Genomic DNA, 276,587 nt, shown 5'->3' on the forward strand with positions numbered 1-276,587 from the left:
GGAAGTGGCAGCAGAGACAGGAGGCCTCAATGGAGAAAGCTGCTGCCCCGAAACACCTTGAATCAGAACCACCTTCCATTTCCAATTCTCAGGAGACCTGGGCACACCATGTCTCCTGGTCGTGGAGTACCCTGGTGACCCCTCTCTTCCCTGGAGCTAGTCTGAGAGCATCCCTGGGCCCTGTAACCAGGGGGGCCTCGACTTACCCCCTGCCAACCCCGTGGAGTTATACCCTCCTGCCTCAAGCCCTTGCCCCCTTCCATGATTTTCCACTGGATGGAATTTCATGGACAGAATAGGCCCCCTGCCCCTGCCTCCCTCCCTAGCATCCTGTCTTAGTGACTTCAGGAGAAGCAGCTGTGGTCATGCTGTCCTTGAGTGAACCTGGGGCATCCCATACTTAAAGGTAACCCTCTGGGACTCCTGCCTACAACTATGCTTTCTGGACCTGAGCAAAGTCCCTATCTCGTGGCTTCATTTCCCGCCATCTTTCTCTGAGGAGACATAAAGCCCAGCCCAGCCCATCTGCTGCCCTAGCCCCCCTTGCTCAAAGCCAGCCACTGGCCATTTGATCATGTCCTTCATGTCAGACCCAGATTCCAGAGCTGGGTCCTGTCTCCTACTCTTGAATAAGGGCCAAGACCTTACATTTTGTTTGTTTTTGTACTTTTTTTTTCAACTTGAGAGTTTTGAATCTGTTGCCCCAATCCACACTCACTTCTGGAAGCTGGAAAATAAAACAGTTTATTTTGTTAATGAGTTCAGAGGAAGATTTGTGGCAGCAATTAGCAGAAGTAAGAGGAGAGGGAGGGGAAAGAAACCCAGGAGTCAGGGCCTGTTCAAATTCAAGGGGGTAGTCTCCCAGGGCTGGGAGAAACCAAATTCACAGGGCTGGAAGCAAGAAATGAGAGTCTGGATCCCAGGGGCCCTCTTCAGAACAGCTTCTTCCTCCCTCCATGGTGGGCATCAGAGTGGCCTGCAGGGTTCCTTACGGAGCCCTACTTTAGGGCCAGTGGGAGTCTGAAATCCCTGGGTGCTGGCTGCAGGTTTCCAGGGTGACTGCAGGCTGGCATCTCTCAAGGCTGGTTCCAGGCTTTGTGTTCAGGAGGGTGAGTCCAGAGCTCGCTGGCTTCAAGGGGTGAATTTGGTTTCTCCTTCTGGACTTCAGAAGAAGGTCCTGTGGGGAAGAAGAAGCAGACCAGGCGGATGCAGGCCTTGTGGGTGCACACGCAGCCCAGGGCAGGGCCTGACAACAGGCAGCACACGGCAGGCCCCACACAGCTCCACAGACGCTATAGCCACAACACACGAGGCCAGGGAGAGGTCAGAAGGGATATGTGGGATGAGACAGGAGGGGACCAGAAGGCAGTGTGGGGTCCCTTACAAAGAGCACATGACAAGTGGCAGAAAACATAGGGCCACTGAGGCCATCCCAGGAGGCAGGGCAGAGCGGGCCCACTGTCTTGGGAGCGTGAGGTCCTCATGTTTTGAGAAACTTGTAACAGAAAAGTCAACAAGTCCAGGCCTCAGTCTGCCCCATATGCTGCCAGCTGCGGGCCTTAGGCCACACCAAACACCAGTTTCATGGCCACCTGCCAGCTCTGTCCATGAGCACAGCTCTGTCACAGAGTGGGAAGCCCATCCCCAAACTGGGCTCCACAGTGTTCCACAGAGGACACTGTCAAGGGAGCTGGAGCCAAGGGAGAGAGAAGGCACAGGGGACAGTTTGGTCCAAGCAGGGCTCAGGCCATGACAAGTCACAACAGGACATGAACAGCTCAGATAGGCCAACCCTGGTTCTTTGGACCAGCCTTAATTGCCTCCTAATTGCCCTGGCTCTGCCCAAACATGGGGCCTGGTAGAGCAGGGGCTCCCAGAGGGTGGTGTTCCCAGGGAAGGGAGGCACATTTCGCTGAGGACACCTCTGGGGGGATATCCAGGCTGCACTTCCTCTGGGCTCACCCAGCCCATCAGGCACTGTCTGTGCCCAGTAGAGAATGGTGCTCACTGCCCCACCCTGCTTGCATGGGTGCTGCATAGCACCCGTGGCTGTTCTCAAGGGCTCTGGTGAGTGGGATACCCAGGTCCCGAGTGTGCTACAAACTGGGCTCTGCTTGGCTCCCCCTGAGTGGGAGGGTCTTTGAGGTGGACAAAATTCCAGGGTGGCCCACAGCAGGCCTGGATGGCACTTCAGGGATGGAGCCTTGTACAGCCCTCCAGATGCCAGTCCAAAGAACCTGCCAGCACCGGCAGCAGATGGCCACTGCATGCAGCATGGACAGACAGGGCCCTGTAGCCCGCCTGCCTATTCACCGTGGGGGGCTGCCAGGCTCCAGCTGCAGGAGGAACCTGTGTCTATGCACGGGAGCATGGTCTTCAAGGAACTTTCGGACCGGCTGGGGGCTTTCGGCTGCAGAGGAGGGAAGAGAAGAGCTACATACGCAGAGCAGAGCAGGAAACACAAAACATGGCTTGGTTATTTTCAGGCAGAGCTCCAGCAGACCTCTCTCTTCACTTAGCAACCGTCTTGGGTCCTGCCTAGGCCCTGGGTCCAGAACTAATTGTTACAGGACCTTGATTTCTCCAAGACGTACCCAGAACTCAGCCGGTGCAGGGCGGAGGAAGCAAGCAGGCACAACCAAGACAGGCAAGCAGTGAGGTGAGGAATAAGTGTGTGGGTGGGGGGGTGCAGGGGTGGGGGGAGGAAGATGATGAGGATGGACACCAGACACCAAAGAGGCAGAGAGACTGACAGACAGCGAGGGGAAATGGATACACAGTAAAAGAGAGGAGAGCACAGATTCAGGTCAGGAACAGAGGAAGCAAGAAAAGGACAGGGTAAGAGAGAAGGGACATATACATCGAGAGACAGACATACAGAGAATCATAGAGCAAGATGGAGACTGGCCTAAGGCTCCCTGAAGATCCTGCAGGATGGGGCCAAAGCCTGTGGTCTTGGCTGCTTAGAGACTCAGCATGAGGAAATGCAGTTACGTATCCAGGAAGAACTACCAGGTAGTAAAAGACACAGAAATGTGGAAACTAGCTGATGATGGTGCAGGGGATGATGTGCTGAGTGGGGAATCAGAAATGCTGAGGCTGTCCCAGCTTTATCATTCACTTGGCCTGAGATCTTGACCAGCTCTGGGCCTCAGTTTTCCATATGTCAAGAAGAATTTGGACAAGACAGTCGTGGCGGCAGCACTGACAATGCTTGGGGACAGTGACTTCGTTCTAGGCTTTCTCTAACCTGGGAGTTTTTAGGATCAATTACTCCTCGAAGCTGTGTGCTTGGACCAATCCTTCAGGCTAGATGAAGGCCGGAACAGACTGGGAGAAGGTAGCCAAGATTCTGGAGGAGGAGAAAGAGAAAGCAGAGGGCCAGGGGCCGCATACACTTACAGCTCGTCATCATATTCCTTGGGGGGACAGACGGCAACAACGAGGTCAATCCAGTCCTGTGGGGAGAAGCCCTGTGACTCTGGGGCATGCTCAGGGATTGATGGCATGTCTTCCCTTGACACTCCATTCCCATTCCTGGTGGCTCAAGATCAGCTGGCTGGGGCCTTCTTCCCATGGGGAAGCTTCCAATCTCTGGGACTTCACAACCATAGAGCGCAAGGTTTATGAGCCCTTGAATGACACTAAGTTCCCAAATGCTGATCTGTGGTCCAGAGCCAGGCAGCAATGTGAGAATCTACCTGGGGGATTTCTTAAAACTCTAGATTCATAGACATGCCCCTGGAAATCTGGGGAAGGTCCTGAGAAATAGTATTTTTAACAATCTCCCTAGATCAATCTGATGCACATCCAATCAGGGAACTTCAGGCCTAGCTTTCTGACTCTAACACTTGAATCCCCTCAATGGCATCACTGCCATCCTTGGCTTAGCCATCATTGTGCACCCTCGGCTTGGGTGTATCCAATAAAAAGTAAGTGAAGTATCACTGGGCCCCTCTACCATGCAATATAGCTCCTACCAGTGAACTGAAAGTTCTCCCCAGGACCTCCCCCCATCCAATCCAGTTCTGCCCTTAAGAAACACAGAGGACACTTCTGCTCCCTCTACCCTAATGTAGCCCTTCAGATAATCAAAGACAGTCATCATGTTACCCGTGAATCTTCTCTTCTCCATATCCCTTCATGTGGGTCCCAGGCCCATCTGGTCAGCTTCCTCGGCACTGAACTTAATACCTCAGGCTCGGCTGCCTGCATACAGTTGCACAGGTTGTGCATTGCACAACATGAGAGGGCACCATCCACACTGTAGTCTGTAGGAGGGCACCCCCTCGGATTGTGCAGTGCACAGCCAGGGAAACCTTATGTGGTGGCCTTGACCCAGGTGGCTGTCTAATGAGCACAGAACAGACTACCACCAGACCCTCCTCCATTTTGGGCCCTCTACTTCTTTTAATGCTTTCTAGTAGCCCCAAACACCTTTGATTCCTGATCAGTGTGCACTTAGAGAAGGCCGTGCCACACCAGGTCTTCTGGAGTCTGTATTTGTGCCACCTGCTTTTTGGACTCAAGGCCAAGAACTGACATTTATTTTTCTGAATCCCATCTTGTCATATTGAGACCATTGGCTGGATGTGTTATATGGGTGTCACCCAAGAATTTCCGGGACCCTGGATACCCACCCTGGGATGGGGCATCCTGACTATAAGGCCTGGATGCAGAGGTCAGGGTTTGAGGCAGCCAGGCAGGGGAGGCAGACATGGAGGGGGTTTGCTCTTACCCCCTGACTCCAGGCCTTCTGCAGGGTGGCCTCTGCCTCAGCCAGGGTGTAGTCCGTCACAATCTTGCCATTGATCGCCATGACCTCATCCCCTTTCACAATGCCACCTGCAGGAAAATGAGGCTTATTGGTCAACTGGCCTGTACATGACATGTACCTGTCCCAGGGCTTGGCAAAGGTGAGGGGCAGGGGGTCACTGTAGGGCCCTCACTGAAGGAACCTCACCCCTCAATTCTGAGATGGGCTCAGAAGGCATGGGGGGAACAATCCACTAGGTTACTCAAAGGGCACTTCCTACCCACCCTGTCCCCACTCCCTCACCCCAGCTCAGTAGAATCAGGACACCAGTGATGAACCATCGCCACCCCAGCCTTTGCCCAGGCCTCTACTATTGTGGAGGGAGGCAGACCTGTGTTACCCATGAAGTCATCTGAAACATGAACTAGTTCTGTGAGCTGTCCCTGTCTGTGCTTCAGCCCTCTCGGTCTGCATCAGGCCCCTGAGAGGGACCTGCCCCAGAGCCTTCACATGCTCTTCCACCTGGGACACTTGCCCCTTCTCTCCCTTCTCTTCTAGTGCTGAGATAAAATGTCTCCTTCTCAGAGAAGACTGCTCTGACCTGCACACAATCTCCAGCAGGTCTTTCCTATTGTTCTCTCATAGCACCCCAGTCTTTTCCTGCAGAGCATTTTCATAATTTATAATCATATATCTATCCATTGATTGATGGTCCCTCCCACCAGACTGTCTGCTCCATGAGGGCAGGGACCGTCTCTTTCGTTGGCCACAGTACCCCTAGCACTTACCATAATACCTAGCATACAAATAAGAATTCACTATATTTCTTGAATAAATGAATGATGTTAAAGGTCCTCCAGGATAAGATGACCTATGGTCTAATAAGTTTGGGAAAAGCTGAGTTATAAGCTAAGCAGAGTTACTCACTGCAGGACTTGTCAGAGCCTTGCACATGCTACTATGTATTGTGGCTCTCCAAGAAGTGGGTAGATTGTGCATGGTTTCTCATACATCTTCAACTTCAGAACCTTAAAAAAAATTTTTTAAGGGATTTCTCTCAGTTCTGGTGTCCATGGAACATTCTCTGGATTATGCTGAAATAGATCACCCAGAAGCCTTGCAGGCCTGAAGCCACAGGAATGCGGTGTGTGTTACTGAACACCGTGGTGTGGCAGTGGCTTAAAACACACAGGCTCCTGGAGAAACTTCCAGCAGCTGCTGGTAAGTCCAAAGCAGTGTGGGACCAGACTATAGACTGCAGTTTCCTCTGGCCAGTGGGTCTGGGGAGAGGTGACTTTTTCCTTTTGTACAAACCCAAGATGGAGCCTCAGGAGCAATAAGGCAGTGGTTGGGCTGGAGCTTTGTAAGGAAGGGAGGGACCCGGGAAAGTCATCCATTTTTTCTGGTCCTTTTTCCCTGCCAGACACAGTAGACAGGTGTCTTTCCTAGGCCAGGCAGCAACTCTTCACTCACCTGGTACTGAGATGTGTCAAATGGGCTAGGAGGGCAGCAGCGGGCCATGGCAGCTGCCTAGCTGAGCAGGCCCCGCTCCACAGCTGAAATGAAGGCTCAGAGTATGGCTGTGAGAGGCCTGAGGTCATCAGGGGGCCATAGGTGGGAACTGGATTCCCCTTTGTAACCAACAGAAGCCTGGCTGCCAGCAGCCTGGTGACTGTCCTATCACTCTGTCACCTGCCCATGTCGTCACCCACGCTTCATTCCACCGTCTGCAGCCTAGCACATCCCAGGAGGGATCTGACCATGGGATTCCTGCTCTGGCCTGGAAAGGTGAGGGGCCCGAGGCTTCTCCTTCAAGGCCACTGATTCCTTCAAAAAAAGAGTACTGAAAAGGCTCTTGGACTTGGAAGAAGGAATCACTGGGGCGCCTGGGTGGCTCAGTTGGTTAAAAAAACATCCGACTTCAGCTCAGGTCATGATCTCACAATTCGAGTGTTCGAGCCCTGTGTAGGGCTCTGTGCTGACAGCTCGGAGCCTAGAGCCTGCTTCGGATTCTGTGTCTTTCTCTCTCTCTGCCCCTCCCCTGCTCATGCTGGGTCTCTCAAAAATAAATAAATGTTAAAAAAAATTAGAAAAAAAAAAAAGAAATCACTAATGATGAGTTTCAGACCCTGACAGGTGAGTGGCTTTAAGGCAAGAAAAAGCAAAATGACAAAACTGCTTGGGTTCAAGTCCTGCCTCCACCACTTGCCAGCCATGGGTCCTTGAACAAGCATTTAACCTTTCTGTGCCTCGGTTCCCTAAGCTGTAAGATGAAAGTAACAACAGTACCTACTTTTGGTGTTGTCATAAGGATTAATGAGTTAATACACGTGAACACTTTAGACGGCATAGGTGCAGGTACTTAGAATGGCATCTGGTGCGTGGTGAGTTCTTGACAGACGTTGGCCCTTATTTTTTTTAATTTTTTTTTAAATGTTTTAATTTATTTTTGAAGGAGAGAGAGACCGAGCGTGAGCAGGGGAGGAGCAGAGAGAGAGGGAGACATAGAATTTGAAGCAGGCTCCAGGCTCCGAGCTGTCAGCGCAGAGCCCGACGTGGGGCTTGAACTCACAAACTGTGAGATCATGACCTGAGCCGAAGTCGGACGCTTAGCCGACTGAGCCACCCAGGCGCCCCTGCTGGCCCTTATTTTTAAAAGAACAGGGAAGGTTTTGATGGTTTCTTTCTTGCTTTTACATGTGCTGTCCCCTCTTCCTGGGAAGTTATTTCCCATCATCATAAGGCTAACACTGACTTATCTTTTTTTTTTTTTTTAAATTTTTTTTTTTAACGTTTATTTATTTTTGAGGCAGAGAGAGACAGAGCATGAACAGGGGAGGGGCAGAGAGAGAGGGAGACACAGAATCTGAAACAGGCTTCAGGCTCTGAGCTGTCAGCACAGAGCCCGACGCGGGGCTCGAACTCACGGACCGTGAGATCATGACCTGAGCCGAAGTCGGACGCTTAACCGACCAAGCCACCCAGGCGCCCCTGTTGGCCCTTATTTTTAAAAGAACAGGGAAGGTTTTGATGGTTTCTTTCTCGCTTTTACATGTGCTGTCCCCTCTTCCTGGAAAGTTATTTCCCATCATCATAAGGCTAACACTGACTTATCTTTTAAGGCTCAGCTCAGGTATCATGCTTGTAGGGAGCCTTCCCTTGGTGGGTTAGGGGCCCCTCAGGATCCCACAACTTCCCTCCACGCCCCCACTCCTCTGTCAGCTCTTAGCATGCTGCACTGTTATTGCCAGAATCAGACAATTCTGAGCATGTTTTCACCACTAGATGGGGAGCCCCTGGAGGGCAGTGTGGAGTCTGGTTCACTGTATACCCATAGCCCTGGCACTATCAAATGCCCACGAGCAACATGTGGGACTCAATGGATAGATGGACCCATTCAGATGGCAGGGAATTCTTGAGCAACTGTCAGCCCCCCCAAGTTGGCAGCTGTGTGCTTTCCTGAGGGGACCTGTATACCACCACACCATCCCCAAACTGGGGCATAGCTGGTCCCCACTCACCATGCCGCTCAGCAGCTCCCCCCTCATACACAGCTGAGACGACCACCTTTCCGACCGGGGAGTCCACACCGCCTTCCAGGGCCAGATCTAAGGATCCCTCCTGGTTAGAGAAAAACAGGCCTCAGGGATCCACGCAGACAGCAGCCTGTGGGCACCTGTGGGCCTCTTGACAGGGCTACAGAGAGGGCAAGAGAAGCCACGGGGCCAACGACAGTGCCATCAGGGAGAAAAGGGGGTAGGGACACTAAGTGGGACCGGGGTGTGTGGTCCCACCATTGGAGGGAACATTCCCAGGGGAGAAAGGAGAAGAAATGGGATCTGAGGAGTCACCCAGGAGTCTCTTCAAGAGTGGAAGCAGGGGACTGAGATGGGAAGGGGCTGGGGCAGAGAAGGGTGGTGGCCGCCTGACTTTCACGTGCCCACGTACCTTCTTAATGCGCAGGAGGCGGACATCCTTCCCTATGATCTGCTCTGGGGTGAACTAGAGGGAACAGACAGTTGGAAGCTGTGAGTTTGCCTGGAGGGTAAGGGTGGGGCCCCACAAAGTACATGGACAAGGGGACCCTTCCCAGCCCCACACCCATCGGTCTTCAACTGGGGGGGGGGTCCCAGGCCTCATGGCGGCCACATGGATACACACACACACACACACACACACACACACAGAGGTGGCCACACAGATCCCAGATCCATTCTTTGTGAGAATTCCGTGAGGGCTGGGTAAGGATGTGCCACCCAGCAAACCACGCAGCACCTGGTCATAGGGCTCAGCATGTGAAACTGCGGTTATAACCCTCCTCGGCCCCAACCAGCCCTGGGGGTCACACCAGAGTGCTGTTTTGAAAGGAGCCTTCACCCCCAAAGACCAGTTGGGGATCCTTGGGGCTCCTCACTTGCCCCACTTCATCCCCAGGACCCCCAGGGCTCAGAATGTACCATCACTGAACACACCATAATCCCCCACTCCTATTCCTGGGATTACTCCCCAAGGGAGGAGAGTTATCTTCTCACCATAGAGTAGGGGTCAAAGTCTTCCTCATATTTCCGGAAATCCTGGAAGCAAAGGGAGGGTGTCAGGGCCACAGAGCAGAGTTCCCTGAGGGTCGCTGTGGGAAACAAGCTTAAGGCAGAGGGAAAGACAGGAATGGGTCAGAGGCAGGGGAGAGCGTGGGGGGCCAGATGTGGCCTGGATGCAGATGCAGGGAGGAGGCGGGAAACCCCAATAGCCAGAGCGCCTCTGCCTGGGGAGAAGCAGGAAGCTATGACAGCATTTGAAAAAGCCCAGCCCTGGACCCTGCACCATTCCAGTGAGGTGGGCGTCTGGAGCTGGCAGCGGCACCCACTGATGTTCAGGTGGTCTGAGCAGCCAGTGTCAGCCTTGCCAAAGGTATCATCTGCCCACAGCTTCAAGGCATTCAGGTCCTATCTGAGTTCCTCCGGGTGCCCGTGAGAGGCCAGGTTCAGGTTCTGGGGATGAAGCCCAGCTTGTCTCCACCCAGTGCTCTGACCCCAAAGAAAGACAACACTGCGCAAGAGGCTGCTCTCCCTGGGGAATCTGGCCACAAGATGATTGGGGGGAGGGGAGAAAGGGATGTCAGGCTCCAGGAAGAACAGGGGTGTCTGCGCTTGCCCCACGCCCAGCACTGTTCTTTACATAATGCTTATCTAGAATGTAAGAGTTCTCCCCAGAATCTTAGCCAGTGGAGGATGAAGGAGACATAGCTCAGGAGCTCTGGCTTGGGGAGGGCTGTGGGAACAATGTCCCCAAGTGTAGAAACAAGCTGGTAAGAAGGAAGATGGGGGGCAAAATCAGCACACACTGCCTTCCTAGGAATCGCACACAGAGAATGGGAGCCCAGGGTCCACAGACTGAGGGTCCAGGTACGCCGAGTCCTAGAGCAGCAAAGCCACAGTTCATCCCCACGGGCAGGTGGGAGCAGAAGAGAGGCCCAGTGGCAGGGCCCACACAGGCCCTGCTAGACTACATGGAGCCACCCCCAGCACGTAGTTCCTAGGCCACACCAAGTGTCCCCCCAGGCCTGTGGCCAGCATCATGGAGAGGCCGCTGCCCTCTCTACGCCCAGCATGCAGCAAACAAGTTCTGGGCACAAGACGAGGAACAAGCATCAGCAGACAGGGAGGCCCCAACTCCCTAAGCATCAATCTGCCCTCCCTCCTCATGAGTCTCCATTGCTCAGGCTCAGCCCCCAAGAGCCTGGGAGTCTGGAGTCTGGCCCAGCTCGGAGGCCACTCCCAGGTCAGTCTGTGGGTGTCAGCAAACAGAGGAAGGGATGCGGCAAATCCAGGGGTGGGAGAGGTCACTAGGCAGGATATGGAGTCAGTGCTCTTTCACTGAGGACCCAGACCACTTCTAGCTATTTCTTCTGGAAAACTGGGCAGTGCTGGCTATGGGCTTCCCCTTCTCCCTCCCTGTGAGAATCTGCTCTCAGGATGGCCAGATGGCAAGCATTTGTGTCTTGAGTTCAGATCATAGACTTATAAGCCACTACAGCTGGTCAGCCCTTGAAGAGATGGAGAAACTGAGGCCCAGAAAGCTGACATTTATGCCCCAGGTCATCCAGCCAGGGGGTAGTGGAGCAAGGGTTTGATGTCCAGTCTAGGTCCTTGGGCTTCTCACCATCCAGCCTCTCTCTCTTTGAGAGCTGTCTGTACCCTAAGCAACAAGGCCTTTAAATATCTGTCTCATAATCACAGTGCTTCGAGAGGTAGGACGGTGTAGCAGGTAGGAGCCTGACTGTGGAGCCTGACCCCCTGGATGCAACTCCAGGGTCTGACAGTAGCTGTGCCATCATGGGCATGTTTCCTAACCTCTCTGTTTCAATTTCTCATCTACAAAATGGAGGTGATCATTGCACTTACCTCCTAGGGTTGCTATAAAGATTAAACGAGTTCAGATACATAACGTATTTAGAAACTGTGCTTGACACCTTGTTAGCTGTCGCCTGTCACTCCCCAGGCCTGGGCTGGGAGCAGCCTCCTTTGCAGACTCCCAGGTCTCACTGTGAAGCTGACACCTCCCTCTTGTATTGCTCTGCCTGTAGTCAAATCAGCCTGCGGTCTTGTGGCGGGTTATCGGTGAGGTTGGCTGCAAGGTTTCTCTGTCTTGGGATCTCTTTCACTGGTGGTGACACAGCCAATCCATTGGCTGGCTCTGTGAATATGAGCTTCCAGGAGGGGGGAAGATAAGTGGTTGCCTGTCTGATACCACTGCTCGGCTGGGGAAAAACGTCCATATCCTTGTGCACAGGAACACTCCAGGCAGGTGGAGGATCTGGGCTACCACATCCTTCCTGACTGATCCAGTGCCACGTACAGCTGTGATCTGCCTTGAGGGGACAAGACAGGGGAGGGACAGGGAGACACCTCAGGCCCCCCTTTCTTCTCTCCTAGGGCTGCAGCGAGGGCCCATCTTGGCCTCGGTGACCCTCTGAGGGTTCCCTCTGCCTGCTCCTCTTTGAACAAACAGTAGCAAAAGAGCAGAGCCCTCAAGGTCCTGCTGCTCTTAGCTTGGGGATGGGGTCTAATAAAGCCAGGGTCCCCTCCTGATCGAGACCGTTCCCAACTCCTGGCTGCAGGCAACAGGAACATAGCTCTGGCCTGAGGTTCTGGCAGATGGTAGTTGGGGCTGCTTCAGAGCCAAATGGCACTCCCAGCAGCGAGAGAAGTCAGAGTGGGAGGGATGGGGGTGGCGGGGAGGACTACAGACACACGACAGGTATCGCTTTACTTGTCTGAACGCGGTCTGATAAACCACCATCCTCTTCAACATCTCCTGTGGCTGCCAGAAAAAAAAAAAAATACAAAGTTCCACACTGGACGTTACCAATAGGTCTCGTCTGCCCTCTGGTGCCAAACCCTGGGCCTGCCAGCCTGGGGCTGCCCTGCCAACCTCCCTCCCCAAATAGACACAGCCTGATTTATGTCAGGGGCCTGCCCGACGCCCCCAGACGCAGCAGCTGCCCAGTTCAAGTCAAGCAGACGCCACTGGTTGTCACCAGCCAGAGAATGCGACATGGATGCATCAGCAGGTTATCGCAGGGGCATGAACTTTGATCTTTGGGAAGCTGACAGGACAGCAAAAGCTCAAAATAAGTATCTGAGCTGTCCTGCCCTGACATTTGGATAGGGTTTCCTTGAAAGGGGAAGAAAAATTCTGGCATGACTTTCTTCTCACTGTGGGTGGGAGTCCAGTCTGTGCCTGGTACCCCTGGGACATGAGGGTTACACATGGGTCAGCCGTAGGTGACTGGGAGTGGGCAGACTCTATTGCCCCCACCCCTCAGGACCACACCTCCCACTCCCAGTCCAGTGAGGAGTGAGCGACGAGTTGGAGAAACTGAGTGGATCCACTTTGGCCAGTTTTCCACCTGAGGGCCTTCTGCACCATGCCACGCCAGGCTTTAGGGGCAGAGGCCTGGGCCGGTGGAATCACTGTAGGTTTGGCAAGATGGCAATGTAGGTAAGAGCTTGAGCTGTGGAGTCTAAAAGACTCTGGAGTAAGTAGTAAGATCTTGCTCTGCCTTGGGCAACCGACTTAACCCCTCTATGCCTCAGTATCCTGACACACTGAATCCTGACACGCAGTAGGTTCACAATAAGTCTGAGCTGTTGCCATTATCACTTCTAGATGGAGCTCCAGGCCGTCTGGTCAAGTGAGGAAGAGGAATTTCACTGGTCCTGTCAACCCTGGCTTATACCCGTGTGGATTCACCTCTTGGCCAAGGAGAAGTCAGGAGCTGGCACTTAATGTGCGTTTGTATCCCACCTAACTCTCTGTCCAGAGGCAGCAGAACCCAGAGGAGACAGGTCTTGTCTCTGTCTCAGGAGATGCCCTGGAGAGGATCCAAGGAAGGGGCTTACCAGGACCTCGGATTTCACAGCTGGCCTGTAGATGAAGTTGGGCTCCTGGTGGACCATGACAGGTTTGGAGATGGTGGACACGCCAGGGCCTCGTGGAGGCTGTGGGCTTGGGCAAAATGTCTACAAGGGTTAGTTTAAGAGAAACCCATGTGAAGTCGTGGTGGGGGTGGCCCAGGTCAACCAGGGCACTTCAACACACATGCAAATTCACGTCATGCACATGCCGAGCCCGCCTGGTTCATTCACCCTGTTGGAGGTGCTGAGGGTGTGATCTTCAGCAGAAAGACAAGTTCATTGGCCACAGCGCATTCTGAGGCCACAGAAACTACTGGGTGGCTCTAAGAAAGCAGAGACTTGAGCCAGAGCCTCGTTACAGGGGCGCCAGCAGCCACTGTCACTCAGAGGATACACTTTCAACGTTCTCTCTCAGTGGTCACGGATGCCATCCAGCCTCCTCTCTCCCTAAAGGCTATTTCTTCCGGCCACGGTTCCATCCCCTGGACTACACACAAAGCATCTGCTGTCCCTGGTGGGTGGTTACAGAGGCTCAAAGACTGACGGTGAGGACCAGTAAGAGTAGCATCCAGGAGAGCCGATGCAACCTGTCTGCTTTGCTCTAACACACTCCATCACCTTGGACAAGACAAATCGATTCAGGTCACAGCTCTGCCCGTACTCTTCATGGGTCCCCGCTGACTACTGAGCTTCACCTGCAAGGTCCTTCATGAGTCTCTTCACCTTCCTTCGCAACCTCATCCTTCACCCCTCACCCTCCCGGCTCTGCCTCACTTTAGCCTCCAAAACGCCAGGCTTTCTTGCCCTGATTTATGTATATGCTCTTTCCTCTCTCTGCCTTTACCTGCCCAGGTGTTATCTTGGGTGTCACTGCCTTCATAAGGCACCCCTTGAGCTTTTCCTCTCCACCCCAGCTCATTACAGTACCTGTGTTCCCCCATCTCCCCCCAGGTAGCGTGGTAGTTTCCTGCTTACTTATATGTCCTCCTCACCAGATGGTCTCAGGCAGGGACTGGGCTGCCCATTTTGTGGTGGTTCTCCAGCGCCTGGCATAGTGTCTGGCATTTAGTAGGTGCTCACTGAACATGCTGAATGAATAAATGAAGGATTTAGTAGTATGCTGGGCACACAGAACAGCGCCTGGGCAGCAGGCATGGCCCTGAAAACCTTCCTCTGGCAGGTGTGATGTGGCAGGCACGTGTGCCACGCGGACACAAGTGTTTGTTTCCACCACCCGGTGCCTGCTGGAGGCTGAGCTGACGGTGCAGATGCAGACATGGGATCACCCACGCCTCCTGCGGCAGCGCAGGTGATGACTCTCTCGGAGCATGCCATGAGGCAGGGGCAGCGGTACAAGGGCCAAAGTGCTGGCATGGGCAGGATGAAGCTCACCAAAACAGCAGCCCCCTGGCCTTCAAGTCAGGAATAGCCCTGGCTTTGATGTCATTTAAGACACAAGGGTCCAGGTTTCAGAGGCTCCTCGTGTCGAGGAATTTTTAACCTTCTCTGTGCTCTGATGGGGAACTAACAGTGGGAACTTCGTGATTCTTGGAGGAATCCGAGAAAGCTGGATCCTGTTTTGAATCTTGACTCCGACTCAAAAGTTTGCAGAGTTTACCTCCAATCTCGTGTTTGCAGCTACACCCAAATTTTCTTGTATCCTGATCTGTCACTGATCATAGTTAATGTCTACTGAGCACCTACCACGTGCCTGCCATTCTCCTAAGTATTAACTTCGAATGAGTTCATGTATTAATCCATTTGATCCTCATAACAGGTAGGTGCCATTAGCATTCCCATTTTAGGGACAAGGACACCCAGGCTCAGACAGATGAAGTAATGCATGACCAGAGTCACCAGCTAGTGGCAGAGTCAGGATTCAAACTCAGGGTGGTTCCTCCTTACCATCTTTACGTTCTCTGTACCTTCGATGCCCTTCCTCCCACCCTCCATGTATTGCCATCCTCCAAAGCTCAGCTCATTAAGCCCTTTACTCTGCAAAGGTGCCTTCAACCTTCTGTTAGAATGCATCTTTCCCAGAGCACAAGTCCTGCGTTGAGATCTGGTGTCTCAAACCTGATCTGGAAGTGTGCTTTCTGTTGGAAAACTTCACCTTCCCTGATAGGTTCATCATCATTCCTGCTTTGTTCTCTAAGTAGAGGGGTAGCTGGGCATGACATGTCTATTGGGTAAATATAGGGCTTTTTCATTGGTGTTCCTTAGCTTTCTCTAAATTCGTACTCAAGGCCAGCTCAAAAACCAAAAATAAAAACCCTGTGAACACATGGAAAATGGTAACTGGTCCTGCCTCTTTTTATCTGTTTTGCTCATAAGCCATATTGGTCTGATTGATGGGAATATCTAACACCTGTGTCTAGCCCAAATAAAGGTAGCTGCTGACAAAAACAAAAACAAAAACAAAAACAAAAACAAAAACAAAACTAAACTAAAACCTGTGCCATTTTATAGCTGGCCAGACAGTGGCTCATCCTTCAGATGGCAAAGTCTTAGAGAGCACAGGTATGCCAATTTCCTCTGTGTCTCCTTCAGCACTGCTCCCCTCTGCCCCTCACATAGAGACACAAAGCTTGTGCTCAATCCATGCTTGTAGAATCGGATCTGTTGAGGAAAAGCTGCTGCCCATCTTGATAGGGGGCACTCACAAGAAGGATATGGCCCTCTGTGCCAGGCTAACTCAGCCCCCAGTGAACCTGCTCCTGGCTGGGCTCTGGGACAAGACCTCCCTGGAACAGATAGACTTCTCTCCGTCAGAACTGCAGGGCTCAGGACCCATCAGAGGTCCAGAGGGAGTCCCTCTGAGAGTCCCCTGCCAGAAGCTGCCGCCTTTTTGGCATCTGGCACTTTCTTCCTTCCCACCTTCCTCCAAGCTTTCCCAAATGCTCTGAAAAGCTTATTCTGTTTTTCATGCTGGGACTCAAATCCATGCAGGGCAGGTTAATAAAAACCACTGATCAGGCACTACTGACTGTCCTCTCTCTAAGCTCCTACCCTTAGCTGATATGAGCCGCTTTAGCTCTGATTCAAGCCTGGCCCCATGGCTACTGGAGCAGAGGAATATTTTGTTTGTCTCTCCATGGGATCAAACCTCCATATCTTCCTTGGGGATTACCTCTTCCAAAATAGTCTTTGGATTAAGAACAATTAATAAGAAATATGTCTTTTTGAGAAAGCTCACTGTTCAGCCTCCTGACATCCAAGAAAAAAAAAAAATCCCTAGTCTGTATATAGTAAATCTGGAGATTTCTAGGAACTCTCTGTCTTCATTTTTTTTTTTTCTGGAGCTGGAAGTTGGCCAGAAATTTCTGGGTATTATACTTCAAGCCAATATAGTTGGCTAACTCCATAGAAAATGGCATTGTAATGTCCTAACACTGCACTGGACAGTGTTATCATTTAATTTACAAGATCTTAATACTGCTCTACTACTTATCTTCCCCTCGTTTCCCCCTGTTAACCTGGGGATTCATTTCCCATATTCAAGATTTTCTGAGCTTATATCAAAAAGTGACCGGCCGTGACTGAGCTCTGGCTATTCATTAACACAGTACTATATTGAACCTTACCAGCCCATACCAGCCAAGAGGAGCCAAGAGAAACCAACAGACATAAATACACTGTTGGTCATCACAAGTACCACAGGCAATTCACCATACTGTATAGTACTTCAACATTAGCAGAAACCAAACACATGCAGGATGACCACAACAGGCAGGTTGGGAGCTCATTCTTCAAAAATGGGGTGGGGTGATGTTTCTTCCCATCTCCGCTCACAAGAGCAGTGGAGGATGTGGGAAACAGCAGCCCTGCCACTCTTCCTGCCTCCCAGCATAGCATGCAGAACGGGCGCAGTACCTTTGGGGTGGGTGGGAAGCTCCGTTCAGGGACAGGGGAATTAGTGGGCTTCCCACTGTGGTTCTTTGCTTCCCAGTCCTCTGTTGGATTTCCTGTGTCCCCAGCACGGAAGGGGTGGTTGCCCAGTGCCTCTTCCAGTGCCGAGGGTAGCGGGCGGGTAGGAGTCAGGTCTTGGGTGGGGATAGATGGTGGGGGAGGGATGGGAATGGGGGGTGGATTGCGTTGGACCCAGGGTGAAGAAGAGGCACTCACACGGCCTGATGAGGGAAGGACAGGGGGCGCGGGGATCTTGGGGGATGGGTTGGAGGGTGGGGGGTGGGGCATCACAGGCAAGGCCGAGGTAGTCTTGGGGGGATAGTAGAACATGTCCAAGGGGATGTCATCCAGGTCAGTGGTGTGGAGGTGCAGCCCACCTGCGAAGCGTCTCAGGGGCGGGACCAGGGGAGACACAGAAGGCGGGGGAGGCGGGGGCCCCGTGGTCATCTGGGGGAGGGTTGCAAGGAAGTTCTGTAATTGTCTGACCAGTGCTCCACTTCATAAAACACTGAGTATAATGCTTTCCTGTTTCTCTTGCTGCTGGAAATCCACCACCCTCCAACCAGAATCATGGGGTTGTCACTTCTCTGTCACCTGGGTGCTCAGGTGAGCCCAAACCAAGTGGCTAGGAAGGAGTGTCCAAATGTAGGACAGTCCCAAGTTATCTCATATGTGTGACAAGTAAGGTGCCCATACAGTTTATCTAACCTGGAACAACTCAATAGTGAAAGGGGCACCCTTGCTCCAGAACAACATGCCTGAGACCATCTCAGATGGGTTAGGACTTGCTGGCCACTCAGGAGATAAGCCCAGAAATGTAGCGATGTCCCCCTCCTCCAGAGAGCAAGGCAGAGTGGGCTGGTAGGGGTGGCCCTGGACAGTGAACCTGATGTGGCCATCTTGCCTCCCACTGTCCCCAGAGTGGGTCATTCTGAAGTCAGCAGGAGGGTCTATGTGGAAAGAAGGGCTCTGTTACCTCTGAAATCTCATTATCAGCAGAGGAAATCTGCTCAAGGCGTGTCTGACAGAGCCTTTCCACCCAATACTGAATCTTTTCCGATTCCTCAAGGTCTTCCCGCTCTGTCTCGGACACCTAGGACCCAAAGCCAGTGCAAAAAGGAGAGGCACACTTGAGTCACATGTGCGTGGCGCACTCAAATCAGCAGCATAGAAGCACTTCTTTAAAGAGTACTGTTGGGTGTGTCCACTACCCAGCAAAAGACCCTGGCTTATTCCATCTGGCCCCAGAAGAGGTGGAAATAGAAGGGAGAGGATGCTGGAGTGTCAAGCTGACTAATGGCACTTAGCAAAATCAGAGGAGGGACTTGTGCTTTGGAACTAGTTGGGATAAGGCTCCCAGGGTCCCCATGAACTCTGGGATCTTGGGATTCTCTAAAAATGGCCCTTTTGTAGGCTCCTGGCACATGCCAAAATTTTAATTTTACTCTTTTTCCCCTTCCAGGCTACTTTGTTCCAGAAGAACAAGTTGGATTTTATTTTTAATTCTGTTGCTTACTCGCTCCTAATGCCAGACCTAATGCACTTCACATTTTCCAGCATTACTCTGATTTTGTAATCTAATCAGCTTGGCATTCTGATTCATGGAAGCATTAAAGAGAAGCAGAACCAATAACCTCTCCAATAGCTAGGGAGTTAAAGTCACCCAACTCATCTAGGAAATAGGAATTACTCATGTTGGACGACTGCTTTTGTCGTATCTTGAAGGGGACAGCTTTAGATACACGTCCAGGTTGAAGAGATCTAGCTTAGGATACATCTTATGTTGATGGAAGCAGCCTGACTCACTGCCTGATCAATTGGGGAATAGCCTCAGACACCTCACCTACACAACGGGGTTAGCCTCTGACCCATACTCTCAGAGCGAATGCAGGTGGGGGAAATTTGGTCTTGGACTCATAACCTGGGGAGAGAGGCTGGACAGACGCAGACCTGATGACAAGTGGGTGGAAGGCTAATTTCAGTCCTATAATCTAGGCAGAGGGGTTAGCCTTGGGGTCATACCCTGAGTGCAGAGAAAGACCTCATATTCACACATGGGGTGGACAGGTCTGGCCTTGGACGCATACTCTGGTGGGGCTGGGATGGAGGGGACAGACTCAAACCTCTAGCAAGGTATGTGAAGGGTGAACCTAAGTGTGACAATCTGGGCAGAGAGGCTAGCCTCAGACCCATACTTTAGCAAGGATTCTAGTCTCCATGCCAAACATACACCTAAGCCAGAAGGTGGTCTCCATGACCCTGGGCAAGTGGGATGATCACACATTCTAGACTGAGCAGAAGCGCAGGGCTCACTCCATCCTTGGACTCCACTTGGGGAACACAACTCCAGCTGGTTCCCTGGGAGCATGGTGGGGAACAACCCAATTATGTTCTGGGGATGCTCACCTAGCCTGTGAGCCAGACACATACCTCCTGGGCCAGTCGGTTGATTTTCAGTTGTTTTTCCTTTTCCAGCATTTCCTCTTTCTCTTTGTAAAGCTTTTGCTCAAACTCTAGTTCCTTCTTATTCTTTCTCAATTCTTGCAGGCTGTCATACTTGGCTTTCTTCTTATCCTTTCCTTTCTGAGCAGATGTGGTATTGTTTATATGGCAAGGGTTAAAAGGCAGTGTAGACACTGGCACAGCACAGCAAACAGGGCACTCAGCCCACAGACAACACCAGAAGTGAGCCCCTCCCTCTGCTCTGCCCATCTGCACTGGGCACTGGACCTCAGATTTAAGACAGGTCTACCCACTGTGCTACCCACTGTGGAGTGGGAGACACATTCCTTTTTCCAGCCAGAAGAACTGGCTTACTAGCTCACTAAGTAGCTGTGTGATCTTGGCTAAGTTCCTTAACCTCTCTGGGCCTGATTCACCTCATCTTCAAAATAGAAGAAATTCCTGCCTATAGGCTTGCCCTCAGAGCCAATAAAATAACATCTATAAAAGAGCCTTATAAAATGAAAGTGGTGTATAAATAGAATACATTGTATTTGTGTCCTAGTATCTGAGCACACGCCTTCTCCATCATCTGGAAAGAGAGGCGTCTCATGTTCAGACAACAGAGATGCATCCTGGGAGATTCTACAAAAAATCTGGGAGAGCTGATGAGTCTCATTTGCAGAGATCCTCTGTCCTAAGCTTCAGGAGGTAGGAGCCAGCCTCAGACCTGGGAGCCCAGAGCCAGGGACATCAGATTTTGCTCTGATGCTTAACTTCAGACCATTGAATCCTGTAGAGTCCACCATTCCCTCTGAACTAGACCCCTGAACTGAGGATTAGCCAAAAACCATAGGACTAGGAGATGGGAGTGGGGAAGAGAATAGCCTAACTGCTTTGTACTGACTGTCAGAGTTCAACAGGATTAGGGAAAGGAGATGCAAGGCAAACAAACTCCTTATTCTTCCTGTTGGAATTGGACCTACAGAACCTGCTTTCCTGCCTGCTCCTCCCATGGGGTTGCAGGAAAGCCAAGGGGTAAGGGAGGAAGAAAATTACAATGTATGGACTGCCTATGTGCTAAGGGATTTATGTTCATAGGTAAATCTACCTATGCTCATAGGTAGATATTATCCCCATTCTCTTGATGAAGGAACCAAGACTCAGAGAGGTGAAGTCCCTTGCCCAATATCAAACATCCAGTAAGTGGTGGTGCCAGGGTTTGGACCTGAGTCTTCTAGGTCCAACACATTTTCTACTGTGCCCATATGAGCTGGCAGCAACGGGAGTATGGTAGGAGGGAGTGTCAGCCCCATCACACACAGCACAGAGGACAGAGTTAGCACTCAGGAGAGGTGGCAGCAGAGAGAGTCAACATTCTGGGGAATTGATGTGGGGAGGAGGAAATCTGCCTGTTCACTGAGCTCATCCCCACCCCTAACTAGCATTCCCTGGGGGATTCTCTCAGAATTCCCAAATCATCCCAGCACATAAGGGCAGGAATGAGGAATTGAGTTTTTCATTACTGGATACGAAACTTTATCCACAGCTGGAGAAGCCTGGGGGTGTAGTTATGGACCTATTACTGAGTCATCCTGCCTCCCCCCCTAAAGACAATCCCTACTTCCATGCACAGGTAATGCTCTTTGGAGATGGTCCCCCATGTCAGGGATAGAGGCCCGCCACCAGCACAGTCTATGAACTACTTGAGAAAAGTAGTAGCAATGACTCTCATTGCTTCAGAGTCCTGCTTGGTTCCTTACCCACCATGTTCACTAGACTCTTGGCTCAGCTGATAGATGAACCCTGCCATCATGTTATAGATCAGACAGCAATTACCCCGAGAGGAGCCAATAACATTCTGCCTAATCGCAGCTTGCTAGGATATGGGTATGACCTCTCACAGGGACCACCAATGATAGGAATGGCCATTCTGTTGGCTTAAAAACCAAACCAAATCAAACCAAACCAAACCAAAAACCCTCAAACTACCAGTGCTAACATTTTAGAGCCAGGTATCCTGGATGGGACAGGCAGATGTGGCAGTCTCTGTCCCCTTTCCACAAAAGCAGCGCCTGTTTAGTGATGCAGAAGGTTAAACTGTCCCATAGCATCGTCTACTGACCTCATACTAGCGCCCTCCATACAGGTTACTCAGTTGCGTGTGAATCTACCTCACCTGGTGGACAGTGGGCTCCTGCCATAGGTCTGGTTTGCAGGATTTACTCAAGCATCTAGTAAAAGGCTTAGTCAGAACCATGAATCCTGCAGGCTGACACAGACTTTGTGGGGCCACAGGCCTGGGGACCTTGAGCCTCAGAGGGACTTACTCCCACGTTAAGAATAACAAACATCGAATCTTTGTCTTTTCAAATAAGGGAAATTGTGCACACTGATGATCATGGCTATAGATAGCCAAGTGTATTACCCGGGGACTTGGTGTTCTAGCTGCTGGGAGACAATGCATGTCACATGGCTCTAGAGGAAGCGACAATGGGTTTTCAGAGCCAGCATGAGAGATGTGATTTTGTTGTCCTTTTAGCTGTCAGTTAAATTCATGGCAAATGGTCCCTCCCAGTTTGGACTGAGAGGAAAGGCAGACAGGATGGATGTGCTCTTGCTTCTTACCTAGAAGCCATCTTTCTCTCTTTTGGAAATGAAATGAAAACAAAAATACCAGCTATTCAGTTATACTGAACTAATGAATAGGTGAAAACAGGGCTCCTTCTTACCAACAGCAATGTCCAAGTGACATGATTTCCTATGGGAGGTATGTGTGTGGAGAAGATGTTAGTTCTCTTACATTTACCTGGTTATTAGTGCCTGGAAGAGATTTTACCTATCCATAAAGGTATAGGTATTTTTTCCAGTATAATCCTGTGTGTGTGTGTGTGTGTGTGTGTGTGTGTGTGTGTGTGCGCGCATGTGTGTGTGTGTGTGTGTGCGCGCTGTCCTCTGTAGGTGAGTTCTAGTAGAGACAGTGTGTAGAGCATTCAAAATCTAACCCAATGAGATAGCCTAAGCCACAGAGTCGGGCTGTAGGATGAAAAAAGACAGTCTTGTGAGACTGGGTCCTTTCTGAGACCAAGGCAGTGTGGAAAGGAATCCCCCGTGGCGCCCTGTCCTAAGTTTATTCAATATCATACAAATCATGATCTGTGTTCCTAGGTCAAGATGCTAACTCCTGTCAGGAATAATATTTCTGTCTATTATCTTAACAGTATCGTGTTGGAAGAAGGGAGCAGACGTTTCTGGGACATCAGATATTCCCATTTTACAGGCAGGGAGAAGCTACCTACCTATCATCAAGGTCACCCAGCTGCCACCGTTTTGGTTTCTGGGGGACTGACATCCTGCCAGAAAGACCCAGCCGAGTGATAACAACTAAATTAGTTCACCCAGATTTATGCTGATGCCTGATTTCCAAATGCCAAGTCATCTCATATGTCCAATCTACAGATATTAACAGTGGCGTTTTCATAATCAAATGCCAAAGTGATTTAGAAAGAAAAAGGATGAGAGTCTTATGGGGCCTGGAGATACAGTAATAAGATTTAGAGAGAAAATTCAAGGCCCCAGAGACCAGAAAAATGCATTATCTTGGCACACGTAGCGATATTTCTAGGAGAGAGTTATGATTGGTGTGGCTCTTAGTCTCAACTCGAGGCAGAAAATCCCTGCCTGGCAGCGAGTCTGTGTCTGGTGCAGCTGGTCTCATAACGTGTGTTGTGTATACCCAACCTGATATTTCACTCTGTTTGACCACGTCTTCTGGTCTTGACAGAGGAACAAAGAAGCTGCCATGGCCCTGTCCCTGCCCTGTGCCTCCGGGGCTGATGCTGACCGAGATGGTGCCAGATGGTACTCAGGCGGGTCTCACCCCATGAACACTTTCCCCCCACAATGCTTCTGTGGCAGCGCCCTGCTTTTTGACGTCAGCCTGATAGACGCAGACAGGTCAGCCCTCATAGTGAACAGGCCGGGTTACACTGTTTAGAGTTGACAGGCAAAGAAACAATGCTCGTAAAGGCCAAACCCCACAGCAAACTCAGCGGCAAACGGCACAGCACTCAGTCTCGCGCCCTACCTTCCGGATGGTTGGGAATTTGCCATCGTAACGATAAAACCACCCAAAGGCTATAACAACACAGAGAACAAAGAGATGAGATGCTGTTTGGCTCAGCCAGAGCATCCACAGACAGCAGCCAGGGGCTGGGATCTCAAGGACATGTGGCTGTGAGATGAAGAGCAGACCCAATAGCAAAACCGCACCCTCGGTCTGACTCTCCACTCACCTGGCTTCACCTGGGTTACAGAGCAAACCCCAGGCTGCCAGAGAACGGCCCTGATTCCCTGGGGCCCCGTCAACTGCTTCTCCCCAGGACACTGGCTTCAGGAGTCAGTGCCAGAAAATCAGAGACAGCCCTTGTTGGGGGATGAGCTTTTCCAAATCACAGCTGCAGTCTGCTAACACTGAAAGAGAACGAGGCCTCTCCTGACTGACGTCTGGTCCCTCCATCCAAGAAATGGCTCAAGACAAAAGGTAGCCTGGGTTTATGCCTCAAATTGCTATCACTCAGAACAAAACTGTCTTATCTCATAGTACAGACTACGTCCTCTGCTTTCAATGTTGAGAGAGAAGGCAATGACAGGGGTCAGCTCTGAGAAAGGCAGCTCAGGCACCTGTGGGCAGGTCTGCCCCGACAAGCATACCCCGCCCTGGCCCCAGACCATCAGGGCACCAGCCCCCTGCTTCCCCCAGGCAACAGTATGACCGGGCAACATCTCAAACCTAAAGCTCCCTGCACCAGCAGTGATCCATTAAATAATTACCCACCCTGACCAGCCTGAGTTCTAGAACAGGATCTTGAAAGCCTCCTGCCTGACCTTGGGGATATCTAGGGAGTCCTTAGGGAGATCCCAGAGCAGCAGAGGAAGAACCTGGGCTTGGGCAGCACTGAACCAGTGGTTCAGTTGTTTAGGTGTGTATCAGCAGACATTTCAGCCAGGTTGGGAGTCCTGTCCTCAGGCTTTGTGTGCAGTGCTTGGACTAAGCTGGGATTGCAGGAGCTTCACACACTCCAGTGGTCCCTGCCGCGTGATGGCCCCTTAGAGCTGGGTGTCTGCAGGGCTAGCAGGAGGCGGTGGGCAAGGCAAGCGGAGCAGCAAGGCCAGGCAGTGAAGCGGGGGCTGCAAACCTGCTCTCCCTGCTCCTCCATGCCTCCATCCGGGTCATCTGCTGGCTCAAGCTCAGGTTCCACTCCCTGATCAGCTACCCAGGAAAAGAGGAGGAAGCTGGTGAACCAAGAGGGACTTGGGAGACCAAGAGGCCAGAGGTGCTTCCCAGGAGCCTAATGACCTATGCCCGGCCTCCTCTATGGGAACCTGTGAGGTCAGGGGTGGGAACAGGGCTCAGGAGCCCGGAACAAAACTGTCTTGCTCCGGGATCGTGCATGCAGTGCTTTCAACCTTGGTAGCTTTAGTTTCTCTGTCTGTAAAATGGGCTAACAACGGGGGGACCGCTGACCTGACAGTCAAGTGAGAAACTTTGTGCAGGGCATTCAGTTGAAACTTGGGAAGTGAGGCACAGAATATGGGAATATCTGAGTATTACACATGTCTGGTACCAAGGGTTTACAATGGCAGAACAGACCTTCCTGGCTGCTTCTTACCACTTTGGGAACTCTGGGTCCCTGGGGGATGTCAGAGCTATGTGGGCAGGTTGATCCTGAGGAGGTGAGGAGATTTCAAAGGGTAAAGGGGAGACATGTGGTTAGGAAGACATGAATGTTGACATCATGTGGAGAATAGCAAATCATCCATTCCAGTGGTTTCCAATCTGGACTTTGGCCTCCCTGGGACTACTGAAGGGAGTGGATGAGTCTGCTGTGACCTGCCTATTAATATTTCAAATATTAATTAGAAGAACTTCCCCATTCCTCTATGAAAAGGCTGTAAGTTAAATTCCTTACCTTTTGGCTCAATTTATGTTAATTAAATAATGGAACATTGATGCTTTCTTGCAAATAACAATGACTACATAATAAAACAATAGGAAAATAACTGATTGCTTCATAGTTTGATAGGAAAAACCTCAACTTCTAAACCATGGGGTCCATTGGGGGTGGAGGCTAATTGCTGGGGTCCTAATGGAGAGAAAATCCTAGAAATACCCTGTTTAAACCTCTTCATCTCCCAAGGCTCCTTCCGGCTCTGGGATGCTTAATAACCCCCCTCCTCATTGCTTTGGCTAAAGAAAGCTCTTCTGGGGGACTCTCTGACAATCTGTCCTGGCTCAGAAGAATGTTGGGGTTCTGCTGGGTCAGCCACAGGGAGGCAGGCAGTGCCCCTAGGACAGGTGGTGGTGAGAGAAGCAGTCAGGCCCACCACATCATTAGGATGAGTGGCTTTCTTTTTCAGGCAAGAGATGCTCCACACTCTTTCCTGTCTGTTCAAAAATGTGCAGTCCATCCCTCACAGGCACAAACACCTGAGTCAGATATAACCTGTTGGCTAACTGGGCCCCAGAGCTGAAGAGTCACCAGGGAGGAGCCGGCTTGTCCCGGTTGTGCTGGCCCAACACAACAGAGACCGCTCCAGCTTCCCAGGAATGGGGAAGGAGGCAGGAATTGAGCTCACTCAGAGGCCTTCCTGCATTTTCTGACTGATTTCCCAAGGAGAATGAAATTGCCAGTGCACGCGGACATGGACAGAGGCAGCAGCTGCCCCAGCTCAGGCAGGCAGGCTCGGGCCATCCATCCCATGTTTCGCACATTCCCTTAGAAAAAATTTGTATCTTAAAGCAAAGGGAAAGCTCTTGCTCCTTTCATTCAAGAAGCTTGATTTGGTTTAAAAGCACTAAATAAATAGCTAGCCAGAGAAAGTGTTTTTATTTTTCGTAGTTCCTGAGAGAATGTGTTTGCTCTAAAGCCAAGGCCTGGTTTCTAGAAAGGTACTAAATTGACTAGGATTACTTTCACGAGAAGCAATTAAAATCGATTTCTCTCCTTCTGAAGCTCCTATTTCACTCATAAGAGCAAATTAGCTCCCTGTCTCAAACACAGATTATTCACCAGGAATTTAGCTCTGGCCACATCCTTAACTAATACCAAATGTCAGGGGGGAGGCTGATGAGAGCTTGCTTTGTCCTTCAGAGAGGACCCTGGGATGACACCATCCCCTGCTGCCAGGAAGGAATGTGCTGGGAGATGTTTGTTCTGCACCAGGCAGGATTGAAACGGAACCATCCAGGTGCCTGCCCAACCTCTTTGTTGACCCAAGTGGCCTGTGTTGACAAGATGATGCCACTCTAGGGCCCAATATGATCCAAAGTTGGGGCCAGGTTGTCTAGACCATCACAAGATCCCAAATGGCTGTGACACAGCAGACATGGGGAATCTTGGTTCTTGGGTGTAGATTCACCCCATATCTAGAGGTTCCCAGGTCAGCTGAGCACAATCAGCTGCAGCAGAACTGGCCCTATGTCATGTAAAGTGACAATAAGGCCCAATGTGGAATCCTGGACTTGTGGTTGCCATGGCCCCCAGCTACCTTGCTTGGCTTCCTACCACCAGCCCCCTGGAGAAGCACTGAGAGTGAGCCACTACTTTGCCCTGGTGGTGTGGGCACCTGGTAGTAGGCGTTGTGAGCAGGTGGACAGGGGAGCAGGTGGTGGAGGCCTGGCCTGAAATTGGAAGTGAGAACCCAGGGCAGATGAAGAAAGGAGGTGCAAAGGGCAGAGGGAGCTGAGGCCCCAGGATGGCCGCAGTTTGGGCCTAGGAGTGGTCTCAGTCCTCTCCCTGACTCCATCCTTGAAGGGGTGTGACCATACCCCATGCACAGGGGTGCAGGTGGCAGGGGCACTTCAGGTAAGGTCTTCCCACAGTCACCCATCAGCCTCGGATCACCCAAATCCTCTCCATCATGAGCATTTCCCCTCTTTCTTGCTGCTGTTGCACCCAGCTCTGATTCAGAACCAGGTGGGATGTGGACGTACTACCCAGCAAAGCAAGAAGATGATCCAATGAACAACTCGCTTTTGACAGAGCTCTCCATTCCCTGGTCAGCAGCCCAAGGGCACAAGGAGAGGCCCTCCTGCCTGAGTCTGTGTTGTGGGGGAGAGTCTGGCAACAGGCCCCTGGGGACAAAGGGGCAGAGATCCTGCCCACCCCCATGCCCTGGCACATGGCTGCCCCTCCATGAAAGAAATACAGCCCAGGGAGCTGTGGGCTCTTCACCTGGGGAGGTGGTGGTGATTGGAGGGAGACTAGTGTCTCTGTCAAGATACTCCCCAACCCCCAGGCCCCAGAAGGAAGTTCCCTCCCCAGGTACATGATACATACACTTAGGCTTGCGAAGGGGTATTGGGTGCACCTCAGCGGTGATGGTTTTAGATGAGAGCAGCTGTTCCTTTGAGCCCCAGTCTTCTTCCCACTGCTTCTTAAACTTCTCCTCCTCTTCCACAATCCTGAAATAAGATCCCCCTGCCTGTGACTGGGGTCAGGACTTTTACAGGCCGACCCTCTGCCTATTGGGAAACCCTAACCAGCCTGGGGAGAGGCTGCATGGCTCTAGCTGTGATGAAGAAAACAAAGTTCCTGGCACTTGTATTCGACATCGAGTGTCAATGCCACCCTGGGGATTACAGGACTATGCTCTGGTTACCTTAACGTGATGGGCTTTACTAGAATTATGGAATGGCTACCAGGAGACAAGAAGGCCAGGCAAACTGGGCCTGGAGGCGGCCTCTGGCTGGCCACAATCCCAAGAGCACACTCACGTCTGCACGCAGACATGTGGACCCAAGCACTCACTGTTCCATCTCCTTCCGGTATCTTTCATTCTCCTCTGCTGCCTTCTGGGCAATTTCTTTTTTTCTTCTGAAACACAAATTCAGATTGGCATGCTGGAGTCTATGCAAGAGAAGTTCTCTCTTCCTTGTAGCTAATTCCTAATTTGAGAAAGGTTTAAAATTTTTCTTATGGGCTCCCTTCCAAGGATGCCTGGACCAGATTTGGATGCTGGGGAAGCGGGTCCAAGAAAATCTGGGCCTCGTGCTCTTGTGTGGTTTTGCCTGGCACTGCTGAGCAGAGATTCTGTGCTGCCAGGGATGGGAGGCGGATCGACGCAGGCCACACTCTATGTGTCTACCTTCAAACACTTAGATAAAGTGACTGACAGTAGGCAGGGCCTTGCTGGAGTCAGGTCCTCTGGGAGGAGGGCCCCAGGCAACATGTAGCCGGGGCCACTGGCCAAGGCCAGGGCAATGGGCAGAGGTACCACCAGGGCTGATTCTCCAGGCTAATTCTGTGATGGGGAAGAGGGAAAGATCCTGTCCACCTTCCTTTTCCAAATTGTTTTTACACTCCTAGAATGTATCTGGATTTGGATTTTGACAGTAGCTTTTTATTTGTGAATTGCTCACCACATTTATTGTCTCAGTCCATCATCTCAACCAACCTTAGGATGGGTGAGCCTTATTACCACAGACAGGTGTGAATCCCAGCTTGGCCACATGTGACTTTGTTCACAAGTGGCTTAACCTCCCTGAGCTAAGACCTCTCAGCCTCCTCACCTGTAAAATGGGTCAATACCATCTATCTTCCAGAGCTATTGTGGGAATTAAATTAAGCAAGACATAAACAAGGTCCTGATTCAATGCCGGCCACATGACTGATACTCAACAAACATTAGCTACTCCTGGTAGCATCCTCATTTTCCATACTTCTGGGTTTTGGAAGTCAAGGGCTCTCCTCAACTAGAAGGGGAGAGCTTGGTGGTCCGGAGGCAAGGGATGGATACACTGACCACCACTGAACCCATCTGGTCTGAGGACAGGCCTCAGGGGGGCAGGATGAAGCTGGCCCAGGACACGGTGGGCAGGGAGGAGAGGGAGGGGGCACCCTGGCTGGCCACACTCACTGTCGTTCCATCTCCTGCTGCTCCTGGAGGATCTTGTTGGACTCCATTGCCAGCCGCTTCTGCATGAGAAGCTCCTGCCGCTGTAGCTCGCGCTGCCGTGCCTCCTCCAGCCGCTCCCGGTCTGTCAGGAACAGCTCTCGGCCCTCAGGGGAGTGAAAAGAGACCTCTTGCTCAGTCTCTCAGGGAACCCGGCCAGCCACTGCCACAGCCCTGGGGACCAAGATGCAGGTTGTCCTCTTATCAGCATGGCGCCCCGTGTCAGGCACTGTGGCTCCTATTGTCTCTGAGCAAGCTTCTCCCCGCTAGGCAGAGATCTCTCCCTCTGCTCTGTCAGAGCTTCAGGAAAGGAGACCCTCTGGCCCTTCCCAGGAGTGTGTGCCAGAGATCAGGGGTATGAATGGCCGGGGTTGGAAGTCAGGGGTTATGGGGGCCCTACCAGGTCGTTCTGGACTTACAGCTCCAGCTACAATGGAGATGGTCAGGCTGCGGCTACTCTTCAGCACGTTGACGGCCTGGGGGGACAAGCAGACAGACCTTGTCTGAAGCCTGACAGCCCAGAGCAGTCAAGGCCTCTAGACATCACAGAAGGTCTCAGACCCCATGGCAGGGTTGGGGGGCAGGGCATGGGAAGTGAAGGGCAGACATGATAATGGCCAGCAGGTGGAGACCCCGCATCTCACCTCCTTGTGGTCCAGGTTGGAGAAGTCGATGCCATTGACTTCGACAATCTGGTCCCCTGTCTGGAGGAGAAATGGAGAGGGTTCAGTGTGTCTCCACTATCTGTAAACCTACTCGGCTGAAGGAAGGGTTTCCCCCGGGGGCCAGAGTCACATATTGGGTCTTCCAGTGGCTGCACCTCAGCTCTTCCTCATGAATAGAGCAGTTAGAAAGCTCTAATGGTATCCTCCCAGGGTGCCTACACTTTATATTTCCTTTATCGGCTGTCAAATATTATCCCATTAGAGGTTCATTCCTTTGGCTTAATTTGTATTTGCTTTAAAAACTCAGTTTGTAGACATAGGAGCCTTGGGTTTCTCATATAGCAGAGGCCTTATTGAGCCATAATAATATTTTGTATAATAGCTAGCACTCATCAATCCCTTACTATGTGCCAGGCACAGTTGGAAGCATATGTACTAATTCATTTAATCCACACAATGACCCTAGAAGGAAGACTATTGCCCCCATTTTTCAGGAGAGGAAACTGAAGTGCAGAAAAAGGAAGTAACTTGTCAAAAGTAGAGATTAAGAGTTCTGGGGGCACCTGGGTGGCTCAGTTGGTTAAGCATCTGACTCTTGATTTCGGCTTAGGTCGTGATCTCATGGCTCATGAGTCTGAGCCCCGCGTCGGGCTCTGCACTGACACCACGAAGCCTGCTTGAGATTCTCTGTCTCCCTCTCTCTCTGCCCCACCCATGCTTGTGTGTGCATGCGCTCTCTCTCTCAAAAATAAATAAATAAACTTAAAAAAAAAAAAGAGTTCTGGCTCTGGCACCAGACTACTAGGTTTGAATCCCAGCCCTATTACACTAGGTACATGATCTTAGAAAAATCATACACTTTCTCCAGGTCTCAGTTTCTCCATCTGTAAAATGACAGTACCTAATTCTCAGAGTTCTTATACATTTTAAAGGGCTTAGAAGAAAGTCCTACCCTGTAAACACTCAACGAATGTCAATTCTTTACTATTACTACATCCCCAAGGTCAAGACCAAAGGCTCTCAGAGCCAGAGAAGACTGTAGAAAGGTGAAACGTGAAGCCTTCACTTGGCGGATGGGGAGGAATCATCAGCCAGCGGCTGTTGGGAGAGGGCTGTGTGGAAAGGCCTGCACCTCCATCACTAACGTGATGACCAGGGTCATCGTCTGACCCTGTACCCCTCTGGGGCATCCCAGTGTCGGTCACTCACCTCCAGCCCCACCTCAGCAGACAGGGAACCAGGCTTCACGTTGCTGATAAAGATGCCAGGTTTCTGGATGGGCCCACTGGAAATGCTGTGGGAGAGATGGGAAATATGGGTGAGGCTCTGCTCATCCCTGGCAGTGCTGCTCATTCTCAATGTCCTGGTCCCTCTGCCTGTGTGTCCCGTACGCTGGCCCCTCAGGATCCAGGTCACCCATGAGGCTCAGTACCCATGGGGCTCCATCGTTTACCTGTCCAGCCTCATTTCCCTGCGGCAACAGCCGTAAAAAAAATATTTGTAATTTCCCGCTACCCAACCCCTCACCCAATATATGGCATATGCTGTTTCTTCTTTCTTTCCATTCCTTAAGATTCAAATGCTATCTCCTCTACAAGGTTTTCACCAAACTCCTTGTTCTATCCCAAGCCTAAAATAGTTGCTCCCTCCTCAGCGCTCCTAAGATACCTACACCAAGGATGGCATTCGTACTGTTATTTTCCCCTCTCACTTCTGTGGTAGACATCACGAACTGATCATAGCACTCTTTTCCACCAAACCTAGATTTGGTGCCTTAGAGGTCTTTTCAAAACACAGCTGGCCCTTGAACAACATGACTTTGAACTGCATGGGTCCACTTGTATGTGGATTTCTCATAGTACAACCCTGTAAATGCATTTTCTCTTCCTTATGGTTTTCTTAACAATAGTTTCTTTCCCCTAGCTTACTTTGTCGTAATAATACAGATATAGTATATAAAACACAAACTATGGGTTAAGCAACTGTTTATGTTATCGGTAAGGCTTCCAGTCAACAGTAGGTTATTAGTAGTTAAATTTGGGGGGACTCAAAAAGGGGTCAGCTATAGGACTCCAGGCAGCCACCACTAATTGATGAAAAATAGCACAGGACGGGAGACCTATTTGCCATCTCTGATGCAGAAAGGAGCTTCTTTAGGGCCCTTGCAACTCTACACTGTAAGTATTTAGTGGTTGGGAAGGAGGGACTTTTTAGCACCTATGCTTGGCAGAAAAGCATTGAATAAATGTGAATGAGTAGAAACAATATGAAAAAGTTAAATAATAATAGCTAATGTTTACCAACTGCTTACTACCTACTAGGCACTAAGCTGGTACTTTATCTCTACATCTCATTCTTGCTCAAACAGCTGGTATGGGGGATCATCATTCCCAGTTTATAGAGGGGGAAACTAGGCTCAGACTCGTTAAGTGACCAGTCCAAGGTTCTAGAGCTCACAGGTGGAGAGCAGGGGCTGGAACCTAGATCTATAAGTGTAGCACCTGTGTGTGTAATAAGACCACCTCAGGTGGCCTGATGCCTGTTTGCAATTCCCTGGCTGCCACTTAAGGAACCCCACAAAGTAATAAATGACAAGGGAACTGTAACAGAGATGGCCAGCTAGACGGGCCCCTTTTGCAGTGACTCAAGAGCCCACCAACGGAACACGGCTCTGCCTGTGGGCCTCAGTTTCCTCATCTATAAAATGGGCCTGTCAGAGCTGTCCCTCTGGCTGTATAGGGCTGTTGTGAAGCCCAGAGAGGAAATCAGACACTGAGAAGTGTCATCTCCTCAGAAGCAGCAGTGAGAAAGGGGAGAAGTGTTAGGGGTCTCCTGGGGTCTACTGGCCATGAGAGAGCCCCAGGGCATGACTGACACCCACCTGCAGCCAAGGCCCCGGGATCCTACCAGACTGATGAAGACCTTCTTCTCCTTGTTTTCCCGACTGCCGGGGAAGCCCAGGCTGCTCCGCCCACCCTGGAGGAAGGATGGGATAAGGGTCACTGGGTGTCCACATGTGTGCAAGTGGTCTCTTGATTTCATAAAGTCCTTTAGAGCAAGTACTGCTGTCTTCATATAAGACGGCTTGCCATTATGTTCCTAGGGGGTATGTCTGCCCCAGCTGGGCCTGGCTGGATGCCCTGGGGGCCTCAGGGACATTCTGGATGTCTCTGGATGTCTTGGGAGCCTGTCTAAAGCCCCTGAAGGCACATCTCTGGGGCAAGCCCTCCCTTTGGGACCTGCTGCCCCTCCTTGAAGACAACCCTCTCCAGACCCCATCACAGGTGGTCCTGGCCCTTACCTCAGATTCTGACACAAACTGATCCACATACTGCCATTTGAGGGGTTCATCAGGAGAGCTAGTGGGACGGGGATGTAAAAGGGCAGTCATTAGAGAGAGATGTTTGAGGAACCAGGCTCCAAATCCAGATCTGCCCATCTGGAGCCTCCAGCCACTTCTGGCCCAGGAGCAGTACTGGTTTGGTGGAAGCCAGACCCCAATGCCTATCCCAGGACCCTGAGCCCACAGGGAAGAGTCTGTCTGCAGAGGAAGGTCCTGCTCACCTCTTCACGGGAATCAGGCCAATGTCTGTGGGAGAATGGCACAGGGGTTAGGACGGTGCCCCAGGAGCTAGGGATCCCACCGCCTACCCCATCCCACCCCACCCCTCCATCAGTACCCCTGGTCGTCTGGCCTCACTCACGTCTCACTTTGATGGACACGGTCTTCTTGGTGCGGATGAGGTTGATGACTTCCTCATGGGTGCAGGAGGAGATGGAATATCCGTTGATTCGGACGATCTCATCCCCTACCTTGGCCGCAGACAGAGGGAATGAGCACCAGGTTGAGAAGGCAGCTGGGCAGGCTTGCCACTAGATGCTCTGGGCCTGCTCTCCGGGAAAGGGGACGATGACGTGCCTTCCCTCAGAAGAAACCTCGGTATGTACCCTAGTACCTTGTTATAACCAACCCACTCTCCATCAGCTTGAGGGGTCCCAGGATAGTGACATTTCTAAGCAGTCTTTCTGATGCATTTTACAGATGGGGGAACCTATATGGAGCGGGTGTGAGAGGCACAGAGAATGGGTAGCAGAGCTGGGACTAGAACTCAGGACCCTATATCCTCCCTCCAGGGTCCCTTTGCCCCACTGGGTCACCATCAGGTTCTATAACGCGTGCAAAGGGCAACCTTCACCTAGATTCAGGCAGTTCTTCCTTGGCCTTTGTCCCACCCCGCCCACAGAGTAGGTTCTCCTGTCTTTGTTAATCACTATAACACCATAACGGAGTTGGGGTGGGGAACTTCCATGATTCCTGACCCAAGTTCACATCACTGACACACACACACAATATCTTTCTTTCCACTCTATGGAAGCTTAATGGGCATTTTAACTCTGCCACAGCCCTGACCTCTGAATTCCCACTTGGAGTAAGCAAAGAAGAGTGAATAAACACAAGGCTTTGGCATCAGATGTCCTGGATTCAAACTCCTGCTTCCATTTTGTTTTTTTTCTGCTTCCATTATCATTATTATTATTTTTTTAAGTAGGCTTCATGCCCAGTGCGGACCCCGATCCAGGGCTTGAACTCACGACCCTGAGATCAAGACCTGAGCTGAGATCAAGAGCGAGATACTTAATCCACTGAGCCACCCAGGTGCCCCCCAACCCCCCCGCTTCTTCTATTCTTATTAGCTGCACAACCTTGGGTAAGTCTCCCTCTCTCTCTCTTTTTAAATATTTTTATTACTCAAAGAAAATCTTCATTTTTTTATTTAGCTTTCTGACTCTATGTTTGCGCTTTCAACACTTTCATGACGATTTTCTCCTCTTTAATAAGGAAAGCACGCTTGATCCTGTCATGAACACACTTAGCACACAGGGAACCACCACAGGCCCTGCTGACATGTTTTTCCACTTTAGGCAACCTCGGAAGAACTGTAGGCATCACAGCACGAGCTCCTTGAAGCTGGCCTGGGCACATGCCACATGTGGAGTCTGGTGCCTTCCCAACCTTCTTGGTCTAAAGGTAAATGATTCTATTGCCAGAGGTTCGGGACAGCTTGTTTCATCAGAGGCTGTTTTGTAGGACAGCCTATGATGGTATGTCAAACGCTAGACCATTCAGAATGCCCGTGAACATTGTCCTCGGAAGAGGAAACAGGACCTTGGGCAAGTCTCTTGAACTTTCTGAACCTTAGTTTTTCTCATCTGTAAAATGGGGAGATGCCCAGGCAGCTGTGAGAATTAAGTAAGCAGGTCCATGTAAAGCCTGCCAGCACCTGGCACATTGGACAGTAATCAATCAATGGTCACAACTGTTACCATTAGTTGGGCCTGAGCCCTAAATATTCTTGCCCTGTTCGCAGGACTTTGGGCCTCATTTGATTGGGAGAGACAGGGGCTCACAGGCCTGCAGGGACAGCCTTTGGATACAGATCTGTGGTGAGCTCATCCCCTGCTAGACCACTGCTGTGGGCCCCTCTAAGCACTTTGGCTCTGGGGGTCAGTCCTGAAGCTCCTCACTTAACAACTGCGGGGCTGGAGGCACCTCGGTGACTTAGTCAGTTAAACGCCCAACTTTGGCTCAGGCCATGATCTCATGGTTCGTGGGTTCAAAGCCCTGTTGTCAGGCTCTGTGCTGACAGCTCAGAGCCTGGAGCCTGCTTCAGATTCTATATCTCCCTCTCTCTGCTCATCCCCTGTCTCTCCCTCTCAAAAATAAATAAACGTTTAAAAAAAAAATAACTGTGGGGCTGGAAGGACCCTTAGACATCACATGAAATCAAGGCAGGGAGGTGATGTTTTGTCTAAGGTCACACAGCCATTAGCTGCAAAACACGGACTGGATCCTGGATGCCCCTTTCTAGCCTGAGGCCAGCCAAGTCAGCTGACAGCTTAACTCACACCACATGTGCTGTCCCTTTGGGGACTTGTTGGTATATGTGGGAGACACAGTTGACTCTGTGGGGTCTGGGAGCTGGGCGGGCCCACAGCCTGTGAGGGGTTCGCTAGGCCAACTTCCACCCTCTACAACATCATTACAGAGTTGCTTCTCAATATTGCCACCTGAATGCTTCCCTTCCACATCTCAACACAGACCCCAATGTTCACAGGGGCCTGACAAGAGTGGCAAGGGGCTTGAAAAGGTGTCACAGGGAGAGGCTTGCTAAAGAACTCTCTAGATTTCTGGGGACATCTCATGTGAGGAGAGCAGCTGGTCTAGTTCTTTGCACCCACTTATTATAATGACTCTGTGTTTCCGTTAATCAGATCAGAGAAATAAAGGGATTTGCTCAAGGTCAGCTGGTGGGTAAAAAGTGTTCCTGGGATTTGAAGTCAGGTTTCCCACACAGACAACAAGCATTGTCTCTTGGGCATTTGGAAGCAGGGAGGAAGGGCACCTGGCCAAGCCTGACTGCAGTTCCCTGCATCCTGTCCTCTCTGGATTCTTGCCACCTGTCACAGATGATCTCAAGTCCCATAGGAAAGGCAGAGATTGCTCTGTCCATTTTACAGCTGGGACAACTAAGGCACACAGAATCATTCTCTAGCCCTGGATTATACAGCATGTTGTGCAGCAGAGGCTGCCCTGTGCAGGGCAGAGGACATAGGTTCAGACAGGATACATTTGACGAAAGACTCTAAAATATGGGGCGCCCGGGAGGCTCAACTGGTTAAGCGTTGACTCTCAGTTTCAGCTCAGGTCATGATCTCAGTTTGTGAGTTCAAGGCCTGCATCTCTCCCTCTCTCTCTCTGCCCCTCCCCTGCTTGTTCTCTCTCTGTCTCAAAATAAATAAGTAAACTTAAAAAATAAATTAATTAAAATATGTCCAATAGGTGGACAAGAATGGAGAGATGGGAGTCCCAGGGCTGAGTCCCATTAATGGGTCCAAGTTCCCCACCTGGGGACCAGCCTCACAGGTCAAATCAGCAGGGCCTTCAGTCCAGCCAGTCTGGACATGCCCCTCCCCTGCCTTCCAGAATCTTCTCCTGTCCTCAGATCTCAGGCATGAGATCTTCCCAGAAACATGAACCCCAGACAGGTGAATGGATGTGAACGTTTTCCCCAAGCTCCTCTGAGTGAGGCTCCCTCTCTTGTTCCAAAAAGGAACCTGCTTAGGACCCCAGTCAGAATGATTCCCACACAGGCTGCGATATCAGCTTTCCTCTCTCTCCTGCTCCAGCGTGGAGCCCTGCAAAAGGCCCTTTGTGCAAGGCCCACAATGAAATGACGATCTGAGGGACAGCAGCACAAAGGACAGATGAGCCTGTCAGCCCAAGAAAGAGAAGATAATTCATAAGCCTGAGAAACAGGTGGGAAGGTAAAACTCTAAGTTTCATTAAAATGCCCTGATGTCCCCAGTCATGGAAGCATCGTTGAGAAATGCTTGTCCTAAGAGGAAAGCTCACCCTGGAAAAAAAGAGGGCCTCAGTCGATGCCAAGAGAGGAGCTCATTATGTTTTTTCTCTGGCTGTGTTTCTGGGCTGGAAAATGTGCCCCACAGGAGCGGAGTAATGAAGTGGCTGAAATTTCAGCCGCCACCGGCGAGCCGTGAGACAGGGATTTAGAACAAAGCAATGTCTGTCAGCTCCCACTTTCCACCTCCCTCTCCATGGGGCCTTGTACCATAAGTCTTGGAGACCCCTGAAGCCCCTGTCTTGGCAGCCTGATAACAAACATGCTGGCAGCTTTGGGAGGCAGTGGGAGGGCCTCTTCGATGCGGACACACAAAACACAGCTCTGTGCTCCAGCAGGAGTGAGACCTGGAGGTCGGCCCATCTCTGCTCGGACACTGAGATCACTGAGGTGTGGGACCCCAAGGGAGAGGCACCTGGGGTGCCGAAGAGAGATCCCTGGGCTTGGCAGACACGAGACCTGGTTTCAAATCCTGACTCTGACACTTATGGGCTGTGACTGTTTGTATCACGACAACCTGATGAGGTAGGGAGTATTATTATTATTATCCCCATTTTACAGATAACAAAACTGAGACATGGGGTTAAGTAATTTCATCATATTTCCATTGCCAATGAATAGCAAAGCCAGGACTGTCTGGCTTTCTAGGGTCTATGCTCTTAAGCACCGTACTACACTGGGATTTCCTTTACCCTTCCAGTAAAAGGCTACACGTCTGAAGCTTCAGGTGTTAGGACATAACTATGCTCTTCCTTTGGGAAGTGGGGTGGGTGGTGAAGGGCAGTATCCAGGTTCCCAGCTTGACCGAAGAAAACTGGCAATTGCCTGCAGCCTGATGTCTATGGGCCTGAGGAAAATCTGTCAGGATGTGTCAGTCCAAAGAAGACTTTCCTCCCCTAAAGTCTCAGAAAGGTGAGGCGACCATGTTCAGAGGGGAGACAGGAAGCCTGAGGCCCTGACCCTCCATTCCCCTGAACTCTGCTCACTCACCTGGAGGCCGACACTGTCAGCCTGACCCCCTTTGATGAGGTGGGAGATGAAGAGCCCACAGCCGAACTCGAGGCCCCCACGAACACTGAGGCCGAGGCCTTCAGGGTGCAGACGGTCCAGACGCACCTCCTTCAGCTTCCTGCCATAGGAGAGGTCAGTGATGGCTTGGCGCTGCCCCATCCACTAGCGAGTGACCCTGTCCATCCCACGTGACCCTTCCCACCCCTGCCTCTGTCCTGGAAGCTCCCTCCATACCTGGAACGCCGGGGGGTCAGCTGGTCGTATTCCACCTGGTGCTTCAGTGGGATCAGGGGCCTGATGGCGTCAAACAGCGGCAGGCGGCTAGGCTCATTGATGACCAGCTTCAGGTCTCCCACAAGCACGACCACATCCATGGTTCTGCGGAGACACGGGGGATGCCTGGAGCCTCACCCATGGCCTGGGTGACATCCAAGGATTCCCAGAGGGTCCCCACCCACTGGGTCCAAGCCTTGGAAATCGGGAGAACGCTCCTGAAAATTCCAGAGTCCCTAACTCTGGGCCAGCTGCCTCAGAAGAGCTTTGTTCTTTCATGTTAAATGTCACAAGGACAGGGGTGGGGTAGGGATCATTAACCCATCCTCACAGATGAACTCTAAGCCAGGATTCAGACTCAGCTCTGCCTAATTCTGAAGCCCAGGATCTTCCCAGCCAGGAAGCTTCGTGCGAAATGCTGGTGACCCTTCTCACACCCCACTTCTGATCTGCAGCTAAGCTCTATAAAGCCTGCCCTCACGGTATCTCTCACATGACTCCTCTTCACACCGTTCAGATCCTCAGCATCTCTGGCCTGCTCCTCTCTAGCTGTCAGCCGACCTGCTCACTCTCACCTAATGTTTTCTAAATATAAGTCACTCTCCTTCTCAAAACCCTTCAATGGCTCCCCACTGCCCAGAGGACATCATCCACTCTCCTTGAAGGACTCAGGGCCTCCACGGCCTGTCTCCGTGGAGCTACTCCAGGCTTGTGGCTGTTCATGGCCTCTGTGTGCCCTGGGTTCTACTCCCCCAGATTACCTGTCACTTCCCTGTGCTTTCATGTCTCTGCACCTGTGCTCATATTGATCCCTTGTCCTGGAATGTCCTTCTCTGATATTTCCACCTATCAAAATCCTTCTTACCCTTCAAAACCTAGCTCAAGCTGTCCCGGTCCTCCCTGCCATGATTAGAAGCAAAAGCTCCTTTCTTCACCCTGCTTTCACTTCACCTTAGCAGTTATTCTGCTGTGACTTATATTGGAGTTCTTTGTGGTTGTAGTGTCTGTATACTCCCCCCACTGAGTCACGAGTTACTTAAAGAAAGAAACTAGATCTTTTTCATTTCCAGATTCTGCCTGGTACCCAGCAAGTGGTAGGAGCTTACAAATGTATGCTGGATGAATAAACAAGTGACATCTGATGTGTAGCTGGGGGCAGCTGGCATTTCTTGTTCTATCTCAGCACTTACATTCTGTTGAACCTTTCTGGCTACTTGATAGCCTCATCCATTGGATTGTGAGCAAACTGAGGGCAGCGACCAGTCTGTCTTGTTCACTCATGTGCCCTCAGCTCCTAGCACAGAGCCATGCACAGAGTATTTGTGTAAACATTTGCTAAGGCAAGTGAATGGTGTGTCCATTTGATTCCCAGGAGCACTGAGCATCTGTCCCCCTCCCAGAGCTCCCAAGGATGGGAGGGGGAGGTCCTCCTTTCTCAGAACAAGCCATCCCAGGGCTCTCTAGAGACAGAGGTACCCCGGGGTGGTCCATGGGAGCTGGACCCAGCACACTTACTGGTGATACATCCGCAGCACATCATACAGATAGTCCTTCTCTGCATCATTTTCAATCAGAAAATCCACCTAGAAAACCCAAGGGCAGAATTATAACCCCAGGCCCAGCACTCCCATAGCAGACCCCGGGGAGGGGGAGGCCACTGCCAAGGGCCTCCTCAGCACCTCCACAGGGCTGGGGCTGTGAGAGGAGGGCAGCCAGGGGCCAGGCTGGCCCTCTGACCGTAACACATCAGATGCATGCAGATCACCCCAAAGTGGCCACAGGAGTACCTCTGCACATCCAGATGTGGCCAGGCTGAACCTCATCCCCAGGCAGGTACACACGGTACACACACTCATATGCACACACATGAACCTCCACGTGACCGTGATGCACTCCCATGACAGCAGTGTTACCGCTCACCCCATGGATATGTCACCAGAGTCCAGAGTGGCAATGCCAGTGTCAGATCCCTGGTCTGGAAGAAGCCCAGTGTCTTACCTGATGGTGACTGTAGTGCCGGATAACTGCTTTCAGAAAGGATTTGGGCCACTCGCTCAGATAGCACATCCTACCCGCTGGAAGGACCCTACCGTTCTTCTCTGTCACCAATGCCAGGGGCAACTTTGCCTTGTCCTGTCCTGGCCTAGGCTGGGCTAGCCCTGCCGTCTGTCCACTAGTCAGCCTCCTGGCTACTCCTTCACCTCTCCACATCCCTTCAGTCCCTCACCTCCCCTCCCCCTCCAGGGGGAGAGTCAAGTTACATCATTTCAACTTTGCTGACGTCAATGGCTGGGACTCCAAGGTCAGGGTCAGGAGCTGTTTCATTAGCACCTCAATCCCAGGGGAACTGGTGGGTAGAAGCCCCAGATTCCACTCCCTGGAACAGTTCAGGTGAATCTCTACACGCTGTATCCTTGACTCTCTCTTTAGCCCAAGACTGAATAAGAGGGCAAGAACAGCTTCCAGCTGGGAGGCGGGTCAGGAGGCTCTGAACTGTGCATGGTCAGGAAAGACTCTACAAGAGGAGACTTGGATTCCCCTTAAATGAAGGCAGGGTTCAGGTGGGAGGAGGCAGGACAGTCCATCTTGCACCAGTTTGTGACCTACTCTTTTGTGATGAGCTGGAACTGAGCTAAGAGGGATAGAGCCAGGAGGCTGTGGCAGATGTGTGCTGAGGAGTGATGGGAAGGCGGTGGCCCAGGGCTGACCAAGAGGATAGAAGGAAGGCGCTAGACCAGAGCAACTGGAGTGCATTCATCATTCAGTAGACACCTCTGGGCACTGCACACCTCTGCATGGCACAGTGCTGTCGAGGATCTACTGCATGCCAGGTGCTTTCCACTGAGCGCAGGGTATTAGGACATTGGCACAAAGTGCCCTGGAGCAGGGGCTCCTTGAATTCGGCCCTTGGACTGCTCCTTGTTCTCTCATTCAGGCCATACTCTGCTTACTGACTGCCAACCATGCCTAGGAACTTTACATAAATTCTCTTAACCTCCCAACAAACCTCTGACATGCATGGATACTATCATCCCCCTTTGCGAGATGAGAAAATATAGGCTCCAAGAAGGAGCAGAGCTGAGACTCCAACGTATGCCGGCTGGCTCTAAAACCTTTGCTTTGTTTCTGACCACCACATAGTATCCACTTACCGGATACAACTTTTTGTATGCATTCGTCTAACAGACATTTACTGAGCACCTACTGTGTGCAAGACACTGCGTCTTTTTCTAATTAGATTTAAAAATCTTTTCCTTTTCTTGGATCTCTCTTGACATGGGCACAGAAACCCCAAAGGAGCCCAGCATCTACAAATACTTTATCACATCAATCCCTCCTTCCCGGCCCACCTATCTCTGGTCTCCTCCATCCTGCATCAGCATTCCCTGGCTGATCCTCAACTAACTCTTTGCTATCTGTCTGTATGGTAGGGGGAAGGGGGGCTCAGGCCCCCTGTCTAGGGCCCTTGAGGCAAATTCTGCGTTTAGCCTTGGGCCCTTTCCAGCCTCATCTCTCAGCATTCCTCCATATGGACTGGCCCTTCAGGAGAGCTGCACAGGGAAAGCAAACAACATTCAGCTCATGCAAATACAACTCCACGTGTGCACCCTGCCAAAGACCGAGAAAGAGAGCAAGAGCAAATTAAATAATGCATGTTGTTCCACTCAACGAACATCTGCCCTTCTCAGGCTGTTGTGGGGACTAAATAAGCGAATATACACAAAGTATTTAGAACAGTGCCCAGGGCTCCCGAATCTTGAGGACTCTGAAACATGTGCTGAGTCTCTTCCTTTCTGTCTCCAGACCCACTCTGCAGCCTTCTCCACACTGCCCTGTGTCCCAGGACGTTTTGCCTGGGCTCCCTGCCCTCTGACACCCAGCTGGTGTGAGAGCCCGAGGAGAGAGAAAATGGGGTTCTGACTCCCCCGCTCACACTCTCTGCTACATCACCTTACAAGCAGCTCTGAGCTTCTGCCTGTAGCCATGGCTCTCCCCTTCCTTTGCCCCTTCAGGAGCACCTGGGTTCCTGCTGCTGCTCCCAGGCCCTGTCACCACACTTTGTGGGTTCATGCGTCCCTGCCCATCCTTCGTAAAGCTCTCTTTAGTCTCCCATTTGGGAAACCGTTGGGATAAGCCACACGCTTCTTGCCTCAACTGTGGCCGGTGTGAAACATTGGCTCTTAGCAGTGTTAGTACCAGCAGCATTTTCTCTCTGTGAGCTCTTCCTCCACCTTTAAGATGCCTCAAACATCAGCTCTCCTTGGTCAAACCTCTCCTCATGCTCCCCCACAAGTCCTGTGCTGTCATTCTGCGCACGTGACACCACTTAGTTCCCACCCCTGCCACGGCACTCACCAAGCTGTGTTGTACATTCTCTCTTTACTCTCCTGTCTCCCCACAAATCTGTGTGTGGCCCAGACACGGGGCTGGGAGGAGTGTGGCAGGGTGAGGCCAACAAGCCCCTTCCCCAGCTGACTCTGCACTTCTCTGGGCTTCAGTTTCCTCATAAAATGGGGATAAAAGTACCTATTTCATAGGATTTCATCCTTCTTTGAGACCCTAATCATTTTTTTTTATTATTATTCATTGAGTTAATGCCTGGCACGGGACCTGGCAAATAGTAAGTGCTAAGTGTTTGTTGACCAGAACTAAGTAAATGAACACAGATTCTATATTCTCAGCAGCTAGCAGGCTGTGGGCACTCCATAAATGTTGCTGGAATGAATGGATCCAGCCACACTTCTCCCCAGGCCTTCAGAGCACTACCCCTGGGTATTACTGGGTATATTTTGTTCCTGTTTTATTATTCTTCATCCTTTCAAGACACCTGTGTCTTGCTGGCTAGTTGGTGGCATTTGTTTCCATTTTTAAATTTTTTTAAGTTTATTTATTTCTTTTGAGAGAAACAGAGAGAGAGAGAGAGAACAAGCAGGGGAGGGGCAGAGAGAAGAAGAGACAGAATCCCAAGCAGGCTCCCCCACCACCAGTGCAGAGTCCAGTGCGAGGCTCAAACTCATCAACCATGAGATCACGGCCTGAGCCGAGATCAAGAGTTGAATGCTTAACTCACTGCACCACCCAGGCGCCCCTAGTTGGTGGCATTTGACCCAGTGCTTGGCACACCTGATCATGCCCTCTTCCCCTGCTTCTCCTACCTCACTTGCTGTTCCTTCCTCTCTTCCTCTCCTCTAAAGGTTGGGGTGCCCTGGTGCAGTCCTGGGTCTTCTTTTCCTCTTCACTGTGTCCCTATGTCACCTCATCAGTTTCAGAGGTTGAGCTACCATTTATTCCTCAAGGACTCACTGCAGCTTATCTCCAGCACAGACCTCTCCCCCCATCTTCAGACTCCCACAGCTCCTGGCCTTCTTTGTCACCTCTCTACTTAATGCTTGAACAGGCATCTCAAACTTACAACATTCAAAATGGAACTCTTGGTTTCCACCACCTCCCATCTTGTCCCCACCAACCTGCTCCTCCCAAAATGTAGACTCCCCTTTGATGCCTCCCTCTCCACACCCACAGCCACCCATCACCAGAACCCACTGGGTCTACCTTTTCTCATGTCCGGGGTCTGACTGCTCCTCATGCTAGTCCAAGCCCCCACCTCTGGCCTGGGCTGCTGTAGGAGCCTCCTGACTGGGGTCCCCCTTCCACGCCTGGCCCCTTCAGTCTGCTCTCTACCAGCACTCAGAACAATCCCTCGTGTAAGGTGCAAGGCAGTCGTGTCACTCCCCTGCTGGCTTCTCATCACTCTGAGGACAAAACCCGAAGTCCTGACCCTGGTCTACAGGCCCCCACCCCACTCTAATTCATCACCCATTACTCTTCAATCTGTAATTCCTCTCAGAAACACCACCCTCCCTGCTGTTCCTAAGGGCTTCAGGGCCTTTGTATTTTACTGTTCCCTCCTCTTGGAATATTCTTCCAAGTTCTTCCACTCCTTGGAATGGCTCCTTCCCTCCCTTCTTTCTAGATGTCTGTTCAAATATCACCTTTTTAGAGAGGCCTTCCTGACAACCAACTGGTTGCTCTCTGTCCTCTCATCCTAGTTTATTTTTTCCACGACATGTATCACTACTTTGCATTGTATGATACTTGTATTGGTTTACTTGTTAACTGTCTGTCTTCCCCACTAGAGTGTACTAAGGAGCCAGGGACTTTGTTTTATTATTCAATGGTTAGAGTAATGTTGGGCATATATTAGGAGCTCAGTCAATGTTTACTGCATGAATGATTAGTAAAACTTTGGAAGGCAGGGGGCCTTTCTGACCTTCTTATTGATCCCCTTCCTCCTGCCCCCAGGGGCCTGGCCTCAGCAGGGTACACTACAGATATCCATAAATGAATGATTACTGAACAGGCAATAAAAACTTTTTGAGCAAATGAGTAACCAAGTTCCTCCAACATGCAGGCACAGTGAGCAGAAGGACAGGCTTCTTTTGAAAATCTGGTTCTCCGGGGACGAGGCTTACTTGGTCTCTGATGATCCCCTTCCCTCTCCTTGGTATCCTGGCCCAAGGTGGTGACTGGGAAGGGCATGCAGGTACTGCTGATGTCCTTGGGAAACTGCACAAGCCCAGAGAAAGGGACTCTACTCAATAGCCTGGAGTCTGCTGGCTCATCCAACAGGATGCTCTGCAGGTATCTGCAGGTGGCCATGGACCAAATGGTTACCACAGGTCCAGAGTAGCCAGTGCTTGAATTCCTATTTAATCCTAACTGTCCAGTGTGGTAAGCACTGTGAACCTCATCTCATAGCCGAGGAAACTAGAACTCAGTGAGATTAAATGGCTTGCCCAAGGTCTCACTGGCGGTGAGTGACAGGGTTGAGATTTGACCCCAGTTCTGCCCAACTTCATATAGTAGACAACAACAATGGACATTTGTTGAGGACTCACTAAATATCACAGTCTATTTAAACTCCCTACACCCGTGTAGATCTCACCCAACACTCACAAGAACCTTAGTAGGCAAATATTATTGTTATCTTCATTTAACAAATCAAAGAACTGAAGCACAGAGAGGTTAATAACTTGCTCAAGGCCACACAGCACTTTCCATGACAATATACCACTTTTAGTGCTACTCCCAACAGATAAAGATTTCCATTACAAACCATTCCTAAGGGGTAAATTTGCACTACAGCACTAAGGAAGGGACACCTAGAAAACAATCAACAGAAGCTGTAAATTTCACCCAGTATGGCTGTGCGCCCCCATCTGTATCCTCTGCTGCTTTGTTCTCTCTCCCTAGTTCCTAGATGATCTCAACCTGGGAGGGGAAGGCTCCTGCCGTCTTGGAGGCTGCAGGGCACAAAGTCCAGCGTAGGCCTTGCCCACATGGCGCCGGCCCCGCCTGCACACACAAGGGCATAAATAGGTAATGACTCTTGTGATGAGGAAGAGCAGGGCAATGGAAACACGAAGACCCGAAGTCCTTTGGAACCTGCAGGCCCTGGTGAAGAGAAACAGGGGCTAACTCCAGGGCAAGTCAGACACCAGGGACTCCATAGGTAATTCTTGAAAGAGAGGCAAAGATAGTACCCATAGGGAATAGGCAAAAGAGGACCTGACATTACTTTCTGCTCAGGGGCAGGAAACTGAAATTCAAGCCTGAGCCTTGCGGTGGGGATGAGAGGCTGTGCTCCTTTGAAGTGGGTTGCCTGAAATCCACACTCACCAAATGTCCCCTGCGGCTGAAATTTCTCCCCTCCCGTCTCTGCACAACAGGATGCACTGGTGAACAGTTTCATGCTCCCCTTGCTAGTTGCCAGCCCCAAACTCCTGCTGAATTTCCAGCTATCTCTCATCCTTAGAATACCCAAGCCCTCTTTTTTAGGAGACTTCTGCCAGTGTGAGCTTCCTCCTTCGTACTCCCACCAAACCTTGATCCCAACACTCGGCACCCAGTCATGGGTAATTATTAATGTAGGGTCTGCCTCCCGCTTGTGCAGCCAGCAATGTGAGGGCACAGATGAGGTCTGGCACTGAGTGGGTACTCCAAACACATTTACTAACTGAATGATTCCCCCTGGCCCTTAGCTCCTGTGGCCTCTACATTGGCTGGCTCCTCTGGCTCCCTGGGCCTCTCTGTGAGGAGAGAGGGGTTAAGCACCCTGACTTTGCCTACCTGAGCTCTCCTCCCTCAGGCCTGGGAAGAGGTTTGGCCTGGTCTAAAGACACTGCCCCATCGGGCTCTGTGATGGCCTCAGGGCACAGAGCCACCTGTCCCTCAGGCAAAGCCTGTGGGTGGCTCCAGATACCCCTGGCTTCACCCTTGGGTTCCGAAGCATCCTAAGTCTTAGTGGGGAGGTCTGCTGTGTTACCTCCAATGGTCCTCTCTGGTCTCAGGACCTCAGCAACTCCCACATAGCTCTGGAAACAGTTCTGGAAATACCCTGGGCGAAATCCAGCCCCTTTCTGTGAGGGCCTGAGAATCCTGAACCATCCTTGATGTCCCTTACTGGGACACACCAGGGGAGATATAGCTCCGTCTGAAGAGTCTGGCTGACTCTCCGTACCTCCTCCCTTCCTCCCACTGCCCCCTTGTCAGTGCCAGGGGCTTGCTTCTCAGGCTCTAAGATATGCCCTGAAGTGGGGAAAGGCACCCTGAAGTGGGGAAAGGCTCCCTAAAGTGCTTCTAACTCATGTTTTGAGGTCAAAGGACAGAGAGAGATGACCAGTTTTCCTTCCCACCAATTCTCACCTCTCAGACACTGTCCCATACCCTCTCCATATGCTCCAACAGCCCTGAGCTTGGGGCACTAGGAGCTGGGGGACTGACTATGGGGCATGTCAGAGAAGCATCCTGTCCTCAGGCCAAGGCTGGAAGGAATTCCAACCCCAGAGAAGTTCCCACCCTTGGAGAGCAGAAGGAGAAAGGGCACTTTCTGGAGATCGGTTTATGGGTTCCCACACCTGGAGTCCTAGTGTCCCCTCCCTTATTTCACTGGGGATCCCAGCTGGAAATCAAACGACTCTCAGAGGTCCCAGTGCATCCACAGCTCTAAGTCCGGGCTGGAAAAGGGAGGGGTGGCACTCGGTCTGACAATCCCCCACTCACCCTGTCCAGGACTCCGGAGTCCTGGACGCTTTAGGGGCCCCTAAAAAGCTCTGACCTTGTGCCGGAACTCTCGAGCCACCTTCCGGTCCATGGCTGGGCCAGATCGCAGCGTCGCCACACAACTCGCTGCTTCGGATGCCTGGCGGCCCCAAGCCGGCAGGAGCCGCAACGAGATCCGGCAGCCCTGGGAGCGGTGGGGGCGTGGCCTGGGCGCGGAGGGGCGGGGCCTGGGCGGGGCCGCTGGGCCGTCCAGAACACCTGTCCGGAAGCTCGTCGCCTCCCACCGACGCCCTCCGGAGCAAATGTCCCCGACTGTGTGTATGTTGTGGTGGCGGCGGTGATTGAACTCGATGCTGGCCCTTCCCTTGGAGGGGTCAATGAAATCTACACGGGTGTAGGGAGTTTAAATAGACCATGATAGTTAGTGAGTCTTCAACAAATGTGCGTTGTTTTGTTGTTTATTATCTGGAGTTAGGCAGAACTGGAGTTAGACAGAATCTCAACCCTGTCACTCACTGCCAGTGAGACCTTGTGCTCCCCCAAACACAAGCAGTTGAGGGAGAGGATCTCAGGAGGCCTGGGAGGTTTGAGACTTTTTTGTGGGGAGTCAGACTACTTCTTTGTGGAGGTCCTGAGACTCACATCAGTGGGTAGGGATAATCAATGGATGCGCAAATAGAGGCACATTCATGCACTCCTGAGGCTTTCACCCACTGCCAGGCATCTCACCTCCAGCGTAATTCTATAAGGCCTCCTTCATGGGCTTATTCCCATTAGGAAGAAATCTTTGATCTGTGAATCCCTTCAGTCTGGGTATTATGAGGCTCACAGAGGCCTGAACCAGTGGGTGGCAGTGCCCCTCCCAAACCAACTTTCCATCCCACATCCCTAGCCCAACCTCACTCCAAACACACACACACACACACACACACACACACACACACACGCACGCACACACACATACGCTCACTGAGGCATGGAAGGGCCTGGCAGTGACATCCTGATTTACTGCTGACCTTTACCCAGGGCCCAGACCCCATCTGATTCATTTGATTTATTCAGCCAAAGTTCGCTCAACTCCTAGGTCTAGGGCTGGGGTGCAAAGACAATGATGAACCAAGCCTGGGACAAACTGAGAAGAAAGAGTGGATTAGGAAAGAGGTGATAAAAATAGGTGTGAATGAGAGCGAGTGGTACCTTTAATCTTGGAGCTTGTTTCTGGATTTAACCCATGGTGGGAGCCTGATCTGTGTGCACCATGTCAGGGAGCAGGGGACAGGGAGATGGACAGTAACCCAAAATACTGAACCACTTATAATCATAACTTCAGGGACACCTAAAGACCCCCCTCCTTTTCATCTTATCCCCAATGGCTGAAGCTTTGTCAACAGACTTGTTTTTATTTGAGCTAAATTATTGCCTACTTCAGGATATAAATCCTTCCTGGAGAAGAAGCTTGAAATATTATCCATGTTCTCACCTTAGTATTAACTAGTTAAGGCAGAGATAAAAGGTGAAGACTTGTGGGATTTTCAAAGGTCCAGGAAAGACACATAAAATATATTCTCTTCTAACTTACTTTGTTGATTTTCTACATCTGTTAACTAAGTCATATGGCTGTTATTTCATAGAATCCAGGCAAAGTGGCAAATGTCCTTACAAGGGGAATGCAGTCCACTGGCCACCTCAGTCGTTTTCCATGACCACCACTCCCACAGACTCTCTCCTTCTTTAAATGCTTTATCTTTTGGTTTTGAGGACAGCACTAAGTCCTGTCTCTCCTCTCCTGTGAATGTTCCTTTTCAAGTTTTGTCTTCACCCATTCCCTAACCAGGGTTCCTTAAGGCTCCATCTTTGATTCCCTCCTCTTCTTCTCATCTATGCCTACAGCTCCAAATACTCTCTGTGGGGATGTGTGCTTTATTTCCCACTATATTCCCAGAACAAGGTGTGGTAAGAAATAGATGCTCAACAAATTTGTTCAATGGATGAATAAATGAATGCATCCCAAGTTTATATACTGAGTCCACCACCACCATTATCATCATAATTTCTGCAAGACTTGCATCTGGTTTGTGTTCCGACACTTAGCTAGCCAAGGGAGTGACACACAGGTTCCCAAGGCTGCCAAGCCCACATTTCCAACGTTAAACAATTCCTTTTAGAGGGAGTATATCTTGTTCAAAATTAAAGTGTTTTTATTTGTTTGTTTTTGTATGTTGTTGTTAAAGTCTGGCCTTGATGGGATCAATAATATGGGAGTGTGAGGCACTTCTGTCATTCAGTCAACATTTTCTGAGCTGGGGCCTGAACTAGTGCTGGACATACAGAGGACTAAGTCATGATTCATTCCCTAGAGGTGCTCAGAACAGGTAGAGTAGGGACTTGGGGAGCCAGGAAGTTGTAATGGGGAGTGGTGGGAGCATAGGCTAGGATTCTGCAGGTTTGATTCTGATACTGACAACGGACCACCGAGCGGCATGTCCCAGGGCTTCTGTAAAAGGAGAGTGGAAGACCAGATTCACACAAGCATCTTGGGTGTCTGGTGGAAGGGCTTTCCAAAACCCAGGTTTCTGAGTTGGGGATCTTTGAAGGGTAAGGGATGTTGGGGGCTGCACTTGCTATCTCCTTGCTCCACCGGGGGACTCAAGGCTTAGTGATCTGAATCCAGCCTCCCCTGGGGAGGGGCAGCCACAGGTCATGTGGGGCAAAGGCTGGGCTGAGATCTGGCGCCTAAATTATGGTAATGAGCGGGGCAGTCCTGTCACTCTAGCTCCGGGAGGAGCCCAGCGCCTGGGAGGAGGGGCCAGGGGAACCTTCAGACCAGAGAGTGAGAGGGACTGCGGTTGCCGAGTGGATATGTGACTCTGCGTTCGCCGGGACAGACACTCGAGCTCCGGATCCTGTGTTCAGGCTTCCCAGTCCCCTTGCGCCCCTATGGGGGCCCCGGCCCCGCGCGGCCCCGCGCCCACGCTCTGCCTGCTACTTGCCTGCGTCTCGCTGCCCTGGGGTGAGCCGACGGGCCCGTCCCTGAGGGTGCAGGCTCTCGGTGAGAAAGGGTGTGGGCTAGGGGAGGCCAGGGGCCGGGGGGAACCTTTAGGAAAACCGGCCTGGGCAGGTTTCAGAGAGGGAGGAAAAAGAGGTTTGAGGGAGGGCAGGGCCACGGCCAAGGAGAGGGTCGGAGGGGGCGCGGAAGGAAAAAGAGGCCGGCGACAGCCAGGGGAATGGGTCCCAAGTTAGGTAGGATGGAAGAGTCCCCAGGTGGGGAGCTAGAGAGAACTGGGGCACAGAGAGTAGGAGGAAAGAAGGAGGAGACCATTGTAAGAGAGGTCGCCAGAGAGAGGGAGAAAGGATTGAAGTCTGTAGGGAGAGAGAATGGGGGGATGCAGAAGAGGCTTCCTAGCAGGTGAGAGGATAGGTGGTGAGAGACCCAACAAAGAGAGCCCTGGCTTGAGTGGAAAGCAATCCCCCTTCCCAGCCGCAGCCGCTACAGCACCCACAGCCCAGGGCAATCCAGTGCTGCAGCCCGAGCCTGACCGGGATCCCAGGTGAGTAGGGGCAAGCCTGTGGCTGCTGCATCCGCGGCTCCCATCTTTGTTTCTAGTATGGATGACCCCAGGGTTTTAGCACAGATGGTAGGGGGGAGGCTTGGAGGTGGTGGGGATGTATGGCCCATTACTATCCCCTCGCCCATGTTAGACTTGTTTCTCATCTAGCCACAGCTCTCGGGAGGTGACCCTTGCCATAGAGGATGCTACAACAGTGATAGGAGGCCAGGTAAGAGGAAGCCTGGGGAAGGGGTCTTCACTGGGCAGGGGCTTATTTCTCTCTGGGACTGGGGCTGGCAGGGAGCTCTGTAGGCTGCAGGAAGGTTGTCTCTGCAGTTATTTGGAAGGAAACAAACAGTGTTCCTAGTATACGTCTGAAGTGTGCAAATTTACGAGATGGCTCTATTCCCACTTTCCTAATCTCTTGGGACCCTGTAGTCAGCTCAGTTTGGTTTTGGTCTTGTTTTGTTTTGTTTGCGGAGGAGGGCACTAAGATGCAATCAGGACATAGCTGAACTCTCCCCCGTCCTGGGGTGACAGCAAGAAGGTGAGGGTTTAGGTAAGTTGAGTTCTCTCCACCCTGCCTGGTCTGGGAAAGTACAAAGCCCTGTAAGAGGCCCCACTCCATATCTTGAGCCATGCTCCAGCAAGGATACCTAGAGAGGAGAGACGAAAATCGGGCCACTTGGTGGGGTTTGTGAGGAAGGGTTGGTTGGGAAAGGGAGCCCCAAACTATTATCCTCTGAGTCTGCACCATAATCTGTTGCCCACCCTCCTGGGGTCCTCCATGCTTTCAGGAGAGGTGGTAGTTTGTTTTCCCCCTTTGCCAATTTTTTTTTTTGGTCTCTGGATCAGGCGACTCAGGTTCTCTTTTCAATCCTGTCCTGCATGTGTCTTTTCTCCAACTACAGACATGTTACAAATCCAGCCCACCCATAGCCAGGCCCCACAGAGGATCTTGAACCTCAACTCATGCACCTTGGCCTTCGGGATCAGCTCTTTGTGGCTCCTTGGCCAGCAGGTTGGGGAGTATTGTTTATAATAGAAAACAATGTGCCCCAAATACCTGTCTTTTGGAAATAGGAATGAATGAAGACCCCCAAGGCAGGAGGATGGCATGCTTATTCTGTAAGGTGTGGATTATCTAGGCTTTTTATTTCTGTCTGCCCACTTTTCCAGGCCCCAAGTTTTAGAATCACGGCCAGATGCAGTTTGAATTGGAAGACAATGTTGTTACTCTTTTTATATAAGATGAAATCAAGGATGACCTGCCGGGCCCCCCGAAAGCAGGTGAAACAAGGTCTCCTGGTGGAGCCAGCCTGTTTCCCCACAACATCAATGCCCCCCAGAACTCCAGGAATCCATGTGTTTTAGTGGGGAAAATTATCCTTACCCAAGCACCTCATTCCGCTGGCCGGCTTCCTTCCTTAACAGATTCCAGGGTAAGCCTCCCTCCGTTTTCCTCTGGGAAGCTTCTGGATCAGCCAAGTCCAGTAGGTTTCTCACATTATTCCTTAGAGCAAATAAGGGGTTGGAATGACCTTCCTTTAAAGCTACTCAGTGGGAGTGGGAGAATGAGGTCATTAGCTAGAAAGTGAACCTGGGGATCCTTCGAGGGCTTTTGCCTGGAATAATCTCATCGGTAAGGGTGGAGGTCCCAGACCAGCAGTCAGCCAACCTTTACTTCAATACTGCCACATTCCTGTAGAACTCAGCCATTCTCCAGAGAATTGAGGGTATAGACCAGGATGGGGAAAAAAACTCACATTGTTATTCACAGGATCCTCAATTTAACTGAAATTTAGCATCCCCTTTAATTATTACTATAGGCTACAAACCACAATGCAGCAATAGCAGTGTCTGTGACTGTCACCAGTAGAAATCACATATATTTTCATATCACCTTACAGTTGTTGATATTTCCAGGTCTCATGTAAACTCACTACTTCCAAACTCTGGCAATGTTAAGACCTGCTGCTATCTTGCTATTTAATGTATTAATAAACAAGCACAAATATTATCAATCATTTTTATAAAATATTTTTGTAACTGTATTGCAATATAATCGGTATGTTTGTAATCTTCTGTTTTATTTTATGCGTTTATAGACATTATTCTGAGAATGGGTTGATAGGCTTCACTAGATTGTCAAAAGGGTCCTTGGCATCAAAATGATTAAGAACTTCTGATCTATACTGAAGACAAATCATTTGGGCAAGATTTAAAATGTTTTCCAGAAAATGGCCTTGCACTGCAAGCACTGGCTATCTTACCTTCATTAACACTGATCTCAGGAGCCACATCTGAGGAGGGGGCTAGGAGTGGAAAGACACAAAGACCAGGCTTCATTAAGAGCTCTTCAGGGCCTATGGGATGCTGATGGTGATCGTTTTTCTCATGGTCTCCGAGGCTCTGTGAGATTGATTACGACCACGGTGGGAAGCCTGACTCCTGGGGCTCTGGCTGGGTCTGGAGGGTAAGGAGAGCCAGGGAGGACCTGGGAACCAGGGGCCAATGTGGGACAAGAACACTGAAATCTGGCCAGGGAGGGGCTGGTAATCTTCCAGGGGTTAGCAAGATGGTGAAAAGGGAGGGAGGGAGTGCCCAGGGATGAGGTAGAGAGACTGGGCCTGCCAAGGAGGAGCAAAGAACTGAGCTTGGGCTCCAGGGACCAAGGGTTCTGTCTGCGTCCTTGGCCGGAGGCTGGGGATTCTGTTTGAGGATGCAGAGATGACAACGAGGGAGGAAGACATGTGAGAAATACCCACAGTGTGGTTGGTGCCTGGTTGGCCCCGGGAACAAGAACATGAGATCTAGGAAGCTGTACAAATGGGGAAGCCAGGGCTCTGAGAGGTGAGGAGCCTGCTGCACCCAGGACCCCAGTCCCAGGTGACATGAGACACCTCACACTAGGGTCCAGGAAGTCAGGTGTCCAAGTCAGCTAGCCGTGTGGTGACTGAATACATCTGATGTTTGGGACAGTTCGAATTTTAGATGGTTTATATCTTGAGAGACCATGTGTTGGGATTTCTGGTCTGGAAGATAGGATTTCTCGGCTCTCTTTGCTTGTGGCCTCCCCAGATTTATGGTATCAGGGAAAATCCTTGCTTGGAGCTGCATTCTGAGGATGGTGGGTGGTGACCTGTGTGGAAGGTTGGAGTGGAGGATGGGGTGAGATGTTCCCCTGACCTGGGGAGAGGGGCTGCCTTTGTTTCCTTGGTCTGCCTCATGTGGTTTCTGTGGTGAGTATTTGTTCTCCAGACAAGGGGGTTTTGTGTTGGGCTGGGAGGGAGAGAAGAAAGGAGTGGAGGCTGGGGGATATTGGAGCATGGAGCGGAGGAACTGTGTTCGGGCCACCGAGATGCCACCTTGGAGGGTAAAACCCAACCTTCACTCCTCTAGGGTAGGCCTGAGAGTTCTGTGTTCCAGACCTCTCAGAAGTGGGCCTACAGAGGTGGGCTGGTTGGGGGCACTGAGGGGCAGGGCGTCTCCTCCTCCAGGTGATGGACAGGAAGGGGCATGACCCCTAGGAGGTCCCTCCCTGACATCAGCCCTTGACCGAGTTCTCTTCCTTCTGTTTTGAAAAGGGGGCTGAAGTCCTGGACTCCTTGGCCATGTCCTCTTGGGAAAGACGGCTCCATCGGGCCAAATGTGCACCATCCTGTAAGTGGCCCCCTCCCTGCAGCCCATGGGAAGGCCCTGGCCCGCAGGGAAACCTGTGAGGGCAGGGCAGGCTTTCTTCAGGGCCTCTTGTGACCTTTTTTCCCCAGAAAGGGGTGTCTTTCCACCTTTTCCAGCCCCGGTCTCCAACTCCATTTTGCTTTCTCCTTCCTGGCTGAGGAGAGCTTCCTCTGCAGTGTCCTGTTCTTACGACCATGGCCCTGTGGCTTTTCTCTCTCACACTATCTGATGCTAGTGAGATTGTGTTTCCTTGTTTAGTGGTTATTTCCCCCTCCCACTTCACCCTGTTTCTGCGGCCTCTCCCCTCACCCTGCCCTGTGTCTGTGGCCTCTACCTTTACCCTGTCCTGTGTTTGTGGCCCTTTGTCTTGCATCATGGCTCCTTCCTTCACCACACTCTGCTCTACTTTGTTTTCTTTTCCTCTGTGGCCTTTCTGTCTACTGTATTCCAAATGTGAGGCATCTCCCCCTTCCCTGGTTCATGCTTAGGCCTCTTCCCCTAAGCATAAGGAAAGGGAGGAAAATGGTACTTGAAGATCTCTGGGCACTCCACATGCTCCATACTCTCAGTCTGCCTGCCTTGTCTGGTAGCCAGGAACTTTTAGCACAGGGAGCTGAAGGCCAGGTGGAGCCAGTCTGGGGGCCACCTGATGCATGCTGAGGACAGGTACTCTGAGACCCCACACCCCCTGTCTGTCAGGGAGGGAGACAGCCAGCCATATTTGAGGCATCCTACTTGTGCCCCCATTAGAGCTAGCTACTGAGGAATGTTGGGGCTACCTGTGGTGGGATCTGAGTTCTGGGCAGCTCTGGGAGTGCTGGGTCTGGTGCCCTGGCACGAGGGAGGTGCTGTATCACTGGGTTTTGCCAATCTCGGCTCAATGGGGAGGTGCCTTCTGTGTCTCCCATGCAGACTTGTTCTCCTGCTTCAACGGGGGCGAGTGTGTGTACCCAGCCTTCTGTGACTGCAGACGCTTCAATGCCACTGGGCCACGCTGCCAGATGGGTGGGTCTGGGCTCCATCCCACCCCTGGGATTGGCCCTGGGTACAGGGAGAGCTTGAGGGCCTGAGGCCTAGGGGTCCTGGGCTGGGGTGTGTGTGGGTGGGTTCTCTGCCAGCTCTGGAACCCACCGGCCTCTAGCTTGGTGCCCACTGCAACTGTACGGACAAGTTCTCTCTTCTCTGGCACAGTGTACAATGCCGGCCCTGAGCGGGACAGCATCTGCCGGGCATGGGGACAGCACCATGTGGAGACGTTTGATGGCCTGTACTACTACCTCTCTGGGAAGGGCAGCTATACCCTGGCGGGGCGCCATGAACCTGAGGGGCAGACTTTCTCAGTCCAGGTGAGGCCTTCCCTACCCTGCCCATCTAGAAGTTTCCACTAGGCTCTGGAGGTTGTACTGGCCTGGGCTCTCTGTGTGAGAGTTAGAGAGTCTACACCTGGAAGGAGCTGCAGGCCCCACAGTCCTCTCTCACCCACCCACTCCTGGATGCCCCTGGCCAGTGACTGATTCAGTCACTCACTCATTAGGTATTAAGTGCGTACTTGTACTCTTCCTGGCACAAGGCTTGGTGGTGGCCTCGTGGACGACAACACAGATGTGGTCTCTGTCCTCACGGAACTTACAGTAGACATCAGATCAAATGAATCATTTCAAGTACAACTGAGTGCTTCAGAGGAGAAACGCCAAATGTTAGAAGAGCATGTGATGGAAACCTACCTTCCTCGTTAGGAAGGATGATGATCAGGGAAGACTTCCTGGAGGAAGTGACATTTAAGTGGAGAACTGATGAATGAATTGGAGTTAGCCAAGTGAAGGGTCCCAGGGGTAAAAGATGGATGTGAGAACGTTCTCGGTAAAGGGAACTTGGGTGCTAAAGATCTGAGATAAGAGAGAGCACTGTGCCTCAGAGGGAATGGCAGGTCCTGGATGACTCAGTTCATAGTTACTGCCTCTAAGAAGCCCTTCTGGATGCGTTGACCTAAGCTGGCTCAGGGGCTCTTCTGAGAGCCTGTGTAATCCCTGTGTAATCAAAGTTCTGCATTCATTGTTACATTGTCAGTGCATTTTTCTCACAAAGGTCTGTTTCCAGGTTGGTCTTCTCTACCAGATATAAGCTTTCCAGGCAGGGACCATGTCTTCTCATTCGGTGTTCCTTGTACCCAGATTAGTGCTCAGTCAGAGTTTGTCTAGTATATGAACACATGTCTGAGACTCACTGTCAGGCAGGCCTGATTTACATGCTTGCTCCTTGTGTTGAGTGGGGCATCCGCTTCAGGCACTGGTCAGTACCTCCATCTGGAGAAAAGTCTACTTGGGGAGCCAGTTCTGCTGAGGGGCATCTCGGTCAGTACTGAGTTAGGGCCAGCGGGCTAGGAGTTTGGGGAAATCCTAGTGCTCAGTGTCACCCCTCTGCTAGCTGGGTGTGTCCTTCTCTCTCAGGCATAGACCTGCCCAGGGCCTGCCCCAAGGACCATGCCCTGGATGGGCTGAGCAATTCTGCCCTCTCTGCTTTGGTATCACACATCAGGATCTTTCATGACTGTCATTTCATGATGGGTATGTGTCAATTACTTAGACTAACGGGATGCCACACATTTGCGGATTATGAAATCAACTTAATAAGTCCCAACTGGAAGAAAGGAAGGAAGGAAGAAAGAAAGAGAAAGGAAAGAAAATATTATAAGGATGCATTGCACATGAATAGGAGTAAACACTATTTTGTAAAACTTCTGTTTTATTTATATATGTATACATTTCTATTTTAGGAAATAGAAATGGGTCATGGTCCAAAAGTTTGAAAAATTTAATTAGACTGTGAGGTGGTTTTCACAGGCCCCACTTCTAGATGAAATGACTCCAGCCTGCTTAAACACATTTAACAGTAATCTAGTGGAAGGTTTACTCCTGGGAAGAGTTTCCACACTGGGAAGAAACATTTTCAGACTTTTCCCTAAGCCCTGGGGACCTCAGTTCTCCTCCCTCTCTTGGGTCCTATGGCTTTGGGAGGTGGGTCTTGTCTGAGGAGGGGACAGAGTTGATGCGTATGTGACAGGCAGCACAGGGGTGACATGTGCCTATATGTGCCGTGAAGGACAAGACTGTGCCTGCCAGGGTCCTGGTAGGAGTGTGTTTATAGTGTATGTATTGAGAGTACCCTGTGAATATGTGAGGGGTGTGTGTGTGTGTGTGTGTGTGTGTGTGTGTGAGAGAGACTGTGTGAGCATATACTTTACTTTGGCTTTCAATCTGATGGGAAAACCTGGATTGCAAAAAACAAAAAATCCAGAAATAGGGAGACACCACAGTGTACTGGAAAGAGCCCTGAAATTTCACCTTCAGTCCTGAGTTGGAATTCTGGCTGTGTGTGTGTGACCTTCATCACTTCACCTCTCTGAGTATTAGTTGCTGCCTCTGGGAGGTGCAGATAATCATAGCTCTGACCTCCTGGTCAAGTGGCGTTGCGGGGACTGGAGACATCACAGAGGAAAGGTGCTTGGCACACTGGGGGCAGGGTATTGGCGTTAGCGGAAGCTCCACAGGGTGCCACTGGGCTCAGAACTGAAGCTCAGGGCCAGGTCTGTAGCGGGAACCCTGCACACTGGCCTCTGAACCCCCCAATCAGGTGCACAACGACCCGCAGTGCGGCTCCTCCCCCTACACCTGCTCCAGGTCTGTCAGCCTCTTCTTTGCGGGTGAGCAGGAGATCCGTCTGGCCAAGGAGGTCACCCATGGAGGCGTGAGGTAACTATAACACCTTCTGCCCTGAGCTCTCCTGCTCCCTGACACTAGTGGTGGGGGATGGTGGGTACCTTTCTTCTCCAGCCTAAAGAAAATTGTTTTCTAGGGACAAACAGCAGTTTCCACCATCAGAGCAGGAACATGCTGGCAGGCCAGCTGGGTTTCTAGTCAGCTGGGTTTGTGGAAAGATGAGTCCCTTAAGATTTTCGGAGACTCAGGGCCCTGTGGGTTTCCCAGACAGTGGGTATTCAAATCAGAATTTTCCAGATAAAGTTGAGGGTATAACACTACAAGCATGCTCAATTCTTTTCTTTCACATTTTTAAGGGAATCTTTGTGAATGGATCATATGTAGTTCAAGCCTCCTTGAATAGATATTAAGCACACTGTCACCCTTCTCTGATGATATAGGGTCATTTCAATGTTATTTATCTTGCTGGGACATCAGGGATGCCTGGGACCAGAGGAATAAGGACTCTTTGCCCCCACACCAGATGGTCCAGACCATGGTTCTTTCTGAAATCTGTCTTGTCTGTTGTCTTCACTGTCCTTTCCTTCCTTTGCTAGCTGCTGTCACTTCATGTTGCTGCTGGGTTGGGGGAAGGGGTCTTCCTGCAATGACCCTTCTCCCATTGTCATTTCCTGCTTCAAATCTGGAAACTGGGTAACCAAGGTTTCTGGCGCTGAATGTAAACCTGAAAGCCCAGGTGTTTCTCCTGTGAAGAAAAGATTGGTATATGGATCTTTGGGTACCAGTTTTGGCTGGTTAGACTCTTCTTTAATTTTCTTTTCCTGATTTTCTGGTGGATTGAAAGTTGCCAAATTCCAGACTGGCTGGGAGACCTCGTCCCAGTAAAACTGGGAATGTGGTTGGGACTGCAATGGCTCTCCATCTTTTCTTCCACTCCTAGTTTTCCATATCCCTCAGCCTCTTTCTCTTCTTATGCCTTTCTTGCTCCCCACCAAAAAAAAAAAAAGCCCCAAACAAACACACAAAACAAGTAAATGTCCGCTTATACCATTTCTCCCATCCAGGAGAAAGGATCTAGCAACTTCAGACACTCTAAGATTTATCCCTGCCAGGGAAATTGCAAATTTAAAAAGCAAGTTTTAAACACCAAAGACAAAAGAATCTCTCCCTGATGGTGGGCCTCAGATGCCCAGGAAGTCAGGTGGGAAAGTGGGGGCCTCAGATTCACATGGTACCAGTTGCATGTGGACGAGGCAAGCGCTGGGTACATGATGGTTCCTGCAGGTGTGGGGCTGGCGGGTTCTTTGGTGACGGGACTGGGTGAGTGGGGGTGATGTGAACACCCAGAAGCTCTGGGCTGTGCCCTGCAGAGTCCAACTGCCACATGTGATGGGGAGCGTGAGTCTGCAGAGGCTTGCTGGCTACGTCCTTGTGCGGCATCAGTCTGCCTTCACGCTGGCCTGGGATGGTGCCTCAGCCGTCTACATCAAGATGAGCCCAGAGTTCCTGGGCTGGACTCGTGGGCTGTGTGGGAACAACAATGCCGACCCTCAGGATGACCTGGTGACCAGCTATGGTGAGGTGCAGGGCAAGTGGCCTTCGAGGGGTTTGGATGGAAGTAGGGAGGAGGTTGGGTGGAGGTCAGGCTGGGAAGGGTGGGAGAGGTCTTGGGGCAGTACCCATGGTACTAAAGACCCAGTGGGGGGTCAGGGCCCCTTCCTACCAAGTGTGTGGCCACTCAACCTCCATTTCCTTGTGGGTAAAAGAGTCATAAAGACCACTCCTACTAGGGTTGTGTAAGGATCTAAAGGGCACTTTGCTAGGTAGGATATTAAGCACACACTGTGAGTGTAGGATGGGGGCAGGAGCAGAAGGCCAGAGAGAGCCTGGAAGAGAAAGGGCCCCGTGGGAGCTGAAGATACCTATAGAGGAGTGGTAAGAAGTAAAAGTGAAGCATGCAGGGCCAAATCATGGTGACTCTGGCTTCCCAAGAAGGGAAGTGACACCTTTGAGCACCCACAACATACTGAACACTTAACACACATCATCTCATACTGTCCTGGCAATAATACCATGGTGGGGATTATTTGCCCATTTCACATAGGGCAAAACTGAGGCTTGGAGAGAGCTTGTCCAGGCTCACATACTAGTTGCCTCCCCTGAGTTTGGAGAGTAGGGAGCTACTACAGGTTCTTGAGTGTTCTTGACTATCACCACCAGCTTTCTCAGGAAAATGGCTCTGTTGAGAAATGCAAACTGGGATGGGAGCCAAGAGGCTGGGTTCTTCAACTCCTTGTCCGCTTTTGGTATCTCTTCGGCTCCACCTGCCCTCCTTCAGAGCCCTGTGCGGCTTCTCCCCTCCTCCCCTGTCACACCCACCTGTGATCATGCTAGTTCTCCCTTCCAGGGAAGCTGACCGACGATGTGGCTGAGTTTGTGCACAGCTGGCAGGAACAAGCCCCCAACCAGCCTCCAAGGCCTACAACTGCCTCCCTGCCTCGCCCACCGTGTCTGCAGCAGAGCCCGGGAACCATGCAGGTCTGGACCCTGGGGAGAATGCCTACTCCCCACCCTCCCCTTACCCCTCATCCTAGTGTCTGGCTTAGGTTTCCTGTCTATCTCTTAGAAAGTCACTGGCTGCAGGAGCCCAGGGTTGTTTGTGCCTATGGCCCCATCCCTTTTCCCTCCATCATCCTCTTTCTCTCCCTTGGCCTCAAATTGGGGTTCTGTGTAGGGGTGGGTGAAGTCAGAGGGCTGTGAGTGGCCTTGCCAGCTCCCAGCTCTGGCTCCTGGCTCTTTCCCCAGGGTGTGTACGACCGGTGCGAGGCACTGCTGCGACCCCCCTTTGATGCCTGCCATGCCTACGTCAGCCCTCTTCCCTTCACAGCCAGCTGTACCAGTGACCTCTGCCAGTGAGTAGGCAACCAGGACTGGAGCTGGTATTGGGCTGTGGGGAGACCTGTCCCAGTACTGAGGGACGGGGGGGGGGGGGGGGGGGGCGGGTGGTCTCAGCATGTGGGCCACTGAGCCTGATAATCCCAGGCCCCGACAGATGCACTTCCAAAACCTCAGAAATTCTTATCTGCATAGGTGGGGCAGAAGAGTTTCCCTATTCTCTGAAGCCCAGAAATGGAGACTGACACCCTCAGGGTCAAACAAGTCAATGCCAATATTGGGACTAGAACCCGGGTGTCCTGCCTCCATCTGTATACCTAGATACCTTCCCAGTCTCCCTTTCCTAGCTGTGGGACAAGGAGGGGTGCGTGCCCTGAGCCCTGGCAGTCTCTACAGGGTTCTGGAGGGCTGGTGAGAGATTGGGCTCCGGTGTGACCCTTGGTTTCCCTGCACAGAGCAGTGGGTGATGAAGCCACCTGGTGCCGGGCGCTGGCAGAGTATGCCCGAGCGTGTGCCCAGGCGGGGCGGCCCCTGCAGGATTGGAGGACCCAGCTCCGGCAATGTGGTAGGTGTATCCTGGTGGTGGGGGCAGGGAGAGGTTCAGACAATCTCTGCCCTGAGGCTGGGGGTGGCCTCATCAGGCCTCAGCTCAACGTCCTGTCCTGCTTAGAACCACAGTTGTCAGAGCTGGAAGCCGTGAGGCCCCATGTGGCAGATGAGAAAACAGGCTCAGAGTGGAGGGACTGGCCCAGGGCCACAGAGTGAGATGAGGGTGGTTCTCAGAGCCTCCCAGGCTCTTGCCAACTTTCTGGTTACCCAGGGGGACTAGGGGAACAGGAAAATCACAGTCCTCCCTCCCTCCCTGGAGTAGGGGGTGGGTGTGTCCTGGCAGAGCCGATGGGACTGGATGGACTGCTCCCTTCCTCCCAAGCCGTGCACTGCAAGGAGAAGGCCTTTACCTACAACGAATGCATCGCCTGCTGCCCTGCCTCCTGCCAGTCCCAGGCATCCTGTGTGGACAGCGAGATCGCCTGTGTGGACGGCTGTTACTGCCCCGATGGTATGCCAAGGGTGGAGCGGGTGCCTGGCAGCATCTTCCTGGGCTGGCACGCACGAGCCCAAAGCAGGGGCTCAGAGGATGCCTGTTTGTGGGATGAGTGAAGCAAGGAGCACACAACTAATAAGTGAATAAACGAATGACTGGCTTAAGGGGGCTGAGGATGGGGGTGGAACTGTGGCTCTTGAGAAGTTCATCAGGGTATTTAATTTCATCGGGACTGTGTATAGATGAGAACAAGTCATTCATTCATTCACTTGTTCATTTATCACATATGTGTTTGTTTAAACATTCGTTCACATGCTGTTTTGTATGGGATATAAATGCACTGGTTTTGAGGGGGTATACATTTGCCACACATCTGTAGCGTGTAGCCCATTCGGCTAGGCAGGGGTTGTTGGGATAAAAAAAATGTAGAGATATAGTCATTGACTTTAGGGGTCAGAATCTGGTTGCAGTGATAAGTCACGTATACCTACGACTCCAGTCTAAGGCATAATGTAGTGAGGATCAGCTCAGGGGTTCAGACAAGAAGAGACATAGGAATTCAGTCGGGGGAGAGATTGTCAGGCTTCCTGGAGGAGATGGCACCTAAACTGGTTCTAGATGCAGCGACAGGCTTTTGGGAGGTGGAGAAGAGAAGCTAGTCAGCATGCAGGTTGCTTGGGGAGGTGGTTCTCTGAAGAGGTCTGGAGGTGAGATTATTTGCCCAGAGGAGATTCAGATCTGGCCTGAGCCAAGGATTTATGCAGGAGAAAACTTGAAAGTGGGTTCAGTGGTGAAAACTTGGATAAAGGGATCTTTGTCATAGGCCCTGGACAGCCATGAACGGTCTATGAACAGGAGTGGAGGTGAGTTAAGTGGGCCTTTCCTGTGACCCTAGGGCTGATCTTTGAGGATGGGGACTGCGTGGCACCAGCTGAATGTCCCTGTGAGTTCCATGGGACCCTGTACCCAACTGGCTCTGTGGTGAAAGAAGACTGCAATGCCTGGTCTGTGTCCACATCAAGGGGTGGGGGTGGGGTGGGCAGTGGTGACTTCCAGGGTTTTCCACCAGGGCTATCCATCTGGGGTCTGGGACCCCTGGCAATATGGGGGCACTCACTCAGCATCTCTGAGTCCCAGGCGATCTCATTTAATCCAACCCCTGGAGATGGGGGAATCTCTACCACCCATTTTAGAGACGGGAAGACTGAGGGCTGGGGACAGGAGCTCTGTGGACCCTGCTATCCTCCAGCATCTATCCCAGGCCTGGAGAGGTGAGACTTGCCTCCTTGATCTCTGTGTTTCAGCACATGCACTGCGGGCAAGTGGGTGTGCAGCACATCTGTCTGCCCAGGTATGCTTGACCCCACCTTGGACTCTACCCCCTTCCTCTGGTCTCTCAGCTTTTTGGGCAGGGAGGACCTGGGGGCCAGGCCTGCAGTTCCATTGGTTCAGCTTGCCCCACTTTGTTTCTTCAGAGCTGCTTTGCCTGCTTAAGGGATTGTTCTGCCTCCTGTCAGGGAGGGTTTTGGGGGGTCTGTCTAAGGACCTTCCTGAGCTTGGGGGGCTTGGATGGAGACTGGTCTCCAAGCTCAGGGCCTGGTCTCCTGTCAGAGGGGGATGCCCAGGGCAGGGCTGCATCTACCTTCAGGTGGGCTGCTGGGGACAGGCCTGCATCTCCCCAGTGGCCTGAGTGTCAAAAGGAAGGCCAGGGCTCCAAACACTGCCCTGATTCCTAAGGACAGAGTGCTGTCTCTTCCTCATGCTCAGAGCCTGCAGGGCAGAGGCAGTCCCCATGGGGCAGCTCCCATGTGTCAGCCACCTTTCTTTGCCCCTCAGCCGAGTGTTCAGTGACTGGCGACATCCATTTCACCACCTTTGACGGCCGCCGGTACACGTTCCCTGCCACGTGTCAGTACATCCTGGCCAAAAGCCGCTCCTCAGGCACCTTCACAGTGACATTGCAGAATGCCCCCTGTGGCCTGGTAAGGGCTGGGGACCTCAGGCCCAATCCAGCCAGCCACCCCTGCTCTCTGCCCCCTAGAGAGGCTGAAGGATTTAGGGCAGGGCCCCAGGTTTTCCACAACCCACTCACCCTGATGTCTGTTCTTTCTGGGCAGAGCCAGGGGGCAGGAGGCTAGGTTCTGTCTCTAGAACATCTGAGAGCTGAGAGCCATTTCCCTTTCCTGGGCCTCAGTGTTTTAAAAAAATCTCTAAAATGGGTCTAATTCAACTAAATCTTCTCTGCTTCCTTGGATTATGCCTTCAACATCTCTGTATTCACTCATTTGTTCATTTATTCATTCAGCAAATACTGAACTAATTTTTGTGCCAGAAGCTATGTTGAGTCTCGGAGACTGGGATGAATTAGATCTGGCTCTGCCTTCCTGGGCCTCGCAGATTGGTGGGTCGAGCAGATAACTCACCGCATAATCCACTATGTTATAGGAGCTGTAATAACATGGACATTACAGGGTAGGTCTCCATGTAGGAGCTTCTCCTGGTTCTTGTTTTACCTGGATGCCAGGTGGGAGAAGGGGTAGATCAGGAGAGACTTCCTAGAAGAGGTGATCCCTGAGCTGTGTCGGCCACTTGTGCACATAACTGAGAAAATGGCCAGCTTGCAGGTCTGGGGTAGTTATAAGTCTGTTTGTTTCTCAGGGACTGCATTTTCCCTGAGCTGACCCCACAAGCCCTGGTTGGGACTCCACTCAAGCTCCTTCCTGCACAATAGGACAAAGGGTTCACACCCATAGCCAGGGCAGCTGCCCCCAAAGCCCAGCTCCCTGCCTGCCTTTTCCACACCCAGTGACGTCAGGTGGGTGAGCAGACATCACCTACAGGTGTCCCTCCGTGGCCCTGGGGACCCAGGCTGAGCTGAGGATGAGGTAGAGGGCTGGGCTTTCTTCCTCTTGAAGCCTGAGTGATCCCCTCCCCTCTATCTGCCAGAGAATGGCCTGGATCTGCCCTTGGCTGCTCTCTGAGTTGGAAGAATGAATACTTGTCCTCAAAAGCTGGGTCACTCCCATCACATCTTGAGAGTGGCAATAGAAAAAGCAAAGCAAACAGACATAGCCCAGTGGGACTCCTCCCCATTTACAAAGTTCTAGAGTCTTTGAGTACCTGAGGGCTATGGGACCTTGGGGATCCCTTACCAGCTCCTTCTCCACCATGTTCTGGATGGTGGTTGGCCAGCGTCGGCCTGAGGTAACTTGCTTCACTGCTGAACAGTGCCTCTTTTGTTTATTTAATGCTTATTTACTTTTGAGAGAGAGAGAGTGTGTGTGTGACTGGGCAAGGGGCAGAGAGAGAGGGAGACTCAGAATTCGAAGCAAGCTCTAGGCTCTGAGCTGTCAGCACAGAGCCCGATGTGGGGCTCGAACTCACGAACCATGAGATCATGACCTGAGTCGAAGTTGGACGTTTGACCCACTGAGCCACCAGGCGCCCCCGAATAGTGCCTCTTGATAGCACATTCCTTTTACCACGAGCCAGTTCTCTTCCTTGTGACTTCATCCACACTGATGAACCAGTAGAGGGCCAGCCTTGTGCCAGCTCTGTGCTGGGCACAGTGAGGGTTACACAGATGAGTCAGCCCCTGGTCCTAGCTACCAGGAGCTTGCAGCCCAATCAGGGAGTCAATCACGTCCTCAGGTCAGTTGCTTCTCTGTGAGATACAAGAGCAGTGCCATCAGAGGGGCTGTCTGTGGAGCAAGAAATATTCCTATAGGTCAGAAGAAAGCCTCATGGTAGAGGTGGCATTTGAGCTGAAGGACCTAAAAATTGGGCCAAAAATGTAAATAGAAATAAGATATGTATGTGTGAGGATGGGGAGGAAGGGCAATCCAGGAGGATTCGATCATATGAGAAAAAGCAACAGGGTGGAATGTTCTAAAATACATTAAGGCAGATTCAGGAGGACTATGGCAACTGGCTGACTGGCTGGTAAAGTGCCAGGTGTGTGGGAGAGAAGCAGGAAGAGTCAAAGGGGAAGCCACGACTTCAACCCCGGGTGAACAGAAGTGGGTAGGGTGAGAATGTTAATAGAGAGGATGATGATGAGAAAGTATTTGCACAGTACTTTAAACTTTGACTAATCAGTTTTGCATTTGACATCTAGTTTAAGGCTCAAAATACCCCCACGTAGTGGTCACTATGATTCTCCCCATTTGAAATCTGATAAGACAGGCCTAACAGAGGCTTGGGGCAGTCTTGACGACCCCCAGCCAGCAGGAGGGGGAGCTGAGCCAGACCCAAGGCTGGAAGTCCAGAAAGCCTGTCACAGCTTCCTTATACACCCACCCCCAAATCAGGGTAGTGTTTATAGCCTTTGAAGTATTTTTAAAGTAGACCTTATTTTTTTAGAGCAGCTTTAGATTTTACAGAAAAATGCAAAGGTAGTACACAGAGTTCCCATATATCTCACACCCAATTTCTCCTGTTATTAACCTCATACATTAGTATGGTACATTTGTTACAAATACTGAACCAATGTTCGTTATGTACATTATCATTAACTAAAGTCTGCACCTTACTCATATTTCTTATTTATTTTTAAACCTGTCATTTTTTTTTTCTGTTCCAACATACTACATTACATTTAGTCATTGTGTCTCCTGGGCTTTTCCTTGCTGTTACAGTTTACTAAGACCTTATTTATGGTTAACTTGAAAGTTTTGAGGAGTACTGGTCAGATATTTTGTAGAATGCCCCTCTGTTGGGATTTGTATGCTTTTCTCATGGTTAGAATGGTGTTAGGGATTTAGGGGAGGAAGATAAGAGGTAAATTGCTATTTTCATCACATCTTATCAAGGATACATATACCAACATGGTTTATCACTATTGAGGTTGACCTTGGTCATTTGGCTGAGGCAGTGTTTGTCACATCCTCCTCTGTAACGCTACTCCTCTTTTCCCCCTTACCATATTGTTCTCTTTGAAAGAAGTCAGCCCACAGTTAAAGAGTAAGGAGTTATGCTCCCTCTCCTTGAAGGCAGAGAATCTACATACATTAGTTGGAATTTTTCTGCATAGGAAATTTGTCTTTTTTTCCCTTGACATATTTTTTTTGTCAATCATTTATTTATGTCAGCATGGACCCGGGATATTTATTTTATACTTTGGATAAGAACCAATGCTTCCTTTTTTATTTTGTTACTCAAATTTTTCCAGCTTGAACCATTGGGTAGTCTTTCAGTTGGCTCTTGGGTCCCTTTGGTATACCCCCATCATTGTGTGTGTGTGTGTGTGTGTGTGTGTGTGTGTGTGTGTGTGTGTGTTTGTGCGCGCGTGCTGCCTACTGCCTTACTTTATAGTCCTATAAGATGCACCAGGCTCATCTTGCATATTTCCTGTTACATTCCTGGAATCAGCCATTCCTGAAAAAGTATTATCAGATGCTCTGGGCTCCTTTTGGAGAATCGTATTAGACATCAAGATCTGGGGTACTGGGTGTGCTCGTTGCTACTGGGGTATCATTTCTTTTAGATCCTCTCAGCCGATAGAAAAAGGAAATAATATGTATAACCTATGAATATCCTTGTATAACCAATATATATACACATAACTATAGATAATCTATCAGTAGCCCTCTATATCTATATGCTAAGAAGGAGCTCATATTGATGTTCCAACTCTAATCCATTGCCACATGGGTCATTCTAGTCTCCCCTTGCTTATCCCGCCCCTTGCTTATAAACACCCACTCCAACAGTGAGAAATATGGTTTCCATTGTCCTCCATCTAATTATCTAATTGTTCAATTCCAGTATACATGTATAGAAGTACCAGAATTATTAATCCATACCTCCATGGGAAAGAACTTTATCAACTAGAGTACAGTGCTTATGCATAGTTTCTTTTGCTTTTAGTCTTACAAACTCCACTTATTTCCAAGGCTTCTTAGGTCAACACCTTTCCCTGCACCCCCGTCAGTGAGGTAGTTTTGTATAGCTGTACAGTTAGATTCTTTGGTCACAGTCTGCATTCCATCCTGGGATCCTCTGACTTCCTCCATGATTTTTTTAATTGTTTACATTAGGGTTCACTCTTTATGCTATAAAGTTCTCTGGGCTTTGACAAATGCAACCTCCAAAGTATTCCATGCACATTTTCTTTCCTAAAAATTTAATTTTTTTAATTTTAATTTTTTTTTCAACGTTTATTTATTTTTGGGACAGAGAGAGACAGAGCATGAACGGGGGAGGGGCAGAGAGAGAGGGAGACACAGAATCGGAAACAGGCTCCAGGCTCTGAGCCATCAGCCCAGAGCCTGACGCGGGGCTCGAACTCACGGACCGCGAGATCGTGACCTGGCTGAAGTCGGACGCTTAACCGACTGCGCCACCCAGGCGCCCCATAATTTTTTTAATTTTAGAGTGTGTGTGTGTGTGTGTGTGTGTGTGTGTGTGTGTGTAGGGGAGAGGGGCAGAGAGAGAGAGAGAGAGAGAGAGAAAGAGAACCTCAAGCAGGCTCCATACTCAGAGCAGAGCCTGGTGCGGGACTTGATCCCATGACCCTGGGATCATGACCAGAGCCAAAACCAAGAGTCAGATGCCCAACTGACAGAGCCACCCAGGCACCCCTCCATGAACACTTTTTTTCTCACTATCAAACCAGGCAGGACCAACCAAGTATTGTCCTATCTCTATTTCACAAGGAGAGAACTGAGGTTTAGGTAACTTAAATGAGGTCTTTAAGGTCTCAGCTTTCAGTGACATCAAGACTTGAGCCTGAGACTTTGACTAAAGGGTGCAGACTTTCTTCCTGCACCAATGACATGTCCAGAGGGGACCAGAGGATGAGTGGGCTTGACAAAGAAGGTGATGTTTTAGACACAATGGTTTTGAGCTGTTTCAGGGATTTTATGTCTCCTTGGGAAGGAGCTTGGAAGAAAGGTTGTAGCTTGTTGCATAATGCCTTCCTGAAAAGTTTCAAGTTCTAGTTCTTTCCTCATGTCGCTGTTTGATTATATCACTTTCAGGTTATACTTTCTTTGGCTGTCTTTGGACTTAGGATAAAGTCCTAAAATATTACAAAGCTCTGCCTAAGCTGGCCTCTGCCTACCTCTTGAAGAATTTACCTTAAACCACTTTTCTCAGTGGGCTCTGGCCCTCTGGTCTTCTTTGATGTACTTGGATGTACTTTTTTAATGTACTTTTATGTACTTCTTGTGTCAGGGAATTTTGTATAGCCTGTTCACTATCCCTGGTATCCCCCTTCTTGCCTTCTCTCTTTGCCCAGCTACCTTCTCTGTACCCTTCAGATCTCAGCTCAACTGTCACATTTTCCTGTGCCTCAGTCTTCTGATCTGCAAAGTGAGGTTGTTAGTGGTACTTACTACATAAGACTGCTATGAGAATTAAGTGAGTAAATACATGTAAAAAAGATGAGAATAGTAACCTGAACATAGTAACTCTAAAGTTAGCTATTAGGGTCGCCTGGGTGGCTCAGTCAATTAAGCGTCCAACTTTGGCTCAGGTCATGATCTTGCGGTTCATGAGTTTGAGCCCCAGTTCAGGCTCTGTGCTGACAGCATGGGGCCTGGAACCTGCTTTGGATTCTGTGTCTCCCTCTCTGTCTACCCCTCCGCCACTCAAGGTCTGTCTGTCTCAAAAGTAAATAAACATTAAAAAATTTCTTTAAATAAAATAAAGTTAGCTGTTATTATAATAAATTATAGTATTACTAAGAGTTTTGTTATGATTTTTACATCATCATTATCTTTCCCTAAGGATGACCTTTCCTGCCTCTGCAAACTAAATCTTGTTCCTTCACTATATGCTTTCCTAGCACCTTACACCTCTTTGTAGCACTGATCTCAGCAGTAATTTAAAAACCAACTTTGTAATTACTTGTTTAGTGTCTGTGTCCCACACAAATATGTACTCTCCATGAGGCCCGGGACTATATCTGTCACGTTCATCACTGTATGGTTGTATGGATGTCTTCTTGTGGAAGGAGGTATGAATGGGCCCAACGTGTACTACCCATTTCAGAGATGAGAACCTGAGGCCCAGATATTATTAGCTCATTTCCTGCCTGCCTATGAGTAGAGCTTGATACTCTGCAGGATGTGACACATGGAAAGAGCTATATAAACACCTGTAAAAGGATGAAATTAAAGTCCTGTATTGTAGTTGAGTGGGGAGGCCAGTGTTTCTGAGGCTAGACTCTGGGCCATCCGGGGGGGGGGGTCTATCTCTGCTCTCTGTCATAGATAGCCTAAGACTTGACTGTCTTTTTATTTGCATTATCCCAGCTCTGCCAACCTTCTCCAATCTTAGCCTCTGCCTTCCCATTCCCAGATGAGAGCATTTGGTTAGAGGACTCCTAATGTCCTTTGGGGGTTCCGTCTCAGCCTGTCTCTGACCTCAAACTGCACTAGAATACCCAATCTTGGGGCCTCTTTTGGGACCAGCAGGACAGACAGACTAACTCCGCCCTATTTGCCTTCCTCTTTCTCCAGAACCAGGACGGAGTCTGTGTCCAGTCAGTGTCAGTGATTCTGCATCAGGACCCTCGGAGGCAGGTGACCCTGACCCAAGCGGGGGATGTCCTTCTGTTTGACCAGTACAAGGTCACCCCACCCTACACGGATGGTATGGCTTTCATGGACAAGAAGTAACTGGGAGCTGGCTGCCCAGGCCTCTTCTTCCAAGCACTGTCTCTGGCCAAAGGCACTGCCACATGGGCAAGAGCTCACATTTTAGCATTGGGTGAATCGGGCCAGAGGGCACCTTGGTCCCAGGAACATGGACTCTGGACTTGTAAGATGGTCTTTGTCCCCATCCCAACATGACACTAGGCATCTCAGCAGTATGATGCCTTCTCCTAACATAAGGATATGAATGAGGCTGTTCTCTATCCCTATTTTATTTTGTAATTACTTATTATCCTATCTGACTCCACAAGGGATCAGTGGTAGCTCATAGGAAGCACATCTAACAAAAATGCAAAAACTATTAAGAAATAAAATAGCACCAGAGAAAATGAATAAGAAAAAAAAGTAGGGGTTCAAGATTGAGTGGGGATGCAGGGGGAGAGGTGTAAAGAGGCCAAAGAAATGCATGCCACAAGAGGTGAAAACTTCACTACAATTGAATCTAAAATCGTATTGTGAGCTTCCTGGTGGCCATTGTGAAAAAAATGGGTAGTTAACAGAATTCTCCTTTGCTACAGAAGGAAATATATCAGTTCCTTATGCAGGCAAGGCTTTAACTGGCACTTGGTGCTAAAAAAAAAAAAAAAAAAAAAATTCTTAGGTTGCTGTGGTCAGTTGTCTCTGGGTTCTGTTTCATCACTGAACAGGATTTCCTCAAGGCTTCCCAAACTAACTCCTTAGCAGGGCTTCACTGGGTGTGAACACTGTGCTGGGTATCCAGGTCAGTGAGGACCATGCAGTTTGGGGCGGTGGGTGGGTGCATGTTGGCAGAACTTCCCACATCCCTTTTCTGGTTCTGTGCCCAGACGCCTTTGAGATCCGGAGGCTGTCCTCCATGTTCCTGCGGGTGAGGACCAACGTGGGCGTGCGGGTGCTCTACGACCGCCAAGGACTGCGGCTCTACCTGCAGGTGGACCAGCGATGGGTGGAAGACACCGTGGGCCTCTGTGGCACCTTCAACGGCAACACGCAGGACGACTTCCTGTACGTGCCCATGCCCGGAAGCAGAAGGAGAGGGTGGGGCCCCGGAAGGCCGGGTATCCGGAGGCTCTGCCTGAAAACATCTTTCGCAAACTCCCTGGGTCTCTCACTGTGCCACGCATGCACCATTGATTATTTATTCTTCGGCATTTAAATTTAAGCGTATTTCTTTAAGGCTGTGGCCCACAGTCTTCTCTGTGCAAAAGACTCACCTGAAGAGCTTGTTAAAATGCTGATTCCTGGGTTCTACTTCTGGAGTATCTGATTTGGGTTGGGGCCCAAGAATTCTACTTTTAATAAGTAACCACTGCGATTCTAGCATAAGAGATCTGCAGACCATACCTTGAGATCTGTGGACCATACCTTGAGAAATACTGTTTTATAATGAGGTCTTAAAATTGGTGGACCTCAGGCTGCGTTTGATTTGGTTCATGGTTTTCCTTGTTTTAATTGACTGTGAGCACCTTTAGATGAGCATAAGCCCCCTGTGAACCAATGATTCCAAAACTCCTGCTTTCTATCCCAGGTCAGTCTAAGCCACATGTCTTTCCTGCTTGGTTCTTAAGGGTTGCACCGTGTGTGCCTCCCATGTTCAGGGGAAGGCTGTTTCCTAGGTTGACAGAAAGACTATCTGAGCATGGATACAGTTTAGAAACTTGGGAGGGGACAAGAGTCAGACTTTCCTGAAAGGAGAATAAGGGGTTGATCTTGAAGGCTAGAGGTTCTGGCCAATTTTTCAAGTGACATGCATTAGGTGATGCAGAAGTAAACAGGAGACACTATCTTCAGCCAGAAATGAGAACTCAGATTCATTCAGAAAAACAAGAATAAAAAGAAACTGAGCTTTACATTTTTTTTTAATGTTTATCTATTTTTGAGAGAGAGAGGGAGAGAAAGTAGGGGAGGGACAGAGAGAGAGGGAGACACTGAATCTGAAGCAGGCTCCAGGCTCCGAGCTGTCAGCCCAGAGTCCATTACAGGGCTCAAAGCCACGAACCATGAGACCATGACCGGAGCTGAAGTTGGATGCTTGACCAACTGAGCCAACAAGGTGCCCCAAAACTGAGACCTTTTAGATGCATGCACATTAAAAAATGTAGCATTCTGCTGTCTTGCCTGGTGGGACTGATGTTAGGGCAGCTGGCCGGAGTGGTGGGGGACAGACGACCCTGATTTAGTGTGTGGGCTGCCTGGCACCTTCCTGAATGTGAACTCTGGGCAGAACAGTGGCTGGGTGTAACTTGGGTGCTCTCACTGCTCTGGAGCAGTAGTGCGGGCATGCTGAGTGTCACACAGAACCTGCCCCACCCCGTGCATGCTATGTTGTCTCCAGTCTACCATCTCCTCGAGTTTGGTGACTCTGGGAGACTGGTGATGTCTAGGAGACACGTTTTTTCCCCCTTCCTTCCTTCCTTCCTTCCTTCCTTCCTTCCTTCCTTCCTTCCTTCCTTCCTTCCTTCCTTCCTTTATTACCTCTTGTGTGACTATTTCCTACCTAGAGAGAAAGGTGAGGGGCGCAAAGGAGCTTTTGGGAACTGCTTATGGAAAAGGGAGGAGGAAGTCTTAATCCAGTGAAGTTTGGCTCATGGTATCCCTGTTTCTCTCTTTCTGACATGAAGAGCTGGGGGGCGGGTGGTGAAGATAGGGTAACGTGTGGCCGGCCCCAAGCCAGTTTTGAGTCCCTTTGGAGCCTGTTAAATGTGATGTTATGTGATATGATGTGTGTGTGTGTGTGTATGTGTGTGTGTGCGCACATCCATAACTGTATGTGTTTGAATGTGACTGTGTAGACCCTCTTGTCTGTTTACATGTTTGGCAGATACTTGTGCTGTGTGTGTGTATGTTGAGGGCATGTGCAAGTGGTGTATATAGGCCTATGGGTGTTACGCTTTTGGGTGGGTACATATGCGCCTCTGAGTGTGTGTGCTCATGCTTGGTCTATGTGTGTATACAGGAGTAGATAGATACTTATCTGGTATGCTGTATGTCCACCTGGGTCCACACGGCCAAGTGTGTGAATGTGGCTGTGCCATGACTGCAGGTCCCCAGTGGGTGTGCCTGAGAGTACCCCACAACTCTTTGGCAATTCGTGGAAAACTCTGTCCGCCTGCTCCCCGCTGGTCTCTGGCTCCCCTCTGGACCCCTGTGATGTGCACCTGCAAGCAGGTGAGGTGAGGGGAGAGGGAGGGGGGAGTGGGGTGAGGTGGGACTGGTTTGAGAGGAGTGAGATGGGAACTCTGGGCCTGAGGAGGCTGGTCGGGTTGGGCAGGAGTGATAAGAAAAGGTGGAGCTGCAGAGAGGGGACCGTGGTTCCCTTCTGGTAAGGGTCAGGCAGACAGAAACTTCACGCTATATCACTGCCACGTAGACACACATTTGTACTGGCTCTCCCGTCTCAAGGCAAAAGTCTAAGCCCTCACAGTGGCCCCACCAGGCCCTAGCCTCTCTGCCCTTCCCCCTGCACCCCCAACTCTGCTCCGGCCACACGGGCCTCCTTGCTGTCCTTTCTGCACAGCCAGCTCTGCTCTCTGCTCTGGGCCTTTACACCTGCCGTTCCTTCCACCTAGAATGCTCTTCCTCACTAAAGTCCCTCACCTCTTTCAACTTTTTGTTCAGACTTCATCTTGCCACCGAGGCCTTCCTGACCACCTGCTTTAAAATTGCAATCGCCCCTCCCACCCCACCTTCGATCGCTAACCTCCTTCCCCGCTTTCTCACTCTCCGAGGTCTTTGCCTTCTGCTTTGCCGTATAAATTGTTTAGTGATGGTCTCCTTCAACCACACTGTAAGCTCCACGAGGGCAGGAATTTTGTCAGTTTTGTTCACTCCCGTGTCTCCTCCCAGCATATGGATTCATGTCTCACACAAGATGGAATGTATTGCATGAATGCACTAAACACACATACACATGCTCACTCTCCTCTATTTTCTTAAAACAATTTTTTAGCGCTTATTCATTTTTGAGAGACAGAGACAGAGCACGAGTGGGGGAGGGGCAGAGAGAGGGGGAGACGCAGAATTCAAAGCAGGCTCCAGGCTCTGAGCTGTCGGCACAGGGCCGGACGCAGGGCTCGAACCCACGAACTGTGAGATCACGACCTGAGCCGAAGTCGGACACTCAAGTGACTGAGCCACTCAGGTGCCCCCACTCACTCTCCTTTAATCATTTACACCCATGCCCTTGGCCAGCCACCGACTCACACCTGGACTGACCAAACCGTACCCACCCACTCCCAACCAGCCATGCGCTCAGGTCCCTGCTCACATCCCTTCTGTGCACCCACACTCTCTCCCACCCACCTTCTCACGCCAACAGACCCCTGGACTGTGGGGAGGCAGGAAGAGGCTGGGGCCTGGAGCACCAGGCAAACCAGACCCCCACTCCCTGCCCCTGTCCCTCCCATCTCCAGCTTCCTATGCGGTGCAGTCCTGCAGCGTGCTCACCGGGGAGCTGTTTGCGCCCTGCTCGGTGTACCTGAGCCCCGTGCCCTACTTTGAGCAGTGCCGCCAGGACGCCTGCCGCTGCGGGCAGCCTTGCCTGTGTGCCACGCTGGCCCACTATGCTCACCTTTGCCGGCGCCACGGGCTCCCTGTTGACTTCCGCGCCCACCTGCCAGCCTGTGGTGAGTGCCCCACACATGTGCCTCTACGTGAGGGTCACTGGAAGATCCTGGGCTCCAGACTCAAGGGTCCACCTGCCCCTCCCGCCCCTGCAGCCTAACACCTCCACCTCACAAACTGCTTCTCCCGTGTTCTCCATCCCCTTGGCCACCCAAACCTGACACAAGGGCATGTGGCACATGGCTGCTTCTCTGTTACCCTCGCCGCCAGTGCCAGTCCGTCTCCAAGTCCTGTCAGGCTTGTCGATTTGAGATGCAAATTCACCCACTTGTTGCCACCTCTGCTGCCACCACCCCGGTCGAAGCTTCCTAGTAAGCCTCCCCACGGCCTCCTCTCATTAAAACCAGAGTGAGCCTTCTCAAGATCACTGGCTCCCATCGTCCTCAGTGCGCTCGTGGCTCGATGGGCGTGAGCTGGCCCCTGCTTCCCCTTCCAACACACACCTGGGCCACACTCTTCTCCACGTCTTTGTTGTCTCTGTGCCCCCAGCCCTAGTACAGGGCCCCACGCTCAGTAAGCTCTTAGCAAATGCTTGTTGAATAAATGGAAAAGACTCCATCCTGGGAGTCAGGAGACATGAGTTCTGTTCCAGCCCTGTGGGTAATTGCTGTGTGTCTCCGGCAAGTTCCTGCCCCTCTCTGAGTCAAAGTTCTTCCAGAGGTGATTGGATGGGACCAGTGGTGCATATTAGACTCTCCATAGGAGCTTTTGAAAAATGCACATATCTGGGCCACATTGAGTATCAATGAAAACAACATATCTGGCAACGGTGGCAGGCATCAGCATTTTTAAATGGAGACTTTGATGTGTAGCTGGGGTGAGAACTTGGCAATCTGGCTCTGGCAGGGAGCAGGAGACCCCAAGGGAGTGGGATGCTGGCCAGATGAGGAGAGGGAAGCTCTGAGTCTTTGGACAGAGGGCCCCGAGAGGCTGCTTAAGGGGGCACAATTGATCTTCACAGCTCATATGTGTTATAGGTGTGGAAGTGAGAAGGACGGAAGTGTGTGTAATACCCATCTGTGCATGTGTCTATGTGTGAGCGATGGCAGGAGGGGGTGTCAGGGAGTCGTGACCTCCACCCTCCCCCAATATCACTACCTAAGAAGAATGCCCTGCAGAGGAAAAGAAACACCAATGGCAAGGTCCAGGCTGAGCTTGGGGAGTGGGGCCCACCCCTGCCACTCTGCCATTGTAGTGTAGCAGGAGGAAGTGGGACTCTGGAGTGAGACCTGGGTTCAAATCCCAAGTCTGGCCTTGACCTGCTGTGTAACCTTGAACAAATATCTTCTCTGGTTCTCAGTTCTCCTCATCAGGATGATGGCTCCACCTCACACAGTTGTGGGGATGAGGGAGAAAAAACACACAGTTTTATTTCCCACTACAGCACTGTCCTGTGAGGCCACCAAGGAGTATAGCCCCTGTGTGGCCCTGTGTGGACAAACCTGCCAGGACCTGGCCAGCCCTGTGGCCTGTGGGGTTGGTGGTGGCAGCGACCTCAGCGGGGACGAGTGTGTGGAAGGCTGTGCCTGTCCACCGGACACCTATCTGGATACCCAGGCTGACCTCTGCGTCCCTAGGTGAGTGGGCCAGTGTGACCTCTTTCAGATGGGGAGGAGGCTGAGGGTCTCTAGGGCATCTGAGGCTGGGGAGCCTGACTGCACCTCTTATGTCCCTGCTTAATCCCCCAGCCACAGGGCAGAGCATGATGCACCGCTGGGTGGTCCTGGGTGGGCTTCCTTCCCCGGACCCTGTTCTCGGGCCTCTTTCCTCAGCTACAGCTCTTCAGCCCTCTCTAGCCTGGCTTCCCCATAAAACAGAACAACACTCCCACAGAGACAGCCTCTCTCCCTTCATCTCCCCTCTCCTTCCACAAGTAGTTATTGGCCTCCTCATATGTTCTAGACATTTCTAAGCCCTGGAAGTTCAGCCAAATACAGAACAGAATCCTGCCCTCATTGAGCTCACATTCTCATGCCAAAACAGATGAATAAATAGACACTTAAAGGGTCTGGTAGTAATAAGCTATAAATAGTCAGGGAGGGAGTACTGTTATGCACAGAAGGAAGGCCTTTCTGCTGAGGTGACATGTGGGCAAAGATGGGGGGAACTGAGGGAGGAGTGCTCCAGGCCAAGGGGACAGGGATGGCTCTGAGGCTGGCTGTGGCATGTCAGTGTGGCTGGAGGCGGAGTTCAGGGCTGGTGATCTCCCAGGATCCCAGAGCTGACTGGCAAGGCACTTAGTCCCTTCCACAATGGGGAGAAATTCCCCTAAAATTCCACTGAGGGATAAGGGCTGGAGAGAGGCTCCTATAGGGGGTATATTGGAATCACTCAGTAGCCTTTTCAAACTACAGGATCCTCCCTTCAGATCCAGATGTGTGCCCTGCCCCCTCAACCCCTGACTTGTGGTTGAGTATTGCCAAAAAAGGGATCCTCTGAGGTTTACATGGGAGGAGGAATTGGAGAGAGAGAAGGTGGCTGAGAAGCACAGGGGTTGGAGGAGTTCAGACATCCCTTCCAGCCCCCAACTGGTCTGCTCCAAGGCCTGCACTGGGGCTGTGGGAGGTTGTGAGGAGGAGGAAACACAGTCTTGGCCCTCAGCTGACCTACAAAGAGGAGCCAAAAGACAGAATAAAGGACCCTCTGAGGAGGAATAGACGAGATGACATATTTGGAGGGCCTAGTCTGGTGTTCAAAATGTTTAACAAGCAGTATGGTGTAGGCCATGAGCAATCAGAACAGGTGCTGGGTGGGAATGAGCAGTATGGGATATATGTCCTGTGTCCCTCCCTGACACAGCATGGGCTCAGGAAGCATGGCCCTGTTCTTACCACCTCTTTTTTCCCAGCCCAAAGGGAGGTTGGCTTTGGGTGGACAGAGACCAGTGAGGCTGTCCTTGTGCCAGCTCACTGGATGGCCCTGAAGCTGGGACCCAGCCCTGACCTCTGTCCCTGGTGCTAGGCTGACTTCCCCACTCCCTGGATATGTGTCACTTGTCACAGTAGATGCCATTGCTTTTTTTCTGTGTCCTTATGGTCCTGGCTGCTGGGGGGTGGGAGTGGGGTCTCTGCCCCAGTTCCTGAGTTGGCTCACTTTTCTCTGTTCCTGGGTTTTGCAGGAACCAATGCTCCTGTCACTTTCAAGGAATGGACTATCCCCCTGGAGACAGTGACATCCCATCTCTGGGCCACTGGTGAGCTCCCTAGGTTGCAGATTTAGTGTCCTCTCTTTATTTTTTTTTAATTTTTTAAAATCTTTATTTATTCTTTGAGAGAGAGACAGAGTGTGAGCAGGGGAGGAGCTGAGGGGAGGGAGACACAGAATCTGAAGCAGGCTCCAGGCTCTGAGCTGTCAGCACAGAGCCCTACGCGGGGCTTGAACTCATGAACCGTGAGATCATGACCTGAGCCGAAGTCAGACGCCTAACCGACTTAGCCACCCAGGCGCCCCTACTGTCCTCTCTTTAAATGGAAGTTGCTGACTGAAGAAAATACAGCCTAGCAGACCTTTCCACGAAGCAGTGCCCACCCTCCACCTCTGCGCAGGGGACCAGGGACAGAGTGGGGATATCTGTCTGAACCCTGCAGGGGCCTGAGCACAGTGGCATGCAGTCTCTGGCTTTGCAGTGACTGAGTCAGCTAATCCCGGTATACACCCCACTCCTCCCTCTCTCTGCAGCCACTGCAAAGATGGAATCATGAGCTGTGACAGCAGACTCCCAGGTAAGGTGGAAGGTGGGGGGTTCTTCTTGGGGCTCCTCCATCGTGGTGGGGCTATGGAGAGGCGAGTGGGGAGCTAGAGGATAGATCAGGACAGGGACAGCCCAGCCACATCTGAGTCCAGCCACACTGAGCCCACTGAGCCTGCTGTTTTCCTCACCGTCTTGGGAAAAGCTCCAGTTTGGAGGGTGGCATCCAGAAATCCCATCCCAACTTCAGCCCCATCCTGGCAGCTGTCCCTCCTGCTTCTCAAGAAGGAGAGGCTGAGACTATCTCTCCCAGGGGCAACTAGCTGGGGTGACTGGACAGTCCCTTGGCCTCCCCTGGGTCCTGGGTTTCCTTGTTCTGAGCTGTCATTTGTCTACTAAGGCTGACGCTGCCCAGTCCTGTGCTAGACTTGGGGGTCATAGAGATGGGGAGGACAGCCCGGGTCTCTGAGACTGTCCCAGGCAATAGAGAAGACGGTAGGGTGGCTTGGCACTGGATCAGCCTGTGAATGATGTGGAGGTGGTGGAGCGGGGGACTGAAGCGGAAGGGAGGATGGGGATTGGCACAGAGGGGTCAGAGAATAATCACATGGCAGGTGGCAAAGGGCAGGGCCTCCAGAGTCTGGTAGCCCTGGATTCAAATCCTGCCCCATGCTTGCACGCTGTGCCGCCCTGGGTAACTCACTTCGCTTCTCTGAGCCGTCACTTCCTCCTTTGTATATAACCTGGATTTCTGTGTTCTCCCCATGTATGTATTCCTGAAAGTATTTTTTTGTTTTGTTTTGTTTTTGGTTGGTGTTGCTTCTGGCTTCAGATTTCTTCCTCTCATCTTCCATGGCTATTCTCTTCTCTCTGCTCCATCCCAGGCTGAGCATGGAACTCAGCTCCCTTTTATTGATTTCCCTAAAAACGAGCACTCACACAAGGTGTAAGTGTGCACAGCTGACTTGACTGGAGGCTCAGGGAGAGAGAAGGGGTTTATGTCACAAAAGTGTAAGTAATGGGAAGTTGACTTCCTTGTGGTTTAAAGTCCTCTGGCCACCCTGCCACACTGCATTGCTATCCTCTTTCTGGCTCTCCTCCTGCTCTCTTTGAGGCACTTCCTCTCACTTTATCATGCCTTTGAAAGCAGAAGTGACTTCTTTCCATGATATGGGAAATGGGGGATAACAACGCCTCATAGGGTGTTGCAGGATTCGGTAAGAAAATGCATGTAAAATGCCTGGAACAGTGCCCTGTGGAGAGCACATGGTACTCTGGGTACTGGTGGTGCATCTGGGAACCCAAGGGATGCCTCTGGAAGCATCAGAGCCCCCTGTCTCCCTGCCTCTTCCAGTAGTTGCGTCCCCAGGTCTCCCTGGTCACCCCTGCCACCCAGGAGCCCACCCCCAGGCCTGGGTGTTCCAAGGCCCGATGAGCGTCCGTGCTCCTCCCAGCAGCCACCCTCTTCTCCTCCAGCCACTGCCTGCCCGGTGGGCCAGGTCTTCGTGAACTGCAGTGACCTGCACACCGACCCCGAGCTGAGCAGAGAGAGGACATGTGAGCAGCAGCTGCTGAACCTGAGCGTGCCAGCTCATGGCCCCTGCCTCTCAGGCTGTGCCTGTCCCCAAGGGTGAGTATCCATGTTTCATGGTCCCCCACCCCTGAAGGCTGGCAGAACCGGGGACCCACGAGGCAGAGGGAGGGGCAAGGAGTTCCTCACACAGCCATGCTGGAGGCGGCAGCCCAGGGCTGGCCGGTGCTGATGTAATGACTGGCACTGAATCCGAGAAAGAACGGCGGTGTGGGGATCCAACTGGAGTGGATTCTACCTGGCTCTTCTTCTTACCATCTGTGTGACCTTGGACAAGGAAGAGGCCCAACCTCTCTGAGGCTCAGCTTCTCATCTGTAACATGAGAGTAGTAATCACAATGCCTACCACCTCAACAGGTTGTCATGAGGATTACGTGAGGTACTGGAGTAGAAGCACTGAATGGGGTGTGTGGCATGCTCCAGAGGTCCAGTGGGTTGAAGCCCAGGAGAGAAAAGCCATGTTTCACCTCTCAGCCCCTTTCCCTGTAAAGATCTGGCCAAAACCCTCAGGTAGAGGGCTGGTGCCCCCGTAATTCGGCAAAAAGAAGGGCCCCACCCAGTGCAAATAGTCTCCTGCCCAGGTGCCTCAGATGCCACAGGAGCTGAATTCCGTGGGTGTGCCTCGTGGGTACTCGTAAGCTGAGGTGGCTGCAGGGGCCCCGACCTTCTGGTTGCCAGTTCTCACTCCTGAGAAGAAGGTGGGTGCCCAATCCCATGACTTGGCAACCGGGGGCTGTGTCCTTTAGCTGGTGCAGAGATCAGTGGTCAGCTGGGAGTTCTGGGCCAGGCCTGGCAACCAAGGGAAGTGAGGGGGGGTCAGGGTGGGAAGGGGAGGGAATAGTCAGTTAGAGCTTTACTGTGTTAACAGTAAAACAGTTAAAACACTTTGTGTTATCACCTCCTTTGATCTCAGAGCCTTCCTAGGAGAAAGGAAGGATCATTACTCTCATTTTGCTGATGAGGAAAACTGAGGCCAACAGCAGGGTAGAGGGAAGTGGTTGGCCCAGGGTGCCATGACTCAAACCTGACTCTGCTTACTCCAGATCCTGCCCTTTGGCCAGAGCATGCCAGGTCTGTGAGCCCTGGGGTCTGGTCCCCTATACAGAGGTCATAATGTGGGTTAGGAGCTTCCTCTTCCCAAGCAAGGGCGTCCACAGGAGACTGATGTGAGGTCTCCAGAGCCTGCACAAGATCCTAGGCCCAACTGGTAGGGTGTAGACAATACTTGCTACCATGTAGGCTCCAGATGAGCTTGTGAGGAACGTCTGTTGTTGAAGGCCTCTTGCAGCACTGTCTTTATGTGCACAAGCCTGCCCCTCTGAGGACAGGGAGAGCCAGGGCCTCTGGAATCAGGAACTGAGAGTTGCTCACCGCCAAGCATGGTGGCCAGGTGGAACTGAGAGAGCTGGGCTCAGTTCTGCCAGTCACCCATCCTGTGACCTCTCTGAACTTGTCCTCATCTGCACAATGAGGGCTGATGACTCTCTCCCAGAGGGGCTCAGGAATGAAGGATTCAGTGGGATCCCTCTTAATGACAGTTTGTGGTCTCAAACTATATTCCTCAAACATTAGTGTGCACATGAATCATTAGGGGTCTGACCCTGATTCGGGAGGCCTGGGGTGCAGCCTGAAACTCTGCATTTCTAGCAAGCTCCCAGGAGATCCAGACGCTGCTGGTCTGGGGACCACAATTTGAAAAACAAGATTCTAAAGCACTATCCAACATTAGGGATTAGTTTCACTCAGATTGCAAAGCCAGAGTGGGGTTTTCTTTTCAGTCCCCACGTTCCAAAGGGTAGGATAGAATGTGAAGATTTCTAATTGCTTGAGTGACCTATGACAAGTTATGTGGCCACCTGGGCATCAGTTTTCTTGTCTGCAAGGTCCTGCTGGTTGTTTGTTGGCTGAACAGGGCAGTACCCAAGCAGGGCAGTACCCAAATCCTCTTCCTCTGCTCCAGGCCATTTGAAGTTCAGTTCAGGTCTTGGAGCCGTGCCAAGAACATCCACAGTCCAGAGGACCCAGGCCAGTCACCTTAATGTTTGTCGCTAGCTATGTGACATCAGATAATTCACTTACTTTTTCTGAGCCTGGGTTTGCTCATCTGTGAATTGAGGGTAGTAACACCACTTGAATGAGACAATGGCTGCAAGGAGCCAGGCACTGTGTAGTGAGTGCTCTACTAAGACTTGTTCCCTTCCCCTTCTTAATATTGAATGCCATCACCTCTTGGGGTGTTTGCCACAGTGGCTCATAAGCTGTATGAAATGTCCTGTGAGGAGCTTACACATGTTCCACAGGGGCTTGTCCAAAGGAAGTTATTAGAGGAAACCAATTTGACAATAAATTTCATATATTAAAAAAACACAAAAAAATAAAAGCATTTGCTATTAGTAAGGGCCTATTATAAATCTTACAATCTGAGTATTTACTGGTTACTTCAAAGGATTTGAATGATCAAATCCATTATAGGGAATAATAGAATTAATAATTATTGTGCTTTTTACCTTCTATTTTGAAAATAAAATAATTTGTTAGTTTCAGTTAAAAAAAACAAACAAACAAAGGAAATTATTAGAGTCTCAACTTGTAAAGAAAGGACAGGCATTTCCTACCATTCTGGAATGTTTTCTTGGGAGTTGAGATAAGGTTTCTAAAGATGCCCTAGTACCTTGGGATGCCTGGGATCCTCTGGGCCCCTGGGCCCCATACCTCCTTCTATGGCACTTCTAAGAATCTGGGTGTCATACATTGCTCCAAAGGGCCCTGAGCCACTGCAGGAGCCACAGGAGCTGTTTGTGCCACTCTAAATTTCTTTGCATCTGGGTGCTGAGCCAAGGGCCCTGGGGCCACTAAGTGGTGTAGTACAGTATATATAAGTACAGACTGTGGAGTCAGGCTTGAATCTTGATTCTACCACTGAGACTCAAGTAAGTTAACTAATTTACCTAACTCAGGGTTAGGGGTTAGTGTTAGGGTTTAGGGTTAGGGTTAGGGGTTAGGGTCAGGGTTAGGTGAGTTAGCTAACTTCCTTGAGTCTCAGTTTTCTCATTTGTAAAGTAGCACAAAGTAAGCATTCTAAGTGAGCAGACGAGCTTTGTGTTCCTCATTTGAATGCCACGTATTTGCAAATGCCCCCGAGAGAACCCTGAAGTGACAGGATCCCTGAACAGGTAAGGAAAGAATGCTCCATGGACTGAGGTATCTTGAGGAGAGAGGCCACAGCTATTGTCTGTGGTGGGCACACAGCAAGTGCTCAGGGATGCTGGCAGTTCTGCATAGGCTCAGGAGGGAGCAGTAAATGGTGAGCAGCAGAGAAGGCCCCTCAGGAGGTAGCAAGAGACAAGGTCTGGGCTGAAGGTGGAAGGCAGTGAGCCAGCCATTGCCGGTGCCTGATGTAATTATGGGGAAAGAAGGGACAGGAAACCAATATTTATTGCAATTCTATAGGCACTAGGCAGTGTGCCCAGGTCTATAATGAAATTCTCATAGTGACCTTGGGAGGAAGGCATCATTATCCCTGTTTTACGCACAAAAATACCGGGGCTTAGGAAGGTTAAGTGTCTTCAGGGAAAACAGTGGTTTAAACCCAGGCTTTTTTCCTCTGCTTCCTCCCACAATGAAATATTGGTAATAGAGTAAAAAAAAGAAAAAAACCCATAAGTCCCCAGGGACAAAGAGAACAGGCATGGGAATGACAGTGATAGAAGATGGGTCAATAGTTTCTGAAGAAGGAACAAGGGTGGATATGTAGAAACTGACCTTGGTTTACAGCTGATGCTTGCAGAGGAGTCCCAGGAGAAACAACCTGTGTCATGTTGACAGCTTCAGGGACAGGTGGCTCCAGGCATCTCAGAGGGTGGGGTAGTGGGAGGGAGACAGGAGGATGTCCCCTACAAGTCTATGTAAGGAGCAGTTAACCCCCCTAGGCTTCCTCCCCCATGCCCTGAGGTCACGAAACGACCCTAACCCCATCCAGCAGGATGGTAAAAGTTTCTGCAGAAACCAGATCAGAGACTTTGATCTCAGGAGCACCAAGAGGGATGAGATGCAGAGTAAAAACAGGGAGATTAAATGAAAGCCTACTGGGACCTCAGCCCTCTTCCCCAGCTTGCTTCCAACAATAGTGGCACCGAAGCTTCTGTGTCCCAGGGTGGAGATGAAGAGGATTCTTCTCTTGAAAATGGTATGGGCCAAGAGAACAAAAATCTACCAAAACTTACATTTTAGAAGTTTCCCAACAAAATGGTGGCTACTCTTAATTATGCAGTTTCCAGTCAACTTTTGGTGTTTCAGTTTTTTCCCTTTGAATTTTTTTAAAGTGTAGCATAATTTATAAACAGTAAAATGCATAGATTTTAAGTATACAGTTGGCTAAGCTTTGACAAATTTTTTTTTTTTAAGATTTTTTTTTTTCAACGTTTATTTATTTTTGGGACAGAGAGAGACAGAGCATGAACGGGGGAGGGGCAGAGAGAGAGGGAGACACAGAATCGGAAACAGGCTCCAGGCTCTGAGCCATCAGCCCAGAGCCTGATGCGGGGCTCGAACCCACGGACCGCGAGATCATGACCTGGCTGAAGTCGGACGCTTAACCGACTGCTCCACCCAGGTGCTCCAGCTTTGACAAATTTAAATGGTCATGTATACCTACCTATGAAAAGTATTCATTATTTGTTGTATCTCATTATTGTTTTAATTGGTAATTTTAATTGGTAATTTTAACTGGTAATTTTCCCTAAAGAGAATGAGTACTTTTTCATGGTTCCCCCCCCCCCACCCTTCATATATTTTCCTTTGTGAAGTCTCCACTCAAGTCTTTTGCCCATTTCTTATCTGGTTGACTATTTTCTTTAAGTTGTAGAAGTTCTTTCCTTATCAAAGATATACATTGCCAATATTTTCTCCTTGTCCGTGGTTATTTTTTTTACTTAATGTATATTAAGATATCTAAAAATTGATTATGAGCAGAAGTTTTAAATTTTGATTTTAATTTATCATTTTTTTCTTTATGATCAGTGTTCTCTGTGTCCTAAGTAATTGCAACTCTAAGGCCACAAAGACATTCTCCAATGTTTTCCCTTTGTAGCTTTACAATTTTAGCTTTTACATTTGATTCTATAACCTATCTGAAATGATTCTATATTGTAAAATGGAGTCAAGTTTCATTTTATTTTTTCTGATGGATATCGAGTGGTTCTAGCTCCATTTTAATAAAAGACTTTTCTCTCCCTATTGAATTGCTTTGGTACCTTTGTTAAAAAATCAATTGACTGTATAAATGTGGGTCTATTTCAGGACTCTCTATTCTGTACCATTGATCTATTTGTTTCTCTTTACATTTTTTAAATGTTTATTTATTTTTGAGAGAGAGCATGAGTGGGGAAGGGGAAGAGAGTGAGGGGGACAGAGAATTTGAAGCAGGCTTCGCCTTGACAGCAGTGAGTCCGATGTGGGGCTTGAACTCACAAACTGTGAGATCATGACCTGAGTCAAAGTTGGACATTCAACCGACAGCCGCCCAGGTGCCCCTGTTTGTCTGTCTTTAGGCCTGTATCACACCGTTTTTGATTTCTGAAGCTATATAGTAAGTCTTGAAATCAGAAAGTGATAGTGCTCCAACTTTATTCTTTTTCAAAGATGTGGACACTTCTAGGTCTTTGCATTCCCATGTAAATTTAGGATTAGCTTGGGAATTTCTACAGAAAAGCCTCTGGGATTTTAATTGGTTTTGTGTTGCATCTAGAAGTTGGTTTGATGAGAGCTGATGTCTTCGCACTAGTGAGTCCTTCAGTGCATAAATATGGCATTATCCCATTTACTGGATGTTCTTTAATTTCTCTCAGCAGTGTTTCATAGTTTTCATGGAAAGGTTTTGGACATGTGCCATTGAATTTGTTCATAGGTATTTGATGTCTTTGTTGTTCCTTCCATCTAAGTTGTCAAATTTATGGACTTTACATCATAAAAGTATTTCTTTATTTTCCTTTTAATATCTGTAGGATCTGCAGTGATGTTTTCTCTTTTTCCAGATATTGGTAATTGGATTTTTTCCTTTTTTGTACTATCCGGTCTAGGTAGGGGGTTGTCAGTTTTATTGATGTTTTCGAAGAACTACTCTGGTTTCATTGATTTTTTTTTTTCTATCGTTTTTCTGTTTTCTATTTCACTGACTTCTTCTCTTATCTTTATTATTTCCTTCTTATTACTTACTTTGGATTTAACTTGCTCTTATATTTCTATTTGAGATCTTTTATTATAATCTTTTGTTATTTCTAATATAAGCATTTAAAGCTATAAATTTCTCTGTAAGCAATGCCTTAGCTCACTCTAAAAATTTTGATATAACATGTTTTTATTATTTTTGTTGTAATCTTTTCTATTTCCTTTGTGATTTCTTTTTTGACCCATGAGTTATTTAGAAATGTTACAAAATTTTGAAATGTTTGGAGTTTTTTTTTTATATTTGTTTGTTCCTGATTTCTAATTTAGTTTCACTGTGATCAGATAATATACTTTGTATGATTTCAAACCTCTGAAATTTACTGAGTTTTTATGGTCCAGAATATAGTTGTCTGGGTGAACCTTCCATGAATGCTTGAAAATAAAGTGCACTTTGCTGTGACTGGATATAGAGTGTCATGAGCACACTACGAAGGCACACACATGAGTTGTGTCTTTCCACAATGTGAGCTTTATTCAGTCATAAAGCAAGGTTAGCATAATTATAAAGCAGGCTCAGTATTCCAAACTCAATGACATGTGTTTAACTCATGTGTTTAACTTGGCTTCATACATGTCACACAAAGCAAAGCACAAGACAAGTCACACAACAAACGAGATGGAATAAGGGTAGGAAGCTAATAAAACAAACGCTAAGTCAGACACACAGTTGAGATAAGGCCTAGGTCCGGTCTAGATCAACTGTTCACGTTTACTGCTTATTATGTTCAAGCAGTGAACGATCTCTGTTCTGTTTGGAGATCAATCAGGCAGAACCTTTGGCAGCAGGTGCCTTTATTTATTTATTTTTTTTTTAAATTTTTTTTTCAACGTTTTTTATTTATTTTTGGGACAGAGCGAGACAGAGCATGAACGGGGGAGGGGCAGAGAGAGAGGGAGACACAGAATCGGAAACAGGCTCCAGGCTCTGAGCCATCAGCCCAGAGCCCGACGCGGGGCTCGTACCCACGGACCGTGAGATCGTGACCTGGCTGAAGTCGGACGCTTAACCGACTGTGCCACCCAGGCGCCCCAGCAGGTGCCTTTTTGAAGAGGGGTCAGTGTCTGAGGAGTCTGACAGTTTGCTGCAAAAATCCTCCCTTTTTAAAGGGATTTAATCAGTCTTGGGGCTTTGCAGATCTCTGTTTCTGCTGGCTATCAGTTCTGAGTGTGTCATAAGCTGGTGCTGGTCTTGGTGATATCTGGTCTTGGCTGCAATGCCCTTACCTGCTACTGTCGTTGTTTGACACAGGCCACTGCTTGACATGAGTGACTCCATCTTGTTCTGTATAGAGTGTTTAAATTGTCGATTAGGTTAAGAGCAATGTCCGATTTTTCACATCTCCTACATCTTTGAAGAATTTTTTGTTCTATCATTAATGGAGTGGAGTGTTGAGATTTCCAATTATAACTGTGGATTTGTCTCTTTCTCCTTTTAGTTCTATGCGTTTTTGCTTCTGCTTTTAAAGCTCTGTTGCTTGGTGCATGCCCATTTAGGATTGTTGTGTTCTCTTAATAAATGGTCTCTTCCGTTGCCATGACATATTCCTCCTGTTGCTGTTAATGCTACTTGGCCTGAAGTCTGCTTTGTCTGATGTTAATAAAGCCACTCCATCTTTCTTATAACTGATGTTTGCATGGTATTTTTTCCTGGAATTTTACTTTTAACGTATCTGTGCTTTTACTTCAATTGTGTCTTTTGTAAACAAAATATAGTTGGGTCTTGCTTTTTTAGCCAATGTTACAATTTCTCACTTTGAATCGAAGTGAGAAATACATTTGGATTTAATGTAATTGGATTGGATTTAATACTACCATCTTGTTCTTTGTTATCTGTCTGTTCTATTGTGTTTTTTCCCCATCTTTTCTTTCCTTTTTGGGGGCTACGTATTTTTAATATTCTATTTTATTTCTTTTACTTCATTTTAACTATATATCTTGGCATTTTTATTTTTTGTGTTTTTCTAGAGATTATAATACGCATGTTTCATTTATCAATCTACTGTGAATTAATATTTTATCACTTTATATAGAGTATTTACACCAGTATACTTTCATTTACTTACTCCTTATCCTTTGTGCTGTTATTGTCATGCATTTTACTTCTACATATATTATACACCACACAATTCATTGACATTAACCTTGCTCTAAATGCTCAATTATCTTTTATTTTTTTATTTTATTTTATTTTTTTTAACGTTTATTTATTTTTGAGACAGAGAGAGGCAGAGCATGAACGGGGGAGGGTCAGAGAGAGAGGGAGACACAGAATCGGAAGCAGGTTCCAGGCTCTGGGCCATCATCAGCCCAGAGCCCGACACGGGGCTCGAACTCATGGACCGTGAGATCGTGACCTGAGCTGAAGTCGGACGCTTAACCGACTGAGCCACCCAGGCGCCCCTCAATTATCTTTTAAAGAAATTAAGAAATAATTCCTAAAGTTGTCTTTCACCATATTTTCCATTTTTGGAGCTGTTCATTTCTTCATGTGGATCTGAGTTTCCATCTTCCTGAAAAACTTCCACTAACATTTCTTTCAGTGCAGGTCTACTGGTTGTCCCATGAGCAACTGGAGTAAGAGGGTCAATGCCCACATTCATGATCTGTTTATTAATATACAGCTAGTGCCTAAGAGGCAACTGGCGTCTAGCCTGGCCGGGGGGATGCGGCTAGTAGAACTGAGCCTTGCTTCCTGATGGATAGCTGAGGCTTCTGACGTGGGCCAAGTCTGTCTCTGGTTTTTCCAGTTGCCCCACTGGGCAGCAGCAGGATGGTAGTTGGGTACATGGTCAATTTCTTTGGCATAAATGATAAGAACCGCCCCGTGGTATCCACATGGATGCAGGGTCTTCCATAGATGGCAGATATGGGAAGGGTGCTTTCCTGACCACCTGCTTGCTGTGTCCCTACAGCTTGCTCAGACACGGGGATGCATGTTTCCTGCCAGAGGATTGCCCATGCACTTGGAAGGGGAAGGAGTATTTCCCTGGGGACCAGGTCATGTCTCCCTGCCATACCTGGTAAGTGAGGGTACTGTTCACACTCTGCTTTTGGCTGGGATGAGGATGGATATGAGAAGCGTGATCATGAGTACAGTCTAGCATTCCCCTTCCACCATGTTCATACTCATGTTGTGTGTTTGTGTGTTATTTAGGGATGTTTGTGTATATACAAGTGTATGTATAGATGGAAATTTGGGGGGGTGTTTCTGTAAATGTTTACATGAATGTGAGTTTGTGACCGGCAGGCTTCTGTTGAAGGTTGCTGGTGTTTGTGACCCCCTAGCCCAGAGGCACATAGTGGGAACTCTACAGGCAATGGCTCTGTCGTGGGTATTCAGAGTGTATGTGTGTGTGGGGGGGTGCCCTGCGAGCTGGTCTGGGCACATGTGTTTCAGTGTGTGCCAGCGGGGCTCATTCCAGTGCGCTCTCCACCCCTGTGCTTCCACCTGCACGGCCTATGGCGACCGGCACTACCGCACGTTTGATGGGCTCCCGTTTGACTTTGTGGGGGCATGCAAAGTGCACCTGGTCAAGGTGAGCTCCTGGAGGTGTCTGATGGGCTGGCGCTATGGGGACCCAGGGCATCTGAGGCTGAGGACCTGTCAGGCACGGTGATATTCTAGACTCCAGTCTGTTGAACAATTAGGTGGGTGGAGGGATCTAAGCCTGGAGGTATGGCTAGCTAGCGACTGAGAGAAGTGCTGAGGAGCAGGTTCAGAGCTAGACAGAGCTCACCAGGCATGAAATACCCCACTGCATGTCCACTCACCATTATAGCCTTGCCCCATTGGGTCCCAATGGTTTTTCTATCTGTAGTAAGAGCTCATGTTTTCTAAACTTTTATTATATGCCTGGTGGTCTCCTGAGCCAATTTTGAGGATTATTTTACTTAGTTCTCGTATCAACCCTATGAGGTAGAATATATTTGCCCCATGTTATAGGTGCAGCAACTTGGGCTTAGGGAAGTCAGGTGTCTTGCCTGAGATCACACATCTAGGCAATAGCAGAGCTGGTGTCAGGTGTGAACCAAGAAATATGATGGGACATTTGGTGTGCTTAAGGAGTCACGTGCTAAAGCTGTCAGCTTATGCAATAAAAAAGGGATGGTGATGTAGGGTGAGGGGCATAGTAGAAGCAGGATCCCCTCCAGAAGGAGAAGAGCGGTACTAACAGGGCAGGTGGGAGAGTGCCAGCGACACTCTCAGGGGACCTTGGTTTTGCTAAGGGCCTGTCACACTATATAATAGTACGAGTAATAATAATAATGACAAACCTTCTATGGAATGAGTCTTATCTATGGAGGAGCATTGTACTGGGGTCTTTCACATGATTTCTGTAACTCTGAGACAGATTATACCCATTTTAATTTTAAAATTTCAAAGGTAATGCGTGCTCTTCACGGGCATTTAAAACAATATAGAAGCATATGTTAGGAATGAGTGTTTCCCTTCTGTTTCTCTTCTGTTCTCATTCCCTGCTCATAACAGTCAGATGTGAATCCTGCAAGATCACTTTCCATAAGACAGACATACACACACATACACATGCACACATGTACTTGGTTTATGTGGATAGAATTCTGCAATTTGCTCTATTCACTTAACAGAACATACCTTAGTCATGATCTCATGCAGTCAGTACATACTCCTTTCTTCTTTCTGTAAAATTCTACAGAGAGGACATGCTCTAGTTTGTTTTCTTATCCCCCCATTGATGGGCATTTAGGTTGTTGCTGATATTTAAATGCTCAATGAATACTTTTGTGGATGTGTCTCTAGACTCTTGTAAGCAGAAATGCTATAAAAAGCTGTACACAGTGCTTGAAAAGTGCCCTCCAAAAAGGCTTCACTACTATCATCAATGGATATAAGATAGTACCCCTGTCCCTCACCCCTGTCAGCACCAATCATCCTCTTATAAATTCATTCATTCATCCATCCATCCATCCATCCATCCATCAGATACTTTTTGGAGAGTGACTACATGAAATTGACCTTTGGAGAACTGAAGTAAGTTTCCCAAAGTCACACAGTTAATAAGAAGTAGAAATGGATTGAAAACCACCTCAGAGTCCATGTCCCGCTACCTCTGTGCCTGTCTGCAGGATCTTTTCCCTCCCTGGCTTGATGAACTGACTTATTTTCTTCTCAGAGCACATCGGATTTCAGTTTCTCTGTGATTGTAGAGAACGTAGACTGCTACAGCTCTGGCATCATCTGCAGGAAGTTTATTTCCATCAACGTTGGGAACTCACTCATTATCTTTGATGATGACTCAGGAAATCCTGTAAGGCCTGGTGCAGGTTAAGGTTGTACGAACGATTTGTATGTTAACAGGGGCCAGGGGCAGAAGAGGGCTGGGGACTGGTTTCCTTACCACAGCAGTTTCTCTTGGAGCCGTTGAGTCAGCAGCCCAGATTGAATTCCTTGGTCAGAGTCAAGAACACAGAGGTCAATGTCAGGGCATGAGGGAGGCATGATTTCCTGGGACTGGACAATGACTTAGACCTGGGCCCCACTGACCCAGGTATTGGGGGACACTCAGGCCACAGGAATGACTGTCTCTGTCCCCCTAGAGTCCTGAGAGCTTCCTGGATGAGAAGCAGGAGGTCCACACCTGGCAAGCAGGGTTTTTCACATTGGTGCATTTCCCAAGGGAACACATCACCCTCTTATGGGACCAAAGAACCACAGTGCACGTCCAGGCTGGGCCACAATGGCAGGTAGTTGCACGAGCAGTGACCCTCACAGGGCCCTCTGCTCCTGTCTGGGCTGATCCAGGCCTTGGGCATCCTCGCGTGAACTATACCCTCACCGAGGAGCCAGGAGCATCATGTCTCCTGTCCTATCTGCCTACACCCCACTCTGTGCCCTTCTCCCCTGACTCTTCTCCTATCCCTCTTTACATTGTGACTCCAGAAGTTGCTTCTGGGTCCATGACAGATTCCTGGGCTCATGGTGACTCCTCTTCCAGTGGTTCATCCCTGGTGTTCCTGCAGGTGACCGTCGTGTTCTCTCTTCTTTCAGGGCCAGCTGGCTGGACTCTGTGGGAACTTTGACTTAAAAACCATCAATGAGATGAGGACTCCGGAGAATTTAGAGTTAACTAACCCCCAGGAGTTTGGCAGCAGTTGGGCTGCAGTTGAGGTAAAGCCTCCCTAGGCTGGCTTACTCCTTCACTCAGATGGGCCCTGGCCAGCACTGAGGGAACCCCAGTCAGAGACTGCTCCTCGGTGAGGCTGCTCCTGCAACTGCTCCACCAACCTCTGACCCAGCATCCCCAGCCTTAGACTCTGTCCTGCGGCCTGAGGACACATACCACCCACCTCACAAATCGAGCTGCATGTGTGCCCCGGATCAAGCCCTGGCAGGAGGGTAGGGGCTGCAAAGGAGACAAAGTCTTTGTCTTAGGAGACATGACCACCTGCCAGGGAAGATAAGGCTTATTGAAGCATGACCATCTTACCCATCTTCTGTGTCCCCAGTGCCTGGCACTAGGTCTGGCCCAGAGGAGAATCCAAGAGAGACCCATGTGGACTGAGGCAATCAGAGGTTTCCTGAAGGAGGTGGGAGTACGGTGGTACTTAAAGGATAGGCCATATTTGGAAAGATGCATGTATCAGAGAGAAAGCCTCTGAGAGGGAGGACAACTTTAACAGAGGCAGAAATGAGGAGGGTGTCCCTGCAGGTTGAGAGATGGCTGAGGTGCCCAAGCTGTGAGCTATGGAGCTAAATAGCACTGAACTCAGAGCAGGAGACCTAGGTTCTTGTCTTGGGTCATCCAGTGACTTGCTGGTTGACCTTGACTAAGTTCCATCTTCTCTGTCATCCTCTGTGAAGGAGCTATGCCAGGAGAGGGATGGTGACTGGATTTGACTTATCATGACAGCTTTGATCAGCCAGAAGAGGTTGCCTAGGAAGCTATGCTGAGAAATACCTAAGACTTGTGTCAGGCTCAGCTAGAAGGAGAACTGTGGTTGATTAGTTATGTCTGCCATGAGTACAGCAGCAGACAGTGGTGATATGAGTGTTACATATTTGCCTTTCTCGGACTGGGTCATTTTAGGTCTCTAATTCTCTGTTGGGTAATAGACGAAGGTGAGCTTATGTAGCTTGGGGTCAGGGCATAGTCCTCAGTATAATCCTGAGGTGGGACAAGGCTGTTCTCATAGTCTCAGAAGGGTGTGCTCTAGCCCACTCCCATTTAAAAGAAGCAGAGAGGGTGACTAACTTGTATTGCTCCCCTCCTCTGATCCCCTACTGCTGCTCTTCTCTCGATAATCCTTTGGCATATCCTGGGCCGGTGGGGGGGTGGTGTGTTATGTGACAATGTAGGCCCGATGGAGGAGGCTTGTCAGACATTGGGGAAGTCTGTATTAGTTATTAGTTATCTATAGCTGTGTAACAACATTACTACAGATTTGGCAGCATTTAACCACACACATGTATTATCTCAGTTTCTGTGGGTCAAGAGTCAGGGCAGGGCTTGACTCGGTTCTTTGCTTAGGGTATCACGGTCTGCTACCAAGGTGTCAGCCAGGGCTGAGCTCTCATCTGGAGGTTCAACTAGGGAGGTATCTACTTCCCCAGCTGCTGGGGGGTTGTCAGTAGCATTCAGTTCCTTGCAGCCATAGAACAGAGAGCTTCAGTGGTTTTGCTAGCTGTTGGCTAGAGAGGACCCTCGGTTCCTAAAGACCACTCACCATTCTGGTCATGTGAGATTCCCCAACATGGTCACTTGCTTCCTCACAGCCAGCAAAAGAGAGACTCCAGAGAGATGGGCTCTCCATCTTATGTAACACAAAAATGCAATCACATACACATAACCGTGTCCATCCCATCACCTTAGCCTTCCTTTTTCAGCTTGAAGCCTTCATAAGTCCTTCCCACACTCAAGGACAGGGGATTATACAAGGGCTTGAACCTCAGGAGTCAGGGACCATGGGAGTGAGTCTAGGAGTTTGTCCACCACACCAGGCAATAAGGCATTGTGGGGGTAGGGGGATCAACAGACGTGTCTTTGCCTCTCAGTGCCCAGATACCCTTGACCCCTGGGACACATGTGTCCTGAATCCTCTCCGGGAACCGTTTGCCAGAAAGGAGTGCAGCATTCTGCTCAGTGAGGTGTTTGAGACCTGCCACCCTGTGGTGAGTGGACCCCAGCCTCAACACTCCTGATTCCCTCCCCCACCTTCCCGGGATCCCTTCCGCTCTCAGAACCCCTGACTCCACAACCCATGCCTCAGAAGAGGCACCTCAGGTCTAGAAAGGAGATCCACCTCTGCCAATTCCCTGCCTCCAGCTAGCTCAGATGAGTCTGCCCTGTTTTCCCAGATTCCCAGATGACCCAGGACAGACAGCCAGACAAACAGCTTCCATGCCCCTCTTTTATTTTGAGAAAGACAGTGGGAGAGGGGCAGATGGAGAGAGAGAGAGAATTTTCTTATTGTTTATTTATTTTGAGAGAGAGAGAGAGAGAGAGAGAGAATATTTTTTTATTGTTGAGAGAGAGAGAAAGAGAGGGTGCGTGTGCATGCGCATGTACACGAGTAGGAGAGAGGGGAGAGAGAATCCCAAGCAGGCTCTGTGCTGTCAGCACAGAACCCCACACAGGACTCAGTCCCACAAACCAAACCATGAGATCATGACCTGAGCCGAAATCAAGAGTGAGATGCTCAATGGACTGAGCCACCCACACACCCCTTCCATGCCTTTTTCAAACCTGTCTCAATCTGGCTCTGATGAGGAAGTCCTTCTGAACAGTGAACAAAAACCCGTTATGCTGTGGCATCGGCCCGCTGCCTGTTCTGCCCTCAGAGGAGACAGAGGGGAGCTGGCGCTTAGCTTCTCATGGTCCCCTCCAGGGCTTTCAAGGCTGCTGTCGGGCTGACCTTGGCTGTCTCTGGCCTTGGCTGGGAGTTCATACCCCACATCTGTTTCTCAGCCACATCCTTAGCCCCTGGATCCAATAGCATAGGCCTGGGGAAGGTGAGAGCCCAGTTCTCAAAAGTAGGATCTGTCTGGGCCATGGAGTTGTTTCCTTCTGAGTTGGCCACCTGTCTGCCCTCACCCCACCCGGGCAGCTCCCCCCGCCCTGTGGCCCCTTCATGTTTTGTACCACTCCCTAAGGCTAAGTGGCATTGGTTGAGAAGCTGAGGAGCTAACATTCAGGAGCTGTCCTCTGACCTCTGACTTCTGACCTCCCTTAGGTCGACGTCACTTGGTTTTACTCAAACTGTCTGACAGACACATGTGGGTGCAACCGGGGTGGTGACTGTGAGTGTTTCTGTGCCAGCGTGTCTGCCTATGCCCACCAGTGCTGTCAGCATGGGGTGGCTGTGGACTGGAGGACCCCACACCTCTGCCGTGAGTATCCAGACCAATCAGCCAAGGTAGGGAGTGGGGACCCCTCTGTGGGCAGGCCCGTGGGGTGCCATCACTCTCTAGTGGCTAGTGTTTATTGAGTACTTGGTGTGTTCCAGGCGCATCCTCCTCAGCTGGATACAGGTTTGCCTGTATCTTTCATTGAATTTTTACAAAACCCTATGAAGTAGGACCATTTATTCCTGTTTTACAGTTGGGGAGCAGGTTAGACAGAGGCAGAGATTAAGTAACACGCTCAAGGTCACATGGGTTAGTGGTCAATCCAGGGCTCATCTTCAGATGGTCTGGCTGCAGACCTGTGCCCTTACCCACTCTACCAGAGGAGTGAGGAACCCCAGGTTTCAGACCCACAGCTGCCATTTGCAAGCTGTGTGGCCTTAACCATTTGCGAATGGCCTTAACAAGTCATTCAGCCTCTCCAGGGCTCAATTTTCTCATCTGAAAAGTAGGAATAGACCTGCCCCACCAGCTTCATTGTGAGGATCAAATGGGATAGTGAATGTAAAAGCCCTTTGTCAGCTAACACACACAGGCCCCATCAGAGGCAGCGCAAGACATCAGTTTATTTAGCGCAATGGTGGTCTGCAAACGCCCTGGGCTGTCTGCTCCTATCCTATAAAAATATTTCCAGCATGCATGCATACATATACATAGATGCATGTACATAAATATACTGTTAGTAGTGTAAATGTATGTCATACAGCAGATACAAAAGTGAATATTTTAAAAATTAAATAAAATATGTAGAAAGTTAAATTATTCATTAACTTATTTTTTATTATTTGTTCCTGCACACCAGTGATCTTCCTGGTGCGTTTATGCCTCACTTTGGGGTGCAGTGGTTATTACACAAGCCCTGGGGCCAGACTCTCTTGGGTTAGCGGTCACCAAGTGGGGTGACCTGGGGCATGTTCTTCACGCTCTGACTCGTAGTCGAGGGCTGAGGGAACCATACCTGCCTTGCAGGGTGCTGTGAGCTGTCAGTGAGATAACACATGTAAAGCCCTTGGCACAGTGCTCTATGCTATTACTGAGGTCGCTGTCATTTTTTATGGGGACATGGGGCCGGCATGTCCTGAGCCCTGAGAGCTCCAGGCAGGATGACCCTAGGAAGAAGATGGAACAGAATCCTCCTTTGGCCTCCCTTTCATCTGTCCATCTTCCTCTGGACCCTCCCACTGCAGATGCTCTGTGGATGCTCAGTGGTCCTCCCTCTATTCCTCAGGTAAAAATCCTTCTTGAAAGAGAAGGGAACACATATTTACAAGTATCTGCTGTGTGCCAGGCCCTGAGCCATCTCCACGTTAACTCACTTGATCTTTAGGGCTAGAGTGAAATAAAGGACACCTCACCTGGGACACAAGATTTAAGGGGCACCAAGATCTCAGTAATGGAGATAAATCACATTTTAAGGTAATTGTTTTAAAAACTCAAACTTAATGCAAAACTCTCTTCGGCTTTGGTGAACAAAAAGTCAAAGTTTTAAGTAATGACAGGATCAATATTATTGATTTTCCCTTCTGACTCAGGATCCAGTGTGGCTCGGCAAGGCACTGTCATTGATCCTGTCCTTATTTAAAATTTTTGATATTTTGTTTATCGTGGGTATTTTTGCATTAACTTCAAAAATTTTTAAACGGTGTGTTAAAATACTATATATCTTAATTACTGAGATTTTTGACGCCCTCTTACATTTTGCACCCAAGGTAAGCATTTGCCTTACCCTAGTCCAGACCTTACAAATCTATGGGGCAGATACTAGTGGTGGTCCCATCTTATAAAGTAGGGCATTAAATTTCAGAAAGGTTGAGTAACTTGTCCCAGTATGCACAGTTGAAGAGTGAGAGAGATGGAATTTGAACTCAGGTCTGACTTTTCCAGACTATCTCCCCCAGACCTGGTACACACTTGAAACCAGAGACTCTGAGATCTAATTCTCTAGTTCAATCTTCTGAGTCAACAAGTGAGGAAAAGTGAGTACTTTCCCATAACCACATGGTGGGTCAATCTAACTGCTAGTGCTCTTTCTAGAGGTCAATGCCAAATGCAGTGGAGTTGGTGGCTCTCTTCAGACCATGCCTACAAGCGAGGGAGAATCCTCCTCAGCTTACCCAAGTGGTTCAGCATGGCCTTGCTTCTGGCTTTAGGTACCCCTGCAAGGTCCCCAGTTTACCCCAATGGACTAAAGAATCCATGTCTCAGGTCCCAGGGCAATAGGCTGTGGTGCTGGGCTAGGCCACTAGAGGGTGCGCTGAGCACACACTTGGAAGAGCTTGTCAAAACCTGATGGAAACTACACCCAGGGACCTGAAGAAGCCTTGGATCTTAGAGGCCCCTGGTTCCCTTCTACCCAAGGTTCTTGAAATACCAATTTGTACCTTGTGCTTGTATTCCTCCAGGACCTGCTATAACATTTCTTATTGGAGTTTCCACTTCTCGATTCTAACCTTGCCCTTTGGGGCCACACAAAACACACCATTCTGTCCAACATTCATTCATTCATTCATTCATTCATTCAATGCATGCTGAGTGCCTACTCTAGGCCAGGTTTTGAGCTTTGTGCTGGGGGTACAGAAAGGAGCCATGGTATTTCCTACACCTTAAGATATATGAATCTAGTGACCATGCCTACATCTTGGAGTTTGGGAGGCAAGCTAAATCTGGGACAGCTGGGATTGCTAGGGGCCATGGCTCTGTCCATCTGTTCCAGGTTTCTCAAAAAGTCTTTTCTCTCTCTTTCAGCGTATGACTGTGACTTCTTTAACAAAGGTAAGCCCGTCTTCCCCAAGTGGAGTCTGGGGGGCTGAGCCACTGCCAGCCCTGCCCTGATGCCATAACAGCATCAGCCATCCTGAGGCCCTGCTGGCCCCAGAAGAGCTGTGACATGGGGCGGGGGGGAACCCCACCATGCAGGGAGAACCCAGACAGTGCAGAGACCACAGGGATGCCCTGGAATTCTGTCCCTAGAAGTTCCTGTGGCCTTTGTCCATAGTCCAGGCTGGGCCAGCTTCCCAGGAGTTGTTCTCACCCAGGATAGCTTCACCAGGAAGTTAAAACCCCATTTGCACAGTGTGCCACCCTGTGGCCTTCACAGTCTAGTTCATCAGGCCCATGGAATATTATCTTGGGTCTCCTGAAGTTTTGAGTGGCAAAGGCAAGTTCAAACTGCTCTTTCTGAGGATGACTGGAGCAAAACCTATAGCTTGGCTTAGACTGTCAGATTCATCTTCAAATTTAGCCAAGGTCCCAGGGTACCAAGATATGCTCCAACTTCTGCATTAGGTAGGGTGAAAACACAGGTCATGACTAAAGACCCAAGGAAGGTTAATGTCCAGCATTAGAGCTCATTACTCAGTTTCATCACTAGGGTCATGGGCAATGGGGTGGGAAGTCAGATCTTGGCAGAGTTAGATGCTTCTCAGGTCCTTGGTATCATTCACATTTGACTTCTGGGCCCAGCTCCATTCTCTGCAGGTACGATGCCATGAGCAGGCCTGTGTGGGTATAGGTCCAAGGCTTTGTCCTCAGTTTCCTGCATTATCAGATTTTGGTCTGTCCCGCTGGCAGAGTATAGCAAGTGAAATTGAGGGGGACAGACTAGAGACCAGGATACCAGTCAGGGGGTCTGCGAGAGGAGAGCTGGACCAGAGTAAAGCATGATAGTGCAGTGACTACAGGCCCTCCAAAATGTTAGCCCTTAGGGACTCCTGATGGCCAGGGGCTTCCTCCTGGCTATGAGGAATCTTTCTTTATAGGAATGAATCTGAAATAGGAGAATTGCAGTCCCTGGGACAGGCAAGGTCTGTCTGACATCAGGCAAAGACATTTCAGCAAGACAGCTCTGAGCAGAGTTTTCTCTCTTCTGTGGCATTTTCGGTGGCAGTAACTGGCAAAGGACAAGCTGTTTCTAGCATCCTCCACCCACTCACCCACCCACCCATCCATTCCTTGCTCTGCTCTTCTACCAACATTTTCTCCGGTCCAGGCCCTTGCTGGGTGTTGGGGAATCAGTGGTCAATGAGGCCTGTCACAGTAGCGTGTTGGCCCATGCTGGCTCTCTAAAACCACTGTGTACTCCTAACTCCACATTCAGTCCGTAGTTTGAAACTGACCACTGGCATGAGTATTCACGCCATGGAAATCAGCGAACGCTACAGATTGGGGTTTTGTTTGTTTGTTTGAAAGCTTATTGTCAGGCATTTAGTAGCACAGTGCTGCCTATTTCCCATCCGGTCCAGGAGACAGACATGGACCCTCCATCATGAGCCTCATCATAAGAGCTGTGATCAGTGTGTGCCTTACTCCGAGGGCTGGGGGAGCGCAGAGGAGGAGGGATGACGTTTGTGTGTGGCGGGAGAGGGTGCAGGGAGAGCTTCGCCAAGGAGGTGACATTTGAGCTGGGCCCCAAAGGTTGAGTAGGCGTTTGCCAGGCACAAAACAGGGAGGACTATTCTGAGTGGGCAGGACAGCATGAGGAGAGGCATGAGGTAGAACACAGCACGGCTTTTTCAAGGAAGAGCCAGAGAAGTTCAGTGTGGCCGGGCAAGGGTGTGAGGAGGTAGGCGGGGGTCCCTGAATTCAATCTGGGCTCTTGGATTCTATCCTAACAGCAATGGGGAGCCATGGATGAGTCCCAGCAGGGAGTGTGACTAGAAAAGTGACTCAGACACCTGTGGGGAGGCAGCACTGGAAGCCAAGGGACACACCAGAGGCAGGGAAGTTGGTTATAAGATTATTGCCAGTTGTCTAGGAAACCCCATGGCCCTTTCCAACCTATAACAACAACTGTAGGCACCTAAGAGACACAAAAATGACACTTTGAGATAAGTAGGTAAACACTAATGTTGAGCCCAAGACTTCCTGGCCTTCCCTCAGGCCTTGCGTGGGCAGAGACCAGGTCTGATGTTAAGTATCAGAGATGACCCTGAATAGAGCAGTGGCTGTGGTACCGGCTCACAGAGAGACATTTGGTGGTGGTAGGTGGGCAGAGGTCTCCCATGGGTGGCCTTGTTCTCAGGCTTCTTGTGAAATTGTTCAGGCACTGTGCAGAGGGGCATTTCCCATCAGGGACTGACAGCCTGGAGTTTACTTCCCTTTTTGTGGAATCGAGCTCCCTGGGATCCAGGGTGAGGGAAGCAACCACGAGTAGCTCTCTTGCACCCTCTCTTTTCTCCACCTTTGGCAGGATGGGAGGTGGGCAAAGGCCCAGGGGGGCAGGGCTCACGACTGGGCCCCTTCTCTCCAGCACTAGGTAAGGGTCCCTACCAACTGGCCAGCTTGGCAGGTGGCAGTGTCCTGGTGGCCACCAAGGCTGCAGGCGGTGCCATAGTCCTAGTGAGTGCAGAGGACGTGGCTCCAGGGGACATTGTGAACTTCCTGCTGACAGCTGCACTGTACAAGGCCAAGGCTCACGGTAAGGCCTATCTCTAACCCCACCCCGGCCCTTGGTGGAGGGAGGCAGTTGCCAGAGGAGGGGAGGATGTTGAGGCCCTAAGCAATCTGCAGTAGCTGAAGAAAAGTGGGGCTTGGACAGGTGCCCCTTTCCCAGTTGAGACAGCCTTTTGGGTCAGGCTGTTAGTCTCTTCAAAGAGGTACCTTCCCTCTTCTCCCTGGAAAAAACAGGGAGGCCAAGGTCCTGATGTACCTTTGTACCTTGCTTTACGTCATTGCCTGTCGTACTCCAGAAAACCCTGATGGCGACAACTGCTACCTCCTCTCCCTCTCCTCCTCCCCTCCTTCCTGCCCTCAGTCCTCTTTCCCCTCTCCTCCTCCTCCTCCTCTTCTTCCCTCTCCACCCCCATCTTTTCCTGCTTCTCCTTCTCTTCCTCTTCCCTTCCCTTCCATCCTTGAGACTGGATAGACTTCAAGTGCCAGAGGGGAGCTGGCTGATGACTCCAGGGGGCTTTCTTCTGTGAATGGAGGCGCAGGCTCTTGATTTGCTCAGGTTACGATCCTGAATTCTGGTCTGGCAGGTTACACAGACTAGGACACACCTGGAACCAGCTGCAGCCTCCCAGGTCTCAGAAGGTCTGCAGACCGGACAAGCTTAGCTTTAGCGGGCATTGCCCTCCCTTAGGAGTTCGGTAATGTTTGAGGAGTGGCAGGAATCTTGCCTGGTGCAGAGAGACCCCTGGATGGTATTTTTGCTGGGCCCTGGGCCAGCCAAGGCCTCAGATGAACCAGTGCCAGGAAGTCTTTTCTTTGGCCATTTGTGTGTGTCCCAGTGTGCACGGTCACTGTGATCAGCATTTCTACCCCCGCATCCTGCTGGCCCCATCTAGTCAGTATCTTCCCAACCACAGGGATGGTCCATGCAGCCTGTCCTGGCATCAGCTGGAGCCATGAACCAAGATGCTTCTCAGAGAGTCCATCCCAATCTAAGGATTTAAGTTCTCAGATTCTCAGGGTCTGCTGTTTATCTAGTTAGGAGAACCTTTCCCCACACCCTCATCCTTGCCTCCCTTCCTCCCTTTCACTGGGCCCTATTCCCAGGCCAGACACAGAGCTGGGTGCTAGGGCATCAGGGATGGAAAAGACACATCCCTGCCCACCAGAAGTCCACAGTCCCATCCAGGAGACAGACATGACATGATCAAAGGCAGTTAACAATGTCTGTGGGAACACTTGGGAGGAGCCCCTAAAGCAGTCTTGGGGAGTCAGGAGAGGCTTCTTAGAGTAAGTGGTGTTCCCTTGAGGGGTGGGAAGAAGCCAGAGAGGGACTTGTAAGCTGGGCTCAGGAGCTGGGCTTTTATTCTGAGGGCAGTGGGAAGCCATGGAAGGGCTTTCAGGAGGAGAGAGACACTCCAGCTCCTGCCCAGCCCCAGGCACAGCTGTGGGTGATGTTCATGGGGGTGTGAGCCAGGGGTACAGTAGGAGGTGCCAAGAGGAATCACGTCACCGCACAAGGAAGCCTGGGACTGGGCCACCCACCACCACCCAAAAGAGAGCACTCCCTCCCTAAACGTTCCTAATCCCCAGGTCCGTGTGTGGTCCTATTTAAAGAAGGGTGTCTTACAACCTTCTAGGTGCAGTAGGTCATCTACTTAGTGGGCATTTTCTGTTCTCCATTTAATATGTTAGTCCAGTAAGAAGTCCAGAGGGGGCGATGATTTTCCAGTGGTTTTATGGGCATGTTAAGCAGAACCCCAGGGTAGCCTGTCCTTGAAGAACATCACTGTGGACAGGATTCCCCAGAGTGAAGAGGCTGTGAAGCCCAGCCTCCACCTCAGTCAGGCCTGGGTCTCCTGGGCAGGTGGGAGCAGGGCCCAGTAAGGACCCAGGTCCCCACACCTACCCTATCCTGTGCTCCTTCCCTTATACTGTACCCAGGGTACTGGACAGCAGAAGAGAATGTGCCTTCTAGGTGAGATCTGGGGCGGCGGCATGGAAGTGGCCTTTGAACTGGGCCTTGAATGATGGAAAAGATTATGATAGGAAGAAATGGAGAGCAGAAAAAGTCACAGAGGGGAAGACTCAGCAATCATTCAGGCCTGAGCCTGTCACTCTTGGGAGTTTTGATGTCCTGTAGAATATATTAAAGGGACACAAGTCATAGCCTGGTGTATCACAGGGGAGGGTCAATTTGACTTGAAGATTTAGGGAGAAGGTTCCTTATTTATTAATAATAGTAGCTCACCCTGCTGTAGCACTTACCATGCACTGGACACTATTCTCGGTGCTTCATAGATACCAACTCATTTAGACCTCAGGGCAGTTTTAGGAGGTAAGGTGCTGTTGTTTTCCCAAGTTACAGATGCGAGAACTGCGGCCCAGAGAAGTTAGGAAATTCACCCAAAGGTGCGTCACTCATTAGTGACAGCAGCCAGTACTTCATCTGAACTGCTGTGCCATGCTGCCTCCCAAACACAGATGTAAAAAGAAATAAAATTTAGCGACTGGGAGGTAGAAGTCACTTGAATGCTTCAGGTAAAACACAAGACTTTTTACCTCAGGGTCTGCGTTCCAGCCTCTCCTCTGTTAAGAGGACTTAAATGGTTGAGAACTTTGATCTAGGCTGAGAGCAGCCTTCACAAAGAAGGAGGGCAAGTCCCCGAGAGGGAAAGTGCCTTGCCTGAGGTCACGCCGAGAACGTGAACAGGGCTGGGCTGGAACACAGCACCCTACCCCTCTGTGCTGCCCTGTGCCAGCTCCTGGATCCCATCCCTGGGGCTGACGGTGCAGAGGTTAAGATCCTGGGCTCTGGCCTTAGCCTGCCTGGGCTCCTAATCCTGCCTCCCTCGTCCACCATCGGTGTGACTCTGGGCCTGGCTTTCCTCATCTGTAAAATGGGAATAACAATATCATCTCCTTCTAACCTCTTATAGATTTTACTTGTTTATTATGTTTGTCCTCCTCCCACTTGAATATAAGCTCCATCCCGGCAGGGATTTTTGTTGGTTTGTTTTTTCTTTTCCCCGTTGTGCCTAGAACAGTGCCTGGCACATGAAGGGCCCTCAGAAAACATGAGCTGCTGAATGAATGAGTTGCTGCCACCTCCCAGGGCGCTCTTGGAATTTAATAAACCAGCAGGTAGAGGGCTTGCTTAGCGTTGTGTCTGGCACATAGTCATTGGTACATAGCAGTTGTTGTTATTACTGTTAACGATGAATCCTTCGTCCATGTGCCTCCTGTCTTCTCACAGCTGCTCAGGGAGGTGTAACAGGAGCTACATGGGCGGGAAGGGAAGACACACGAAGCCCCACGCTAGGTCTTTCACATACACTGTATTGTTTATCCCTCACAAGAGCCTAGGCATGTCAAGTCACTAGCCCACAAGGCAGCCGGCTGTGGTGGGCTGGGACTCCTGGACACCTGCTTGTGGATCTGGGGGCTGACAAAACCTGCAGGGCCCTGTGCAGGGGGTTATCCACCCAGAAACAAGCCCTACTTTCTAGAAATGGGCCTTTGTGGACACGGGAGAGAGGACAGCGGAGACCAATCGTAGGGCTCAGAGCAAGCCCCTTCTCCTCTCGGGTTCACTATTTTCCCATCTGTGGCTTGGACTCGACATACCCCTCAGTCTGCCAGCTCTGACCATCTGGGATTCTGTGTGAAGCAGGACCGAGGTGGGGTCCCTGAAACCTGGCAAATCCCCAAACCCCAGCCTGGCCAATAGAATGTGACTCCTCCGGGGCGGCCGTTTCTGTCAGTCTATTCCCTGCTGCATCCCTAGCATCTAGAATTTCTCCTGGCACACAGAGTGTCCTCAAAATGTTTGCAGAGGAAGAAAGGAGGGAGGAGGGAAGGAAGGTGGGAGGAAGACACCTCCCCGAGGTTTGGCAGCTGGCAGCTTCTCTAACCTTCCACTTCCCTCAGGGAGAGGTGGTGTGCACAGAGGGGCAGCCAGCAGGCAGAAGTCGGTGGGCAGGCATGGAGGAGCAGGGCCCAGCTAATCCACAGGGCGTGTTGCTGTCCTGAGTCTCTGAGGTTCTGCGCCCCATCTGGACCCATCTCTGTGCTCACCTTACCCACCTGGCTCTTTGCAGACCCAGACGTGGTATCCCTGGAGGCAGCGGACAGACCCAACTTCTTCCTCCATGTCACAGCCAATGGGTCTGTGGAGCTGGCTAAGTGGCAGGGCAACGTTGCCTTCCACCACCATGCCTCCTTCTCACTGCACCGGGGGACGTGGCAGGCAGGCCTAGTGGCTCTAGAGTCACTGGCAGAGCCTGGGTCCTTCCTTTATGTGTTGGGGCCCACGCTGGTCCTGCGGCTGTATGAGCACACAGAGGTGTTCCGCCGGGGCACGTTCTTCCGCCTTCTAGGTAGGTGTCCCCCCTGCCATCACCCTCAGCCCCTCATCAGACTGCCCTTCCCACCCTCTCTCACCACACCCTTCCAATCACCCTCAAGAGGCAGAATTCCCACTCTCCTGGCTCAGGGAGACCACCCTTGGGTGCTGCCCCTGAGATGGGATGTGGCCCAACCTCCATGTTGATGGCCTAGGGAGCCTGTGGGCAGTGGGGCTTGGGGCCCAGCCAGCTTCCTGGGTCCTGCCTACACCCACAGGCCGATTACATGGTCTAAAAATAGGGCAGCCTTTGTGGAAGGGAGGCAAGAAGTGCTCCTGGCCACAGCTTGCGTAGCCCACTGGCTCAGGTTTCTTGCTGATGGGGACACATGCTGGCCCTGTGCTTTCAAAGACCGCCCCCTGGGGCACCAGGCTGAGGATCCAGCAGTCTCCCTCTCCCCCGTGGCAGTAATGGGACAGCTCCACACCCTTTCTAGCGGAGACCGATAGGTTCCAGACCTTTGCCATCCCCCTGCCAGGTGGGTCTGCCCCCAAATGCTTGATCACTGCCTAATCACTGCCTAATCCCTGGAGGAAGTGATCACAATTTCTCTACCACTTCAGGCAGACCTCTGTGTCCTGCATGTGGACATGTATGTTTGTGTCTGTGAGGGCACCTCATGCCACATGAATGGATCCATTTACATACATGCATAAATGTATCTCCAGCCAGCCTCCTCATTTATCACCTCCCCTACAAACCAGGCCTGGGCCAGCTCGTTGTTACATTCAGCGGTCATCTGTAGAGTCCACCAATGAACCCCACCCAGGACAGATTCATCACTGGCTGTAATGGCAGGGCTTGTGTCCCTTTCTGGAAGACAGAGTGGAATGAACGCAGGCTTTGAAGCCAGACAGCCTTGGGTTCAAATCCTGACCCTAGTCCTTGGCACTTGGAGGACAGCTCCCCACCATCCAACCCTGTACAATGGGAATATTTGCCTCATAAAATTGTTGTGAGGATTGATTGCATCTCGCGGGTTTTGCTCTGGGCCTGCCTTATGGTAGGTGCTCCCCAAATGTAAGTTCTCAGTTCAGGTCTTAAGGATCTTAGAAAAACAGATTTTCTCCACAGTCATCAGCAGTGTGGGGAAAGGGAGTCGGGAAGGGGCTGCTCCCTCTGGCCTGTTGCAGATCCCACCCACATCTTCCTGCTCAAGCCATGGTTTCAGAGACCAGTCACTTCTGCTAAGATGGTCTGGGGTCTTGTCTGCCTCTGAGTCCCCCATTGCCCAGACTTCCTCTGAGGATTCCTCATCTGTCACACTGGCCACAGGACGTTTTCTGAGGAAATCTCTTCTGGGAGAGTTTAATTTTCCCAGCATCTTCTGTGCCTCAGTTTCCTCACCCATAAAATGGGGGTAAAGATAGTGCTACGTCACAGGATTATTGTGGGGAAATGCTTGTGAGATGTTGAATGTCACATTTGGTGCTGTTCAAGAGTTGGCTGTTGTTTTTGTTATTATTACTATTAATAGCCACCAAGGTCCCAGGGGTGCAGAGCAAGCCTGGCCATCAAGGTCCCAGAGGGGCAGAGCAGCCTTATGGGGAGATCAGAGGTCCCAGCCTTCTCTTTGGCTAACCCTCAAAGCCCAGCTACAACTGCCTGCTCTATAGTGCCCTGCCCTGGGCTTCTTAGCCCCTACACCAAACTCCCAGAGCCCAATCCCAAAGATCCCCCAGGCACCGACCCCGACTCTCAGGAATACAAACTTCCCCTTAGGTTGACTTTTATTTTAGTATATGCTGTCTTATTTTATTTTTCTTTACTTTTCCTACATGCGTCCATTTGTCTCTTCCATGGAGCAGGGTGGGGATGGGCTGAGCTAGGATTACCTCTGTGTTCTGTCACCTGACCCTGAGCTGGTGCCCAGTCTCACTCAGTCTCAGCACTCGGGGTGGGTTGCCTTTCCAGATGCCAAGCCCTCAGGGGCTGCCTACCCCATCTGTGAGTGGCACTACGATGCTTGTGCCAGCCCCTGCTTCCGAACCTGCCGGGACCCACAGGCAGCTAGCTGCCAGGATGTGCCCAGGTGAGGGGGTGTGGAGTCAAGGTGTGTACATCACTGGTTTGAGCACACACACGTGTAAGTGGGCATGTAGTCTGACGGCATAGGCATGAGCACGTCCTGAGGTGTATATGTGTGCTTCCGCATACTTGTGAATGCATGTTTCGTGTGCCGTGTGTATGGGGACGTGCGTATCAGAGCAAACCTGACTTACGTGGGTATATGTGAATATGGATTTGTGCATGATGTGCATAGAGCTGGGCCCTGTGTGTGTCTGTGGGCTCTACACAGCTGTGTGTATGTGCATGTATGTGAGATGCACGTGTCTGGATGTTGGTGCAGCTGTGTGTGCGTGAAGGTGTGTGCGCTGATGTTTTGACATTCTGTGTGAATGCTTTCGAGTCTTGCTGGCGTAACAATGTGCCTAAATGCAGACACTTGTGAGCATGTGTGAGTGTGTGCACAAGTATGTGCATAACCAGGCCTTTTTCGTGTTTCCCTCTTGGTCTGAGGAGAAGGTGTGTGCAAAAGTGTGCAACATGCATGTTTGGGTATATGTGCTCCTGTAACAGTGTCTCTGGAGGTTCATGTCATGTGTGCCATAAGGAGGGATGAAGCGGTGCTCAATCTTAGTGAAAAGAGTCGATGCCCTTCGTATTTCAGACTGCTAACTGGCTCCCTGCTCTGTCCTCAGGGTAGAAGGCTGTGTACCTGCATGCCCCACCCCCAAGGTCCTGGATGAAGTCACACAGAGATGTGTCTACCTGGAGGACTGTGAGTGGCCTAGATTTCTCATCCCCCCCCCCCACTCAGATTTCCTGTAAATCTCTACAGTCGCCTTGACCAATCATGCCCAGAGCCCCCAGGTCCCTGAAGAAGCAGCATCAGTATTGGGGCCTCTGGAAGAGACCCTGGAATAGGCAGGGACCTCATTCAGTCCATTCTCCCCATGGTACAGAGAGAAAAATGAAGCCCAGAGTGGGGAAGGGACTGGCTTGGAATCAGGCAGTAGGAACATGGTACAGACAACCTTAGGCCTGAGGTCTGTTGGCTCTGAGCTCAGGTTTTGGGGCAAGAGTCCAAGGTTGGACTTTGGACTTGAATCCAAGCTCATGTATGGGGCAGAGTCCAGACCTGCTGACTTCTGGGAGTCATCCAGTGCCATGCGGCAGAGGCCCCTGGGTTGGTCAGGCAGCCTGGCTGGACGTTGGAAGCTGCCTTCCCCCATGTTCACCTGAATCGCTGGTTCCAGAGCCCTGTTTTTTTTTTTTACATCCCTGCCCAGTGAAGACTCCCGGGGGCAACAGGCACTTCTGAGCTTCTTCTCTCTCTGCCCCAGGTGTGGAGCCCATGGTTTTGGGTCCCACAGAACCTCTTGGCAATGAGACCCTGCCTCCCAGTCAAGAGCTGCCCACTCCCAGTGACAAGGAGCTGCAGTTTCCACAGGAAGCTCCCGGGGCCCCCTCCCACAAGCCAGCGCTCACTCCAGCTGCCCCACTCACCACAGCCCTGAACCCACCCCTGGTAGCTACTCAGGGGCCAATGCTGTCTCCAGGCCCCACACAGCCCACTCTGCAGCAGCCACTGGAGGTCACTGCATCTAACCTCCCTGTCCGCCCCACAGAGGCCCCAGCCAGCAAGGGAGTGACTGCCAGTCACCTGGCCACCTCCCCTGCCCCAGAATCCTCATCCCTCTCCCTTTCACAGCAGACTCCCACACCTAGCATAGGACCAAGTGCTATGAAGACGACTAGGGTGACTCTGACCTTTGCAGGGAGCCCCAACATCACAGTCTCCTCCCGGTCACCCCCTGCACCTCGCTTCCCACTCATGACCAAAGCTGTGACGGTCCCAGGCCCTGGCTCCTTGACTATTAAGACCACGCCCCTCCAGCCCTTCCCGAGCCTAGAGTTGCCTGCAAGTTCCCCCTCCAGACCTGTGGCTTCCCCTGCAGTGACCTCCAGGCCCCTCACTTCCTTGGGATCCCACAAGGCTTTGCTGACACCTGCAATAACAGAGCCCACGAACAGGACAGGGATCCCTCAGCCCATACAGGCCCAGAGCGTTTCTAGTCCCAGCAGCCCCCTGGCTGAGGCTAGAACAGAAGCAGAACAGGTTCCTGTTAGTCCTCTGGCAACCAAGAGAGTAGAGACGGAGCCACCGACAGAGAAGCAACCTGGGCCCGACCAGCCCCTGGGTATCCCACCATCCTCACTTCCAAGCCCCTTCCCCACTGCCCCACTCCACCCTGCCTGGCACACCACCACAGCCACCAGGCTTCCAGCTCCGCCCCCAAAGACTCCAGCTGCCACCGGCCAGTCCACAGTTGCTCACGGGCTGGGGGTCACACCCTTCGTGTCTCTGGACTCAACTCGGCCACCCCAGCTCCTCTCTGGCCTGCCTCTCGATACCAGCCTGCCCTTGGCCAAGGTGGGCACATCTGCCCCAGTGGCCACGCCCGGGTCCAAGGGTTCTGTCACCACCCCTCTGCTCCCGCAGCAGCAGGCCACATCTCCCCCTATGGCCACAACTCCACCTGCTCAGACACTCAGCTCAGCACCTCCTCTCACCCCCGCTGTGGGCCAGGTAGACCTGCCCCATCACATAACCCCTCAGGCAGTAGGCACGGCACCAGGCCTGTTTCTGGGAGCCACATTGCCAGCCTCTGGAGTCGTGGCCATGACTGAGGGGGCAGCCTCCACAGTATCTGTTGCCCCACAAAAAAGCACCGCAGAGAAGATGGCCATCCTGTCCAAGCAAGTGTCTCTGCCCACCAGGATACATGGCTCTGCCCAGGGGGGGCCCACAGAACTCACACCTGCTGTGGCCCACACTCTTGCTACCTTGGCACCTGAGGCTGACGTCCCCTGGGCTGGCACAGTGCCACTGGTGCCTACATCCTATCCCCTGAGCCGCGTCTCGGCCAGGACCGCCTCCCGAGAGAGCGCACTGGTTCTGCTCCCTCAGCTGCCCGAGGCCCATGGAACCTCGGCTGGACCTCGGCTCCCAGCAGAGCTGGAGGCAGAGGCCACCACCAAGCAGTCTGGGCGCTCGGCCCCAGCCCAGAGCATCGCAGCGAGTTCGGCAGAGACCTTGACAACCACCACTGAGGACAGCACATCTGCCACGTGTGTCGTGAGTGACTTGTCAGGCCCCCCATATGTGGACACTCCATGTGTCTCTCCTCCTGTGCCCCCTGGCTGGGGCACCATCATGCCGTCACATTCCTCATGGCCTGCTCCTGCTTCTCCTTCACTGGCTGCCAGGCTGAAAGATGGGGCTTCAGTCACCCCCCTCACCCTTGCCCCACACTCTGGAGCCTGACAGGTTCTCCAGTCTCCTCTGGGCCCCCGATGTCATAGCAGAGTCCGACCATTCCCCTAGGGCTGATTGGATGACTTAGCGTGACATCCAGAGCATGACAACACGGGCGTGCTAGCATGTGTCTGTTTGTGTCTATGGAGCTACATGGGACTATGTGTGCATAGTGTATGTGTGTGAGACTCAGGGTGAGCCCTCATATGTCAGTGTGTGTGTGTGTGTGTGTGTGTGTGATATTTGGTGTCACAAGACAGTGTGTATGCATTTGTAAGAAAGAGAGATAAAGCAAGATTGTGTGTGAGTGTGTGTGTGTGTGTGTGTGTGTGTGTATGTGTGTGTGCATGCATGGGTATGCTTGGGTTTTTCTGAGTCTAAGCTAGTGTGTCTGCACATCTGTGTACCTGGAGCTCTCTGCAAGGGCCAGACAGATATGCAGAGGTCTCCGGGAGTCAGTTCCCCGACCCCCAATCTCATGCTCAGCCCATCCCCAGGCCCCTGATGGGTATGTTGGGTGCGTGGAGAGTAAGGACACCACTCCCTAGTAGTCTTACTTCTGGGTCCCCTGACCTGCTACAGTCTACATTGGAAAGGGTCTTATTGCCCTTAGGCTTGAGGGTTGGGGTGGGGGAATGAGTGGCTGTGGCACTAGGCTGGGCACTCACGCTGTCCCTCCACCCTGTGCCCCAGCCAATCGCTGAGCAGGACTGCGTCCGCCACATCTGCCTGGAGGGCCAGCTGATCCGAGTGAACCAGTCCCAGCACTGTCCCCAGGGCGCCAAACCCCCTCGCTGTGGGGTCCTGGGCCTCGCAGTGAGGGTGGGCGGGGACCGCTGCTGCCCCGTCTGGGAATGTGCCTGTGAGTCCTGGGATGCACCCGATCCTCCCCCAGTGTGACCTCGGCCCCTTACCTGTGTGCTCCTCAGCCTTAGGGTAACCCTGACCTGACTGCATTCTCCTATGGGAGGGACCTCTTGTCTCTGTGTGACCCCTGACCTGGCAGATTCCCTACTCTTGCAACCTCATCTCTGTGATGCCTGCTCTGAGTGGCTCTCCAGTCCCCAGGGCCTCTCCATCACCCAGGAAAAGGCCAAGAGGCCTGCCCTTTGTTCCTGGGTGGCCTTGGCCCCCAGAAGCATCCATCTATTCTTCTCATCCCTGCCCCTCCCCCAGGCCGATGCTCAATCTTCCCTGACCTAAGCTTCATAACCTTTGATGGGAGCCACGTAGCCCTGTTCAAGGAGGCCATCTACATCCTCACCCAGAGCCCCAACGAAATGGTCACCGTCCATGTCCTTGACTGCAAAAGTGCTAACCTGGTGACTTCCCCCTACTTCCTTTCCTTCTGGGGCCTTGGGATTGACTAGGTTTGGAAGGGGGATTGAGCGGTGAATTGGGTTTTGAGGGATGCCGGAGTTGAGGACAGATGTGTAAACCCCTACAGTATTTCCCTCTGTCAAGGGTCTCTTGGAAGGGATGTGTGGGGAAAGGGTAAGTGGAGTGCACCACCTCCTGGCCCTTCCTGGGGCCTGTGCCATTCCCAGCTTGTCCCAGCTGCCCAGGCCCATGTGGGAGGCACTGAAGTGTAGAGAAGTGGGGATGCCACTCCAGGGCCTGAGGTCAAGAGTGCTGGCTGCAGAGAATCACCTACTAGGATATCCCCATGAGCCAGGTGGAAGGAGGCAGGGTATTTTTTGTTTGTTTTTTCTTCTTCTTCTTCTTCTTCTTCTTCTTCTTCTTCTTCTTCTTCTTCTTCTTCTTCTTCTTCTTCTTCTTCTTTTTTTTTTTTGGTTGGGCTTACAGGAGGTCAGGTAGAACCAGACATGTTCCATGGGATTTTGTGTACCATCTGCACAGCCCCAGTGAGTGCTCCTGGCATATTGAGAGGGGGTGGCCAGGAAAGTTTGCTCACAATGGCTCACCAGGAGAAGCAGACAACAGGCCTGGACTCCCAAGCTGATGAAGGTTGGGCTCTCTCTGCAGGGTCACCTAAACTGGCCCCCGTTCTGTCCGGTGATGCTGAATGTGACTCACTCGACCCATCAGGTCACCATCGACCGTTTCAACCGGAAGGTGAGTGCATCAAAGAGCCAGTATTCCTAGGGCAGCAATCATGGGGACAGGGGAGGGGTCTTGAGGCTTGTTCGTGATTGGGGGCAAGAGTGAGCAGGAACTCGAATGGAAAAGTTATATTTGAAAGTGATTTAATTAAAATATTTGTGGCCACTCTAATGTCAGGGGAGCACAGGTACTGGGAGGAATATTGTAAACGAGAGGAAGTTAGAATGGCAAGAGAGAGAGTGACCTTAAATGATTGTGGTATCTACTTCAGCAGTTTTTATAAAAATATGTGGCCATGTGCAAGTTTTATATAAATATATGGCGATGTTTTTCTAAAAATATATATTTCTAGAGCCCCTTCTGAGAAAGGGACTATCTAAGTGAGGAGCCCTGATTTTAAGCTTCATTAGTTTCACACTAAGCCCACCTCTGCCAAGGAGCTGGCGTTCAACAGCAGCCCACTCTGTGTGGTACCCTCCCAAGGGCCTGCTTTGCTCCTCCCAGCAGGTGGGTCAGAGGGGCTGATGTGTGTCCTCCTGTGGTCCTGACTCTCCCCACCCATTCCTGAGCCAAGACCTGCAGCCCTCCTGTTGGAATCTGCCCTTGAATGCCAGACTTAGGGCCACCACACCCTCTGAAGCTCTCAGGAATGGGAGAAAACTCCTTGGGTTTTATCCCTTAGGTTTTTAAATGTTTCCATTAAAAGAAATTTGAGGTATAACTTACCTACAGTAAAATTCACCCTTGTTAGTGTGCAGTTCTATAAGTTTTAACAAACATCCACAGTCTTGTAACCACCACCATAATCATCACCCCCAGTCATTGCCCTGTGCCACTTTGTTGTCAACCTCTCCCACCTGCTGACAACCGCTGCCTTCTGTCCCTATGCTTTTGGCTTTTCCAGAATGGCATATGCAGGGAACCAGAGTATACGGTGAGATTCTCCCCCATGGCATGTATCAGTAGTCTGTTGTTGTTATTGTTGTAATATTCTGTCATACGGATGTGCCACTATTTGTTTATCCGTTTGCCAGTTGAAAGACATTTGGGCTGCTTCCAGTTTGGGGTGCTAACAAATAAAGATGCCTAAGCATTTGTATAAGGTTTTTTAAATTGAAGTATAGTTAGCATATAATGTTATGTTAGTTTCAGGTGTACAACATAGTGGTTCAACAATTTCATACATTACTCAGTGCTCATCAGTATAAATATAGCTGCCACTTGTCACTGTATGTGATTACAATATTATTGACTGTATTCCTTATGCTGTACTTTTCATTTTCATGACTTATTTATTTTATAACCGGAAGTTTGTACCCCTCAATTCCCTTTATCTATTTCACCCATTCCCCCACCCACCTTCCCTCTGGCAACCACCAGTTTGTTCTCTGTATTTAAGTCTGTTTTAAATCTGTTTTTTTTTTCTTTCTTCCTCTCTTTCTCTCTTTTTTTTTCTTTCTTTCTTTCTTTCTTTCTTTCTTTCTTTCTTTCTTTCTTTCTTCATTTGTTTTGTTTTTCAGATTCCACATTTAAGTGAAATCATGCACCATTTGCTTCTGTGTCTGACTTATTTCACATAGCACAGTACCTTCTAGGGTCCTTCCATTTTGCCATAAATGGAAAAATTTCATTCTTTTTTATGCTTGAGTAATAATTGTGTGTACACACACACACATATATATGTATGTATACATAAATCTTATTTATCCATTCATCTATGGATGGACTCTTGGGTTGTTCCCATATCTTGGCTATTATAAATTATGCTGCTATAAACATAGGGGTGCGTGTATCTTTTTGAATTTTGTTTTCTTTGGGTGAACAGCTGGTAGTGGAATTACTAGATCATATAGTATTTCTTTTTTTAAATGTTTTAAAATGTTTGTTTATTTTTGAGAGAGAGACAGAGCATGAGCAGGGAATGGGCAGAGAGAGACGGAGACACAGAATCCGAAGCAGGCTCCAGGCTCTGAGCCATCAGCACAGAGCCCGACGCAGGGCTCAAACTCACAAACCATGAGATCATGACCAGAGCAGAAGTCGGACACTTAACTGACTGAGCCACCCAGGCACCCCAATCATATAGTATTTCTATTTTTAATTTCTTAAGGAACCTCCATAATGTTTTCCACAGTGGCTGCACCAATTTACATTACCAACAGCACACAAGGGTTCCTTTTTCTTCACATCCTCAGCAACACTTGTTATTTCTCATCTTTTTGATTCTAGCCATTCTGACTGGTATCAGGTAATCTCTTGTGGTTTTGACTTGCAATTCCCTGATGATTAGTGATTTTGAGAACCTTTTCATGTGTCTGTTTGCCATCTGTATGACTTCTTTGGAAAATGTCTATTCAGGTCCTCTGCCCATTTTTTAGTTGGATTATTGTGGTCTTCTGATGTTGAGTTTTTAAGTCATTCTAACAGATGTGTAATAAGATCTCATTGTAGTTTTAATTTGCATTTCTCTAATTGCTGGTAATATTGAATATATTTTCATGGGTTTGTTTTCCATGGTATATCCTCTTTGGTGAAATGTCTGTTCAAACCTTTGCACGTTTTAAAGATTATGTTGTCTGTTTTATTGAGTTTTGAGAATTTTTTGTATTTTTTTGGATACTGGTCCTTTATCAGATATAAGTATTATCTTCCAGTCTGTGGCACATTTTTTCATTCACTTTCAAGTGTCTTTCAAAGAGCAGAAGTTTTTAATTTTGGTGGAGTCCAGTTTATCAGTTATTTCTTTTATGGATCATGATTTTGGTGTTCTAACAAACTTTTGCTTAATGCAAAGTCTCAAGGATCTTCTCCTATGTTTTCTTCTAGAAGTTTTATAGCTTTAGGTATTACTTTAAAAAATTGTTTAATATTTATTTATTTTTGAGAGAGAGACAGAATGCGAGTGGGGGAGGGGCAGAGAGAGGGGCTGAAGCAGGCTGCAGGCTCTGAGCTGTGAGCACAGAGCCTAACGTGGGGCTTGAACTCATGAATGGCAAGATCATGACCTGAGCTGAAGTTGGACGTTCAACCAACTGAACCACCCAGACGTCTCTAAATTTTTTAAAAATATTTATTTATTTTGGGGGGGGCGAGGAGGCGCAGAGAGAGAGAGAGGGAGAGAGAGAATACCAAGCAGTCTCCTCACTGTCAGCACAGAGCCAAATGTGGGGATCGATCTCACAAACTGTGAGAGCATGACCTGAGACAAAATCAAGAGTTGGACGCTTAACCAACTGAGCCACCCAGGTGCCTCTAAGTAGTAGTTTTAAGTATATGCTGCATTTTAAGTCAATTTTTATAAATGGAGTGAGGTATGGGTCAAGATTCTTTTTTTTTTCTCGCATATGGACACCTATATGTTCCAGCACCTTTTTAAATTTTTTTTTTAACGTTTATTTATTTTTGAGACAGAGAGAGGCAGAGCATGAACAGGGGAGGGGCAGAGAGAGAGGGAGACACAGAATCTGAAACAGGCTCCAGGCTCCGAGCTGTCAGCACAGAGCCCGACGCGGGGCTCGAACTCATGGACCGTGAGATCATGACCTGAGCCGAAGTCGGACACTTAACCGACCGAGACACCAGGCGCCCCTCCAGCACCTTTTTTAAAAAGATTATCCTGCCTCCATTGACTTGTCTTTGCACCTTTGTCAAAAATCAACTGACCGTTAATGTTTGGGTTTATTTCTGGACCTTTAATATTGTTCCACAAATCTATATATCTATCTTTTCACCAGTGCCACACTGTCTTGATAACTGTTACTTCTTATTAAATTTTTATTAAAATCAGGTTGTATGAGTCTTCCAACTTTCTTCTCTTTCAAAATTATGTTGGCTATTTTAATTATTTCATCTTTCTATATAAAGTAGTTTTCAATATAAGAATCTTGAACATATTTTGTCAGATTTATCTCTAAAATTTTCATATTTCTGATGTTATTGTAAATGATTCTGTTCTTTTTATTCACTTTCCAATCGCTCATTGCTAATATATATACATACAATTGATTTTTGCATCTCTTAAAAAGTGTTTGCCGTTGGATTTTCATTTAGCTGTTTATATGTACACATGAGTTTTACATTGATCTCATATCTTGCAACCTTGTTAAACTCACTTATTCTTGTAAATTCTTCTAGTTTTTCTACATAGATGTTTATGTCTTTTCTAAATAGAGACGATTTTATTTCTTCCTTTCCAGTGGGTATTTTTAAAATTTATTTTTCTTGCCTATTGCATTGGTTAGGACCTCTAATATGATGTTGAATAAGAGGGATTGAGCACTGACATCCTTGTCTTGTATCTGGTCTTAGGGAGAAGGCGTTCAGTCTTTCACTATGAAGCACAAAGTTAGTTGTAGGTCTTTTATAGATATCCTTTATCTGGTGAAGAAAGTTTTCTCCTATTTGTAGTTTGCTGAGAGTTTTTATTACTGTAAGCAGATGTTGAATTTTGTCAAAGCTTTTCACTGCATTTATTGAAATAATCATATTGTTCTTTTTCTTTAGACTTTCTACCCTACCCCCAAATCACAGTATTGCTGTTTACTTAAAAAAGGAAAGATTTTCAAATTTGTTTTAAATAAATAGCTTATAAATAATAGTAGTTATATTTAGAGAACATTTTATGTATATAAAAAAACCTCTGAGTCAAGATTTACATTTACAACATCAGCAAAATCTTCTTCATTAAATACACTTAAAAGTAGAAGACAGTTTTCCTGAGAAAGAAGCTATAATCCTAGATTCAATAACCATGCAATCAACTTCTACGTGTCATCAGATGAGTTCAATTTAACTGTCATGTTAAAAAAAATCAAATTCTCCAGATTTTCTAGTTATAATTTCTAGCTTAATATCTTCAAATCACCTGCTTTTGAAGGTTCTATTATTATGATAACTTTTATGATTGTAGCAGTCCTGGATTTGGCAAGTGTATTGAAAAGTACACAGAGAGGTATTCACTGCTTCTTTAAGCCACAGTGTTGTTTGAGGTTCCCTGATTATGTTTTCTTAACTGATTATTTTTCTTAAATTTGAGCTCTCTATGGGAATGCCTTTTTTGGCCATACCTGTTTGGAAAGCTTCCCCAATGTACGAAGGTTCAATCCTGTGATTACTGGGGTCAGACCAGTGGTTCACATCTGAAGATGTTCTCATCGTGCACCCACAAAGAGCAGCTGGGAGAGGCATTGCAATTTGGCCTTTTATTGTAATCATTCCTCAGACTATTTTTTTTAAAGATTTAACTCTTTTAGAGCAGTTTCAGGTTCACAACAAAATTGAAAGGAACATATGGAGATTTCCCATATACCCTCTGTACCCACACATGCATAGCCTCCCTCATTACCAGCCTCAATCACCAGAGTTCATTTGTTACCAAGGTGAATGAATCTACATTGACACATCATCATCACCTGAAGTCCATAGTCTACCTACCTCAGGGGTCACTCTTGGTTTTCCACATGGGTTTGGGTACATATGTAATGACATCTATCCATCATTATAATATCATCCAGAGTATTTCCACTGGTTTAAAAATTCTCTGTGCTCTGCCAGTTGGTCGCCAGCCCCCACCCAACCACTGATCTTTTTTGTTGTCTCCACAGTTTTGCTTTTCCAGAATGCCACAGAGTTGGAACCATATAGTATGTAGCCTTTTCAGATTGATTTCTTTCATTTAGTAATATGCATTCAAGGTTCCTCCGTGGCTTTTCATGGCTTGATAGCTCATTTCTTTTTACCACTGAATAATATTCCATTGGTCTTCTTTAGACTATTAATGTGTTGAATACTACGATTTTCAAATGTTGCACTAGTGCTGCATTCCTGGAATTAACTTTATTTGGTTGAGATATATTAGCCTTGTTATATGTTGTTGGATCTTCATGAAGTGTATTAGTCTAAATTTTCTTTTCTTGTAATGTATTAGTTTAGTTTTGGTATCAGAGTAATGCCGGCCTCAATAATGAATTAGAAGTATTCCCCCTCTTTAATTTTCTGAAAAAGTTTGTGTATAATTGGTAATTTTCATATTTTCCCTTAAATATTTGGTAGACTTCAACAGTGAAGCCATCTGGGTCTGGAGTTTTCTTTGGGGGAGGTTTTTAAGTACATATTCAATTTTTTAAAATGATATAGGGCTATTCTGGTTACCTATTCTTTCTTTAGTAGGCTGGGGTAGTTTTCATTTTCACAGAATATGTCCATTCTATCCACGTTGTCAAATTTCTAGGCATTAAGTTGTTCATCGTACACTCTTGCTATCCTTTTAGGATATCCTTGCTATACCATAGGATCTGTATCCATGTACCCTGTCTCATTCCTGATATTAGTAATTTGTGTCTTTTCTCTTTTTCCTCACCAGTCTGGCTAGAGTTTTGTCAGGTTTATTGTTTTTCTCAAAGAATTTTTTATTGGTTTTCTCTGCTGTTTTTCTGTTTTCTATTTCATTGATTTTTGCTCTTATGTCTATTATTTTATTCCTTCTGATTCCTTTGGGTTTAATTTACTCTTTTTTTTCTAGTTTATTAAGGTTATAGCCTAGGTCACTGATTTTAGACCTTTCTGCTCTTTCTAATATAAGTATCTAGTGCCACAATTTTCCCTTTAGGTCTGATTTAGCAGCATCTTACAAATTTTGATATCTTGTATTTTCATTTTCATTAAGTTTAAAATACTTTAAAATTTTCCCTTTGATTTTTGTTTAATCCATGGGTTATTTACAAGTGTTTTTCTTTAGTTTCCAAATATTTGGTGATTTTCCAGATACCTTTCTATTACTGATTTCTAATTTAATTTCACTGTGTTCAGAGAACATTTAATCTAACTTTGACCTTTTTAAATTTAATGAGACTTATTTTATGTACCAGAATACACTCTATCTTGTAAATGTATATTCTCTTGTTGAGTAGAGTATTCTGTGAATGTCAGTTAGGTCAAGTTGACTGACAGGGTTGTTCAAGTCTCTACATCCTTACTCATTTCCTATTTGTTCTATCAATCATTGAAAGAGAAGATGTTGAAATTTCTGACTAAAGTTGTTGATTTGTCAATTTTTCTTTGGAGTTTTATCAGTTTTTTATTCACCTATTTTTAAATTGTTATTTGGTGCATAATACTTAAGATTGTTATTCCCTCTTGTTGAATTAGCTCCTTTATCAGTATGAAATGTCCTTTTTCTCCTGGTAAAAGTCCTTGTTCTGAATTCTGCTTTGTCTGAATTGTCTGTAATAGCTTCTCCAGTTTTCTTTTGATTTGTGTTAGCATGTATATTTAATGTATATATCTAAGAGACATCTTTTTCCATCCTTTTTCTTTTAACATAGTGTGTCTTTTTATTTAAAGTAGGATTTTGTAAGGCGTGAATAGTTGGGTCTTCCTTTCCTCTTACCTAATCTGTGAATCTCTGCCTTTTAATTGGGAAATCCTTAGACCATTTACATTTAATTTAGTCATCAATATGATTAGGTTTGTATATAACATAACGTTGGTATTTGTTCTCTGTTTGTCCCCTCCCTTTCCTCCTTATCTGTCCTCTTTGGGTATTTATTTATTTATTTGAGGAGGGAGAGGCAGAGAGAGAGGAGGAAAGAGAATCTTAAGCAGGCCCCATATTCAGCTCAGAGCCCAACACAGGGCTCCATCTCATGACCATGAGATCATGACCTGAGCTGAAATCAAGAGTCAGACACTTAACCAACTGAGTCACCCAGGTGCCCCATTTTGAGGTTATTTTTAATGATTCCATTTCATTGCCTATGTTGGATTATTATCTGCACATTTTACTTCTACATCTGTTATTAACTACACATTACATCATTATTACTTTTCCTGAAGCAGTCTATTATTTTCTAGCATGGTTTTTAAAATACGAAAAGTTTATATTATCTGCATATTTATCATTCCTGGTGTCCTTCATTCCTTTGCGTAGATCTCGATTTCCATCTGATATCACTTTTCTTCTGCCTGAAGGACTTCCATTAATATTCTTATAGTGAGGTTCTGCCAGTAATAAATTCTTTCAGTTTTTATATATCTGAAAAAGTTTTGACCTCACCTTCATTTTTTAAAGATATTTTTTAATTTTAACTTGTTTTATTTTTTATTTTTTAAAATTTACATCCAAATTAGTTAGCATATAGTGCAACAATGATTTCAGGAGTAGATTCCTTAGTGCCCCTTACCCATTTAGCCCATCCCCCCTCCCACAACCCCTCCAGTAACCCTCAGTTTGTTCTCCATATTTATGAGTCTCTTCTGTTTTGTCCCCCTCCCTGTTTTTATATTATTTTTGTTTCCCTTCCCTTAGGTTCATCTGTTTTGTCTTTTAAAGTCCTCATATGAGTGAAGTCATATGATTTTTGTCTTTCTCTGACTTACTAATTTCACTTAGCATAATACCTTCCAGTTCCATCCATGTAGCTGCAAATGGCAAGATTTCATTCTTTTTGATTGCCAAGTAATACTCCATTGTATATGTGTATGTGTGTGTGTGTGTGTGTGTGTGTGTGTGTGTGTGTGTGTGTATATATATATATACCACATCGTATATCCATCGATGGACATTTGGGCTCTTTCCATACTTTGGCTATTGTCGATAGTGCTGCTATAAACATGGGGGTGCATATGTCCCTTCGAAACAGTACACCTGTATCCCTTGGATAAATGCCTAGTAGTGCAATTGCTGGGTCATAGGGTAGTTCTATTTTTAGTTTTTTGCGAAACCTCCATACTATATTCCAGAGTGGCTGCACCAGCTTGCATTCCCAAATTTTTTAAAGATATTTTAACTGGGTTTAGAATTATAGGTTGACTTTAATTTTTCTTTCAGTGCTTTAAAGATTTTGCTCCACTGTCTTTTCTTTTTAAATTGAGGTAAAATTGAGCTAACGTAAAATTAATCATTAATCTCCCTACCCCCTGTCAACCACCAATATGCATTCTGTCTATAGATTTGCTTATTCTGGATATTTCATATAAATGGAGTCTATAATATGTGACTTTTTGTGTCTCGCTCTTTGACTTAGCATAATATTTCTGAGGTTCATCTGTGTTGTAATATCTACCAGTACTTCATTCAATTTTGGGCTAAATAACATTCTATTGTATGTACATACCGCCATTGTTTTATCCATTCATTCATCGATGGCCGTTTGGACTGTTTCCACCTTTTGACTATTGTGAATAGTGCTGCTATATATAAAGTTGTGCTTTCACCTTGCTTATTTCCAATAAGAAATCTTCTGTCATTCTGATCTTCGTTTCCCTACATAATGGGTCCTTTTTTTTCCTGACCGCTTTTACAATTTTCCTTCTATCACAAACATTGATTGAGACCCCAGTTAATGTCAGGCTCAAAGGCAAGAGCTGGGGATTCGAAGGTGGATCAGACAGAATTTTTGCCCTTAAGAAACTCAGAGTCCACAGGATGCCTCGATGAGGGAACAGATTCTATCTTAACGGTCAGCACAGAGATGAGGTCAGCCCAGAGAAGGGGTGCCCAAGCTAGAGGCTGGAGACTTAGGAAAATCTCCCTAAAAAAATGATCTGAGCAGATCAGGAAAGAAGAGAGTGATTAGAAAGGCTCAAGGTGTGTGTTTGTTTGGGCACAGGGGTGCAGCCTGCCTCCCACTGTTGTATTTCTTGTTTTATCATTTTGTGCTCATGAAATGGTTTCAGAATTCTTCCATGCCACCCTGGACTATGTCTTGGCCGCATGTGCCTGAAACAGAGCCTGTGACATAGCTTGATACGGTTTGTTGGATAAATGGATGGAGGGATGGATGAACGGATGGGCAGACAGACAAGCTGTGCTCACATTGAACACCCCCACCCCACTAGGTGACTGTGGACTCACAGCCTGTCTGGCCCCCTGTGAGCAGACACGGATTCAGAATTGAGGACACAGGCCACATGTACGTGATCCGGACGCCGTCACACATCCAGATCCAGTGGCTCCACAGCTCAGGACTCATGATCCTGGAGGCCAGCAAAACCAGCGAGGCCCAGGGCCGTGGCCTCTGCGGTGAGGAGGGACCCAGCTGGGGTGGGGCGGGAGGTGAGGGGATCTAGCTCCCTGAGTTTCCGGAGTCCACCTCTGTCCCCAGACACAGGTTCCTCTGTGTGAAATCAGGGGAAGCTAGGACAGAGTGCCAGCCCAGAGGTGGGACCAGGAGAGCTGCCAGGGCAGACAGACCTAATGTCCTGTGTTCTGGGGCTGAAGCTGCCAGCAGGGAGATGGCGCGGGGCTCTGGCCTCAGCCAGTTGTCACCTTGGCCGGGATTGTCTGTCAGCTTCCCTGACAGCTTCCTAATACCAGATGATCCTTCCTGTCTGCATGTGCATGGGCACTTCCCAAAGCACTTCCACACTCTGATCTCACTGATTGCAGGCCATCCACACAACAACCCTGAGAGGTGGCCATTGAACTAAAGAGGAAAGAGCGCCCAGAGAGGTTAAGCGGCTTGCCTAAGCTCACACAGCAGAGCTGCCACAATGCACAAAATTAGGGCTCTTCAGACCACAGCATGACTGTAGGCGCATGCCCTAAGGGACTGGATGTATCTTGATAAGATAAAAAGGGTGCAGGAAGAGTCTGAGTGCGGACTGCTGCACCCTCACAGGACACCCATGACAGATGGCCGTGATTATGATGACGGGAGACATAGGCACACTTATACACACACATACTTGCGTGGCCTCCCCCCATTAATCTGCACCCATGTTAATCATACACGCTTGCACCCCTGTATTCAAAATGCCCTCTACATATGAAGTGACACATTTAAGTCTGGTCCCTGCTCATTCTTTCATTTATTTCCCATGTACCAGTCACAGGACAGATAGTATGCAAAGCAGACAAAATTGCTGTTTTATGAAACTTCCGTCCTTACTGACTTATTGATACAAACATCTTTACACACACACACACACACACACCAGCACTGCCACCACTTCCACCATCCCTTTGCCACCGTTTCTTCCTTCCATTGTTTATGCCTGGCAAGGAGTGCTGGGGGCAGCAGTGATCCCCTGCCTGGGATACCTTTGTGACTCAAGGCCAAGACCCAAAACGCAGCCACTGGACCATTGATAAAACCTAAAGGTTTTGTAGCCAATCATGCTATATATTCATGACACTTGTGGCTGGAGCGCAAGCCGGCTAATTTTCCTCTGTTTTTATCCACATTCACGCTTAGTATCCTGGGCACCCGGCTGGGCAACTTGGGGGACTACTGAGAGAGTAAGAAAATGAGTCTAAAGGAAAACGAGTCTTTGCACCCAGAGCAAGACATACCTGCAAACCAAAGCCTGCTCTGCAGAACTGGGAAGGTCATGGATTCAGATGCATGTGAGGGGCATTTGAAGGACACACTTCTGAGGAAGTGTTTCAGGCAGGGGGAACAGTGTAAGCAAGGTCAAAGGCAGGGAAGTGTGTGTTTGGAGCCTAGAGTGTGAGAGATAAAGCTGGAAGTTAAGTTAGAAGCTGTGACAGACAAGCTCTTGCCCTACTCCCGTCTCCCTGCCTTTCAACACAGCCAAAGTTGATATCTGGCACATGTAAATTCCCAAATGGAGACTCCGTTCATCATGTGGCTCTTCCATTCTCAGCACAAGCTTCCAGCTCCACTGCAGGAAAAAAAGTTAGGAAGTGTTTATGGGCCAGGCCTGGCAGTGGTCACTGCCTCACCCTCACTCTCGTCCTGCCAGCTGGGACTCGGCATGGGCTCCCCCACCCCAGGAGAGCCTGAAAAACACAGGCTAGGAACTGCCCGGGAAGAAAAGGAAACAGGTGTTAGTTACACTTAGCTAGCAATCTCTGCTAGAGCACATTTTTTGGAGTAACCTTTCGTTTTGACACAATGTCTAAAGTAGTATGAAGAACTCCCATGTACTTTTTGTTCAGATTTACTAAGCGTTTGCATTTTGCCCCATTTACTTTTCCTGCCTCTGTGTGTGTATGTATATAAAATACACACATGTGTATGCATGCAGGCAGATGTGTAAATACATCTATACATGTAGGATTTATATAAATGCACTTTTTTATGTGTATGCAATTTGCATATATATGCATTTTTCTGAGCAATTTGAAAGTATGTTTGAGACATTGTATCCCTCTATCCCTAAGTTCTTTGGTGTGCATTTCCTGAGAACAACATCTTCCTACACAGCAGGTTTCTTACCTTCTCTGTGCCTCATTTCTCTCATCTATAAAATGAGGATAATAGTAATACCAGCCTCAAAGAATTGTTGTAAGAAATATGCAGAGTGACATCTGGAGACCTGGGCATGATGGTGATTATTATAGCTATCGGCATAATTCTGCCCCATTTCAGGTATCTGTGATGGGGACGCGGCCAATGACCTCACCCTGGAGGATGGTTCTGTGGTGGGTGAGGCTCAGGACCCTGCTCCCTTTCTGGACAGCTGGCAGGTGCCCAGCTCCCTGACCTCGGTGGGCCAGACCCGCTTCCGCCCAGACAGCTGTGCCACAGCTGACTGCTCACCCTGCCTCCGCATGGTGTCCAACCGCACCTTCAGCGCCTGTCACCGCTTTGTATGTACCCACTGTGTCCAGTGTTGGGGGACCTCCCGGGCTAGGAATGGCAGCACTACCTGCAGAGGGTGGGCCCCCAGAGATGTTGAACTTGGGACTGGATTAGGAGTCTTCAGAAGCTCGTTGTTGCCCCTGGACAGGGCTAGGAGGAGCTGGATGCTGGGATGGGGGGAGTCGGGATAAGCAGCGCTATCTGATGCACGTGCCCAGGTTTCCCCAGAGTCATTCTGTGAGCTGTGGATCCGGGACACCAAGTACGTGCAGCAGCCCTGCGTGGCACTGACTGTGTATGTGGCTATGTGCCACAAGTTCCACGTGTGCATCGAGTGGAGACGCTCCGACTACTGCCGTGAGTCAGGGGGCTGAGGGGGGAGCAGGGAGGGTGGGGGACTCCTCCATTGCTTCTGTTGCTCCCACCCCCTGTTGATTATTCATTCATTCATTCATTCATTCATATTAAGAAGTTAAACATTTTATAAATAAATCCATAAGTACATTAATAAATTTATTTTTATTACAATTTATACTAATAAGTCAAAGGAATATTATCTGATTACTCTTTAATTTATCTGAATCTCCTTGCTTCATCTGTAAAATGAGGACAGTAATAGTAGCTCCCTCTAGGGTTGTTTTGAAGGTGACATGAGACAGTGTGTGCAGAATGGCCCCACCACATGGTTACCATCCAGGAAATGTTAGTTCCTTTCTCTTAATTCTTGGTCATCTTTCTCTTCTTTCAGTCTCTCCCCTCCTTCCCTGAGAATGGAGGTGAGATCCCACCGTTAGGTTTGCGTTAGTGGGGTAGGCAGGGGTAGACTGGCCTCGAGTAGTTTGATTTATAAATGTGAACACATCCAGATAGGCTGGAAACAGCTCGCAGGAAGACCGCACCTACAATATGATGGATAAAGGATGACGAGACTAAGTCATCCAGAGGAGCGTTTGCAAACTGCGGGTGCGAAATCAACTTTGGGGGTCAACACCACATTCAAAATACACAATAGAATAGAAAATGCTAGCGTGTACTCCACCTAGAAAGGTTAAATATTATTTTGTGAAAAAAATTTGTTTTCATATATCAGTAATTCTCAATCCCGGCTCCCCCTTTGAAATCACCAAGGAACTTCAGAAAGTATTAATGTTGGGCCCCACAACAAGAGGTTCCAATTCAGTTGCCCTGCGGTGGGATCCTGGCAAAGGTATTTCAAAAACTCCCAAGGGACTCCTTGGCAATCAGGTTTGAGGAGCACTGTTCTACATGCACTTGTGTATTGGACCACAATGTAAAATCTGCTTTTTCCCGTTAAGAAAGTTTGAAAACGCTGACCTAGAGCAAGGGGTTGGCAAATGTTTCCTGTAAAGGGCCAGATAGTAAATAATTGAGCTTTTCAAAAGGCTGTGTGGTCTCCGTCACAATTACTCAACTCTGTCCTAGTAGTGCAAAATCAGCCAGATACAATAGGTAGATGAATGTGACTGTATTTCAATAAAACTTTATTTGCAAAAACAGGTGGGAGGCTGGAATTGGGCCACGGGTTGTACCTTGCTGCCTCCTGATCTAGAGAAGGGAGGTAATGCCCCTAAACCCCTTTGCGCTCTCTGCTGAGGCACAGATGATGCTCTGAGGCCCCTCCTCACTCTGCCTGGGGTCTGAGCCAGGCCTGGTGCCCACTGTGTCCCTGCAGCCTTCCTGTGTTCCAGTGACTCCATATACCAGGCATGTGTGGCAGCCTGTGAGCCCCCGGAGACATGCCAGGATGGGCTGCTTGGCCCGCTGGACCCAGAGCAGTGCCAGGTGCTGGGCGAGGGCTGCGTCTGCTCTGAGGGCACCCTTTTGCACCGGCGCCACTCAGCGCTCTGCATCCCTCAGGAGAAGTGCGGTAGGTTCTTCCTCTATCTGGGTGGGGACCTCCAAAGCTGGCCTCGCTCTAGGGTCTCCTCAGCCCACCTGCTACCCATGGCTAAGGCCCATCTGCATTCCTCCAGGGCCACTTTGGGGATGGTCAGTGTCCCAGGGAGGGTCTAGCCTGGGACAGTCTGGGTCTCCTTGCCCACCTCAGTGCCCCGTGCCCCACCGTACCCCCCACTGCAGCCTGCACCGACAGCACGGGGGTGCCGCGGGCCCTGGGGGAGACCTGGAACAGCTCCCTCAGCGGATGCTGCCAGCACCAGTGCCAAGCTCCCAACACCATCGTCCCAGTGGACCTGGAGTGCCCAGGGCCCCGCCCTGAGACCTGCCCACGTTTTGGGGAGGTGGCTCTGCTCCTGCCCACTGAGGATCCCTGCTGCCTGGGGACAGTTTGTGGTGAGTCAGACCCTTTACTTTCCTCGGCCTCAACTTTAAGACTGTTAAAAGGCTCCAGCTCTGCCTTGATGGGTAGGACAAGGCCTGGGCAGAGGAAAGTGTCTTGAGGTGGGGGGGGGGGGCAGGAGCCACCCTCAAGAATCAACGTGGGGTAGGGCTTAAAGGCACAGGCTATGGAGCCAGGCAGCCTGGAGAACTCTTCCTCCACCACTGCAGCCTCATGACCTCGGCAGATCATTTAACATCCTCTGTGTTTTAGTCAATTCTACTGTAGCAGGAGGCTGATCATAGGTACCCACCTTCTGGGTTGTGAGAATCTAGAAGTTTATACTGATCTAGGACAGCAGCTGGCACATGACCCATCTCAATGAATATTACCTATTAATGCTCTTCTGTCCAGCCCTGGACCTTCTATGTGACCCTCAGAGGCCCCTTCCAGGGCCATGGGTCTTGGGGGGCTGGAGGGAGAAATGGGGACAAGTTGTCTAGGTGCTGGGCAGTGCCGGAGGCTGGGGGGAGTCCCAGCCTCCAGGTGACAGGCCCCGTGGCCCCCCGGCCAGTGTGTAACCAGACCCTGTGCGAGGGCCTCGCCCCTACCTGCCACCCAGGCCACCGACTCTTCACCCACTTCCAGGAGGACTCCTGCTGCCCCAGCTACAGCTGTGGTGAGAGACCCTGAGGTGGGGAGGGTAGGGGGAGGGGAGCCCAGCTGCTGGGTTAGGGGAGCTCTGGGGACTGGGTTCTGACTGGAGATCAGGGCAGAGCCAGGGTAGGGGCCCAGGCGTGGCCAGACAGGGTCTGCTCCTTGCACTTAATTCTGTCTTTTCCCCAGAGTGTGACCCAGACCTGTGTGAGGCAGAGCTGGTCCCCAGCTGCCGCCAGGACCAGATTCTGATCGCGGGCCGCCTGGGGGATTCGTGCTGTACCTCCTACTTCTGCGGTGGGTGGACATGCTATCGGGTGCACGGCTGCATCCCAGCCACCCCTTCGTCACTGGTTTCCTTGGGCAGCAGGGAGGAAAGGGAGAGGGTCTCCAGGTGGACTGGGCACAGAAGGGTGAGATTCCTGTTCAGAGCGAAGTGAAGGAGGAAGAGAACCAACCCCAGCTTCATCCTGTATATTACTGAGCATGAGGAAGTTGGTGCTTGTTCAGTGTAAGACTTTAGGTCGACAGGAAAGATCTAGATTCTTGCTCCAGGACAGGCCCCATGAAGCCACAACACACTACTTTAGTCCAACTCCTGTCTGTCACAGCTGGATTTTAGGTCCTCCCCCCCACATACCCGGTGGGGGGGGGGACCACCTGTGACAGCCGTGGCCCCTCTCCCCCCTCAGCCTGTGGCGACTGTCCAGATCCCATCCCCGAGTGTCAGGAAGGAGAGGCGCTCACCGTGGACAGGAACACCACAGAGCTCTGCTGCCCTGTGTACCAGTGTGGTGAGTCCCAGCTGGACATGGGGACCTAACCGTAAGGGGCTCCAGGGACATTTATGTGCCACCAGAAACTGTCCGGCTGGCTCAGTGGGTAGAGCATGAGACTCTTATGTGCCACCAGGCCCCTTCACCATGCCCTCACCTCAGGACCGTGGGAGTTCAACAGGGAGCAACAGGGAGCCCCCAGGTAGTGAGCACCAAAGCATGAAGTAGCCAAAGCCATGATGAGACCCCACCCGAGGAAGCGGGGCCAGGCCAGGGGAGCCGGATGGTGTGGGGTCCAGGCTGTGACACGGGTGGCTCTGAGGCTTCATGAAGAGGTTCCCTGTCCCCTCCATGGCCACCCAGCCCAGGGCCAGGGACAGGCCTGGGTTGAGGCCACCCCAATCCTCCTAGCATTGATTTACAGTCTTCATTCTCTGACCCCAGGCCCCTGCTTCACAATCTCTTTTGTCACTGTATTACCCTGGTATCTGCACATGGAGGCTGCATCCCTGACGACCCTGCATCCTGAAGCCTCTGAAGCTCTTTGGTTTTGCAATCGCAAATAAGCGTGGGCCCTTTCTGATAATTTTACAGGACATAGTACCTTAATCCAGGGTGTACTATGTACCTAGTACCTTAATAGTACCTGGTAGACATAGTACGGCCAGCATTTGAGACCTGAAGAACTCCTGATGGATAAGAATTAACAGACTGGTTAAATGTAAAGATGACCCCATTTGCAAAAACCGCACATTGTGGGAAAAACGTGAGCGAACCTCACGGGCACAGAGCGGGGATACTCCAGGGGCAACGCCGACTGCTTCAAGTGTCAGGAACCAAGTCTGAAGCAGTGTAGGTTTCCCATGGAGCGTTCCCCAGATGCGCTGTCCACACTGGGTCAATCGGCTCCACCCGGGGTCTCAGAGGCCAGTGGTCCCAAAAGTGGGGCCAGCTTACAAAGATGATCTGAGCAGAGGGTCAATGTCCTTCCTCTCGTCTTCTCTCTCCTTTTTCTGCGCGTCTCTTCTTCTCTCCACCTCACCCCCCTCTCTTGTTCACGTGTCTCTCCACGCTTCTCAGGAGAAAGCCTGGTCGTGTGCAGTGAGTACAGGCAGGGTCAGTGAGTCATGGTTTTGCACCCCAGTCCTGCCATTTTCTGGCTGTGTGGCCTAGGGCGAGTCACGAACTCTCTGAGCCAAGGTTCCTCACTTGTAAAATGAGGTGCTAATAGTATGTCCCCTGAGGAGCAGTTGTGAAGCCTGGAGACAATATATGAAATACTTGATGGTCTTTGGGATACAGAGGTGCTCAGTATAAGGAGGCTATTGATATTATTACCTTCTCCCAATCTTCACTGTACTTTTATTATAGAGGCACTATATATGCCTTATAGAAAGTACGGAATCCAAGTAAAGATAAGAAAGTGAAAATACTTTCTTCCTGCTTCCACTGTCAGCACTTGAGTATATATCCTTCCAAATAATCTCTATGCCTTCATATGTGTGTGTGTTTTAACCAAAATAAGCATGTATATGCTCTTTTTTATTTTATGTTTTATTGTTTTTATTAAAGTATAATCAATGTACAATATTATATTAGTTTCAGATGTACAACATATTGATTCAAGAAGACGTTACTCTGTCTTCACCATGATGAATGTAGTCACCGACTGTCACCATGCAATGTCATTACAATATTACTGACCATATTCCCTACGCTGTACTTTTCATCTCCGTGACTTATTTATTTTATAACTGCAAGTTTGTATCTTAATCCCCATCACCTATTTCACTCAGCTCCTCACCCGCCTTCCCTCTGGTAACCACCGGTTTGTTCTCTGCAGTTAAGAGTCTGGCTTTTTTGTTTGTTTTCTTGTTCATTTGTTCTGTTTTTCAGACTCCACACGTAAGTGAAATCATATGGTATCTGTCTTTCTCAGTGTGACTTATTTCACTGAGCATCATACCGTCTAGCTCTATCCATGTCGCCAACAATGTGCACGTGCTCTTTTTTAACCAGCTGTTTTCAGTTAATGTTAATAAAAATTTCAAGTTCTATCATACCCCATCCATGATTTTCCTGGTTTGTCCAACCCAGGACCTGTGGTCTCTTAAATATCATTTAATCTAGCATAAGCATCTTTTTCTGCGTGACATGGAATTGTAGAGTTTGGGTTGTGGTCCTGCAGAAAGTCCTACCTTCTAGATTTATCCACTTGCTTCCTCCGGGAACGGTTTTCCTTGCTCCTCCCCATCCTCTGTGCTTCCTATAAACTAGAAGTTAGATCTAAGACCCGGTGGGTTCAAGTTATGTGTGGGGCTCGACAGAACACAAGCTTCAACGTACATCACATCACGAGATACAGACTAGCTGGTTGAGACACCGCAACTCAGGCTAATGTTGGTCCTGGATTACGGTGGGGACTGCCAGATGCCTCCGTCTTACATTTACAGTTTTCCTCTTTCAGCCAGAAAGTAACCCATTACTTTGACACTATACAAAAGTCCTTCTCTTCCTCCACCTCATAATTTTTTTGATAATCCTAACCTGACTACTCGCAGGGTGACACAGAATTCAGGGGAGGGAAGGCCCAGCTGAGTGACTTTAAGGTTCTGACATTGTCATATCGCTAATGCCTCATCAGAGTGGAACTATGTCTTCCACTAGGAGTTCTATGGAGAGACTCCAGGAGCCCAGACTTCTTCCCAGGACTCTAGCCCTGGAGGGTGTCTGAGGACACTGGGGGGAACCCAAGGAGGAGCCCTCTCCTTAGCCAATGTTGCATTCTGGGGATTTCTGCTCCAGGTATCTGCAGCTGATGTGTCCCCTGCCTCCCCTCCCTCGCAGTGTGTGAGAGCTTCCGCTGTCCCCAAGTACAGTGTGGCATGGGCACTGCTCTGGTGGAGGTGTGGAGCCCAGACCGCTGCTGCCCCTACAAGTCCTGTGGTAAGTCCCTGGCCAGGGATGCCCTTCCCCAACGGCAGGGATCCAGGGCCCCCGTGAAGAGTAAGGGAGGGGAGGAATGACCCACCACTGTCCCTCCAGAATCCCCAGATGGAAGCTGCCAAAATCACCTTCCTCGCCCTGCATCTGATCTCTGGGTGCTTAGCATTCCTACACCTTTTTCTCCCCAGGACAAAAGAAGGGAAAAATCAAGTTCCTTGTTCCCAAAAGGTTTTTCCTTCTAAAGCAAGTCTTTATTGCAGCTGTCTGTTAGTAAGCATGATTTTTGTTAAAATTTACCTCAGTGGCACCTGGGTGGCTCAGTTGGTTAAGTGTCTGACTCTTGATTTCGGCTCAGGTCGTGATCTCACGGTTTGTGAGTTCGAGGCCCATGTCGGGCTCTGTGCTGTTGCAGAGCCTGCTCGAGATCTGCTTTCTCTCTCCGCCCCTCCCCCCCCAAATAAACAAACAAACAAACAAACAAAGAAAAATTACCTCAAACTCCTTTGGGAGCATCAATGATCAATAGTGAATACCAGTGAGCTTTATATAAAATGTTATTTAAAAAGAGTTGAGAAATTATTTTGCATTTATTTCACTGTCTTTTTCCAGGCCTGCAATGTAAGCTTCACGAGGGTAGAGATTTTAGTCTATTTTACTCATTGTGTTGTCCCCAGAGCACAGAAAAGCCTCAGCATATAGTAAACATGACTGAGTGACCCGGGAGAGCGTTTCACAGGCACTGTGAGCTCTCCTTACCTTGAAGCTCGAGCTGACGTGGTGTCTGTTAAGTTTGCTAGTGGGGCCACAGCAGTCTTCCAACAGGACGTGCCCCTGGTCAGAAGTTCCGCCCTTGATGCGTTCCCTCCTGGAGAGTCTCCACATCTGCTCTAGAAAGGGTTTTCAGGAGGATGGGGCGGGATGAAGCCCAGATGACAAAGGACACCTGTGATTGGTCTGTCGGCCTGTTTCTCCTCACCCGCCTCTGGTGGAGCTTAGGACCCATCACTGCCCCACCTGCCTTACCAGGAAAGCCGCAGCCCCCATGCTGGGCCAGGCTGGAGGGAAGCTGAGATTTTGGCTTCTTCACCCCAGGCCCTATCCCAATTGGGCTTGAGTCTGTGCCAGAGGAGGGGCTGTGCCAGAGTGAGCGGCATGGAGGCCCGGGGAGACTTCCACCTGGACGTCTCCAGTGAGACAGGTCCTGGCCCCTCCTGTTTTTCAGAGTGTGACTGCGACACAATCCCGGTGCCCCGGTGCCACCTGGTATGGAGACCCTGCTCCTCCCCACCGTCTATGACCTGCCTCCCCCTTTCCTTTCCACTCTTTCCCATCCCCTGGAGACCCTATTCCTTTAATGTAGTGCAAAGAGCTGTGGATCACAAGTTGGCATTCTTGTCCTAAGCTCTGCCCTCTGAGCCCAGTGTCCTCATTTATAGAGTGGGCGTGAGGATGCTTCAGCATTGTGATGAGCAAGTACAATGATGATGGTGGGGATGGTGGGGATGGTGAGGATGAAGATGATGAAGGTGATGATACTTTTTACGGCAGCTCATGCTTATTGAGAGCTAACTATGTGTCAGGAACGTTCCTGGGCCTTGTGTATATAGTGTCATACCAACAAGGTTGATTCCACGATGAGCTCAGTGGTACAGACAAGGAAGCTAAGGTTCAGATCGTGAAGCTAGTAAATCACAGTCAGGATTAGAACCCAGGAAATCTGACTCCAGAGGCCATGCCCTTAACCACCAGACCGCACAGCCACTGAGGGAAGGGAAAATACTGTAAGAAATGTGAAGTTATGTTTAAAGTTTTTTCACAATTTTCTAGATTTTGTATATTCTCCTCACCCCCTACCCCCCAGCACACATTTCCTCTCATTTTCTCCCCCACTCCTCCCTCCTCCCTTCAACTGGTGAAGGAGGAAGGGAGATAGTATGAGCCAAGCTGGGTTCTTGGCTGGAAGCCATGCAATGGTCCCTCCCTGATGCGGCCCGTGGGTTCTTGGGATGAAAGGAGAGGCCTAAGTCCCTGAAGAAGACGTCGGGGAGTGATCCTCAGTGGGGAAGCCATACTGGGAATTTCTCCCTTGGCTGGGGAGTGACTGAGCTTGCCGGAGCTTGCCAGCCCCTCCCCACCCACCGCGAGGAGGCAGCTGATAGAGACAAGGGACCCGGTGGCAGACTGCTCCCAAGGGCAGGGCTGGGCTTCCCCAGCGTTGGGTGCTGACTGCCTCTGCCCCACCCAGTGGGAGAAGTCCCAGCTGGACGAGGAGTTCCTGCACAGCGTGGAGAACGTGTGTGGATGCGCCAAATACGAGTGCGGTGAGTGGGGAAGGGAAGCCCGTGGGGTAGAGCCAGGCTGGGCCTGATGTGCGTGCTGGATTCTGGTGACTGTTGCCATCCTGCACGCCCAACCAGTGAAGGCCCCCGTGTGCCTGAGCCGTGAGCTGGGGGTGATGCTTCCGGGCCAGACCGTGGTGGAACTCTCGGCCGATGGCGTGTGCCACACCTCACGCTGCACTGACGTGCTCGACCCTCTTACCAGCTTCTACCAAATCAACACCACCTCTGTGCTGTGTGACGTGCACTGTGAGGCGGTAGGTGCGGGGCAGGATGGGGGTGGGCAGGGGCAGCGGCTGGCCTGGGTGATCCCTGGTGCTCCAGGAATCAGAGGAGTCTCAAGGTTTCTAGACAAGTCTGAAGAGGAGACATGGTGCAGGCAGGGGACCCTTCAGAGACCTCTGTAGAAAGTGCTGAGAACGGGCGGGGTTGGGAGAGGCCAGGAGGGGAACGGCAGGAATGAAGGTCTGGCAAGGGCAAGTATTTGACAGAAGACGTATTTATGAAGCACCTACTTACGACTGGTACATTCCCTATTGCTTTGGTTTGTGTGTTTGTGTTGTTACCCTTTGTTGCACTTCTGCACACCCAGTATCTAAGATAGCGACTGGCTTCTAGTAAAAGCTAAAAGGGGCTGGCATTATTCCCATTTGTCAGATGAGAAAGCTGAGGTTTAGGGAGGTCCGGTCATTTGTACAAATTCCCACAGGGACCAGGACTCAGACTGAGGTCTGCTTGGAAACAAAACCAGCACCCTTAATCACCAGCAGTGCTGTCTTTGAAAGGGGTGGAAATGCTCTTCGTCAACTGGGAATGGGTCTAGGAATTGCTGTAAAGGAGGCTTAAGGGATGACCTTCCTGTCTGAAATAAGAGGCTGGGAGCGAGCTCCCTTTCTGAGCATCTACAGGGGGGCTTCTCTGGGCTTGGGGCTCAGAGACCATCAGACAGTAGGAAAGCAGGAGGGTGGAGGTGGGCACATGGCTGAGGTCCCTCTGGTCCCGCCCTGTCCTGCAGAATCAGGAGTACGAGCATCCACGGGACCTAGCCGCCTGCTGTGGCTCCTGTAGGAACGTGTCCTGCCTCTTCACTTTCCCCAATGGCACCACCTCCCTGTTCTTGGTATGCAGCCCCTTAACCACCCACCTGGGAGGGCATCCCAGGAGGCAACCGGGGCTCAGGGCTAGGCACAGACAGGGTCCTGGGCAGCACCTGTGCCCAAGAGCTGTGCCCTGTCTGTTCACTCAGACCATCTAGCCACCCAGTCCCCATTGTCCACCTCTGTGCCCTCCAGCCTGGGGCGTCCTGGATCGCAAACTGTACCCGCCATCACTGTGGCAACACGCCCCTGGGCGCTGTGCTTGTCCGCTCACCCATCAGCTGCCCGCCACTCAACGAGACCGAGTGTGCCAAGGTCAGTGCCAGACTTCTCCCCTCACAGCATGGCCTGAAGCCAGGGGTATCGCCTGTCTTACTGGCGGGGGGCGTTGCAGGGTGGGGGGCTCCTGTGTGCGGAAGTGAGGGAAGAGGGGTTCCCTGGAGGCCGTACCTGCCCTGCCACCCCAGCTCCACATCTCTCCGTGTTCCTGCTCTGACCGCGTCACACCCCACATCCTCATGCGTCACACCCCACATCCTCATACCTCACACACACAGCTGCACACGGATGTATGCAAACATACATCCTCACATGTTCTGAGACGTCACATACACGCCATGCAGGTGCACAGTTCAGTCCTCTGATGCTCTAATGGCACTACCACTAGCCAAAACAGCACTGGCAGGGACAGCTGTCACTAAGGGCACACACCTCAAGGAAAAGGATTTCTGGAGGGTTCGGTTATTGTTAAATGAGGAAGGTTCCTGAGATTGATACTGGACATTGAAAGGTTTCTGATCTCAAAAACAAGTACACACGCTCCCAGTCACACACACTCGCATTACAAAACCACACATGTATATGTTCACAAAAATCACATGCATGTGCTCACACACACAATACTTATTTACAAAGAACTGTCACATCATTGTTTTATCCATTTCATAATAGAGGAGGAGGGCTATAAGGGATAACTGCACCCATTTTAAGGGTGGGAAAACAGAGCCCAGAGGAAAAGGATGACTTATCCAGGGCTGGGATGGAGCCCAGGCCACTGACCCAAATGGGTCAGCCCCTGCATTGCTCCCCTCCTGGACCCTCTGTGCAGGAAGCACTAATGTGGGCACAGGGTGGGGCAGGAGGGAAGCCGCCACTGGAAAGATGGGAGGATCTCACCATCTTAACCCAGCCTCCGGTCTTACTGGGGCCACTGGTAGCTTTTATGCCAGTGGCCCAGCCAGTCAGGTTAGTCCCTGTGGCTCTCCCATGGCCAGCCCAGGGACGCCTTCTCCCTCTGGCCAGGGCCTGATGGATGGCAGGGCCTGGCACACCTGCCCTGGGGCATCTTGGGAGGAAAAGCTGAGTCAAGGCTCTTGTGCCTTTTCTGCCTTTTGCTGGGATCTTGGCTTCTGGCCTGGGACGGGCTCTCCCACTCACCTCCCCTCCTCTCCCTCTAGGTTGGGGGCTCAGTGGTACCTTCCTTGGAAGGATGCTGCAGGACATGTGAGTGAGCACGGTGGAGGCCCAGGGGTGAGGTCTCTGGTCGGGGGACAGGGTATCCTGTCAGGGCTCAGAGGGCCGGGTTCCTGGCCTGGCACCTCCAGTGCTAGTTCTTCGGGGGTTTAGATGAAGGGATCACACCACTACCATGGGGCTCACGGCACTGGCACAGATATGCGGCTGGGCAGAGCCCATGCTCCTGTCCCTATCCCAACAAAACGCCTTTACTTCTTGATGGAGACAGGGGACAATGGGCTATTGAGTCCAGGAGGTCAGAGATTCATCAGCTGTTCTGCCTCCTCCTGCCCCTGCCAAGACCCCCAGCCCGGAAGCCCCCCAGGTGAATTCTCCTTGTGGTCAGGAGCCCTGTCTCAGAGATTCCCCCGGGGGGGATTCAGGCCCACAGGGTCGCTGTCTCAGTCCGAGTGACCTGGACTCACACCTGGCCCCTGGAACCTGCAGCCCGAGCCACATAAGCATGCACATTCTAGTCAGCTTTAGGACCTTTGTCTACACGCCTCCCCTCTCCCTAGGGTCCTCAGACTGTCCTTTGGAGGGATGTAGAATTTGACACCCTTTTGTGTCCACCTCACATACTGCCAAGGAAGCTGGGCTCAGTGCCTCATTGGCTGATCTCCAACCCGCAACTCATGTTCCCTGAATATTCCATGTGCTCCCGTGTGACCTACGACCCGTGTCCCTCTCCCCAGGTTCCCTGGGGACCCTGTTTCCTGTGGTCCCCGTTAGCCCCGCCTCTCCTCCACGGGTTAGTGTCCACTGCCACCCAGGTACTCCTCTCGGAAACCCACAGGACTGAGGCATGCAGCCACGTTGCTATTCCCAACAACGTTCCTTCTGCTAGGTGGCCCCAGCTCTGGGGGTGGGGGAGGGGAGGGCGGGGCCTCTGCTCCCTGCCTCTGGCAAAGGCCTTTCTCAGCCAACAGTGCATGCTGGGTAGCGAGCCTCTTCCCTTGGGCTTGCATGGGAATGCTTCAGCGGTTCCCCCTCTCCTGGACCCATCAATGCCGAATGCCACCACCACTTTGCTCCCACTTGTCACTCAGCTGGCCTTGGTCTGGGACCCCGAGGGCCCTGGCCGGGACAGCCCTTGGTCCTCTTGCCTCCTGGAAACAGGGAAGGAGGAAAAAGTGAACTTAGCTCTGGCCAGGAGTCCTCCACTGGGATGATAGGAAACCCACTGTGGTGAGGCCAAGAGGCCACAAGAAAGGATTCCACCCTGTTTCTGGCAGGCACCCTTAGTGACAGAGGGAGCCCATGCATCAGACAAATATTTATTGAGCATCAATATGCCAGGCCCTGTTTTAGGCACTGCAGACACAGCATAAATAAAGCTTTATGGAGCTGATGTTGTAGTGGGAGAGCCCCGCATAATAAGTCAAATATATATGATGGATGCATCCAGTTTTATGGGGATTGAAACTTATGCAACTTGGGGGGCCTCATAAGAGAAAGAACACAAACTTACAAGTCCTGTATCAGGGTGTGAAAGTGAGTATTCATTGAGAATGAGAAAAGAACCCACAAGTTGTGGAAGGGGCCGTTCACAGGAAGGCCCAAAGCTTCCGTTTCCCCAGCATACTGGGGACATGATGGTGACAGTGCCCCAGATAGAAATAAGGCAAGGGAGGGGGCAGGGAGGGAGCACAGGGTGGAGGGAGGGTGGGCGTTATAGTTTCAGGAGTGGTGAAAGAAGGGCCCAAAGATGAGCTATTTGAGCCAGTGAGGGCAGGAATGGCCCTGAGCTCGCTTGTCTGTGGGAGGCGTGGTCCAGGCAGAGGAACCTGCTTATCACTTTCCACCTCTGTGACAACTGTGTGAAGTGGGCAAATCCCTGGCCCTGTCTGACGGATAAAGGAAACCCAGTGAGCCTGAGGCGTGCAAGCATCTGCTCGGGACTGGAGTTTCCAGACATCCAGGAAACTGCAGATTCTTTACCCAGAAGCCCTCTCAGAGTCAGAATGCTGAAGCTGAGCCAGAGGCACAAGGGGAGTCGGGGGTGGGGGGCATGGCCAGGGTCACGGGCAAGGATTAGAGATAGGCTTTGGGGGTGGGGTGGGGAAGCAGCCCACCTCGTCTCCAGATCCTCCTCCTCCCTGGCCAAGAGCCCCTGAGGCCATCCGGACATCGTTCCTTTTCTCCCTTGCCCTAGCCATCTCCACATCTTTCCAGGGCACTGAGTTAGAAGGCTTTCTCTTTGCTGGCGAGGGGCTCTAATGCATGGGCACTAACACCAGTAGAGAGACCCTCTAGCATGACACTAACTGCCCCAGTCTGGCCCATCCTGCTGCCCCCCTGCCAACACTTCTCAGCCATAGCTGCCTCACCCAGCCTGTCCCCCCAGGTAAAGAGGATGGGCGCTCCTGCAAGAAGGTGACCATCCGTATGACCATCCGAAAGAATGAATGCAGGAGCAACACCCCTGTGAGTGTCGCCCGCCCGAGTGGCAGTGGGAGGGGGTTGGGGGGGGCGGGGCTACACAGTGGGCCTCACTGGCCTGCATGTCTACAGGTGAACCTCGTGTCCTGCGACGGGAGATGCCCATCCGCCAGCATCTACAACTACAACATCAACACCTACGCCCGCTTCTGCAAGTGCTGCCGGGAGGTGGGCCTGCAGCGCCGCTCCGTGCAGCTCTTCTGTGCCACCAATGCCACCTGGGTGCCCTACACAGTGCAGGAGCCCACCGACTGCGCCTGCCAGTGGTCCTGAGACCTGGGGGGCTGGCTGGCCCAGTGTGCAGGGGGAAGCTCCTGGGGAGTAGAGAGCTGGTATGTGCTGAGCATGGAATGCCAGGCAGAGGCACAGAACGTGACTACACCCATACTGGCTCTTTCTCTGGCCTCCCTCTCCTGCATACAGGGAAAGTGCCACACCCGAGGGGTCAGGGAACTCAGCTCTGTCCTTGGCTGAAGTTTGGAATGGGCCCTAGATTGGGGGCACCAGCCCCTGCATGGATGTGGGAATCCATGACTCTGTCTACAAGTGGAGAGGGGGAACGCTTTCCTGAGAAGGAAGGACCAGAGCTAGACCCAGGACCATGTGCAGGGCCAGGATGTGGTGGCCCATTCTCTCTTTTGGCCCTTTCTATCAGGGAAGAACCACAGACACAGTAAAAGGAAGGGAGGCTTTAACTGCAACACACAGGCCTGTGAGTAGCTGCCCAGGAGGACTTCCCAGAAGCATAGAGGGGGGGTTCCCAGGCCGGGGTCCTCTCAGCAGTGTTGTAAGGCCAGGCCCAGAGACTGGGGAGGGGGCTTGGTGACCCTCAAGTCCCCTATAGCCCCAAGAGGGATGCCCTCGTATTCTGTTGTTGACACTGCGGTTCAGGAAAGGAATTAAAAGAACAGACCCATGCCTGCTCTATACGTATCCCCCACAGCCAGCCTTCCTGGAGGTGAGCTGGCTCTTGCGAGGTGAGGGCAGGAGCCTTGGTTATTTAATGGTACCTTCAGCCTGCAAGGGCAGTGCCTGGCTTTGCAATGTGCCTTCTCTCCAAGGACATAGTAGAGTTGGTCTCTGGAGGGGCCTGACTGTGAGTTTTGTGGCTCAGCCAATTCCTAGCTCTCTGCATCATGGGACTGTTTAGCAGGAGAGCGTCTATCAGTGGAAAATGCAAGCCCTACATACAGCTGATCTCCCAGAACCTTGTCTCTGAACCAGAGTGTCCTTCTTAAAGCCAGGTCTAGGGTCCCCTTCACACCCCACTCTGTAGGCCACGTCCCCATGCCACTGTGTGCTGCTGGGTCCAGGCCAGGATGTCCAGGCCCCAGCAGTGCTCTGGTATGTCTGGGGATATGTGGCTGCCCTAGTGTCCCTAGGTTTGGGGATAGAGGCCTGTGCCAAGATGGTCCCCAGCTGTTCCTGCAGCCTCTTTGTTCTTGTATCTGTATTCTGGTTCTAGATCCAATAAACCACGGAAAGATATCAGGCCTCTGAGCATCTCTGAGGGTGTCAGGTTTGCTTTGAATCTGAAGGAATTTCAGCTGTGAAGAAAAGACTCTATTTTATGGCCCTGAAGGTCACCCCACCTTGTCCTGCCCCACCTGTGCCCAGCACTGTGCCCCCCTCAGCACCTGCCCTGCCCCCACTGTGTACTCCTGGGGGCCTCACTCCTGATGGTCACACCCACCACTGGAATCACATGTTTCTGCCTCTTTACCTCACCTTCACTTCCACCCAGGCATCCCTCCTGCCTGCTCCTCCTGGAAGCCAGCCTCCTACTCCAGCCCTTTGGCCAAATATCCCAGTCCTGATCCCCCAGCTGCCTCCTGGGAAACCAACTCTTTTAGATTCAGACATTTTAGTGTAAGATTCACAAGAAGCACACGTTATCAGCCAGCATGATCCCATGCCCTGTGCTTTAGAAAGGACAGGACATGGTGAGGAATTTAAACCTTGATCAGTGTTGCCGGATTGCCCTCAAAAAGCCACCAGCAGCACTGGTATCAGTGTTCACTGAAATGATTTGGAGATGGTGATTTATATAAAAAATACATACACCCTTTGATGAAGCCATCATATTTGTAGGCAGCTGTGGTAGGCTGAATGATGGTCTTCCAAATATGTCCACATATTCATACCAGAAAGCTCTGAATATATGACTTTACATAGTAAAAGGGACTCTGCAGATGTGATTACGGTAAGATGTTTGAGGTGGGGAGGCCATCCTGGATTATCCAGGTGGGCCCAATGTCATCCCAAGAGTCCTTGGAAGAGAGAGGCAGGAGGGGTCAGAGAGAGGAGATGAGATGACAGATGTTGAGGTTGAAATGATGCATTTTAAGGTTGGAGGAAGGGGCCGCTGGCCAAAGAATGTGGGCAGCCCCTAGAAGCTGGAAGAGGCAAGGAATGGATTCTCCCCCGGAGCTCCAGAAGGAACACAGGCCTGCCCACACCTTGATTTTAACCCAGTGAAACTGATTTCGGACTTCTGACCTCTGGAACTCTAAGAGAATAAATTTGTGTTATTTTAAGCCATTAAATTTGTGGTAATTTGTTACAGCAGCCATAGAAAACTAATACAGCATCTAAAAAGGCAATTCATACAAGGCAGGTGCCCAATTATTTATTACAGCATTGTCTTAAGTTAAAAAAAAAAAAAGTAACAACTTTACATGCCTATCAATGTGAATGATTAGATCACCTGCTACAGCCACGCCATTGAAAATCATAATAGAACTGTTTCATATACTGGCATGGTGGGCTCTCTAGGATATGGCAAATGAAGAAAGGAAATTGTGGGTCAAGTCCCACAGGATGATCCACCTCCTTTATGCACCTGTGCAGGGACACACACACCTACACACACACCTACATCAGTCTCATTCCCTTGAAGGGTCTTCAGGACTGAGGAGGGCCCTTCCTCGCTGCTTGGGCCAGCTGGTTCAATGGCAACATTGGTCCCAGAACATCCTGTTTGGTCCTGAGGGTCCCAAAGACTGTCACTGTGTAAGGGAGGACGAAGTGATTAGAATAGATTCAAGGCTCAAGGGGTATGTATGGCTTCTCCCCTATCCCCAATCTCTTTGCATGACTTAAAGCTTCAGGGGAGCCCAGAGGCCACACAGCAGACAGGTAAGGAAACAGGAATCCAGGGCCCAGCCCCTCAGAGAGCTGGTAGCTGAGCTGGGCGGCTGCCCAGCCTACGGGCCCCCTGTGACGTCTTTGCAAACACGAGGGGTTTTGAGCCCCAGAACCATCCCATTTTCCCTGCCTCGGGCTCAAGTTCCCGCCCCGATTTTCTGGGCTTAATCTTCTTCCTGTGGAAATCAATAAGGACATTGTGATGGAATGATTCACGTTCAAGGTCAGGCCAGAGCAAATTGGAGGCGACATGCTGATTTTACCGCCTCACAGAGAGGAGAGCCAATCCTGCTCCCAGACCCCTTAACCCTTTCCTCACCACCCCCAGAGGCGGGGGCAGCACTCGCCCAGCTTCAGCCTCCTCCCTCAAGCCTAGGGCCCCAGGGCACATTCACCCTAGTGTGGCCCTGCCCTTTACATCCCCCTCCCGCCCCCTCCCCCCCAGGGGGCTCTGACCACACAGGCTTTGGAACCTCACACAAGCTCCTGGTGATTTGGGGTAGGTAGATGGCAATCACAGCCTGAGCCAAACAGGAACAACTTCAACTTGAAGGTCAGATGCTACTTGTATAAATTCATTGGCCACATCCTGACCCAGGAAATCTGTCTCCGTGAAGGTGCGCTTTTCCCACTTCCAACCCTCTTTTCAGAGCTCTTAGGTCCCCCCACCCCTTCCCTGCAGCCCAGGGTTGTCCCACATGGGGAGATGGAGGAGAAGGGGGACTAAATTCCTCATTAAAAAAAAAAATTTTTTTAATGTTTATTTTTGAGAGAGAGAGAGAGACCGCTTGCACATGATTGAGGGAGGGGCAGAGAGAGGGAGACACAGAATCCGAAGCAGGCTCCAGGCTCTAAGCTGTCAGCATAGAGCCCGAGGCAGGGCTCGAACCCACCAATGGCGAGATCATGACCTGAGCCGAAATCGGTGCTTAACCGCTGAGCCACCCAGGTGCCCCAGTTCCTCTTTTTTTTTTTTAATGCACAGCAAGTCAGATCATTTCTGTGGCTCAAACATGATACAAGTTTATTTCTCCCTCCTATAAAAAACAAAAACAAAAACAGGTGTTTCTGAGTAGCTGGAACCTTGCCTCCAAAACGATTCAGGACCCTGGCTCCTCTATCTTGAGGGACTACCATCTTCAACACAAGCCTTGCAAAGGCGCCATGCTCCTCTGCATCAAGCCAGCCCCTGGGAGGTGTGCCAGGAGCAGGAAGCATGCACTGCAGGTTGGGGGAGCGGGATCGCAAGTGGCTTGCTCTCTTCCACTCACATCCCGCTGCCCAGAACCTGTGTATGTGGCCACAACTAACTGCAAAGGAGGCTGGGAGATGTAGTCCGACTGTGTGCCCAGGAAGAAGAGGGGCTGGGTCTGTGATATGTCTTCTCAGTGAGGAGGTAGATAGTGGGTCAACTCTGAGGAGTGTGGTTGAGTAGGAGAGAGAGAGATAGGGCATGAGGTCAAGGGAAGGTTTATTTGTTTGGTGGTTTGAGGAAGGCAGTGATTTGACCAAGTATTCTGGAAGGAGCCAATGGAGAGGGAAGGGTTTTGCTGGGGAAGAGCTCAGGGTCTCAGAGGGCCCTGGGCTGGCATGAGGAGGAACAGTGACAGATAAAGGCACCTCTGGCTGGGTGGACCCTGCCCTGATCTTTATTCATTCTGGGCCCCCAGCGTCTAACACAGAGCACTGAAAGCTGAGTATGAACGTGTGTTTAAGCATGAAAGGGAGGAGCCCGGGCAGCAAGAAGTTAAAGAATGTAGGGGTGGGCAGATCTGGGGAGCCAGGTGCCCCCCAACATACTGTGGCAGTGCCAGTTAATCCCTTGCAGCAGGCAGGAGGCCTGCACAGCTGTCTCTCTCAAGCTGGAACTGCACACCCAGCCGGCCCTTTGCCCAGAGGTCCTGGTTGCCCAGGGTTGGGAGGAAGGGGAGGAGATAGGTAGGCAACATGGTGGGTAACTGGTCCAGCCCCTGCATGCTTGGACAACTCGTTCTCCGGAGCTGAGCCATTCTCTAAGCTTGCTACTCAGCACACCACCAACCCAACCCCCCCGCCCCCCACCGCTGCCACACTTGGCATGAAGACCTACCTTCCTCTGGGCCACTGTCCTCCCCCCCAGGCTAAAGCCAAACTGTGTCCCTGTTCATCCCACATCACATCCATTTCTGCCTCTGCGCCTTTGCCTGGGCCCTTTGCCTCCCTCTCCCTGGGCAGTTCCTGCCCATCCTTCTGACCAGCTTTGAGCTGCAAAACCCCAGCCCTGGGTTCCTTCTCTTTGGCCACTAGTCCCCCACGGCCCTAGGTTCTCCTTTTCTGGGATGTTATGTGCCAGTGCGACCCTATGCTCTGCTCAGGGAAGATGGATGCAGGCCCAGCTGCAGCATTCCATCATTATTCACCCACATTTCATTCACAACAGATGAGGAAGCCATGGCTCAGAGAGGTTTAGCAACTGCACAGCTGGAGAGTGGGGGACTCGGGACTTGAGCCCATGCTTATATCACTCCAGAGTCCACAATCAGACTTTTCTTCTCACCGGGAAAAGCACAAAAAGGACTGCTGGGTGTCGACACCCCTTCCTCCGGGAAGCCAGAGAGCACAGTGGAAAGAATATTCTAGTCTCTTCTCTCTCTTTGGCCAGTTACCAGTTATAGGATTTTGGCAAATGTCAAGGCTCAGTCCCCCATTGTGAGGAGGGGCAACAGGTTCTACATGCTCGGGTTGGCATGAGTATCAAGTGAGATCATGGATGGGAACAGGCCGGACAACTGCGGAGTCTGCCACCCTGTGTGAAGCTGCCCAGATGAGCCGGGAGATCCAGCTCCAGCCATGCACAGAGTAGGAGAAAAGCTGGAGCAAACTGCCCAACCCAGCCCAGCCCACCCTTCTTGCAGATGCTCTGGGGCTCCCGACTAAGCCTTTGCCTCTGCTGCCCAGCCAGCTGTACATTCTGCCTTTCTACCTGAGCTAAAATCATCGCTTACGGATGGTTGGAGCTGAGGGAGCAGAGTGCTCTGAGGGAAGAGCCTAGATGATGGGGTCCAGCTCTGTCTCTGCACAGCTACGTGATTTATCCTCTCCAAACTCAGTTTCCTCATCACTAAAATGGAAAGGAGAATCTGGCAAAGTGACCGTGAGCATGTTGACAGATAAAGCCCCTGGCCTACAGTAGGCATTTAGTGAATGAAGCTATTGTTACCACTGCGGACAGAACCTTAACCGTCATCTTCTTCAAACTCCACATCTCCAGGGGCAGGACCTGACCTTAGAGAGAGGCAGTGACTTCCCCAAGGTCTCCCTGCAAAGTGAGCAATGGCAGAGCCAACACTAGACTCCAAACCCTGTACTCCTTCCGTCGCATCCTCCAGGGAGTTTCCTCTGACTTCCAACCCACTTAGGGCCTCCTTGCTCTGATCTCAGAGCCTGCACCGCCTGACTCACCTACTGGGCCTTCCAAGAGTTCTGTCTCCTTCTAAGACTGGAGGCTCTTTCTCCTGCCCTAGCCTCCCCAACATTGCTGTCACAAGCCTGGGTCCTCTGCAAGGTGTGCAGACACAGCCAGGGACGTTCTGAGGACTCAGCTGAGCTGGATGACATAAATTCCCAGGATGAAGGGGAGAGAGAAGTAAGAGAGGGAAGGGTTAAAGCAAGGCAGCTGGAGCGGGCAGGCTGCAGACGGCCCAGCCCAGCACTGGGAGGCCTGTACCACTCCATTCCTTTGCAGATCAGTTACACCCAGCTGTCTCCCTCCCCACCGCCAGTGCCCCTCGGATTAGGCGGGAAAGGATCCCCGGCCTGCAGCCTGCACACGGCCCATGGGGAACAGCGCCTGCAGCCCACGCCTCCACGACAGCTGCTGAGTGTCAGGCGAGAACATAGATCAGCAGGGTCCTGGCAGAGGTGCCCCCAGCCCAGGCCCTGCCCCCAGCATGTGCAGGAGGGGCCGCCTGATGAGAAAGGGGGTCTGTAAGGGATTTGAGAGGTACAGGGGAGGGACTGCTCCCAAAAATACCTCCTCTGCCCATATGTCACTGGGCCTCAAATTCTACTGTTAGACATCTTACAAACTTCAGGTCTTTCAAAGACACCAATTAAAAACTGCACTTCCTGGAGCAGCTGGCATTCTTAGGCACTGCTTGATGGGAATGTCTCAGTAAAATTTATCAAAATTTTATTTTACTTTTACCAAGTATATATGAAGTCCCTCAAAAATGTCTGTTCTTCTGTCTCAGTAGTTCCAGTGAGAACTTTAACTTAAGATGAATTTAACATAAATAGTGTATAATATGGGGGAAATGTTGATGGCTATAGTTTCAAGATAAAAAGATATAAGTACTCTCAAAATACTCTAAAAAGCCATATGATATAACAAAGAAAATTTAAAACTAGAAAATGTACCTAAAATAAAAAACATGAAACAGTTCCACCAATAGGCCAGATAATATGAAATTTCTGGAAGCTGTCAAGCAAGTGGGAGACAGCACAGTGTATAGGTTGGACAGACCTTCTGGGTTCTGATTCTGGTTGCTTCACTCACCAGTTCTGTGACCTTGGCAAGTAACTGAACATCTCTGGACTTCAGTTTCCTCAACTGTGAAATTGGAATAATAATTATAATAGTGGTGAAAATTATGTAAACATGAGAAGAGATCATGTGGGGGAACATCCTTGTGATCCCACTATTGTAGGAAACAGCATCACCCAGTGAATGAATGGCTGTGGTGTGGGCTGGGAAGCCCAGCCACCCACCTACAGAGCTGCTAAGAAACCCCACAGAGTACCAATTCAGATTAACGTAGACTTTTATTATAAATATTTTCAGTAAATTACAACTCATTAGCTATTTGTAAAAGATGGACAACCTGAAAATGATATCCAAGTTGAGACGACAGGGCAAATTTCCCTCAAGGAAACACCATCAATTCAAGAAACAGGAAGGATCTGGACAGTATTCTAATTAACATTCCCAGAATGATTTGTGAGGATATTTAAGTATCTATAAAATAGGAGGCTTGCATATAAAAACACAATTAGAAAACAAAAGCATGTTTAGAAATTGAAAACATCCATGACCTTACAACAGAGTATCCTGCAATTACAGACTACGATGCAATTATAAACAATTAGAAAATTGGACAAAATACATGAAATCTGTGTTTTCAGACACTGAACAACAGGCAATGCAGGGCTAGGATCCTCAAGAGAAAAGAAAATAAACATAATGAGTCTTAATACAAAGCTCCAACTTTCTGCCTACAGGCATTTTCTGGAACAAGGCACAGAGATGAGGAAGCCCCAGCAGAGGGTGGTGGTCTCATTAAGACAGAGATCAAAACAGGAAGTGTGAGGCAACTGGAATTTGTGTGGCAATGTATCAGAGCAGAGGGAGCTGTGTAGTGAAAGAGCTCCAGAAATATGCATAGATTAAGTCTGTTGCTGAATACTAAGGTACGCATGTTGAGAGCAGAAATCCATAAGGTTGGGCAAAGAACTATTGCCCAATTGTAAACTGAGGAATTACTGGAGCTTATACAAGGATAGGAGACATTTAAGTTCTTACCAGCAAGAGTGGAAACACCTCATTGAATGTCCAGAGCACTTAACTGAGCCTCTAGAAAGGGTCACACCTTAGAAATAGGATTAAACTAGCCTTAGAGTAAATCCCACCTTAAATCTGCTCCAATTAAGTTTTGAAACAAGCTTGAAATTGACTGTGCTGATACACAAGTAACTAAACTGTAAGATACAACAAACCCCAAATATTCTTTAGAAGAAAAAAATCCAGACACTCAACAATGTAATAATAATGTTCAGAGTTCTAATTAAAGAAAATTACTAGGTATGCAAAGAAGCTGGCAAATATGACTCATCACAAGGAGAAAAATCAGCCAATAGAAACAGGCATAGAAATGACAAAGATGATATTGGCAGACAAGGACTTTAAAATAGCTGTTACAAATATGCTCAAGAATGCAGAGAAAAATATTAACATAAGGGGGAAAGAAATGGAAGATATTTTTAAAAAGAAAATGGAACTTATAGAGATGAAAACATAAAATTTTAAATGAAAATAAGATTGACAACACATTAAAGACTTCAGAAGAAAAGATCAATGACCTTGAAGACATAATAAGAGAAAGTATCCAAAAGGAATTACAGAGTGAAAAAAAAGCTGAAAAAGTAAATAGAGCCTCAGTGACCTGTAAAATAATATCAAGAGATCTAAAATCCATGTAATTTAAGGCCCAAAAGGAGAGAAGGAAAAGAAAAAAGTATCTTAAGAAATAATGGCTTGGGGTGCCTGGGTGGCTGTCGGTTAAGCATCCGATTTCATCTCAGGTCATGATCTCACAGTCCGTGAGTTTGAGCCCCACATCGGGCTCTGTGCTGCCAGCTCAGAGCCTGAAGCCTGCTTCTCCCTCTCTCTCTACTCCTCCCCTGCTCTCACTCTGTCTCTGTTTCTCTCAAAACTAAAGATTTTAAAAAATATTTAAAAAATAAAAATTAAAAAAAGAAATAATGGCTGAATCCAGAATATATAGAGAACTCCTCAACTCAACAATGAAGAATCAAACAATGAACAACAAAACAATTTGCCTCTTATTAAAGGGGCAAATAAACCAGACACTTCTCCAAAGAAGTAACACAAATGGCCAATAAGCGCAAGGAAAGATGCACAAATCATTAATCAAGAGGGAAACGAAAATCAAAAGCACAATGAAATATACTTCACGCTCATTAGGGTGGCTATTATTAAAAAAAAAAAAAGAAAAGGGAACAAGTGTTGGTGAGGATGTAGAGAAGACTGAACCCTGGTGCGCTGCTGGTGGGCATGCAAAATGACAAATCCCTATAGAAAAAATATGACAGTTTCTCAAAAAATAAAAAATAGATTTACCATATGGTTTAGAAATTATACTTCTGGACATATATTCAAAAGACTTAAAAGCAGGAACACAAACAGATATTTGTACACCCATGTTTACAGAAACACTGTTCACAATAAGCAAAATGCAGGAGCAACCCAAGTGACCACTGATGGATGAATGGATAAGCACTCAATGTTTTACACACAGCGAATATTATTCAGCCTTAAAAAGGAAGAAAATTCTAATACATGTTGCCATGTGAAGGAACCTTAAAGACATTATGTTAAGTGAAATAACCCAATTACAGAAGGACAAATACTGTATGATTCCACTTATATAACATGTTTAGAGTAGCTGAGCCTCATGGTCAGCCAATGAATTGCACAGAGGTTATGCTTACTCTGCCTATCAATCTGTATGTGGGTTGATGACAGCATTCAAATTTGTAGTCATGGTGCTGACATAAGGATAACATATGAATCAATGGAACAGAATTGAACTCTCAGAAATATGCCCATATATTTATGGTCAATTACTTTTGACAAGGGTGCCAAGACAATTCAATGGGAATAGAATAGTTTTAAACAAATGGTGCTGGGATAACTGGATATCTATATGCAAAACAATGAGGCCAGACCTGTGCCCTACACCACACAGAAAAACTAACTCCAAATAGACTACAGACCTAAAGGTAAGGGGTAAAACAATAAAACTCTCAGAAGAAAATATAGGAGTAAATTTCCATGACCTTGGGTTGGGTTAAATAAAGCCTTCTTAGATGTGATACCAAAAGCTCAAGTGATGAAAAAAAAAACAGATACTTTGAACCTCATCAAAATGGAAACTTTTATGTTTCAAAGGGCAACACGGAAAAAGCAAAAAGACAACTCACCAGTGGAAAAAAGTATTTGCAAGTCTTATGTCTAATAAGAGACTTGTATGGATAATATATAAAGAACTCTTACAAATCGATAATAAACAACAAATAAGCCCAAATAATCCAGTTTTTTTTTGTTGTTTTTTTTTTTCAACTTTTTTAAATTTATTTTTGGGACAGAGAGAGACAGAGCATGAACGGGGGAGGGGCAAAGAGAGAGGGAGACACAGAATCGGAAGCAGGCTCCAGGCTCTGGGCCATCATCAGCCCAGAGCCCGACGCGGGGCTCGAACTCACGGACCGCGAGATCGTGACCTGGCTGAAGTCGGACGCTTAACCGACTGCGCCACCCAGGGCCCCAAATAATCCAGTTTTTTAAATGGGCAAAGGATCTGAATAGATATTTCTCCAAATAAGATGTACAAATGTTCAATAAGCACATGAAAACATGATCAACATCATTAGACATCAAGGAAATGCAAATAAAATACACAACGAGATACCACTTTTACATTCACTAAAATGGCTATAATCAAAAACCCAGATAATCATAAGAGTTGGAGAGGCTGAGGACAAATTGAAACCCTCATACATTGCTGGTGGGAATACAAAATGATGCAACTACTTTGGAAAACAGCCTAGTAGTTTCTCAGAATTATAATCATAAGGTACCTGTTAAGACTCAGAAATTCTGTTCCAGGTATAAATGCAAGAGAACTAAAAATACATGTTATACAAAAAATGTACATTAGAAAGCCAGCAATGAGGGGCACCTGGGTGGCTCAGTCAGTTAAGCATCCCACTTTGGCTCAGGTCATGATCTCACAGTTTGTGGGTTTGAGCCCTGCATTGGGATCTGTGCTGACAGCTCAGAGCCTGGAGCCTGCTTCAGATTCTATGTGTCCCTTTCTCTCTGCCCCTCCTCTGCTCACACTCTGTCTCTCTCTCTCTCTCAAAAATAAATAAACCTTAAAAAATTTAAATATATATATATATATATATATATATATATATGAAGTCAGCAATAATATAGATCACTTGAACAACACTCGCAACCAACTTAACCTAAATGATATATAGATCACTCCACTCAACAACAAAATAAATACTTTTCAAGTTCAAATGGGCCATTTCCCAGAATAGACTGTATGCTATATTATTAAATGAGTCTCCATAAATTTAAAAGGAATGTAATCATACAAAATCTCCCATCACCATGGAATTCAGTCAGAAATCAACCAAAAAAAGAAATCTAGGAAATCTTTAAACATTTGGAAATTAAACAACATACTTCTACATAAAAGTCTACTCCTGAAGCTAAGACTATACTGTATGTTAACTAACTTGAATTCAAGTTTTTTAAAAAAAATTAAAAATTTCAGTTGAAATTGAAAATACTTTGAACTGAATGAAAACGCAAACAAAGCATTTTGAAAATTATGGGATGCAGCTGAAGTCTTTATAAGACATTGTATAGTTTTAAATATGTATTAAAAAGGAAGAAAGATTCAAAATCCACAATCTTAAGTTTTAACCTCAGAATGCCATAAAATGAAGGCTGACTCAAACTCCAAGTAAGCAGAAGGACATTAATAATAAACATTGGAGCAGAAAGCAATGAAATAGAAAAAAGAAAAACAATAGCAAAGATAAATAAAACCAGAAATTAGTTACTTGAAGACATCAACAAAATTGATAAACTTTTAGCCAGACTGACCAAGAACAGGAGAGAAGAGACGAATTACCAAAATTGGGAATGACTGAAAGAGGGGACATCACAAAGATCCTGTAGAATTATAAGGGAATATTATGAATAACTTCATGCTGACAAACTAGACAAACTAAGTGAAAATATTCTTAGGAAGATATAAACTACTGACACTGACTTAAGAAGGAATAGAAAATATGTAAAGACATATATCAAGTAAAAAACTGAATAGATAATTAAAACTCATCCCACAAAGAAAGTACAAGGCCCAGATACCTTTTCTCATGAATTCTACCAAACATTCAAGGAATAAATGACACAAATCCTACACAAACTCTTTCAGAAAAGAGAGAAACAGGGAACACTTCTCAATTTATTTTATAAAGCAGGTATCACCCTGATACCAAAGCCAGACAAAGGTGTGACAAGAGACCATACAACATTCCAATATCCCCCACAAACATGGGTGCAAATTCCTTAACGAAATATTAGCAAACAAAATCCAGCAACATGTAAAAAGGAATTTCACACTCTGACCAAGTGGGGTTTATCCCAGGAATGCAAGGTTGGTTTAACATCCAAAAATCAAGTAACATAATGCACCATATTGATAAAATGAAGATTAAGTTCCACATGATCATCTCAATAGACACAGAAAAAGGACTGGATAAAATCCAACACCCAGTCATGATTTTTAATAAGCCATTTTAAAAGTATATTTATTTATTTTTGAGAGAGAGAGAGAGAGAGAGAGAGAGAGCGAGAGCATGTGTGCACAAGCTGAGGAGGGGAAGAGAGAGAGAGACAGAGAGAGACAGAGAGAGACAGAGAGAGAATCCCAAGCAAGATCCATGCTGTCAGCACAGAGCCTGATGTGGAGCTCGAGTTCATGAACCATGAGAACATGATCTGAGCTGAAATCAAGAGGCAGACTCTTAACCAACTGAGCCACCCAGGCACCCTTAAAAAACTCTTTAAGAAGTAGGAATACAAGGAAGCTTCCTCAACCAGGTAATGGTATTTATGAAAAATTTACAATTAATACCATACATAATGACCAAAGACTAAATATTTTCCCACTACGATTGTAAACCTAGTAGGATTTCTGGTCTCACCTCTTCTATGAAATCGTGTTTTGGCAATTCTACCAGTGCAATAAAGTAAGTAAAAGAAATTAAAGGCATACAGAGTGGAAAGGCAAAAGTAAAACTGTCTTCATTCACATACTAATGATCATCTATGTATAAAATCCTAAGGAAACTACAAAAAAGCTATTAGAGCTACGAAGCAAGGCAATGCATCCAAATTCAATATGCAAAAATCAATTGTGTTTCTATATAATAGTAACAATCTGAAAATGAAATTATGAAAAGAATGCCAATCAGAATAGCATAAAATTTGAATACATTTGGAATATATTTAACAAACATGCAAAATCTACATACCGAAAACTACAAAACATTGCAGAGACAATTTAATGAAGATGTGAATCAGTAGAGAGATATGCCTTCATGGGGCACCTGGGTGGCTCAGTCAGTTAAGTGTCTGACTACGGCTTAGATCATGATCTTGCAGTTTGCAGGTTTGAGCCTGGTATCCAGCTTTCTGCTGTCAGCACGGAGCCCACTTCAGATCCTCTGTCCCCCTTTCTCTCTGTCCCTCCCCTGCCTGTATATGCACGCTCCTTCTGTCAAAAATAAATAAGGATATTTTAAAAAGAAAGAGATGCCTTCTTTGTGGATTGGAAGACTCAAAATTGTTAAGAGGGCAATTTCCCCTAAATTAATCTATATATTCATTGAACTCCTTATCAGAATCTCGGCAAGCTTGTTTTGCAGAAAGTAACAAGTAAACAGAAATGTTGGGGTGCCTGGGTGGTGGCTCAGTCAATTGAGCATCTGACACTTGGTTTCAGATCAGATCATGATCTACAGTTGGTGGGATCGAGCCCCATGTCAGGCTCTGCGTTGACTGCAGGGAGCCTGCTTGGGATTCTCTCTCTCCCTCTCTCTCTCTGCCCCTCCCTTGCTTGTGTGCTCTCTCTCTCTCAAAATAAATAAATAAACCTAAAAAATAAATAAAATGTATAGGGATTATAAAGGACCTAGAATAGCCAAAACAATTTGGAAGAACACAAAGCTGGAGCACTTACACAACCTTTATTCATAACTTACTGTAAAGTTATAATAATCAAGACAATGTGATATGGGTCTAAGGATACACATATAGATCAATGGACTACAATAGGGAGTACAGAAATATACCCGCACAATAGTAAGAAGTCAAAAAAAAAAAAAACCCAATAACAACATAAGCAAAATTTGAGCTGACACTTCACCAAATAAGATATATGATGGCAAATATATAAAAAGATTCCAAACATCATTCACTATTAGAGAAATCAAAATTAAAACCATAATAAGATAACACAATTATACCCTCTAGGATGTCTATATACTAAAAGACTGAACCATCAAGTTTTGAAAATGTAGATAAATGGAACCCTTATACATTGCTGGTGAGAATGTAAAATAGTACAGTCACTTTAGAAATCAGTGAGTTACTTAAAAAAGTTAAATATACACTTCCGTAGGACCCAGAAAGTCTACCCCTAGGTATATACACAAGGGAAGTGAAAATTTGTGTCCCCTAAAGATTGTATGAAAAAGTTCACAGCAGCATTATACAACTGGAAATAACACAAATGTTCAACAGGTGAATTAATAAACTAAATATGGTATGCACATGTAATGGACTATCCAAGAATAAAAAAAGAAATGAACTATTGATATATACAAAGATACGGATGAACCTCAAAAACATTGTGCAAAAGGTGAAATGCCAAATCTTTATAAGACTATATATTGTATGATTCCATTTATATGAAATTTCTAGAAAAGCCAAAAATCTAGAGACAAACAAGATCAGTGGTTAACTGATGCTTGGGATGGGAGTGGGGTTGATTGCAAATGCACAGGAGGGATCTTTTAAGGTAGTGGAATTATTTTCAAACTGACTGTATTAATGATTACATAACTGTGTAAGCTTACTAATATTCATGGAAACTTACAATGGGTAAGTTTTATATTATATATTTTTAAAAGAACATTTAGCAATAAAAGAGTCAATTCATCAAGAAAGCATAACAATCAATAATTTGCATGCACCTAACAACAGAGCTCCAATATATGTAACGAAAAAAATTATAATCATAGTTGAATATTTCAACACCTGGTACCAATGATTCAAAGAACAAGCAGATAGAAAATCAGTAAGTCTGTATATAGACTTGAACAATACTATAAACTAATGGGACCTAATTTACATTCATAGAACACTCCACCCAACAAGAATAGAATACTTATTCTTTTCAAATGGACATGAAATATTTGTAAAAACAGACCATATTCTGACCATAAGCCAAAACTAAAAAAATTTAAAAGAATACTGTCATAAAAATCATCTTCTCTTACCACAATGGAATTGTTAGAAACCATTAATAGAATGGTTTTTTTGAAGACTCTCCATTTATCTAGAAATAAAACACTTCTAAATTATCCATGGGTCAGAGGAAACATTTTTTTAAGTTAACAGTGATCGGAAGTTAAAACATAATATATCAAAATTTATGGGACATATCTAAAGCACTATTTAGAGGGAAAATTGTAACACTAATTGCCTATATTAAAAAAGAAGAAATGTGTCAATTAATTATCTTAATTCTCACTCTAAGAAACTAGAAAAAGAAAAGATAAAATTAAATTCAAAGTAAATTTAAGAATGGAAAACTCATAAAGTTGGAATGAATAAGATGGAAAATAATAGAGAATAAATCATAGAAAAATCCATAAAACCAAAGTGTCGTTTTTTAGGAAAGCTGGATAAAACTGATATACCTCTAGACTAATTAATCCAGAATAAAAGGTAGAGGGGGGTGCGTGGGTGGCTCAGTTGGTTGGATGTCTGACTTCGGCTCAGGTCATGATCTCACAGTTCATGCATTTGAGTCCCAGGTAGGGCTCTGTGCTGACAGCTTGGAGCCTGGAGCCTGCTTCGGATTCTGTGTCTCCCTCTCTCTCTGCCCCTCCCCCATTTATGCTTTGTCTCTCTCCATCTCTCAAAAATGAATAAACATTAAAAATATTTTTTTCAAAAAAAAGGGCAGAGGAATAAATGACCGGTATCAGGATTTAATAAAGGAACATTAATGCATGTCTTATGGACACTAAAAGATAATAAAATATCATTATGAAAAACTTAATTCCCCTAAATTTAACAATGTAGATGAAATATAAAATTAAAAAGAAAAAGAAAAATAGATAAACTCACAATTACAGTTGGAGACATCAAAACTCTTCTCTGAGTAATAGATACAATAAGTAGACAACAAGTCAGTAAAAAGAGATAGAATCTGAATAATATGACTAATCAAAGTGATCTAACTGACATTTAAGGAAAACTCCACCCACCAGCAGCAGAATATTCATTCTTCTCAAATATACATGAAGCATTCACCAAGAGAGAATATATTCTGGGTCACTAAAAAAAAACTCAAGAAATTGTTTTAAAAAATTGAGATAATAGGAAGTATGTTCCTTTAACAAAGAGAATTAAATTAGAAATGATAACAAAAATGGGAAATCCACAAATATTTGTAATTTAAGCAATGTATTTATTAATAACTAATAGGTCAAAGAAGGAGTTGTAGGAGAAATAAGAAAATACTCTGAATTGAATGAAAATACAAGTCCTACATATTACAATTAGCAGGGTACAGCTAAAGTAATATGCAGACAAATATTTACAGCATTAAATGCTAATGTTTAAATAGAAGGAAGACTATAAAACAATTACCTAAGTTTTTGCTTCAAAAAAAAAAAAAGATAGAAAGAAAAAGAAGAGTAAATTAAATCCAAACCAAGTACAGGAAGAAAATAGTAAGGATAAGAGTAAAAATCAATGGAATTTAAAAGAAAAAAGTTACAGAGAAAAATTAATATATCCAAAGTGATTCTTTGACAAAATCAATAAAATTGATAAACTTCTAACCAGTCAGATTAAGAAAAAGGAGAGATGATAAAAATTATCAGTATCAGGAATGAATGAAGGGAGTTTACTACAGACCTTGCAGACACTGAAGCAGAATAAGATATTATTGTGAAAATACAATTCCAATAAATTTTAACAACTTAAAAGAAAGGGAAAATTTCTTGAACACACAACTACCAAATGTTACTCAAGAAGAATTAAGTAATCTGGATAACACTATATCTATTAAAAAGATTCAATTACTAATTAAAAACTTTCCAACAAAGAAAACCCCAGGATCAGATGCCTTCACTGGAAAATTTCACCAAATACTAAGGAAGAAATAATACCAATTATATGCAAACTCTTCCAGATAATTAAAGAGGAGAGAATACTTCCTAATTCATTTATATGGGCAGCATTACCTTTATACTGAAAACAGAAAAAGACGTTATGAAAAAAATAAACTACAGACCAATATCCCTCATGGGTATAGATGCAGAATTCTTAAGAAAATATTAGAAAATAAAAATCTAGGGGTGCCTGGGTGGCTCAGGTCATGATCTCACAGTCCGTGAGTTCGAGCCCTGCATCAGGCTCTGTGCTGACAGTGCAGAGCCTGGAGCCTGCTTCGGATTCTGTGTCTCCCTCTCTCTCTGCCCCTCCCCCGCTCATGCTCTGTCTCTCTTACTCCCAAAAATAAATAAACATTAAAAAAGAAAGGAAAAGAAAAATCTAGCAATATAGAAAAAAGCACAACAGTATGTCATGACCAAATGGGGCTTATCCCAGGTATACCAGGTCAGTTCAACATCTGAAAATTAATGTAACAGAGAAAAATCACTGTCAACAAAGGAATAGCAACAGACATAATATCATCTCAATAAATGCAGAGAAAGCACTAGAAAAAATTCAACATTTATTCATGATAAAAACTTTCAGAAAACTAACAATAGAAGGAAACTTTCTCAATTCAAGAAAGGGCATCTAAGAAAAATTCTCTAGGTGGTATCATATTTAATGATGAAAGACTAAATGCTTTCCCCCTAAATTTGAGAACAAGGTAGGATATCTTTCCTCACCACCTCTATTCAACATTGTACAGCAAGTTCTGACCAATGAAGTAAGACAAGAAAAAGAAACAAAAGGTATACAGATTGGAAAGAAAGAAATAAAACTATCTCTATTCTCAGATGACATAAGTGTTTCTGTAGAAAATCCTGAAAAATCAGTAAACTAATAAGTGAGTTTAGCAAGGCTGTAAGATATAAGGTCAATATAAATCAACAAAGAACTTGAAATTACAATTTAAAATAAGTACTGTTTCAGTGGGCTATTATAATGAAAACACAATACTGTGGGTGGCTTAAATAACAGAAATTTATTTTCTCATAGTTCTGGATGTCGAGAAGTCCAAGGTCAAGGTGCAGGCTGATTTGGGTCTCAACTCTCCTGCATGGTCACTGATCTTTGTCATGAGCAAACAGTGAAAGGTTGATGGAGAGGAGTCTACAAGCAAGTACGAACCACTCTTTTGTTTGCAGCTTCCAGAATTTCTATATTTTCAAATTAACCCACATTTGGCCTTTAGCAATTTGTTTTAAAAATTTGTCTCATGAAATAAGTCAGACAGAGAATGATAAATACCATATGAAATCACTTATGGAATCTAAAACAAAAGCAAAGGGGCGTCTGGGTGGCTCAGTCAGTTAAGTGTCCAACTCTTGATTCTGCTCTCATCTTGCAGTCATGAGATCAAGCCCTGAGTAGAGCTCTGTGATGGGCATGGAGGCTTCTTGGGATTCTCTCTCTGCCCCTTCCCTGCTCACACATGCTCTCTCTCTCAAAATAAATAAATAAACATTAAAAAAGTACAACAAAAACAAAAATGAAAACCAAGCTCATAGATACAGACAACAGATTGGTGGTTGCCAGGGGTAAGGGGTGGAGTGTGGGGAAAACAGGTGAAGGGAATCAAAAGGTACAAACTTCCAGTTATAAAATAAATAAGTGATGGGCATATAATGTACAGCATGGTGACTATAGTTAATGATACAGTATTGCATATCTGAAAGTGGCTAAGAGAGTAGATATTAAAAGTTCTCATCACAAGAAAAATTCTGTAACTATGTATGGTGACAGATGTTAACTAGACTTAATGTAGTGATCATTTTGCAATATACACAAATATGCAATCATTATGTTGTACACCTGAAACTAATATAACGTTACATGTCACTTATACATTAATAGAAGACATAAAGTCCTTTGATGTAACAAAAATAAATAAAAATTTGTCTCTTCTCTGTTTACCTCTTTCTACATCACCTAGATCTCTTCTTATACTCTGCCATAGGTAAACAAATTCTGTCTCTGTTTGGAGGGCCCTGTATTTCCTTAGATTTCACACTGTTTGGTTACCCTAACACCTCTACTCTCTGATGGGTTATTAGTTATCCACTGCTCCCTAACAAATTGTCCCCCAAACATAGCAGCTTAAAGCAATGCACAATTATATCTCACAGCTGCCATGTCTCAGGAATGTGGGAGAGGCTTAATGGCGTGGTTTTGGTTCAGAGTCTCTTATGAGGTTGCAGTCAAACTCTCTCAAACTCTCATCCAGGGTTATAGAAACCTCAAGACCTGAAGGAGGTTGAAGACTTTTTCCCAGCTCATGCTGATGGTTTTCAGTAGACCTTGGTATATTGCTGGCTGTTGGTCGGAGACTTCAGTTCTTTGGGCCCTTCCTTAGGGATGTTCACAACTGGCACCTTGCTGCCCCCAGAGTATGTGATGAGTGATGAAAGAGAGAGAGAGCCCAAAAAAGAATACCATATTATCTTATAACCCAATCTTCAATATGGTGTTATCATCACTTCTGCCGCATTCTATGGCTTATGCGGATTGACCTGGTATAATACAGGAGAACATTACACACGGGTGTAAATACCAGGAAGTAGGGATTACAGGGAGCCATCTTGGAAGCTGGCTACCACAGATGGGTTCCTGAAATGTTACAGTTTTGTAATTTATCCAGCTTTTTCTTTCTGTTACTGTAGAAACAATGAGCAAAGCTCTTTCCAGATTTCTACATACCAGGCATAAGTTAGAAGCCTTAAGTCTCCTTATACTTACACTTCTGTCTTATGCTTTTCACCTCTTTGTCTTATTGCATTGTATTTTGAGAGAAGTCCTTGGCACTGTTTTTTAGTTCACTATTCAGTCTACAATATGTTCATCAAGTCTTCTATTATTTTTTCTCCAACAAAAAGGTTTTCATTTCTGAGAAAAATTGAGAGGCTTTTTTTTTTAAATTCTATTTTAGGGGCGCCTGGGTGGCTCAGTCAGTTGGCTCAGGTCATGATCTCGCAGTTCTTATGTTCGAGCCCCGCGTCGGGCTCTGTGCTGACAGCTCAGAGCCTGGACCCTGCTTCGGATTCTGTGTCTCCCTCTCTCTGCCCCTTCCCTGCTCATGCTCTGTCTCTCTCTGTCTCTCAAAAATGAATAAATGTCAAAAGAAATTTTTTAATCTATTTTAATCTATGTTTTAAAAATCTATTTAATAGTATATAGGATGCATGCTGTTGGTAACTCCTATTGGTCCAGGGATGGACATGTAACACAAAGTTGCCCAGTCAGACTCAAGAAAAAGACTTGCATTCCATGACTGGGGAGAGAATATTTGCCTCTTTTCCATTAAACTGAATAAAGGGGGAAAACTCTCCCTTTTCTTCTGGCCACTATCTTACAACTAGGAGGCAGCCATCTATGATACAGACTGAGGCAAAGCTGAGAAACAGAAGAACCTGAATCCTTGATGACACAGTTAAGCTGCTGAATCAACCAGTCCTTAAGCCCACGTTATCTCTGGACTTCTTGTTCTGTGCGTTAATAAAGGCTCTTAATTTGGGGTCCAGTTTGAGCTGGGTTTTCTGTTACATGGCACCAAATCCATCTTGTACCCATATAATGTCTTCCTTACTAAATGAATCCCTCCTTTGTGCAAACAGAAGGAGAGACTGATACAGGCAAGAATCTAATAAGAATGGGCTCTCATTAACCTTATCTTTTATCCTTAGCCACTTACCTTCCCCTCGTATGTCTCTTACAAACTGGGCCTTGACTTTGTCTCCTAGCCACCTCCTCATCGTCAATCTGTGGAACCCGGATCTGTCACAAAACACCTCCAGGACAACCCTGCCCCCCGTGACTATGAATCCAAGTTAGCCTTTGACATGTGACCAGTAAAGCATCTTTTGTTCCTGTTGCAGGATCCCTTACTAGGAGACCCATAAGTGAATGCCTCACTGCCAGGTTCTCATCCTGGCCCTGTTGTGTGATCGCTCTCCTCTCTTTGAGCCCTAGGCATTCATCCACATACAACAACTGAGCTGGACCAGATGTCTCAAGATCTCTCCTACCTCTGACATTCCAGGATTCCTGGACTCTAAGATACATTAAACTTTATCTATCCTGGTTAGCCTAATGCCCTTTTTGCATTTGGCACACATCCATTCTGCGATGGTCTTCTATACTGTATAATAAACATGGAGGGAAGAGGATAGGAAACAAAGTTCCCAGAATTCCTGGCTCAGGCTCTGGAAGCCCATTTTCAGGCAGCTGATAACAAGTCAGCCTTTGTCGGGACTCATCTCCTGACAGGGTAGGAGAGTTGTCCCTTATCTATAGAGAAACCCAGGGGAGGAGTAGAAGTACCAGGAGATGGTCCCTGACCCAGGGATGCAGGACAAGAAGAGGAAAGACTGTGGTGAAGGACAGACGCTTGGTGGGAAATGGGAAGGAAAGGACTGGAGACTCCAAGGGGCCAGCACTGGTCACCCAAGAGATCTCTGTTCTCTCCCCCTCACTTGGGAACTCAGTTGGCCATTTCCTCCTCCAGCCCCTTCCCACCAGCTACACCAGCATCCGTTCCCTCCCCATCCTGAGCCTTGCTCCAATTTCAAAGCTTTCTCTGGCCCCAGCTGGGTTGGGAAACCAAGGAAGGGAGAAGGCATGATTTTTAGTCCTGTTTTGGGGAGGGGGTGTAAAGAAGGGGCTGGTGGAAGACAGAAAAGAAGTAGAGCCTTTTGAAATGAAAGCCGGGCCAAGCTCATCAGAGATTAATGTAGGAAAAGCCCCACTTGTGTGATGGGACCCAGATGGTGGGCAGACTTGCAGAGGCTGCTGACAGATCCTGATGGTCCACAGCCTGCCTCCCACTTCTCATCCTCATCTTGGAGAAAAAGATGCAGGCCTACCCTCTCGGGAAACTTGGGGCTGCCCCAGGGCTGCCTCCAGACCAGGTGGGAAGCCAGCGCTCACACACAGTGGCTTCTTACTCCACTTCCCGAACATAGGGCGTGTATATGCCCACAGACACACTGCTCAGAAAGGGAGAGAGAAAAGCATCTGACCTTGGCCCTTTCTTCCATGAGAAGCGTGGCCTGGAGAAGAAAGGTCCCAAGGCAGACTATGACTTTGTTCAGTAGCTGGAGGTTGTTGGAAAGAGTGATGTGGCCTCCACCACAGCTTCAAACCCTCCCTGAACCTCCCCGCACGCCTACTCACTGCCCATTTCTTTCCTTCTCTTTCCAGCCACGCTCTTCAAAAGCGTGGTCTCTAAAAACTGAGAACAAACTGAGGGTTGATGGGGGGTGGGAGGGAGGGGAGGGTGGGTGATGGGTATTGAGGAGGGCACCTTTTGGGATGAGCACTGGGTGTTGTATGGAAACCAATTTGTCAATAAATTTCATATATATATATATAAAAAAAACAAAACAAAAGCGTGGTCTCCCTTCACTGTCCTCCACTTGCCCACTTACTCCTCAGCTCCTCGCAGGGTCGAGTGCACTCTCCCCACCGCAGAGAACTACCCTGTTCCGACCACTTCCATGCTACATTTAGCACACGTCACATCTCAGTCCTCAACTGTCTGGACCTCTCAGCATTACAAGACAGATTGGCAGGTGCGTCCTTCCTGAGCCTCTCGCTCCTCCTCTGGAGCTCTCCTGGTCTCCTCTGACTTTCCCTTGTCTCCCTTATTCATTGGCTTTTTTTCTTTCGCTTTTCCATGACTTCATGTCCCTTCCTTAAAGGTAGGCTCCTTAGTCCCCTCTCTGAGCACCTGCTCCTGATACATGTCTTCTCATCCCGAGTCTTTAAACAGCAACTCTAGGCTGATGAGTCCCAAAGCAACGTCTCCAGCCTCACTCTCTTTCTGAGCCCTTGATTTATCCACCCATCTGCTTCCCGACAGTGCATCCTCAGCAGCCAAAACTCAACACAGCCCAGTCCACAGCCCTTAACTTCCCACCAACTTCTCCCCTTCCTGGGTTTCCTGTCTCAGGAGAGGTACCACCACCCACACAGTTGCCAAGCAGGAACCTGAGACTCATCACACCTCCCGCATCCGCTCAGCTCACAGGGCGTTGATTCTACCTCCTGAAGAGCAGCAGGACTCTGCTTCTCTCCAACCTCAACAACCCCAGGCTTCCATGCCTCCTCCTCTGTCTCCCAGGAAATTGCAAGCAGCTCCCATCTGATCATCAAAAATGACTCTCCCTTCTCTGGGCTCTCACGGCGCTCTTCGCGTGCCTTTAATGCAGCATTTCCATTGGCATCCACTTCACTCCTTAGGTTTCTTCTTCCTTGTCTAAACTGTGAGCTCCTTGGAGGAGAAATAATGTCTGAGTCATCTTCATAAAACCATTCCTTAGCCCAGGACATAAGGTGTGATCAAAACATTTAATGTTTAGCTAAATGATTCTACATCAAGTCCTGTAGCTGCTTCCTGAAACCAAGTTGATACTAGAGTTCTCTGTGCTGCATCTAGGATCCCGAGGACCAGTCTGGCTGCCTCCAGATGGAGCATAAAGCGGAAAAATTATTTCCAAACTTAGTGTTTTCCCTGGCATAAGCAATACTGTGGTAAACATCTTTGTGCATAAAGCTATTTCTGTATGTTAAAGTCTTTCCTTGGGAAAATAAGAAACAAACAGCAACCACACTACCTGTTTCTTGTCTGGGAAAGGCTAAGCCCTTGAGAGTGGGGTAAGCCTTCTCTGCAGCATCTCTGGGGACCTACCCTCAAACTTACCACAAACTAGGGGTCACCAGTGTCACATTACATTTAGAAGTTACCGAATAGGAGAGTGCCAAAGAGACTTGGGGACACAATCCCCGTAAGACTTGGGGACACAATCCATAAGACTCTAAGGCTCAGGGAAGGGGAGCGGCTCTTCTGAGGCTGTCCACAGAGATGAACTACTGAGTCAAGCTCAAGAATAAGGGTTCCCTGACTGCCACACCTTACTCTTGTTCCCGCAGCCTCTGCCTGCTTTAGACTGCGTGCACTTAACAAGCTCCCCAGGGAGGAGGCTGGAGATGGTCTCCAGAGGGAGCATAGGGTCGGACAAAAGTAGAAGCCTTGAGGATGGGAAGCAACTGGTTCTCCCTAGGAGGCAGACCTACAAAACCTTCTCCATTCCCCTGTCCTCACAAGGACATCAGCTTAGGAGCCTCCTTGGGGAGATGAGAATAGCAGAAAGGGGGCAGGAACGAAGGCACTTAAAGGTTGCAGCGGAATCACCCTGCCCTCCCCTTCATCATTCTTAAGATGACGGTAACAACAACGGTGAGAATATACATTTGATTATCTAAGTGTCTCAAGTTCTTCGTCACAACAGTGTCATTATCTTTATCTCGTACGTTTGGAAACAGGCTCAGAGATGTCAGCCAATGCATTCAAAGCCACACAATAAAGACTCAAATGCAAATCTGCCAGACAACAAAGCTCACAGGATTAACTCCAATGACAGAAGTTTCCCAACTTTGAGCCAGTCTCAGGCTGGGTCTCTGTTGAGGAATTCTGGTCTTGAGTTGAGCAAGTCCTGAGGCCAGAGCTCCCACCTCTTACAAAGAGTTACGGTGAAGAATAAAATAGATCTATATGAACAGACACACATGTACATGGACACCTGGTTTATGACTAAGATGCCACTTCAGTGCAACAGGGAAATAATGATATTTCCAATAAATAGTGCTGGGTCCGTTGCATATCCATAGAGAAAAAATAATTTTGACCTCCATCCCACTCTATACACAAAAATCAGTTCCATTTGGATGACAAATCTAAACATGAAAGATAAAACACCAAAGCTTTTAGAGCAAAATATAGAACATTTTTGTGACCTTAAAATAGGCAAAAGTTTTTTGAATAGAACAGAATAAGCACTAATCAAAAAGGGAATTTTAAGATAAATCAGACCATATTAGGATTAAGAATGTCTGTTCATTGGGGTGCCTGCATGGCTCAGTCGGTTAAGCATCCAACCTGGGTTTGGGTCATGATCTCATGTCATGGTTCGTGGGTTCGCGCCCCATGTTGGGCCCACTGCTGTCAGCGCAAGCCCAATTCAGATTCTCTGCCCCTCCTGTTAGGCTCTCTCTCTCGTTAGCGCTTTCTCTCTCTCTCTCTCTCTCAGAAATAAATAAATATTTAAAAATTTTTAAAAAAGAATGTTCATCAGAAGTACAATTAAGAGACTAGAAAAGTAACACATCAAAACAATGAGAAGGCAAGCCACAGACTGGGAGGGAATATTTGCAAAAAGACATGTCTGATAAAGGACTGTTACCAAAATATACAAAGAACTCTTAAAACTCAGCAATATGAAAATGAACAATTCAAACGTAAAAATAGGCGAAAGATCTACATAGACACCTCACCAAAGACCGCAATTAAGCATATGAAAAGATGCTCAACATCATGTGCCATTAGAATGCTCAAAACCCAAAACACTGACAATACCAAATGCTGGCAAGGATGTGGCACAACAGGAACCCTCATTCATTGCTGATAGGAATGCAAGATGATACAAAGCCACTTTGGAAGACAGTTTGGCAGTTTCTTACAAAACTAAACATATTCTTAACCATACAATCCAGCAGTCACATTTCTTGGTATTTATCCAAATGAGTCTAAAACATATGTCCACACCAAAACCAAAACCAAAACCAAAACCAAAACCAAAACCAAAACCAAACAAAAACAAACAAAAACCCCTACTGCACATGGATGTTTATAGAAGCTTTATTCATTTGCCAAAACTTGGAAGCAACCAAGTTTCCTGTCAGTAAGTAAATGGATAAATAAACTGTGGGACATCCAGACAGTGGAATATTACTCGGCACTAGAAAAAGATATGTGCTAACAAGCCATGACAACACATGGGGGAACCTTGAATACATATTACTAAGGAAAGGAAGCCAAGCATTTAAGGCCACATACTGTATGACATTTTGGCAAAGGCAAATCTATGGAGAGAGTAAAAAGATTAGTGGTAGCCAGGGGTTGGGGCAAGGGAGGAATGAATAGGCAGAGTGAAAGGATTTTTAGGGCAGTGAAACTATTCTTTATAATATGATACTGGTGGATACATGTCATACATTTTTCTAAACCCACAGAAAGTACATCAAGAGTGAACCCTGGGGCGCCTGGGTAGCTCAGTCAGTTAAGTGTGTAACTCTTGGTTTCGGCTCAGGTCATGGTCTCACAGTTCATAGGTTCAAGCCCCGTTTCACGCTCTGCACTGACAAGTTTGGAGCCTGCTCAGGATTCTCCTTTCTCTCTTCTCTCTCTCTCTCTCTGTCTCTCTCTCTCTCTCTCTCTCTCTCTCTCTCTCTCCTTCTTTCTCTGCCCCTCTCTCACTGAAGCTGGCCCCCTCTCTCTCAAAATAAATAAACTTAAAAAAAAAAGAGTGAACCCTAATGTAGACTATGGACTTTGGGTGACAAGGATGTGTCAATGTAAGTTCATCGATTGTAACAAATGTAGCACTCTGCTGCAGGATGTTGATAGTGGGGGAGGCTGGGTGTGAGTGGGGGCAAGAAAGCATATAGCAACTCTCTGTACTTTCCACTTAAGTTTTCTCAGAACCTAAATCTGCTTTAAAAGAAATAAAGTTTTTATTAAAAAAAAAAAGGCAACACATGGAGTGGGTGAAGAGAATGCAAGATATATACCCCACAAAGCACTCATATCCAAATTCTTACAAATCAATAAGAGGGGGGAGAAAAAGACAATGCAATTTTTAAAAAGGAAAAACACCTGAATAGGAACTAAAAATAACATCCAAGTGGCAAATAAATGTATGAAATGGTGCTTAACTTCACTAGTCATCAGGGAAATATAAATTAAACTCACCACCCAATACCACATGCATACCACTGCATGGCTAAAAGGAAGAAGACAGAAAATACTGAGATTTGGTGAGGATGTGGAAACCAGGACCCTAAACTGCTAATGGGAATGTAAATGGGTAGAACTGCTTTAGAAAATTGATTTGCTGTGTGTATCGAAGATAAGCACATGCATAACATAAGACCCAGGAATCCCCTCCTCAGAATATATCCTGCAGAAATGCTTACATATATTCACCTAAAGATACACCAGAATGTTCATAATAGCACCACTCAAAAGAGACAAACATTGAAACTACCAGAATGTGCACCAAGGGCAGAACAGATAAATAGTTGTAGGGTATGCACGCAATGGAACACACTATGAGAAGAAACAAATTACAACTACACACAGCAACAATAATAAATCTTGCAAACATAGTATTCAATGAAAGCAGCCAGAAATAAAAGTACATTGTATGGTACCATTTAGATAAAGTTCAAAACCAGGTTAAACTCTTTGTGGTGATGGAACATTTCTGTATCCTGATTGTGGTGGTGATTACATGAATCTATGTATGTGATAAAATTTCATAGAACTATACTCCAAAAAAAAAAAACCACATGTAAAAACTGGCAAGAGCTGAATAATACCTCTAGCTAAGTCACTATTACTGCACCTACGTCAATTTCCTGGTTTTCATACTGTACTAAGGTTCTATAATATATCATGGGGGTTGGGGAGGAGTTGGGTAAAAGCTATACAGGAACTCTGTGCTACTTTTGCAACTTGTGAGTCTAAGATTATTTCAAAATAAAAAAACTTTTTAAAAGCAGACTAAATTTATGTTGCTAGAAGTCAGGATAGTGGTTATCCTTGGGAGGGTCAGAAGTGATTAGGAGAGGACATTAGGAGGCTTCTGAGGTGCTGTCATGGTCTGTTTCTCAATTTGGGGGCTAAATACACAGGTATGTTCACTTTATAAAAATGTTATGAAAATCAAGCTGTACATTTATGTGCATTTGCCTCTATGTACATTATACCTCAATAAACAAAATGGGGGGGGAGGGGCATACCTGGATGGCTCAGTTGGTTAAGCATCTGACTCTTGGTTTCAGCTCAGGTCATGACCTCACAGTTTGTGGGTTCGAGCTCCACACCAGGCTCTGTCAGAGCAGAGATTCTCTGCTTGGGATTCTCTCTCCCTCTCTTTCTTCCTCTTCCCTGCTTGCTTTCTCTCCCTCAAAATAAATAAATAAACATTAAAAAATTTTTTAAGGCAACAATTTGCTCATAAGAGCTTGGCCCAGTGCCCAGCACACTGTAAGGGCTCAGGAAAAGCATTTTTCTATCTGTGGCTCTCTCCTACCTTACCCTCCTGTGACATTCTCTCTCATGTTGTCTTCACCGCCCAGGTGAGCACATTTCATAAAGGAGGTGCCTTAGCCCACAGACTACAAGGGTAGGCATTCTAGGCAGATATTTTGGGAATAACAAGACCTTCTGCAGGAAAAATAGACTGCAGTGTGAAATCTAACTCCTTCCAGCACTGAGCATAATAAAAAAAAGGCTTATTGTAATTTTTAGGTACATAATCAATAATTTTAATAATGATCAATAATCAATAATTTTATTGTTTTATTGGTTAAAGCAAAAGTAAACCTCATTGAAAAAAACCTGAAGATGTTGGAGCGCCTGGGTGGCTCAGTCAGTTAAGCGTCCAACTTCGGCTTGGGTCATGATCTCACAGTCCGTGGGTTCGAACCCTGCGTCGGGCTCTGTGCTGACAGCTCAGAGACTGGAGCCTGCTTCGGATTCCATGTTTCCCTCTCTCTCCGCTCCTCTCCTGCTCACACTCTGTCTCTCTCTCTCTCTCTCAAAAATAAAATAAACATTAAAAAATAAAAAAAAAACCCTGAAGATGTTAAACAATTCTTGACAATATAACAATAAAAAAAATATTAGGGGCACCTGGGTGGCTCAGTCGGTTAAGTGTCCGACTCTCGGCTTCAGCTTAGGTCATGATCTCATGGTTTGTAAGTTCAAGCCCCGCGCTGGGCTCTGCACTCTCAGTGCTTGGGATCCCTGCTTGGGATTTTCTCTCTCTCCCTCTCTCTCTGCCCCTCCCCTGCTCTCTTGCTCTCTCTCTCTCTCTCTCAAAATAAATTAATAAACATTTTAAAAAATTTCTGTTGTTATGAAGAAATTACAAAAGGTATGCCGAGTCTATAATGCCTGGGTGGGGGTCCAGCTATTTGAGTCTCATTGATAAGCCATGCTACACTTAGAAAAGGCTCTGCCTCCCCTAGTTACTTAAAGGGGCTTAAATTCATTTTTGCCGAGGTCAAAAGTGATAGAAATTGCTCAAACTGAAGCACACACTACAGAAAAGCAGGCACTTAAGATGTGATACGTCACAGTAAGCATCCCAGCAAATGCAGTCTTAATTTTTGGCCAGTTTGGCATTTAATGATTTTACATAAAGCAGCATTGGTAATGCTTCTGAAAGGTCACTTGAGAATTGCTTTTACACTTTTAGTGTGTCTGCCACACTGGATTTTTCACCCGTTTTTATTTTTTATTTATTTAATTTTTTTTTTTTTTTTTTTTTTTTTGAGTAAGACATACAGACAAAGCCAGTAGCTGTATTTTGCCTCTGAAATCTTGGGTCTCGATAGGCAGTTAGTGTATCAATTACAGGATGAAAAATGGTGAACTATAATCCTTTCCCGTAAAGAATCTGCAGATCAGAGAACCATCATACGCTCTGGAGCAGATGACACAAAAATGTCTAAACTATTATTCTTTCAACCAAGAGAGTTTTACAACGTAGGAAATGTGATTTAAAGCAGTTGGTTTCACATAGCCTTTTAGGACAATGCCACTGGCCACTGTATACTTTTGTAACTGGATTACAATTTATGCATTACAATTCAGATGTGCAAGGAAATAAGGTGTTTCTTTATTGTTCCCTGAATATTTTTTTTTATCTTGTTTCAAAGTCTCCAAATGAAACGAAGGTGGGGGGAAATTATACTCCAGCTTTTCTGGTTAAAATCGCCTCTCATTCTCTGTGAGTAAGCTCACTCTGCAATAGCTTCTCAGCCCTTCCAGGGGCTCTCTGTGCACCCCTCCCTCTCTGCTTCCTGAGTGCTACAGGGGCACAGAATTGGAGACGGACCTCTGGTCTGAGCCATATGGCTTTTGCTCCTCCGTGGGAAAAGGGAGCTCAACGCCTTTGGGCAGGAGTCTCTGTCCTTCCACATTCTTGTTGAGGGATCTGTGGCTGGATATCTTGCAGTGTTCTGGCCCTGTCACCCTGCTGCTGGGCTCTTGCTCCAGCCACTGCCCCCAGAGACTTGGTAAAACTACCACCTGGACCCTCAGCTTTGAGCTGCCAACCTGCAGCCTTTTGTCACACCTCCATACAACGGGGCGGGGTCCCTGTACCTCCAGTGCAGAGCGACCTTTGGGCAGGCCTGCCAATTCTCAATTCTCAGCCACTTTCTCTGTTTACCACAGTGGTGCAGATGCTTCTGGATCTCTTGCATAACACGCAAAGACTGCTTCAAGCTACCAGTCTGGACACATCTTGCAGCATGAAGGTGGGGCTGGGAGAACATGCAACAATAGCTGGACCGCTTGCAACATTTTCTTAAACCTGTTGGGGGTGAGTGTTTCCTTTGGAGTATCTTTCTTCTTACATACCCCCCTGTATCCCTGGGCTGAGGCAGCAGGCTGATCTTACCTCATGGGTTCCTAGCAACTCTTGTTTCCCTTTCCTGTCTGATGTGGCTTCTGTTACATCATCTCCTCCTCCTTTTCCACTCCAGCTCCACAGCCCAAAGGTTGATGGCAAAAATGCTGTAAGGCACAAACCCAAACCACTTAGAAAAATACATCAGCAGGTATAAAACATTTTTTTGATCCCTGACACACACGATTCTCACAAAGGTTTCTATATACTTTCAGCTAACAAGCAGCTAAGTCTCAAAGGTAGCAAGCACTGACAGCTGTTCTTCCTTCCGGTGTTGACACAACCTTCCAGATTCTTCTGGTAAATGGCATGCAATGACCAGTTTTCATAGGGCTTTCCAACACACTGACCAGATATATATATATGTATATATATATATGTGTGTGTGTATATATATATATATATATATATATATATATATATAATCTTTGCATATGAAAGCAATCCAAGCATAGTATAACTTAATCCTAAAATTAGAGGAATAAATGCAGGTGAAATATTATTTGACAGAGTGTGAATTCCAAAAGCTGAATTTGACCAATACAGCAATTTCTGGTGCTCTTTAACTCACAGATTTTTAAAAAATAATTTCTTTAAGTTTATTTATTTTGAGAGAGACAGAGAGACTGCAAGCTGGGGAGGGACAGAGAGAGAGAGAGAGAGAGGGAGAGAGAGAGAATCCCAAGCAGGCTCCGCAGAGTCAGTGCAGAGCCCAACATGGGGCTAGAGCTCATGAAACCATGAGGTCATGACCTGAGCCAGTATCAAGAATTGGACCCTTAACCTACTGACCAAGCCATCCAGGTGCCCCTAACTCATGGATGTTTTAATTTTTATGAGTACAATGTATCTTGCTCTTATAACTTTTTAACTCAGTAAAGACTAGGAGAATGCCTATTGAGTGTTATTGGGCAACCCCAGAGAATTGTAGTAATGCAATTGCACAAAAATGCACTATAACACACCTTAGATCTTACTTCTTCTGTCATAATTGTTGCGCTTCATGATATTGTAGTCATGTGCTTGAATGCAGATCCTTTATCCAATATTTGAATCCTATACTATGCATGTCTTTATTTCCTAATGCTTTTATGCTCATTTTTAAATGCTTTAGCATAGTTAAGAGCCACAATCAATACTTTGGCCACCACTGACTCACACAGGTCTCTCAGAGTCACTGGTCTTAATGCAACATTCTTCATCCTCCTGCTCCTCCTGGGTCTCTCTAACTCACACCTGAAATCTCTGCCTACATCTCTTGAGGGACAGGCCCAGGGAGGACCAGACACTGGGGTTGCCCACACCCAGGAAGATAAGAACTGCATGCATAATATCACCGACCATTACCTAGGCCTGAACACTGGCTGATCTTTGGACTAAATCCTTAGCCACCGGAAGACAAGGCTGGGTCTTGACTGTTCTGCAAATTCCTCCCCCCCCACTCCCACCCCCCTAAACACACAACAGAAATAGCTAATATTTATTGAGAACATACGTGCCACATATTTTACATTCATTATCTCATTTAATCCTCTCAACAAGTCTTTGGGGGTATGTACTACTACTATGCCTGTTTCAGAGCTGAGGAAAGTGAGGCTCAGAGAAGTCAAGTAATCCGTTCGAAATCACACAGCTAGCAAACAAGAAGCCATCTAACTCTAGTGCTCTCAATTATTAATATTGGGGCATGCAGAAGTTAAGTATCTTGACCACAGTTATAAAGCTAGTAAGGGACTGGGCTGAGAGTCAAATCTAGATCTCACCCAACCCCAAGCCTTTGTTCTTCACCCTAGGCGGCAGAGTCACAAAGCAGGCATATTTAAGGGAGGTCTGCGAGAATAGCATAAATACATACAATCACAGCAGGATCTATCCTTTAAATAGAAATTGGACCGAAGGTGTGTGAGAGCAGACTCTTCAGCGGACTGGCTGGCAGGATTTACCAATTAGAGAGCAAGATCTTTGGAGGGCACAGTGAACTTGGCCAATGAGAGCTGCATATTGTGAGGCGTGGGTAGTGGAACGGGCCAATCAGTAACCGTGAAAAGGGGATTAGCCCATGAAACTGGCCAATCAAGGAGTCTCCGCTAGACCCGCGCCTCTGAGCTGGGAGCTTGCTCCTTGGAGAAGTAGGCTGACTTCCTAATGGCAGACGGCTACTCTGGCCTCCGACTGGCGCCAGGGCTCCAGGAAACTGGTCACAGGCCCTTCTCGCGCCAACAGTAACTGCCAGCGCGCCTTTGCTCATAGATTAGCCATGAGGTCAACCGTTTTAGTGACTCACCTCGTGAAAATGAGGCGGCAGTGTCAGGCCTTACTGTTTCCCTGTAAGCATTTAAATTGATTTTTCCAGCTGGTTAAGTTCTCCCCCTTTGTTTTTATACAGAGGCTTAGGATGTGGCTGCATATCAGTTGCAAAGATATTACCAGGTAAAACAGCCCCCACATCCCACCCATGTGCACTCTGTGACTCATGAAACTGGCTGCATTGAAATCTCGGTCAGGTAGTGACCTACCTGAGACAGCCCCACTGGTGACAGCGTGGGAAAGCCATCGCCAAGGGCTGAGGGGTAGCCCTACCTAGAGACAGGGACAGCCCCATCCAGAAACACCCCGTTGAGTGTTGACCCCACCCATGTGATCAAGAGGTCACATGTCTCTGCAGGGTCTGTAAGTCATGTGATGCCTCTCTTTTGGGCAGAGACTTCAGGAGCTCCAGGAATTTTATATGGAGAGAATCTCCAGGGAAGGAAAGGAGGTCCTGGCTGCTGTGTCCCTGCGTCCCTGTTTACGACTCTGCCACCCTATTCCACCCACCCCACCACACACACTCACACGCGTGTGCACGCACACACACACACACGCACACGCACACACTGGAAGTGCTACTTGCAATTCACACAGCCTTCCAGGCACAGGCACACTGTCTTGCTTTGGGTCACCCTGAAGGCAGAGGCTCAGGCAAGAATTTAATGGAGGTGGTCTACTCAGAAGGTGACTCCAGGAGGCAGACGTGTGGGGTAGGAAGAGTGACCCAGGGGAAAAGCCAAGATGAGTGCATGTTTCCTTGAGGTCTACGGCCACAGGGGCTCGGTTTTGCTGGAACCTCTGAGGAGTGTACAGGCGCCTCCCAGAAATACCCACCTCACGGATGATAGCTGGAGCCTTTCCTCATTGTCTCCCTCTCTCACCGTTTTGAAAACTGTTTCTGGGGAAGTTGACTCCTCTGTGCTTCCGGGCAGCCCTTGCAAGCTCTGATCAAGCCCCCCGGGGCACGGAAGGGGTGGGGGTGGGGGACTCTGAATGAGAGTTCAGAGAGACTGGCTCTGCTTGAGGCAGGACATTGAGAATGAGTGTGACCTCACCTAGGACCGTCCGCTCCGGCTGTGGCTGAAAGCAGAGGTGGTCCAGGGGGCTTGTGGTGCAGACACCACAGGCTATGCATGCTGACTGGAACTTTCCTGAACAATTTTATGAACTCTGAGGGAGAGCAACGAGGAAATAAATTCAGGAGCAAGAAATGTGAAGCAGTTTACCCCACCCAAAACGAAGGATGTGGTATTCCACACTTATACCCAAAAGGCATTGGAGAAAAAATGTACTGGCTTCTGAATCTCTCAAGTTTGGGTTCAAATCCTGGCTCTGCCACTATGAAAGTTACTAACCTTAGGTATGCCACCTGGCTGCTCTTAGCCTCAGTTTCCTCTGTGTTCAATAGGAATTAAAATACTTCCTCTATAAAGCAGTGGTGTGCAAGGCCCTTTTCAGCATATGTCGACTCTTACTAAAGGGCTGGCACATTTTTCCTCAGCTCCAGACTCTGAGTTCCAGTCTGTCTCTGCGAGAAGGTGGCCATTTGACCTTCTCTGGACAAAAGCTGCCTGACATCCTGACACTTTGAAGGCCAACAGCAGACAGTCATGTAACCTCTGCTGTCTTCACCATCAGACCCTTAACAGAACCACTTATTGTCCTAAATATTTGGTTCAAACCATTTAAGAAGTACAGGAGAAGCAGGTCTGAGTGAGATATGTAAAATCCAGGTATTTAAAAAACGGGATAATATGAGAAAGATCTATCCTTGATGAATCATCTTGACCTTTCCCTCAAACACTGAAGATAACAATGCAAGCTTTCCTCTACAACTTTTTCTGTTTCGTAGTCTGAATTTCCATATCTTTGAGTGTAGCAATACCTGTAGGTGGACATTATAATAAGCAAATTCCAGAGGTGAATGTCCCTGTGTGTCGAGTCCAACCATCTGTCCTCAGTTGTGTTAAGAAGTGGTGCTATGTCGTAAAAGATATTTTAAGGGGCGCCCGGGTGTCTCAGTCAGTTAAGCATCTGACTCTTGATTTTGGCTCAGGTCATGATCTCACGGTTCATGAGTTCCAGTCCTGCATCAGGCTCTGCATTAACAGCGTGGAGCCTGCTTGGGTTTCTGTCTCCCCCTGTCTCTGCTCCTCTCTTGATTGCTCTGTATCCCTCTCTCTAAATAAATAAATGCGTAAATAAATAAATGTTTAAAACTTATTTATTGCTCTTTATTTCAATTATTCCCTAACTTTCACTCCTGCTACTCCTCGAATTTCTAACTTCAAATGACCTAAAATTTGTCTTATTTTATCTGGGTTAAAAGGATCATGTGCTTTAGTTCAAAAACTTCCTTCTCCTGATATCCTCTGCCTTGGGAGTCTGGGATTAGGTAGGACCCCTCACATCAGGCCTATCACCCAGACTAGTCTGTAGAACTTCTCTAGTCTATGGAACTTCTCCAGAAGGAGTTGGGGAAAGAGCCTGGGCTAGGAGTAGAAAGATCAGAGCTCTAGTGCAGGTTTTGCAGTGAAAAGGCTGTGTGACCCAGGGCAGATGCCTCGCCTCTCTGGACCCATTTCCTGTTCTTTAAGGTGAGGGGCCGAGACAGGAGGTGATCTGAGAATCAGTGGTTGTGATCCTTAGGGGCTTAAGCAGAGGTCCCTGGATAGCTGGGATTTTCTGAGCCCCGCCATGGTGTCCCTGGCCTGGCTAGGAGCTCCCGCAGGGCAGGATCACATTGCCCCAGATTCCAGGACTGGCTGCGGCACAGACCCAGGATCGGGTGACAGATCCATCCAGCCTGGACTGGCTCAACCTCTCAGCTACAGTCGCAGCCATGGGGGCTGGAAAACCAGAGCTAATGCAAGCCAGCTGGAGGCTAGGACAAGATTGATGAAGGACAGGGAGAGGATTTGGCCAGGGGGCTCAGGGGTGGGGGGTAGAGCATAATTAGTCCTGCCTGCTTCCCAGAGGCCCCCACACTGACTAAACCTCATTAATTGGGAACCCCCAGTGGGGAATTCCTGCTCATGACCCAGAGAAGGAAGGGCTAGTTAGGAGTTAATTAGTAGTGAAAGTGCCAAGAAGGGAGTGTTTAAACTATTAAATGGCTGAGCACCTGTTTACCTACAAACAACTGATATGTCAATTATCTGGCCATCAAAGCAGGTCCCCTAAGATAGTGATTACCAACCTCGGGTGAACCTAAAGGTCACCTAGGAACCTTGTTAAGCATCAGTCCCCAATGCAGGTATCCTGACTGATTGGTCAAGGGTGAGAACCACTGCCCTAAACAATCCACTAGAACAGGATCTCTTGGCCTAATCTCAGGGGCTACATGTATCAGCAAGGAAAAAGTAATGCACCAAGAACATGCACCAAGAACAATGCTTGGCTTTTAGAATGCATTGTCTCTTTGAATCCTCATAACAGCTCTTTTTGGTAGGTTTTATTGTCTCTTATCTACAGAAGATGAGGTAACTGAATTCAGAGAGGGGAGAAAACTTATTAGAAATAATGGTAAGTGATAGAGATTATATTTAATCCCAGATATTTCGAATCCAGAGCTCACATGTTCACTCCAACTTTTTTTTTTTTTTTATGATCCTGAAGGCCTTTCCTGTCCTTTCACTAAGATGACACTGTCAGGCTTTTAGGGATAGTCAGAGTGCTATTCAAGATCTTGTCCATTATACAGAGGGGAAAACCAGGTCCCCGAAAGGAGACATCAATTAATTCAGAGAGTCTGGGTTTATGGCTCCTATGCCTGGGCTATTTTCCATTAGCCAAGTCTATCGCCTGGAATTACGAACTAGAAGGAAGGAGAGAAGCTGACCTCCAGTGCTAAATGTTAACATGTGTGCCCTGGTATTCAAGAGCCAGAGTGATTTAGTTATAAGCACTGGTCACACCACTGACCCCAAGTGTTATCTGGGACAAGGCACTGACCTTCTGTGGGTCTCAGTTTCCCCATCTGCCAAATGGGGATGTGGCTATTTGGTTTTCCTCTGCTTTAGAAGGAGGAAGTGAATGCATGAGTGAGAAAAGAGAGTGCTATAATGATGTAAGGGATTGCTCCAACTGATGTGGGGCAGCCTCAACTTTAGGGAGCCTCTTGCACAACTGTGTGGCTCCTTAGGGCTTGACAAGATGGTCCTTTAAGCCCCAGGCCCCAGAGCTGGTCTTCCCCTCCCTAGGCTACAGAAAGCTAAACAAAACACTTTCTAGTTTTCTCTAGGAAGCTGGCAAGATGGTTGACCAGATGGCCTCCAGGCTTTCCTGTGTGACTCCTGTATTTGACTTCATTCATTGACCAAGCCTTGCAGCCCTACCGCTCAGACCAAGGGTGGCTTCCCCCAGAGCAAACTTCACCTAGGGGCCACATCCAGATGCTTGCCTAGTTCCCTTCCGGCCCTGGTGGAGGCATGAGCCTCCCCCACCTCCTGTTCACTCCTCGCTCCTCGGCCGCCAGCCCAGCAGCTGTTGCCTCAGATCAGTGTGGACCATCTAATCCTCTCTCCAGAGCCCTGGCCCCCTCCTCAGGCAGTAAATTAAGGAGGATGTAAGAACAGAGGGCACCAGCGTCAGCAGAGCGGCATCCAAAACATCCTCCCCCACCCTGTGCCTGAGTCATAGGGCCCTGAATTGGCCCCCTCTCTGCCTGGGGAGAGGGAAGAGGAGACAGGGAGAACCCAGCCTGAGGGAAGAAGGAAGTGAGAATCTAGAGGAGGGGACACCAGACTCATGCAGGCCATGGAGCTCAGACATGAGCTTCTTTATCATGCCCTGACCCCCTAATTCCACCACTTTCACGTGCCACACCCGCTCTGACTGTTGTGTTGTGTGTCCAGAGATGGGATGGGCAGAGAACAGTTAGCTGACAAAAGTAGGGAACACTTCACTCTAGGACACAGCCAAATCCCTGTGTTGAGGGGCTATAGTGGAAATGGTGTCTTCAGCAGCTGTCCTTGCCTCTCGCCCCTGAGAGCATAATCTACAAGACTGACCTTAAAAACTCTATTACTTTCTGACTTAAAAACACCATCCAATACTCCCTATGCGTATAATGTCTTGAAGTCCCTACCACGAGCTTCCAGATCTGACACCAATATACCAACAAACTGAAAATGGAGGAAGAGGGAGAATGATAACCAGATAAAACTGGTATGGCATCTACTGGTATGACCCAGAGATAAGAGCAGTATAGAAATTCTGCCCTGCTTTTCAGAGATGCCACCTGGGAGAAGGGGCTGGCGAATAATGCAGTGGCGTCTGATGTCAAGATCAGAGTAGGGTGATCAATCCCATGAGCTTGAGATTTTAAGTCAGCAAAGTCAATGCTACCTCTTAGTCTTCACGGGGACATAGCAGGATGAGACTCATCCTTCAGAAACAGGATGGAAATGTTTCATGTGCACGAGGAAAATGAGTCTGCTCAGAGGGAAGGACAAACAGTCCTATATGTCAGAGACATCAATGTTTGCATTTCAGTCTTGCTTTAAATACCATTTATATGCAGATGACTATCAACTTTCTATCTTCAGCCAAGATCTCACAAACTCCAAACTCTTACATCTATCAGTCTGCTTGATCTCATCACTTGGATATCCAACTGAGCTCTCAAACATAACTTATCCAAAACTTAACTCATGATCTCCTCCCACAAACTTGCTCTACATACAGCCTTTCCCATCTCAGCGTATGGCAACTCCATCATTCACATAGTTTAGGGCAAAACCTTGACACGGTCTCTGAATCTTCTCTTTGTCTTTCCTCTCCACTCCCACATCCAATCTGTCATGAGATACTATTGGCTCTACTTTCAAATACTATATCAAAAAGCTGACTACTACTTAGTTCCTCCACTGTTAGCACTGTGAACCCAACCACAGTTGTCTTCCACCCGGATTCCTGCCAAAGCCTTTGTACAAGTCCCCTTGCTTCTACCCTTGCCCCATCCCACCTCCCTAGCCCATCCGTCCTCAGCACAGCCACTAGAGGAATCCTTTTATTTATTTATTTTTTTTTTTTTTAATTTTTTTTTTCAACGTTTATTTATTTTTGGGACAGAGAGAGACAGAGCATGAACGGGGGAGGGGCAGAGAGAGAGGGAGACACAGAATCGGAAACAGGCTCCAGGCTCTGAGCCATCAGCCCAGAGCCTGACGTGGGGCTCGAACTCACGGACCGCAAGATCGTGACCTGGCTGAAGTCGGACGCTTAACCGACTGCGCCACCCAGGCGCCCCTAGAGGAATCCTTTTAAAAATGCAAGTTAGGTCTCTTCTGCTCAAAACTCTTCAAGGCTCCCATTTCACTCAGACTAAAAGCCAAAGCCCTGGCAATACCCATAAGGCTCTACGTGATCTTGTTCCCTCAACCCTTGGCCCTCATCTCCCACTACTCTTTCCTTGCTCTGCTCCAGGTACACTGACCTCCTTGCTCTTTCTCAAACCAGATTGATGTGTTTCTGTCTTAGAACTTCTGCTGTAATTATTCCCTTTGTTTGGAATATTCTCCCTCCAGATACCTACCTTCCTCATCCCTCACCTCCTTCAAGTCTTTGCTCAGCTCTCATCTTTTCAGCAAGGTCTGCCCTCGCCATCTAAATGCAACTGAAGCTTCTCTCCTCCAAAATCCTGACCACTCTTGCTCAAATCTACTTTTTCATTTAAAAAAAAATTTTTTTAACGTTTATTTATTATTGAGAGACAGAGAGGCACAGAGTGTGATCAGGGGAGGGAACAGAGAGAGGGGGAGACACAGAATCCGAAACAGGCTCCAGGCTCTGAGCTGTCAGCACAGAGCCTGACATGGGGCCTGAACCCACCAACTGTGAGATCACGACCTGAGCTGAAGTCGGTTGCCTAACCAACTGAGCCACCCAGGTGCCCCTACTTTTTCATTGTTTTATGTGTAACGCCAATATTCTTATTATCTTTATGTTTGTTGACCATCTCTCCCAGCTAAAAGGTAAGCCCCATGAGATCTGTATTTTGTTCACTACCATCTCCCAAGTGCCTGGAAACAGAATGTGTCCCACTCATGAGTGAATGAATGAGTTGAGGTGGTAAAGAGGAGAGGAATGTCCCCAAAGCTCTCTGGCTATATATTGAAATGCATCCCAGTACTGGCCCAGAGATCCATTTAGACAGTGATGGGGTCCCCATCCATCTGGATGTCCTGCCACTGTGCAACTAACATGTTGCACATACTGAAGTGCCCAATTTATGGCTGATCCAATCAAACTGGGCAAAAACTGGAAGCAACATATGCCTGATGTTCTTTGGTTTCACTTCATGCCTGCTGCTCTGTTCTTGCCTTAATAACTGGGTAACAATCCTGGTTCTTGATTTACTCTGACCCCTTAACTTTACATGTCTGTCCTCCCACCCATGGCAGTCAAAGCCCGCCTTATGAGAATGGCATTTAGAGACTTCTTTGGCAACTCAACTCAAACGGCTTATTTTGTCACCAACTTTTGCCCCATTTCCATTTTTGTCACAGGAGTGTGAGAAAGCACCTGAATTCATTTTCTACTGCTGTATAACAAATTACCCCAAATTTAGTGACTTAAGGTAATACCCACTCCTCATCAATCGCCATTACAGAAATGCAAATTAAATCCACAATGAGACACACTCTGCAATGATTTTAATTTAAAAAATTAAAAATACAGATATAACCATTGTTGGCATGGATGTGGAGAAATTGGAACTGTCATACATTGCTGAGGGAAATGTAAGTGGGTACATTCACTTTGGGCAACACTCTGGTCGGCCATTCCTCAAAAAGTTAAATATAGAGTTACTATGTAACCCAGAAATTCTAATCCTAGGTATTTACCCAAGAGAATTTAAAACATATGTGCACACAAAAACCTGCTCACAAATATTCATAGCAACTCTATTCGGCAACTGTATTCATCATAGCCAAGAAAGTAGCAACAACTCACATGTCCATCAATTGATGGATGTATAAATATAATGTGGCATATCCGTAGAATGGGATATTATTCAGCCATAAAAAGGTATGAAGTATGGATATATACTACAATTCGGATGAAGCTTGAAAATATGCTAAGCAAGGAAAGCCAGACACAAAAAGTCACAAACTGTATGATGTCATTTATATGAAATGTCCAGAAAAGGCAAACCCACACATACAAAAATTGGGTTAATGATTGCCAGGGACAGGAGGAAGTGGGGAATGGGGAGTGACTACTTACTGAATATAAATTTTGTCTCTGGGGAGGGGAGGTGGTTGATGAAAATGTCCTGGAATTAGACAGTAATAATGACTACACAACCTTGTGAATATAACAACAACAACAACAACAACAACAACAACAACAACAAAATAACAACAAATACATTGAATTGTACATGTTAAAATTCATTCACAGTTCAGTAGATCCGAAGTCTGGGTAGGCTTGGCTGGGTTCTAATCCCAAGGTCTCATAAGACCAAAATCAAGCTGTCAGTAGGAGGGTGGCATGAGACAGATGCCAAGAATCTGCTTGAAAACTCATCAATTTGTTGGCAGGGTCCAGTCCTTGTGGTTATAGGGCTGAGGTCCTGTTCCTCGCTGGCTGTCTCTCAGCACCTTAAAGCTACTGCATATCTTCTCGTATGATCCTCTACCTTTAAACTAGTAAATCAACTCAGTACCTTGAGTCCTTCTTATGCTTCAAATCTCTCTGGCTTCCTTTTCTGCTGCCAGTGTGAGACAGTTCTTTACCATGAATGACTCTTGGGATTAGATTAGACCCCCCTGAGATAATCACTCCTCTTTAGGGTCAACTGTACCACGTAACATAATGCAATCAGGGGAGTGGTGTCTTATCACATTCACAGGTTCCATGGATTTAGGCATAGAATCTTGGGAGCCATTCCTAGAAATTCGGCCCCCACAGCACCTGATAATTATTTTTGGGTGGACTTACTGACAGTTTTATCTCCCAGAAGGAGCAAGCATTCCTGAGCACCTGTTCCATTCAGATGCTGGAGAATTTTATGAGTTACCCCCTCATCTCCCTGGTCTTTAGCCCAGCCATGGCACACAGTGAATGCTGGAGCGTTTGCTTACTGTCCCTGCCCTGCAGTAGGTCCCTATTCAGTTGAGAAGACAGGGAAGTTCCAGGAGCGATAGCTGTGGGAGGTAAACACAAGTCATAGGAGCACTGTGACTTAGGGAATGTTGTTTTGAAACCACTCCTGATCTGTTTAATGATGAGAGAAGTAGCCAACTCACTTTAGAGTTTGTGACAGTCATAGAGGTTATCTGCATGAGACAAAGGCCAAGTATGTCCCCATTTTTGGAAGGCAATTTTCAAAAAGTGAGAGGGATGATAGGCTCCCGTGAGAATATATGTTATTCAAAGGTAATATTTTTTGTTTGTTTTTTAAAGTTTATTTTGAGAGAGAGAGAGAGAGAGAGAGAGAGAGAGAGAGAGAGAGAGCATGAGAAGGGGGGGGCAGAAAGGGGGAGAGAGAATTTCAAGCAGGCTCCACACTGCCAGTGCAGAGCCCAATGCAGGGCTCAAACTCATGAACCGTGAGATCATGACGTGAGCCAAAATCAAGAGCAGGATGCTTAACCTAGTGAGCCACCCAGGTGCCCCAAGGTAATATAGTTTTAAAAATTTAATTGCAAATAATTCCCATGAAGGAGAAAAGTGGAGGGTGGGGGTAGGGTAGGGGGAGAGTTGTATCCAAGGAGAACAACATAGAATAATAGGACCCCTGTAGAGTTTCTTCTGATAATTGCTTTCATTCTTCCAACAAATATCTACTGTGGGCATTGTGCTGGGCACCACAATACAGGGAGAAACCAGATGGGAAATGCAGGATGCAGCCCCTACAATGGCTTCCAATGATCCCTGCCTCCTGGTATGATGTAATCCCTTCCCTCTGAGTGCGAATATCAGCAGAAGTAATGGGATGTCACCTCCAAGATTAGGTTTTGTAAAGATGCACCTTTGTTTGGGGTACATTCTCTCTCTCTCTCTCTCTCTCTCTCTCTCTCTCTCTCGTGCCCTCTCCCTGAGCTCACTCGCTCTGAGAGAAGCCAGTTGCCATGTTGTGGGCTGCCCCAATGGGGAGGCCCACATGGCAAGGAATTGATGTCTCCAGCCAACAGCCAGTGAGGACCTGAGGCCTGCCAACAGCCGCATAAGTGAGCTGGGCCTGGATCCTCCCCTGGTCACGCCTGTGGGTAACTGCAGCCCCAGCCAACACCTTGATGACAGCCTATAAGAGACCCTGAGCCAGAGTCACTGCTAAGCTGCTCTTGGATTCCTGACCCCCAGAGACAGGGGGATAATAAAAATTTGTTGTTTTAAGCCGCCGAGTTTTAGGAAATTTGTCATGTAGCAATAAATAAATAATACTGGAAGGTTTATGATAGAGATGACAACACTTTATTATAGTTATAATAAAGAATATACCCAAATAAACTCAGAACTCACACCTGAGAATGAACCACAGAGAGGGTTTACGAGAAGGGAGTCAGAAAGGGAAGAGGCCCCGTGTGGAGTGACAAGTGGGAAATGCTAAAGGCAGAAAATGGAATTTCTTAAGTTTCATTTAGGGCAACAAGCAGAACAAAGAAGCCTTCCTGTCGGGGCTGAGGGTGGCAGAGAAGCAGAACTCCCCAGTTTCATTCTTCATCTCTTGTCCCCCGTGGGAAGCCATGAGCCTCAGGCTTCTTCACTCATTTCTCAGATGTTGCCAAGAATGTTGGCAGAATCAGGTCTGGCTGGAGCAGACTGAAGGCTATCCCAGAGCTCAGAGCTCTGCTTCTGGAGTCTTCTCCGTAGGCCCCCAGAAATCTCACTCTGTGGGCCCAAGAGCATGGGAAGTGAGACTGGTGGTACTATGGTAGCCCTTGGTGGGGGGAGGGTCTGGGGAATTGGAGGGGTCAAGTTGTTGGAGGGGGCAGACACTGTTCTTATTTCCAGAAAGAAGGAGACGGATCCTGAGACTCTAAGGGATCCTGATCTGGGGAGAGTGCCTAGAACAGATTCTGAAGAGATCTGTTCAGGCCCGGCCCAGAGTTCACTAAACCAACAATGTGCTTTCTGGGTTTTTAAATAGCAGAGAATGAGCAATCATAGCCAGGAGCCAGGCGAGGCTGTGGGAATAGCATATCCTGGTTTCATCTCCTAATAGACGGCCTCTCACAATGCAGAAAATGGAATAAAAATACTACTAGGATGATTTACAACCATTTGAACAATTATGGCCAGAAGTTACGGATTAAAGGAGCATTATCAACTAGGGTATTCCCAGGAGCCTCTCAGCCCCCTCCCCCTGGATGATAATATTATTGGTTAACTTGTATTGCGGACTCGCATTTTACTAGGAACTATTCTAAGCACTTTCTGTGGATTGTTCCATTTGGTCCTCCGAACAAGACAGATACTTGTTATTATCTGCTCCATTTAACAGATGAGGACCCTGAGGTGCCAGGAGGTTGACAAAACCACACAGTTAGGGTATCACAAAGCCAGGACTGGTGTCAGGTCAGCCCAGACTTAATGCCTTTGTCTTTACTATGTGGCCTATTGCCACAGGGAAGGCAATTCAGTGTTCTCCCACCTGGGGAGAAGCAACTTGGCTCAGTTTGTCTGAGTTTGCAGCAGGCTCTGATGTGGGCATGCGTTCATGCAGCCCTTATTAGTGCACGTGTATGTGTGAGCAGTGTGAATCTGCATATGTGTGATATTTGTGTGCCTGTGTGCTCTGAGGCAGGCAGCTGTTGGGAAAAGCTGAAGGGAAGGGGGCAGGCCACTGCAGCCCTGATCATACAGTGCCCAGGGTGCTGGGAAGTAGCAGGAAGTTGGTCAGTGGGTCAGGCAGCCAGTCACCCGAGCAGGAGGGTGACAGGTGGGCAGGGCTGTTGGGGGTGACTGGCCGGCTCCCACCTGCTGAGGCTGTCCATCAGCACCAGTGCTGGCAGTGCCTGAGGCCAGGACCCCCAGCAGACTAGTCTCAGAAGGCACACTCTTCCAGAGGACATCCCAAGGTGGCAGAGACCGCCCCACAGCCAGCCCCAAGCTCTGGCCCAGACCTAAGCACCCAGATTCCAACCTGTCCTCTTTTACCCACCCCCACCCCAGAGGCTAAAAAGCTACCCTGCCACTCAGACCCTGAGAGCTAAGTGAGGGGATGAGGTTGAGAGGGGACACGTGGCCAGCGGGTGCCCTCCCACACTCATCTGTCTTCAGCATACAGATGACTAGAAGGACATGACCTTGCTAATGTTGTGGGATAGGAAAAGGCAAAAGAGTGCTCGGAGGTCATCTAGATCGCCCTTCTTTATTTTTCAGATGAGTAAAACTGAGGTTCAAAGAGGCCCCAGGACCCCCCAACCAAAGACCCTGGGATCCGTCAGGAGTCTAGCAAGAGTCCCAGAATTAGAACTGAAGTTTGGCTACTCTGGAGGGAGGGGAGTTCTGCCTGGGACCGGCAGGAGCAGGTGAAGGCTGGAAACCTGTGTGTGGGAAGAGAGGGCCTGGGAACTTTACAAATCCAAGGAGGGGAGGCTGCCGAGCTGAGGGGCCAGCTGAGAGGGGCAGGGCAGGTAAATGACAGGGTCGCACGAAGCGAAGCGTGAGGAGGTTGGGGCCCAAGCCATGATCCGGCAGTGGTATCCGCGATGGGCAGGGAGCCGGCAGGTGGGTGGCTCTGGGGCAGGTCTGGGCTGCGGGTCCTGCGATGGAGGGACCGGGCCGGGGTGCGAGTCTACCTGCCTGAGGACCCGGAGGGAGGCTGATGGGCAGACGGGGTGGGGGTGAGGGAGGATCTGGGGGCGGAGCAGTAGGGTGCTATGGGATAGATGGAGGTGGGAGCGCCTGGTCGGAGGTGGGCCGGGGAGGCTGCGCAGGGCTGGGGAGGTGGGGGCGGTGGGGGGTGGGGAGGGGGGCGGTGGGGGGTGGGGAGGGGGGCGGTGGGGGGTGGGGAGGGGCCCCCAGGCGCGTGGCCGGGAGGGCGGTGGGCTGGGGCTGCGGTGATGGGCGGCGCGTGGCCGGCCGCCCCCAGCTGTGGCGTCGCTCAGGCCCGGCTTAGCGGGCCAGGCCCGGGGATTAGGGGCAGTGGCCGCACCTGGTGGGGCGGCCGCAGGGCTAATGCTGTGTGACCGCGCGGCCCCGCCCGACAACTGGCTCCCTCCCGCCGAGAAGGGCTGTGGGCTCGTTAGCCCGCGCCGGCGTGTGCGCGGGTGTGTGCGGCCCGTCGGCGTGCGCACGTGCGCCACCAGCCCCGGCGGCTGTCTGCCCGCCACCGGCTGCACGGCCCTGTGAGGGCCCCCGGAGTGAGGCCGCCAGGGGCGGTGGCCGGAAGGTGTTCCCGCCGTGTGTAGGGGCTCTCAGGGTCAAGTGAGGGCCACTTGATGGTGTGCCACAGTGAGCGGCTGTCACCTTGTGATGGTGTCGCTCTGGGTCTGAGTCCCTGGGGCTCTGACCAGGGATGCCTCTGATATGATAGTCCCCATTATCACCCTATGTTGACCGTGTGTGGCTGGCCAGGACGTTAACCCATACTTGTGAGACTGATCTGGACAAGACTATATGGGACACCTCCGCACTTCGAGTATGTGCTTAGGGGGTATCAGGAAGAACTACCTTCCTTGGCACCTGCTGTTCAGGTTCCCTCTATAGTTGAGGCACGAGCCACCCAACAAGCTGCCTACTTCCCAGTGACAGTTCTCAGTCATGTACCTTGCAGGACCCCAAATCTCTGGTGCTGAGTAGAGACAGTAGGAGGGGAGTTCTGGTCCCTGTGTTCCTCTCCTCCCTAAACTTGGTCTGCTCCCTCAAGAACTTCCCCAGCCCAAGTCTAGCTCAGGGCCCCCAGACTTGCTTTCACAGTCACATTTTCTACCAAAATAATTTGATCTGGACAAAGCTTGTGTTGGAATTGGGAGTTCTTATCTACCGCCATAGGTAAGCCTCTGGGCCTTTGTACCTGCTGTTCCCTCTTCTTGGAAAGAGGCTTCTGCCTTTCCTAGAGCACAGGAGCCACCTCCACCAGACTTCCCTGTAGCATTCCCACCCCATCCCTGCTCTCCCCTCTCAGTGCAGAAACTTGGATCACACCTGGGTTGGGCTCTTCCAAACTCATCTGCGTCTTCTGCAGCTAGGAGCTCCCTGAGAACAGAGGCAGGTCTGGACATGTGACAAGTGGCAGGAAATGTTCACTGCACTGAGGCACTGGGCAGCAGAGCCATGGACCCTGTCCTTGCCCACCACCGACTAGCCAAAGCCTGCTTGGGGCTTCAGTTCTAAGGGGCAGGTGGGTCTGACCAGCCCGGTCTCCACTCGCTCTATGTTCACACACGTCCTCTCTCCTTCCAGGGAGGCACCAAACCACCATGAGCAGTCCTGCTCCAGCCCCCGCCAGGCTCCCCAGCAGTGAGGAGCTGGGTTGAGCTGTCCTTACCCGCCCTCCTGGCCTCACCCTGGCCCTGCCTGGAGATGCCAGGACACACAGCAGGTGCCTGGACAGACTTGGGGCTGGAGAGAAGGGCTGGGCACAGCAGGCCAGCCTCTGGCCAAGAATAGGACTCATAGAGAGACAGTGTTCCAAAATCTTCCTCTTCCTCTTCCTCCTTCTCCCCACCTACTACTTCATATTATTAATAACAGCTACCATTTACTGTGCACTTACTGTCCACCTTCCATGGTGTTTGATGATGTGTGTGCATTATCTACTTAATCCTAAGTCAATCCTGAAAGGTGGGTGTTATTATCCCTGTCTTTCTGATGAGGCAGTAAATATTCAGAGAGGTATATTTCTTGCCCAAGGTCACCTCACAGAGCCAGTTCAGGGGCAGAGCCAGGATTCTTTTCCCAGTGCTGACCCAGGTGTTTCTCTCCTCATCCTGGGTGGTGACTATGCTTATACACCTGCCTCCCATATTAGAGCAAGAGCTATGGGGTACAAGGACTGTCCTGTCTTCTCGATTGCCCCAGAGAAGCCATTGAGGAATGCTAGTGGAATGATGTTACCTCGGCTCTTAGACAGCATAGCAAGTTCTGGGGTTCAAATCTCAGCTCTATCTTAATTGTGCTATGACACTGAAACATTAATCTCTGTCTCATCGTGTATACAATGAGAAGGATAATCATATGGTGGTATTAGAAGACTGCGTCAACCAGGGGAAGTTCTTGTCATATGGCAGGTAGTATGTAAGCATTAGATAATACTCTTACTATCTATTAGTAGCTCCCACTAGACTAGAATGGGCCAGGTACCTCTCTCTGCTGTATCCCCAGGACTTAGCACAGGCTTGGCCTCTAGTGGGTCCTTGCATTTCCTCATCTGTAAAATGTGGCTAATAATATCCAACCTACAGGATTGAGGGGTTGTATGTAACATGCCTGGCACAGGGCAGAGGCTGGCATTGGTAGTGGCACTAGTGGGGCTGTGGGTAGGTTGATGGGGGAGTCAGGGCCAGGGCAGGTGTTCCTGGACACCCCATCTTCAGATCTAGGGCAGAGGCTGAGACAGCACATCTTCCTACTCACATACCTTTCAGGCCCCAGTACAGAGGGCACACAGAGCCTCACTGAGACTGTGCACCCTCCATCATATGGAGAAAACCCCATGCCAATAGCTACCCTGGAACCAAGATGCCTTCTCCTCACCCCTTCCTGATCTTCCTGGGGGAAATGTCAGCTTAGGGCTTTGGGAATAGAGTCAGGTGGACAGGACATGCCCAGGAGATGGTCCCAAGGCAAACTTCTTTAGGAGCAGAATCCTAGTCAGATAAGTTCTTAAGTGAACCTTGATACATAAAGCAGAGGAGGTGCCATTTCATTATAAATTAATTGTATTAGTTTAAATATGTAACTCTTATTTCTTACAAAGAGCACTCCTGTTCACCACCACGACAGAACCTGGCACATAGTATACACTCAAGAAATAATTATTGACTGAATGCATAGTCAATCTGTGAGAAAAAAAAAAAAGAGGTTATTTTGATGAACATGTATCTGTGAAATGGGGTGAGGAGTGGGGGGAGGGAGTTATGTATGATAGCCGGAGAATCCTACTAGCCTGAAATTCTCATGCAGCATTTCTGGAATCCCTGTAGCATTTCTGAATGGTCCGGGACTCCCCAGAACACCATTTGAAAGTGACCTGTTTTAACAAATGAGGACCCTAAGGCCAGAGGGTCAGTGGGAAAAGCAGGGTAGAACCCAGGTCTGAATCCCCATCCCAGGGCTCCCTCTCAGCCTCTCAACATGATGCTTTCTGGGGCCCTAGGGTGGACTCTTCCCATCACCTCTCCCTGCCTGGGACAGCCTGTGTGCCAGCGGCCCACCACCCTGCTCCAGGCACTTCCCGCCAGCCTCTGCCCTGGGCCTGAGCCAGGCAGGAGCCAGGCCCTTCCCACTGACTCCGGGCCAGGCTCTGTTCCTAATGTGTGTCATCCGGGGAAGGAAGGACCATTGCCCAAGACCCCTCTTGGAACCACTTGGCCCCAAATGGCGGGCATTCCCAAGGGGTGCCAGATTAGCAGAAGCTGCTGGGTAGGTGAGAAGTGGGGAGATGAGTATAGCCATTGAGGGCCTGGGCAAGGGAAGCATCCAGGAGCACCCCAGATCGTGGGCCCCACAGCAGTTGGGGGCATTTATGGGCCTTCCTATAAACTTCTGAGAGGGTAACTTTATCCTGCTTCTTTCGGCCAAGTATCCTCCTCCAGCAGCTGGTCACAAAGCTGGTTAATCTCCCAGAGTGCTCAGCTTAAAACCCGTGACTCACAGAATAGCCAGTGTGGGGGAGGGGGCAGCTGCCTCCAAAACGTGGCGCCCAGAGTCAGCTGTTCCAGGGTCCTTCTCGGGTTTCTCCAAACTCAGGCCTGAGGTTTGGGGCCTTGTCTTCCCTCCTGGAGTCCTGCTCCTCACTGACCCCTAGATATGAGCCATGAGAGGTCAGGACCTTGGGAGGAGGGCCAGTTCCAGGACCTTGGCTTTGGCCAAGATCTCAGGATGTCCCCAGCAATGACCAGCCTTCCCTGGCCCTCAAGGGAAGGACGAGGTTTCAAGTCTAACCCTGGGAGCAGGGAGAGGACAAGCCCTGCAATTGGGGGTCCATTGCCCGGATAGATCTGGAAAATTGTTTCCTTTCATCATGACCCCCTCACTGCAGATCTGCTGTTGGTTGACGGTGTATGACATGAAGCACATGGGGAATGGCTAAAGTTGGCTAGCAAAAAGTGAGGCCAAGGTCAAGTGGATCTCTGACTTGAGATAAGCAGAATAAACACAAGAACTTTAAGGGAGGGCAAGTGAAGTAATAAGAATATTATCGTTGGAGTTGGAGAGACTTGCGTTCAAGTCCCATTTCTGCCACTTGCTAGCTGAATGGCTTCTCTGAGTCTCAGCTCTCTCATCTGTAAAATGGGGATAGTGACAGTACTCACCTCGGTGAGTTAATGTGAAAATCAGACAAGATTCTGTTTTGCCTACTTAGTAGGTAGGAACTATTATTATTATTATGACTGGCATAATTGCCATAATTATTGTCATCATCATTATCACTCAAAAGGCAGAGAAGAACCATTTCCATTTTTTTACTGACATAAAGTTGATATACAATGTTACATCAGTTTCAGGTGTACAACATAACGATTCGACAATTCTACACGTTGTCTATGCTCACCACAAGGGTAGCTACCCTCTGTCCTCATACAACGCGATTACGGTACCACTGACTAGATGCCCTGTGCTGTACCTTTTATTCCCATGACTTATTCATTCCGTAACTGGAAGCCTGTACCTCCCATTCCCTTCACCCATTTTACCCAGCCCTCTCCCCTCTGGCAACCACCAGTTTGTCCTCTGTATTTATGGGTCTTTCTTCTTATTTGTTCATTTATTTTGTTTTTCAGATTTCACATACAAGTGAAATCATATGTTACTCATCTTTCTCTGCCAGACTTATTTCACTTTGCATGATACCCTCTGGGTCCCCCATTATCTATGTTGTCAAAATGGCAAGACATTTAAAAAAAGTTTTTTAACGTTTATTTATTTTTGAGAGACAGAGCACAAAGGGGAAAGGAGAGGAGAGAGAGGGAGACACAGAATCCGAAGCAGGCTCCAGGCTCAGAGCTGTCAGCACAGAGCCTGACACAGGGTTCTCACTCATGAACCACGAGATCATGACCTGAGCCGAAGTCGGCGCTTAACCGACTGAGCCAGCCAGGCACCCCATTGGCAGGACATTTTATACGGCTGAGTCCATTCTATATATACCACATCTTCTTTATCCATTAATCTATCAATAGATGCTTAGGGTGCTTCCATATCTTGGCTATTGTAAATAATGCTGCCATGAGCATAGGGTAGCAGATATCTTTTCAAATTAATGTTTTTATTGTCTTTGGGTAAATACCCAGTAGTGGAATTACTGGATTTTATGATATTTATATTTTTAATTTTTTTGAAGAATCTCCATCCTGTTTTCCACAGTGGTTGCACCAATTTACATTCCCACTGACAGTGCAAGAGGGTTCCCTTAGGAGAATCCATTTTCACTTGTCAGGGACGGTGTCTGTGTGGTAGGAGGGAAGCTAATGGTTTGAAAGTCTTTCAGTGACTCCTGTCATCTGGTAGGAATCTATTCAGATGAGCGTAACTCAGTAAATGATGAGCAAGTATCTGCCAACTGGTAACATTGTGGTTCACTATGGCTGAAGACAAAACACGAGAAATAGCTGTAGCAGATACGTGATGGAGGGTCCCACTGGTAGCTCTACTGAGCAAAGCATAAGTTGTGTGTTAGCCTTTGCTGCTGTATCTCCAGCAATTTGCAATATCTTCTACCCTACCTGAGAAATCCCAGAGACAGCCTAAGTTTCCTGTGTGGGGAGGAACTAACCACTTTATGACTTCCTATGAAGGGCCTGTATAAAACACATATGTTTGACCACATCTAATCTTTGCAACCAGCCTACGGGGGAAACATACTATTATCCCTATGTGGTAGGCTAATTACACTAATGGACCCAATTCTCCACTCCTTCTGGTGTCCCTGCCCTTTGCCACATGACTTTGCAACTCTTCACAGCAAGACGTATCCTTCTCTACCCCTCAATTCTGAATTCAATCATGTAACTTGTTGTGGCCCCAGGGATGACATACATGACCCGAGCAGAGGTTTGAAAACACACTTGTGTGCTTCTGCTTGAACTTTTGTGCCACTGCCATCACCATGAAAACATGCCCAGGCTAGTCTGCTGGATAAGGAGAGGCCCATGGAGTAGAAATGAGTTGTCCCAGTTGCCCCAGTCAAGGCCAGCCTGGAGTAGCCAAGAACCAGTCAGCCACAACATGTGAGTGAGTCCAGCTGAGCCCAGAACAGCTGCCCACATGAGCCCAGGAGAACAGCCCAATCTAAATAGCCAAAGGCAGACTCATAAACTAAATAAATGCTTATTGTTTGGGGCCACAGAGTTTATTATCATGATGTAATAGATAATAGATGCACATCTTGTTTTTTAAAAATAGATTATTTTTAAATAATAGGTTTTTAATTATTTTTAAATAATAGGTTTTAAATAATAGGTTCACAGCAAAATTGAGCAGAATGTATAAAGATTTCCTATGTATCACCTGTCTCCATGTACACACAATCTCCCCGACTGTCAACATCTTACACTAGAGGGGTTCATTTGTTATAATCATTGAACCTACGTTGACACATCATAATCACCCAAACCCATAGTTCACATTAGGGTTCACTTTTAGTGTCATGCATTCTATGAGTCTGGACACATGTGTGACGAAATGTATCCACCATTAAAGTACCATACAGAATAGTTTCACTGCTTTAAAAATCCTGTCCTCTGCCTATTGATCCCTCCCTTCCCCGTAACTCCTGGTAACCACTGATCTTTTTGCTCTGTCCGTAGTTTTGCCTTTTCCAGAATGTCTGACAGTGGAATCATGTAGTTATGTGCCTTTTTCATATTGTCTTCTTTCACTTAGTAATATGCATTTGAGGTTCCTCATGCCTTTCCATGAGTCTGATAGTTCACTGAATAATATTCCATTGACTGGACGTACCACACTTTATTTATCCATTCACCTACTAAGGGACATCTTGGTTGCTTACAAGTTTTGGTATGAGAAAACTGAAGTGCAGAGTGGTTATCCAAAATCATACAGACATAAGTGGTAGGTCTGGGACTCAAACCTAGGTCTTATTCCAGAAGTCATGAACTTTCCATTCTTCTGTTGGAGTATCTCTACAAAACTATGCCCCTTTAGAGCTCACTGCTTTGTCTTGTTCTGGTGTCTAGCTTAGAATTCTCTTCCTTCCCTCTCTATTCATCATGTTTAACTCAAAGTCTGTCTTGTGGGACCTTCCCCTCTCCTCTCTTCCCCACTCCAGGTGAGGTATTCATTAGTTGTTTCTCTGTGTCTCCACTGTGAATTCCTTGCATTAAAGATCTTATGGAAATTCTCACTGAGGAACGTTCCAAAGTAAGATCCCAAACTAAGATGCAAGCATTTGTAACCAGGTGGCTAAGAACTAATTATCTTGGGCGTTAAGGATTTAAGGGAGGATTTTTCTTTGGGGGGATGGGGGCTCTTGGAGCCATGAAGACACTCCCTTGGGGTGGGACATGCTTTCCCTCAAGTCAAGAGAGAGAAGCTTTAGGGGTATCTCATGGGGACCTTAACATATCTGTCCTACAGTTTGGGAGACATAGGAGGCTGACATCTGAATCATGAATACAAAACCTAAAGAGTGAGAAGATGGCCCAAATGGCCTGGACTTGCAGAGTAGAAAGCTTCATGCTCATAAATGTCTGGGCAAGGATTCATGTGTGCTTTCTATGGATTATATATGGGCCATATAGGAAAAGTGGGCATGGGGTGACTTAGAGCTTGCCCTAGAGACCATCTAGAGAGCAATGGGGCCTCATCAGGAGAAAACTGGAGGTAGACAACTTAACATCTGGAGTTGCAAGAGATCAGTGGAACAGAGTTGCAGGTGAGGGGTTCCCCAGTGATGAGGGCAGGAAGAAGCACCAAAAAAAGCACCAAAATGGAAAGAGTAAACTTTAAAATGCCTTTCAATGGGAATGCAAGCTGGTGCAGCCACTCTGGAATACAGTATGGAGGTTCCTCAAAAAACTAAAAATAGAACTACCCTATGACCCAGCAACTGCACTACTAGGTATTTATCCAAGAGATACAGGTGTGCTGTTTCGAAGGGACACATGCACCCCAATGTTTATAGCAGCACTGTCAACAATATCCAAAGTATGGAAAGAGCCCAGATGTCCATCGATGGATGAATGGATAAAGAAGAAGTGGTATATATATATATATATATATATATATATATATATATATACAATGGAGTATTACTTGGCAATCAAAAAGAATGAAATCTTGCCATTTGCAACTACGTGGATGGAACTGGAAGGTATTATGCTAAGTGAAATTAGTCAATCAGAGAAAGTAAAAAATCATAGGACTTCACTCATATGAGGACTTTAAGAGACAAAACAGATGAACTGAAGGAAAGGGAAACAAAAATATTATAAAAACAGGGAAGGGGACAAAACAGAAGAGACTCATAAATATGGAGAACAAACAGAGGGTTACTGGAGGAGGTGTGGGAGGGGGGTGGGCTAAACGGGTAAGGGGCATTAAGGAATCTACTCCTGAAATCATTGTTGCACTATATGCTAACTAATTTGGATGTAAATTAAAAAATAATAGTAATAAACAAAAGAAAAAAAATAAAATGCCTTTCAAGCCTGGAGAGCACTGCTACTAGAATGTTGTAGAAGCACCAGCAAATAACTACATTCCTGCCCTGCCTGCCCCTCACCTCTCCCCGCTGAGTAGCAAGTCTCATTGGCTGCAGATTTCCTACCCATAGCAAACGCAAGCTGGAGAGCAAGGAAGAGAAGCCTCCATGGAAGTCACATTTCAGAATAAGAGTTTTGATCATTGTAATCACTGAATTGAGATTGTATTTGTGTTACTTTTCTATTGCCCCATAGCATTATGATCATAAACCACTGCTTAAAGCAATACCCATGTAGTAGCTTACCATTAGTTCTAAAGGCCAGAAGTCTAGAATGGCATGGCTGGGCTCTGCTCAGGGCCTCAGGAGGCTGAAGTTAAGATGTCAATGGGCTGAGTTATCCGGGAGTTCTGGGGAGAAAATCCACATTCAATCTTACTCAAATTGTTGGAAGAATCCAGTTCCTTATGGTCTTATGACTCAGGTCTGAATTTTCTCGATGGCTTTTGCCTGGAGGTCACCCTCAGCATTCTCCCTCAGGTCCTGTCTACGTGGCCAACTTATCCTCAAGGCAACAATGGTATATCAAATCCTTCTCATGCTTTGAATCTCTGACTTCCTTCTTTGGGACAAACTGGAGAAAACGCTCTGCTTTTAAAGGGCTTGTGTGATTAGGTTAGGACCACCCAAATAATCTCCAAATCTTAAGGTCAACTGTGGCATGTAACATAACCTATTCATCAGAGTAAAACCATTGAAACCACAATGCTGGTGATTATTAAGAATGTGTGCATGGCAGGGGGAAGGGGACATCTTGGGGGACACCTTAGATTCTTCTACAGTATTACAACCCAAAATAATACTAGGACTTTTTACTATCTTGAGGATACTAGAAAAGTCATAAGAGTGCCTAACATTTCTCCAGGATCAGGAAAAGACCTATTATGCTAAAAGACCTTGCCAAAAAAGCAGGTTTAAAGGGATTGTGAGAGACCCCTTTGCAACAGTATTCTTGTTCAGTGCAAAGACTGTCACTGCATCACGCCTCCCAAGTTAGCACTAATTCAATCTGTGTCTTGGGATAAGAAAATGTTTCACCATCTGCCCTCCCCTCTAGAACTTTAGGGATTTGAAGGAAAAGACCAAGGCTTGTTCAATTTTATGTCTTCCAGAACTGGGCACAGAGCAAAAGCTCATGGTTTGTTGAAAGAATGCATGAATGAGTTAAGCAAATGAGAACCATTTGCAACAGTAGTAAAACTGTGACTCCCTTCTGGCCTCCCCTGAGAGCCTTTAGAGGTAAGCCATTAAAGAGCTGCCCTTGGGAAACATTTTTAACAGGATTATGCCTGCATACTATACATTTGCTGATATTTGCTCCCTATTAGGCCAAAATAAATCTCCTTCTTCATGTAGGACAAGAGGAGGATGGGAAGAGGGGGCAGGCAGGGCAGACCCTTTCACTTCTTCCTCCCTTACTTGGGCTGGGCCTGTTAAGTGGCAGCTGTAACTATTCTAGAAGTCTGTGTCTAAGAGAGACAGGCTTAAATGTCGGCAATGCAGAGACTGAGGGGTGTTGGACCTCCATAACATTTGATAGGTGGGCCTGACTGTTGAGTTTTGGACAGGTGAGACCTTAAAAATCATGCCATTTATCGAGTCCTTACTGTGTTCCCAGTACTGTGCTTTGGGTCCACTTTTCATGAATTCTCTTACTTCACATCCAGCACTTCAACAAATGTAAATTAATATCTACACTTTACTATATGTGGAAACTGAGGCTCAGAGAGACTGAGGAACTTGCCAAAGCCACACAGTTAGTGGCAGAGTCAGGAGTACAACCAAAGCAGCGTGACTCCCAGAATCCACAGGCTTAACTACATCACTTACATAGATTCCCTTTATGTGGCTCTTATTTCTCACCCTCCCTAACGGTTACCCCAGAACCTCTGCCTCCATCCCAGGGGCCCCATTTGCTTGCCTGAGAGAGAATCACCAACCTTTTGGCCCTATCTGCAAAATGAGAGCAATCCTTACTTACCTGCCAGCAGTCAGCTGAGTCCAACAAATACTTCTTGCTTCCTTCGTTTATGTTCACACAATTTCCTGGACATATCTCAGCCACCACACTTAACCACATGCATGACACATGTTATTTCCCAGGACCTATGTCATTGTCAGACACATAATAGGTATGCATATTAATTAGGGTAGAGGTGAGGCTGCTGTAACAACAAAGACACCTAAAAATGCAGTTCATTCCTTTCTTATTTCATTCCTTTCTACACTTCAGGAGGTAGTCAAAGATGTATGGTGGCTTAACAGTACTGAGACTCAGGTTCTTTCTGTCTCATTGCTCTGAAATCTTCAATAAGAACTACCATTGCATGATCTAAGATGGTATATTCGTTTCCTATCTCTGCTGAAACAAATTACCAAAACTCAGTGGTTTAAAACAACACACACTAATCATGAGCACTGAGAAGTGCATGGAATCTTGAATCATTATATTGCACATCTAAAAGAATATAATACTGTATATTACTGATATTTGAATAAAAAAAGTGAATGAATGAATGAATAAATAGAGCACATACTTACTATCTTATAATTGTGGTGATTAGAAGTCTGAAGTGGGTCTTACAAAGGCTAAGATTAAGGTGCTGGCAGACCAGTGTTCCTTCTGAAGGCTCTAGAGGAGAATTGTTTCTTCACCTTTTCCAGCTTCTAGAAGCTACCTCATTCCTTGGCTCATGGCCCCATCACTCTGATCACTGCTTCTATAATCACATTTTCTTCTCTAGCTCTGACTCTCCTGCCTCCCTTTTTTCCTTTAACGACTCTTTTGATTACATTGGGCTCACTTAGATAATCCAGAATAATCTCTCCATCAAGATCCTTAACTTTAACACATCTGCAAAGCCCTTTATACCAGGTAAGGAAACATAGCCATATGTTCTGGGGATTAGGACATGGACATATTTGGTGGACCATCATTCTACTACCAATGGCTACTCCAGCCCCTGCCATTTACCCACAGTCCAACCAATGAGGAAGAAGAAAGGAAAAGTATAACAAAGAAGTTACATGCAAATCATTTCCACTCATACCACATTGATTAGAACTTTCTCATAGGGCTACAGCTAGCTGCGAGGGAATCTGGAAAATGTCATCTTCTGCTAGATGACCGTGCTGCCAGCTAAAAATGATATCAGTATGTTTTTTAAAAAATAAAAGGGGTGCTTGGGTGGCATAGTTGGTTGGGTGTCTGACTTTGGCTTAGGTCATGATCTCACAGTTCCTGAGTTCAAGCCCCACATCTGGCTCTGTGCTGACAGCTCAGAGCCTGGAACCTGCTTCGGATTCTGTGTCTCTGTCTCTCTCTGCCCCTCCCCCACTTGCACTCTGTCTCTGTCTCTCTCTCTCAAAAATGAATGTTAAAAAAAATTTTTTTTACAATTAATTATTTTTTATTTTATTTTATTTTTTTAACGTTTATTTATTTTTGAGATAGAGAGAGACAGAGCATGAACGGGGGAGGAGCAGAGAGAGAGGGAGACACAGAATCGGAAACAGGCTCCAGGCTCTGAGCCATCAGCCCAGAGCCCGACGCGGGGCTCGAACTCACGGACTGTGAGATCGTGACCTGAGTTGAAGTCGGACGCCTAAACGACTGAGCCACCCAGGCGCCCCTATTTTATTTTTTAATATGAAATTTATTGTCAAATTGGTTTCCATACAACACCCAATGCTCATCCCAAAAGGTGCCCTCCTCAATACCCATCACTCACCCTCCCCTCCCTCCCACCCCCCATCAACCTTCAGTTTGTTCTCAGTCTTTAAGAGTCTCTTATGCTTTGGCTCTCTCCCTCTCTAACCTCTTTTTTTTTTTTCTTCCCCTCCCCCATGGACTTCTGTTAAGTTTCTCAGGATCCACATAAGAGTGAAAACATATGGTATCTGTGTTTCTCTGTATGACTTATTTCACTTAGTATAACACTCTCCAGTTCCATCCACGTTGCTACAAAAGGCCATATTTCATTCTTTCTCATTGCCACATAGTATTCCATTGTGTATATAAACCACAATTTCTTTGTACCCCAATGTTTATAGCAGCACTCTCAACAATAGCCAAATTACGGAAAGAGACTAAATGTCCATCAACTGATGAATGGATAAGGAAAAAAATTTTTGTTAATAAAAAGTGAAAAAAAACACGACTACACTACTGGGATACAATAAAGGAAAAAAAAAAAACTCTAGAGTGTAAGAACTCTGCAGGACAAACAACTCTGTTGTTGTTGTTTTTCCCCAATAAATAAATTGCAAAGGAGAAAGATATGGAAGAGGAACTTTTACATGTAAAGGGGCTTAAAAGATTAACAATCACAATGTGTAGGCCCTATTTGTATCCTGATTCAAACAAACAAACAAACAAACAAAAATATTTATGAGATAATTGGAAATTTGATTACTAATTGAATATTTTATTGTATGAGGAGTTACATACTATTAATTTTATTCATATTCTAAAGGTATGTACTTATGGAAAAAAAAGCTCTTCTCTTTTAGAAAATATAATCAAATATACACAATTGAAATGCTATAATGTCTGAAATATGTTCAAAATCACAAGAGGGGAAGAAGCAGGCAGGACACTGACAGGTCAGGTCAAGTTTAGACACTGGCTAGTGGCTGTCAGAGCTGGTAGTGGGCTTATTATACTATTGTGTCTATGCCTATGTTTGAAACTCTTTACAATAAAGAGTGAAAAAAGGAGGTTTGGCTGAGACGGGAAGAAGAGGCAGAGGAGGGGCCGAATGGACAAGAGCAAATGTGGTGGGCCCAGGAAGGCCCCAAGACCAAGTGTCTGTTTCCACCTGTGTTCTCACCACTTCCTTTCCTCTCTCTAGTTCCTGGACAAGACTACTATAAGCCCACATCCCAAAATAGCTAAGGAAGGACTGGGAGGCCCAAGACCCGTGAGCCAGATAAGTTGAAGGTCTTATACCAAGGCAGAGGTGCCTACTTCTTGACCACAGATAAACCAAAACAGCCCCGGCCCCTGGTGATCCTCGATTTGCCTTCATCTACCACAGGTGGGGATGTCTTTGCTTCAAGGGCATGAGGCAGGGCAGGTTCATCCTGGATATAAAGGGGCCTCAAAGAAGTCATCAAGTCCATTCCCCTGTCTCCAAGGCTGGGCTTCCTAGATTGGCTTGGTATATAGAGCCAAGAGACCAACATTCCCATCCCAGAGCCTTCATGGCTAAGCTTATACATATCCTGGGAAAATTGCTTAGAACCCTACCTAGAGCCCTACACTATATAAAGAAGATAAATGTCATCGCTAGTGTTGGAGCAGGGGAGAGACACTGGCCACTGAGATGTGGGCTCCGTTGGGCTTCAGTCTTCTCTGGGGATGCCTTCCACAAACTGCCTTCTCTGGCCCCTCCCAGCCCCCACCCCCTGGCCCTGCCTGCACCAGCTTCTCTGCATCTGTCATCAGCCAGCTCTGCTCCCCTTGGGCCAAGCTTTGTTTGGGGGCGACTGGCAGGCTGCCCATGTGCACAGTGGAGGCAGTGACACCTGCTGCTGCAGACAAATACTTCGCAGGCTTCAAGGTTACCCATACTTCCAGCCACCTCACCATGGTCCCCACTTCCGAGAAGTCCAGACCCCAGAATAACCAGGCCAGGACCCCCACTGCCCCAGCCCCGCTCCACCCACAGCTTGCTCCTAGCATCTGTCCAAAGAGAGAGCAAGCAAGGCAAGAATAATCTCCAAGCTCTTACCGTGCACCATGAGACAGGCTCCTCACAAGTACGCCACACGCCTCAGCATATTGAATCCTTATGACCCTACAAGATAGGTGCTGGGACTGGTCACATTTTACAGCTGTGGGAAAATTGACCCTCAGAGACAGAAAGTGACTTACCCAAGGTAAGTAAAAAGGGCAGAGCCAGCATTTGAGTTCAGGTCGCTCTGACCCTTAAGTCCAGTAGAGATGCCTGGAAACACAGCCTGAGGCACTGGTGACCCAGTATCCGCATCAGGCAAGATCAGCTCCATGTTCTCCAAGGGCAAGCTCAGACAGGGCCCGAGAGAGATTAAGCTGCCTATCTTCCGGAGAGGACAAACTGTGACATTCATGGTTTCCCAGTGCTCCTTGGGGCAGGGACCTTCCTGTTAACTACCTCTCCAGTCTGGAGAATAGCTTCTGCATCACATGCTGAGCCCTAGTCTCTCTCTCAGGCGACCCCTGCTTCTGTGCCGGGCCGGGTGGGCAGGTGGAAGGACAGGCCTCTCCCTCTGTGCTGAGAAGGGGGGCCCAAGACAGAGGCTGGGAGGTCAGGGAGACTCAAGGGCCTCAGCAAGCCCCTACCTAAATGTGAGTGGAGCCAGGAGTCCAATGCTTCCATCCTTCATGTGGAGAAAGTGAGATCTAGGCAGGGCGTGGAAGGGCTCACAGAGGATCACAACGCAGCACACAGCCACTGCGGTGAAAACTCTGGTCTTTGGACTCAGTCCAGGCTCTCTCCACTGCACAACATTGCTGTCCGGTCCCTGCAATCCCTCCTCACGCCACCCTCTACCCTTGATTTGTTTTGCCTGGAAAGCTAGTGAGCTTCACCTCAAACAGAGCCCATTTACCCCACTGGGGGCATGGGACAGCAGTTCCCAAATGACCAAAGGAACCCCAGACACAGGGTCAGCCACACAGGAATATCCGATGGTATGTTGCCATGCCTTCTGGCCTTTGCTCATGCTCTTCTCTAGCCTGGCATGCTTTTCCTCCAGTTCTCCCACTGGGCACTTCTGTTCGTCCTTCAGTACCCAAGAAGAAGGATATCAGTAGGTCCTTCTTGGGAAAGTCTTCTCAGTGATCCACACGAGAGTTAGTTGTCCCCTCTGGGTATTCCCACAGGATGTTTTGATGATTCATTCATGGGTCTCCCTCTCCCCACTAGGTGGAGCTCCCAGAAGCTAGGGGTCCTGTACACAGCGCCTAGCTTGAAGCCCGGGAACAGAGTGGGTACTTAATGAGCACTTGAGGAATGTAAGAAGGTAGACCTGTTGAGGTACATGGGCCATAAATCACCTTTCCAAACCAGAGGGGAAGCAGCAAATCCAGGGAGGCTTCATGGGGGTGGCAGGACAGGATGTAGGACAAAGGCAGATGACAGGTGTCCCAGGCAGCCTGGGTATCAGTCATGAAGCCCCTGCCCTCTGTCCCTCCGCCAGGAAACTCCTGTCCTGGCTGCTACTGTCCAGGGATGGGCAGGTTTGGGGAAGAGAGTGAGGCCTCCTTAAGGCTCCCGACCTCCACTCAGAGGCGTGTGGCTGGGGCAGCTGCTGGGGGCAGCAGCTGGTGTCTGTCCCTGGAGCCCAACGGCTGCGTGCGCCTTAATCCCAGCTCCTTGGAGCCCCCCAGGCTGGCAGGTGGGCTGATTAGACAGAAAGGAGGCAGTGGGAATGGGGTGGGGAGCTGAGGCCCGCCCCCCCAGGCCCCCACAGCTGCCCACTGGATCCTGCCACACGGACCATCCCTATCACTGGTTCTTTCCTCAGCCCTTACATGGAGGCCTGGCCTTTTCTAAGCGGGAGGATTCAGCTTAGAAAAGTTCAAACTAGAAACCACGAAGGTGTGGATGCCACAGCCAATATGCCCCCTAGTGTCCTCTTCTGGATAGAGTGGGGAACATCCAGGCGCATAGGTGGAGGCAAGGGGGTCACGTTTGGCCCAAGGTGTGGATACGCTTGACACAGAATACGAAGTAGTGTGTGACACAGGTGTGGTATACATGGAGTATGAGGGGTGTGTAATGTGTGTGAGGGGACATAGTGTGAGAGGTTTGCATAGTATGGAAGGTGCGTCTATATGTGGGATATACTCACCCAGGGGCGCCTGGGTGGCTCAGTCGGTTGAGCGTCCAACTTCGGCTCAGGTCATGATCTCGCGGTCTGTGAGTTCGAGCCCCAGGTCGGGCTCTGCGCTGACAGCTCGGAGCCCGGAGCCTGCTTCCGATTTTGTGTCTCCCTCTCTCTCTGCCCCTCCCCTGCTCATGCTCTGTCTCTGTCTCAAAAATAAATAAACACTTAAAAAAAAATTTTTTTTAAAGGGCATGGTGGTGTGGGAAGGAGGGCAGGCAGTCCTTCCACAGAAATGCACTTGTCAGCTCCCCTGTGGGCCCAGACATTAGAACCTTGGGACGACCTCCTGTGGAGTGCCACAGCCAGAGGAGACAAAGGACATCCTTCTGCTCTTCACAAACCCGTATGTGCATAAAGTAGAAGGTGACGTAGAGAGGCCTTCCGTCATCCTTCTTCTACACCCAAACCGTCTTACCTGAAAGACAAAGTGCAAGTTAAAATCACATTTTAAAAATGTGGTTTTTGTTCAGTGGAGGTGGTAAACTCTCCATTAACTGGCTCTCCTCACCCCAAGAACCTGATGCCCTTAGGCTGGCAGAATCAGTACCTTCATGGACCCCGCCTCCCTTGACACCTTCTGCCTTGACACTTTGGTCATTAAGCCATCGTCACCTTATTTGTGTTGCTTAGTAAGACTCAGTAAGTTTGTATGTTAGACCACAGCAACCTGGGCCTTCAAAGACTGGGGAAAGGCTTTCATTATGTGAAGAATATGTTTGAGGGAGAGACTTTGGATGAATGAACTCCTCAGTTCTTCCCATAAGTCAGGCAGCAAGTGATTCTTTTTCTTTTTTCTTCACTTTTTATTTTTGAGAGAGAGAGAGAGGAGGGAAGGGGCAGAGAGAGAGGGGGACAGAGGATCCAAAGCGGGCTCTGCGCTGACAGCAGAGAGTCTGATGCAAGGCTTGAACTCACGAGGTGTGAGATTATGACCTGAGCCAAAGTCAGAGGTTTACCTGACTGAGCCCCCAGGTGCCTCAGGCATCAGGTGATTCTTAATTTAAGCCTCAGCTTTCCCTGCTTCTGTCAAATAGTCTGGGCTCCTGAGAACTTCCCTCACCTGGCTTCTTAGTCCCTGGGGAAGGACCTGGCGGTGAGAGGTAGACATGGACAGTGAAGTGTGCACGGAGTGAGGTACACGCGGCATGTGGGGCCCAGCAGAGTGAACAGCTGTGCAAGCCACGAAGTCTTCCCCCACAATGCCAAGCTCACATCAGGTCCATCCCGTGCCCTGCACCCCCTCCTCGTGCACATAGTACATTGTATGCATGAAGCATCTCACCCTCACCTCACCCTGTGAATCATCCAAGCCATCCAAGCCACCTTCAAACCCCATCTCATTCAGCCCACGCAGCACCAGACATTCAGGCCACGGATTTCTAGAACAGGAGCCAAACCTGTCTTGTCCCCCATAGAATCCCCTGCTTCTGACAGGGGCAACTGTCCCATAGAAGGTGCTTCATAATGATTTGTTCTCTCTACCTGGAACCTTCTGTCCCAAAAGGGCACATGCCCCGCCCCCACAACCTTCCTTTACCTCTTTGCTCAAATGTTACCTTGTCAACCCGACCACTCAAATTCTGCAACCAGGCTTGTCCTGGCACTCGAGTCCTGCTCACCCTGCTCTGCTTCTAATATTTTTCCCCTGCAGTTTCCCCTGTACCTTCTAACGTACTCCATAATCTACTTCTTAGTGTGTCGTCTATTGTTTACTCCTGGTCTTGCCTGTTAGAATGTCAGCTCCGCAAGGGCAAGGGACTCTGTCTGTTTTGTTCTCTGCTATGTTCCCAGCACTTGGCATAGACCATGAGAGGAATGAATATTTGTTGAATAAGTGAATGGATCAGAGAGGATAATGACAGGGGGCATATGACCTCCCCCCTCAGCATACACCCAACCCCACACAGCCACACCCTGCCTCCTGGGCCCCGGGGGCCTATACATGACAGTTGTCTCCATGGGTGCTCCTTTACTCCAACTCCACTTTATCTGCTGGGCTCCCAAGCCCTGTTTGTAAATGGAAGGTTGGGGAGTGAAGAAACTCAGGGACCCTGGCCCTGAACCTGGGGCCACGTCTGTACCCTCCTGACCAACCCAGGCTGACCCCAGGGCAGGATTCAAACCCAAGTGGTAGGCAGCTTCAGGCTTTGCCAGGGAGCAAGGTTGGCAGGGGACAGAAGGGGTGCTCAGGGTGGATCCAAGAACAGGAAAGGAAAGACTAGGGATAGAAAGGGAACCTGGGGCTGGCCCAGCCCCACCTGGCCAGCTCATGTTTTCACCCGTGGCCCTGTGGCACCCCCAACTCCCAGCCAGATATGCAGCCTATGCCAGTGAGGGGGAGAGGCCACAGGTCCAGCGTGGGCAGTGGCAGAGTACATGAAGACCAGGGCAGGTGCAGGCTGGATTGGGTTTCCAGAGGCTATATATAGAGAGAGAGAGCTGCTGGGAGCCCTGGGGCCGGCCGCTCCCTGAGGATGCAACCCTATGGGGCTCAGCCAGGCCTGCATTCCTACCCAGGGCCAGCTCTCCATTTATAGCCCCCGGCAGGCAGGCAGGCAGGCAGGCAAGAGAGCTGAGGAGGGTGGACTGGAAAGGGTGGAGGGAGAAAAGCCTAGGGATCCCTCCCTTCCCACCTGCTGCCAAAGGAGCTCCTCGTTGTGAAGACCAGAGAACCAAGGGCGGGGGCTCACTTGCCCACCAGTATGCTCGGCCCTGAGTTGGAGAGGGAGGGTGCTGGGGGATGCCTCCTCGGGTAGTTCCCTCAGCCCCTTGCCTCTGGCTTCCCCCAGAACAAGTCCTGCACTCGTGTCCTCAAGGGCCACCCTTGACTGGACTCCACGCCTATAAGGGTTTGGACTCTCTCCATTTTCAGACCTGTCCTTTTCCCCCTCCCTGGCCCCAACCCAGCTCTAAGACTAAAAAAGGGCACCAGTTCCGAGGGCAGACATGCTTCTCTCTGCTCTTCGGGCAGCAGGGATGGGATGGTGGTATTGGCAAACTTCTCCCTGAGGATGTGGTATCACAACAAGGAGAGTGACCCCAGTCAGGCGTGAGGCCAGCCTGGAAGGTCTGTAACAGCCACTGAGTCCAGTGATTCCCAAACTCTTCAAGCAGCAGGAGCTCTGTAACAAACTAAATCCCACTTGGAAGTCTGATGGAAAAGCGGCAGTGCACCCCCAGGGTGTGCGTGCTTCCTGATCACTGAAGAAAATAAAGCTACAAATCAAGTTTAAAACTGTGAAAGCAGTTCGGATTTCGAAGCCACAAGTGGTAATATGTTAAATGTTTCGTTAAGTTTGAACACACATTTACTTATCATAAAGGCGCCTTGATGATGGCCCCAAGGTGGTTCTTATGAAAGCAAAACACAAAAAACAAAGTTGTATTCTTTTATTTTGTTTTTTAATTTTTTTAATGTTTATTTTTTGAGAGAGAGAGAGAGAGCGAGCAGGGAAGGGGTAGAGACAGAGGGAGACACAGAATCCGAAACAGGCTCCAGGCTCCGAGCTGTCAGCATAGAGCCCGACGCTGGGCTTGAACACATGGACCACAAGATCATGACCTGAGCTGAAGTCGTAGGCTTAACCGACTGAGCCACCCAGGCGCCCCAAAGCTGTAATCTTTTAAGTCTTAGCATTAAATTTATCTCTGTGGTTGTTTTTGTTTCTTTTGTTTGCTTGCTTGAGAAAAAAATTAGATCTGCTCAGGCTTGAGAAAAATTTAGATTTGCATAGATAAGCGATTTGAGGAGCTCACCTGGAAATCTCAGGGTACTCTAGCATCAAATGATTTGCTTCATTACTTCATTCATCCAACAAGTATTTATTGAGGACCTGTGTGCCAGGCATTCTGCTGCTGCTGCTGCTGCTGCTGGAACAAGTAGGAAGAAATATAGGTTTTGGTCTAAATCACTAATATAACAATTATTTGCATTTCTCATTGTGGGTACGTAAGGCAAATGAAAAGACTCAAGCTTCTAGTCAGTGCCAAATCTACAGCACACTATTAAGATACTGCAGCAGGCCATGTGTCAGGCCCACAAATGGGCCTGAGTCTTGCCTGGGAAGAGCGAGTGCCACCCAGCATGTATGTTTAATTACGTATGTGACTGTCGAGCTCAGAAGAAATACAACCATCCTCGTTAATGACGTGTTTCAGGAAACTCAAATATATGCGTAGAGATTCAAAGGGCACGAGGCCACCCATTCATTCATTCCACATTTATCAAGTTCCTACTATGTGACAGCCACTGTGATGGTTTCTGGAGACGCCAGGGGAACAAAACGTTTTTGCCTTCCTGGGCCTAAGTCCATCAATGAGCGAATTAAGAAGGTAATTAAAGAGTGGCTGTGCTAAGAAGGAAATGAGCAGAGTGATGTGACCCAGCTACCTGAGAGAAGATGGACAGAGACATCCCCAGGAAGTAACGTTTAAGTGGAGACCTGACATAAGAAAAGCCGCTGATCCTGGGAGGAGCCTGAGAGAGTGCTATAAGCCAAAAGTTCAAGGCTCTGAGGCCAGATTGAGCTCTCAGTGTTGAAAAGACAGGAAAGGAGCTCAGACGGGAACGGAGTGATCAAAAGGGATGGTGGCTCCAGATGAAATTGGAGAGATGGGCTGAAGCCAACTCATGTAGGACCTTACAGGCTAGTGTAAGAAGATGAAATTTTATTCTAAATGCAACCAAGAAGCTCTTAGGGAGTTTTAAAGCGGGAAAGGGATATCATCTCATTTACATGTTTAAAGGATTACTCAGGCTGCTGTATAGTGCACAGATTATGCTGGGACAAGAGTGGAAGTAAGGAGAGCAGCCAGGAGGCTATGGTGGCCATCCAGGCCAGCAGAGTGGCAGCTTAGTCCAGGATGGTGGCATTGGGGACAGGGAGACTCTCATATCTCAGTGGGCAGGTCTTCCCCCTGCCCAGACTTCCCCTCTGGAACTCCAACTTCATAAAGCCCCTGCCTACCTGATGTCTCCACCTGGATGTTGAATGCCCATCTCAAATTTTGCCCCAACTTGGACTCTTGAACTGCCACCTGCAAGCCTGCTGTTCCGCAACTCCATTCTTCCTAGAGTCATCCTCAACTCCTCTCTTGTCTCCCTGCCTAAATTCAATCTTGAATAAATCTTGCTGGCTCCATCTTCAAAATGTATTGGGAATTTAACCACTTCTCATCATCTCCTCTGCTGGTACCCAAATCTCAACCACCATCACTATCACTTGGGTCATTACCATAGCCTCCTGATGGTCTCCCTCATTCTGCCTTTGCTTTCCATATCCAGTACGCTCCTGTTAAAATGAAAATCAGATGGTAACTTTCTTCTCTTCCGCTCAGTTCTCCAGTGGCTTTCCATCTCAGAATTCAACTACTTTGTCCCTCTCTGACTCCATCTCCTTCTACTCTCCCACTTGCTCGATCCACTCCAGACATAATAGCCTCCTTGCTGTACTTATTAAATATTACCAACACAGCCCTGCCTAGGACCTTTGCACATGCTCTTCCTTCTATCTGACTCTTCTGCCTTCACTTCATTCTAGTCTCTGTTCAAATATAATCAGCCCAGAGAGGGCTTCCCTGACCACTCCATACAATAAAACAATCTTCATCACTTTCCCTCCCTCCTTGCCTTGCTTCATTTTTTCCATAGAACTTAAAAATTCCTGACGTCACATATTTCTTGCTTCTTTGTTTACTATCGGTCTCCCTACCCTACAATGTAAGCACCATGAGAGCAGTCATGGTTTTATTCGTTGTTGTATCCCCCAATACCTAAATCAGTAGCTGGCACATAGTGGATGTTCCATAATATGTACTGAATGAACACATGAAGGTGGTGTTACGGAGTGAAGGGACGTGAGCACTTCAGGAAAAGGACCTTGAACACTACTACAAGTGGCAGAGACGTGAAGAAAGCAGGATTTCAAAAGAGCCTGGGAAAGGAGGGAAGGGAGGGCTTCCCAGGGTTCAAGGAGTCAGTTAAGACAGCTTCCAGAAGTTAGTGGGAAAGGCACAAAGATTACTCTAGCTACATCTGTAGGCTCTGGGACTACAGGGGTCTGGCCCTGTAGGGGTATCTGGTCCAAGGGAAACCCCTAGCCAGCATGCTGATAGGAGGATGTGGACAAGATATTTAAGAAGAGGCCAAGAGGCACTCTGGGGGTGGGGGTACTCCAGGGCTTGTGAAGGAGCCAGAGATCCCATGAGGTGGTTACCTCCTCCTTCTATTCCCAGTCTCTCCAGTGGGCCTGCTGGGAAGAAAGGCAGCTAAGACCTCCACGGAAGCTGAGCTGTGACACCGGGCTCAGTGCCCCAGCCAACAGCTGGGGAGCCCACAGGGAGCACACAGTCCAGTTGGTGCCAGCGACAGAAGTAAGCTGTCTCGCGAATACAGCCTTGCATCTTTGCAAGGGCCTCCACGTCTTTGGTCTTTTTGGATTCTCACCACCACCACAAACACTCGAAGAAATCGCTATTATTATCCCCCAATTTAGGAAGTGGGGAAACTGAGGCTTGGAAGACATGGTGACTTCTGCAAAATCATAAAGGAAGCTGTGGCATCTGGACTGGAACCCAGGTCATTGGTCTGCAAACTCAACTCTCAAAGATTCCACTCTGAAGTGGGGTTCTCAGGCTGAGTCTGGCGTTCCAGGCCTTTATGCAACGAACCTTCACTGGTGCAGCGCTGCGCGTGAGGAAGCAAAACCAGAGCAGTTTTCTTCCCAGCTGAAGACACACCTTGACTGGACCCTTACTGGACCCTCACTGGAAATTCCAGCTGCGGAAACACGCAGGTCGAATTAGGCAGTTCACTTCCCTCCCTCCAGGCTAGGGCAGCACCTGTGCTTGAAGAGATTGACGAGAAGTTTTAGCAGCGATCCTCCTCTTCTGCATAGATGAGGCTGGAGGAGAGCATCCGGGAAAGGTGGCCTGGGCCCACGGCCCTCTGAGCGACCCCTGGGGTAGGAACTGGCCGAGCGACACGACCGCCACGTCCAGTCTGCCTCAAGTTCGCCCACTTAGACTCTATAATTCTCGTTGCGGGTTGCTCTGCCTCTGACTCTCTAGCTTTCTGCTATTTCTGGGCTATATCCCTCACTGCCTCACTATCTCAGCTCTGAATGTGTCTCTGAGCTATCGCCTTGTGTCTTTCTCTCCAAATCTCTCCCGATCTGTTTTCTACTCCTACCCGGCACCTAGGTCCCCCACAAAGCAGAGGACAGAGGGGGGCCCAAAGTCAGCTTGGATTTGATTGCGCGCGGCCAGCATTTCCCGAGGACACAGTAGGAGTACAGTGCCGGAGAGGTTCGGAGCGAGTGTGCCAGACAGCCAAGTGCAGCCGCGTCGGGCTGCCAGCCTCTGACTCCCTCCCTGCTTAGGGAGGGGCCGAAGCGCGCGCGCGAGCGAGGGTCGAGGGGTAGGGGGCTGGCCAGTCTCTTGCCCCAGCGGCCACCCCGGGGATCCCAAGCTCCTCCCCCACCCTGTTTCTATTGGCCTCGGGCGCCCCCGCCCCCAGCCGCCCGCTGGAGCTCTGGGGCCCTTAAGCTACTACCGGATAAATAGCCCCGGGCGCCTGGCGTGAAGCTAGGGGTGGGGAAGCCCCCGGGCGCTGCCGCCGCTCTCCTCACCGCCTATTAGACCGGACAGGACTAGGCAGAGGGGGAAAGTCGCCCGTACATTCAGACCCCTACTACTTTACCACCTTACGGCCAGGACTGCGGAGAGTCAGAAAGTTTCGGGCAACCCCTACCGAAGCCAGGACTGCGCCACCCCCTGCCGGGATATGGAGCTGCTGTCGCCGCCGCTCCGGGACGTAGATTTGACTGGCCCCGACGGCTCCCTCTGCAACTTTGCCTCCGCGGACGATTTCTATGATGACCCGTGTTTCGACTCTCCGGACCTGCGCTTCTTCGAAGACCTGGACCCGCGCCTCGTGCACGTGGGCGCGCTCCTGAAGCCCGAGGAACATTCGCACTTCCCTGCGGCCGTGCACCCGACCCCGGGCGCGCGCGAGGACGAGCATGTGCGCGCGCCCAGCGGGCACCACCAGGCTGGCCGCTGTCTATTGTGGGCCTGCAAAGCGTGCAAGCGCAAGACCACTAACGCCGACCGCCGCAAGGCCGCCACCATGCGCGAGCGGCGCCGCCTGAGCAAAGTCAACGAGGCTTTCGAGACGCTGAAGCGCTGCACGTCCAGCAACCCAAACCAGCGTCTGCCCAAGGTGGAGATCCTGCGCAACGCGATTCGCTACATCGAAGGCCTGCAGGCGCTGCTGCGCGACCAGGACGCCGCGCCCCCTGGCGCCGCCGCGGCCTTTTACGCGCCTGGCCCGCTGCCCCCAGGCCGTGGCGGCGAACACTATAGCGGCGACTCGGACGCGTCCAGCCCGCGCTCCAACTGTTCCGACGGCATGGTAAGGCCGGGACCCCCAGCTCGAGAAGTGAGGGCAGCCCTTTGTATATCTGGGACGTGTTTCCGAAGGCGGGGGGCTGGCCCTCCAGAGGGAGGGTTGGGCTGGGAACCTTGCTGGGAGTGGACCCCGGTGGCCTGAGCAGCTGTCACTGGGGTGGCCTGGTGCCTTGGGGGCGCACGGGACAAATGCGATCCACCCGATTAGGGGCTCTGTTAGAACTCTGCTGCAGCGGCATGAAGATCTGCGTTTCTCCACTTATCCCTATTTACAAAATGCAGATTTGTGCTCCTAGGTGACTGTCCATCCTCTGGTTGGCTGCGCAGGCTGCAGACAGCTCCTGTCCGCCCCTGTCCCCCAGTCAGGGCCCAGAACTCGTGGCTGAGACTTAGGGAGTTGGGGCGGGGTGGCTACAGGGAGTGATGCTCTGGCCCCATGCGGTCCCGAGACTGACTCGGTCGCCCTTGCCCTTTGCAGATGGACTACAGCGGCCCCCCCGAGCGGTGCCCGGCGGCGGAACTGCTACGACAGCACCTACTACAGCGAGGCGCCCAGCGGTGCGTATTCGCGCCTCCTTCCGCGTTATCCCCTTTGGGCTGCCCTGGCTTCCCTCTACCCAGGACCCCCCTCCCCACCCCCAATTCTGGGAGACGGTACAGGGAATGGAATAACTACGGGCGCAGCTCCCTTTACGCTCCGCACTCTCACTGGGTCCTTGCGGACTACGCTGGGTCCTCGCGGATTCCGGCATGCCCTCAGTTTCCTGTCTGCCCCAAAGCACTGAATCCATAGGTGGAGACTTGACCGCGGCTCAACTGCTTACTAACCTACCCCTCCTCGCGCAGAACCCAGGCCCGGGAAGAGTGCTGCGGTGTCGAGCCTCGACTGCCTGTCAAGCATCGTGGAGCGCATCTCCACCGAGAGCCCCACGGCACCCTCCCTTCTGCTGGCGGATGCGCCGCCGGAGTCGTCTCCGGGCCCACAAGAGGCGGCGGCCCAGAGTGAGGTCGAGCGCGGCGCCCCCACCCCTTCCCCGGACGCCGCCCCGCAGTGCCCAGCGGGCGCAAACCCCAACCCCATCTACCAGGTGCTCTGAGGAGGTGGGCGGCCGCATGGGAGGGCTCCGCTGCCCACCCGCCGGAGGGATAGTGCCCCTAGGGTCCCTCGTGCCCAAAAGATTGAGCTTAAATGCCAACGCCCGTTCCCAACTTCGCTTTAAAAGCGACCCCTCTCCCGAATTGGGAGAGGCGGGAGAACTGATGTGTGTTTCCGCCTCCCGCACTCCAGAGTAAGGACACAGTCCTTTTTTCCCACGCAACACCCTTCCCTGAGACCCGCTGCAATGGCCTTTCGGAGTTCTCCTGAGGCCAGAGCTGATCCTTGAGGGGCCAGACCCTTCCTCTTCCTTTTCCCCTTCCCTACGCGGGGTGGAACCCGCGCAGATCTAAGCCCCGCCTCCGGACCCTCCTGTTGTTTGAGGGGGCGTGGCCTCTCTTTCCCAGAGCCCTGCCGACTTTGTTGTTCCCCTGCGCCGTCGGGGTGCGCTCGCGTTCTGCGCCTAACAAGTGTTAACAGTAACCACTCCACCTCCTCCCCCATTTCAGGACCACTTTTTGTAACACTTTTGTAATCTATTCCTGTAAATAAGAGTTGCTTTGCCAGAGCAAGAGCCCCTAGGGCTGTATTTATCTCTGAAGCATGGTGTGCGGTGCTACAGGGAATTTGTACGTTTATACCACAAGTGGGCGAGCCGCGGGCGCTCGCTCAGGTGTTCGAAATAAAGACGCTAATTTATACCGCGGTGGCTCCGGCTCTCCCTGGGGACGGGGGCAAGATTTTTTTTGGCTGGGAGGAAAACCTGCAGACTTGGGTCAGCTGTACCGCAGCGACCCCTGTAGGCGGAAGACGGATTGCAAGAAAGGAACCTGGGGCGGGGCTAGGAAGGGAGGGGTGAGTTTGGCTCCTATACTTGGGGATGGTTCCTTTGATCCATCATCTCATGCAGGTCAGTGGTTCTGCGGTCAGGATGCATTTTAGGCTGATTTGAGTAGTGGGGGAAAAAAGATCCATGTCGGGCCTCATTCTCCAGAGATTCTGATTTAACATATCTGCCCCTGATATCCTGGGCCAGGTATTGTTATTTTTCAAAAGCTGCCCAAGTGATTCTAAACTGCATGCAAGGTTGAGAATCACGCCTTTCCATACGCAGAGTGAACCCAGGTGTGGTGTCCAGAAGGATCACTGGAAATTCGTAGCTCTAGGTGCCACTCGGAAGCCTCATGGGTGCAGAGAATGTCATGAGGTGTTCACAGCATTCTGAGGAGAAACGAGGTAAGTATGAAGGGGCCATGTAAGCTGTATGGCACTTACAGGCGCTTAGTGATAGGAGTAATCTTAAGACACAGATGTCTCTACTCAGCCAGTAACCCAGCACTTAGAGCATCCTGGTCCTGTCAGATTTCTTAAGAAGAGGCCTGAGGAGACAGGGGCAGTGCAAACCTGCAGCATCGCAGGTGGCTATAGATGCTCTGAGAGCAGAGGAGGGGCCATTGATTTAGCCAAGGTGGAAGGAGGGCTTCCTGAAGGAGGTGCCATTTGAACTGTGTCTTGAGAAACAAGAAAAGACAACCCAATGCCCATAGACCCATGCGCACACACACAGCTGGAAGGGCACCCCTGGAAGAATGGTAGGGTAACAGTTCCTCCCCATTTACATACCACCCCAAGCCCACTCCCAAACATACATACATTTGTCATTAGGACCTCCATGTCTCCCACATCTCACCCTTACAGACACTTTTTTCCTAAAAACCTTATAAGCCCACCTTCTGCTCGCCAGGTGGGCTGACCCTGAGGGTTGTAGGGAAGATGTGTTGCCAGCAAAAAGGACCTCTGCTCTCTGAGAAGAGCCTGTGATGTCCCCAAAACACAGGGTCCCTGAAGAGCTGCCTAGAGCTGCTCTGTTTCTAATGATCCTCGGCTTTTCTTCTGGCTACTTTTCCAGATGCTCGTTGGAGTTCTTTACACTCCTCTGAGACCCTTTGGGGCTCATTTATGAATTCATTCATTCAACAGTTACCAGGTCCTATGCTGTGTGAAAACAGAGGCCAGTGGACAGTTCCTGATCTTGGGAAGCACCCTTTGGGAAGATTGCATTCTTAGCAGCTGGTTCCATCACAATGAATTAAGTGCTATCATGGGGGTGTATGTGTAGAAGAACACAGTAGGAACAGAAGATATAAAAAAGCAGGTAACCTCTGGTAAGAATATTAAAGGAGTTGGTCAGGAAAGAGGAGCCAAAGAAGGGTACTCCAAGCTGAGGAAACAGCAAGGACAAAGGCCCTGATGTGACAGAAAGTAAACTGTGCCTTCATGGAACCAAAAATGTTCACAGGAGAGCCCAGAGGTGAGACAGGGAAAAAGCAGAGGCAGGGCCCCAAGGGACCTCATTTGGACTTTATCCTGAGGGCAGTAGGGAGCTATAGAGGAATCTAACCGGGGGAAGGGTACAAGTAAATCTGTATTTAGAAAGGCCAGCCTGGGCTGGCAGAATGGGTAGGAGGCAACAAGACTTGAGGCAGAAAGATTTATCAGGAGGCCGTGAGGGTTGCTTAAAGGAGACATGGCCTGAGTTGGGGCTATGACTAGGATCTGAAAGAAAGGATGAGAGTAGAGACAGTAGTGTCGGATAAAGTGTTGACAGTACAGTGGAGAACCTCAAGGGCACAGTCCTTACCTCACACAGCTTAAAATTCACAGGGGAAATGGCCATGAGACAAAGAACCAAGTGAATAAATGGTGAGAAATACTATAAGGAAAAGTAAAGGGTGCAATGAAAGATGATAATGGGGTATAAGAAAGTGCAGAAAGAAGGATGCAGAGTTTCTGCACTGAGGGAACAAACTGCATGTAGGAAAAAAGGCCCAAAAGCTGGTGTACCAGCTTCGGGTGTACTAGAAGGTATCCCTTCTTTCCCGAGGACACTGCTCTTCACCAGGGTTCATGGCTAGGCAAGCAAAAAGTAGGCTGGGGGGCGCCTGGGTGGCGCAGTCGGTTGAGCGTCCGACTTCAGCCAGGTCACGATCTCGCGGTCCGTGAGTTCGAGCCCCGCGTCGGGCTCTGGGCTGCTGGCTCAGAGCCTGGAGCCTGCTTCCGATTCTGTGTCTCCCTCTCTCTCTGCGCCTCCCCCGTTCATGCTCTGTCTCTCTCTGTCCCAAAAATAAATAAACGAAAAAAAAAATAAAAAAATAAAATAAAAATAAAAAAAAAAAAGTAGGCTGGACTTCAGCCCCCACTGACCTTCTTAGCCAGGTTCACTTGTTCAGTGCACAACCTGCATAACCATTCACAGAGTCTTGTGTACAGAGGCCCTAAGGATGTGAGGGAAAAGGGGGAACCAAGGCTAACTCAGGCTCCAGTTTGGTTCAGAGTGGACAGTTCTGCTATCACAAAGATGGAGACACCAGGAGAAGAAAAAGCAGGTATGGGGACAGATTTAGTCCAGGACACTTCTGGTTACAGGTGACAGAAACCCAGTTCAAACAAGCTTAACCCCCAGAGGGGTGTGTTGGAAGGACAGGGGACAGTTCACATATGGAAGCAGCACTACAGCCACCATGAGCCTTGACACCTGGGACTGGAGCCCCTTTTAGGCTTCCACCATTCCCCTGCTTGCCTTTACTTGGTTCACGCTCTCCAAGTCCATATTAGTTTTCTCCAGCAACTCAGGGATTACCTTGAATTTTACCATTGAACTCTAGTTGGAAAATTCCCAGAGAAGAACGCTCACTGGACTAGCTTAGGTCATGAGTCAGGATTTGAACCCAGGCAGAGAGGCTCCAGAGACTGTACTCTTTGCTGCCTTGCCCTGGACCTCTACACAAGAAGGAAGGAGAGAGGAAGGAGAGAAAGTCGGGAGGGAAGGAAGCAGCTGGAGATTGGGTCCCTCCATTGATGATGGGATTTGCGGTCCCCCTCCTGGCCCATCTCCCACCTCAGTCCTCTGGACTGATGGCGGGAGGGGGGGTGCTATCTAGCTAAGGCCAACTCCATTTGCAGTGTAGATGAAATGACCCTTGTTCTTGGGGCCATTTTTACCTGGGCTGGATCTAAGGAAACACTGGGTCCATGTCTACACATGTGTGTTCATACAACAGCATACATGTACCCAGAGCATATCACCAGGGGCTGATGCATCTTGAAACCAATGAAGTTTAAGCTTAGGTCCCTTCTAAGGCCCTGGTCCAGCCTCCTTCTTAATTTGCCAAGGCCAATTAGTATGACCATCGTCCCTTTCCACTCTGATTTCTCTCTTCTGGTGGGTGGCATTTATGAGCATGTTGGGGTCCAATCTAAAGGTATACATTTGGTTGGGTTCAGTGGAATGTGTTTTATAGAAATAGAAGATAGAAATAGAAGATAAATAGAATAGAATAAATAGAATATAAATGAAACAGAAGCGATAATAATGAAGAATGAAATAAATTTAAATGATCGGACATTGAGAAGACAATTGTACCCAAAATATATATTTAGATCATACCAAAAAGCAGTGTATTAAAAGAAAGTGATAACTTTTGAATGGAATTATTGAAGACTCCTGCATTGTTTGATAATCCAGTCAATGAAGACTGAATTGTATGAACACACTGGAAAGTGATTTTAAATGTTTTGCTGATCTAACACAAAGTACTGGCATCAACAAAGTAAATTTTACAGAGTAAAATTCATAACATGCCACTCTCAAAAGACGTCAACATCAACAAACGTTTTGGTGAACACTGTCAATTTTTTAAAATTTTAAAATAATCATCACATAAGAAAACTCAAAGTACCTTGAACTCTTTTTTTGAATTTGAGAGAGAGAGCGAGAGAGCGTGCACAGAGAGGGGGAGAGGGGCAGAGGGAGAGAAAGAAAGATTCCCAAGCAGGCTCTATCCTCAATGCGCAGCTCAGGATCACACGGGGCTCGATCCCACAATCCTGGGATCATGACACCGAGCTGAAATCAAGAGTTGGATGTTCAACTGACTGAGCCACCCAGGCACCCCACAAAATGCCTTGAACTCTGTTTTTTTTTTTTTTTTATGGATACAACGTTTTTTGTCGTTTTATTTTTATGTTCTCCATAAGCCAAATCAGCAACTTTTTAAAAAATTTCTAGTGATTTTTTTATTAAATATATTGTCAAAAGTGAAATAAGTCAGGCCGAGAAAGACAGATACCATATGTTTTCACTCATATGTGGATCCTGAGAAACTTAACAGAAAACCGGGGGGGGGGGAGGGGAGGGGAGAAAAAAAAGTTACAGAGAGGGAGGGAGGCAGACCATAAGGGACTCTTAAATACTGAGAACAAACTGAGGGTTGATGGGGGATAGGGGAGAGGGGAAAGTGGGTGATGGGCATTGAGGAGGGCACCTGTCGGGATGAGCACTGGGTGTTATATGGAAACCAATGTGCCTTGAACTCTTATAGTCTACAGATGAAAGAAACTTGATAGAGTTTTCCCCAATTTGACACCAATCCTAAAATTGTGCATGACGTGTCCTATATGGTGGGGAGCCTGAAAAAAGCTTCCCTGAATTATCAGTGATATACAAAACAAGTTTTGATCACCACGATCTTTTGAAGGAAAGATTGAACTAGTTGAATGATCTCTCAATTCTCTGTACGGAAAATGATGTCATAAAACCACTGTCCTATGAAGAAGCAGTTAAAGAATATACAGCCTGATATGGTGGAAAGGGGTGGACAAGACTGGGCAAAGTGAAGAAAAAAAAAAGAGCAAGAGGAGAAAGGCAGAAAAATGAAAAGATGAGGAGGAAGATGACAAAAATGACGATGGTGCTAATGAAGAACAAGTTGGTTCTAGCTCAGGGTTTTCTAATCTAGAAAAACACTAAGTCCTCTGCACACAAGTCACTACTATTAAAGGAAACACATGAAAATGTGAGGTTATGTGATATTGGTTTTTATATTACACAGGGTTATTTTCACATAGTTATTTTTTTTTTTTTTTTTAGAAATTTAACAGCAGGTTTTAATTCAAGCAGAACTTTCCCAGTAGCAGGGGTAAATGAGTCCCAGAGGATGTCAATGACTACATAATTCCCAGGATCTAAGCCTGGCTGTGCCACTGACCAGCTCTGCCATCTTGGAAATGTGATTGAACCCATCTAGATCTGGGCTTGCTCTCTGTATTCACGGATCCGTGAATTTAAAAGGTATGTACCAATTGTGAAATTTTTTATTAATTTGCTTAGAGCATTTCAGAAAAAGAAAAAGGTAGTGAAGTAGATCCTTTACAGATAAGGGAACTGGAACCATGACAAACAGATTTTTCTCCACATAAGCAAATTCTTTATGACCTGGTTTACTGATATCCTTCTTTACTTTCCCAAATTTTTATTGAGATGTAATTCACATACCATAACATTTAGCTTTGTCAAGTGTCAAAATCAGTGGTTTGTACTATTTTCACAATGTTGTGCAACATCACCACTACTATCTAATCCAGAATGTTTTCATGACTCCAAAAGAAACTCTTACCCATGAGCAGTCAGTCCACACTCTCCCTCCTCTCCTAGTCCCCTGGCAACCACGAATTATTTTCTGTCTCTATAGATGTGTCTATTCTGGACATTTCCTGAGTGGAATCTCACACTATGTAGCCTTTTGTGTATGACTTCTTTCACTCGGCATAATGTTTTCAAGATTCATCCATGTTGTAGCGTGTGCCACTTCTTCGTTCCTTTGTGTAGCTGAATGATATTGCATTATTGCATGGATACATCACATTTTGTTTATCCATTCATCAGTCGATAGATATTTGGGTTGTTTCCATTTTTCGCTATTAATAAGGCTGTTACGAACATTCAAGTACACATTTTTGTGTAAACATATGCTTTTAATTCTCTTGGGCATATACACCTAAAAATGAAATTTCTGGGTATATCATAACTCTATGTTTAAATTTGGAGGAACTGCCAAAGCCTTCCCCAAAGCAGCTGTACCATTTTACATTCCCATTAGCAATGTATCGAGGTTCCAATTTCTCTACATCATTGACAACACTATTACTGTTTATCTTTTTATTCTAGCCATCCTCCCTAGTGGGTGTAAAGTGGTATCTCTTTGTGGTTTTGATTTGGATTTCCCTAATGACTAATGATGTTGAGTATCTTTTTGTGTGTTTATTGGCCACTTGTATTTCTTCTTTGGAGAAATGTCTATTCAAATACTCTGCTGCTCTTAAAATTAGATTGTGTCTTTTTATTACTGAGCTTTGAGAGTTCTGCATATATTATAGATTCTAGACTCTTATCAGATATGTGATATGCAGATATTTCCCCCCATGCTATGGGTTGTCTTTTCACATTCCTGACAGTGTCCCTTGAAGCACAAAATTATTATTTATTTTGATGGAGTCCAATTTATCTATATTTTTCTTTTGTTACTTGTGTTTTGGGCATTATATCTAAAAACCCATAACCTAACCCAGGTAAGAGTATTATAGTGTCAGCTCCTACACTTAGATATTTCATCCACTTTTAGTGATTTTTCTATACAGGGAAAGAAGGGATCCCCCTCGATTCTTTTGCATATTGAGACCCAGTTGTCCCAACACCTTTTGTTGAAAGGGCTATTCTTTCCCCCATCCCCCCACTGAATTTTCTTGGCACCCTTCTCAAAAATTAATTGACTATGAATGTATGCTTTTTTTTTTTTTCTGGGCTCTCAATTCTATTCCATTGACCTACATGTCTATCCTTATGTCAGGACCACACAGTGTTGATTACTGTAGCCTTGTAGTAAGTTTTGAAAGAAGGAAGTGTGAGTCTTCCCAATTTGTTCTTCTTCAAGATTGTTGTGGCTATTCTGGGTCGCCTGCATTTCACGAATGTGTCTTTAAGTAGCCCTGTCTTGGTGGTATTTTAAGTAGCCACAAACCTTGCCTGGTACAATATGGTAGCTGTAAGTTGGCACGGAAATTTAAAGCAGGTTCTTATGTGTTGGTGCACAGAAAAGATAGTTATATGAGGGGATGGTGATATTTTCATTTTCAGTCAGCTTTGATGCAGTTTTAATAAAATACATGTGATTTTAGTAACCGAGTATTGTTCTGTAGTTGCAAAAAAAAAGTTGCAACTGTTTTGTTGGCTTCCAAGTAAATATAACGTATTTAAAAGTCTTGGGGCACCTGGGTGGCTCAGTCCCTTAAGCACCTGAGTTCAGCTCAGGTCATGATCTCGTGGTTTGTGAGTTCAAGCCCCGCATCAGGCTCTATGCTGTCAGTACAGAACCCACTTCTGATTCTGTCTTTCTCTCTCTCAAAAAAAATTTTTTTTTAAGTCTTATGTTGGTGTGTCAGGCAGTTAATAAAAATGCTAAGCAATTTTTTCTGGATTTTTAAATGTTTGTGGTGTTTGTCAGCTTTCTAAAATTTACATTTGGTCCTGATTTCTAAGTCTGAATACATATTCACTTTTTTGCCCAGTTTTCTGTTCTTTTTTTTTTTTTTAAGTGTAACCCCCAAAATATCTAAATGTCAGGCCTCACAAAACCTGGACCCACCCACCAGACATTGCCAACCAGGCTTACCTGCAGCATGACGCACACACAGGCATCCACCAGGAAAACCCACAAGGCTCTTCTCAAAGGCACTGAAGAGGGAGGAAGACCCTTGGGAGAGCGACACATCTCCAGCTGCTTCCGGAAGGAAAACTCAGCGGTCTCTGGCCAGTCCTGCTGGGAATGGTCTTACAGGAGGGTCTGTGCCCACTCACCCTCCCTGCACATAAGCATCTCTTACCATCCACATGCATCCTTCACCACAGGCTTCATCATTTCCTACCTCTCTGCCTTGCTCAACCAGCATGCGAGGCATCGAGGCCCCATCTTCCCCAAAGTCAAGCCTAGGGAGCAGTGACACTCTGCCCCCTAAGGCCCCACTGACACTCTAAGGGACAGGTGTCACTCAGAACCGGCAGGAGCCCATGAGAGAGATGAGACACGTGGGGTAAGGGCTGGTCAGGGGGGGTTGGAGGTGATGGGCAGTCTGAGGGAAGGGGGAAAAGGTAAAGAGAGGAAGTTAAATGAGACACTATCTCACTTAATCCTCACAAAATGTCATTTCCTCTATACAGATGAGGAAACAGAAGCCTAGAGAGGAAAGTGAACAGTTGCTAATAAGTAGCAAATGAGACTTATAACCAAATCTGTCTAGATGCATAGTTCTCTCAACCAGAGGAAACTTTAGCCCCCGAAAGCCTTTTGGCAGTGACTGTAGACCTTCTTGATTGTCATGGTTGGGGAAAGTGGGGAAGGGGTGCTACTGACATCTAGTTGGTAGAGGCCAGGGATGCTGCTAAACATCCTGCAGTGCACAGGAGAGCCCCCACAACAAAGGATTATCTGGTCCAAAATGTCAATAGTGCCAAGGTTCAGAAACCCTGGTCTAGCAATTCCCCTGGGAATTCTTTACCTTGGCTTTTTTTCTAGATTTCCTCTGGCCTAAAAGAACTGGGCTCCACTCACCAGGGGTTGCAGGAAGGAAGAGCTAAACACCCTACCCCATTCCCAGTTTAGGTACCAGGGTCAGTGCTCAGGCTACACACCCAACAGCCACAGTCACCAAATTTTCCACTATTGCACCCCTAATTTCAGTCTCCCTTGTCCATTGGAGGGAGGATTCTTTTTTTTTTTTTTTTTTTTTTTTTTTTTTTTTTTTTTTTTTTTTTTATATGAAGTTTATTGACAAATTGGTTTCCATACAACACCCAGTGCTCATCCCAAAAGGTGCCCTCCTCAATACCCATCACCCACCCGCCCCTCCCTCCCACCCCCCATCAACCCTCAGTTTGTTCTCAGTTTTTAACAGTCTCTTATGCTTTGGCTCTCTCCCACTCTAACGTCCTTTTTTTTTTTTTTTTTTTTTTTTCCTTCCCTGGAGGGAGGATTCTTGTCAGGGCAGGAGATGCCAGTTGGTTTCGCTGCTTATGGTGGGGTCATCCCCAAAGCCTGCTCAGTTTGTGCCCAGTTTTGGTTAGTTTCCAGATGTGGCCACAAGATGGCATCCCAACCCACCGGGAATGCTAAGATTCTAGGCCTGAGAGAGCAGCATAGAGGGTGTGCCAAGCTGGACAAAGGCCCAGGGGCTGGACTTGGGCCAGTTCCAGAGCCTAGCAGGACCAGATCTAAGGCTTACAAGTGCCAAGTGTGAGAACATAGTTCAAACTTGGCTTCAGGACTCCCTTCACCTTTTTCTAGTCCACTCCTAGCCCCAGCTCCTCCTGGAGCCATTCTCGCCACAGAGCTTACTGGAGCCTGGCACACCCTCCCCTCCAGCCAGAACAAGAGAAATCCCAGAGCTGAGGTGTTAAGAACATAAGGCTTACTATTATTCATATCCAGCAATAAAGAATCTGAGGCATACAGAAGTTGAATAACTTGCCCAAGGTCATAGCTAAGTCAACGATGGAGTGAGGGTTTGAACACAGACAGCTTGGCCCTAAAGGCTATGCTCTTGACCACTGAACAATACCAACCGACTGGTAGTTCATTGCCCACACTTCTCACTAGCCACTGATCCCAGTGATCCTCTGGCATGGGATATAAGCCTCCTTTGCAAGGGAGGGACAGATGGCTATGAATAAAGGCATCCTGCTCAAGCGGAAAGGGAGAGGGTCTTGGCTGGGCTGAGGGGCTGTGGTTGGTGGTTGCAAGTGAGAAGATAAGGCTCATGCAGCAATTCCTTCCCCCCACTCCCATTTCTCTGGGGCTTTTTTTTTTCTCTCTTTCTGTGTTGCCCTCTCAGTTTTTCTGGGCTTTCTGCAAATGCCAGCCTTCTTACAGTGTGAAAAGGAAGTGAGAGAAGGGACTTTTATGTCCCTGCTTAGGATGGAGAAGGGGGGGAGACATTCTTTGCGGCCTGGGCTGGGGGTTGCCATCAAGGATCAAGGTGAGAATCCTAAAGTGAGGCAGCCTGGGGCACCTGAGGGACAGCTCCCCACCTGGGAGGATCCTTTCTCCAAGCCTTCTCCAGTTGCTATGTAGGGGATTTTAGGATGTAGTGGATACCCTTTCACATTTCTCCTCCCTCCAACCCTTGCCTGCCTCTCTTTTTCTAGTACATCCTCCAGGGCCAGGCCTTACCAGGGCTCCTGATCATCAAACTTCCCCTTACTAGCAGCCTCTGTCTCTCCACCTCTCCACCTGACCACCACGTGGGGCACCTTTCAGCTTCCCATTGTGGCTCACCATGGGGTAGTAGCCTGAGTGCGCTCTGCATTGATGCCTTGAGAGACCCTAGTCATGTACTTCCCCCTGACTCAGCCTTGGTTCAGGGCTCCAGATTCTCATGGCCCCTGACACTTGAATGCTAGGATCCCAGGCCCTCTCCTGGTCTTCCTCAAATCATCTAGCCCTTAACAAGGAGCTACTGTGTTCTGGGTACTGTGGAAGGAACCAAACAAGAAGCAGCCTTGGAGGAGCTGATAGTCCATTTGGGGGAAAAAGATGAGCTACAGTGAAGGTTGGGGAGCCATACGCTGATCCAATGTGATCCTTCCTACAGGAGAGGGAAGTGGGGAGTCCTGGGCCCCTGTGGCTTGTGGAAACACAGAAGGCTTTCTGAGAGAGAAGAGAGTTTGGACGCCTGGCTGGAAGGAAGAGAAGGTTTGGAGAGGCCTCTTTCTGGTCTCTCCCCATCTTGATTTCTCCCAGCCAGGTGTGTGTGTGTGTGTGTGTGTGTGTGTGTGTGTGTGTGTGTGTATGTCCATCTCTCTGTGTCCATCTTTTTCTCTTCTTCCCATTCCTCTGTTTTATCACCTCCTTGGATTGGGGCAGAGCTTTCTGAGAGCCTGTTTCTTGGGGAATCTGAATTTGGGTGAGGCTGAGCTGCACTAGTTCAGGTTAGGGGATGGGGATCACACTGGTCATGGTGAGAGAGACACTCAAAAGCATTCTCATCCCTGCATTACCCTGAGATTGAAGGGGAAATAATTCTGGTTTAGATCAATCTCTGGTGGGAGGAGGTGCCATCCTGGTCCCAGACTCCAGCTGTCTCTTTGCCTCTGCCTATCACTGCCCCTGTTTCTGCCCTTGTCCTTCTCCCATCCTTCGTGTTTTGCTCTGCCCCTTGCCCTTTCCAACCTTTCCCACTCCTCCAAACCTTTCCCCTACCACACACAGACTTCCCTGGGCTGGGATTTCCCTGGCCAAGTGAGGAGACAGATGTCCAAGGCACAGCTTTGTCCCCCGGCTCACAGCCGTGTCTGCAGGTCAGTGTAGAGGGACAGCTGTCTGCACAGTTAGCAAGAGCTGACAGGTAAATAAGAGCCTCCTGTCTTCTTAATTAAATCGCCCTTTGCCCAGGCAGCCTTGTGTTCGATTGGGCTAGGCTGGGATCAATAAGCCTCTTTCCTGGTGCAGCCAACCCTGGAGCTGGGCCTGACCTCCCCAGCCCTGTCCAGACCCACCTGCCCACTTCCCCAAAAGCCTGGGAGCCCCTTGAGGGCAAGGTCTCTCGTGCCTGAGACAGAGTGTGGAACAAGGAAGGAATAAAAGAGTGATTGAGTAAACTGAGGCACGGGCAGCAAACATGGGCCAGGAAGGCTTGGAGGCCCAACCTGTAACCCCCCACCCCCAAGATCAACTGTGAAGCTGTGGAAATCACAGCAGAAGCTGCACCCATCTAGCTCCCAGGCACAGCCATCAGCTCACCACTCAGGCAGCTGAAGCCCAACGGAGAAAGGGGGGTTGCAGTTGCTCCTTCTGACCTCTAAGGGCAGAATACCCTTTTCATAAGGGATGCCCACCTAGGGATCCGGCGCTAGTGTGGGAGGATCAGTGAGCTGGGATCAGTATGGTAGAGCGTGTGGCTCTCGCGGGAGACTAGGGTCAGCCTGGAATTATGAAGGACCCAGGGTGAGTAAAGGGTCAAAAGGCGTTCATAGTGGTCCAGGATTATTGGGTTGTTAGTAGAAGGCTTAGAGGACAGCGTATGTGTTTTGTGTTTGGAGGATGTTATTCTGAGTCCATTCAAGAGGGACCTATGACAAGATCGTGGGGGCTCCAGATTTCGCTACCGAAAGGGTCGGTATGAAAGGTTGCTTGGAGCTGCCAATGCTCGTCCAGGTCAAGGTGTCTCTGATAGCGGTCGAGGGCATCTCGTTTCACTTGGGGATCAGAGAGTCCCTAGTTTGGAAGGAGAGGAAAGGGTGCCGACGCCCTTCTCACCTCAGTCTGATACGGGGGGCCAGGCCTAGGCGTCTCCTGGAGCCCCCGCCCATCGAGTGGCGCTACCCCAGGGCGGAGCGTCGGCGGGTCTCCCCAGAGCAGCAGGAGCCACGCGGGGCGGGCGCCCCCAGCGCCGGGGTTGAGGGAGGCTGGCTCCGCTCGGAGCTGGGAGGGGGGCGCGGAATCGGGGCTTTTTAGGACCCAGCGCGGCGCCTCCCTCCGGGGGCGAGTGCGGCTGCGCGCGCCGAGGGCTTGTGTCCGGAGAGCAGCGGGCTGGACGCGGACCGCGCGAGCGAGCAAGCGAGCAAGCGAGCCTAGCAGCAGCCCGGGCGGCAGAAGCGTCGCGGCGGCGGCGGCCGCTCCGCGCCTCGCCTCCCCGGCCTCGCCTCGCCGCGCCTGGACCCGCCACCCCCGCCTCCCTGGCGCGACCGCCGCAGCCCCTTCGTCTTGACCGGCACCTTCAACCGCCTGCCCGAAGCCGGGCGCGGAGCGCGGGGCGCAGAGGCGCCAGAGCCAGTGCCCACCGGCCTCGCAGACCGAACCCAGCCCAGAGAACCAGTGCGGGCCCCGCAACAGCTCGGGAGCTGTCCCTTCAGCACCGCCGCCGGAGTCGGAGCGTAGCCCCGCGGAGCTCCAGCTCAAGCCGGAGCATACCCAGCAAAGCGCTCCGCGGCCGCCACACCGAGCAGCGCCCTGGGTGCCCCTGCCCAGGGGGCCCGCCATCTCCTCCGAGAGGCGGGGAGAAGGAGCGAGGAGGGCGGGCGGGCAGGCAGGCGCGCCCGCCGCCGGGGGGAGCAGGCAGCCAGGCAAGGAGAGAGGGAGGGGGCCGGAGCCCGCCCTGCGCCCCGAGCTGCAGCCCGGCCACGCAGGGAGGAAGGCAGCGGTCATCCATCTCCCCAGCGCAGAGAGCGCGCTGCGGCGACCACCGCAGAGCAGAGCGCGAATTTCCCGGCCCCCTCTCCTCCCCTCCCCCTTCCGGGGGCTGATCTATCTGTCGGGCCTTTGGAGCAGCTGACCTTCCCCCAAAAAAGCTTTGTGTCAATTTCTCCATTTTCCCGCTGAGATGGGGACGGGAGCCCGGCCCCCCAACCCTCTTTTCCCTCCTCCCGGGGCTCGCCGCTGAGCGCCGTCCCTCTCCCTCCCTTCCTCCTTCCCTTCCTCCCTCCCTTCTTTCCTCCTCTGCCTCCTCCGCAGCCGGACCAGCTCCCTCCCACATCTGGCGCCTAGAGACCCTTGGGATCCCGCGCACACGCCCCTGGACCAGCACCCGACAGAAAGCGCCCCTGAGGGGCTTGGGTCGCTCTTAGGGTGGCCAGAGCCACCATCCTCTGTCCCCCCCGACGGCTGGGGGGAGGGGGGAGGAGGCCCCGCGCCCCCCTCCCCGGCGCCAACTCCCCCTGGCGGCCGCTCCCATGGGTGTCGCTGGGCCGCGCCATGCCTAAGGGGGCGCCGCGATGGGCCAAGGGGACGAGAGCGAGCGCATCGTGATCAACGTGGGCGGCACGCGCCACCAGACGTACCGCTCGACGCTGCGCACGCTGCCCGGCACGCGGCTCGCCTGGCTGGCGGAGCCCGACGCCCACAGCCATTTCGACTATGACCCGCGCGCAGACGAGTTCTTTTTCGATCGCCACCCAGGCGTCTTCGCGCACATCCTGAACTACTACCGCACTGGCAAGCTGCACTGCCCAGCCGACGTGTGCGGGCCACTCTATGAGGAGGAGCTGGCCTTCTGGGGCATCGACGAGACCGACGTGGAACCTTGCTGCTGGATGACTTATCGCCAGCATCGCGACGCAGAAGAGGCGCTTGATAGCTTTGGCGGCGCACCCCTTGACAACAGCGCCGACGACGCGGACGCCGACGGCCCCGGAGACTCAGGCGACGGTGAGGACGAGCTGGAAATGACCAAGCGCCTGGCGCTCAGCGACTCCCCAGATGGCCGGCCCGGCGGCTTCTGGCGCCGCTGGCAGCCGCGCATCTGGGCGCTCTTCGAGGACCCCTACTCATCCCGCTACGCGCGGGTAAGTGACAACCTGCCCATCAGGAGAGCTGGGTGGTAAAGGCCGGGTTCTCTGCCTCCCTCGGGCAGGGGCGGATTGGAGAACTGGCGCCTAGGGAATCAGAATTGAAAGGAGTGTGTGTGTGTGTGTGTGTGTGTGTGTGTGTGTGTGTACATATGAGAACGTGCATAAAAGCAGGGATAAGAGAGAGATTGCTCTTCCAGGGTGACTAGTTTTGTAGGTATGTAAGGTCTGTGTCTGTATTTCCAAATTTAATATGTATGAGTGAGTACAAATGGGTGTTTGTGTGTATGAGTAGATTGTGTGTGCATATTTATGTAAGTGTGGTGGTGTATATTTGGGTGGGTAAAGTATGTAGTGGGAATGAGTGAACGTGTGTATGTTTGAATGTGCAGGAGTGCCTGTGTGTGCATATTTGTGTCTTTGCAGATGTACACTGTGAAGGTGTGAACTGCCCTTTAGATTTTCGTGTGGGGAGGGAAGCTGGGAGTCCTCCCTCCCTCCCTCCCTCCCTCCCAGGTAAGCGACATCTGGAGCCACGCAGGGCCTACAGAGGAGGGCTTGAGGCCTGGTCTGCTGCTTAAGACAGACCACCCTCCCCAGGGAGCAACCTCAGGCCCTTGTGAAGAGAAGGTTGAGAGGGAATCTTTATGGCTAATTAATAGCTTTGTAGTTGGTGTGGGGCTGGGCTGTGGGGAGGAGGATGTGGCCACTCTGAGACCTAGTGCTGGGAACAGGGCCTGACTAAAGGGGAGGGTTTTGGAACGGGTCACTCGGCTTATACTATGCTTCCTCTGGGACCTGTGAGGGGCAAAGTAGGGGCCTAAAGGGTAACAGGACCCAAGGGGTGTGAGAGGTGGGTGTGTCATCATCAGCCACTCCCCTTTAGTAACAGCAGCTTGTTGCGGGAGACAAAGGGCACCCTGCTGCTGACCTTGGCCTCTCAGAGGCTTCTTGGGATTAGTTTCTTCATCTGTTAAATGGGAGAAGGTGTCTGGTGAATCTAAGGGTCTTTCCTGCTCAACTGAGCCCTAAGGGGAGACAGTGGTGGCAGCCACCCACCCTGGAAGAGACACCCCTTGCCTTCACTGGCTCTGTGGTCTGAAGGGAGCCGAAGGCATGAGGGGGAGGGTCAGAGTTGTGAATTTAAAGCAGAGCCACCCCTCAACCCCCCACCAGGCAAACCACTGCTCTCTTTTGTTGCTCCACATCCCTTCTTTCCTGCCCCCTGGAGCTGAGGTGGGGAGGATTAGGCAGGGAAGGAGGCAGGATCAGTGCTAAGGATCAGTGGGGGAAGAGGACTTGGGGGGCACTGAGGTGTCCATGAGGAGAAAAAGGCTGTTTAGGCACAGGCCTGATACATTTGTGACTTCAATAAAACTCTCAGTGTTTTAGCATGCAAGGGAGGGGGCAGCAGGTCAGAGTCTTATGCATTAAATTCTAGAACAGATGTGGGGGAGGGTGGATAGCAACAGAACCAAGCCCTTCATTTTGCCACTAGAGACCCTACACAAGGTCACTCAGGGAGCCAGAGGCCAAGCAAGACTAGAACCCAGGCCCTCTGGGATCCCATCATCTCCTGAGCTGGATGCCAGTTCCCTGCCATTTCCAGAATGGACTCGGACCCTCAGAGATCTACCCTCCCCTCTCCTCTCCTGACAGAGGCCACCACAACCAGGGAATTATGTAACTGGAGGCTGTGGCTGAGCTGTGGAGAGGGGCCGGAGGAGGGGGGCTGGGAGGTTGAACCAACACATATTGGGGCTGGGGGGCATGCTCGGCAAAGGCCTGGGTTAGGACAGCCACCCATTCAGCCTGCATTTGACCTTGGACAGCATCTCACCACCACCACCATCCCCCTTGGCCCAGGAAGGAAGTAGGCCCAATTTTCTCATTGTCCTCTCAGCCACCTGGCTCCCTAGTAAGAAGCTGGGTACCCTCACCCTACCCCTTGGGCTCAGTTTTAGGTTTCTGACCTGTGTTCCTGACTTTCTGGATAGACAGGGGACATGTGGGGTATGTTCCACCCCCACCCCCTTACTGTCCATCTTCTTCCACTTGACATTCCTAGGCCATGGGGTGGTCTTTACCCAATGCAGATAAATGGGCTGATTAGTGTGGTCTGGGGTCTTGTTGGTGTTTGAACCTTGCAGAAAATTCCTGATTGTCTCAAGTGTTCATTGAAGAACAGACTCTGAGGGAAAAGCTGGACTGTAGTGGGGAGATGGAGGAGAGTTAGAAGCCCCCATCCCCCACCCCCTGTCTGCGCCTTCTTTTCCCCGTAGCCTCACAGAATCACTCCAATTCCTCTGGGTGACAAATGAGGACACTGAGGCCCACAGAGGAAGGACCTGCCCAAGGGCACTTGAGAACTGAGGGCAGAGCCTGGATTAGAACCCAGGCTTCCTGCTGCACGCCAAGCTGGCCTTAGCTGCATTGCGCTGCCTCTCTGCGGCTCATCTGCGCAGGGACCAGCCTGCTGCCTGGCCTTCCTCCCCCTCCATCTTGCTCGGCGGCTGCTGTCACCTTTGTTTACCCCTCCCCCCTCCTCAAACTGGTGGGTCAGGGTTTAAATTTTCATTCTAGTTTCTAGACTAGAATCCTGGATGTGTGTGACATTGTACGTGTGTGTGGCATTGTACGTATGTGTGAAAGAAAAGCTGTATGTGTGTGAAAGGGAATCTGTGTAAGAGAGATTCTGTGTGGGTGTGAGAGATTCTTCATGTGTGTGAGAAAGCCCATATGAGAATAAAAATACGTGTGAGTGAGACTCTGGGAGGAGTGTGCGCGTGTGTGCGCGCGTGTGTATATGCGTGTGTGCGCGCATGTGTATATGCGTGTGGTGAGACTATGTGCAAGAGATTCCGTGAGGGTCTGTATCAGAAATTCTGTGTGAACGTGAGAGAGACAGATTCTGTGTGTTTTCAGATGGACTTTGTGTGTGAGAACGAGGCAGCGTGGGAGAGAGTGCGTATAAGAAAGAGAGGGAGACTGTACGTGTAAGAGAAATGCTGTGTGTGTCTGAGAAACTTGGGGTGTGCCACTGTGTGAGTACCTTGCTGTCTGTGGCGAGTGTGACATTGTCCATGTGAAGCTGTGCATGTGTGGCTGCGTGTGTGTGTGTGTGTGTGTGTGTGTGTGTGTGAGAGGCTGTGTGCATGAGACCATCTGTGTGTGAGTCTGTATGTGGGGTGGGGGACCGTGTGTGTGGCACAGACTGTGGATGTGTGAGGCTCTGTCATTGTGGCCGTGTGTGAGAGAGACCCTGTGTTGCCCAGGTGTGGGTGTTTCTTGAGGAAGATGAAATTCCAGACCAGCTTCCTGCTTGCTCCCTTGGTCTCCTGGTCCTCCTGAGCTGCTTTAGTGAGCGGTTTTGCTCCTCATTTCTGGTCCTCGATAGAAATACTGCTCTAGCCCAGGCCGGTTGTTGCTGCACGGACCAGACAGTGAAGTTACCCTCCCCCAGGCCTTCTTGTTGACCCTGGAAGAAAGGGCTACTTGGCTGGGGTGGGAAGTCCCATCTGAGCTCTTCAGGGGTGACAGCGAACTAGAGCTGCCTGTTCCCCAGACCCTCTCTCCTGTGCTTTTCTGGGCACCCAGCTGAGGGGGTGAGGGGTGGGAAAGTGAGTTGGGACAGGATGACCCCAGCTCGTGTTCTGGGGTGAGGGGTGCTACCCCAGATGCACACAAGCAAAGGATGATGGTGGCACTATGCAGTAAGGGCCATGAAGGGGCTTCCTGGGCTTGTGAGAGAAGGAACAGTCCCAGAGGAGGTAACGCTAAGGTAAGCTTTGGGGGGCAGGTAGGAATAAGCCAGGCAGATGGCAGGGGATGGCAGTCCTGGCAAGCAAAGCCATGAAGGTGTGGGAGCAGGCAGGGCTGTTGGTGAAGTCTGGAGCAGCCCTGCCTTGAAACCTGCCCTTCTCTCTGCCTTGGGGCCAGTGCAGGTCTGAGGCCCTTGGCTTTTATCTATGATTTGCAAGTTTTCATCAGGAACATTGTTGTGTTTCAGGTCAGGGCTAATGCTGGTCCTTGTTCTGCAGGTCAGAAAGTATCTTTAGTATGTGGTATGTGTGTGTGTGTGTGTGTGTGTGTGTGTGTGTGAGAGAGAGAGAGAGAGAGAGAGAGAGAGATGACATCTGTCCCCCTTGCAAATGACAGTCACTTGACCTTCCGAATGACAAGGAAGTTCCAGTGGTTCCCAAGCTGGGGAAGCCCCACCACCCCACTGCCCACCCCTCCACTCTCTGTCTCTCTGCCTTGTCCCCTCCCCTTTGGGACCTGATGCAGCCCCAGCTTCTCCTCAGCTCCCTGGGAAGGAAATGCACTTGGTGGCAGGAATGAAGAGTCCAGCAAGAGACTTCCGTTCCTCCATTGTGTCTTAGCTGACACAGGGCCTTGGAGTCTTGGTGAGATTCAGGAGAGAGCTGCTCTCAGGGACTTCCTACACAGCCTCCCACCTCAGAGCCTGCCCCCCAGGCCAGGGCCCCACCTCTAGTCATGGTAACCTGTGAAGGAGACCCATGGGCAGTGGGGAAGGGGCTGGTGTGTTCCCCTCTCCACCACCCCATGTGTTCCCCACCACAATGTGTCCCCAACTTAGTGTTTTTCTCCTTCCTGTGATGTTTTCACAGATGTCCTTATGTCTGAATGGTACCTGCACCCCCCCCCACCCAGCTCCCTTCTCAGTAATGAAAATCAGAAACCAGTGTCTCCTCATCATAGTCTCTCAGCCCCTTCACCTCTGCAATGGACATAGGGGCGTCTGGGTGGCTCAGTTGATTAAGCACCTGACTCTTGATTTTGGCTCAGGTCATGATCTCACGGTTCATGAGATTGAGCCCCACGTCAGGTTCTGTGCAGACGGAGTGGAGACTGTTTGGGATCCTCCTTCTCAAAATAAATAAATAAATAAATAAATAAATAAATAAATAAACAAACAAACATTTAAAGTAAACTAAACTAAAATGGACATAATGATAGAACTTAGTCCAGAGAGTTAATGGAAAGATTAACCAAAGTAATGTGTGGAGAGCCCCGAGTCACAGGGTCCGGCATGCAGTAAGTGCTCGATAAATGTTGGCTGCTACCATCACTCCTGTTGGTCATATTATCATTCTACTTCATGGCCCTCTAGATTCTGTCCCTGGCCCTCCATCCCCACGTCCACCATCCTGGTTCAAGCCGCCATCCTTCCCCTCACTCCTCCAGCAGCTCCCAACTGCTCTCCTGCCTCCAGCCCCCGGACCCTCCAGTTCATTGTCTACTTGGGAACCACAGAGGTTTCTTCAACTCACAAATCTGTCAGCTCATTCCCTTGCCTATTTAAAACCCTTCGGTGCTTCCCTAGACCATACTGTGGTCCCTCAAGCCCCGCGTCCCTCTTCAGTCTCCTCTGGCCTGGCTCGCCCCATTGCTCATTGAGCTGCAGCTACCTTGGCCTCATTTCAGTTCCTTGCATGTGCCAGGTGCCCCTGCCTCAGGGCCTTTGCACATGCTGTTCCACCTGGAACACCCTTTCCTCCTGTTTTGCACCTCTTCATCCTTCACATTCCACTCAAAACGTTGTTCTACATGATGCCTTCCCAGAACCCACAGCGGGGGTCAGTGTTCAGAGTCCTTCCCTTCAGAGAAGCTATCTGGTATGTAATAAAATGTTCGTTAGCAGCCTTGCTTGAGTCAGGTTTGTCTCTACCTCCCGACTCTAAGCTTCTTACATACTCCATAATAGGAGTGACTGTTATGACAGAGGAGGAAGTTGAGGCCCAGAGAGGAGTGCTTTCCCAAGGCCAAATGTGAGCAGGTTCAGACACCCAGATCTCTAACTCCTGGTTTAGTGGCCGGAGAGCCGGTCATCCACCTTCCGATGCCTCAGGGAGTGTTTGGAAGCTGGTGCCTTGGACGCAGGTGTCTGTGCTCCTTAACTTTGAGCGGGAGGCCTGGCATCTGCCAGAAGCTTTGGGAAGATTGGCTTGAGCTTCCCAGAGAGGCAGACAGGCTGTCCTAGAGCTGGGGGAAGGATTCTGGAGGGGGCTCATTTCAGGTCCCGCTGCCTGGGCCAGGGATCTCGGGGCCTCCCAAGACAGCTGACTATAGCGCTATGGCTATTCTGAGCGGTCCCATGACCAGTGTGCTCACTCTGGACCGAAAGGTCAGGGCCTCCTGTCAGCCCCTAGGCCAGCCTGGCCACCCCACTGGTTTGAGCTTCCCTTCCCCGGGTGCAGGCTCAGAGGAAAAGGGGGGCCTTGGGGGCTCCTGGGACTGTTGGTTGCCCAGGCCTTATTCATGGGGACCACTTGGGTCGGAGGGACCACCTTCCACATGCATGGGACTGTCGGAGAAGATGCATGTTCCTGGGCCACCTCTAGCTACTATCCTCATCCAGTGGAGAAACAGGGTCAGAGAAGGGAAGACATTTGCCCAAGACCACACAGGTGAAACTCAAACTCCCACCCCCAGCCTCTCGGCCCTGGACCTGGCCTTTTGCATTTCTTTTGGCTCACAGATTTAACAGAATACCAAATCCCACCTGGGCCTGCTGTTCTCTTACTCCCATTATTTCCTCCCCTGAAGGAGGGAGATTAAGCAGTTACCTGCCTTCCCACCTCCCTTCTCCACTCCCCCAAGAGGGCCCAGCACAGCTGGTTGAAATTTCTGCAGGCCGTTCAACCTAGAGTTGGCCCAAATTCTGTTCTTATCATCCTCCAAGCAGGATTTTCTAGAACCCCTTTCCTTTCTTGAATCATAATACTAACGGCTGCTATTTACGAAATCATTTACTATGTATCCGTCTTAAGGACTTAATTTACATATTCTCATTTAATTCTCACAAAACTCCCAAGGAACTGTATTATTATTATCGTGCCAGTGTTGCAGATGAGGCTGCTGAGGCTCAAAGAGGTTAACTAACTCACCCAAGGTCACTTGGCTCACGAGTGAGCCTTCAGACCTGGGGCTGCCTGACGCTGGATTTCTGTCCATAACCACACTTCAGCCTCCCATTGCTGGGCCAGGATAGTGGGGTCTGTGGCCCAGTTTGGGTTCCCATCTGGTTCCCTCCCTGCCCCAGCAAACACTGTTTCCCAACAACCTGTCCGGGAATCCTGCTCTGCAAGTTCTGGCCCCTGAACAATGGCAGGTGAGGGTCTAGCCTGGTGGGGTAGGGGCGCTCTGGCAGCCCCCAGGGAGAGGGTTTCAGGAGGTGCCTCATCGCCCCCACTATCCAGGCAGGGCCCGGGGCTCCATGTATCCACAGGGAAATGGCAGAGAGCTCAGGGAGGATTAGAAGCTGTCTTGCATGAGGTGATACACGGGGGACGTGGGGGTGGGGGTAATGCTGGCTCCTCCTCAGCTCGGCGTTTGAGGCCTTCTGCTCTGGAACCTGGCCATGAGCTGTTCCTTTCTGCCAGGCTCCTCCCTGGTCTCCTTGCCTTCAGCCCTCATTCCAACCTCTGGGTTTTTGTTCATCTATTCCTCTCTCTCAGTGGCCTTTCTAGATTTGTTACATGTGAAAACCCATCCTGCAAGGCTGCTCATGCATACTCTGGCTTCTCCTGTCCTCGCTGACCACCTTTGGGAGTGAGGGATCTGGGTTGAGCACAGAGTCAGCAGGCTTGCATGATTTGAGCTGGAGGTTAGTGAGTCACTTCTGGAGGCCTGTGGCTGGGGACAGGCAGGCTCTTAGGATAAAGGACCGGCCCAGGTGCATGGAGAGATGTGGCCACAGACAAGACCCGAGTTGTGGGCATCAACAACTGAGCCAGAGCGAGGTCTGTAACCGGGCCATCACATCAACCGGGCTCCCTTGGGAAAGTCCCACCGCCCCCTCAGTCTGCAGGTGTTGCCTCTCTAAAATACGAGGTCATTCCAAATGACCACCAAGTCCTTTCCCACTTCTAACATTCCAGGAGTCTAAGAATTCCGGGCTTTGGCTTCCCAGAGGCACCGTGGGAGCCACATTAGTCCTTCCCTATCTCTCCTTCCACGTCTTCAGCCCAGCTCCTCTCTAGGACACATTTGAGCCCTCCTGGCAAGGGCCCTGACACCAAGCAGGCAGGAGCCCAGGGGAAGGGCTCTGAAGAGCTTCCTCCTACATTCATTCAGGCTCTCTCAACCTGTTTTCATTCACTCATTCAAGGTCTTGTAATCACGCCCTGCCTGGGGTCGTCACTGTGACCACTGTGAACCATCACTGGCTCACCCAGCCCACTCACCCACTGTGGGTACCATCCATTTAGGGTGTGCTTGCTCGGGCCCAGCAGGTGGCACCTGTTTGCCCTCTTCTCCAGGCCCTTCCCTAGGCTGTCTGCCCTCTGGGAGTTGCAGAGAGGTGAACTCAGGGAGGGAATGTTATGCCAGCCTGTAGGGGCTAGAGCAGGGCAAGGTGACTAACACCGATGGTGAAGGGGGCGCTGTGGAGATGGTTGCAGTGAGCTCCTTCTGTGCTGGGTAGGGCCAGGCTAGGGTAGGGGGGTATTTATAGTGGCTGCTCCGGGAGCTGCAAGGGTGGTTGCTGGAGGATTCCCACCCACGGCTGACTCTCAGATTACCTGGGCTGCTTCCAAAAGGTCAGGCTCCTGGGCTGTGTCCCTTGAGAATTTGATTCCTAGATCAGGGGGTGTTCAGGGTGTTTAGTCCACTCTCAGGCGACACTAACGCTCAGCGAGGGAGAATCTGCACTGGGGGCTGGGACATAGGGGCCCTCGCTACTTGGTGTGGTCCTCCAACATCACCTGGGCACTCGTTAGAAATGAAGAGTTTCAGGCCCCACCGGAGGCCTACTGATTCAGAACCTTCATTTTAACAAGATCCCAGATGAATCATATGCACATTCAATTCCGAGAAGTGCTGAGGCGGGCAGCTGCTCCCAGCTGAGGGGAAGTATCAGGACACAGAGAGGCCTGAATGGGTGTGTGCAGGTCGGCAGAGCTTCAAGGGGGGTGATTCTGATCTTCCCTTGTGCCTAAGACGTTAGCATCGAGGTAATGGACCTGAGATGAGGCTCCAGCTCGGTAAATGGCAGCTGCATCTGTAAATTGCTCAGACCAAACCCTTGGCACCATGCTTGATTCCTTCCTCTCTCTCTCACACATCAGCAAATCCTTTGCCTCCATGTTGAAAGCCTCCCAGAACCCAGCCGTGCCACATCACCTCCATCACTAAGTCCCTAGCTGAAGCCACCATCTTCTCTCCCCTGGATTACTATGAACTGTCCCCCGCTCCAGTTCCTTCTCCACCTGCAGCCAGGGCCATCCAAGGTAAGATGCTCGTCAGAGGAAGCCACCTCTGTGCTCTGCTAACTCTGGCTTCCGGTCTCACTCAGGAAGAAGCCCAAGTCCTTCTGAGGCTACTGGGCTGCACATGAGCCCCTTGAGCCGACGATCTCCCTTCTGCTCTCCTGCCTCTCCTACTCCTCATTCTGGCCTCCTCGGTTTTCCACCAGCACAGTGGTTGTGCTTCTGCCTCAGGACCCTTACTCTTGCTGTTCCTTCCACCTGGAGCACTTTCCCCGCCAACACACTCCCTCACCTGCTTCAGGTCTGGACTCAGATGTCATCGTCATCGGGTCAGATCACACCCTGGCTTTCCCTGCCCCTGTTTTGTGCTCTCCTGTTTTCCTTCTTGGCATTAACACCATCTAACTGTATTTTATTTATTTACCTTGAATATTGTCTATTTCCCTCCTTAGAGGAAGCTAGAACAGGGCTTGGCACAGAGTGGGGACTAAATAAATATTTATTGAGAGGATGGATAAGGAGGCCAGACCTAGGTCAGACACTGCCATCACACCTGTGGCTGACCCCTTTCTTCCTTGCCTCACCTGGAAACACATCCCTCCATCCCCGAAAGCGGTGGTGGAGAGGCAGAGAAAGAGGATGAGGCAGCGCTAAGGATGCTGGCATGTCCTGGTCAGGGCTGGGGGTGGGGGGGACAAACGCCAGTCAGGGCAGGTCCCACCTGCCACTGTCGCCACCCAGGGCCAGATGAGCCTCTTCCCATCCCAGCTCCCCCACCTCTGCAAACTCCTCCTTCACTCAGCCCAGGGAGCCCCCAGCCCGCTTCCCACAACCAGAGCTCAGAGGCTAAGGAAGTATTTTCCCAAATCAGGACACACGAGCTGTCACACGAGGATGGAGACGTTGCAGGGGATCGAGTTTGCAGGTCCATGTGGTCCAGCCAGATGCCTGGAAGTGAAGTCTCCCTTCTCTTGTGACTCCTCCTATAGGCCAGCCAGGCTTTTTCTCTCCCTCTCCCTCCCCATCTTCTTCCCGGGCCACTCCTTCTCTTCCCTGTCCCTTCCATCACCCCCTTTCCTCTATTAGTTACTGGCTTTCAACACAGACTCTTCCCCTTGAAAGCCTAGGGTGCTTTTTGTCCCAAGTTCCCCTGCTTTGACCCTCAGTCATGTGTTCAGCTGAAAGTGGGTGGGCCTTGAGGCCCCACTCAGCTGTGATGTGACCTGAGTCCAGTTCTTTCCTGAGTGTGGCCTCTTGAGCCAGGAGGCCTGCATTCAAGTCCCAGCCCTACACTTCCCAGTTGTGTGACCTTGGACAAGTTCCCTAACCTGTCTGTATCTCAAGAGATATTAATAGCACCTGACTCATAGGGAAGTCGAGAGGCTTGAATATGTTAAGCACTTAGCCCAGAACCCGAAACATAATAAGTGCTTAATTATCGTACGTTCCATTATTGTCTTTTTACCGGCGCTTGGCTCTAGAAGATCCAAACCATCAGCTGTTCATTGTCTATACTTCCTTATTTCAGCAACTGACTCTCCTTTCAAATAACTCTCTAGGGGGCACCTCACCTTCCTTGGCCCTGGGGGCCCTTCCTTCCAGAGTCTATCTCCCAGGGGCCAGATTTCAGGGTGTCATCCCGGCAGGCCTGGATTCTGTCTTGGTCTCTGCCACGAACCCGCTGTGTGTCACGGGCGGATCATGGCCCCCTCTGATCCTCAGTCTCCCCATCAGTTGTCATGGGCCACTGGTCCCTGCTCTGCCTCCCTCTCCAAGTGTAGAGGGGAAAGAAGGAGATGAAAACTGGAAGTTCCGCCTGCAGGGTGGAGGGGCAGGGAGGGGCACTGACATCTGTGGTCGGAGGCCGAGCATGGTGGCCTGAGATGCTGACAAGAGTACCGGTGTGGAGGGACTGGTGGGCAGGGGCCATGGATCACAGCTTCGGTCCTTGAAGGGGATCCTCCAGCACAGTGAGCAGGGGCAGCAAGGGCCAGGCAGACCCTAGAAGCTGCTGGGGCTGGGCGCCTGTTGGTGTCAGTGGGCGGTGCCCACTCTGGGGCTGGGCTGCCCCGCCAGGCCGACGCCAGGCTGGGTGGGGACGAGCTAATATTAGCTGGGGCAGCCCCAGACAGCTGAGCCTGGGGGGCCTCGGGAGCCTCGCTGGGCCCGGGCTCTGTTGCTTCGGCCTGGGCCACAGCAGCCAAAGGAAGCTTTCTCAAGCCTGTGCACGGCCTTGGATGCCCCTTCCACACTGGCCCGATCCAGAACTTGCCCTGCTAGCCTGGCAGTCCTGCTGCTTCACCCTGGCCCTGGCTCCTGCCCACAAGCCCCTGGCCCCCTGCCCATGACGTGCCCCTACCTCACCTCTTTCCTTCTCCATCCATAGAGCAGGAAGGGACTTCTTTCCCTACACCCCTACTCTATACATGAACACAGTCTGTGTAGTTCCCTGCCGGGCGTGTGGGTGGGGTGGGGATGGGGCTGTTAGCATTCATTCATTCATTCCTCCGTTCAACCAATATTTATTGAGTACCTACTTACTAGGTGGCAGGCAAGAACCTGGGAATAGAGCAAAGAACAAAACGGTCAAAAATTCCTGCCCTCAAGAAGCTTACATTCTAGCGCAGGGAGAATACAAAGAAATAAATGCATACATAACCATATAGGGTGTCAGATGGTGACGAGGGCCATGGAGATGTATAATGGAGATGTATATATAGGGCCCAGGAAGTGCTGGGGAGGTGACAACTTTAACTAGTGTGGCAGGGAAGGCCTCCCTGAGCAGGTGATGGAGGGAGATATGTGACACATATCTTAAGACATGTGTCTCGCTTAAGACACAGTGAGAGGCCAGTATCCAGGGCTGGACTCAGAGAGCCAGAGGACAATGGTAGGTCATGAAGAGAAGAGCACAGCTCCCCACAGCCCCAGTGGGCTCCCGGTAGTAGGGTCTTGCCCCGTGGGCCTCGGCCCGTGCTAGCCTGGTGCTCGGCTGTGTTCACGTCTCCATGGCCGTCCCCTCCCCACCCCACATGAGTCCGAACCTGGCCCTACTGATTATTAGCTGTGTGACCTCTGTAAGCCTCAGCTACCTCAGCTGTAAAGGGGGGATACGAACAGTCCCCACTTCAAGGGGCTGCCATGAGAACCCAATGAGATAAGTTATAGAAGGCCCGTTAGCACAGTATAGGGCACAACACATGTGTTCAAGTTATGCATTATCATTCTCACCATTTGGCACATGAGGCATCTTTCTAGGATGCTCTGCAGACACTGGCCTCACCCACTGAGGGATTCTGAGAATCAATGTCTGAAAGGGGTTAGACAGGAGCTTCCTGTTACCAGGAGGCTTCGGCGACCCCCCAGGGATCTTCTCAGCCCTTGAGGGTGGTAGAGTGGGGAGGCGTGACTCCCTTGGGCCTTATCACCAGGGCAAGGCTGTGAACATATTTTAGACCATGGCCTCCCGCCAGGGCCAACATCTTACCACTTAGAGATTAATGTTTTATGCTCAGCCTCAGGGGCTCTCTTAGCAGCTGTGAGGAACGCGGTCACCCACTGGGCCGCCTGGAGCCAACCAGAGCCCTGGGATGAGGGCTGGGCTCTTGGTAGCGAACGTGGCTGCCACCTGCTAAGAGCTAGCCCTGGGCAGGATGCTTCTCCTCATATTCCCACGGGAGCTCCTGCCTTGGCGCCTGACCAGCCCGCACACCTGGAGCATGGCCCTTGTCTTTTGGGGCCTTAGTTTCCTCATCTATAAGTTGTGCATAATGGCATCACCTACCTCTCAGGGGAGCTGGGAGAAGCCGCTAAGACAGAGGCAGAAAGATAATTTGTGAGGGAGGAAATACGGTTCAAAGCAGGGCCATGTGCCAGAGGAGACCACTGTCTCGAGGGCAAGGGGTTGTGAGGGGGGCATAGGTAGAGGTGAAAGCACAGACCTTGGACCTGGCTGGACCTCAGTGTGGGCTCGGGCAGGTGGCGTCTGGCCAAACCTGTTTTCTCCTGTGTGAAGTGGGGATGAGTCTCTGAAGGCAAAGCCTGAGCACCATGCCTGGCACATGAGACACGCTTTCCAGGGGTTGGATCTGGCTACCTGCGGCATCACTGAACCTGGTCCTGGGTTCAGATGCCCCGGGAAAGTCCGTGTATCGAGGCCCTGGCTGATCCACAGAGACAAGGAAGCAAGCTGTGGAAGCTTCCTCTGGTGGCCCCACAGCTTCAGGGCCATGAACCACTGTCACCAATGATATATTTAGCAACACAAAGGTCAGAAATGCCAGGCGCTGGGTTCCCTTCTAGGCGGCAGGAACCATGTCTACTGAGGCCTGGCTGTCACCAAGCAGATATTTGTTTTCTGTCTGGAAGTCCGGGCATCTGAGTAAAATCCTCGGAGTAAGGAATCACTGTGGTTTGTACTGGCTGGCCAAGTCTTTCCATGTATGTGGTCTTTCCTGAACCCTGTTGTGCTACCCTTGGAAAATCCCACCCAACCTGTCTTCCCAGACAGCCCATCCTTGGCCTTTAGGCACATCAGCCATTCCCCCCAGCAGGCTGTGTAGCTCCCCTCTGCCTCCTGCCTTTGCCTACTCTGTTCCCTCTTGAACAGCCTGCTCTCCCAGAGAACTTTTCCCACCCTTGATCCAGCTGTCCTACTGAGGTTACATGTCTTCCCAACTCAGCTGCAGCCTCTTAGAGGACAAGGAGCCGCTTAAGGAGGATAGTTCCTGTTACATAATGTGGGATCAACAAATCTTTGCTAAGTGATGTAATTCACAACAGCCCTGTGAGGTAGAAGGATGAGATATCATCCCCATCTTACTGATGAAGGAATAGCTGGCCCAGCGAGATTAATTTGTTTATATGAGATGTCCAGTTAGTGAGCGGTGGAAGAAGGATTGGATCCCAGGTCCTCTTTGGGAAATCGAGAAGGTGAACTAGAGCAGTGCCATGTTCCTTCCTGCGCTATTATGCTAGGGTTCTGTGGTCAAGAATGAGGTGGTTGGATGGACAGATGGGTGATGGACAAGTGGATGAAAGAATGGATAAAAAGACGGGTACATGGGTGTACACAGATAAATGAATGGAAGGAAAGATATATGAGTGAACACCCAGCTAGGTGTGTATCTTGGCGGATGGGCGAACAAATGGATGGATAAATTTCTAGTCACTTGGCTTCGAGGCGGGAAAGGAAGTCTCATGTCTCATTAAATGAAAACATCCTACAGGATAGGACTTGGAAGCTGGAGACTTCAGGGTGGAAGGCAGGGCGGAGCAGCCTAGCCCGTGAATGGAGAAAGGGGGCTTCCAAGATGCAGGGGTGGACGGTTTGTGGAGTGAGGGAGCCTGGAGCTGGGGGCAGGGACTGGCCTCAGAGACTGACCCTCCCAAGGGTGAGAAGCTCTGATGAAGCAGCCCCAAGGCAGGCTGGAAAGAAGTTGCAGTCAGAGCCATGTGATGGGGAAGCCTCAGGGTCAGGGGTTTTCCAGACTCCCTGAGGCCACCGGATGGCCGACGGTGAGTGGGAGGTTGGCCTCTGAACCCCGGGCGGCACTGAGCATACCTGTGATTTCAGTCTGTTCTGGGGTAGGGAGGCTGCTCTTCCTCCCTAGGTCCCCGGCTTCAGTGAGCAAGCCGCTCTGATAGCTGTGGCGGGATGTACTCAAGGGGACAGCGCAGCTCTCCTGGCCGAGGGGTGCGCCCTCCTGAGGCACCTGGCTCGGGGGTACCAAGACACCATCTTCCACTGCTTTTTGTCATCAGTCCCCAGGTTCTAGATGTGAGCTCCCAGGCTCTCATTTTAACTACCTGGCATGAGCCAGTTGAGGGACCGCAGACATGGGTGGCCAGGAGTTGAGCTTGGCAGGGCCTGGAGGCTTAGATGCTGCTAGCCTGGAGCAGGCCGAAGCTAAGGCTCTCCATTTGCACAAGACGCAGAGCTGTGAGCTCCAGCCTCCCTCCCAAAGCCCAGAGCATTCCCCAGCACCAGGCTACACCCCCCACACATACACTGGCCCCAGCGATCTCCCTGGGAAACCAGGTCCCAATGAGAGTGCCTGGTGCGCCGCTAACTGCTCATTACAGTCACGGCTGCAGCTAAGTATAGCTCCAGCACATACAAGACCAAGACAGCAAGGGAAAGTCTTTTCATGAGAAAGCTCCACATGCAAACACACAAACATCTGCGTGCACACGCTCCCCGCACTCGTGCATACTGATGGCCTTGGACTTGTACTTGCACCAACACAGAGTTTCGTTCACTCACCGAGGCTTTCGTTCAATGAATGTTTGTTGAGGGGCTGAGAGAGTGGTTGAGGGCATGCGTTCTATAGTCAGACAAAGCTGGGTTCTAACTTCATCACCTCCCAGGTTTATGATCGTGGGCAACTTAGCCTTTCCATGCCTCAGTTTCCCTCTCTCTACAGTCGGGATGGTAACCACAATGCAGGCCTCAGAGTTAGGGTCAGGGTCAGTGAGATGGGGCATGTATAAGTGCTCAGGATAGGTCTGGCTCAGGGTGGGTGTCAGTACATGGTCGTACATGGTCCGTATCCTCACTACTGAGTACTTACTCTGTGCCTAGCTCTGTGCTTGGAGCTTTATTTAAAGCTATCGTTTCTGGAGGTGGTTGTGAAAAGTGGTGCCTGGTGTATGATAGGCACTCAGTAAATATTTGATGATTGAGTGAATGAACAAACCACTGAGAGCTGCATCAATGGATGATCGGATGTCCTTGGAGCTTTCTTCTTTGAGGAGGCATCCACCCTCACTTGTCTCTTAGCCAGGCTGTGGCTCCAGTAGGATCTAGATATTCTTGTGGGTAACATAGGGATCCTAGAGATAGAGGAGGAGCTCCAGGGTGTCTGGGTGCGCCCCTTCCCCATTTTGGAGACAGGGAAATGGCTGCACAGCGGGTGGTGCCTCATTCAGCTTGGACAGACACAGTAGTCATGCAGCAGCAGTCAGGGCCCTAGCTGAGCACTCGGGCAGGCTGGGGCTCCTGGGCTGTCACTAGGCAGGGCCCTGTCTGCAGGGGAGGCGCTGGAAATCAGCCTGGGTAGGAAATAAGCTTTAGAAGTTTTTAAAAAATAATATTCTTTTCAAAAAGAAATGTTTATTTATTTGGGGGAGGGGGAGAGAGAGAATGCCGAGGAGGCTCCATGCCCAGCAAGAAGCCCTACACGGGGCTTGATCCTGTGACTGTGAGATCATGACCTGAACCATTATTAAAAGTCAGATGCTCCACTGACTGAGCCACCCAGGTGCTCCAATATTCAGGATTTAAAGGTACTGTAGGGGCACCTGGGTTGCTCAGTCAGTTAAGTATCCTACTTTGGCTCAGGTCATGATCTCATGTTTCGTGAGTTTGAGCCCCACGTCGGGCTCTGTGCTGACAGCTCAGAGCCTGGAGCCTGCTTTGGATTCTGTGTCTCATTCTCTCTCTACCCCTTCCCCACTTGTGCGTGCGCTCTCTCTCTCTCTCTCTCTCTCTCTCTCTCCCCCTCCTCTTCTCTGTCTCTCAAAAATGAATAAATGTAAAAATTAAAAAACACTAAAGGTACTGTCACGGGGCGCCTGGGCCACTCAGTTGATAGAGCATCCAACTCTTGATTTTTGGCTCAGGTCATGATCTTGCAGTCGTGAGATCGAGCTCTGCATCATGCTTTGCACTGGGTGTGGACGGAGCCTGCTTAAGATTCTCCCTTTCTGCCCCTCTCCCCACCCCCCCCGCCGTCGTGCACGCACTCTCTCTCTAAAATTAAAAAAATAAGTTACTGTCACCATTCCCAGCCTTTGAATAGGTTGGCAGCTAAATGGCCTGGGCCATCTCCTCCCATCGCACCTCCTCAAAAAGAAAGTGACATTTCCTGGTGCTTTTTTAAGCCGAGGCCGGCTAGGCCTGGCTGGGGCATGGCGTGGGGAGGGGGCGGGTGACACTGGGGAGTCACACAGCCTGAGTCTCTCCTCACCTTGAGTGATCTCAAGGCTCTGGGAATAGACAGGGTCCCGTGTCCTCGCCATGTGCCCCAGATTCCAGTTGCCACACTCCAGTGCCGGCACGCAGGTTTTGAATTCCACATTCTGGAGCCAGCGATGCCCCCTGGGCAGGACTCGGGCAGTTGAACTCCACAATAAGTGCCTTCAGCTGACCAGCCTGCTGGGAGTGGGGAGGGTAGGCCTGTCCCCTCCCTGAAAAGGAACTTCTGTGCCCTTGTGCCCACTGTCCTCAGTCATTCGTGGTCATAGCGGGTGGGGATTCAGGTGTTTACTGATTTTGTCCATTGTCAAGGGGTGAACATGATTGTGCCTGCTGCCAGGGTATATGTGAGTCTGCTGTCAATGGGTGTACCCATGGCCAGTGTAGACGTGGATCTGCTCTCAATCACTCTGCCCACTGCCAGTATAACAATCTCTGTGGAGATTAGGCCAATGAGGACAGTGCTGGGTGATTAGTGACTCCATCTGTGGTCAGTTGAGTCAAGATGCATAGACGGGGATTATTCTTTTACGAGAGTACACGTAGATCTGCCCTGAGTGTGGTCAGTGCCGGTGTAAACACAAGTGTGAAGTCAACATCTGTGTACGTTGCCAATGTAGATGCAGATGCTGAAATCAGTGATCCGTGACTGCGCACACTGCCTGTGCAGATGAGGAAGTGGGCACCGGAGGAGGGCTTCGCTTCCCAAGGAGGCTGAAAAGGGTAAACGTTGTTGTGCCCATTGCATAGGTAGAAGGATTGAGACAGGCAGACATAGGATGTATATCCACAGTCTTCCCACAGAGGGGAAGCCGTGCTCCTGGTCCCCGAGAAAGGGGCCCCCTTCCCCTTTTTAGTGTGTGGTGTGTGGCGTGTGGCCAGAGCTGACAGCAGGCAAGCCCTGATCCCCAGATCCAGCCACTTCATGGAACTTACATTGTAAGGTGGAAGAGAGACAAAGAGTAAGTATGAGAAGTAAGTAAATTAGATAGTGTGAGGTGCTAGCCCTCATCCAGCTGGACACGGGGAATGACTGAATGTGGCTGGATGTAAATGATACATCAGTAAAGCTGGGGAAGTTAGTGTTCAAAGATGGTATTGCTATGAGGAGAAGTAGAGGAAGGAAAATCAGATCAGTGGGTGGTGCTGGTTGAGAGTAAGCCTCAGGAGATGCTGAAGGAATGAGCCGCGGGGATACCTGGAGAAGGGCGTCGGATGGGGGGAACAGCCCGTGCGGGGGCCCTAAGGCAGGCGTATGTCTGGCATGTTTAAAGAACATGTTTGAGGAGGCGGGTGTGGCTGAAACAAGCGAAGAGGACAGTGGCAGGAGAGGAGCTTGGAGGGGGCAGTGCAGGACCAGATCACGTAGGGGCTGCAGGGAACGTGAGGAGCTTGGCTTCTCCTCTGAGAGAAATGGGGAGCCTGTGCAAGGGTTTTGAGCAGAGAAATGACACAATCAGATTTATATTTTAAAAGGATCATCTGGCTGCTGTGTTGAAAATAGTCCCAAAGCACCAGGAATGTTGGATGCTGGGAGACCAGTTAAGAGGCTCTTCCCATAATCTAGGGCGAAATGATTGATCCTGGCGGGGACAGAGGTGGTAACGGTGGTAGTGGGCAAGTGGTCAAACTCTGGATTTATTTCCAGCTGAGCCGATGGGATTTCCTTACAGATTAAATGTGAGGTGTGGCAGAAAGAGAAGTGTCAAGGTTTGGGGCCAGAATGTCCGGAAGGATGGAGTTGCCGTCTCCTGTGATAGCGAGGCTGTGGGCAGCGGGGGTGGTGCGGGAGCTCAGGTGGAGCCTTGGGGTGGAGAGAGCGCTATCAGAGATACTAAGGTGCTGGCTGCTGAAGTCCTGAGTTCAGGAGACGGGCTGAGCTGCAGGTAGACGTTTGGGAGTATTCAATGATAGTTGAATGAGTGATGGTACTTAAGCCTGGAAACTAGGCGAATCGCTAAGGGAATGAATGGAGATGGAGAAGACCAAGGTTCTGGGGCACCCCAATAGTTCAACGCTGGGAGAAGTGGTTGGCAGAGGATGTCAAGAAGGAGCAGCCAATGAGGTAGGAAGAAAATCAAGAGACTGTGGGAAGCTGGGAGTGTGACAAAAAGGAGGATCAGCTTTCAGATGCTGTTGATGGTTCGGGGACCTGAGGACTGGAAATTGTTCCTGTTCTTTCTGCCTAAAATGCCCTTCCTTGCAACCTGTCTCCCCCTAGTTGATTCTTATCCATCCTTCCAACCTCTGCCCACTTGCCACTTCCTCCTAGAAGCCACTCTGACCCCAAGACTTATTGTTAAAGGCCCATCAAATGCCTTATGCTTTCCCCTCAAAGCCCTCCTCACTTCATATAAGTACATATTTGCTTGTTTGGTTATTTGATAAATGTCAGTCACCCCTGCCAGGGGCTATGGCTGTTTTTGCTCACTCTGTGCTCAGTGCCCTGCACAGACCTGGGAAAAGGTATAAATATTCGTTGGAGGGAGAGCAGGGCGTGGGGCAGTCAACTGTGGTCCCACCTACATTGCATCCACTGCCCTCCCTGAGCTGTCCCTCTTGGGGCCATCTTTTTAATTCCCTCCCCACAACACACACATATATATGCACACATGTGTACCCTGTTGGGAGTCAGGACCCCTAACTCGATGCAAAAACACAAGGGGGGGCCTGGGGGTAATTTCCCATTGGATTCCTAGTGCGTATACCACGAACCTCAGTTTTCTCATCTGCCTAATGGGGGCAATCAAGACTGTCCTGCTGATGGCTCAGCTATTGGTGTGTGTGTGTGTGTGTGTGTGTGTGTGTGGGGGGGGGGTATTCATTTGGGGTTCAATATGTGAAGTGTTGGAAACTGTAGATAACTGTCCCCAGTGTCCCCAATAATGGGAAGACTAATCTCTTCCTCCCAGGCTACCTGGATGGATGTGAAAGAGATTTATAAATGAAAGCCGTGGAGCATGGCGGTTTTAGAGTCAGGGACCTGGTTTCAAGTTCTGCCTATCCCTTTCAGGCTATGTGGATTTTGGGGGTTTTTTGGCACGTGTCTTAACCCCTCTGCACCTCAGTTTCCTTATCTGAAAAATGGACATAATGACATCTCCCTCAGAGAAGTTTTTAAAGATGAGTGAGATCATGCCTGTAATGGTCGTCATTATGACTTGATAGCAGAGCGCGATGACGCTGAACAAAGCTAAAGACGCCTGTCACCGAGGTGGTTGTTGGGGGAATCAGAAAAGGTAAAGGCAAAGCGTGTGGTCCCTTTAGCCACGCACAGTGAGTGTTTAACCGAATCAGGCTCTGAAACTGGGGAGCTTGGCCCAGGAAAGGGAATGTGGTGGAAGCCAGAGAAAGCCTGGCCTGCAGGAGGGATGGCTCAGGGTGGGTCCTGAGGTCCATTTGTAAGTGTGGGCAGGCTGTCACAGGGAAGAGGAGGGGATATGTTCTGGTGACCCCAGGGGGCAGACCTGGGATCTCTGGGAGAAAGGCAGGAAGACTGACCTGAACATGTGATAAATGCACATCTCTAGAGCTATCCAAAGACAGGTTGAGTGGCCTCGGGAAGTCTCCATCACCAGCGGTCACCAACAGAGACGTCTGCCTCAGGGTTCCTGCGAGGGGTTACTGCGTTGCCTGCATGGGAGGCCAAATATCCTATATGGGGTGCCGTCCGGCTCGCTTCCTGATCTTGGAGTCTCAGTCACATATTTCATATTCCAGTCTGTGGCACAAAGAAGTTTGGGGCACGTGAGACACACATGCAACAGAATCCTTAGAAATAAAGAAGAAAGGAAAACATTGGAGTAGTATATAATAAAGAGAAGAAATAGTAATACCTCAGCCCCAGGTGAAAAATTAGTTCAGAACGAGCACTAAATTTAACCGAGCTCCCTGGCAGTCAGAGCAAACGAGAAAATATGAAGGGTTCCATAACTGACCGTTTACTAACAGAAAAGTAGACCCCAAAGAGACACACAGTTAGACCCAGTTCTAAGTCCCGAAATAGAGTGATTTCCTACGTGGAACACTGGTGTTTGTCTGGGCTGAAGATGCTAATGGGTGAGGGTATGCACTGTCTGGTCTCCTGGGGGGACTTCCAGGTCACAGGAGTGGGTGGGATGTTGGCTCCTGCTGAGATCGTCCGGGGCCCTGACCCCCGGCCTTCCTGGCCTGTGGGGCTGTAGGGGCACTCTGGGTTAGCACAGCCCCACTCCCCTAAGGCATGCAGGCCTCTGTACCTCCCTGGGGCTGACTAAGGTTGAAACCCAGCCAGAGCAGCCTGGTCTGGCTCTCGGGGCACAGCCAGCCTGACGTACACCGTGCATAGCCAGCCCAGCTGTTCACGGGGGCCTACGGGAGGCCTGAAGGGCAGGGCTTCGAAACCGGCCAGCGCCGACAGCGCCACTGAGAACCTCTGAGAGCTTGGGCAAGATTTTTCATCTCTGTAAACCTCAGACTCTTCATCTGAAGAGTGATGATAACACCAGAACTTACCTCTGAGGCTGGCGTGAGGTTTAAATGCGCCAATGCGTGGAGAGCACGGGAGACGGGGCCTCCTCATGACTGGGAAGCTGCCATCATTAGCCTCCATCTTGTTACCAGAGTTAGACCGGAAAGCCCGGGAGCTCTGGCTCACATCCCACTCACTGTATGACCTTGAGTGTCCTTTCCCGCCAAGCCTCATCTGCTCCCAGCCCCACGGCAGGGACTCACGTGGATAACCATGTGGAAGTGGGCATGTTAAGTCACCATTACCCTGAGGGGTGTCCCTCATGGGCTGGAGGCCACAGTGCTGGGTCTTTGGACATAGCTCTGCCTTGGTCTGTGGTGCCTGGAAACAGGCTCTGAAGGCCATGCCATTGGCTCTCCTGAGGCTGTCATTTGCTTCTGGTCTGTTAGCAGGCAAGTGGTAGCAGGAGCAGAAAAAATTAGGGAAAAAGACTTAAAGTTAAACACATTTCTCCATTTAGCTGTTGCTGCTGCGCCTTGCAACTACCACCCCCCAATAATTCAGGGGAAAAAATGCTGTGTTTAGATTTTTGTGGAGGAACGCCTTGGCCCAGCTCCTGGAATACCAGTGTGCAAGGGAACTGGCAGTCTGGAGGTTTCTCCCTATCCCGGGATTCTGCCTTGGATCTGGGGAAACCCTAGACACCTGGCCTTTTCCTCCGGGACCTCCAATAGCATCTTGCTTCCTGGGTGTGTTGTTGTTATTGTGATGTCCCCGCTTTAAAAATGACGGGACTGAGTTTCCTAGACGTAACTTGCCTGCTGCAGTCTTACAGCCAATGGCAGAGCTGGGATTCGAACTCAGGTCTCCAAAGTCAAGTGCTGGACTCCTCCTTCTGCCATGCTGCTGGCTTCCCAGTCCCCAGTGTGGTCTCAGGATCAGACATTGAGCTGCTTGGCACCTGGGTCTCATCTGACCTCATGGATCTCAAATGCCAAGATGGGGCTGGCGGCATCAGAGTCACCGAGGGCACAAGTTAAAGGGAAATTTCTGGTCCCACCCACAACTACTGAACCGTCTGGGCATGGGGCCAAGGACTCTGCATTTGTATCTCCACTGAGTCACTCTCCCCCGGCACGCTCCACCACCATCCCCCCATCACCCAGGCCTCTGCCCACTCCTGCCTCCCTCGTGCCCCACCGAGCGCCTCCAGGGAGGGCTTCTTACTCTCTGCTTTCCTTTCCACCCTCCTAAGGGGTCTGGGTTTGGCCACCACCAAGTAAGTTCTCCTTTGTGCTAAATGCAGAGACTTCTCCTCTGACCCTGTCCCACTGGATCTGCTAGGGGCTGGCTCTCAGGAAACATTCCTCCCTTGTTCTCCAGAACCAGGGCTGGCCCTAGTTGGGCAGACTGGTCACTATGCTGCTCAGTCAGGCCCACGCAGGAGCAGGGACCCAGCCTCACTCATGCCACATGCGTGGCTCTCTGAAGGGCAGTGGTGCTGTTTCGTGATGTGGGGGCAGGTCTGCCCAAGTCCCCCAGGTGTCTCCCAACTCAGTAGTCTCTGTCCCGTGACTGTAAGAGTCTTCACTTATCTACGTCTGAGACACTGTGACCCTAAGCACTTTGTTGTGATGGGAGAGGACCAGGACGGGAGGGCCCATGAAGGCCAAAGGGTTGTGTGGGGACCAAAGCGATATATTTGAACACCTCCTTCTTGCTCTCTGTATTATTTCATTTCATCATCACAACCACCCCAAGGGAGGGGAGGGCAGGGAATGTCTTCCCACCCCCTACTATCCAAGAATGAAGGCTCAGAAATGGGCAGTAACTAGTCCAATGTCACCAGCCAATCCAGGCCCCAAATTCAGGTTGATCTGACTTCAAGGTCCTGTCCTTTCTGCTACGGCCATTGCCTCCTTTTGACCTGGGGTCTGGCCAGCACCAGGGCCTGGACAGCAGAGAGGCCTGGGAGGGCGTTTCGAGCAAGGTCTCAGAGGCCATGTTGATGAAAGCTCCAGGCTGCAGCCCAGTACTAACACTGTCATCTCTGCTCTACCTTGAGAGCTCTGTGACCTTGGGCGGATCCTTTCCCTTGCTGTTTCTCCAATTCTCCATTCCTGCCACAAGGGGCAGCTTTTAGACCAGAAAGCTCTGAGGGCCTCCTCCATCCTGGAGTTCTAGGTTTCTACTGACCATGTTTTCACAAGTCCAAGGTACCATCGATCTAAGACATGACATGAGTTAAATTACAGCATGTTGGTGATATGGTAAGATAGACTATTTTAAGGATGTGTACATCATTTCCAAAATGTGAAATAATGTGCATCCTGGCATGAAAGCAACATGGGAACCCCTGCCACCTCAAAAGTTGCCAGCCTAGCTGTTGGGGCAGCCCTTTCTGGATATGACCAAGGCCTAGGGTCATGAGTGAAGTCAATGAAGTGTCTCTCTGGAAGTCTGGAGGCCCGGGACTGCCTTTTCTGATCTTGGTTCCCCCTACTGCCCAGGCTGGGTGCCAGGGCTGACAGGGTTGGTGTCGCAGCATGAGGGGATTCAGATCTGAACACAGCCCTACCTCTTGCAGTCTTCCCTGGGCTGGCTCAGTGGCCTTTTCCCCATCCCTGCCCTTTCTCTCCTCTTTCTCTCAGTCACAGATAGTTCCAGAGAAAGGGGCACACCCCTAGACTAGTATGTGAGTGACCATCTCTGGTCATGGCCCTGGGCTGGGTCTCACCTCAGAGAACACATATGCGGAGTGCCGAGACTCTGATTCCCCTAGGAGATGGCTTGTACACACCCCCTTCCATATCATTCCATATGTGTCCTTATACATACAAACACATACACATCACACCCCATACGTGTCCTTGTACGCATACAAGCACACACACCACAGCTCATATGTGTCCTAATACACACACACACACTTCTAGCACCTGTATGAAGCACACACCTACACATAGTGACCATTTACACAAGCCTTTCGTGCATGCCTGGAGTTAAGTCACATAAACCGGTGACACATGTTCACCATGTGTATAACTACTCCACATTTACACAGCCTCTCCCCCTCACCCAGTATTCGCCCCCAAACACGGATTTACCCCAACAGGCACCCATTTGGCCATGTTATGTTCTTTGCGCAAACTCTCACACGCTCCTCCTCAAACCCTCCATGTAGCACCATGGGGAGCTCACCCCGCCCTCCCCCTGCTCCCTGAGCTAGAGAAGGATTAGTGAAAAGGAACAGGGGCAGGGACCCGGGTGCCAGGACTGAGTGCTCAGGGCCCCCCATTTATTAATGAACCAAAAAAAAAGGACTAGACCCCAAGGAGCCTCCTCCCCGGTCGCCCCCTTGTGGTCCTCAGCCAGCCCAGCACACCACAGGCCTGCCCAGTCCAAGGAAGTCCAGATGAGTGTAATTCAGTTTCCAAACTCAACTCGACTGACAATTTATTTAGGCCAATTGGCCATCCCGCCTGCTCTGCATCACTGACTCCGCACGGATTAACTCAAACGCTGTGTACCCCCGCTGGGCAGATCTAATTAGGCGAAAAAACTGACCTGAAGCCTCAGGGGGCTCGGGGCCTGGACGGCAGCCAGGGTTCCCATGATTAGCCCCAGTGCCTGTAGCCTTGCCTGGTCTCAGAACCCTCGGAAGGGACCAAGTCCATCCCTCAGTGTGCCAGTGATGAAACTGAGGCCGAGAGAGGGGAAGTGACTTGCCAAGGTCACCCAGCAAGTGAACGTCGGGCCAGAATGGCGGTCCCTGTGCCACGTTACAACCATCGTCTTGTTCCTGGAATGCCAAACTGCAAGAGCACAGATCCCCACGGCAAACCCCTGAACAATTCTGAAAGGCAAGCACAATTTTCTACAGATGACTGTGGCATAAATAATTTATAAATGGAAGTCATAGCACATATTGGTCATTTTAATAGATAGTAAATTGCTTTTCTGATTTATGGTTTCAGGGGTGGGGTTACAATAAAAATAACTTGGTGATTTATGAAACATCTTCTTAAGTCAACAGATCTTTAGTAGGTTTGTCTGACTTTGCAGCCAACAGCTTCACCACCCTGGTTACCATAGAAATGGGATGCCTCGTTCCGTTGCCATGGCTACCACTTTCTAGAACACAATTGGTGGGTCTCTCACAGTTTGTGATTTGGTTCTGGGGAAAAAAAAAAAAAAAAGCCAGGACTGCCAGCTTGGGTTTATGCTGCATTATCAGGCGATCTTGCCTGCATTGTCTTAAAATTTCACTGGGTGGCCTCTGAGGTGGCCAGGCTAGGTGACAACTGTCCCTGGGATGTCAGGCAAATCTTCCTTTGTGCTCCCATCAGACTAGTAGCCCAGGAGATCCTGGCCTTACTGCAGCCTGGATCCTGGGTGTGGGGGGCAAGGCTGCTGCTGGGGTGGGAAAGGAGACAAGGTCTGGCAGATGGCAGGAAATCAGGAAGCTGATAGATGAAGGGCAAGTCTAGGGACTGGAGATCCAGGAGCTGGCACCATCCGAGCAGGGCAAGCAGGCTGAGGGCACGGAAAGGCTGACGAGGCAGAGGCAAGGCGGGCTGGAGCTGTTGTCCTGTGGGAGAGACAGACACTGAGTCAGTCACACCTGGGGTGGGGGTGAGGTGGGCAGAGGAGGGGCCAGCTGAGTGGCAATGCCCGGGGTCTCTTCTATTCATAGCAAGAACGTGTGGTAACGGCTGCTGCATTATCCGTGTGCTCTGAGCGTGTGTGCCCAAGTGCTGTGGGGGGCCGCAGCCGTGTGCCCCTTGCGGAAGAGTATGGCACCTGCGTGTTTATGTTCCGTGTGCGGTAATACGTTTCAGTACCATCCATCTATGTATGTGTGGTTGGGACACTGGGCTGTAGTTTGTGTGGCCACACGGACAGCATATGTGTTTAGGTAAGGGGTGAGGTGTGTACTCTGGGTAATTGTATGTGTCCGTGGTCTCTGGGTGACTGGGGATTGGGAGGCAGGCAACTTACATGGGGTGCAGCCCCCGCCCTTGCCTACAGCCCCTACAGTCCTGGGGGTGTCAGCCCAGGATTGCTGTAGAGATGGCTCCTGATCTCACTCCTTGCCGAGGCTGCTCGGCCATCCCCTGAGGTAGCATCCCTGCCCCCGGGGCTGCTGTTTCCCCAGTAGCTAGCAAGTCCTGGGCAGCAAGGCCCAAGAACAATGTAGACATGGCTGGGCCCCTGCCCAAGGAGTCAGGCACCTCAATTCTCTCCCTCACAGCGGGTGGGTATCACTTTCCCTCAGGGAGTCTGAGTTGTAGGTGCCAAGCTCCAAGATGGTGGCATCCAGATACAATCAGGGCCAGCTACTAAGTGTCCAGGACTGTATTTTTAGCCCCAAGAGCTTTGGCAACTCTGGCGGTAGAAAGAGTTTAGGTTTTGGAGCAGGACAAACTTGGGTCCAAGCCTCAGCTTCATCACTAGCTCTGAAGCCTTGGTTTAGTCCCTGACCTCTCTGTCCCTGGGTTTCCTTCTTGGCACAGTGGGGTAAGGCCACCTGTCTCACTAGGTCAGGGAGAGGACAAAAGGTGCACAATGGGTCCTTCGCTTTGGTAGCTACCTCCTCTCTCCTTCCTGTGCTCGGCTTCCCTGAGGAGGGACCAAAAGAAGCTGGGACTCAGCTGGGTGTGAGCTCTTGCTTTGGCGGTGTGCTGTGACTGGCCTCCTGGTCTCTGGGCCTAGGAGAATGTGGCAGGCTGAGCGAGCCAGGGGCACCTTCCTCCACAGCCCTCCTAAGGGCCCACTTGGAGCTGGATGTTGCTGGGGGCTCTCCCTCTGACTAAGAACCAGGCCTACTAGCAGCAGAGGTCAAGAAAGCAGGTGCTTGGGAAGCCTAGACAGGGCAGCAGGCCTGGCTTCCACTTCCCCTGGTTCCTCCTGAGAAAGGAGGCCTAGCACCTGGCTCTAGGCTGGGCTGCTACTGCCACCCCACCCCCACCAACCCCCTGGGCACTGGGGCCCAGAGAGGAAGGAATCTAGACAGGATGCCCACTGGTTGCTGAGAACCAATAATTTATTCTACCCTAATTTTATAAGACTTGCCGTCTTTCAGGGCCTCAGTGCTCCCATCAGGACCTGTCTTGTGAGAGGGGCAGATAAGTTGAGAGCTCTATGGGCCTGTGGGGGCACCTGGGAATGAGAAGGCCCCTGGGAGTGAGAAGGCCCCTGGGACGTCAGTGCCGTGTCTGGGCTGTTTCCATGAGTCTCCCCAAGCACTAATGAGCCAGAGTCTTGCTGCCCCCCTGGGGGTGAATTTAGAGACTCTTTGGGGGGATCCCTTCATTTGCTGCCTCCTTAGGGCCTCAGCTACCAAAAGGAGCCTCACCTGGAGAAAGTGTCCCAGGAGTAGGGCTACTTAGGGGGGTACTGAAGGATGAATGAGTTTTTCCAGAAGTGCAAAGACATGGAGTCAGGGGAGACATGGAGAGAGGGGTCAGAAATGTCAGAGAGTTTCACGTGGCAAGAATGTTGGGTACATGTAGGAAGAGAGCCCTGGGAAGTCAGTGGGGCCAGGCACAGAGAGTCTCGTGTGTTAGGTTGAGGAGTCAGGGTTTTTCTTTGTGGGCAGCATGGTCAGATGGCCTGGGCAGAGAGCTGGGATGCCAGCTCTGGTAGGTGTGTGGAGACTGGACTGGTGGCTGAGACTCTAAGTCTAAAGCCTACTAAAGCTTCGATGGTAGGGGTCCTGTTGAGAGAGAGTCATGTGTGAGCAGAGGGGACAGAGGAGGACAGATTGGGGGAGGTTTGGGGGAAGTGGGTGGCTGATGGTGCAGTGGGGAGGGGAGGTGTCTCGGGCCTTCTGCCGTTGGCCAGGATCAGGAGCCCAGGGGTGCAGTGGGCCCTGCCTCTCAGCATTCCTCGGACACTCACAATGTGCATGTTCTCCTCTCTCGCAAAATCCAGGGAGGGGCATGGCCTGCCCTTTGGGATCTGGTGAATGCCAAGCTCTAAGACGGGGCCCTCCAGAGGAGGTACTGGAGGCAAATACCCGGCATTTGGAAATGTGTTTTTAGCCCCAAGAGCTTTGGCAGCCCTGGTGATGGAAGGAGCTCTGGAGCTGGATCAACCTGGGTCAGAGGTGGTGGCCTTTTCCAGTTGCTTCCACTTTGCTTTCCTGGTCCACTTCTGTAGGGATCTTTAAAGAGCTGTTTCTGGAGTTGGAAGACCTGGCTTAAGTCTGTAGCTACCCTGCCCCACCTTGTCCAAACCCCACCTGCCTCATAGGGCTGAGGGAGCTTGACTCTGCAGTCCCCTGCATTGTATGTGTCTCTGTGGGTGCCCTTCACCCTCAGCTGGGCAGGGAGCTCCCTGAGGGTTGGGCTGAGGCTTTATTCCACTCTGCTGGGCATAACCCAGTGCCTGGTAAAGAGTGGAAGGAAGAAAGGATGGATGGATGGACAAACGGATGGAGGGAGGGAGGGAGGGATGGGCAGACAGGTGGAAGGAAGGAGGAGACTAAGGAGGGAGGAGTGAGGAAGTAAAGGAAGAAGGAGGGAAGGAAAATAGAAGAGAAAAGGGAAGGGAAGAATGAATGCATGAGGGATGAGAAGGGGGAGGGAGAGAGGACGGAAGGAAGGATGAGGAGTGGAAGGGAGGGAGAAAGGAAGTAAGGAAGGGAGGGAGGGAGAGAAGAAGGAAAGAAGTAAGGATAGATGAGTGACAGAAAGGAGGGATCGATCAGTGGATGGGAGGAAGGACGCACTTGATAGTAGTCTGGGATAAAATGTTTGAAAATGGTCCAGTGCTCTAAAACCAACAGGACCACGAGCCTACTACAATGCATGGCTCGGGGAGACCTCTTCCTACTTGGGGGCCTCAGGCTTCCCATCTATAGCATGTAGTGCCTTGGACCAGATAATCTCTAAAGGCTGCTCTTACTTTTTAGCATTCTAAAATGCTGACGTTTTCCTTTTCCCTCTCCTCTCCCCTTTCTCCAACCCAGAATGTGACTTGAAAGGTCCATATAGTTCTTGGTTTCGAGAAGCATGCCATGTTAGGTGCCAGGTTCCATGGCCACGGTCAACCCAGACAGGGCTGTTCTTGGACTTCCAGTGCTGCCCCCTGCCTACCGCCACAGGTGGGGAGGTGCGTCCATGCAGACTACAGGGTTGCTAGAAGTAGCACGGCTGCCTCTTGTTGTGGATACAGAGTGGGGTCTTGGCACTCCTTGAAGTTATCTGTGAGGGCAGCTCTGGAGAACACAGGGGCCACCCCTTCCAGACTGTATAGCCTGGGGCCATTTCCAGGAAGATGGCCTTGCTCCGGACATTGTCTTGCACAGGCTGGGAGAATGCGGCACCCGGAGAGGAGGGGAGCTGTGGGCACAGGCAGGCAGGGATGACCAGCCGGGCTCCTGGAGGAGAACCCACTGACCAGTGTTCCTCTAGAGCTCTGGGAGGCCCGACTGAAGCCTGGAAGAAGAGGAATTCAGTCTGAGCAGGAGGGTTTGGAACTCAGCTGCTCCATTCTGTTCCCTCAGGTACCCGTGTCTGCTGGTAGCTAGAGAAGCCCAGGGTCATGAGATGGGGCCGGCAAACCAAACCAAAGGAGCTCCTGAACCTTTCTCCAGGGGCTCAGGGCCGGAGCAGGTGGTTCTGGACAGGCTGGGTCACCCCAGCCATTTCTTTCTCACTGGTGGGGTCTGAGAGGAGGAGGCACTCACATATGTTTGGAAAGCCCCAGCCCCCCAGCAGCTCCTTCCTCCCTCCCACCCGCTCCCCTACCCTAGTGCTGACAGGCAACTGGAGAGGAGCAGACACTGTGGTTTATGGTGCCTTTAAGGACCCCAGTCCGATTCTCCTTCTGATGCCTGAACCTGCCACACAGTATCGCCGACAAATGACCATTTAGCCTCTCTTTCAATACCTCCAGGAAGGGGGATCTCACCTCCAAGTTGGTGGTGGGAGTTCCTAGGGGGGACAGAGAGGGAGTATAAAAGTCATCCGACGCCCTGGGGCTGATATATATCTTTTGCAGTTCTAGATGGGAAAGAACCTGAAAGAGACCGCATCAACGAGGTACAGATTCCTGAGAGAGCAAATGGACTGCAGTAGGAATGAGGAAAGATGGGCCATGTGGCCTTTGAGGGACCAGATTCCATCATAGCTACTCCCCGTCATTCCCTTGCCACCTTCAGCCTCCGCAGGCTACGTCACTTTTATTATTCAGGGTGGGCTAAGTGCTTTACTAAATCACTCCCAAGTCACAGCAGCTTAATACATTAGTAGTTTATTTCCCACTCAGGTATTTAGTGGCTATCTTTCTTTTTAGGGACCGAGGCTACATTCTTGTGGTGGCCCTACTGGCCCCTAGGCCCTCAGCATTTAACTGGCAGTTGGGGGAAGAAAGAGAGCCTGGAAGATTGAGTAGAATAGGTTCTGTGAGCCAGAACTGTCATCAGTGCATGCCCCTTTTATGTGCTGTCCACTGGCCTGAGCTCAGTCACGTCACCCCACCTAACCCCCAAGGAAGCCTGGTAAATATAGTCTAGCTGTGCGTCCAGGAGGAAAGGAAAGGCATTTGTGAAAATAAAGCAACCTCTTCCACAACTTCTTACCTGCCCCCGAGCCTCCTTACCTGGCGCTCTGAGGAGGGAAAAGTGGCCCATCAGTTTGGCCCACGTTGGAGGGGGGCATTGTGCAGGCGTCTTCCCTTGGCCGGGCCTCTGACTAGACCCAATGAAAAGGTACCTCAGGTTTCTTTGCTTGGGATGGGAGGGCCTCCCTCTGACGCTGTGTTTTTCCTCCGCAGTATGTGGCCTTTGCCTCCCTCTTCTTCATCCTGGTCTCCATCACCACCTTCTGCCTGGAGACCCACGAGCGCTTCAATCCCATCGTGAACAAGACAGAGATCGAGACTGTTCGGAATGGCACGCAAGTGCGCTACTACCGGGAGGCGGAGACGGAGGCCTTCCTCACCTACATTGAGGGCGTCTGTGTTGTCTGGTTTACCTTCGAGTTCCTCATGCGTGTGGTCTTCTGCCCTAACAAGGTGGAGTTCATCAAGAACTCGCTCAACATCATTGACTTTGTGGCCATCCTCCCCTTCTACTTGGAGGTGGGCCTGAGTGGCCTGTCCTCTAAGGCTGCCAAGGATGTCCTGGGCTTCCTGCGTGTCGTCCGCTTTGTGCGTATCCTGCGCATCTTCAAGCTGACCCGCCACTTTGTGGGCCTGCGGGTTCTGGGCCACACTCTCCGCGCCAGCACCAATGAGTTCTTGCTGCTTATCATCTTCCTGGCCCTGGGCGTCCTGATCTTCGCCACCATGATCTACTATGCCGAGAGGATAGGGGCACAGCCCAATGACCCCAGCGCCAGTGAGCACACCCACTTTAAGAACATCCCCATTGGCTTCTGGTGGGCCGTGGTCACCATGACGACGCTGGGCTATGGAGACATGTACCCGCAGACGTGGTCCGGCATGTTGGTGGGAGCGTTGTGTGCGCTGGCAGGCGTGCTGACCATCGCCATGCCCGTGCCTGTCATCGTGAACAATTTTGGGATGTATTACTCCTTAGCCATGGCTAAGCAGAAACTACCAAAGAAAAAAAAGAAGCATATTCCACGGCCACCGCAGCTGGGATCTCCCAATTATTGTAAATCTGTCGTAAACTCTCCACACCACAGTACTCAGAGTGACACATGCCCGCTGGCCCAGGAAGAAATTTTAGAAATTAACAGAGCAGGTAGGAAACCTCTTAGAGGCATGTCGATCTGACCTTTCACCTCTGCCCCCTGTAGCGATGATTCCAGATTCAGTCAGACTGCTTCCTTAGTTCCGTGGGCAACCCCGGACCCCGCACTCAGTGTCGAGGTGTGGAGCCTGGGGGCCCAGGGAGATGCTGGGCAGCCAAATTCACAAGGCGAGAGCCTGCTGGAGGAACCTCACTGGTGGCCCTGGGTAAGGAGGTTGGCGCGCTGGTCTCGTGAGGTTCTGAAGAGACGACATGGCCCGCGAGGTTGCTGAGGACTCTCTTAGCAGGAGCCCAGGGGGCTGCTGCTCGGTGGGCAGGAGTCAAGCGTGAGTCTCTGACTCGGGCCACTGTCCCAGTGTCGGGGCAGGGCAGGGGTGGGTGAGTTTCGGAAATGCCAGACAGCTTCTGATTTGGTCTTTACTCAGCTCCCTTCAGGCTGTGCAGAAGGCACAGTTGGTGCATGGGATCTGGCAGGAGGGTCCCTGCAAAGGCAGTAGCCAGGAATCTCACCCCCAACAGAGCCTGTCTCCATAGCTGAGTAGAACTGCTCTGATTCCGGCTGCCTAGCTCCAGGTGCGTCCCAGGAGACGTCTGGAGCCCTCCGTAACAAGCTTACTTACCCCATAGCATGCCGAACCAACTCATCTTCTTCCACCACTCTAGAGTTTAGCATTTATCTTTAGGAACCTGTTGGAGCGACTCTAGCTTTCACGTTGTCTGTTTGGGTTGATGGTCGAGTGGGAGTTTCCGGTGGCCTTCTGACGGAAGCGACTGGTGAGCAAAGGACTAGAGGGGGCCACCACCCCGGGCAGCTTAGACGAAAGCACTACAGACCAGCAACAACCTCCCACTGAGGGTTCTCCCCGTTTCCGGCAGTGGGGACTGCAGCAGCAATACATGACATCCAGACCAGTGTACAACCACATTCCCGTGAATCCAGTGGGGATCCAGGGGGGAGGGGGGCCATGAAACAATACTAGTCACCGTGGGATATATTCTCATATTCCATGGCTAGTGGTTCGTTATGGGACTATCTCAGTTTTATGAGAACCTGCACATAGCACATAAAGTTGATCACGGGGCTCTGGTCCGAAGATATAAAGCCCATAGTCTACCTCTACCCATGGAATACCATCGACTTATTCTGTGGACACAGGGATTTCAAGGAGATGAATGACCCAGAGAAGAATGACAACGCTGAGCTAAGAAGTGCCGGGGTGAGGGAGGCCGAGTGAGTGATAAGTAGCATTTAGTCTATGGAGGAGGTCCCTGTGCCCAGGTCTGGCAGGCTAGCACAGCCCTGGATGAGCAAGTTTCCCCCGGTTTGAGTGGCCTCGCCCAGTGGATGATTGATTCTTTCTTCCCTGCTGATGCACCCACCACCCCATCCTGCTCCCAACCTGGCTTCACCCCACACCTATGCTGCCTAGTGCAATGCCCTCAAGGCCCACTTCTCTGCCCATGGGGGCTTTCCTGCCCCTTCATCTGGCCCCATTCCCCTCCCCTTCCCACTTCCTGGATTCCTGTAGGCACCCAAAAGGAGTGTGGTTAGTGTCCTGGGCTGGGCCATGGGTTGGGCAAGGGTCTCGGAGGCTGGAACAGGGGCCCTGAGTGGGGCAAGGCATGGCTCCTGCTCACCAGGTGAGGCACAGGCCAGTGGAAATCTCCCACCCCACCTTTCTGCTCTGGATTAGGTGGACGTTTGACCTCAGGAGCCACTGTCATGGCAAGGAAGATTCCTGGGGCTCTGGGGAGGGTCTGGCCTGGCCTAGCCTCCACCTTCACTCTGGGCCCCATAGGAAGAGCTCAACCTGGGTGACACCACCATGGCGCTACTTGGCCCTTCCGTCACATCCTCTCCAACACTGGATCTGTCAGGATCAGTGCCCCAGGCTTGGGTGCCCAGGCCAGCCTACCAGGGATCCCCAGTCACTCCAGTCAGGCACAGACTCCTCTGTACTCCTAGAAAATGCCAGTATTCTCCATGTGCTGAGAGCCCACGCACACACACACACGCACACACACACACGCACACACCGAGTACAGACATTTGTGTTCTGACATGCGCACCAGCTAATCCCAGAGACACAGCCCTCTTCCCGTGCTGCAGCAGACCTGTGAACCCTTTCAGTCCTGGTGAATCCCCCGGGCCCCATAGTCATGGCAGCTCTGCTCCCGGGAGCCTCTTTGTTATGGCCCCAGATCTCAGGGACCCAGAGAGCGCTGGCTCAGGCAATCTCTGGCTGAGGAGGGATCTGGGGCCTTTCAAGCTTGCCCTCTGGAGCCCAGATGCCAGCACCCTCCTGCCTTTCTCTCCCCAGCCCCACACTCCGCCCTCCCTCCCTTCCCAAGTACTCACTTCCCTTGGAGGTGCTGTCCTGCTGTCCAGACCTATCCATCATGGTTCCCAGACCCCTGTGAGCCTCACCCCCCCCCCGCCCCCCGCCCCAGAACACTCCTCCTCCCTCCAAAAGCTGATGTGTGAGACCCTGATGATCTATCACCAAGGTGTGTGGTCCTCAAGGGGTGGCCTCCCCATCTCTGTATCACTGAGTCCCTTCCTGTTTGCCTCCTTCTCTGCTCGCACCGACACACCTAGATGGGTGTGGGGGTGTCTGTGAGTGAGTGAGGTGGCCAGAGGTGAGGGAGGCCAACGTGGGTGGAGATCTGACCCTACAAGAATTGAGAGAGGTAAGATGCAGCCCCCAAGGCCTTTCCAGCCTCACTCCGCCCCCAAGGGCACTCAAATGGCCTCCACGAAACCTGGGTTCTCCAATTCCACTTTTAGAATCTGGCTGAAGGCTAAATGCCCGGCTCTGGCGCTTCCCCTACCCCTGACCCCCCCAGGGACAGACCCCCCCAGGACTCAAGCAAGGCCTCCCAGTCGTATCAACAGCACCCTCCCTCACCTCCACCTCTTGGTCTGTCCTGAAGCTTCAGGTCTGTGTGTCTGTGAGGGATGATCTGGTCTCCCCCTCTGTACCATGGCTAGCATGGCCTCAGTGTTTGGGCAGGGGGGCGGAGGGGGGTTCATCCTGTGGGGATCATAGTGCCTCATGGGGGGATGCTAGCAGGGCACCCCACATAGTCAGGGACTGCGTGGGGCTGATGGCCCAGGAGCAGCTGCTTGTCTCCCAGAAAGGGTCTCCCTCCCCCCGTCTGCAGCCGGGGTCCTGCTCTGGAGAGCTCGGAATGCTCCCCCTGTCCTGCCATGTTCATTCACGTGCGTGTCTTGTCCATCTCCGCTCCTGTGATACGGGTTGGTCCTCTGTGGTGCTGCGTCCGGGGCTGCGGGGTCCCACCATAGGTGAGCAGGGGGCTGACAGGGGGGAGGGTTGGTGGCCAGACTCACTTTTTGCCCATGGGCATGTAGGGCAGCATGAAGTCCTGGAGCAAGCTCCTAACTGGGCTCCTCAGGAGCCACCACTGCAGCCTCTGGGGCATCTGTGGAGGGGGATTCTCCTCTGAGCAGCTGAGTCCGGAGTGCCCCCAGCCCTGGCCCTCCACTTTTTCCCCTGCTGGGCTGCAGTGGGTGCCGGGAGTGGTGGCAGCCCGGGGCGAGGAGGGGTGGGGGCGCGGGGAGGGTCACAGGGTCGGGCAGAGGTGACCAGGCAGGGTGTGGGCAGGGCCTCTCCGCATGGGCTCACCGAGTTTGCGCTCGTGTTAGAGGGCGAGGGGGGGCGGCTGCGGCCCGGAGGGGGGTCCTCGTGGCCCCCAGGTGGGCCAAGGTGGAAGCAGTAGAGAAATGAACCCACTCTGAGGGCCAGGCATGGGTGTTCTTTTCTGTGTTGTTCACATTTTCTCTCTTTCTCTCTCTCTCCACTAATCATGTTTCTCTCTCTCCTCGTTTTGTTGCATGACTTGTGCCAGTTCTCGTGATTATACTCCACTCGTGTCTCTCACAGACTGTCCCCAGTTAGCCTGGGACTTTTTCCCTGAGCCCCAGCTGGGCAGACCCCTCGGGGCTAAACCCAAGGAAATGCCCAGCAACCCCCACCCTGCCCCAGCCCGGCGTGCGCCCCCTGGCGCCCGCTGCTGGTGTGAACAGTAAGTACATCGGCTGGGCCCGGAGAGCAGGGCAGAAAAGCCGGCCCCGCTGGCTGAGGGCCCGGACACCGGGTTCTCCTTGCTCCAAAGTTTAAAAAAAAATGACCCTCTTGCGGATGCTCATCTATCTCAGCCCATTTCAAAGCCTGGAAACCATCTCCGTGAGACGCTGCCCATGCTGTCATTTCATCATCGCAGGCCGGCGGGTCTAGTGGGGGCTGAGGGGCCTGGGGCCAGGGGGGCAGGGCTCTGAGCCTTCTGGGGAGCAGGTGGGAACCGGGGCTCCTGGTGGCCATCTCATTCAAAGGACGGGATGGGGGCAGGAGGGTGAGCTGGCACCTCTGGTCTTTTTCAGGGGTTCTCCAGGTTTCGAGAGTTGGCCCCTCCTTGTGGCCTCTCTTCCAGACACCCCTCTGGAGTTGGGGTGGGAGAATGCTCCCAGTTTTCTGAGAGCACCCCAAACCACGGAGAAGGAAGCTGGCTCCTTCACAGAGCAGGACCTAAACACACCGTCCCCTTCAAGGTCATCATGGTTGAGAGAAGAAGCAGGCCCCAGGGATATCCTGGAGTCCCTCCAGGGAGAGAAAGGTGCCCAGCTCACACCCACCCGGGATGCCTGATGGCTGCCCCTGCAGGGAAGACCAGCCCGACTTTGGGCCCCTTAAAGGCCAAGGGAGCTTGATTCTGCAGGGGCGCAGCACTGAGGGGCAGAGCCGGTGGGTGGGGGCTCAGCACTCCAAGCGAAAGGAGGGGTCTCAGGCTCTACCGCCCACCTTTGACCCGCCCCTGGGCAAGAACTACCCTCTGCAGATATCTCCAGTGACAGATGATGGCCAACAGAGAGACAGCAAGTCCTGGCTCCCCTCCCAGATGGCGATGCTGCCGGGTAGGATTTGCCGTTTTCCCCTTGAGGACAATTTGTGCAGGGTACCGTGGGCCCCAACTCCACATCCTCATCCACTGTCTCCTCCCTGAGATTTCCCCTCTTTCTCCCGCTGCCTTCCTCCCTCAGCCCCTCCCTTGGGAGGGAAGACAGGGGCCGGCCAGAATGGGGGGCAGGCCGGGGCTTGTCCGTGGGCACACGTGTGTGCCCACAGACACGCCCCAAGTGCTAGGCAGCTCCCAGACCCCAGAGAGGCCCCAGTCACGTGGTGTCAGAGTTACCTTGGTAACTGGCCTTTCTGGTTCAGAATAAATCGGGGAGCGAAGCCCCTGGGATTTGTCGAGAAACGCACTGTACGTGAAATGCTTTGCCATCTTGTACGACAGACCTTTTTTTTAAGTTCCAAAATTATGATGGGATTTTTTTTGGATTTGCTTTACGAATAAACCTGATTGGTCCATTTCTCTTTTGACTGACTGCCTCTTTGTAGTGACATGATGTGCACACGGGCCGTGATCCCACCCGCGGGCACGCTGAGTGTGTGCACACGGAGAAGGATCACTTGTGCGTGTAGTTACATGATGTGAACAGGGTCACGGAGGAGGGTCCCCTCTTTAGTCTTTCAGAGAAGTCTCCCCTCGTGCTCACACCCATGTTGGTGTCGTCTTCCCTTGAGGTTCTCTCACCCCAGATGAAGTCTTTGAGGAAGCCCACCGTGGGGACTGACTTGCCCTACCCTGGCCTGGAAGATTCTGCTTTGAGGTCAGAGAGCAAGGGGCAGGCTCAGTCCCCAAGAGTGATGGGCGGGACCCGAGGTCAGACAAGCTACCTCTGCCAGCTCCAGAGACTTCCACGGCTCTGCTTCTGGACTTGGGAGAGGGAGAGCTCCTGTTCTGGCCGTGCTTTGCCCCCCGAATGTTTCCTCAAACCTCTGCCCAGGTTCCTTCTCAGGCTCTCACAGAGGCCAAGACTCCCCTTTACCCACCCGAGTCCATCCGCCGCTGTTGTCTTTACACGTCCATTTGCTCTGCTTTGCCGGGATGCTGCCGTGAGGAGGCAGAGGAATGGGAACCCCTCCCAAATCATGGCCCGCTGTCACTGCCTCATGCATACATCCCTGTTGTGCCTGTGCAAGCTGACCAGGCCCGCTGGGGGCGGAACGGGATGGTGGACACCGGCGTGGTCTGTGTGGGGCTCAGAGCAGACTGAGTGACTAGCTTAAGTCTGTGTGGGGGATGGAGCAGACTGAATGGTTGAATTGGACCTGTGTGGGGAAAGAGAGACTGTGTGGCCAGGCCTGGACGGTGTGGGGTGAGCTATATAGAGTACCAGGTTGAATTTGGAGGAGACTTGGGTGACCATGAGTAGTCTGGATAGGGGACAGGGCATGCAGAGTGACCAAAGTGAGTCTGGGGACAGAGGAGACTGTGTGACAGCCCTAGTCTGCATGGAGGGTGGGGCATACAGAGTGACCAAAGTGAGTCTGGGGACAGAGGAGACTTTGTGACCAGGCCTAGTCTGCATGGAGGGTGGGACATAGAGTGACCAAAGTGAGTCTGGGGACAGAGGAGACTGTGTGACCAGGCCTAGTCTGCATGGAGGGTGGGACATACAGAGTGACCAAAGTGAGTCTGGGGACAGAGGAGACTTTGTGACCAGGCCTAGTCTGCATGGAGGGTGGGACATAGAGTGACCAAAGTGAGTCTGGGGACAGAGGAGACTGTGTGACCAGGCCTAGTCTGCATGGAGGGTGGGACATACAGAGTGACCAAAGTGAGTCTGGGGACAGAGGAGACTGTGTGACAGCCCTAGTCTGAATGGAGGATGGGACATAGAGTGACCAAAGTGAGTCTGGGGACAGAGGAGACTTTGTGACCAGGCCTAGTCTGCATGGAGGGTGGGGCATACAGAGTGACCAAAGTGAGTCTGGGGACAGAGGAGACTGTGTGACCAGGCCTAGTCTGCATGGAGGGTGGGGCATACAGAGTGACCAAAGTGAGTCTGGGGACAGAGGAGACTGTGTGACCAGGCCTAGTCTGCATGGAGGGTGGGGCATACAGAGTGACCAAAGTGAGTCTGGGGACAGAGGAGACTGTGTGGCCAGGTTTGGTGTGTACAGGGGGTGGGGCACGCAGAGTGACCAGGTTGAATCCAAATGGGTCGGGGCAGGATGAGTGATGAGATAGGGTGTGTGTGGAGGACAGCGTGAAGGGTGTGATGCGGTGGGATCCCGATGGGGGTGGGGTGGAGTTGACTGATGGGTCTAGATGGGGCTAGGGAAGCCTTGAGAAGCCAGCTAGATGTGGACGGGAGGCAGCCAGGCTCTGGTCAGCAGGAGAGAGAGGTCTGCAAAGGCCACCTCTCTGGACTGGAGTTTCTCTGCGTGTTTGTCTGTCTTCTCCCTGAGCTCTGTGTCTGGCCCCCTACCCATGACGCATCCACACCATCCTGTCTCATCGGCCCTGCCTTGGGCCCTGGGCCAGGCCCCCAGCACCGCACTTGCTGGACCCATCACTAACTCATCTTTTTGCAAACTTTGAGCAAACCCAGGACCCCCTCCTTCCCTGCACTGTGGGCAGCCCATAGGCTGCCTGAATGAGCCGGGGACCCCCAGCCTCCTGCCTCCCTCCATGGTCCACTCACTTTTCTGTCCTCAGGGACAGGCTGCCCTTTGCCAATGCCCCACCTCTGGCCTGTCCCCCTCCCCCACTAAACAGTTTTCAGTGTCTCAATAGCTTCTGCTTATATGTTTGAAGATTCCAAACTGAATGGGGAGGTGGCGAAGGCCGCGCTGGCGAACGAAGACTGCCCCCACATAGACCAGGCCCTCACTCCTGATGAGGGCCTGCCCTTTACTCGCTCGGGCACCCGCGAGAGATACGGACCCTGCTTCCTCTTATCAACCGGGGAGTACGCGTGCCCACCTGGTGGAGGAATGAGAAAGGGTATGTAGAGGAGGCGGGGGGCACTCTGCATCAGCTGGGCCGCCTCGCGCTCCTGCAGATGGGCGGGTGGGGCGGCGGGCGAGGGGTGCTGAGGGGCAGGCAGGCACGCTGAGGGGGGGCAAGGTGCAGAAGGAGCCCCCCCCCCAGGGTTGGCCCTTGGAGGTCTGAGTCCTTTTCTCCCAAGTAGGATGTCAGGCTGGCAGAGAATCTGAGGTCCTGGCAGCTGTGGGTTGGGACTGAGCCCGAGGGGAAAGGAAGGGGTGCCGGAATGGGCTGGCTGACTACGGGGCTGTGACCCTAAGGCAGGGTGTTACCCGGGGATGTGGGAGGAGTCTCGACTCCTCCAGGCTGCTCTGGCAGATGGCAGGTGAGACCCAGAAAGCAAAGTGATCTCCCCTGTCCCTTGGTTGAGGAGGGCAGTGGGGTGGGCCTGGCCTGGCCAGGACCCTGTGGACGTAGCCACCCAAGGATGCATGTTCTGGAAGAGCACCATTTAAAGAGAATCTGTAGGCCAGTGGGAGGAGAGGCATGAAGAGAGGTGGCTTCAGGGCTTGGGGGTGAGACCAATGTCATTGCAGAGGTAAGATGTGTGCTAGTCAGAATATTGCTAGTGGCAGTCAGAGAACTTGCCAAGAAGGTGAAGCACCACCCCGTGCAGCACCTTCGTTCCCTGGTCACCGCCCCGGGTGTGATCAGCGCCCCCTTGTGGTTGGTGAAGGCTGAGCCCCATAGTGGCCTCTGTTCAAGGTCTCCTTGTTAGCAGACCCTTATCTTAGGCTGACCTCCTGGGGAAAAGATTTCTACTAGAGCTTGAGCATGGGCTGGAGAGAAGCTTGAGGCAGGGGCCCAGAGCACCCTAGCCCCAGGCTTCAGGCATTGGCCTGGAAGGTAGAGGAAGCCATCCTTGACATATCGGGCTGGCTGGGCAACTCGTGCATGTCTGGGAGTGCCTCACATGCTCACACGGGATGCATGCTGACCAGAGTGAGCAGGCTGGGCCCGAGGGATAGTTGGTTTTTTAGAGCAATAGTTGGTGTAGACTGTGGCCATTCACAACTGCTCCAGTACTTGAAGTGGTCCAACAATACACAAGGAGAGAACACAGAATTCCAAATAAAGGGCAGACCCAACCCAGAAGAGGAGAGGCAGCCTATACTGAGATGGGGAAGTCCTTCTGGTCACTGGTGCTTAGTGTGCCCACCTGATCCAGTCTGGTCCCTGCTTCCTTGCCCTGCCTGGAGGTCCCTCGGACCCCAGTGCGGCAAACCGCTGCCCGCATGGTGCTGCATGGTGGAGGGCTGCGGGCCTGGGGTGGGCCCATCCTTGGCACCTTCCATGGATAGGCCTGATGCTCCCTTTTGCACCTGGCTTTTTCCTGGGTAGAGGCTCTAGAATACCAGGAGCAGGGGCAGCCCAGGGGAGTGAGGGGGAAAGCAGGTAGACTTTGTGGCTGTGCTCTGCCCGGTAAGGTCTCATGGGCTGCCTGTCTCTTTCATCTTCACTATTGGATCAATCTGTGTGGCCTAAAAGAACAGACAGAGAGAGTCTCTTTCCAGAAGCCCAGGGAGTGTGGGACGGAAGAAGCCCCATCTCCCTGTAGTGGCCAAGGGAGCTCGGCGGCAACCACTGTCCACGGGTGGTACCTGCTCCCCAATCCCACAGAGGCGTGGGGGGCCAGAGTGTTTGGGAGGCACCAAGGGTGAAGTGCCCCCACCCACATCCACCCGGCCCTGCTCTCATGGAGCCATGACAGCGCCGAGGACTTGATTTTCTCAGGATAATTCCAGTGCACAAGCCACATGCAGAGTAGGAGAGTTAGGGACTCAACCCGGTCCCCAGGAGGGAGAAAGAGAGGCGTGCTGGGCCGGCTCACTGCATGGGAAAACCAAGCCCGCTGGAGAAGAATCTGCCTGCCTCTGCATGCGGCTGTTCTGTCTTTCCTCTTCCTTCCTTAAAAACTAAGTACCAAGCGGGATGGGAAAGCCAAGAAGAGACGCTCAAGTGTTAATTGTATTCTTTACATACAGATCTTTGCAAAGAAAGCCCTGTCATTGCTAAGTATATGCCGACAGAGGCTGTGAGAGTGACTTGACCAGGCGGCTTGGCCGAGGACACTGGTGGCTATTAAGCATCTGGGTGGACCAGCAGCCCCTCCTCACCCTCGGACAGAGTAAATTCACGCCATGCAGGTTTGCCGGACGAGTCCGAGTGGCCCAGGTCTTGTACTAGGACGGACGTAGCTTTTTCTACGGCCAAATGGTAACTGACCGTAGAGGATTTCTTTTCCTTCTTTCTTCTTTTTTTTTTTTTTTTAATTTTATTTTATTTGGGGAGGGTGGTGGAGGGGTTCCTTAGCATGACTTGCATGAAGTTAAACAGAAAACCCAGCAAACCAAACCCACCAACCCCCCTGCAACTGTAATGATCACCCTAAACAACAACAACGACGAGAAAAAGGAAAAAGTCCTCTATTTTCTTTCAAAGCTCTTTACTTTTATTACACACGTTGTTGGAGCCAGACTGTAACGGCGTTCGGTAGCAACCTGTACATTTCTGGGGGTGGGAGGAGGGGTGGGGATGGGGAATGGATGGCTTCCCTTTTTGTACACAAGATCGAGAGTCAAGGTTCCAAAAAGGGCAGTCGGTCAGTCATCGGTCATATTGACCTCACCTTCATAGTTCATTTCTCACGTGGAAACTGAGAACTTTGCTCCAAATAGAATTGTGGAAACACGCACTGCTGCTTTCTTCCCTCTCTGTCTGGCATGCTTGTGACCCAGCGGACGTCTCCCCAAGACCCTTGACAGCGGCTAGTCTAGGTTGATTCAATCATCTTCTCGGTGTGTAGATCCAGTGTGACCAGCTTTCATTACAAATTGTTCATAGTAAATAATCAACACCGTACGGATTTTCCAAGTGTTACTTTAGAGCACCAAAAGATCAGGACCACAGGAGGGGTGGCCCTCCTCCACCTTTATTAAGGCACAACCTGGCATTGTATGCAATTTAGTACTTCAGAGTAAAAAACTGCATGCCCAATGTTATGCAAAGCGATTCTAGCATGAAATAAATTTTGTATCATGGTTTCTGTATAGTCTAAAGCAGATTTGTTTTCCTGAAGCAATTGGAGGTTTGCAGAGACCCACTTCTGCATCTTGAATAAATATAGTATTTTCCCAACAGAAACAGAGGACAGTAGCTTGGCTTTGGTCTGATTCTAAAATTAGTGGTGGGGTGGGGGGTGGGGAAGGATGATATTTTTGAAAAACACATGCTTGAGTTGAAAAAAAAAATGCAACATCTCGAGCCTTCACTGCAGCTCGAAACATTTCCTGGAAAGAGAGCAATGCTGCTTTAGCTCAACACCCTCCCCTCCTTGGGCTCTGGCCCTCAATAATAAAAAGCTGACTTTTGAGATGAAGCACGGGTTTGGGTTTTTATTGCCTTGGGCAGTGTCGTGATTTGGTTCTGCCTGTGATCAGGCCTGCTGTGGCGGGGCTGGGGTGGGGTGAACCTGAACCTGCTATGTCTCGACGACATAGCAAGGTGCTGGCTGTCCTCCCGCTGGGAAAAAAACCAGGCCTTAAGGAAGAAGTTTTGCTCTGGCCCCCGCCTCTGCAGATCCCGTTGGGTCTGGGGAGGGGAGGCAGCTCTCAGAAAGGATGGGGCATACAAGAACCTGACCCTAAAACAAGCACATACTCCAGGGGGGTCACTGACATGGAAACTTCTATGTGAGTCATGCCATTTTGATGACTCCTTGAATCTGGCCATGTCAGAGCTCCCAGCCCCCGTGCAGACCTTTCAGTCACCTCCCTCCTAGGGCCATTGTTGAATCTGATAGTGGCAGAGGCAGGGGGCTGACCGACAGTTCCGGGTGCCCTACCCAGCTGCACCCTGCTGGCTCAGCTGGTGGGACCACCCGTGCATCTCTCTCAGCCTGGAGGCATCTTGGAGGGGAGGAGCCCTCCCTCAGGGGTCTTGATGTGTGACGATTATTCACTCGGCTTCTCATGGGGGATAGAGTGGGGATTGGGGGTTCCTATCCTTTCCTTATCCATTGGAGAATCCAGGAATATTCAGGTGGGAAAATATCTAATGATCATGGTAGTCAACCTCCGAGCCTTTTACAGATGAGGAGCTGAGGTCCACAGAGAATGATCTTCCCAGGGCCAGAAACAAGTGGGTGTCTCTCTCCCATTTCAGTTCCCTTGATGCCCCCAGCATGGCCTGAGTCAGCCGTCAGATGGGCAGGTGGGAGGCCGAAGGTGGATGCTGAATTCTCATCTCACTGTTCCTTGTCTCCTCAAAGCCTTTGCCTCAACTTCCATCCTGTGTGGTCCGGGAACCACGGGCTGGGGGCCGGTGGGGCAGTGAGTACAGTAAGGCCTCTGCCCAAGGGGCTACGCGGCCATAGAGCTGCCAGAGCACACTGTGTATGTCACAGCCATTCATAACTATCAGGATGTGGGAGCCAAACAGCCTCAGCTGCTGCAGGGAAGGTCACGTTCACTCTACCTGGGATCCAGTTTGGAGGAAGTGCCTCTCTGGTGGACTCAAGTGGACTTAACAGAAAGCCATTTACAATGTGGGTTTTCCAGGACACACTAGCTAATGGGGAAAGGGGATTGACATACACTGAGCATCTGCTGCGCCGGGGGCAGCTGGGAAACATTGTCTAATGACAGCCCACAGTAATTCACTCTGCCCATTTTGGAGCTAGAGGACAGGTGCAGAGAGGTAAAGCAACTGGCCCAAAGCCACACAGCCAATGAAAGACGAAGCCAAGATTTTAACCCAGTCAGGCCTGACTCCAGAGTTCAAGTGAAGCTGTCTCAAGCTAATTAGGGCCTTCTTGGGGCAGGAGCGGAATAGATAGGAACACTAGAGAGGCTCATCCTGAATCCCAGGACCCTCAGGACGTGGCTTCCTGCCCTCCTTCATGATGCGCCATGGGTATGACAGAGGGGGGCTTTTCACAGGCTGCTCAAACCTTCTACACACACATCTGGCCACCTCACTCTCCTTCCTGAACACCTGTTGCCCTAGGAGGGAAACTGAAGCTCCTTCTATTGGCCAGCATGCCCCCTGCTCCACTCCTGGCCACCTCTCCTCTTCTCTCACCTCTGTGCCTCAGTTGCTCTGTAAGCCTGAGCCCGTAGCGGTCACACACATGCACCTTAGGACCTGGAACTCCCTCCCTCTATGGTCCCACCACTTCCTGACTAACTTTCCAACTCCCAATTTCCATCCATCACGAGGTCTTGCTTTGGAAGTGGCAGGTGCCTGGGGGCAGGGTGGAAGGCTTGCTTTCCTCTGAGCCCCAGGCCCGGATTCACCTTCGCAAGCACAGTCTCATCTTGTTTGGCCTCCTGACCTGATGGCCTTCTGGGACTGAAGGTGGTGGGGGTATCAAGGGGAGAGGGGGTGCCTGTGACCAGGAGGGGAGAGCCTGTGGTAGGTCGGTGAGGACGCAAGCACCCCACGATCACCTGGAATGTGGTGGCCACACACAATCACTCCAGAGGCCGGGCCCAAGAGCTGTGAGCACACGGCGGAGCTCATTCCCCTCTTCTTTTTCCTTCCCCCTCCCCTTACGGGAGGAATACAAAGGCCAATCTACTTCGTCTATCAGAAAAAAAAGTAATTAAAGAAAACGAGTGGGTATTTACTCAAGTTGGCTTCTATGGCTCATTAGCTAACCAGGTGGGGGATGCTGACATTAACTCCCAGCTGGTCATAATCTGCACAGCACAGTTATCACACACTTGTAAGAGGTAAGCACAGAGGACAGGTGGGTGTGAGGGGATCATGACCCCCTCGTTTAACCTCCCTACCCCCTTGGTGGCCCTGAAGGTATACACACCAGTTCGTTAACATTTACCGGGCACTTCCTCTGTATCAGGGCCCATCTTTGGTGAAGGGTTCCAGAACCGACCAAGACCCGATCGCTCACGGTCGAAGAGCTGAGGGTCTGTTTGGAATGAGGGGCTTGGACATCTACAAATCCGAGGATGACCATGGGAATCAAAGGGCCCAGAAAAAATTTTGGGCGACCCTGTGGACAGCCCCTTGAGCTTTCAGGCACTCATCAGGTCCAGTGAACGGGCCTAGAGAAAGCCTGTCTGCCGCTGCAGGAAGGGCAGAACGGAGGGACTTCCGGTGACAGGGCTGTCTGTGGTGGCACCTAGTACCAGGGGCCATTCGCTCTTCCATGCGTGGATTATCAAGAAGAGTCCGAGTCACGTTCTGAGCCAGCACCCCTGACCTTGTTTCAGGCTGGGAAGGAGCCCCAAGACACTTCTTTCTTGCGCCCACAGGTGGCCTCGGGAGAGGCACTCGGGCTCAGCAGTAGAAGATTTGGAACTGGGGTTTCTTCTATAGGAGCTGAGGGAGGCAGGAGGGAACTCTGAACTGGTGTGCTGTGAGCTCACGTGTGTCGGCTGCTCGTGAGTAGAAAGCCTGTCTGGGAGGTGTGGGCCTGAGTAGTCTCCAGTGTGGGACTGCTTTCTGGACTGTGTGTAGGACGGCGGCGGGCAGCCCGCAACTGTGGGCTTGCTCCGGTGTGGTCCTCTCTGGACCATCCAATTTCTCCATCTCCGAGGGTATGGGAACCTTGGCAAGACCAGCTCAGAGTGCACAGAGATGTCCTTCTTCCCACTGCAAAAGTGCTTAGAGGCTGTCGTAGCCTCTGCTGGTTCTGGGAGGTGGGGGACCAAGGCCTTTGCTGGCCAGGGCAGTGCTGTTTTTTGGGTACAGTATCGGGAGCAGGACTCCATGCACGGGTGTTCGAGGTCAGCCAACGGCCGTGGGTGATGTCTAGGTTCAGGCCTGGGGAGCTCAGGATTATCTTCATCCCCACTCCATTGAGCTGAACCCACTCCTGATCCCAGGGTTGAGCCTCATCTGCCCACCCTGGTCTGGCTCAAGGCCTGGGACGGGTCACCTCCCAGTCAGGACACTGAGCCAGGAGTGAGGTGTGTGGTCCCTTCCCCTTTTTAGGCCTCTGTTTTCCCACATGAATAAGGAAAATGTTGGATAAGACCAATGGTTTTCAAAACTTTCTTAAGGAACCCTTGTCAAGTGAAATCTTAGGTGGAGTCCGGTATATAATATAAATTAAAATAAAGCTGCTGTGAATAAGGTGGAGGGTGTGGGCCCAGATCTTTGTTCACATGGCTTCCTTTCATCCATAGACTGCCAGGTGGCCACCGAATTCTCAGGAGACTTCTAGGGCTCTAACAAATGCACTTTGAAGGCCACTAGGTGAGAAGGTCATTACAGGTCCTCCAGCTCTGATATCTTG

At 49.7% G+C, this 276,587-nt stretch overlaps 4 protein-coding genes, 1 non-coding gene and 1 pseudogene across 6 annotated transcripts; 3 read left to right on the forward strand and 3 right to left on the reverse strand.

The window, feature by feature from the left end:
• Window positions 1-721: 721 nt before the first annotated feature.
• Window positions 722-48,065, reverse strand: USH1C (USH1 protein network component harmonin). 2 transcript variants are annotated; one of them, XM_032594838.1, is made up of 26 exons: window positions 47,970-48,065; window positions 40,367-40,434; window positions 38,813-38,956; window positions 38,558-38,696; window positions 33,851-33,959; window positions 33,711-33,735; window positions 33,448-33,505; window positions 33,028-33,122; window positions 31,356-31,440; window positions 30,126-30,185; window positions 29,901-29,957; window positions 29,446-29,588; window positions 28,338-28,403; window positions 27,867-27,991; window positions 23,612-23,661; window positions 19,513-19,665; window positions 18,059-18,175; window positions 17,047-17,529; window positions 13,159-13,278; window positions 12,026-12,076; window positions 9,289-9,330; window positions 8,705-8,758; window positions 8,278-8,377; window positions 4,739-4,845; window positions 3,403-3,473; window positions 2,289-2,433 (listed from the first exon to the last, which is right to left on the reverse strand). In XM_032594838.1, the coding sequence occupies exons 1-26, from the start codon at window positions 48,003-48,005 to the stop codon at window positions 2,310-2,312; spliced, it is 2,682 nt and encodes an 893-aa protein (XP_032450729.1). In that variant the 5' UTR covers window positions 48,006-48,065; the 3' UTR covers window positions 2,289-2,309. The 2 variants fall into 2 exon arrangements, with proteins under 2 accessions (XP_030188968.1, XP_032450729.1); XM_030333108.1 differs by lacking the exons at window positions 2,289-2,433; window positions 12,026-12,076; window positions 13,159-13,278; ... (2 more) ...; window positions 19,513-19,665; window positions 23,612-23,661 and adding exons at window positions 722-1,177; window positions 24,723-24,796 and having other exon boundaries at window positions 3,403-3,458.
• LOC115525748 lies at window positions 34,918-35,270 on the reverse strand (annotated as a pseudogene).
• A 2,786-nt stretch (window positions 48,066-50,851) lies between the features above and the next one.
• OTOG (otogelin) lies at window positions 50,852-141,229 on the forward strand. The gene is made up of 56 exons (XM_032595077.1): window positions 50,852-50,975; window positions 51,393-51,462; window positions 51,631-51,691; window positions 55,050-55,125; window positions 56,056-56,148; window positions 56,335-56,489; window positions 58,774-58,892; window positions 60,230-60,435; window positions 61,267-61,397; window positions 61,665-61,771; window positions 62,210-62,319; window positions 62,686-62,814; window positions 63,695-63,803; window positions 64,104-64,150; window positions 64,636-64,781; window positions 71,265-71,397; window positions 72,266-72,443; window positions 74,482-74,606; window positions 75,851-76,063; window positions 77,446-77,638; window positions 79,180-79,254; window positions 79,740-79,783; window positions 81,226-81,379; window positions 90,478-90,585; window positions 90,963-91,101; window positions 92,719-92,853; window positions 93,143-93,289; window positions 93,594-93,713; window positions 95,598-95,714; window positions 96,776-96,932; window positions 99,693-99,719; window positions 102,196-102,363; window positions 106,436-106,714; window positions 108,656-108,773; window positions 109,444-109,523; window positions 110,089-111,884; window positions 112,758-112,926; window positions 113,241-113,386; window positions 114,051-114,140; window positions 123,966-124,149; window positions 126,464-126,684; window positions 126,895-127,033; window positions 128,370-128,564; window positions 128,777-128,989; window positions 129,550-129,654; window positions 129,822-129,929; window positions 130,325-130,426; window positions 133,256-133,354; window positions 134,577-134,617; window positions 135,600-135,675; window positions 135,772-135,950; window positions 136,709-136,813; window positions 136,986-137,105; window positions 138,248-138,293; window positions 140,653-140,732; window positions 140,820-141,229. Exons 1-56 carry the CDS (start codon window positions 50,852-50,854, stop codon window positions 141,018-141,020), a joined length of 8,808 nt encoding a protein of 2,935 aa, XP_032450968.1. The 3' UTR covers window positions 141,021-141,229.
• Window positions 119,241-119,350, reverse strand: LOC115526655. Its single transcript, XR_003972704.1, has one exon. It is a non-coding gene; the product is annotated as a small nucleolar RNA SNORD89 (small nucleolar RNA).
• A 70,896-nt stretch (window positions 141,230-212,125) lies between the features above and the next one.
• On the forward strand, window positions 212,126-213,848 carry MYOD1 (myogenic differentiation 1). The gene is given in 4 exon segments (XM_030330760.1): window positions 212,126-212,755; window positions 213,230-213,244; window positions 213,246-213,309; window positions 213,598-213,848. Coding segments are annotated over 4 exon segments (960 nt in total).
• A 14,598-nt stretch (window positions 213,849-228,446) lies between these two features.
• KCNC1 (potassium voltage-gated channel subfamily C member 1) lies at window positions 228,447-272,702 on the forward strand. Its single transcript, XM_030333247.1, has 4 exons — window positions 228,447-229,016; window positions 260,464-261,397; window positions 269,093-269,281; window positions 271,309-272,702. Exons 1-4 carry the CDS (start codon window positions 228,447-228,449, stop codon window positions 271,371-271,373), a joined length of 1,758 nt encoding a protein of 585 aa, XP_030189107.1. The 3' UTR covers window positions 271,374-272,702.
• The last annotated feature ends 3,885 nt before the right edge of the window (window positions 272,703-276,587 follow it).

Source organism: Lynx canadensis, chromosome D1 (assembly GCF_007474595.2).
Source record: "Lynx canadensis isolate LIC74 chromosome D1, mLynCan4.pri.v2, whole genome shotgun sequence".
Taxonomy (NCBI): Eukaryota; Metazoa; Chordata; class Mammalia; order Carnivora; family Felidae; genus Lynx; species Lynx canadensis.

Coding starts and splice junctions, on each gene's coding strand:
- USH1C (XM_032594838.1), bottom strand. CDS start 48,005: ATGGACCGGAAGGTGGCTCGAGAGTTCCGGCACAAG. Junction 33,123..33,447: donor AGTTTGTGTCAGAATCTGAG/GTAAGGGCCAGG, acceptor TCCTTCCTCCAG/GGTGGGCGGAGCAGCCTGGG. Junction 13,279..17,046: donor GCTTCCCACCCACCCCAAAG/GTACTGCGCCCG, acceptor TAACCCTTGTAG/ACATTTTGCCCAAGCCCACA.
- KCNC1 (XM_030333247.1), top strand. CDS start 228,447: ATGGGCCAAGGGGACGAGAGCGAGCGCATCGTGATCAACGTGGGCGGC. Junction 261,398..269,092: donor TTTAGAAATTAACAGAGCAG/GTAGGAAACCTC, acceptor ATATGTTTGAAG/ATTCCAAACTGAATGGGGAG. Junction 269,282..271,308: donor TGGTGGAGGAATGAGAAAGG/GTATGTAGAGGA, acceptor CTTTACATACAG/ATCTTTGCAAAGAAAGCCCT.
- OTOG (XM_032595077.1), top strand. CDS start 50,852: ATGGGGGCCCCGGCCCCGCGCGGCCCCGCGCCCACGCTCTGCCTGCTA. Junction 79,255..79,739: donor ATCCCATCTCTGGGCCACTG/GTGAGCTCCCTA, acceptor CTCTCTCTGCAG/CCACTGCAAAGATGGAATCA. Junction 92,854..93,142: donor ATGATGACTCAGGAAATCCT/GTAAGGCCTGGT, acceptor CTGTCCCCCTAG/AGTCCTGAGAGCTTCCTGGA.